This window comes from Megalopta genalis, chromosome 12 (assembly GCF_051020955.1).
Source record: "Megalopta genalis isolate 19385.01 chromosome 12, iyMegGena1_principal, whole genome shotgun sequence".
NCBI lineage: Eukaryota > Metazoa > Arthropoda > Insecta > Hymenoptera > Halictidae > Megalopta > Megalopta genalis.
The window spans coordinates 4,968,802-5,243,466 of NC_135024.1; the positions used below are offsets into that span (position 1 = coordinate 4,968,802).

Consider the following 274,665-nt stretch of genomic DNA (forward strand, 5'->3'; position numbering starts at 1 on the left):
TCGTGGCACAGGAACAATAAACTCATTCGGCGATCTTCGGGTACGGCATCGTTTTCCTTGGACAATTTACGACGTCGGGGATTACATGACTAACTCATGCGGACAGACGGACGGACGGACAGACAGTAGTTTTACTAATCAACCTGTTAATCGGCGAAAGGCGTACCTAATAGATATGTTTATTGTTGCACGCGTCTGTTTATTTTAGAGAAACGCGAGCTGTCGATGAAAGCGTTACTAAAATATTTACGAACTTGAAGTACCAACAGTAAAATTATCGAGCACCGAGCATTGATCTGGTACGTGTTGTTTAAAAAATAAACTGCAGATTTTTGTACAAAATAGAATCTACTTCGGTCAATTGCAAGAGACAGAATTTGAATTGAATTTTTCCCTTTTAATCATCTTGACAAGTCGAAAGCGTATTAAACATATAACATAATTTTTTGTACAAAATAAAATCTTCTTCAGTCAATTTCTAGAGACAGAATTTAAATTGAATTTTTCCTTTTTAATCATCTTGACAAGTCGAAAGCGTATCAAACGCGTCGACGCGATGTTCTTCTTTTTAATTCTATTATTCTTTCCACAGCTGTGTTTTTCACCATGCAAAAGACAAGATTCGATATAATTTGGCTATTGAATAAAGAAATTTTGCTTGATAGATTCGTATGAAAGCGCCTTTGTAATTTTAATGTTTGCAAAATTGTTTTATATCTTCGCGTTAGAAATTCAATTGGATCGAATACGTTTGAATGGAATACTTGAATAGAAAATCAATAGAAAATCAGAAAGTCGTAAACGATAAAAGTTCGTAGACTGTGCAATTTGAGATCGGGTGTAATTCAAACGCGGTGCTGTTCAGCAGTTGTCACGATTTTTCATCGTGTAATTCGAGACCCCGTGCAATTCGAGCACCGTTTCTGTTCGAGGAATGTCTACGACGATGTACTTTATACGCGTCCAGATGGATTGTCACAGTTCTATCTTCCGCTTCTATAAATTTTGCAATTCTCTGCATTCTGCGGTAAAACCACATAACTTGGTTCGACTGTATTAATAATATTAATATAGCAATATTAATAGAACCAATGCGAAGTTCTACAAAAATATATTAACACCCAACGTTCGCTGGATGAACACCTATTTTGTGTTACTGGATATTGTAAGACGTTCCTATTTGTTCTATCTTTGTTGCAAAATATACAATACTCTAAATGATTCTTGACTTGTTGATTCAAAATAGTTAGTTATTCATTTTTGTTTAGAAGTGTATATCTTCTCCTTTTACACCGGCTGATTTAAAGCACGGAGGAAAATCGACGAAATAAATTATGAAATAAACTATAATAATCGTATAATAAAATAATCTGGTTCCGGTTCAAAATGACTAACGAAGAGGGAAGCTCGATTTTGATGAAAAAATCACGTGCAAAGGACCAAACACCTTATTGCTTTCGCTACCACAGCTGTTGCAATACCTTTCTATTAATCCATCATTTGAATATTGACGAACCATCAAAATATGTATCCATATATTTTTGCTCTAGAAAATCGATGGTCCCCGCGACTGCGGCCACATGTTGCGAGAATAGCACGAATTACAGCATCGAATCTTAAGCGGCAGTACTGCGCGATCGTTGCCCCAATGAACAAACAAAAATGTGGTAGCAACAAAAGCGGGGAGAAGAACAGGGACACTTCCTGTTGCTGGCTGTCCATCCTGGCCCTTCGCGCGGGTCCCAAACGTCCAGGCGAAAACCCACTCAAAACTTATAAATCGCTGTCACGTTACGGAAACGATTGCTTGTCACAAAAATCACCGACATCAATTTAACCGCGGATCGAAATAAGATGAACAGGACGACGCTTCGTTCCCTCCTTCTTCCGCCGGTGTTCTTCCTCCCTTTCTTTCACGGCGCTGTCGCGTCCTGCACCCGTGTAAGTGCTCCTTCGGTATAATTAAGCACCGACGTGCGCGAGAGACATCGAAACTGGGTCTTGTCAAGGAAGTGGTTTATGTGTTGCACGTGCACACCGGCGTACCACCGCGCCGCCGCGCGTCCATTAATATACGCGCCATATGAATACGATACCCCGACACGCTAGAATTTCGACTCGTCAAAGGAAACCCGTGGCAGCCGGTGAGAATTCCATGGGAAACTGGGCCCTGGCTACCGAGCCGAGGATGTGGATATTTAAAGTGCTTCCCGAACGATAATTAAACCCTTTGACGCTTTAATGGCGCTGGGTAGCGGCGATTTCAGCGCGAGAACAGAAATAAAGTGCGTGCGACGAGCGTTTTGGGGTCACGATAACGTCTCGCGGTGTTTTTCGACCGTTGTTGGTCCGTGAAAATGTCAGTGGCGCGTCTCGTTGCAAATTTTCTCCAAGTATTTTACAAGGGAATTCCTTGTTGTAGAAATAAAATAACATTACTGTTAAAGCTCGTTCGTGGAAGGATCTAATCAGGAGCTTTATTATTGCTTTATTATTGTTGTACAAAGGTGTTGTAGAAAATCTGTGAATTATATCGTGAAAGATTCAAATTGTACTTGTTTAGGTTGCCTATGATTTCTTTCATAGCAACGAGAAAGAAAAGACGTATGTATTAATATGTCCACATTAATTGTAATTGCCAAATACCAACGACGGGAAAATTGAACTTTATTTCGATGTGAAAGAACTGAATTCATATTGCATGCATATTTAGTGGATTCTGTTCGAAATCGTCACAATCAAGATCATCGGTCGATTCAAAATCAATTTCCTCGACAACGAAGCCTCTTCTAACCCTGATTTATTTTCTATGCAAATTCAGGTACAATTTTTAAGGTATTTCCAAGTCCACCGAAATTCTTTATACGAAAAATAGCATTCTATTCAATGCGAACGCTATGAAATGCCTCCAAAAATATGTCCAAATTTATTGCTACGATATTTCATTGAATGCGACATACCTCCTTCGCAAAATATTGAAACAATTTAGCAAACGGAAGTTATGAACTCTCCGATTACTGTGCTATGTATTACGACATTACATACGAACGTGCATAAAATTGAATTTTACCATTTCCATCCGAAGCACGAGTTTGCAGGCTTCGAGTATGTACGAAGGTGTTAATGAATCTGCGAATGGCTACTGAAAATACTAAAATGAAATGAAATGTCTACATTCGTCGAGGCGAATCTCCACTTTGTCTTAACCAGACAACGTTTTTTCCAGTCGGTGAGAGAAATTCGAATATTTCGTTATTTCGCGAAATAACATAGAACAATGACAATTGCCATAAAATAACGACAATCCAACGACCACCGAGCCACGTGAATCCAGAATAAATAAAACGATAACAACAGCCCACGCCTTTCTCGCAGTATAAAATACAGCGACGTCGACAGATCGACGTGCAAAAAACTAAAAGTAAATTGAGCGTAATTATGGGTCCGCTGAAAAATGAAATGGATATAATTATAAGGATGATATGCCACGCGCGTTGTAGTGTAAATGACGACGTTCGCGAGGAGGGATCGCTGTTGTATACCCGCAATTAAGAAACGGACGGTAACCCCTTCGCTCCCTTCCCAAGCGATGAGTCAACAGCGGCGTCCTGTCAATGATACGCCGGAGCTTAATGAACGGTAAACAAACGAACAGAATTTTATCGGCAGCTTGCGTAATCCCAGGATTCGTGCGGGTTGTGCGTCTCCTCGTCGCCGGTGCAACGGAGCCACGTCCGGAGAACACCCTGTAGACCGTAGGAGAGGCGAGCGAAAAGAAGGGTCAATAACGGTCGAGGCTCGAGCCGATTTCGAGCCGATGGAAACGAAATCCGCCGGGGTTTACCGTTAGACCGTCTAAGCGTGGAAGCACGTGTCCGCCGATCCTTTGCAACGGCCCCGTGCACTTGCCGCGAAAAAGGAGGAAGGAAAGTGAAAGTATCGAGAGAAACCTTAACAATGTTTCCACGTTTACCGAGACTGTCAAGGTTGCCCGATCAGCGCCGAGGCTCCGTTAGAATTTTATCCGGCGATCGTTGCGCGCGGCCGCCTTTTTTCCTAGGAGCCCTCGATCTGGACGCGAGATCGCGATACATTACCAGGCCCAGAATTCGCGGGCCTCGCCGATAGCACGCTATGCGGACGCTATGTTTCGGAACCCGTGGACTATCGAGTATCGATTTTTATTTTTGACAATTTTGAACGATTTGGGAAGAGGAGATAGGATCATCCGAGCCTTGCGACTCGTTTTTAAAGTCGTTGAGAATCGATAACTGTAACTTCCAAAATTGTCCATTTTTGTGTACAATCTGAGTTGTCGATTAAGGAGAATATATACTGTATTTTGACGGATCTATGCACGTTCGTTGCGAGTACAGCTGTGACCGATTCTTGAAAGTTTCAAAATATTTCTATACTGGAATATAGGATTTTTTTTTAATAAAATGGTATAATTGAATGATGCAAAAGAAGCGATATATTAAATGGTTCAATGATGAATGAGAAATGGCAGGCGATCGAAACTGTTGATAACTGTGTTGCGCATCAAAATTGTATGCTCTTGAAGTCAATAAATTGGTAAAATAATATTATCAGAATATGCGCAATATTACAAATTTGCTGATCCACAAAGACTTGGAGTTAACTGAAGAAGAAAAAGTTTGTAGTTGTGCTATATCATGTTGCTTTATTTTAAACCAGTACGCAAGGATATACACTAGAAAACATTTAAGAACATTGTTACACTATTTCCGACTGATTCAAATTGTCAACAGAGAAAATACATTTTTATTTCATCTCGGTTTCTTGAAATTGACTTGGAACGTTTTTATTTTTCGCAAAAAGTCCCGCTGTCTAATAATCACGAATGCGTTTCATTAAATCCCAACTTTTAACAAACCTAATGTCCTCTTCCATCGTCTAATTAGAACTCTGATATAAATGATCTATTAAATTTCGCTAATGTGGGAATAGAGTCTTGCAACAATGTCCGCGGAGTTATAAGGATTGGACTATTTCTTAATGCATCCCATTAATCTTTTGTCCACGATTAGGAGAATGGCGATTCTAGACACTGCGGCAGGATCCTATTCCCTCATCAATTAAATTTAGCGGATCATTAATACCCGAGTATAATGAGACGAGGAAAGAGGACCTCAGGAGCGTCATTAGGTTTGTTCTACCGAGAAAATGCAATTTCCGTGACGCAAGGACAACGGGGACAGAATGTGCCGCGCTGTTGCCATATACCATGTCTAACGAGTAATTTGTTACTGCAACGAACATAAACTATGCAGGGATGCATGCTCAAAAGCAATGATATGACATTAACAAATTAATCCTACCGCTGGCGGAATAAAATTACGACGCGGAGCCTAAAGATTCTGCTCGTAGCTTCGAAGCGAACGCTGGGCTGTAAATTTTTCTGTAAAGTAAACAATTGTCTGCATTATTCTCAGAATGCAGAAGCTAATTTTTTTGTTAGATATTCGTAGACATCTGTTTCTTTCGTTGATCATATTAATAACTCGAGAATATACAATAGTATTTGTGAATTATTTTCATGCTTTTACTGCTCTACGTACTCATTTACATATTATTGTTACAAGTCTAGTAATTACAGCGACATCATCGACTGGCATTTTATCACTTCTTTCACATTAGTATAATTCTACCAGGCTGCAATCGAATGAACGTTTCATTAGAATTGTGTTAAACGTGTTAAACGTGTAGCATGATAGTTATAAAATAAAAATTGGATCACACCGAAGAAACAATTGCATATGTTACATATTAGAATAATCTTAATGTTTAAGAGCATGAATACGCAACATTCAAATTGAATGCATCGAGCGCGGTAGAAATGTAGCTTATTCTTTGTGAAAGCAAAACGCACTTAACAAACGTAAAAGTTGCACGAAAATTCACGATCCGAATCAAGTACATCTGCGATATTCTCTAATTACTAATGTCTACACGGTGCGTGTCATCTCGGCAATCTCAAAAATCCAACGCGTTCTCGCATGTGTTGCAGATCTTAGCAGAATTTCACGTATTAAACATACAGTATTGTCACTCTAATCGACGCTCGGATTGTCCACAAAAACGGACAATTTGGGAACAGGAGATATGATTATTCGAGCCTTGCGGTTCGTTTGTATAGTTACGAATTGTCAAGATTATGTCAAGATTATGCAAGGCTCGAATAATCGCATCTCCTCTTCCCAAATTGTCCATTTTTGTGCACAATCTTCGCGTCAGTTAGCGAAAATAACCCGAAAATTCGTTGTTAAGTCTACATACATAATTCTGTCGCGAATATACACGGAGAACGCGTCGATCCACCCACATGTATAATTAAACAATAGAATCAGACAAAATTCTTATTTGCCGTGTTCCAGGCATCCCAGAACGATGGCGATAACGCCGCGGCACAGCGTGAACCATCGCCAACCAACCGATGCGCCTAACGCACGAAATCTCAGCCTAGAAGAAGGCGCGTACAACAAACGCACGAACTTCCGCGTCAACGTGATTGCGTTTTCGATTGACGGGGGGGGGGTGAACGGGGGATGACGGCGGGGAGGGGGACGGCTCGCGGCTCGTTTATCGATCTGTTCGACAGGATCGTGGGTCGTAGGCCAGGCGGAAACGCGATCGATCGAACGATCGATCGATCGATCGCCGGCGATGACCTTCGCACGGCGGCTTCCTCGACAGCGTGAAAACTCGCGTGTTCGCGGCTCGCCGGCTGCGGGGCTGTCGACGAAAGGACGAAAAGGAAACATGGCAGGCAAGCAGGCCTCCGGTATAGAGATCGATCGAGGAAGATTCCGCGGTGAGCGCAATACCGTTCGAGAAACGATCAAACTGGTCGACGTAGCCGGCCGGCCAGGCTCGTCCCGGCTCGGCTCGGTTCGGCTCGGCTCGTTCGAGGAAGCACGACGAATCTCTCACGGATCTTGGGTTTGCTCATCTTTCGCCGGGATCGAGGCCTGCGTCAAGGACTGCCAGACACACAGGACTCGACTCGACTCGACTCGACTTGACTCGCTTCGACTCGACTCGAGCCGAGTCTACTCGGATGATCCGCCGTGCTGTTGGGTGCAAGCAACGGGGACCCGTTCACAGCCGTCGTCCGTGTACCCGTTCGCTTGTATCGGCGCGTGACGCAACCAGATGCCAGATTCTGCCATGCCGGAGGATCGGGTTCTGCGGACGCTACCGGCTAACGGTCGCCTCCGCGTTTACCGGGACCTCGGCTGCCTCCAGTGACGTCAGACTGTCAGTGAATGGGAGTCGGGGCCCGGAACTGCTTGAGACCGCGGCCGATGGAGGCGCGACTTGCTGGAGGCCCCTGGATCGCTCCTAGTCGATCGATACACGGCCGATCTAGCGCGCCCGATAGAGGCCCGAACGTATCACGAACCGAGCGATTTTATTTCCACTCGGTTCGGTTCTTGAATAGCTTGCCTGCCGATCTGCTGGTTGCAGATTTATTCAGAGGGATCCATTGTCTTGAAAGAGATGAGAGATGCTGGGTGATTACGGAAATCGACGATCGGTAAATCGATGTCAGTCATTCTTGAATCGTTTGTATTACTGGGAGTTTTATAGTTAGTGTGAACCGAGTACAGTAAATTCTCCCTAATTTTTCTTCAACTTCTAAACAAAAATGGACAATTTGGGTAGAGGAGGTTTAGATTAATCGAACCTTGTTGCTCGTTTTTATAATTGTTGATGATCGGCAACTGTAAAAATGAGAAGCGAGGCTCGAATAATCGTGTCTCCTCTTCCCGAATTGTCCATTTTTGTTTTTAAGTTGAAAGAAAATTCCGGTAAATTTACTGTAATTACTCTTATATTGTCCCTCAGCTTGGGAACGAAAAAGCCTCGCGGCTAGAATAATCGTATCTCCTCTCCCGAAGTTGTCCATTTTCGTTCTCAAGTCGTGGGACAATGTGAGAGATATGATTGTAGCCTGAAGATCGTGATGAATGCTGATTTAATTGATATCGTATCGGTGAATAATGATCGCTGGTCATGATTGTATAAGTGGAACTGCTTACGTCCATTCAGATACTTCAGTCTTCTCTTATCGAACTTCTATCTTCTTATCGAACTATCTTATTGACTCTCACACAATGAGTCTGATCGACTCATTTATATCGTCACCTAATTTCTCAATTTCCGGCAGTTAAGTGAAATAAATTGCCATTACGCTAGGAATAAGCTAATGGATCCGTACCAAGTATTATTACAAAAATGTTTTGGAAAAAGTATGAATTAAAGTTAGAAGAATCATAAATATCGTTAACTGCATAGTTGTGAATGTTAAACAGCCTACAATTGAACGTGGCTCTCTGAGATAACGCGGTTTATAATTATACCTGTTTATACCGTATTTGTTAAGCCGCCTGGAGAAATAATTGAGGACAACAATAAACGCAACTCCTTCATGAAAAATACGTGTATTTTAATTATAATAGAATATAATTTAATAGGTTTTAGACTTTAAGTTCTCACTGGTGAGACTGAAAAAGAGTGAGAGAGAGAGAGAGAGAGAGAGAGAGAGAGAGAGAGGATAAAGAAACAATGCGTGACACAAGATAGCCATGTGCAAGATAAGGAAATTGTAAACAAAGTGCAAATTCCATGGTTGCAAGACTGAAATAAAGATACGAAAGATAAGAAAGAACCACGTTCCGGAGCGGCGGGTGACAACAATGAGACGCGCGTCCCATCAATACGTTTGCGTCAACGCTGCAACGTGACGTAGCCCCCCTCCCCTATTCCATAAGTTTCATACTCCCTCTTTTTCTATTTAAGATCGACTACTGATCCAATATTTACACTGGTACGCGCTAGAATAATTTACCTTCAATTTTCATTAATTTTGTACGGCATTTGATTTTCATTTAAACAAATATTTTGGAATATGTTGCTCCGTAAATCAAAATAGATAACAATTTAGATTGACTGCTAAATGATAAGAACTTATCATTAGATTACATGTTTGAAAGGGATGGTAAAAATGGTCCCAAATCCCATCATTAGTGAGTTCATTGCCATTAGCTGACTAATCAGATACATCAGTGATTGCTATTGTAGACATTCCTGCACTAATAATTGCAAAGTACGTATATGCTTAGTCTAGGTATTGTTTCAATTGTCTTTGAATTCGTATATGCAACAATAAAGATCTCAGTGAAATATATAAATGATATAATTGAAAACATAGTCTTATCAAAATTTAATAGAACATTTTGGAACATTTTGGATTGCCTGGATAATTCAGAAATCACTTTCGATAACGTAAAATACATGCTCTTTGTATTAAAATTCTTTAAAAGCTTCCTAATATATCACTGGCATCGTTACATCGTTTATTTCAAAGTTTTATAAAAGTCATTTGTATTTTATATTTTTTTATGGTTCTTTGTATTCATCATTTAATTATTTGTTTTCAATGCTCACGATACAGTCATGTTTAATTTGTTCGTGATCAATAAATAAGTCTTCGGTAACAAAAGTAAAACTGGCTCCCTAACGCTCGTGCGTGTTCGAAATTCTTCAATCGTTTTGATCGATTCAAAATCATACATTGAAAAATGAGTAGAAGATAAGAAAGAAACGCGTTAGCTCGGAAAACCTTAATGCTCATTCACGCACACAAAACGGTAGTACAAACACTAAGAAATAATAATAGTTTTACATATGTCGCGTAAAACTACGATACTTAAAAAAAAAAAGGAAAAACGGTAAATTGGTCTCAGTTTTCTTAAAATAAATTACAACAATGCTTTTTAACCAAATACGAACAACGTATACATTTTTCTGGTCCTTTCCAAAATTGTTCGTTTTCCAGATACAAGCGTATCATGACTCGCAAGCCTGCAAAAGCGCGTAAATTCATCGATTCGAGGCTCGATCGCTTCGCACGCATCTTCAAGAATTCAATCGAATCGAACTGTCCAAATTTGTTATCCTTGCTCCTTGACACGCTTGGAACAAACGTGGCCCGTAGTCTCGACAACGGAACACGATTAGGGCGCGTTTATATTAGAGCTGCGATAAAAGCTGCGACAGCGTCGATCGTGGCGGCAGTAAAAGCTGCGACGTATGTCTTTCCCTTAATTCGTTTACAATGGAGTTGCGCTTGTAATATTCGAATTTCAGTCGTTCAAGGTTCCTCGGCGTTGAATTTCTGGAGAGAATCGCGAGATGCTCTCGTCGACGGAATTATCGTTTATTGCAGTTCCAAAGTAAACTTACCCCAACGCAGCGTGCTATCGTTTTAACGGGAAACTAGGTGCAGCTAGTTTCTACGGACAACTAACTAAGAGTAGTCACTTAAATACGTTCGCACGGATGTCCTTGGTGCTCTCGCTCCGAGCAGAACAAGGAAGAGAATTAAGGACCAGTCCTGAAGAGAATAGTCCTCGAGCGGACGTCTACGCGGTGTTCTTCGCCGGACTGGGCGTCCGGTAGACGCCGCAGAACAGGATGTCCTTCGCTTGCCTGTCGTAGATGAAGTAGACGAAGGGGTGGTTCGCGTTGAAGACGGCCGGTTGCAGCGGCCTGCCCGAGCGGAACGTGAAGAGGGCGGTCGCAGCCGCTGCAGTGGTGCCTTCCTCGGTGACTTCGATGCGCGCACGGTGCACAGCGTCGCCGAGGTGCAGCGGTTTCTCGCCGTCCTCGACGAAGCCCCGCAAATCGGCCGAATTCGGCGCCATCAACTCGCCCGCGCCCAACGAATGCAGCAGAGTTCCCAGCGGGAGCTCTTTGTCGACCTCGAACCGGGGCAAGAGGACCTCGACGTCTCGAGGAGGAACACCGTAGTCCAGGATGTCGCGGAGCTCGGCGGATCCTTCGTCGGTAGAGAGATGATCGATCAGGACTCGTATGCCGTCGCGATCGGTGCCGGACGCTCTGGCTTGCACGAAAGGCGGCAGCATCACGAACATGGAGATCCGGTCGCCTTTGTAAGGAAGCTCCAGGATGTGCGCGCCGAGAAGCTCCGAGATCACTGCAATAGAAAGTTCATTTCATCGTGTTAGGTCCGTCGGTATATCTGAAGGGAGGAACATTTTTTTTAGAGTACAAGAGGTACAGTAATGTCTCTCTAATTGACGCTCGGATTCTATACAAAAATGGACAATTTAAGTAGATTATACGATCCTTGCGGTTCATTTTTATAGTCACGAGTTATCAACAACTATAAAAACGAGCTGCAAGGCTCGAATAATCGTAACTCCTCTTCTCAAATTGACCATTTTTATGGACAATCTGAGCGTCAATTAGAGAGACATTACTGTAGTTATAGAAACTAGGTAGAATAAATTAGGATAGATTAGCTTGGAGCAGGATAAGATGTGTGGAAAGATGATGGCATGAATGAGTGGCGCGAGGACTGGTTAAGAAATAAGTTAAAATGTAAGCCAAGTCAATTTGGGAAAGAGTTGAAAAGATTACAGAATGACGTGGAAGGTTATAAAAGAGAAGAAAAGGAAAGAAAAGAGGAGAAAGACCAAAGAGTAGAAAACGTATGCAATAAATAATCTAGTTAGAAATACATGACTTACTCCCAGCAAATTCACTTGATTCAACAAACGAAAGTTAAATTACAAATCTTGCTAGAGACAAATATTTTCAACTTCCGTGAAGCATACAGAGAAAACATTTTGAACTTAGAAATCATGTGTATATAAAATTTGTTAAACTGCAAATGGTTCAAGATTACGCTTTCAGACAACTACATCTCCATTTCCGTACAAAATTTTCGCTTACTTTCGTAATTGTAGAAATACAATAGATCTGTTTCTTTTTCGTGCGTGCATATATAATTTATGCAAATAAAGAAACACAATACACGAATTCACCTATGTAAGCGTTTGCACAATTTCATCTTTCTCTATCAGCTTATTCCATCGAAGAAGTAAACGATTTTAGTTGAAGCGTATGTTATTAAAATGAACAACGTTTACAATGATAAATCTATTTAATATTAGATTATTGCAGCCACTACGTTCGATTAAATAACTTACGATGGTTAAAGGTCCCCTTCTGGTGCATGAACGTGACCATGGAATTTTGCGATCCGGAACTATAGAACAGATCCTTCTTCGAATTGGCTGGTTCGAATTGACTCTGCCAGAGCCCCTTGAAGTATACTGCGTTCGCCAGCACCAAATCCGTGTCTTCGCCAATGCTGTTCGGAGGTAGAAGGTCCTTGATGTGTCCTTTCGTCATGTTGCTGACCCACTCGTTGATGTTATTACGAACGGCAACTGGATTAGTATGGAAATCGGTTTTTTCCAGCTGATCGCCGACGAAGTCCAAGATACAATCGCGGACTTTCCTCTTGTCGGATATCCACAGCCGATTCGCCGATGAGTACTCGTAATCAGTGGCATTCGCCTAAACAAAAATGTAAGATGTCAGCTTTAATACGATCTTATGGTCTGAAAACGCGTAACACATTATATACCAACAGGATTGTTGAAAATTATGATTGCGAGTTTCATGCATTTATGAAGGAAACGAGCAGTGAAAAAAATTCCTTGGGAGTTTCCATTTTTTTCACTTTCATTCCAATGGATTTTGTCGAGAGAAGCTCAAAAATCGAAGTCCTCAATCTAGGAATCTAATTAAAATAACTCCTGAATTCATTTGATAAAAAGTTATACGCGTCCAAAGTCGACGAATTTCCAGGGTTTTTGGCAAGTTAGCACAATTTTTATTTTGCATCAAGCTTCCTAATCGGGTTATGATACCGTTGAAATTATGATTTGTGAGGGCATTTGATATTTGATTAGCTCTCGAATGATAAATTTGGAGAACTCATAATTACAACTGAGGAACTGATTATTAGATGCCAGAAAAAAGTTCGTATGGTTCTTCTGTCGACAGTGAACTTACACATTCGTCTTCAACGAATCCTTATCGTAAGAATATACACAGCCTTGAAACAACTGTGCCATCGAATAAGAATGCTTATGGAGCTCGTTACCAACGGAGTACTTTAAAAACCTCGTTAACTTCTTGCCGTACTTTAACGATTCTGACTCGCGATGGTAATTTCTAGTAATAACCTGTTAAGTACGAATGTTATTTCGTTCTTTTCAGATTTCTTCTAGTAGCTTTTTTCTTTTCCTAAAAAATTATTACAATGGAAAAAGTTCCAATCATTATAACTGTGAAGAGAATGATACGGCAAGGGATCAAAAGTATGTACTACAAAGTAAACGAGATTCCTTACAACATTACATAGTTGCATCATTATACTATAAATGAATTTTAATGCTTTTCTTGAACTTTTAAAAATATTAACCCGTTGCACTCGGAAGCCGTTTCAACTCTAAATACAAAACAGCTCTTCTGACCTATAGCATTTCCATTTTATATAACTTGCTGCATTTTATGCGAAATTGAGTCGTGTCACTCGTTCAACAGTTTTATTTTGTAAAAGTGTTTAAACACAAATGTGTGGATAATTAAGTTTAAATACTAATAAAATAATAACACTAATAAATAATAATTTTAAACACACAAGTGACACGAATGTGCGGATAATGTATCAATTACTAAATTAGACCGCCAGCTTTCGTCTTTATTAATTTCTACACTAAATCGTTTTGCGTATGGGTTGCTTCAGATCGAGCTGATTGCATGTATAAAAATTATTTTTACGTACTAGATAATTCTAATATTGTATGACTGAATAATCGAGGTTCTGACGTATAACAATTTTTATATTCGAGTGCAAAGTTTCTTTCTTAGCTATCTCTCGAATCTGATCAAGGCGAAATAAATGAAGCGAAACTACCTCGAAACGTTGGAAATGTATCGCGTTTTTAGATGTACGGTTTCTGAATAACAAAGACGCTTCTGATAGAGTAGAACGATCGTTGCGTTCGTCACGGGTCTCCACGACCCAAGCCGACGGTTAGCTGAGCAAGTTCCAGGAGGGCCGAATACCGGGAACCAAGGAGCGGGCATCAGCCCCACTGCGAGCGTTCGAACGCTCCGACATCCGGGCTTCGTACTAATTATCCGGTTCGCCTTGGAATACTTGCTAGCTCGGACGACAATGATGCAACCACCTCGAGCCTCCTCACCTGAGCGAGAAGCCTGTCGTAATTCTCGGTCGAGTAGAATCGTTGCACGTCGACCTTGGACAGATCGTTCGGGATGTGCAAGGCCTTCTTCAGGGACTGCTCGGTGGTGCCGCGGGCCCCAAAATACGCCAATCTAAGGGCCTGGTAGAGGCTGTGCGGACTGTAGAAAATGTTGTCCTGCGTCTCGATCATCGCGGTCTTCTTCAGGGTGTCCAACGCGAATTTGAATCGCGCTGCCGGCAAGGAGTTCTTCGCCCCGGGATTGCCCACTCCCGGGAAGTCGTTCGCTGTCAGACACTGCGACGACACGCTGCCGAGCAGGAACGGCACCGCCAACATCAACATTACCTGGAAACATGACCATCGTTTAGCATATCTGAGAAAGCGTCCTGTTTTGCTTTCAGAGAAACTGTTGGTAATTGGTGTTACTGGGTTAGCTCATACACAATGTCCATCGTTTCTGGGGTCATTCTGCTGCGGACAGGATATTCCTTTGTCTCTTTGTTTTAGAAAAAATCACTCGAACGTCTGATTTATTAGCTGCGGAAATTTAACATTCGTCGGTGAATTTTCAAGCTTGCGTTATCTTTTGTACACGTAATAAATGAACGGTGAAGACGTTAATCGTATGTCATGTCAACACAAACTCTGCAAAACTGAAAGTTTCTAATCAAGAAGCTAAACAATATAGGATTACAATAAGATAAAGCAAATATGACGGTGTGGAAATAATTTTCTGAATGAACGGAAAGATATACAGGGTGTCCCAAACGTTGCTAACAATTGGGAAATGGGGGATTTCTGAAGTCGTTTGAAGTAACATTTTCCTACGAGTTAGGTCGAGTTAAGTCGGATTCTCGGTATTTTCGTATGCGCTGTGCTAATAGTATTTCGAAAGCTCGAATCGACGATCTTTCTAAACGGAAATATCGAATTTCCCGAGAAATGTGAATAAGAGACGGTCGCGTTCCGCGAGTGAATAGGCGGTGAAGCGATCGTGATTACGCAAACGGACAGAACGTAAAATGAAACGTCAAACGTAAATATGTATAACGCCGTGTGTAACGTGCATGCGTCACTTACACAAACGTAATTGCACCCTTCGAAGTATCCTCGTATGCCTCGTGTAATTTCCTGTACGATTGTGAAATTCCGCGGGCAAACGATATATTTCAATCATTTTCACGCCGCACCGTTATTGTCTGTCAGAGCCGACGCACACACGCGCCAATTGCCGAAGGAAATTCGAAAGCGCGAGTCGCACGCTTTTAAAGTAATGATCGTATAAACGGCGTCATTCAGCACGAAATATGTACTTGGCTTGACAAAACCAATTTCGTGAGCGAAGTTAATTCAACGTTTCGATTGTTTTAAGGCTGCAAAATCTGGTACGCGTCCAGTTATGGCTTTTTACAACGACAACGGAAGTTGCAGACATTTTGAACTACATTTTATAGTAACAATATCTTTTCAAACAAATTCATTTTGCCGACTTAACGTGCAGTTGCTGTTCATTTAATTTATAATGCAAACAATTCTGATTGTGTTATTGAAGTAAATTACATTCTCCTTAATTTCCCTTCAGCTTGTAAACAAAAATGGCAATTTGGAAAGAAGAGTTCGTTCGATGGAATCTTGTTTTTACAGTTGTTGGCAATCGGTGACTATAAAAACGAGTCGCGAGGCTCGAATAATCGGCAATAATAAATAATAAAGTAATAAATTATTATTGCCATTTGACATTCATATATTATTAGAATAATTATTTTAATAACAGCTGTTCCCCATTAATGTTCTTATTTCGCGTCGACAAATTGTCGACTTATTTCATCGACGCAAACATGTACATTTTATCAAGCTTTGTTCTCTCTATTAAGCTGTGCTAACATCAGACCGTATCGTGCCTGATTGTCCAGTCTCTCAACACACAATAGCGATTACTATACAATACCTTCCCAATCCGAGTACCCAAGACAATGCATCGAGTATATTCGTTTTTTAAAAAACGTAGACGCGTGTATCACAATACACGGGTATACCTAAATTTGTGTAATTATGACGTACCGATGTTAACGTGTTGCTGTACTAACAACTAATCTAAATCTTATGTAAACGTTTGTAAATATTATGCAAATCAAATGCGGTCTCCAGTGACAACGGTCCGAATGTTAGTGCGACCTTAAATGAAATAATTGACGGTGAAACAACGTCGATACCGATGCGCGATGCTACAGTATTCGAATACTGAAACGACGAAAGTTGTATCATTTGTTCGTGCAACCGGAGATGCCATTGTATCGATAGCGTATCGATCGTGTGTGTCGCGTGTCAGGAGGTGCCGCTTCGCGCGAGCACGTTTCACAGAGAAAGAACTTTCTCATCGTCGATCGGAGAAAGCGATGATGTGTTCTCCCGGCGAGAGAGAACCGAGCGAAGAGGAACAGCTTCGTTCTCTGGAACGCCGCTTCGTGTTTGGCTCCGTTTCGGTAACCGGCATAGCCATGACCCCTAAACGGCAGGTCGCGTGAGCTCGCGCGGTTCGTAATGCACACGAGGTCGACGTAATATCAGAAAATAAATCACCGAATGCGTCACCGCTATCTGTGACAATTTGATTTCGACCGTGGGACAAGTTTCGTGCAGGAATCACGCTCTAGTTACTGCGACAACGCGCCAAACAATCGCTACGAGATTATTTTGCGATTAGCTTTTATCGATGCGAGAATTAGAAGCCACGTGATCGGGCTTTGCATTAATTGACTTAGCACTGTTGCTACCGAGACGTCTCGCGTCGTGTCAATCCTTCGTAAGTTCGGGGCCATTTCCTGTTTATGAATACATACTGCCGAATCTTTCGTTTCTCTGCGATCGCGTTGTAATCTCGTGCGCTACTTTGTAGAACTGGATGGACAACAGTGAACTGTAGCAAGAACATTTGTATATTTATGACAATAAGAGACGAAAATATTATGATGCCCAGTGACGGAACATTCCGCGAACTGAAAGATACAGAATAGAAAAAGAATTTTGTTAACGTTGCAATGGCAGATGTCAACTTGGAAAAGTACGTGTTATCTTGTTGCAATGAACGAACGCGTTTTATGTCGGGGACTTTGATCCGCGGGTTTCTCAGATAACAATTTTCTGCTCTCGCGTCCCGTTTGTGTTCGATTTCTTTAGAAACATCCGCATCTCGAACATTTTCATCCGTGGTAACATTCGATGCATGAAACGTGCACAGAGCGAACGCTTTCACGATTTCATCGCGTCTACAAGTGCGAAATACGACTGGCAATATTTTTTAAATGAAAACTTGAGGGTGTATTCTAGTGCGAGCCATCGAAAAGCTTCCATGTTATTACAAAACAATTTTTACAATAACAATAATTAACCTTTTCTTATTATTGTATTAGTTTTTTATTATTATTGTATTAAGTATTATTATCGATACGAGGAACTTTAAACAACCACGATATTGACAAATTAACTTGAAATTTTATGTACCTCTTGTGTCGCTAAAGTACAGAATAGAATTCATTAAAAATCCTTCTCTTTTGCATTTTTCTAAATTGAAAAACTTTAACATTTCTATTTCAAAGTGCTGCAACTTTTCAACTTATCGATATTTTTTGTTATCGATTTTAGATTCTGCTGTAAGCAAATTCTTGGTTACTTTTTGGATTCTTATTTCAAATTAACAAAGATGGCCTGAATCGCGGACCACGTGAGGCTACGATTCTTTTTTATAAGCGCGTTACTTGCAAAAGCATGTGGCGCCCCGGCAGTTTCTTTCAGTGAACAAAAGCTAAATGTTATCGAACTACAGTCCCATTCGGAGGGGGCAGAGATTCGATTGTTAATCTGTTATACGAACGAATTAATCTTCGACCTCGGATATACTAACTCATAATTGAACCACGATGACAGGACTATTATCAAGCGTATTTCCACTGCCATACGAACGCGTATTCTTATGCGTAAGTACATGATTAAATTGAAAAACAGAATAATTAACAAAACAATGAATTCTTGGTAACATCAAATAATAATTTTTGAGAACGACAAACGGAATAATTAACTGTTAATAATAATATTCAAAATGATAAAAATCGTTTTGTATCTCGTTTGATGTTAGATTACAGAAATGGTGAAAAAAAAACGGCGAAATGGTGACTGTATACGTTTTCCCGCGTTATCAGTCGCAAACGTGACTCAAAGATCACAGAAACCTTAAACACGATGGTCGAGACAATCTCGAGTGAACCTCGGCTATCCGAACCGTCTCGTCCATCGACGTCCTCGGATAAGCAAAGATCCGCTATACTTCGAAGTAATCATTACAATTGGAAAAGTTCTAATCGTTTCGACTGTGAAAAAGGGGTTAACAACGAAGAACTGCTAATCGACGCAGCTGCGAAAGAGACCGTAGCGCGAGCAATTAATGCGACAATAAATAAGGCAAACGTTTGAAAGAGAAAAATGTGCGGTCAGAAAAGAAGGAGAGAAGTCGAGGCGAGTGAAAGCAACGGATAAACAAAGTTCCGCTGTACATACTTCGAAGTAATCGTTACAATTGGAAAAGTTCTAATCGTTTCGACTGTGAAAAAGGGTTTAACAACGAAGAACTGCTAATCGACGCAGCTGCGAAAGAGACCGTAGCGCGAGCAATTAATGCAACAATAAATAAGGCGAACGTTTGAAAGAGAAAAATGTGCTGTCAGAAAAGAAGGAGAGAAGTCGGGGCGAGTGAAAGCAACGGACAAACCGTGACATCATAGAGTCCGACTTTCTTGACTGAAATGAACGTGTGACAGGGCTCGTATGACGAAAGCAAGAGAAAACACCGCGCCTTCTGGCTCGTTCCCGATAGGGTCGTCTAAGCACGTGGGAAACTCGCTGGATTATTTCACTCTAATAACACGTCGGGCAAACACAGCCGGCCACGGTTTTTACATAATTTCGTATGCACCGTTCCAGTTTTCGCTCGACGACGCCTCGTCGATCCAAATCGGCGAGCGTGTCGCGCGCCGACAAATGGAAACAAAGCTTCCGCACTCGCGGATAACAGACATTATGTCAAACGTTTCGTAATCTTTTCTAATTTCCATGCCCCAACGTTTCATTAATCTCTCGCATCGAATGATTCGCACGATCAATCACACATGTACGTACATACTTTCGAAACAACAGCTGAGCGCTGTTAAAGCTATCTATTAGATGATTCATCCTGTCCATCGGCTTTCTGCGACGCGCCACCCGGAATTCTTAATTCCTTCGGAACATTCTTGACGAGATCCGGTGAAATGGGGTATCTCGGTTTTCTATGAACGAACTTTATATTCGTTATGCGTACGAAAGAATAAAGAACTCTGAATCGTTCTTCGGTGGACGCAAATACGCTGTTTCAGATATTTAACCAGTTAGCTGTGCTTGACGAGTATACTCGTCATGAAGAAGTGGCAGTATTTTGTGTCATGACGAGTATACTCGTCGCGCGTAAAAAGTAGCGACCATTGGCTATTTAAATTGTAATTTTAATAAAAACAAAAACATGTTCTCAAATTTCAGGATGTTTCGAATATTTTGAAGCCAATTCTACACGAAGGTGTTTAACATCGTTATAAAAATAAGATTAGAAAAGAATCGTGGTATTGGTGTTCGACTTGCAAAGTGCCATTATGTATCGTTCCTTGCTTCGCTGAATACCACTCTACAACAGCAATTTGAATTTTTAACTTTTATAAATATTTGATTTTTCCTCTGTCTTCTCGATCCAATATTTTAACAGCAACACTTACTTTGTGTTTGACGAATATACTCGTCTTTGCTTGATTCTCGTGACATATGCAGGTGCGCGCTCTAAAAAAAGGAGGCGTCACAGCTAACTGGTTAATTTCCAGTCGCCCAGTCTTTTTGGTAATACAGTTTCGTAGAAGTGTCTATACGCAATTTTCCGAACAAAACGTGATTCGTGAAATCGTTCCTAAAAGTTTACAAACGTCGGCAAGGACAGCCGCCGATACGTCGCGTGAATTCTTAATTCGATTACGTGCTCGGTTTACAGATCGTCAGGGAACGATGCAAGCGCGAACCGTGTAATCAACAACTGCCGCGCGAAGTTATGTTATGAGAAACGGTAGTTTTTGCGCGACGAAGATCGCCTTCACGCCTTCGTGAAAACGAGTATGATTTACGAATGACTATGTCGGCGGCGTTCTCCTCGGCGTTCCAGTAGCTGGGAATTCCACGGCTCATCGCTCAATTGTCTTTTTAAAGCCAATAAAATCAGCGAGACAGCCCGCAATAACTGTCCTTCGCGGTTTTGTAGAAACGGAGCGGGGCAGATCGTAGATACAATCCTTTTTTTCTTCGTTTCCGCGCGAGGAAACGAACAACCTCTTTATGTGACGAAATTGCACGGTTCACCGATGTGTCGGCTGATCGGAGATAAAACGTTTAACAACATGCTGTGAAAGCAATAACTGCGACAGTGTGCTTACATATGTAGCGGCACTGTTTGATTTGATATTGAACGTCGGCCGTAAATCATTTATAATTTTAGCACCCGAACAGCGAGCCTGTCTGAGAAAAATACAACCGCGTATGCTTCGGATCGTTTATAGTTTTATTTAACAATATGTTCGACAGATTTTTGTTTAATGTATTTGTTCTAGACGCGTTGATTATTCCATGGACCTGAATGAAACTTACATCAATTTGTCAGAAACTAGACAGTCGAATAACAATATATTTACACTTCGTTTGAATTGTTCTCGTCGAGCAGGCTTAGGTTATTGAAAATTATTGATTAGGTAATTACAGGAAGAAAAAACCTATAGAATGTTATTGCAGACGTTGGAAAAAATTCGTAGCGAGAAAGAAAAAGTCGGCGGAAGAAAAGATCTCATGCTACGTTAATCTTATCGCAGAAGAATTTTTTAGAGCCTATAGAATCCGAGGCCATGCTGTTGGTCATCTTTAGAGATCTTGCAAAAACATTTGGAACGTAAGAGCGTGTACTTGATGGATAAAACATTTATTAATACAGAGCGCGATGTTTAATTGAAATATTAAATTACTTTGAGAAAGACAACATTATTTTTTCGATAATTTATGTTTGTAAATAGAATCGTTGAAAGCATGATGTAACAGTCACGAACAAACAGAAGCATAATCTGAAACTAATGCTTGCGTAGTTATTTTCTCTGCGTTAATTTATTGCAGAACGAAATATCGATTCCCTTATCACGAGCTTTATATAATTCGGAGCAGAAATAAACGCAACTGCGATAATTGTCCATTAAAAAATGACTTTCTACGAGTTGATGTGTGCTGTTAACAAAACTCTTTGAAACACAAAATCCTTATTCTCACGGAATTAATTTCACATAAGAGAACGCTGATATTCAAAAACTATTCTTAAAATTATTTAAAAACAAAAATAAAATTATATTCTCAAATATTCTTGAAAACATCCAGAGAGAGAAGATCTTCCTATTTTTATATTATGCATACTATTTTAAGATTAGCATATAACAGAGTCATTCATCTCTGATAAGAAAAACGAAGCAGAATTTTATGGATTTATAATTAAAAAAATGAATATTTGCAACGTGGAACAGTAGAAACATTAAAAACGTTCGGTGACGTCGATATTCTACGTTCAATCTACTGAAATTATTAAATAGAGAATGGAACTTCTGAGTTACTCTTAATTCTTGCACCGGCGAATTTATAACATTAAAAATGCATTAAAAAGTCGCGTTAAAAATAATCGACTCGCATAGTCGTTCAGGCCTTATTCTGCGATCTACATCGCGATTAGGATCACGAGGCTGGAATCATTGTTAACAATTCCCTGGCTAGAAACAAAAGTTTCGAGAATAACTAAATTTGTGAATCCTTTACAATACATAATCGATTAACACCACCGTAAATATTAACACATCGACGGCCGCGCCGAAGCATCCCAAAATTTCATAGAATCCAAGTATCTCAGTCGATTAAAAATTAAACGTGCAAAACAAAGTTACGCGGCATCGATTACTATTTCAACGTTCTTACCCCTCTCGCGAACCTGAATAAAATGAAGAAATTCTCACGGATCGGGGCATGGAAATGAAATTTTCAATAATATCGTCGCCCGCGTACGCGGTGACGCGGCAATCGAAGTGTTAACGTTCTCCAAGACGCGCGGCTGAATTGTGTATCGAAATTAGGTTATCCTCCTTTTGTATTTATTCGATTGTTCAATGCCCGGGACCGCTTGTCAGTGTCCCCCTGCCAACAGCCATGAAACGGAGTCTCGACACCAATTGAATTCAATTCGAAGTCCACAGACTATACCTGACGCGACATTAGAAATCAAGGATCAGCGTTTCAATCTTCGCATGCTCCGCAAATAAATACGCTACAGAAGCGTGGCTCATAGGAGGAGACCAGCGACCGGAGTTCGGTGGAAAAATCCGATACCACTCACCGGTTTCAGGAGCATTTCGCTGACGCACGTTCCAACTGTTCCCGTGGTTCCAGGTCCTTTTAGCTGCCGTGTGTAAACCCTGTCGGAGCTACTCGGCCACGCGGTGAGAAAAAGTGAAATAACGTCCGATTAACGCTCGCAACCGAGTCGAACTGAATGCAGAACGGAAAAGCAGAGCCGCGATGCCTGCGAGTAACTGGCTGCTCCTTGGCCGAGGTCCCCACCACGATTTTACTCAGGAGTCAGTGTCACATTTACTCATCGGGCACGAATCCTTCGTTGCCGGCACAGCCGAGCCCACCTTAGCGTACCATCCACGGGTCGTTACTTCGTCGACGCTGGAAATGCCCGGTCATAACTCTTAATGGTTTCACCGTCAGGAAATCCCGGGCGGGGGCGAATCTCCGATCAGGATCGTAAATCGTTGATTCATCGCCCGTATCTCGCGTACGCGAGGTATGCCCACGGTTCGCTACACGAAGGAATCCGCTACAAGACGCGCCGCGATTTCGTTGATTTTCATAAATACGGATCGGATAACGTGCGTTCTCGTGTTCTATGCCGGTTCCCGGTTTCCAATAGTCGGCGCGTGTCGACGCTTCTTGTTCTTTTCCTGCGCTGGCTCAATGTGAGAATAGACACGCTGACGAATAGCATGTCTGCGCACATTTTTTTCCTCGCCGTCGAATCTTCTCGCAGTACGCGTGATCGAAAGAAATTTCGCATCGCGCGTGTTCAACGCGAAAAATTCGGCTAAACGTCGAGATCAACAATTTTTACGTATCGTTGCAAATTCTCACAGTCGACGTCTCGATTGATGCGATCTAATCGAATACGAATCGCTTAATTATTAATATTCGTGCCTTAATTATTCGATTAATAATCGTGCAGCGCGCGGGCTCTCGTGTCAAGTGTGTATGGGTAATTTTTTATTAATCGTCCATAAAATACTCGAAACGAATGGCACAAATTGTGTGAAGAGTCTGCGGATATATCGCGGCGCAGAAAAGATGAAAAGCTGGGAAAGGGAGGAACAATTAGCGGAGAAATCGCGCGATAATAAACGACGAGCAGCCGCGGATCGGTTTTCAGAACACGTCGACGCGCGTTTCCATGTAATTCGAAGCCATTTGGATGCCCGTGGCGTTCTTCTTGGTCTCTTCCGGATCTTTTCCTTCGTGGTCGCGCGCAAAATCGTGTTTAAATCGTTGGCGCTACGCCAGTGGAAGGCCCCGTCGAAAGGAATGTCGCGCCGCACGTTCGCGAATTGTCGAATCCGTCGAGTCAAAGCCGGTCTTATTGGCTGGTCATTGACGGGTCAAAAGACGCAACGAGGAAGAGCATCGGAGCCAATTAAGCGAAACTGCGTCGCGGATTTGCTCGAGTTCGTCTACTCTTTCCATTCGAAGTCAGTCTTAAATCGCGTTAATCGACGAACCGCCAATTCGGTCAAAGGACACATTCTGCTTTTATTTGTGATCAATTCGCGATCGATGTTACCTCTTAGGCTTCGTCAAGTAACGTCACGTTGAAACGGAAGTTACGGTATTAGTTTTCGTAGGACTTTCAAATAGGCAACACAATGAAGATAACAACAATCAAAAGCTGCGAAGAAACGAGACACGTATTCGCGGATCAGTTGATTCAAATTCAATGTCTTCTTAAGCCCGGTACCCATTTGTATTGCTTCACCGGTATCATCGAATCGCTGTGTGTTTGTGTACACGTATACGCAACCATGCGGCATTTGTTCATCTCATCATTGACAAGCAACGGTTATCACCGTTGCGAAACAAATGGTTACACAGCTTTACGATTTATAACAAGCCTGAAGTCACCATAAATGACTTAATAACGATTTGCTTTTGAACCCAATTATCTACAGTAAATTCTCTCTGATTGACGCTGTGCGATTTTGTGCACAAAACTGGACAATTTGGGAAGAGGAGATACGATTGTTCGAGCCTCGTTTTCATAGTTACCGATTGTCAATAATTATAAAAACGAGCCGCAAGGCCCGAACAATCGTATCTCCTCTTCCCAAATTCTCCGTTTTCGTGCGTAATCTGAGCGTCAATTAGGGAGAATTTACTGTATATTGACTAAGAAATATAAACTCTACGTTCTATTACATAATGCGAGTCTTCACGTAATCGTATCTCCGTTGTTGAAAAGATATAATCATCGCGCTTTGAATGGACCTCATCGATGTGGATTCAACGCTATTACCAGTTTCTCTGCAAAAATGTATGTACCGTATGTAATAATAATCTATTGGAATCTCTTCAGGATGATATAAAAATGACGCTAATTAGAACGCTAACGAACGATTAACAAGCAGTTTATATCCTAACACAAGCGCCATCTGTAAATACGTGTGTATCGATTTAATCACAATTTGTCTCAATATGCTTTCTGGTTCGTTGTGCACATCTTATTTACAAATACTTCGATTACGATGATATATGTCATCGTCGTTATGATCTCATTGTGAATTAATTTTTACTATAAGATATTATTATCAGCAATTAATTCTATGACACTGTAATATTTTTTTCGACCACGCAAAATGTAGGCATATTAAACAGGTCATAAACAGCGGATTCTTTGTTTTGTAATGTATTTTTAATTCGAGAAGCATGAAGATGATTGCTATTCTAGCCACGGCAGTCCTTCCTTCTAGGCTTTCAGACTTCACAATTCAGATTGAAGCATGTCATTTCAGTCATTTATCGCGATGCTTTGATCTAATGTCTTATAGATTTGTGAAAAATTGTTTCCTGAATTCACGCAACTCAAGAAACGTTTGTGATAAACATTGAATTTATTTCAGTGGCTTGAAATTTGTATCATTTTTTATTCGAGCCTTATAGAAACACTAATCCGAGCATTGTTATCCTAATATTTTGCGAATCAGACCTCCAGCTTGCGTTTAAAATATTATCATTTAATATTAATCCCCAGATTTATGTGTATTGAAGAATATTAGTAACACCCTTAGACCAATTAGGCTATTTTAAACAGAATAAAAGGTTTATAGCAAATTGTTAATTGTAGAGCTTAGAAGCCAATCATTAAGTGCAATCTTTCATTGCAATCCAAGAAATTCTTCATTGCCGAAACATCCGGTTGATAAAACAATATTCTCTGTTATCTGTTAATAAATACATTCGTCTACAACTAAATTCTCAGGGACTTAATTATCTCGGTTTCCATGCTCAGGGATCAGCTTCCGAATCCTCCAATCAGATTCTATGTACAGCTGCGTGTCCATATTCAAAGGCATTAATCCGCAAACAGACAATTACCGCACAATTAGCGACAGTTGTCGTATATCTTACCTGAATGTTGTTCGTGGACATTGTTAGCGACCGGAAGCTCTCACGCTGGAACCGCAGGATTTCCCTTTCGACGCTGATAAACGTTTAGATGCCGGAGATCTTCGCGTTGATTCGTTCGTTTGATTGAAACTCGCGTATTTTCTTTTTGGAATACCCAACCAACGCAATCGGATGATTTAGTGTGTGCCAATTAAGCTAATTTCAAGCTCCATGAACCGCGAGGACTCGAGGCAGATGCAACCTCGATTCTCATTTTCGTGTGCATTTATACCAACTCGCGAGCGTACGTATGATCCCACTTGTCTGCCGCCAAGGGAAAATCCCAGCTTTGACACCGATTATCGCCAGCTGTAAGTTACGCATCTATAATCAGAGCTCACCATTTAATCGCTTACGGTCGACGGCCGACATATTCCCGGAACCACATTTTTAATAAACAACGTACTCGCATGCGTGAAAAGATTTGCTGACACTTCTTGTATGATTTAGTTGCGAAAAACGTTAACGGGCCAAAACCACAATCAAGCATATTACGTAGAACTGTGAAAACAATTGTTCGACGATCCAAAGGTATCCTCGTTCGTGTTAAAGCAACCCTTCGGACACTTATAACAACCTAATAGCGCAGCATTCTGTAAGTCTTGCCGTAAATTCTCTACTGTAAAAGCACGAGAAATATAAATATAATATGTCTAGGACATTTTCGTCCAACTATATCCTCTTTTAATCTGTCGCCTTTTATCGTCAATTAATAACAATTCTCATCATGTATTTCTATGTGTCATGTAAATATCGATTTTATACAGAGCCGTTCGAACTTTTGCATTTCAACTGCTCGTCTCGAAATGATGATCATTTAAAGCCAGAAGCTCTTGAATTCGCTGCCGTCAGCTTCGTGCAAATCTTTTTATAACATTGTTTATAGTTTTCTCTAGCAAAAAAGACAGTACGTTTATGTAACTGCCGATCTTAATGAACGATCCGAGGATAGTCTTGAAGATTTCATAGTTTTCCACCGAATATTTCGTCAGAAAAATCGCTGGGTCGTCGCACAAAAATCACACCGATTTGTGTATCACAGAACGTAGGGTGCTCGATCTGCTTATAACTTTCTGTTCATGAAAACGAGACAAATGTTCGATTCATACGTAACAAGCGTTTAAATGCTTCCGGAATAGGTGTTGGAAAATATTGCTCCGAAATAGCCACGAGCCACAAACCACAAAGTGGCTTTTAATCGATAAGAAAATATTTTATCCCCGATTTTCTCAGAAATCTGCCGTATTATAGATTTACAGATTTGTAGATTCGTATTTTTCTCAAGAAAGCATTCCTGGTGGTTAACCGATACTATTGAATCGTTTATTATAGTAGCCGATAATAGACGAAAACAATACTATCATCGTTTTATCTTTTCTCTTGTAGTTAAGTCGCACCTTGATTCCCATTATGTTAACGATCACTTAATTCTGCTTACTGCAATGTGTCACGCGTTCTTTACAAATTCTATAACCACAATAAGCAAAGCTCTCTTCCACATAATTTCTTCTTCTCCAATACCTAATCCAATTAATTCCATATCATTACGTAGATCGAATCATTAGCACATTCTGCTAAATTCAGGATCTCCAAATTCAAATAACCTTGCATCTTTCAGCTCAACAATGCGTAACCTGGTTGGAACTTGAGGCACACGTGCATAAAACTCTTGAAAATATCTAGGTAAATATTCCTCAAGTAATAAAAGACTAATTAATTCGTTAGTAATAATAATAATAATAATAATAATAATAATAATAATAATAATAATAATATTCAATTACAAATGTAATTATTGAATTCTGCAGGATCCGCTTTCAAATTCAATGCTGCATCATTTAAAAGAGCTAGCTTCTGATTTATCGATGATCGTCAGGATCCTTAATGAATCTTATCGTTAGATAACAGTTTTGACTCGCCGTCTTATTAATTTCTTATCAAGCTGCATAATTACTGAATGAAGCTCGTACGGTGTTTACAATCCTTGACAATCTTAAATAATCGTTATATATATTCTCGGAAATAATTATTCCTTAATGTACCGAAATTCTCAGAGATCTTCAAACTTATGTCTAAGACCACATTTGCATACGCGCCGGCGATTATTGATGATATTCGTGTGCCACAGGGTATTGTGTTCGACCAGCGCAAAGAGTTTCCCAAGAATTACGCCGACCAATGCTGAAACGCTTCATAGAAATCGGATGCATACTCGTTTGCACGGACATGATCGCGTCCGCCACATCGACGAGCATCGATCACTCGGCCAGCTATCAGGTGCCAGTCATTATATTTTCAAAGTATTTAAATATAGCCGCTGAATAATCGTGGTTTCAATGATTTTCACGTGCCCAGAATTCGGCCAAGAAAGTGGACGTCGGAAAGGCGTCGGAATTCCCCGGCAATAAGAGCTCGCTGAAGATGTTGGAGGACATCACGGCGAAAGTCTGGAGAGTTTTGCCGGTCGTCGAAATTCCTCGGAATTGGGTGCTCGCTTACTGTATGAAGCAAACGGAGATCTTCGAACAGGTGGAAAAAGCCGGTATGCAGTGCCAGTACGACGGTATGGACTGGGATTGCACGTTCATCGAATTGGTAAAAGTCGATGAAAATAACGGAGAGTAACAATATTATACGGCGCAAGGGTTCCAAGATCGTTTTCGCGCTTTCTTTTCGAAATGATCGACTTCACAGCGTTTTGATCGACTGGTATACTGGGACCACGCGGTCGACTCCAACATGTTTCACATTTTTCTTACGTTACACGCTAGCTGAGGATAAAATTAGCACGTTCTTCTGCACTTTTTATTCGGGGTCTGTCATCGTCCCAGAATACCAATCGTTTCTGTAAATGTGACTTGTAAGAGCATATTATCCAATGGAATACCTACAAAAGAAATGAGCGCTATTCGTTCTTCGTACGTAATTATTTACAGGATTGGTAAGGTAGCATGTTTGAAAGTTCCTGGCCAGTTTCTGTTACAAGTCGATGGAAAAGCAGTCTCGACGATCGCAAACGAATAACATTACGCTGAATTATTACTTCAGCCGATACTTAGAAACGAATAAAAATTATCGACGCAAGGAAAGTCGTTTCGTGCGATTGCTTTAATATAATCGATCGGGAAAAGTAGAGTGTATGATGTAATATAATTGAAAAATATCGTGCAGAAGATGGAATAAAAGATCGCCTAGACAGTGGAAATTCCCGAAAGACCGTGAAAATAATCGATAATACTATGAGAGAAAAATCGATTGAGGAAGACTGCTATCAATATCGCAGCTGAACCACTGCGAGAAAACATTGTTAACTTTAGTTGATGTGCTATAACAAGGAGATTACACGATGTGGGGGAACAGAATAGCAAGATTATTATTTTCCAAGAAATATTGTAATTGTCCAAAATTGGGAAAATGCATTGTTCCTTCGTTAATCGTATCGGCTGGGAACTTTTAAACAACGTTATACCACCATGTATTAATAAAAAATCCATGAGGGTCTTCTTATCAAAAAAACAAATCTCAAAAACGATCTGGCTGGAATTTTTTGCACGCCACGGTAGATGTTTCTTGACTATTAAAAACAAATCAGGACAGATAGAACAATTAAATGGGTATTCTAGAGAAAACAGCGTATTTTTATAACAATTTCCCGCAGATAAAAATGCAAGATAAATTTACACGTATTTTAATAACATTTATAATTCTTTTTATTGAAAAAAAATTTAATTTGTTGTTGCACATAAAATATACTGTAATACAAGCAGTTGTAGGTACGTAATTGCTTATGAATGTATAACCATTTTGTTTATCTAAAATTAAGGGATGATTTGGCTATAGCAGGAATTAAAATCAATAAACAAAGTTCGTAATTTAGAAAGTGGACTATAGCGACACGTGAAATGGATTTAAAAAGCATAATTGTTTAGTTTATTTCATTGGCTTCAATAAATATTAACGAAATACATCAAATATATCAATAATCGCATTTGTGAAAATTTACAATCAAATAAATTATTAATGGTAAAAAATGAAAGAAATTTGCCAATATGGTAATAACTCTCATTAATTGTACTTTTCTTTGCAATATTTTATTTGAAATATCAGGGAGGAGGGCGAGACGATTTTAATATGGGAAAGATAGTCTCCTCGTTTCACGAACTTTCGGATCAAAACTTGAGATCGAAGATGCTTCGCGGTGCCGAAACTTGTGGCAAATTATGGCAACAATATAAAGCTGTTCAAGAGGAAAGATTAATTCGAATGCGATTAACCGTGAGCTTGACAAATACAAAGATGTAGTTTGCAACGAACACAATTAAGATCAGTCCTATATTCACTGAAATCGTACCTTTTAAGGCGAAAAGCAGAAGGAAACGACATTTGAAAAGGGATAGACGTTCGCGAGGCTCGCAAAGCGTTTGGAAGAGATCGAACGAGAAGAAAAACCGAAAACAATCTAAAGAACTGCGCGAAGCTTTATTTGCTGCCGAAAAGATTAAACAGTTTCAACAATCATTGATGAGCAAATTTACAGAACTCGAGAAAAAAAGTAATAAAACAAATTAAAGCCAATTCGTTATCATCGGTTATATTATCGCGCCTCTGATACCTTAATTAAATTAAATTTACTTGTCAAGCTCGCTTAGCTTTATGTTCAAGCGATTAAATGTTTCATAAATATTAATTTTCGAAAAAATTTACTTTGCTGAAAGGTTTAGTGACACTGCTTTCATTTTACGTTTAAATGTTATTTTTTGCAGAACATTTGAATTCTGAGGAGCAAAATGAACTGGATCGACTACATTTAACAGTGACAAAGAAAACACGCGACGATTTAGAAGAATATCCGTTAAATGAAGAACGAACGGAGTTAACTCGTCTCCAAGAAGTCGGATTATGCATATCACGGGAAACTGCAAGAGCCTGCGAATCCATTGTCCTCGACGCCGTCGAAAAATTAATATGAAGAAATATATGTATACATATAACCTTGAAATATGAAATATCTCAGAAAGTTTTGCCGCCTATCGTAACAAACGAACAAACAAACAGAAACTCTCACGACGAATAAGCATCTATCTTCAAAATACCGCGTGACAGCAAACGATAGCGTGAAAATAAAATCACAACAAATGACATGAATTATTTGACTCACTGAATATACATACCCTGTTCTAAATGCTACTACAATATTGGTTTCGTCACGCCTGCTTTCTTGACAATCTTCATTGCTTTCAATTAATCGTGTCTGGACAGCGTCAACAAATTACACAATTTTGTGGATAAAATTTTGAAATACTCGCATATCAATAATGATCGTCTCCGTAACAGGTGCGAATGTATTTTTCACACAGCTAATACACGTGTAAATATCAAATATCTGTGTAAATATCAAATATCTGTGCTATCTTGTATACATACGAAGATTGAGTACGTAACATGGATTTAGGATTGGCATTAATGTTATCAATAATTGACGTTTACCAAATCATAAGTGTACCCGTTCAGAATATGTACACTGGCATTGATAAAGCTGACACGAATCTTGTTCAAGCATATCCTATACTTGTACCATCGAACTTGGTAAATAAGTATGTGTACAACACCGTTTATAATTATTCGCACGACTCTAAACAATTAAATGATGCAACATTATGCACACTAGATAAAATCATTCTATATTGCAAGCCTGCAGACAATTTGATTGCCTGCATTTTATAAGATCTGCAGTTCTAGGAATTACATAGCTTACTGCCTGATTCATCTAACAAGCTTCAGGTGTATATAAACCTGTTATACAACAAAACATTTTTTTTTTAAGTAACGTAGGTATGCTTTCCTTGCAAAAACGAAATAAATTGTACAAAATTCTCTTGTTCAAATAATTATGGACGGTATTGTATAATGTATAAAAAAGGACATCATCCGGTTACAAAGGATTAAAAACGTATTGCATCTCAGGATTAAATAATTTGAAAAAATATATTTTTTGTCGTACTTAACACTGAAGAGATTCGTATGTAATTTAGTAGAGATATTTTTCTGTTGAATCGCTAATTTATGACTTTCACGAATAAGCAACGTATCGTGTAAGCATTTCGGATGTAAATGGAATCCTTCTGCAAGATCATCTGAACGTTTCGTCAATGTTACCAGAATTGATATACAGATACCTATTGTTATTTGATCCCTCGACGAAGCTAAGTATAATATTAACGAAACGGTGAGACATTCTTATCAAACAGAGGCTAAAACCTCAACGACCCATAGCGTAATCACACCCACGCGAATGCAAATATTTCTTTATTTGTGTAAATAACAGCTACAATATTTGCTAGGTAATTCAAATCTGCTTGAAGGACACGCTTTTCCTTGAGAAATTACTTGACAATGTGAACGATTGCGATAGTTATACTTGCATGTTCTCGAAAATGATCGAGAACGAGTCAATGAAATCCATCTCTGCTATAATAAAAAACGATACAATGGACAACGGTATTCAGGAGTTTAGACAAACAGTACAAGATTGTGTATTGTGGTGGAAGCTATTCAAACGCTTCAACAAGAACGCAAATCCTCGACATGAACTGGGCAAATGTTTGTTTCAAACAACTTCGACTGTAAGCGACATTGTACAATTGGAAAGATAGTGGCAAAACTTATAAAACCCTTCTTACAAAGTTAATTCACTTTTAGAAATGTAGAGAACCAGTTCTAGATAAAATTAAATTCTTACTTAGTCCCACTAAAGAAGAATGAACATATTGTTTGGAACAACGTAAAACTTAAAAATAATGGAACGCGGATGGAATGAGTAATGTTCTTACATAAAAACAATGCTTGATAAGGTAATAAACAACTATATTTCTGTATAAAATGGAACAAATCGCATACACATAGTCATTCACATTCTTAATTTACTTCTTTCGTTAACGACAAGAAGAAATAACAATCTAATTAGTCGTCGCTGTATTATCGCTGCGACTTAGACTTTTTCTATGATATTCGCTAAGTTTCACGCGATCACAAAACAAATTGCTAAAACATTGTTGAATTTTCAACAACGAAGATCAAGAAGTAAAATCTCAACTAGAACGTTGTCACTCTAAATACTTTTCTTCCATCTTAGGTTGAAAATCAGTCACAGCTTCCTTGTTCTTAACCCATATGTTGAAATCATTGCCACTTTTGTAATGACGAACAATGTTAAAAATACCTACTATTATATACAGCATTGCTATCACAATGAAGTAACCCCCATAGATAAAATACTAAAAAGAAAAATGTTCTATTTATAGGTATATAAATACTTTCTTGGTTATTAAAAAATACACAATAATTATTTTGTATCATGTTATTTGAGTGTTTAAAGGTTATAATAATAAGAACAAAATTTGTCACCTGACACCTCAGAGTTAATCCTAAGTTTTCATTCAGTACAATGGCTGTCAATATGCTTTGTAATGCAAGTGCAAGAAATGTATTTATTCCAAATACTAAGCCATAACTATCCTCTGATATATTCTTTGCAACTTCAAAACTAAATATAAATAAATAAGTTAATGGAATCGTTTTATGGTGAAGACAAATAGTTACATTAATGAATAATTTTACCTTGCAACAGTGATCATTGTATGATAAATAATTCCAAATACAATGAAAGAGAGGTATAGCAACCAAATATTATAACTGTACGAGGAAACTACTAATAAAATGCCTTCCATAAATGACATAAATGATACCACAACGGCTCCTATCAAAGACCAATTAAATGGTACTTTTCCAATGCAAAATACTGTTATTGTACCTATTTATAAAAGTAAAATATATTATTAGTAAGTAGTAACATTGCATGAAAAAAAAATCTTTACAAGTTACAAGTCTAAAGTAAAGGAAAATCCACCTAATTACTATTATCACTGAAGTTGTATTGTCATCATTTAATTATCTTTCACTGATAAAACTCTATAAGCATTAGCTTGAAAAATTTTGAATTTAACATTACGTGTTTTTACATTTCTCGATGATATAAGGTGAAAAATTAAACTTATACAATAAAATATATTTACTCACCTATGATTGTATAAAGAGCTTCAACAGCTCCATTATAAATCTTATCTTGAGGAGAAACTGCAGTTTGCCAAAGCAACTGTATATAACCAGTAACTTGCAAATATCCGCAAGTTGAGAAGGAACACCATAATGACCACTTAACTATGTGTCCATTCGAATAAGCTTCTAAAAAATCTTTCCACAATAAAGCATAAGCTAGTCTTACTTTCTTCACTATTGAAACCTTTTTATTGGAAGAGTCAAATTGAATATGATCTTCAGATAATTGTGGTACTGGAGTCAACTGTTGGTCTGATGCTGTTTCAATGGTTACTTCAGAAATACAATTTTCATTTTTTCTATGAAAGTAAATAGACTTTCCAACAGGAGGTAAAAAAAATGCCCAAATCATTGCAAATGTAACAGCTAAAAAATTCAATTTACTTTATGTGAACACTTATAACTTCTCAACGAGCTGCGTATTACTTTCAAAAAATATATAAGTAAAAATATGTCAATACCTGATAGGGTAAGGTAATTTAGTTGATGATAATCCAACATATCAAAAGAAACTGTTAATTGTGCAATAATACCAGACATACAACGACCAAATAAAGATGCTGCTTTTGTGTGGCTTGTTACTTCTTGATAATGTTCTTTATCAACTTTAGCATAAATATATGTGTAATAAGCTACTTCTGTGGAAAAGAATAAGCCATAAAAGAACTCCATAATTTGCATAGTCAAAAGATTCTTTCCAAAAATGATTAAAACGTAGGTGATTGCACCAGATAGACCACATAATATAATGACAGGCTTATATTGGACAAAGTCTGTTATTAAAAACACAACAATTAATGTTGCAAAGTAAGAATATGTAGAGACAGGAAAAATTTCGTGGTTCACCTGAAAAATTATATTTTTATACAATCCTTTATTGGATATAAACATGTTACACAAGAATCATACATATCTTTACAAACAAAAATATCCTAATCACATATACAAACAAAGTACATTCTGTACACACTAAGAAAATAAACAAATTCTAAAATTATTAATTTAAATAAGGAGATTTCATGCCTATGAATAAATGTAACACACAATTCAGATCGTACTCACTTGAACACTTGTAAAATTTTTCCATGGGCCAGTAAAATAATCAGTGACAAAAGATTCGGAAGGTCTGAATTCTTTGAAACATCCAAATACACATAAAATACATGAAATTACTATCCACTTCATCTTAATAACCTTTGTTTTTCTTCGTTTTCAGACCATGTTCTAACAACATTCTTTAAAATTGAAATCTTGTTATGCTTGGTACCCTCACCACCATCAAGTGTAATTAAAATTAATTTAATATTTATCATGTATCTACTAGAGGTCCCGATTTCGAACGTGTATTAAAAAGCTAAAGATCTGTGATGAAAATTGAAACTTACATTCTTCAATATATAGTAATGGGACCTACTCCTGCACGCTCTTCTTACTCCCTAATATGACGCACACAACACCACCATTTTATTGCGCATGCAATCTGCAGTGGATTCTATCTCAACATTGAATCATCAACTAATCAGAGCAAAGAAGATTTCTATATTAACCCTTACTAACGGATCAAGCTATGGCTTAGAGGTGTCAAGTATAGGTCCTATTACTGTACTCTCATAAAAGTATTACAAATGAATTGAGGAGCTTTCCCAGATGAAAATGACAGCATGAAAACACGATATCATTTGGAGTTTCTTCAATAATATTATAATTTTTTCATAACATTATGTATCAATAAAAAATGTTTGTTTACACAAAAATTCAATTACTGTTGGAAATATTGTCACAAAAAAAAGCGTTTGAAATAGGGATCTCTAGTATCTACAACAGAAGTAATTTTGCGAAATTGCAATTTATATTAATCGCATCTATAAACCAATGTACAAAATATTTTACACTTACTGTCATTGCTGATCGTGAGGTTTGTACATAATTTAAATTGATTAATTATGTTATACTAAATAAAAGTATAAACTTGTTTCTCCCACTTTCTTGCAGTTCTTCCCAATTCACAAATGCAAATTAGCATTGGGTAGAGGAGCCAATTACTGTGCCGTGTTGGTGGACTTCAGGAGGTTTCGCTACTAAAAACAACTTTAGCAATTTAATTGACATTTCTTAAGTACTTAAAAATAAATGTCACAGATTCTCTACCAATATAAATTTTCCCATGAAACAAATATATAAAACAAACTTTCTTTTAATATTAGGAGAAAGAAAGAGAAAAGTTTTGACACCAGTTACTGTGTGCCTATGATCTATAAACATCAAATATTGGGCTTCAGTTACTGTGTTCCCTCTCTGAATATTGTGTTTCATTTACTGTGCTCCCTCCCCGAATACTGTGCTTCAATTTCTGCACTCCCCCATAATAAGTCATTAACAAGTTCACATTGCAGACGATTGCTTTAATAAAATTTTATATTTCTGCTCTTTAATACGTTTTACCAATTCAATTAACATTGTGATCTTACCTAGAACGATTTATTTTACTGAATATTGATCTTTAATTTTAACGAATAATTAATTGTGTTGAAATAAAAAAAATTTAATATGTCTTATTCGATAAACATTTAGTTATCCTTGAAAATAAACTAAAGGCATAGTAATTGGCCAGTCCACAGTAACTGGTTGCATTACCTGCACTATCCTACTTGACCCTACCGTCACCTCCATACATAAGTACTGTGCCTTGCACAGAAGAAGTTCGCTGAGAAAAGTGTAAGACCGATCCCCACTATTCCATTCATTCTAACGTCATCGCAGAAGAGTAGAGCAAACGCGTTTCCCTTATTGGCAGAAATGATCCCTTCCTATCAGCCTCAAGTGCACGCAATACGGCGATGTTGAGGACTACGCCACCTGACTACCATCGCAGCATCTCGCTCCCCGTGGTCGCCCAAATACTACACGCAGTAGGAATGGTTTCGGTAATGTCATAGAACAGTGGAAACTACGAGCGTGCATGTCAGGCGGAGCGAGTAGGAATACCTATCTTGCCCGCGTACCGTAACGGTTGACTCCTCCTGAGCAAGGCACAGTATGCAGTTACGGACGCGATCGCTGTAGGTCGCGGATGTACCACTCACGATGACTCACGAACACGTGGTCACAATCATATTGAATTTTAATTGGAAAAAATTCTCTATACCTAAATGACAATTGAAAAACTGTTTTAAAATTAAAGAACATGTAGTAATACCTCAGGTTTTGCACGATTTTTCTATCTCCCTTAGATTTTGCAAGTATCCCCACCATTTTACTGCGCAGCCAATCTGCAGTGAATCGTGTCTTAGCATTGAGACATCAGCCAATCAGAGCAAAGCAATTTCTAGTCCTATTCTGGATAACGGAGCATGCTGCGGCCGGAGAGTCTTGCAAAACTTGAGGTATTACTAAGTATAAGTGGTACCCCGTGTTCCTTCCGAATCGAGCGGTCACGACCAGTCACCATACGCACACTGACATACACTGCTTTCGTAACTACAACTGCTATCTGCTATTACCGCCACCACTACCATCAGCTACCATCACTGCACAGTCGCGTGGTCGCACAATCACTGGGCCAGTGTGTTCAGATTGCGACGTAAACCAGCGCAGGAGACTCAGGGTGGGGATAGTAGTGGGGATATCACTGGCATGATAGTCCACGTTACATGCTTCACGACGGTTGATGACGGTCAAGCCAACTGTGTACCTATCTATGATCAGAGCTCTCAAATTCCATTGGCAATCCATTGGAATCGCCCAATCCTACTTGTGAGATCTTTTCCCCATTTGGAACAGATTCCGAATAACCTTGTCATAACTTTGAGTGAAAATTCCATGAACGTCAGGATGCTGGGAGGTCTACATGTGCACTGCACTGAGCTCGCGGGCAATGTTGCCAGGGAACTGATGGCGAGTGGGGCTCTCCGGACGTCGCACTCCCCGCAAACATCCCCAAGCTCCTTTTTCCCCTACCGGAGAGTCTCGGATAAGAGGACATTGAAGTGGTGAGGATGCATTGTGGCCAAAAAGCTGACCTACACATCATCACGTGATGGCTATGACGCGTAGGTCAGCTTTTTGCTACACGGTGTATTCCCACCGCTTCAGTGTTCGCCTTTTAGTAGGAATAGGAAGTTTGTAAAGGATTTCGGACATCGTGCAGACGTGAGGGACGCTCTTATCTCGCAAGCAAAGTTAAAATTCGAGCATATGTGAACTGTAAGGGCGCAACGAGCATATCTTATGATGAAATAATACAAGTGACAACACTGTTCATATGTACATACGTAGATCGAAAATTTTAGGGTCACGAATATCAAAAATTTTCATAGAAATTTCAGTTCAATGAGAATAAAATAATATACTCCGTGCCATCGTTTTTCATTTGTCTAAATATTCAATTTTTGTAAAGAAAGTATTGTAATTTTAGTTAATAACAATGTTTATTCAGATTTATTACCTATCATATAATCAGTGATAAAATTTAGTTACAATAGTCTTTGTTTTGCCAGAAAATAAGTACAGAAATGAACTAATTACAACTAAATACATATGTATCCAATTTTCTAGTTCTGTGTATGTACAATATACTCACATGCTTGTGAAAATTATTATTATTTTTGAGTTCTATAATTCTAATTGCATATAATCAAATTCTGATCTACATATTTAAAAATAAATTTAGGATGTGTAAGCAAGAATTGACTCATATTCATGTGTATATCATAGGCAGAGTTCCGTTTATGTAATTACTGCTCAACTATATTTTCTATATACATATCTACTTTATTATATTTTTATCTTCCCTTTCACCAGATGTCCTTATAAATATATATACATATACATATATTCATACTTAACTACAGTATGTATGTAATATCTCAGGTTTTGCACGATTTTTCTATCCCTCTTAGCTTTTAAAAGTATCCCCACCATTTTATTACGCATCCAATCCGCAGTGGATCGTGTCTTAGCATTGAATAATCAGCCAATCAGAGCAAAGCAATTTCTAGTCCTATTTGCTCCTACGGAGCGTATTGCGGCCAGAGAGTCTTGCAAAACTATTATTATTACTAGTATTACTGTATGTAGTTCGGATTGCTCATGCCATCCGCATCACTTTTTCTAAACACATTCTTTAAAGGTCTTTTACAATTTGAACTGTATTTATTGGTCTAGAAAATATTACCAATTTCCTCGCATGCTTTGGTGTAGTTTTGATGCATATAGATTATAGACGATCTACAAAAATTGTATTTTGATTAGATGCACACATAAATTTTTTTTATCCCAATATTAGTGGTGTGGTGACTTGATGACCGTCACACTGTAACAACATATAACATTGCGCATGTGACAACGATAACTCTGTGTACATATTTTGCTCTTGTAACAATGAAATAGTTTAAAATAAAAATTTGTAACATGGCTTTCTTTATGCTTGCATGTCATGTTTAAAAATTTAATTGTGTCAACAATTGATTGGACAGTATTCATACCTTCATTATGAAGTCATTCGGAAATCAGGTTTCATCAGATTGCAGATTCGTACTGGTCTAAAATTATATGAATAACGTTATTCTGAATGAAGAATTTCAGTCGGCAAGTCGGACGTTGTCATTACCGTATAATGTGATCTATTAAAATGTATCGCGCAAATGTAAGTAGGAAAATCACATGCTTTGATGTTTAATAATTCATATTTTCTGAATGGATTTTGAACTGCGATTTTTAAACAATATAGCATAGATTATGTAACGTTTATCTCAAATACATTTCCTTTACTCAATATCAAAACTTTTACATACATTCGAGAGATAGTAAATCTGTGTAATATTCAAATTTAATTTTTTCCATAGCAAAATGGACAACCGCAAAGAGTAAATGCTGAGCCTCTTCATCAAAATCGAGTCAACGGAAGGCAGCCTGCACCTATGAATATTCCAATGACAGTTTCTGAACAATTTAGAGAGTCCTGGCTCACTGCTATTATTGGACTCATTATGTTTGCAACTGGCATGTGCCTTTTATTTTGGAATGAGGTTTGTAATTATACTATTCTTTCTTATTATATAAAAATATTAATATTACAAAAATATATTGTTAATATTATAGGGAAGAGCAGTAAAGGTAGCGCACTCCTTGGATGAAGCTTTGCGTAATGTAGCAGTCCTTCCAAATACTATTAAATTATTACCTGAATATGAAGGCCGATTAATACATTTATCAGGTCCCTTAAAAATATCTGAACCATTAACTGAACCTGAATATGGAGTAATTGTATCAAGTGTTAAATTGAAGAGAAGAGTTCAGATGTACCAGTGGGTTGAGATAGAAGAAGAACGAAGGTACTTTACTAGTTTCATTGAAAAAGTAGTCTATTATGTCGTCTACATTAACTGTAATAATTTTTGTATATTAGTTTTGGCGAAGTAACAGAAGAGCATTACTATTATACAACAGAATGGAAAGATAAACTAGTTGATTCTGATCAATTTTATATTAGAACTGGTCATCATAATCCAAAAGAAATGCCTATTAAAAGTCAAATACAAATTGCAGATGAAGTTAAAATTGGAGCATTTACTTTAGGAAGTGAAATGAAGAAGAAATTTAGTGACTTTATAGAAGTCACCAGCGATGAAAGACCAGAACGTAAAGATATTAAAATGCATTCTGGCTTATACTATCATAGTTCAGATTTGTGGAATCCTCAGGTATATCTTTTATGCTTCTGAATAAGGTAACAAATATAAAAAAATTAATAGGTCTTTTTTATAGGTAGGAGATATACGTATACAATTCTCCTATGCAGGAAAAGCAGGAGAAATCTTTTCTATAGTTGGTATGTTAGAAAAGGGAATTATTGTACCATATGTTACATCGCATGGTGAAGAAATTTTACTTCAGAGGAAACACAAGATGACAGTGGATCAAATGTTCCATTTAGAACATGTACATAACTATTGGCGTACATGGAGTATTAGGTAATTTATTAATTATCTTCAGCTTTCATCATATGCGTTATTAATAAGTTCATGATTATTTCAGAGGTCTTGGGTGGTTGGTTTTGTTTCTAGCAGCAACATGTTTAGCAAACATATTAAGAACAGTAATTTTAAATTCAACGTTCTTATGTGGAATTATTGCAATTGAATCTTTAAAAATGTCAGTTTCCATGTCTATTAGTTTATTAGTGATAGGATTTGCTTGGGTATGGTATCGACCAGTGATTGGACTTTGTTTAGCACTAGCATCAATTTTACCTTTTATATACTCTACTTTGACATCAGGATCTCAGACGCAACAACGTGATAATTATAGAAGGTTATAAATATTGATCAAGAACTAATATATTATTTATACAAATACATTTATTTATAAACAATTTTCTTCATATTTATTTGTATTTAAATAATTTTACAGAAAGTACAAATTCTTAAAAAGTATTATACGTTATTAATTGTATTATTTACACAAATACTAACGATTTTGTATTCTCGTCGCATATTAAAAGTTGTTAATGGAGTGTAAACAATAAACTATTTTAGTAAATAATAATTTGAATCGTCAAATTTTTTAAATGATATGTATCAAGATAACTTTCTTTAAAATAGTATCATTTACTTTTATTAATATATAGGGTGTTCCATTCCGGGAAATGAGAGATTCCGGAGGTCATACGGAGTAACTTTCTTCTTTACAAAAATTTTCTCCGAGGCATCATTCACGAGTTATTAACAAAAAGCACTGGCCAATAAGAGGCAAGCTCGACTGACGCAAGGCACTCATTGGCTTGGCCGCCTCGCGCTAGCTGATTTCGCCTCTCATTGGTCACTGTTTTTCGTTAGTAACTTATAAACAAAATTGCATTTTCGCTAAGGAAAAAGTTATTTCAAATGACCTTATTTCAAGGAACCTCTCATTTCCCGGAAATACCATAATTTTGGGACACTCTGTATATGTACTTTTAGAAAATTGTAATATTTTTTACCATCAACTTTGGATAAGATGGTCAACAATAAAATAATTTTTATAGTTTAGGAGTTTAATTCCCTAGATTTATACAAACTCCCCGAAACTCCCTAGTAAATCAGAATGCATACATTTCATCCCTTCATCCAATGCATACCTAGTAGTTTTTATATTCGAGTGAACTAAGATGGCCGCGAAAGCTTTGTAAACGGAAGCGTCTATTTTGGTGATACGAAGAAAATTGCATGCTCTAATCTAATATCTTTAATCAGAGTGATTCGAAGTGATAGTGAATGAGCTTTGATTGTCAAGAAATTAAATAAATGTAGATGACAATGACCGAAGAAACACAACAATCTGAGACTGCCGCACAAAATGAGGCACAAACTAGTTCTCCAGATGTCGGAAAAATTAAAGACAGTAAAAAAGAAAAGTGCCGACCTATGACAAAGGTATTCTTGATTAAATAATAATAATATAATATTAGGAGAAAATAATTTTCTACTGTGTAACGTATTATACACTTGATAAACAGTTATAGTTCACTTTCAAGAATTTACACTACAATGTTTTGAAAAAGAATGTTTTTTAAAATGTGCATTAAATAAAGTGCTGTATACAATTTTAAATAAAGTGTCCATGGTGTACAATAACAAAAATAATATTGTAATCAACATTAAAAAGTGTTTTCACTTAATTATATGGAACAATTCTATATCATATTTGTTGAATAAAAACAGAAAAGTATTTGATTTTCATTAAAGTAATAACTTAGAAATATGAATGTATAATACATATAAAATATATTTTCAGGTAGTAATAAGAAGATTGCCTCCAAGTATGACCCAGGATCAATTCTTGGAGCAAGTTTCTCCATTACCAGAGCATGATTATCTTTGTTTTGTAAAAGCTGACATGTCTATGGGACAATTTGCCTTTTCTCGTGCATATATTAACTTTATGGAACAACAAGACATTTTTATGTTTAGAGAAAAATTTGACAATTACGTATTTGTTGACTCTAAAGGCACAGAATATCCAGCAGTAGTAGAATTTGCACCCTTCCAAAGGTTACCAAAAAAAAGAGTTGGGAAGAAGAAGGATTTAAAATGTGGTACTATAGAATCAGATCCTTACTATGTAAGCTTTTTGGAAAGTCTCAAAAATCAAGAGGCTGAATCCAATATAGCCCAGCCGAAAACAGAGTATTCGTATCAACCACCAGATAGTAAGTTGTTTCCCACGTTGTACAAAAGAAATACATCTGTATTTATGTTATGTATGTATAGATTTACATTTGCATATTTTTAATTAGATACACCAAAAAAAATTACGACTACACCACTCTTAGAATATGTGAAGCAACGTAAGCAAGAAAAACAACGTCTTAGAGATGAGAAACGTGAGGAAAGACGGAGGAGAGATTTAGAAAGAAGACGAACAAAAGACGACCCTATTATATCCAAGGTAATACTTTAATTTTTACTTGTATTTTATTAATCTATACATCTGAAACTGACTTTCAGCATGCCAAATACAGTATGGAATATAAAAGTTTAAATCAGTATTACCAATGGTGTTAAGTTTAAATATTAAGTATTATTCTCTACTGTATTTGCTGATACTAATCTTTTCACACTGCAGTCCATATGTAACATTGAAGATAACCAGACCAAGTATTTCTTCCTTTCTACTTCCTCAACCATCAAGTCGGAAGATGTGTATTTTCAACATTCTATTGAAAATCTAAATATACCCAATAAATATAACGAAGAAGTATCCAGTATTAGAACTTTAAATACAACACCATTGCATAAGAACTCATTGGACATGCAACAGCAGTCTTACAGAAGTGAAAGCACAGAAGTATATGTAAATTGTGTTAGGAGTGTGCCTCATATAAATGAGCATTGGCGTTATAGCCATAAACAACCAAAATTCTTTTACTTTTATGAAAGAAATTATAAAGATAAAGACACCAATTGCAAAAAACATAATTATGATCATTGCAATAACATGAAAAACAATTATATTTATAATAATGCCAAGTTTACATCACAGTACATCAAAAATAACCATTATTTTTCTTCGTTATCAAAATCACAGTTCACAAATTTACATAAAACGTGGAAAATGCAAATACCAGCAGAAGTATCAAAATCAAGAAGTTGTAATGTTGTATTCGATTACCAGAAACTTTATTCTTTCAAAACTCTTTGTGGAAAAGGATTGTCAGCATGTCATAAAAATTCATGAAACTGGAACTACAAATGATTAACATGGAAATTTATGTTATCTACTTACTACATGTTAAAGTAGCTTTGAGGAGAAAAGGATTATTTCTCACTTATGCGATTTCGGTCCATACTATATATACTTTTTCTGTATAATAATTATGTGCTAAATTTGTATACATTTATTAAGATATAATTAATTTATTGTCGACTAGTTTGTATACATTAAATTTTGTAAAAGAAATTGTTTTTAGAAAAACGAAGTAAAATTTTTGTGTTACTTTATTGTAATTTATCAAAAAATTGATTATGATAAGTTGAATTAAAATTTCTTATTCAAGTTAACAATGTATTATTTAATATGAAAATTTCATTCTGTTGTAGGTATTGAAAAATCCAGATCTCGATAAAGAAATGTGTAGAGATAACAAAGAAAATAAGGAGGAAAGAGACAAACTTTCACCTAAAGACATAAAAAATCGAATTAAAAAAGATGATAAAATACGTGAAAAAGTATCTCGAGATCGAGATTCCAAACCTGTAACAAAAGGCTATAGAGATAGAGTTGATGATAGAAATAAAGATCAAAGGGATTTAAAACATCAGAGACGTCACGATGACAAAAAAATTTATGGAAGACGCGATGAGAGAGATATTATAAAAGATGATAGAAAGAATGATGGGAAAGATGACAGGAAATACGATTATAAAGAAGATATTAAAGATTGTAGAGAAGTAAAGATCGAGGAAAAACGAGGTAAAAGTTACGAAAAAATGAGGCAAGAAAAGAAGAGACTCGCAGAAACGAAAAAGCAAAATGTAGAATTCAATATCGATACTGACGGCAGTGCAAAGTTAAGAAGTGAAGAGGAGGATTCTCAAAGAAAAGAATTGCAGGTTGATTCTTATGTAAATCTCAGGGAAAGGGAAGAATGTGTAACTGACAAGAATGATACTGAAAATCGTGTAAGCATCGAAAAAAAAGAGATCAATGGGAAAAGAGGACTAGGAGAAATTATACAAGATTTTGAGCAACTAAAAGACCAGAAAAAAAGAGGTAAGAATATTTAAAAATTTATTGTCCAAAAACATTCTGTAAGTTCAATATGATGAACATTTTCAAATATTTACAGAAACTAAATCAGTTGTTAACGAAATTAACAAAGATATCGAAAAATCTAAATCTACAGAATATATCAATAAAGAAGAAAATGATGATGGTGATTCTAATGAAAAGCAAGATTCAAAGATTACAAAGAGACGCAGTTCACTTGAAAGTGGAGGTGATGGAGGCACAGGAGATGGAAATTGTTTAAGGCGACACAAATCATTAGATGGGGGGGATCAAAATAATTTACAAAAGGCTGAAAATGAAGAAAAAGAAAAAGATAAAAAAGATCCGCGATTAGAACGTAGAATTAGAAATAAGGTGTCTATTCGTTGTGTTACTTTTACTATTTAAAAATAATTTGTTTGACTTTGTGAAATTTAAACATCATTTTTCTTTGAATATTTACAGGATCGTCCTGCTATGGAGATTTATCGTCCGGGAATGGGAAAATTCAGCAAACAAAGATTAGAACGAGAAAAATCGAGTAATGACGAAAGAGCATCCCTTTCGCAAAGTCCAACTCCAAATCTCAACCCTTCCAACCTTTCTAAACCAGGAAAATCTGGGACAGAAGTACGTTCTATGACATTTAAACGTAGTGTTAGTCGTGATTTAGTATAACAGACACTGAATTTTATAAATTTCATTAAGTGATACGTCTGTGGAAACCTGTGTTAATATGAAAGATTTTTACACTAGTCCCTCTTGCGACATACAGTAACATATAGTGTATCTATTGTACACAAATGCATAATAAAATACAGTGACCTACTTATAGCAGAAAAACTCATGGAATCATAAACTGAATAAATATATGCACGTATAAGTATGGGATCAAAGGTTGTTCACGATATTTGAATTAATTCACTGCAGATAAATTTGTCAATATGAAGTTTTTCAGCACAGATTATTATCTCCTATCCATTTAAGTGTCGATCAGAATTTTTTTTTATTAAAATTTTCTTTAAGAAATAGTATTTTCAAAATTTAGTCCCGGAACCGTATTTCTAGGTTATCAAAATGGATGAAAATATAAAAATTTGAAATTTAAATATTCTGTATGTAGTTTCTGTTTCAATTTTAAAAGTCACAAAAATTAAAAGAAAGTCGATAAAAAATAGATATTCGATCTTCAAAATGTTGTCAATCAAATACCACTATTTTAATTTCTTATCTATTTTTAACTGTAGTACCAGGCATAACAACAATTGACCTTAATTTACTTTGTTGCAACATAAATAAAATCATAAACAAAACTTTTGTAATGATAGTTTTATAATAAAAAAACTATAAGTTAGCTGAAAAATATCCCGTTTTAGACTGAAATACCCTTTTAAAATATTGAAAGTACAAGCAAACTGTTCATATAGACTTATATTTTGATTCCTACAGTTTTATAAATTTCATTAAGTAGAACGAAACCTGCCTGTTGTTAAACCTGCCTTTAATTAATATGAAAGGCATACAAAATTTTGCACTGCAAGTGTAATGTAATGCTATATTAACTGTCTTCGTACTTTCAATATTTAAAAAAAATAATTGTCTGTATACACTGAAGCGCGGGCATATTGTATATTATGTTTCTGGTCGATTACTTATTTTGTGATATAAGTATCCTTCAATTTCACTTTATCAAATAAAAATTTTGTGATGCATCTTTGTAATAAATAAGTTTAATTTGAATAATCATATAATATGCAGCTAGTCATAACAAATAATGTACAAAAATTTGAGAATTGAATACTGACAATTGACTGGTATACTTATAAATAGTTGTATGAAACTCATGTAACTAATACTTTTTACTACTACGAAATCTGATTGTTAAGTTCCTATTACATAACTTAATGTTAAAGATAATTATGAGTACTCCTACACAAGGTAATTTGTATATGTGCGTATGTATGCGTGTGTCGTAATTTACAGTAGTATATTATGTCAAAATGCCATATGTATATATCATGTGCAATATTATAATTATTATATTAAATGTCACATTAAGTGTTCATAATTTCATTACAATAAATATTTCTATGATTTTAATTTTACATAAACAGCTGTAATTCCGTTTTTGTAAAAGTATTTAAAAGAAAAATATAAAATAGATTAGTCGTAATTCAAATTAAATATTTTCCAATAATTAATCAATGATCGCGTTAAACACATTTAATTGATAAAATTATCATTAGTATAGAGGGTGAGGGTCCTCACCGCACGAGGATGGGCATGCGTGAGTGTTTCCCTCGCGCGACGAGAGAGTAAAGGCCTATCAAAATGTAGTGGTGTTACTCTCGAAGATTTTGAGATCGTGGATTGAACGAGAGAGATCTGAGAGGTCCTCGACTAAGGATTTATGACTTCCAATTCTGGAGGATTCAGAGCTATGACTCTGTCTACAAGCCTCTTTCAAAAGGCTATGTGACTTCTCCTGCATCCCTCAATTAGTCTTGCCGACTAAACTCTCATCGAGGAATTTCGTGGGAACTCTCTTTCATTCTCTCTCTACCTATTCTAAGCAATTTGCGGCTAGATGAAAATATACATAAGTTATAAAATATACAATTATGACCATAACGTTACATTTTATATTCGAATTTCCCTCTTATCGCTATTTATGTTGCGTCATCACGCAACACTTCCCACTGGCGCATGTAGCCGTAGCCTTTCGTTCATTTCGTTGTTAACACAGAAAAGTTTTGAAGTTTCTGATACAGAAATAAGGTATTTGATTAATTAATCAAAATAACGGTGGATTTTGTGATTCCTTTAATCGAGGAAGAATGGGCAGTATTAATGAATATAAAATTGTAAATGTATATTTGTAATCTGATTAACATAAAGATAATTACTTCACTAGCTAGGTAATCCATTATTACATCCGGTTTAATAACTGCGATAATTTCGAGAAATTTAGAAATATTTTGACTATCAGCTTCAGAAGGTTCAGATTGATCAATTTCCTTCATTATTTCTTTCATTAAGCCATTACAGTCACATTCAATAATCATGTGAACAACACCAATGCCTATGTATCCTGCCAACGCGTCATAAAATTTAACCATTTAAAATAATACCATGCAGATTTAATCTCTGTATTTAAATCAGTTCCTAATTATCGGATATACATATATTATATTAATGGTTATTCAGTATGTACCTATACATATAATTCTTACTACGTAACTTTATTACTATAAATCATTATAGACAAAAATGTATTAAAATATTTTAGAATAAAATCGATTCTTGAAGTATTGATCTCGTTTCTGTAAAGGTATATTAAATTTATTATGAATTTATTTAAACATAATTTGCTATTTGCATCGGTGAAGAAAAAAATATATTATACGTAATAAAAAATAGCACTCTATAAATACTACCTAAAGCTTGGGGAATTATCCAAATTGGAATGATGAATTCAACGAAAAACTGCTCATTCTCTCTTGATTCCAAAAGTTCATCTTTGTTTACGGAAATCACGAAGTCGACTGTCATTTTGATTAATTAATCAATATACATGTATAATTACTAACGTCTTGTCATCAAATACCTTGCCTCTGTATCAGAAACTTCAAAACTTTTATTTCCTATAAATCTTGAAAACACTTTTAAGATATTAACAACGAAATGCTACGCACAACTTTAAACAGGCATGGGAGTATTAAATTTTTGAATTCAATAGTACCAACTGGCAACAATGCAGACACATTTTACAAAATCTAAATTCTAAATAACCTAAAATTTTAGTAATTCAATTTACAGTTTTTCTTTAATATATTTATACTTTTGTTGTGTATTATATGTACATATTCTATATACATACATTTTTTAAGAACAATAACGTACATTGTTAATTTAGATTGGTAGGATTGCATGTATCTTATATGTATCACGATCACACATTTTATTTATTACATTTGTGATTGTGTACAAAATTTTACGGCGTCGCTATGTCGTTAGAAGTAGAAAAATACTTATACCGTATTAATAATCAATTATGTGAATTTTCTCCAGATGGCAGATTTATTGCCATCGCATATCAAACAAATTTAATCATAAAAAGTAGCAAAACGTTCGAATCTATTCATTCATTTGTGTTTTCAGACATAATCGAGGTTAGTGTATGACATTAAATTAACCAAAAATGTTATTTGTATTTAGCTTCTACAATCATTTAGTAGTATAAAATAAACGATTAAAATGTTAATTACTTATTGCATTGAATAAAATATTTTGAAACAACATATTTGCCTTTCATTTTATCACAGTATTTAGAGTGGTCTAAAAATAGTGAATATACTCTATGTGCTAACATAAAAAAAACCATTATTCAAGTGTACTCCATTCATTACCCTGAATGGAAATATAAACTTGTTGAAGGCAGTGCAGGTTTAGAAAGTGTTACTTGGTCACCTGATAGTAAATATATTTTAATATTGTCAAACTTTAACGTAAGTAACTTTTTCAATTTCATTAATACTATATAAATTTACACTTCAAGATTTTAAAATAATTAATATCAACAGATTCAGGTATCTGTATGGTCTTTGGAAAATCGGAATGTAAATCATATACAGAATGTGAAGTCTTCTTTTTGTGATTTATATTTTAGTCCCAATGGCAAGAAAATGGCAATAGTAGTTTCAAGTGAAGGTGAAGATACTATAGAAATTTATAATACAATTACATGGAAATTATATAAAGTGAGTAATTACAAATTATTATTGAAGATGAGATAATGAATTTTGTATATTCTACAAAAATTTATGTATTTTATAAGTCTTCTAATTTTGTGACATCTATATCATATATTTTAACAGTATGATCTGATCCACAGCTTGCTAGTTGTAAAATGTTTAATTCTTCTTTACATGGTCGAAATTTAAGTCTTCTTACAGTTAAGTGATGCGCATCCGAAGTATTGTATGCAATACATTTTGACCAGACAATATTATTATCACATATTTGTAATTTTCGAACCTCTATACAACCAGTCTCAAATCCTATTGCTAAAACATAAATGTGTTCAGCAATACTTTGAATAGAAAATGAAAGTGCTGTAACAGAATCTTTTACATCTAAACTTGTAACTGGAATGATTTTATCATTTGTAATTATTGGGCTCCAAATTCCAATTTTTCCATCTCTAGAACCAGTTGCAAAATAAGATGAATCATGTGTCCATGAACAGCACCATATTATACGAGTGTGAAGACCATCTTTTTTTGAACTGATTACAATTAAATTATATGTGTTACCGTTAAACTCAAATAATGACCATCTTCTATCTCTAGATACAGATAATAAGTATTTGTCATTAGGTGAAAATTCCATCTGTGTAACAGTCAACTGATGAGCTATAAGTTTCTGAATTAGTGTCCAAGTACTTGTGTTCCACAGGAGTATCACAGAATGTTCTAATGAACTTGATTTACATGCAGTTGCTAACATTTTTCCATCATGTCTAGCAGCTATGGAAAATATTTCATATCCATGACCATAAAGCTTTTGTAACTCTGGCCATAATGTATATTGCATTAATTCTTCTTCTGTTGGAGGACTGTAATCCTCATCTTCAACACCATTTATTTCAGTTTTTTTTTCATTAATACTTTCGACGAACATTGCTTTATTTGTTAGACCAAGAGCTGGCACTGATGCACTATCAGCTACTATATTTTCAAAATCATCAACATTAGCAATTCTCTTTAAAGAATTCTTAAATGCTGTTGGGGCTGTAAAGATTCGTATCACTTTCTCTTCTGCTCCTGAAGCAAACATGTAAGGAGTTAACATAGCTAAACAAGACATATCATATCCATGAACTTGTGGACGTCCAATTTCATGCCAAAATTCCAATGCTTTATTTTTCCATGGAGCATGAATTCTTGTTGTTTGATCTGCACTTACAGTAACAAGAAACCTACAATAGGATAGCAAATGTAAAAATGTTCATTGGAAATCGTTGTTACAATGCTGCATACAAACCTTCCTTTTGGATCCCAGGAAAGATCTACGACCTCAGAAAAGTGACCACCTGGTATAGATTTTGGAATCCAATTTTTTACTTTATCCGAGTATTGCCAAATATGAAATGATCCTTGATACCCATGTGCTAATATATTCATGCCACTACTATCAAATTTACAGCCATAAAAACCCAATGAATTACCACCAACTTCACCTACTCTTACTTTTTCTGACCATATGTTGGATATTTCATCCAGCTCCCAAATAATCATAGATTTATCCAATGAACAAGATAACAATCTTAAAATTTGATTTTTGCTATTTGTTTGCTGTGGACACCAGTGTACACCATAAATCCAGCCTTCATGTCCATAAAGAATGGACTCCAAAGTTACATTGTATTTAATATCATTAGCTACAAACATTTGTTCTTTCTGACGTAAATCATTATTCAGAGGTTCTGTGATTTTTACAGAAATTTTCCATAATCGTATCATAGCATCTTGAGAACCACTTGCCAACAGAATGCTATCATTTGTAATATGATTGAAATCCATGCAACATATCCAATCTTCGTGGCCAGTTAACATTTGTACTTTTAGAAAATTTGATTCTTCTATAACATGAGAACTTGATACATATAATTCGATTGTTGAGAGTTCTGTTGCAACAGCTAGTAATGGTAAATCTGTACTTGGTAAATAAGAAAAGCAAGCTTCTATTGGCAACTTTTTTCCAAATGTGAGTGTCTGAAGACATTTTACTTTGTTAGACATATTTCTCAACCATAATTTTACTTCTCCTTTGACTGAACCAGTACATATTAATAATTCGTGGAAAGTTTTGTCGTTTAGAGTGTCACTAGCACAAACATATAAGGAATTGCTCAATGTGAGCACATCACCAACTTCAATAATAGAAGTACATTCAAAGCATTCATTTACTCTGCTCCATACAATTGCAGTTCCATCTACTGAACTTGATATTAGTTCCCATTCGACATTTATATATCTATGTTTAATCCATCGTACCGTATTAATACGTCCTTTATGACGATGAAGTGTGTTTTTTACTTTTCCTATTTTTGACACGAACGGATCGTAAATTACAACAGCATGGCATGATGCATAACAAATAAGTCCATTTCTTCCCCAATCAGTCGAGTGTGGAATTCGATTACAAGCACACGATATATAAGATGCCATATTTATTATAAATTAACAACAAATTCAAGTAATTGACAAAATAATAATCTAACCTTAAAAAAATTGTAGTTCATAAATGCATACATACGTATCGACAGTCAGTTCAAAAATGGTATCATCAACAATTAAAGTTACTAGTAACTAGATACTGATACTGTTTATGGCGTAAAGCTATGTACATTTTTCCTTAGTATTTTATTAACTAATGCTGTGTTAAATATCCCTTATCTTTAATTATAATTTGTAGAAATTAATATGTGGACGTTTGCGTACTATCGACGGAATGTGTTGGTCACCAAATAGTGAATTATTATGCATATGGTGTTCATTTAGTAACGAACCAAAGTTAATTATTTATTCAGATGTATTAGAGGGTGACATAGGAGCTTTCTGTCCCATGCAAACTATTAATTCATCTGAAATCAGATATGGGTATCATAAAGAATTGAAAGGAATTGAAAGTGTAAAATGGATGCCTAGTGGACAATTGTTGGCTGTAACCGGATATAACGAAATGGTCTTGTGTATTTAAATTATATTGTTTTTGATTATTTCAATCTTCTATTTAGATAGACAAATTATTTTGTGGACATCAATTTCTGTACAGATTGTTCTGTTAAATCATGTAACATGGAAGCCACTTTTGCAATTACATCTTGATCCAATTATTAAAGAAAATTATTTACACAAAGTATACGAGGAACGCATAATTCAAACGAAATTGTCGAACAAGATTACAAATTTACATAATAAACGTATTTGTAAGTAGTACTTTGCAAAGTACAAATTTGTATAGTGCTATAAGTAAGGTAACATGTACTTGCAGTGGAAGAAAAGTGCGAACGTCCAATAAATATAAAGATCGGCAAAAAAAATGACGTTGATAGATTTTCAATTGCTAGATTCGATATTTTGGAGTTTAGTTTTTGTGGGCAATATTTGGCCATAAAACATCAACTTTATCCTACAGCATTATGGATATGGAATATTATCGATGATTATCTTGATTATTTGCTTCTTGAAGATACGATTGTAGGTGTGTGTATCATTTTAAATCCTTAAAGATTAAATTTCGCTTTACGAAATAGTGTCAAATAGTGTTATTTGAATTTACAGCTGCTAAATGGAATCCTACGCGTGCTCAACTTTTTGTATTTTGTGAGTGCGCTCACATGTTTGAATGGACTCCCCAGAAGGCAACATGTCTGCCCACTCCACGGAATATAACTGTATTAGACGCTCGATATCATCCTCGCGGGAATCTTTTACTACTTTGTGGTTACAACAAGGCAGTTATTTATAAAAATGAAAATAAATCATGATTGGATGAAAATAAAAATTCAGTTTCTTACTATGACATAGATTATTATAACTGCTTGTATTCGTATTATGCAAAAATTATTGACAATACATTACTACAAAATTGAGCGTAAACCTATACTTGTAATAAAAGTTAACGGGAAAATGAATGAAAACACACATATTCAAAAACATATTTTCGTAATACATATCTTCGTTCGTAAATTCCAATAAACAATTCATATAAGAATTTCCAGATAAAATATAATTCGTTCATATTTATAAGAAATGTAAAATTAGTTTAATTTTCGTGACTTATTGTATCTACAGAATGTATTACATACATAGATACATGCATACATACGATAGAATTTTGCAGTATGATCACGATGGTTGAGTATAATTGATGGAAATAGGAGCGACATTTGAAATGTAAACTGTATTATTTATATTAATATAATTCCAGAAAATCTAAACTAGATTAAAAAGGTGAGAATGTAATTTTCAAGAATGCTCTAGATTATGTTACGCTAATAAAGAAGAACCAAGCTACATACATACATACGACTATATATGATGCTGTATGACATTCACATGTACATATGTATGTACATATTGTACATACTTTAAAAATTGCAATAGAGTTTAGTCTTCTACTAGTGCAACGTAGTTCACGTGATTCACGTATTATACTTTTGCTTGCCCGTCACTGCGAGATGCACGTTGCATGTGTGGATGTTAACCTGACTTTTGTAAATGTTCAAAAATATAAGTAATAATATCTTTTGATCTAATTTATACAAAAGTGGATTTTTTTATTTATGAACAATGGACCATAATAGTATTCAATTGATGGACGACATAACGTTAGAAGAAAAAAGTGTTGGGAAAAGTGTCACGTACGTTAAATATGTATACATATAATTGTTTCTATATTGAAAATCATGACAAAATACTTAACGATTTATGTATATGTAATGAAAGGAATTCTGTTTAAATAGGAGACAGTATTAATAATACTTTCGCTTCGTGTATGTACTTAAATTAAATAAATTTATTTGTTTGTAATAGGAATTCATCAAGTAAGAATAAATGTAAATCTGAAAGTCCTCGTATTTCAAGTAAACTTAAAGTTGAGCTACAAACATTAAGGATATCTGAAGAATCACAACGACAACTTTATGATACTTTGAAACATATTTATGGCTCTGTATGTAATGCACACATTTTTATTAATTTATTATATTGTGCTTTATCTATTAAAATATATTAGTAAAAAATAACAAAGGTTTTTAACAGAGTTTTAAGCTTTCTGATGCATCAGAATTTGAAAATAAGAAATCAAATTTCGAGAAACAATATTGGGTAGAAAGGGGTAATTTAGTTATTAAAGGAATAGTGGATTATTCTTCCAAGGATGTCACACCTAAAACCGAGGAACAAATTACTAGACAATTCGCAATAGTTAAGTTAGAAAGTTATGGGTAAATATAAAACAATGTAAACTATAATTAACAAATTAGTATACATTGTAATCAATTACATTGCTTTTAGTTTTCATCAATCACATTGCATAGAAGCATTAATACATACAAAAGGTGACATGGGAAAAGCTCTAGAAATATTATTTTCTAAATATTATGAAGTTGAAAATATTACAGAAAGCAAAGTGTGTAACAACGTTGACACAACAGACTATCTAGAAAAACGACAAGATGAGAAAGAGGCACTTGAATCTATTTATGAAGAAATGTTTACAGAAAAAATAAAAAATCAAATTTGGACTGTCCAAGTTAGACTCGATTATCTAGTGAGAAATGATGAAATAGAGCAAGAAATAAGAAAGATAAAGTTACAACATGAAAAGGAAAAGGAGAAGAAAGAAGTTTGCAGATTATTTATTCAAAAAAAATGTAGATTTGGGAAAAAGTGCAGATTTTTGCATCAACAACCACAGGTATTAAAAATGCCTGAGAGAGAGGATCCACAATTTACATTAGAAATAAGATTTCCTGAAGGTATTACATGAAATCAAATAAATCATGTGACTGACATGTAAAATTTTTATTAATTTTCCGCTATTAAAAGCCATTGTATTTTTATATTTCATTAGGTTGTAAATATCCATACGAACCACCATTTTTCTACTTTTATAAAAATGATGGTACATTTTCGAGTATACATTGTTTAAGAATAGGAAGAAGATTATATAATGAAGCATTGTCATTAGCCATGGATGGCATTCCATATATTTTTTCTATAATATCTCTTTTGGAAAATGAAAATGAAATGAAAACGTATTTAAAAGAAAATAAAGAACAATTGCTAGATCAGAATGACACACTTTTCCCTAAATCATCAGAAAGTGATGGAGAAGAAGATCTTGCTACACATCATGAATTAGGCTCTATTAATAGAAGGAATAGAAACAATATTACATCAGAAGAAATATTAACAATAGATGATTCAATACATGAAAATTTCATGGAAAAACAAAATAGTCCCAAATATAAAAAAATGAAAGAAATTAGGAGAAAACTGCCAGCATGGTCGAAAATGGATAATATTTTAGAAATGATACATGAACATCAAGTTACCATAATCTCAGGCGAAACAGGATGCGGTAAAAGTACACAAGTAACTAAAATTATTTATGCGGCGTTTTAATTTGAACTTGAAAATATTGTAGTACATTACTTACATTTTAGGTGCCACAATTTTTGTTAGATGATTGGATTTTAAATAGACCTACATTAAAAGAACATGTCAATATAATATGTACACAACCACGACGAATAAGTGCAGTAGGAGTAGCGAAAAGAGTTGCATCAGAAAGAGATGAACGAATAGGTGACACAGTAGGATACCAAATAAGATTGGAGAGCAAAATGTCTAACAAAACCCGGTTAACATTTTGTACAACTGGAATTTTGTTACAAAGATTATCCATGAATCCTGAGTTAAATGATGTAACACATGTCATTGTCGATGAAGTTCATGAAAGAAGTGCAGAAAGGTCAGTTACTTATTCTGCTAACTCATTCCTGTTTACTTAAACATTACAATTTTTCATCTAGCGACTTCCTATTGATGCTCCTAAAGGAATTGTTGCAAAAAAAACCAAATCTGAAAATAATACTTATGAGTGCAACGCTTAAATCAGAAGCTTTTTCTTCATACTTTCGAGAAGCTCCTATTTTGAATATTCCAGGAAAAACATTTCCTGTGGAGCAACTCTTCTTGGAAGATATATTTGAATGGACTAGTTACGTGCTTGAAGAAAATTCGAAATATACACGTAGAATTAAAGGTGACTGGGAACAGTTACAAATAGATCTGGAAACTGCTGAAGTTGAAGGCATTTCCACTGCTGAGGTTAGAGACTCAATTCAAGACGAGAATTTAACGTTAATGCAAATTGTTAGTAGATATCACGATTATAGCAGACGAACACATAAAAACTTGTATGTTATGGATCACAACAAAATTAATTTTGAGCTTATAGAGGCAATATTAGAATGGATTATTTTTGGATTACATGATTATCCTAAAACAGGTTCTATCTTAGTAAGCATATTCTAGTATTCTTTAAAAAGCAGTCAAACTGTATATTGTATTTGACATTTATATTTTAGGTTTTTTTACCAGGATTTGCTGAAATTATTTCCTTGAAAAATCAGTTGAATGACAATAAAAATCTTTCACCAAAAACTGGAAAGGTTGTTATTGTACCGTTACATTCAAGTTTATCCAATGAAGAACAAAATTTAGTGTTTAAAAATGTTGGAGATGCCAGGAAAATCGTACTAAGTACAAACTTAGCTGAAACTTCTATCACAATAGATGATTGTGTTTTTGTAATCGACAGTGGAAAAATGAAAGAAACTAGATTCAATGCTAATCAGAATATGGAAAGTTTAGAAACATGTTGGGTGTCACAAGCAAATGCATTGCAGAGAAAAGGTCGTGCTGGACGTGTAATGCCTGGAGTATGCATTCATTTATACACTTTACATAGGTATGTGTAGTTGTTTGATATTAATTAATGTCTTATACAGTTTGTAATCGCGAAAACTTGATATATTTTATTTTTTCCAGATTTAAATATCATTTTTTAGCACAACCAGTGCCCGAAATATTAAGAATTCCTTTAGAACCCTTGCTTTTACGTATTCAGCTGCTATATAAAGGAGTGAAAGTAGATTCATGTCAAATTTTAAGTAATTACACTTGCTACTTTTATTTGTTCCGTGTTTTTATCATGTAAAACTGCAAAATATAAAATATGTTTTTAGGCAAATTAATGGAACCGCCGACAGTTCCAAGTATTCATAGCGCTATTAAACGTTTACAAGATGTTGGAGCATTTAATTCTGAATGTACATTAACTCCGTTGGGTCACCACCTTGCTGCACTGCCTGTAGATGTACGAATTGGAAAACTAATAGTATTTGGAGCAGTTTTCTGTTGCCTCGATTCCGCACTTACCATTGCTGCATGTTTGTCTCATAAAACTCCATTTAATATACCATTTGAAAAAAGACACGAAATAGATGCCAAAAAAGAATTTTGTACAGCCAATTCTGATCACTTAACTGTTCTTAAAGCGTATAAGGTAAATATTTGATAATAGTGCATATTCATATAAAACAGATTTACATGCATTCTTCCAATTTTGTTATAGAAATGGTTGGAAGCATGTACACACAGTAATTATGCAGGACAAGTTTTCGCTAATGAAAACTATTTATCCACACGCACGTTGTACACTTTAGCGGATATAAAGTATCAATTTCTGGAGTTATTAGTCTCAATTGGTTTTGTTCCTATTAATTTACCTAAACGACAACCAAATGTTGACAAAGTTTTAGAAATAACTGGGTGTGAACTAAACATCAATAGCGATAATTACAAGCTTCTCCAAGGTTTACTTTGCGCTGCTCTTTATCCTAATGTTGTGAAAGTTTTCACACCAGAAAAATCTTTTGAAATACAATCTGCTGGAGCAGTTCCGGTACAACCTAAATCACAGGAACTTAAATTTCAAACAAAAAGCGATGGTTTCGTCAGTATTCATCCATCATCTGTTAACTTCCACGTCGGTTACTTCCCTAGTCCGTACTTAGTATTTCAGGAAAAAATGAAAACGAGCAAAGTATTTATTAAAGAAATCACAATGATGCCAATCTTACTGTTAGTTTTGTTTTCCGGCAATGATTCGATGATGAACATAGAAGTACATAATGGAGTGTCTATTATATCGTTAGAAGATGGTTGGATCTTATTCAGTGTCGAATCTCACAGGGTAAGATTGTTAATACTTTGAAAATATTACAAAATATTTCTACAGATACTGTTTATTTGTTTTATATTTACACATTTATACAAATATTGTTTAGGTTGGTCAACTTTTACAACGAATAAGGAAAGAATTGGTGAAGTTGTTGGAAGAAAAGATGAAGGATCCACTTTTAAATCTTTTAAATCATCAAAATGGAAGAAAAATTATACAAACAATTGTGAATGTAGTAACAAAAGAATAAAACCGTTTTTAAAATGTTTCACTTTAGTGTTGAGTATTGAATTAGGTAACATCACTCAAGTGAAGTGATTATACATCATTATATTAGTATGGAAAGATAGAATTTTTAACTGAGTAATTAAATAAATACCAATTTGTTTTTGGTACATAACGAGTCGCTATTTTAATCATTTTCATACGATTTAAGACCTTACTAACTTACAATAACCACCCTAAAATTTAAACATAACTGATCGAAGAAAATATTTAAAAGCAGAACTTAGGGGAATACATACATACATATGTAAATATGTACAGTAGCATATGCATGTATACTACTTACCTGTATGTATGTACATATGCATCACACTATGCGCAGGGTGTTCCGCACAGCAGCGTGGCGTGTCTACCGCGCGAACGTTATACAGTAATACATCCTACTCCTGTACACCTCCAAATCGCAGCTTGATCCATCAACGAGAGTCGACATAGAAACTTTATTTGCTTTGATTGGTTGACGATTCATTGCTGTGACAGAATCCACTGTGGATTAGATGTGCAGTAAAATGGTGGGAATGTGCGCGCCAACTAAGGGAGTAAGAGAAGCGTGCAGAAATACAGTACGTTCTCCCTAATTGACCCTCAGCTTTGAAACAAAAATGAACAATTTGGGAAGAGAAGGTACGATTATTCGAGCCTTGCAACTCGTTTTTATAGTTACCGATTGTCAACAACTATACTCTTTCCAAATCGTTCATTTTTGGTTTTATGCTGAGGGTCGATTAGGGAGAATTTACTGTACGTAGTTCTCATTATTGTAATTCTAAACTCTGAAACTCTGAACTACGATCAGATAGAGGCCTTACGTCGCATCGCGATCGTAGTTCAGAATTCGGAATTACATACATATGTACATGTAATGTTCACCCGGAAAACGTGCCGCGCCGCTGTATGGGACTCCCTACGCATGCGTCGCCACCCCACTTCTTGCGTAGCATCTTTTCCTGTATATGTGCAGGTATTGATCGCTGATGGTGATTAAAATCCGGTATGTAGTGCACGTGGTAGCGTTGAAAATTGTTTATCTGTTTATTTTAGAATTACACACATATAAGAAAAGCATTTTTTCAACACTTATTATTTGTTTTAAATTGAAAATTATCTACAAAAACTATTAATATTAAATATTTTAATTGAAGAAAATAATATACGGATTACTATGGAAACAGACAAGGTTATAATAGAAAAAATTGCAGAAAGTTTTTCGTGCAACGAATCTAACGAACAAATATCAAATATTGAAGAATGTGAAGATGCAAAAAATAATAATTTTGAAATGAATCAAGTTTCAAATAACTGTGATAAAGCCACAATCGAGAATAATACTGCAAATGTACAAAGTTGTAATCCTACAAATGATACGATTGATCAACTAACTTTGTTTAACGACACAAATGTAAATCATAACGAAACACCTGTTAATGGTGACAATAATAAACAACTAACAATTGATTTGATAGCTAAAAGTTCGAAACAAGCAGATGATGTTTCTATTATATATGAAGGAAGCGATGATATCTCTATTGCAAATCAAGAAAACAAGGGTATAAAACTTTTTATTATAAATATTATATCTCTGAGAGTAGTATTTAATCTAAAAAATGCTAAAGTTTATTATCTTTTCAACAGGATATAGTCTATCTTCTCTTACAACCATAGCGTTAGAGTATGCAAATTCAGATTCAGAAACAGAAAGTTCCTCAAGTTTTCATACACAAAACAATAACCAAGCTACTGTTCTGAAAGAGGTGCAAATGCAACCTTATAGGATTCATAATAATAAGTCATCAAGCGAGGAAAGTGATAGTGAGGATGATTCTACTAGTATTAGTGATTCTTCAGTATTAAGTGAATCAGATGACTCAGATAATAATGATACAAATAAGTAAGCCATTGAATTTTTCTAATTTTATATGTATTAAGTTTGAAATTATTATTAACTTTTCTGTTTTCAGACGAAATACGGGAATCAGAAAAACAAAAGAACAAAGAAATAATGACATAAAAAGTGAATTAGATGATTTACCACCTATTGAAGATTTAAAAATTAGTGTGCCTGAAGTATTATGTGATCCATTAGGAGAGGTATTGATTAATTTTAAATGTACATTTTAATAATGTATACAGTAATATAGTATAAGTGCAAAATTTTAGGTTGCATGGATTGTTGAGCAATTAGTAATTGTTCAGCCAAAGCCAGATAAACCTACTTTAAATTTAGATACAATTTTATTTCTTGAAAAAGGAAAGAGGGCTTTAGGTAAAATATTTGATGTTTTTGGACAAGTAAAAGAACCCTATTACTGTATCAGGTTCAACAGTTTAGAGCACATTTACGAATGTGACATTACAGTAGGCATGACTGTTTATTATTGTCCAAATACAGAGTACACATCTTTAGTATTTTTGCATGAGTTACTAAAGTAAGTCTATTTACGATTATATTACTCTTCATTTTATTATTTAATATAAAATCTTATTTAATGATTTGTACTTTTTCAGAATTAAAGGCGTAGATGCAAATGCAGATGATCCCCCGGAATTTTCTGATGATGAGGAAGAGCAGGCTTATTACGCAAAATTAAAACAAGCAAAACAGTGTCCTGAAACGGATGACGGGAATGTATCAGTCAAAAGAAAACGTCCTTCAAGTAAGTTTTTTTTACAATGTTGTTATTTATGTACTCATTATCAGTGCAAGTAATTTTTTATTTCACTTTTAGGTCCAAACTCTGGATGGCAATCGAATCATCCTTGGAACAGAAATAAACAAAAGAATCGAAGAGGACATTATTCAAGAGGATTTCATTCCATCCAGGCTAGAAATCAATTACAGAATCCGTGGATACATCCATATCTAAATAATTGGTCAAATATGCCAGGTGATTTTCATTCAGATAGTGCTGAATCATGTGGATATGGAATGTACCCACCTGGGCTACAATATGGAAATTTTACTACAGATAATACGAATCAAAACTTCTATGATCTACATGAATATTATAGCGAAAATGGAACAATGACATCTTTAAATCCTAGAATTCCTTACAATGTGTCACCAAGAGCTCATTCAGAACTCTTGTTCTATCAAAATCGATTTTCAAGATTTCGAGATGCCAGTGTAACATGGGGACCTCAAATGCCGGCAAGAATGAATACACCATGGATATCTTTACCTCCACCACCACCACCACCCCCACCACCCCCACCCCCGCCATCATCATCCCCTTCATCACCAGGAACAAATTGAAGACTTCTAAAATTGCAAACTTGTATTCCTAAACTATTTCGTGATATAATTTTAAGTGTACAAATACTGTATTATAAGTACAATTATAAAAAATTATACCTATATGTCAAAATCAATATATCATATTAAGTATATTAAATAATTAATTAAAGATTCTTATATTACAAGAATTGACTACATATCCCTAATCAATAATATCACGTTCAAACATTAAAAACTATAAATTTAGTTTACAACAATTTGTATTAATAGAATATTGCAAATATATTTTTGCATTATTCCTTCAAGAATTTATCATTTTTATATATATTTAATGGTGGCTGTTCTAATTGTTTTTCAGCCACACTGATGTCATTATTTATTGCTGTAATTAATTCTTCTGAAACAATAAAAATATACCTTATCAAAAATAAAAAATCTTAAAAATAATATTTACGAAATCATAAAATATAAACAATTTTAACCTATGGAAGAAAAATCTTGTTCCGGTCGTATGTAGCCCACGAAAATGACTTTAATTTGTTGCCCGTATAAATCGTTCTCAAATTTATGCAGCATATGAACTTCCTATAAAAATAATCTGTATAATATAAAAATGATATAATATTAAATGGTAATTCGTTTATTACATTTTTTAATATTCTTACCACTGTCTTCTTTTCATTTTTGTAAAATGGATTCCAACCAATACTTGCAACCATTTTGTAAATTTTTCCGTCTAGTGAAGCCCATCCGTAATAAACTCCAGTATTGAAATTACTAGGTAAAGCTTCAACAACCTTCTCTTCCAGATTCGCTACGTAAGACATTATTACATAATTCTTCATCAAATTGTTATATGCTACTATAGATAATATTTCCATGATGGGCAAGCAAAATAAAATATGTACATCGAATTTTCCCAAAAATAATATAAATCATCATTTTGAAATAAAAGAAATGTTTCAAAATGGAATATGACATATATTTTACAACTGTAATAGGTCAAAACATATCTTATCAATTGTTTTCAAATATCTTTTTTTTATAATAATTCCATCTTGTAATTTTTTGCTTGTTTACCAGAGATTTAACACTAGTACTGTTTTTATATCTTTCTGCCAGCATTAGCAGTGTATACGTAGTACGATTGCATAAATATGTCGTTTAGAATGTCAAATCAATTTTTAAGTCTTTTTTCAGTAATTAATGTATTTTATAATGTATTTCATATAATTTAAATTAAAAAACTTACCTGTTGGAATGCCTAAAGCTTTAGATCCTCTGCCAAAACCTTTTACCACTAAACCGGTTAAATAAAGCGGTAAACTTTCAGTATACATAGTGTTGCGTCGCGTCTGCTCACACTGTTGACGTCGTAAGTGAAGTTACAGTTTACAGTAAGATTACTTCATTTTATATAGTATTTCAAGGAGATAAAACATTGATAATATACAACTCGAGTATTAAAGTGACTTTACCTGCAAAATATATGATTTGTATGCACTAAATTGTGTTCCTGTGTAAACAATTCTCCACTACAGCACGTGATTGATAATTTGTTCCCTAATATGAGGTTAGTGCGGTACTGATAATTTTACATATTTGTGATATAGGTTGTTATTGTCAGATTTTTCTCTTTTGGAATAAATATGCTTTTTATTCGATTAAACATGTTATTTCTTCCTGTTGTTAATGTAATTTTCTTTAATTTTATAAAAATATAATTTTTAATTTAATCATTTTTTTTTTATTTTATACAGTGTCGAATAAACTAACTTCAGATTCAGAAACAGAAAGTTCTTCAAATTTTCATAAACAAAACAATGACCAACCTACTGTTTTGAAAGAGGTGCAAATGAAATTGTAGAATTAATAGTAATGTCAAGTGATAATGAAGATGATTCTAGTAATTGTGTTAAATGAAGTGTTAATTGAATCAGTTGACTCTGATAATGATGATACAAATAAAGATTCCATTGATTTTTAAAATTTTGTATGTATTAAGTTTGAAATTATTATTAATTTTTATATTTTTAGACAAAAGCTGGGTACTAAAAAAAAGTATCAGCACATAAATTATAACATACAAAATGTGTGACTTAGATGTTTTACGAACTATCAAAGATTTTAAGATTAATATGTCGAAAGTATCATGTGAGCCATTAAATTTACATTTTAATGTGTACAATAATTTAGTGTAAGTGTAAAATTTTAAGTTGCATGGTTTGTTCAGCAATTAGTAATTATTCAACCAAAGCCAGATAAACCTATTCTAAATTTAAGAACAATTTTATTTGTTGAAGAAGGAAAAAGGACATTGGGTAAAATATATGATGTTTTTAGACAAATAGACCCCTATTATTGTGTCAGGTTCAACAGTCCAGAGCACATTCGCAAATGTAACATTGAAGTAGGCATGACTGTTTATTATTCTCTAAATATAAAGCACATATCTTTAGTATTTTTAGATGGGTTACTAAAGTAAATCTATTTACAATTATATTATTTCATTTTAATATTTAATATCAAATCTTATTTAATGATTTGTTTGTTTTTATGCATGGAAGCAAGCGAGAGGATATTTCCAAAAAAACGTGCTTCAAGTAAGTTATTTATACAATGTTGTAATTTATGTACTCATTTAGGTATAAATGGCAATCACATCATCTTTGCAACAAAAATGAACAAAATAATCAAGAAGAAGATCCAAGAGAAGATCAGAAATAATTTCCTTGTACGATGTTGTATTGTTTCGAACATTATTGTGTATTTTTATTAATGTACACCGATATGCTGACCGCTGGCTTTCAAGCAGAGGTTGAAAACAATTGTGATATTGGTTTCAGTTCTTAAAACAGTTATGAAGAACCGTAATGTTCTCATAACTCTTATATATCGATTTCGGTTCTCCATAATTGTTTTAGTTAGAACCCATATATAACAGTTTGGAACAGTTATTTTCGAAACCTTTCCAATCTCTGCTTTTAAGTTTGCCGACTGCCTCGCGCGATTTTCGTTTTATCTCTTTTTCTCTCACGAGATGATACTGAATTATGTATGTTATGAATATGTGAAGACTTTTGATCTCTTAATAGTTGTAATTATGACTTTTTTTTTTACCATGTTACATGTAGTACACTATGCGAATTAAATAAGTAAAAAAAGAACTGCATTCATAACTAATAGATTTATTGACACACACACATTATCCTTTCTATGTATAACAATCTCTTTTAGTAAAAATATAGCATTTTAGAAACTTTATAAATGTATTAATATTGGAATAAATGTATATGAAATAAACCTTATAGGAATGCTAATTAGCGAGGACACATGGCATGTCTGCCACCATCTACAGGCATTGTTGCACCTGTGATAAAACTGGCATCGTCACTTGCCAGGAATGCTATTGTTTTTGCAACTTCCATAGGATCTCCTGCTCTACCAAGTGCATGAGTGTCTTTACTTTTTTCTATAAATTCTTGAAATTGTTCTTCCTTCATTCCACTTCTTTTATGAAGATTTGTTAGTATAACACCAGGATTTACAGCATTTACTCGAACCTGCAAATTAACATAAACATATTTGCATAAAAGCTACTATAATAATTGAATATATGTATTTATAGATAACACATACTTGTTTCTCCGCAAGCTCAAGAGCAACACATTTCGTAAATTGATCGATTGCTGCTTTTGTCATGCAGTATGATAAGACACCTGGAAATGACCTTAATCCACAAACACTCGAAACATTTACAATATTACCCTTAGATTTTACTATATGAGGAACAGCTAACATTGTTAAATTATATATTGCTCGTACATTTATATTAAATAATCTGTAATATTGTAATGTATTATATATATATACATATATTATATATATATATATAATGTAATGTATAAAAATATTAGATTTGTACCTATCATATTGCTCCAGTGATGTATTTTCTATGCTGCCACTTTCTAATATACCAGCATTATTAACCAGAACATCTAATTTACCATAATGCTTAATAGTGGTTTCTACGATGTTTTTCACGTCGCTTTCATTAGTTACTTCTCCAGTTAAAATAAGTGGCTTATTAGGTTTACATTTCTCAGCAACCGCATTTAAATTTTCTACATTACGACCCGTTAACAACAGAGATGCACCAAGTTGGGCAAAATGTATAGCTGTTGCTGCTCCAATACCAGAGCTAGCTCCTGTTATTAATACAACCTTTCCAGAAAAAGCCATCTAAAAAAATATACTAACTTTTAGAAATATCAACCATTAATACAGTTTTACAAAATGGAAGTGCTAATATATCCAATTTTAATACAAAAAGAAAAATACAGTTATAAAATTAGTATGTCTATTTAAAACAAACGAAGTTAAATGGTAAACTCTATTTTGTAATATCAAATTAAACTTATTTTCAATGTTACATTAGTTATTGCGATATAGTGTACCAACCGTGTATTATTACTCTATAATATTTAGAGACAACACGTCTTTTTAACTTCTTGAATTCTTTGCAACTGATCGTTTAATCTATACGATTGAGATTAAAAAGCGAAGGATTTTATTGGTTGTTTGGGTTATCCAAAAATGACAGTTTAGATAAGCAATCGGACGAGGTAGGACAGTAAATGTATAAAGACGAATGAAAAGAAAGAATAAATCTTATATTTTACGAGCCTTACCTTATAAAACAAACGATAAATAAGAAACAAAATTCAAAAAATAAAGATTATATTATCTAAGTTTATCAACGTGTCAATATACAATATATGTACAATGATTGTGAAAATAAAAATTTTTTCGATTGCTCAGAAATCACACAAAAGCATAAAACGTGTTTGTGTGAAAAACATTTGGCCTTTGGCCTTGCGGATTGAAGCGGTAACATGACGTTGCTCAGTCGGTAATCATTGTCGACAATATATAGGGTGTCCCAAAAAAGGTGTACTCTTGAAAAGGGTGATTTAAAATAACTTTTCTCTTACAAAAATGTTGGTTGCATCTTTATTGACGAGTTATTAACGAAAAACACAACCCTCTAGGTGAGTCAGTACGGTCTACAAATTCTGCCCTCATGACAGGCAACGTTTAATGTAGTGCTGGCTTTAAACTGACCTCGAGGCTTGTACAACTTAGTATATGTGAGACTGTTGTCTCATTACATCAAAATATTTCGGTATTCGAACAAAATCCGAAGCTGCGCTTGAGGCTTACGCTACGTTAAGTGTAGCGCACCATTGCATTAGAATTCATAGACCGTACCCGTTTTCTGATTGGTCCAGTTTTTCATTAAGGGAAAAGTTACTTCAAATCACTTCAGGAATAAACCCTTTCAAGTATTTACAATAATTTTCAAGCCACCTTATACAATCAATTCAAAAAAACTTCGTTCAACTACCACAGACGCATGAAAGTATCTAGACACGCCGTTGATCATATTTACCCAATCAGAGATCAGAACATGCCTAAGTGACTTTCATGTGTTTGTAGTGGTAGAAATAAGTTTTCTTGAACCTACCTGCATACGTATTTTACGTGGAAGTCGACCAAAAGGATATCCAGCTTCCCGTAATCGACTACGCACGGTGCTTGGACACACTTGTAAATCAAGATTTGCCGCAACGCTAGACGCACTTTGAGAAGGATTTTGATTCATTTCCCTGATTATAGCATGATCTTCTTGTGTAGTAGTTTTACGCGCTCGTCCTGCATTATAAAGCCGTCTATCTACGAGACCCTCTTCCCCTTTTTCACGATAACTTTTTATGTATTTTCTGACCGTCCTTTCACTGCACTTCATTATAGTCGCAATGTTCGTGCTAGGAAACCCGGCTTTATAAAGGCCGATTATTTGACCTTTAATTGCGGCACGTTTTTGCCGCACCACTTCCATTTTTGCGAAAATGGAAAAATAGCTCAGAAATAGCGTTCCACCACGACAAATGTAGTAACATATTCGTGAGGAACAATCCTTTTTATAATAGATGGCAGATAGCAGCACAGTGACCAGCCGTGTGGCGGTTCGTTTAAACTGTAGAATTGGAGAAAGAGAGAACATTATGTTCTACTAGCGCAAGTACTGTATCTATTAACGAATGTTTACATTCAATTGTATTGAAAACAACATTGCAAATGAAAAATTATGTTATATAACGTAGCAGAGTAAAAAATAACATTTCTTTAGGTTATACTATTACTACTACACTTTGCATATTAAAAATTGTTGATAAATCAAGTACTTGCAAGTAATTTTAATTTGTTTGAAATAAATGAAACGGTCTCCTTGCCTTTGTTATTATTTTTGCACTATTCCTTTATCTTCAATTATTTTTGCAATATTTTAACAATCAAATTGAGGGAATAGACATATCCAATTCATTTTATGAATGCGAGAATCGTGGATGTATAAAATGTTCCATTTAACAACTGATGCAAATTATTTTCGTAAAAAATGTATGTACAGCCATTAAATATACGAAAAATAATTACATCGTCTACATTGTTAATTTAGTTTGTTCTAAAGCATTTACTACTGTACTCAAATGTTCTTCAACCTTTCGTAAAAGTGACAAAATTTGGTCATTATCCAATTCCTGATCTTTAACTTTTCTAATGACTCCTTGAAGGGATAGTTTTGCACTTGCTAATAATGTTCGCTTTTTCTTAAGATCACAGTTGACAGCACATTCTAAATACATTTCAGTTAATAGACAGCATAATTGAAGTACATTTTCAATCGATTCTTCTTGCTGAAACCATTTTGTGTCTGAAATAGCAGCACGATGAGCTTGTTGCAAATATTGTGCTGCTTTTTCTTGATCAATATCTGTTTTCTTAAGTGCTGTAAGCTGTCCATACATTCTCCAAACATCGGAATTATTGAGTATAAGGGAACTAATTCGTCCAAATAACTCTAAAGCTTTTGAAAGTAATCTTTGTGCAGGATTCCCATCGGAATCGTTCACATTGTTTAATATAGCGCGAGTTAATATATCGAGGACTTGAAAGTCTAAATGATCTTTTTTGAGATCCAAAATACGATGGTAACAACGTATTACCTGTAAAAATAAAAAATTAGCATAGAAATATTTATACCTCAGAAGCAGTAAAAGTCATTATCATATTATTATATGTGCTATGTACATACTTCTGAGAAGTGTCCTAAGTCTATGCTAACGACCATTAAATTGTCCCAAACTTGCCAATGGTTATAACTGCATTTTACAGCATCATGTAGAGACTTCCATGCTCTTTCTTTATCGCCCAATTTTATATAAGCTTTTGCTAAATTGTTCCAGGCTTCAAATGTCTATAATTTGTATATACAGTATGTAAACATAACGTATTTAATATACATTGTAGTTCATAAATATTGCAAAACGATACAAACCGACTGTTCCAAAGCACAGTAACGCCTATATGCAGTCGCTGCCAATTTCCAATCTTCTATTTGCAAAGCTGCATATCCGAGTCTTATCCAAACGTTTTCTTGAATATTATTTAATTCAACTGATAATTTTAGATGTGGTATAGCTTTCGTGTACTAAAAGATAAAAATCATATTTGGTGTTTAGTGATTCTATAATGCCATATATTTAAATTATATTTTTCAGTGATTATATATGTACAAACATCTCTTTTTGCAAAATAAAACATTCCCCAATGTCTTTGAGCACGACTACTCCTTTCATTTGATAATTTCCATGCTGTTTCATAATGATTGCTATCTTGAGTTGCATCACCTAGTAAACACCATAAATGCACTGTAGGTTTCTTAGATATTTCTTGACGGATGATCTCTGCAGCCTAGAATTAGTTGATAAAAATTTAAAAAGTATTTGTTGAGATAGTGTGTCAATGTATAATGTAAGTTCAAAAACATACTTTATGTTTTAATTCCAACATGTTGTAACAGTTAATAACATCTTCCCATAATTCAAGCTTTAAGAAAACATCTAAAGCTGCTTTTATCAATCCGAGACTAATCATAACATGTGCCCATGTTTGTTCTAAAACCCAGATAGGTTTGAGACCACTTGCAAAGAACATATCTATTCTGTATGCAACAGGAACTTCTGAGCTTTTTATTTCTTGTATTAAATATTCTAATTGCAACATGGATCGTTCAACGGCTCTTTTATCAGCCAATTCTAATGTACAGCGATGATAGAGAGACATCACTTTTAAGGACCAATTTTTTGTACTATCGATTACAACCTGCCAAATAAGTGATTTTAGATATTCATAATCCAAGATTATTAGCATGTATACGAAAAGTACCTACTATTAAATAAGGTTTAATTTCTTCATCTGTTAACTTATCCTTCGGTTGTGATAATTGCATTTGAACACTATTCAAAATAAAATTTACAAAATATATATTATATTTACACCATGATCTGATGAAATACACAAATATAATCTTACAGATTTGATAATATGATGGCTTCTTCCATTCCTCCAATTTCAATGTGTTCCATACTTTTTGAATACTCAATATGTTCTAATCGAACATCGTCATTTAAGTCAAGCGATTTTGGTACATTTTCACAACATCTGAAGGGAAATTGGCTTTGAACTGCACCAACTTTCAAGTATAGTTGAGGTTTCTCTTCCTGTTGATATTTTGTGCGTTTACCTAAAGCACCTTCTAGATTTAAATGTAACTGTGCTGCTGCATGTGCAGATTGAACATACTTTTTGGAATTTTCTACCCGTCTATAATAAAAATAAAATTGTGCAACTTCTATATAAAATAATGTTTTGCAGTACTGATCCTCTAATAAAGATAATTTATTGATTCTATCAAATAACTGTTCTGTCTCATTAAATATTACACCAGAACTTTCATTTAGAATATATTGATGCAAGAGATTGGCTCTAAATAACCACCAGATAGAGCTTTTATAAGATTTTTCTATGATTTCATTGGAAAATATAATCTTGGAAAAATAAAGATGCTCCGGCTTTTTTACATTTGAGTTACATTCATCGTGTAAGGCTAGATGTCTAAGAGCATCATCTTCTTGACTTTTTAGCCATTCAACATCTTCATCGATTTGTGGTCCTGTCCAATTACATTGGATAAAATATAACAGAGAAGATACACCCACACAAAACCAAGAATTATATGTAACTATTTCTTTTTCTATGCCCTTATGTACTAGTTTATGAAGTTCATTGTCATTGCATGATTTTATAAAAGTTGATAACAATTCATTGTGCATTACATCTTTGTATCGTCCGTTTAATATATATTTTACATTTACTGGTAATTCGTAATCTGAAAAGAAATTTTTAATAGAAAAAGACTTAACTTTTCAAATAATACAATATAACCTCACATTTTAAATGAGCATATTTGTATAATTTAAAATTATCTATTTACCTTCGTTAGAAATAAAATTTTTTAGTAATAGAATTTCAATATCCTCTGGTGTCATTGTTGTTTTATTTAAATTATCCATTAGTAATAAGTGTCACTAGAAACGCATGCAAAATGTCGGTGTGTATATGTTGTGATATATGATGTAGTAGTGCATATACTACATGCACATTTGTTGAATTTAGTGAGAAGCACTATTTATGTACTACTTACATATGCACATGTATACATATACAGTGTACAATATGTATGAATATGTTATGTACTGTATACGTACCACTTAAATAGAAATTATTTTTAAAAAATACAAAGTTTTTAAAATATCGAACGACATTTTAAAAAATTTAAATCTAAACAGCTATTTCACATCAATTCAAATATACATAAAACTGAATGGAATTTAGATATTTTTGTATATTCTAAGTAGTGTCGGTGTATGTATAAAGAATAGTCAGGATGAAAAAATTGTACCAAATATTTTATTTAATACATATCATTTTTGTTTTCTTCACATTCTATTCTTAATAATAAATAATTTCAATAGATTTCAAGTAAATTCATTAAGGAGAAAAAAGAGAAGACAATATTCAGGACATGTATCTTATAATTCTATAAAAATTGCACAAGTTTTTTATTTTTCAGTATTATGGACCTATACTATCACATATACAATTAAATCAAATACACTTACTCTTCTTTACAATTAATTAAGTACATAACATATTTTTGCTTATATAAATCGTAATACTTAATACATTCCACATGTTAAAATGGGACCAATGAAATTTGTCAGTCGCTTTTATGCGTATGCATTGTATGCATATAATATAATGAGAGATATATTACAGTTAACAAGCTGATATATCAAATATATGCTTGTAATACTTAAGAGCAACATTTTCGCTTATGTATGGATATGTATATTAATGTTTTGTTGTTGATAATTTTTTAATACTGAAAGCTTTTTAAAGAAAATATTAAATATAACATACAATGAATCAGGTAATTCTTCCATTATTGAATAAATATTCATAATAATCTTAAATAAATTATTTTGCAAATTAAGAATATTAATGGAATCGATGATATGCATTACCATCAAGGAAATATGGGTTTTAAGAATGAAAAGCTTGTAGTAGCACATTTTTCAATGTTTTTTCCATTTGTCTCAGCTATTCCAAAAATAACTTGAACCATGGAACAGAATAGAAGCGAGGATGGAGTCACATTTTTCCACTATACGTGGAAATTATTTAGAAGTTTAAATCATTTTCATTACCATTATCATTAGTTTGCCGTTTCGCAGCTATCAGATTCTCCCATTGCGCTATAAGGGTGCTCCGACGTCGTGGATTTGGCTGCGAATAATTAAACGTGCATATTAAATTAGTAAAAGTATATTTATATCTATATAAAGATTATAACAATGGAAAATTAAATGTTTCTATTATTTTTTGTTTGTTTTCCTTTTCAATCCAGTTTCATGATATCAGGATAAGTTAAACATTCCCTTGACGTGATCTTTGTTAATGGAATATATATTCCATTTGCAACGCAAATATGTCCATGAAACGTTATCAGTAAGATAACGCGAAATTGACTAAAATTTTTATAATTTGAAAATTAGTGACTCTGATTAAGCGGAGAGACTGACTCTATATAATTACATATTTATTAGTTATTGAAATGCAACATAATTGCATAAAATATCGATCTTTGATTAATGTGTCTGTCGATAATCTGATAGATTAGATAGGGTCAGTTATAAACACGATGATGAAATTTTTTTTCTCGTGTTAAACGTATTTATCCCGGTAAAAAGTTTCTACCTTGTGTTTTCCTTTGCTTTCCTTTTCTACGTCGTCTTCGTTCAAAGTGGTCGATGAGGCACCGCTTCTCAACGAACTCGAACCATCGTATATGTCAGAATCATTGTCATTTCCGATGTCTAACAGATTCGGCTGAGATTTCGCCAGCATTTGCGATCGCATTAATCTGAAAATGCAAAGGCTCAGATCTTATTGCCTAGTCACGCTCGTTTATGGCTTACAATATAACAATTTATCTCAAGGACATTAGATTCAGTTTCGCAAATGTGGAATAAAATTAACTTGCAAATATCGGTAATACGAACTTGAACACACACGTATTCACAAACTATAAATAGTATTAATGCGACCTTAATATTCGGTGAATTTTTGACCGAAATATTAAAAGTGCTGTCATGAATAATTAACATTTTGTGCTTATAGACGATAAGAGATAAGATGAAAAGTTACTATAAGTAACATTTTGTAATAAAATCGTTAACATGTCGCTATCAACGCTCTTGTTGCGGTAGCAACTTTTCTAATTAGAATATTCTACCAACAATAAGTGTAATAAAGTATTCAAAATACTCGGAATATCAGGCAATGCGCGTTACTTTAATATTGGAGCCAACAATACAGTGAGATAATGCATTTGGCAGTCCAAGATTCAGATGCTATTCAAACCGTTTCTAAATTAATCATTCTTTTAGACCGCTTCTGAAAATATTTAAAATCCACTGCATCGGCACTTGAAACCTGGAAGCACACATCTACCATAAATCGACCAGTAAAATTCACACCTGAGTTCGTTCTCCCGTTCTTTCATTTCATGCAATTCCTTTTGAATTTTCTCTTCCACTGGAACGTATCCTTTTCTAACAGGAGGTTTCTTGGGTTCGTCATCCGGTTCCAGTTGAATACTCAAGCTTCTGTTGAACGCTTTGATGCTCATCGGATTCAGCGCGATCGTTGGTGTTGCAGGCGTTGTCAACGAGTCGTTCACAGATGTTTTCGATTTGTAAATCTTCCCTCGGGTGGCGAGAAACCTGTGCATCAACCCTTTTTGGCTGGGTGCAGTGGCAAACCGCAGTGGTGTCGGCGTGGTACGACTGGATATCACTCCGTTTGTCATCTTTGGCGTGAAGGATGGCGTCGATTGCGTCAAGTTGACTGCCTCCAGGATTTGCGGGTTCGATGTCGTCCTCTTCAGCTTACCGGAAGCCAGAGCTTGAGGCATTCGCCGTACCTATCGCACACAAACAGCTCCGTCAGACTGAAAGTTAACATTCACTTCGAGACGCAACGTAATTTCGCCGAACTCAAATATTTTTCCGAGCTACTGCAAACCGAAGGAATTCTTAAATTCGGAATACCAATGACTGTTATAATAATAGATATAATATTAATGAGAAATATTTTGAAGGACAAGGTTATAGATATTGTAAATACAAAGGAATTACTTTTAGCGCACACAATGGTTCCAGTGTTTCAATGAACGGTTCAGGACAAACTGGACAAAAGTTATCGGTCGCCCAAAGTCTTTTGAACTGTATGTTATCGTTCAGTGGACATAGGACTGCAAGGGCTACATTTAAAAACTCCCATTATCAGTGACAATAGTCGCGTCATGGGCAAAGACGGCAGTTTCGTGAAAAACGGCGTGTTTGCTTAAATGTATCAACAGATAAGATATTCTCATTGAAATACAACCGTGTTGCTAAAAGCATGCGGAACACGCCAGTTCGAGAAACGAATTCGCATGTTCGCGGTGTAATAATTACTTCGCGCGTCCGGGCTAATAAAACGGCGTAAAAATGTAACATGCGATCGTGTCGCAATGATTATCCGCATCGCGATACTTTTACGTTCTCTTGTTTTCTGGAGACCGCGATGATAAAACTGATTGACGTGAAAAGGTGTATCCGCCGAAATGATATCAAGGATCTAGCGCAGCTTGCAGGGAGGTTGCTATCTATTAATGCCAAAGAACACCCCGATGAGAACAGCTTCGTTTCGTTCAGCTTTTTAACATGCCTATTTATTCGTTGCACTCGTTCAACAATTACCGCGCGCTCGAACGTTACATTTCTTTCCCCGTCGCTTTTTCAAACCACCGCTCATTCATAGAAACAAGGCGTGCACCAGCATTATGTTTTTATCCGCATTCACGATACAAGAGCAGAAGAAACGTGGAGAAGATTTTACGAGAACAGTCAACATCTATTAGAAAGTATCTCTTTGTTCCTTTAGTGGATACGTAACTTCACGCTTGTCCCATGATACTCGTTAGTTCCGTTCTGTTTAAATGCGTCGAACGCGAACGTAAAGTAGGCTTTTGCATCGATAAACCCATCCCCGTGACAGTAGAAAACAAAAACCGCGTTATTAGCCGAGCAGAAACAGCATGAAACAATCTACTATTTTTTATTCTAACGAGTCGGCGACACGGTTGAATACTTCACGGATAAACTGTATTTAATTTACGATTCGCCAAAATTCTTCATATCGAGCTTCTTACATGGACAAATTCAATTTAACGGTTAATCTATTGTTATAGAGTTGCAATAAAGAATGGTCGCTCGTTTGAATTCTTCTCAAGAACTTTCGTTCCACATGTACATTCCGATTATCCCTTAAACGATGGTCCCTTAAAACGGCAGATCAAGCGAGACAAAACGTATTATCCGTCGTAGCCTGGGAAATTCACGCATAATTAAACGAAACGTATGGCCATCGTTTTCCTTTAATCAACGTCCACCTAGCTGAAAAAAAACGACCAACGCGTCTCGCGTAGGGCATACTGGCGTGTATAAAGATTACAATATCAGAGAAAAGAAATTTCGCCGTGACGAATCCAATTTTTTGTCCACGAATTTATGTCGCGTAGTTAACACGTTCTGTGCCACGTGTACCATCGATGGTACACGCTTGCATGTTTACTTAGTGAACTGAACAAATTGTTTACAAGAAATTTAGAACCGAAGAATCAATTTCCACCGCAAGAATGGGCGTTGATAAGTTTTTGTTACGTTGTTATGTGTACGAGAATTAATAATTGCACGTAATACATCAAGTTTTAGTAAAATATCAAAGTGTGAAGATTCGAGTAAAAAAAGCTCGGCACGGAACGTGTTAATAAAATCAAGGTGATGCGTAGTATTGTGTGTGTGCGCGCGCGCGCGCGCTCAAGTCGAAAATCAGTAAATCAACGACCGCGCGTATAATCGTCGCGTCACTCATGGACATGTAGATAGGCTGTCGATGCATTTCGTCCCTATAAGGACTACGTCGGCTGGTTTACTCTTTCTTTCTTTCGTTCAACGACCTTGAGCACGACCGAGCCATGGAACATATACATGTTTACCTGCACGTACGTCTCTTGGTTCAAGCGTACCTTGGAATCTACCGTCTCGTGGGACGTGGTCTTAATGCTGCCCACGTTTCGTAGCTCGTGCTCCCTCTCCGTGACCTCTTCGATCTCCTTCTGTATTCTGTCCGTTGCCTTCTTCAGCTGCTCCAACCTGTGATCCGCCTGCGTGTGCAACGAAATTGTACCATGTTAACGGCTTAGTCGATTGTTACCGAAATGATAGGGGACGATCTCAACTATTCGAAGGATCCGGCAACATATTCACCGTGTCGTTATCAAATTATCATGTTTTACAGTATGAAAGTTAACGCGTCCGCAGCCAGAATTTCGTCTTGTCTTCGTAGTTAGAAGTTCCTTTTAATTCAATGTCAGTTACTTGTTGTTAACCCTTTTAGTGCCGGGCGAAAAAGAGGTGCTTATGCGAATATAACCGGCCGAATTTTACGATTTTACTAGGATTTAGAAAAAGGTTCATAAAAACCAAGCGAAAAGCAATATTTACATAATTCAAAAAACAGTGTATTAAGGACAAAATATAGAATAAAACAGTGACGCTAATTTTTCTCTCGTAATGAAATTAGACTATTTATAACGTATTTATTTATTTATAACGCTACAAGGTGCGGGCCGATATATCGGCTCTGGCACTTTTCGCCAGTGCATCGAGGGCCGATATATCGGCCTCCGGCACTAAAAGGGTTAATATCAGTTGTATGTATAGTCGCTCACGACAGTGTTTGAGCGCACTCTAAGACGGAATAATTTTTGAAGAATTGAACTTAGAAATTGATCGGAACGATGGAAACGATGATAAAATAACGTTTTTCAATTTTCCGATCGGAATATCTATCAAAAAATGCAATTGTACATACGTATGCGAAAACTTTAAACAAAATCGATGACGCAGAAACAAGCTACAGTCGTTGAAATATTTCAGTTTTTTCATTTAGTACAATTATTGATCGAAAATCGTAAGAAACTGCGGTTTTCACTATTTTTTTTTTTCATAACAACAATGCATTTCAATTTCTAATGTGGAATTAGATAAAGAAGTTGGAGAACGCGATCTGTTATCTTTTCTGTCATATCGCGACTAATTACGATACTTTCAACAAATTGTTCGCACGTCATCGAGTGAACTCGTTTGTCCCGATGTTAATGAAGTTATTTCGCTACCGCATGTAAGGACCGTTAGCGAACAAACGCCGGAGTGCAAACTCTGCAGAGAGTCAATTTGCACATTCGAATTTCCAGATGAGTTTCATTTCAGTCGCTTCAAGATGAGTCATTCCAGGATTTTCACGTTCAGTTTTTTGCGAACATCCAGAAGGTATACAGTCGGAATGGATTAGCAACTGTTGACCCGTTCCACGCGTTGTAAGTTTAACAAGCTTGTGCTACATTCGTTTAAAAATAACTTTCCCGTACGGCAACGTAATACTGCGAGCGATTATAAGGCTGCAGGAAACGACCCTGTGTGTCACTTTAGGACATCGGGTCTCTTGTCATGTTTTGATGATTATGATTATCGGGGCGACAGTTTTCTAACTACATAATCATAGGTCGCACGGGATACGGTAGCTCCCGGTAGGCTCTAGAAAGAAAACAACAATTACGTGGCTAAGAATTACCGTCGCTCCTTGATGTTGGAAAGCCGAACCAAAACAAGAACTGCCAACGGTATCAAGGATGATTGCAACAGCTTTGCAAATGTGTTGCTGGAAGTGCGTACGTGTCTCTATGATTTTACACGAAAGCAATCGAACAGCTAAAACAATCGATAATAATTTTGAAAAATGTCATCTAGGCATCGATTTGGTACACGTGTGTTGTCCTATGAAAAAAATGTCGAACCTAATCAGAGAATTATTTCAAATGTACCCTAATGTGAACGACATAAAAACGTGGATCCGGGAATTGTAATCGATTTGGTTGTCTTCGGACAGACTCGAACGAGGATCAAACCAGGATGGAAGATCGTTTGATGGATGAATGAACCAAGTTTTCCCGTTTTTCCATCCGAGGGCCGTTTCCCAATCCTGCTACGAGTCGGATGCTCACAATCGCGCAGCCCCGCGTAATTAGAGAAGCCACTGTTTCAGAATGTTGAATTAATGATGGTGCAACCCGACCCCTGAACCTCAATTCTAACATCAACGTGAACCGTGCGACCAACCTAAACACCGGTTTTCTGTGTGCAGTCGCGGTCTACGAACTCCCTCGTTGCGATACCTCGGCTCGCTTTTTCGGCATGCTGCCCGCGAAAATGAAACGAGAAACAAAATACGGGCCGCCGAATAAATGAAATTCAATGGTGACCAGCATCCATCGTCCCTCTAACGGGAAACAAATTCCAGAAAGCTGGCTGTACGCGACCGCCATACTATTAACCCGTTCTAGGCTCATCGTAGTGATCCATAAGAAATTTTACAGTTAATTTACAAGGTTAATTGGGTTTCCATTCGCGTAGCAGTGGTCAATTAAGCTCGCTATTTAGATAAGTCGATCTCGAAGAGTGGCTTTGACGATGGCCGGCTTTCGTTTATTAGCTTCGCGTTCATAAAACCGATGACCACTGGAGTTTAGATAATGACGGAAATATAAATTAGACGGTCTGATTTAGAGAGCTCGAAGTCGAGGAAATGTGCGTTGACCACATGTTGGGTTATGCGGTATGCTAATGAAAAAATAAAACTTTGCAGAATTGTTCGCCATCGATGAAGAACAGATCGTGCAACCAATATTGAGCATAATGGTCTGTTAACTGACCGAATTAGTTGCAACGTAATCGAAACTTGGGACGAATGTGTCGTGAAAAATTCTTTGATCGTTGCCAGTTGCGACGATACAGAGCCGTGGTGTACGATTTTTCTGAAATGTTCTACCTGATATCATAAATTGTCGGACTCGCACACGCGAAGAAAATAATGGAAACGTTTACGTTATCCAATATATCGAAACAAAGTAAAAATATGAAGTAAAAATTTCCTTCATGCATGCTACGACTTATGCCAAGGACTCGTGTCCTTCGCGTCCTTTCATTTTTCCTTCACTCCCGAGACAGTAGAAACTACACTTCTCTTGCAAATTAGAACAGCTATTACGATAACATAAACTCGCTTCCCCTTATCACCGTTCATACTTCTAAAATTTTGTTTCGATAAAAAATCATATTTTAATCGACCAACCCCGTGTTAGATCGTTATTAGCACGTTATGCAACGATGTGAACGGCTTCACACGAAACTGTATTACCACGCGTAACCGGTCTATTTATCTCCAATCGTCTCTCGTTTCCAATCAATTGCTATCGCTCGATACCGCGGCCGATAAACTTCCTTAAGTTTAAACCCGCGCCGCTGATAGGTGCATGTAACGATAACGCATCGCGATCGATTTTCATTTCGACACCGTTTAAATGGAAACACTATGCCAGTTTAGATCGTGTTCCATAGATAGGATAGGGGCCAAGGGCAATTTTGTTGTCGATCCGTCTTTCGAATGATTTTTAGATAGCAGTTAACATTATTCGCTAATTAATAAACTCCGCGGGGCACAATGCGTTACTTCATTGATGTTTTTATCGGTGACACAATGATTCATCGATAGATCATCCAAAGAATGAGTCAATACTTTATGCAATTCTTGTGAAAACTCTTTTCCCCGTCGTTTCCTGGCCAAGCTATTGCAAAACGATAACTAAAACAAACTATGATATAAACTTGTCTTCGTTTTTCATCATTCGCACTAACAAAATTCTGTCTTTTTCTTCAGCCAATTACAAGACTGCATTTACGATGATTACAAGTTAAGGAAATTTTAACAACCGTTCTTCTTTGCGTCTCTTGTTAATTAGACAGATGTTCAAGACAAACTCCATTTCTTTGCCGAGAACGCGCTGGAGAAACTGTTACTTTAAATTCTCATCTGTACTTAGATAGATACTGATAGATAGATACATCACAGATAGATACATCTGTACTGTAGATTCACTATTTTTTCATTTCTATTACCGGTCCGGCGCATGTACAAATACAATGACATCGGAAGAAATGTCCATTTTCAAGTGAAACACAGCGAAGTAAAGATATTTGGCACTCGGAAAACGGGCACTTTTTCGTCGATACAACTTCGATCCATCCAGTTACTTTGCGATCTTCTGAAAAATCTTTAACGGTAGTTCGTACAGATTCGTCGACCTCCTTGTTGGAACTAATTACACGGCATGCTGTTTATGTTAATCAACAAGAACATACCCATAGCCAGATGATGTTAGGTCCAGATGCACTCTCGCATCGTTGAAACGATGGTCGACCTTCGACGGAACTTCGTGGTCACCTAGCCGAGTGCAACCGAAACGCGATCGATACGATCGAAATCGAAGGATCGGTCGGATCTTGAAATGCTCTCAAAATATGTACTGAGACGAGATGCGCCTAACCGTCACGAAAATAAATCGACAAAACAGAAGTCCGTGGCTTTATCTAATCGAACCTTGATCGATCCGATCGAAATTCAAGGATCGGTCGGATCGCCGAGACGGATCTCTCGCTCTTCGCGAGAGATCTATCCGACAGCACACTCGCGAGGCCGCGTATTCTTGGAATACATATTGTTTGAAGGAGGAATAGAAACCTGGCTGTTCCGCAGCTGACAGAAGGGGGCTGGTTCAGTCAGGTGTCTCGTCCGCACTTCCGCGTAGGAACCGAATATTATTGGAACCAGTCCTCGAAGGGTTTCTCCGGCCAGCGAAGCTGCGGTCGTCTGACAGTCCGGAATGCTGCTCATTGAAAACTGAGCAACCGTCTAGCACCGGCTGCTTAACTGTAACCCGTGCCTGTTTCCTTTCTAAAAAAAATGGGCCACGGATCTTCCTGCCTCACCTTTCTTTCGTGAACCCCCTGGTTTCCAACCGCGAGGCGACGATGACCGACTTAAAATTCCACCTCGATGATACTACTCGATTTCGACGAAAGATATAATCGTCGCGATTTCGAGGTCGCGGTGAGTTTTGGTCCGGGGAGTTTCGACCTCGCGCGGCGAATGTCCTTCGATTCCCGTTCTAGCGAAAATTGCCGGCAGCCGGCTCTGATCGCGTGCTCGATTAGGCGAACATTAATGGATCGTGTTATTGGACGTTTTAGAAGGCAGTTCGCGGTCCATTCGTTTATACCGCTAGAGATTCCGAGGGCATTTTCGAGTGCGCACGTGCCCGCTGACGGGAAAACGTACTACGTACGATATGACATTGATCGTTCGATAAATGGGGTGTACGGATAGAGAGGGAGAGTGGTTCAGGGTTTCGGAGAGTGAATGATAGAATAGGCAGATCCAGGTTGTGTCCAGGTGAAAAGTTTCCAGTACGAAAGATACGCTTGGCTGCTTACAGACGAAAAATGGAGCGTTGAAATACAGTAACGTCTCTCTAATTGACGCCCAGATTGACCACAGAAATGGACAATTTGGGAAAAGGAGGTACGATTATTCGAGCCTTGCGGTTTATTGTTATAGTTATAAATTGTCCACAATTATAAAAATATAAGAATCTCCCCTTCCCAAATTATCCATTTTAGTAGACGATCTGAGCGTCAGTAAGAGAAACATTACTGTATGTACCAGAGTGGGTCAATTTTGGTAAATTTTTGAATCGTTTAAGCAATCGTTCGCGAACATTAAGCAAAGATTTTGTAAACCGTACTAGGTTCAACAGTCCGCTAATATGTAATATGATAACAAGCAAATACAAAGGATGCACATCGTCATCCGGGTTCGAATTAATCATCGTTTATATTTCTGACAATTTTATATAAAACCTATGCAACGTGTTAACGAAGTAACGAATAACTCTAGAAAAATATTTATTTTCGATCAAATACGTACTTTCTCACAAAAGACGCGACTTGCTTTCGGGTCAAATTGGTTAAAACGATCCAGGGTCAACGAGTCGATCCGTGTGAAAGCACATAAAATATTTTCTTAGCAAACCTGCTACATAGCACGATCGTCATCGTGTCGTCAGCTAGAAAACGTAACAGCTGGTGTCGCTTAGTTGTAGTCGGTATCGAAACACCTGTCGAGCAGTTTCTGAAAAGAAACTACAATAACAATTCCAAAGGCAACGCGACGACCCACATACCGTGTACGTAATTAAGTTTAAACAGCATCGAACCCAACCAAGAAAACGCAACGTTTGCGCGCGCTATAATGCCTCGGGAGGTGCTATAATCGCGTGACTGGAATTTAATAAATTCTCAAATCTGGACAATTCAGGGGAACATCGCGGAACCAATATCTCAGTTTATATCACGAACTATATATAGTAATGTCTCCCTAACTGACGCTCAGATTGCGCACAAAAGTGGACAATTTGGGAAGAGGAGATACGATTACTCGAGCCTTGCAACTCGTTTTTATTGTTGTTGACAATTCGTAACTATAAAAACGAACCGCAAGACTCGAATAATCGTATCTCCTCTTCCCAAACTGTCCATTTTTGTGGTCAATTTGAGCGTCAATTAGAGAGACATTACTGTAGTCCGTGGTGCAGTATTATTCAAAAAACGTTTCAATGATTTGATAGCGTTGCTTAATTCGTTTTCTTTCAATGTGCAGTATCAATACTTTTGTTTGTTTTTTGTACACCGAAAGGATCTGTAACTTTTCATACATTTTTCAATTGTATACGTACAGTCTATCTAATTTACGGAAAATGTGAGTAATCGGTACGAAGGTTTTGCAACAGATAACACTGTACAGAGACGCAACGCGTGTCAATTTATTTGAATGCGACTTCACGATATAAACAAATATGTTTATATATATAATGCATAACATATTCAATATAATAATACTGAATATGTTATGCATTATAGCAATGCTCGATGTCAAGTATATTCTCACTTTTCGAATCACTTTAACGAATATTTATTATTCTCGTCTATTTAATCTAAAATCAAGCAAGCCCTAATATTTAAATTGTATTTATTGGAACATTATATTCGCTGTAAAAGTTTCCCAACGCGAACATTAGTTGATCATGAATTTATAGCATGATTGAAATTCCACTCGTATGATTCATATAAATTATCCGAAAGCGAAGCTATCACCTTGTTGCAGGAGCCTTCTCGGTTGCATATTATTTCGCTGGAAAAGCCGAGTTCGGCGATCATCGAACCATTGATCAAATACTTTTGAGAGGTAGTGTATATCCTTTCAAAAATCTGTGATACCGGTTCCATTATGAACGCGTACGAGCACGGCTGCTGCTCAGCTAGCCACAAGTTTGCATTCGGATTACGTTTGTCCACATGTCGAAGCTCAGCCGATACAATTAACGCTTTATAACGCTATCATTCGGTTAAAACGACTAGTTGGAAATAATCCCTTGTAACAAGTTACGGGATTGTCTTCCTCAGATTTCGCGTAAAGATTCCGTGTTTCGTATGATTTTGTTGATTCCTAAAAATTAATTCCAACAGAAGAAAAGATTTTTATTGTTTCTCCATTCCTCCTGATAAAATTGAAATTCTATATTTAAAGCGGCGACCGTCGCGTTAGCATGTGCGAACAGCGTTTAATCTAGAGTACACGTATACATGTACCCTATAATACTCTGCAATATCTAATCTACATACATATACACAGATAGGTGTCAAAACACAATTCTTACGTTACTAATTGCGTTCAACCGTCATGTTAAACGATGCCATGCTACACAAGCAAAATGTGAAAGTTCATAATCGATCATTAGGCTTGTTTAAAATTTTGGAAACGATTTAGAAAAGGCATCGAAAAGGAAATAATCCTTTGTCACTTCTACGAGCCCCTTACGATTAGACTGCGGAATAATTGGTCGGAAACGATGTAGCAATATTATTTAATCTTTTTAATCTTTTCACAATCTTGTTTTTCATTCATCCATTTCTATCAAAAAAAAAAAAGAAAAAGAAAAAACGAACATACTCAACTAAATATGGATGTCGATCGCTTCACTTACGATTTATCTCTCGTCGATGTTTGACAATCAAGATTAATACAGACACACCATATACATATATATATATATATATATATATATATATATATATATATATAAATTTCTTTTCTTTCTTGTAATCAACGCCAAAGAAGTGCTACTAGTAATTTATGAAAGAAATCATAGCGCGAAAGACTGATCGCGATAAAGGCGAATAATATCGCATATCGATCACTCCAAAACAAAAATTTAATTTTCCCCGAAGAACAGCCAAGGGCAAGATCGGTGTTCCCAATAAAATGAAAAGGATCGCGTGCGATTTAAATAGCTGTCCGACCAGTTTTTCGGGATCACCGCGCAAATACGCTCCTCGGACCCGTGTTACATCTGATTTCGGCGATCCACCGGCGTGCGGCCGCGGCGGGCAATTAGAGATCGAGCAATTCCGACGAGCATCGCGCGAAGAACCGTGACATCTTTTTCAAGAGTGTTTTCGCAGCCGATTATTCACGGCGCAGGATAATTAGATGGGATCGGTACGATATAATCGGCTAATCCACAGTGAATTAGAAATCCCGTTGACGCATCCGCCGATCGTCTTGAAGCGCCGGCACGGTAATTTACAGCGGCCACGGATAAATATTGACAGAGCCGGCAGGTGTGTGTTACACGGTCGAAATGTACTCGGCTCTCGTCGGATCGAATGCGAATCGTCGGATCGTTGGATCGCCAGCCGGTAACGACAGTAAATCAAACACCCGTTGAACGGGATTCTTCTCCGTCGCTCATCCGTGATTTCGCGTGCACGCACTTACCTCCATTTTCATCGTTGCCACTGGGATTTCACACGCAGAGCCGTCCGCCAACTAGCCGTTTTATCGAGCGCCGCTTCCGACACGGGTCCCCGAATACGCCGAGCAGAATTTCGATCCTCTTATCTGATCGTGAACGCAGCCGGCTAACGTCCGTATCTATTATCATGCCCGCGCGGTTACGTCACTGGCTGGATCTCTTTCGCACCATTTCTCTTCCCCTGGGCAAGGTGTACCGACCCTGGTTCCCTTTCGAACGGGTCACGGTAAATTCGTTCTCCGGCGGAAGGTCCCCCGATGGTGACCCGATGGTTCCTCTTTTCCACTCGCTGAAGAAATATCCAACAGATTCCGTTACACAGCCGTCCAACGGAATCGGCCTGTTGTCCGTTCAGGTGATTTCAACGCCGGCTAGCGCGTGATCTACGAGTCGCCCGTGGAATCGCGTTCACCGTCGATCACCAGACCCGCCGCTACGGAGTACGCCTAAAACCAGATTGACGGGGACCCGCGAACGAGGAGGAAGATGCGCGTTTCCACGCGATGGATGCGGACACCACGACCGGGTGGACACTCTTTCGAAACTCGGATGAACCTCGAAAGCCGACGAACCGCCGCGTTCGGTCTTCCCCCGTGTCGCCACCAGTTGCCGTTCGCGTTCCTGTAATTTTCAAGAGGGCCGAAGGCTTATAATCGAGTCGCGGCCGGGCCCCGTTCGACGACTGCCATTTTGCCTGTGTAACCTTGTTGTTCCCCTGGCCGTTCTCCGAACAAAAGCAACGGGCCGATGACACCGCGACCCATCCGACAACCTTCGCTATAATCCCATCCGTCCCATGAAAATACGGTGGACGAAATTTTCATAATAACAACACCAGTTTTCATCAAAATATCAACTATTTTTAGAACGTAACGATGGAAGTCATTCAAGGATAATAAAAGCATCAGATTAATGCACACAACAGTGAAACATTCGTTTCGTTTCTGTTACGAGCGAAATATTATACATAATGTGACGCGCAGAGACGCGATGAAGATGAGAACAGTTTTTTTTCTTTTTCAAATTCATCCTAGCGAATTTTTTACTTCGTACTGGCGGTCTTATTAGTGATTACTTAAAATATTCTGCTTTTATGCTATTAACTAATTTTAACGATATTGTCTCCGCGGTTTTATTCTATTTATCTCTTAGTGCATTCTCATACTTATTGTACAAAGCGTGGTTGAACTATTGTACGGAAACAAGAAAATTCAAATTTTGTAAGTTTAAGCGTTAGAATAGAATAGATGTCATCAATTGTTTAATAACAATATTTGCATTTAGAAGTACACAGTAAACACTTTTATATCAGTTGAAGATTACACTTTAGACAAAAATAAAATTAGATCGGTTATATATATATACAAAAAGGTCACATAGGCTAATAAGAAATGTTATATATATACTAAAACACGACAAGAATTCCTTAATATAAAGTATAAAAAGAATCCTAAATAAATAAAAATCTAACAATTGTCGAATACTACTGCTATCGGACACTTTTTAAAACGGGACTGAACGACTTGAATTTTTTTTAGATGATAAAACGATTAGTCTACCAGACAATGACTAAAATACTTTTTTTTCAATTTTGCTATTACTTGAAATGACAAAACAAGATACAAAAAAATCCTTTCGTAGATGTTGATGGAAATTGATTAACCCAGAGTCAAGCTACAAGCGTTGAAAAATTTCTTAACCTGCAGATCTCTAACAGTTATAGATCGAAAGTGTCAAAAATCGGAACAAACGATTTTCGCGATTTTTAATTGTTTACAGCTCGTGTCAAGGTCAACCGATTTCGATGATATTTTCAGTATGTACATAAGTTACTGAGTTCTACAAAACGCATTTTTTTTTAAATTCTTGTTATTTATCAAATAAAAAAGTTAAAAAATGAAAGTTTTTTATTTTATTTTGCCACTCCAAGCAATAGCAAAATTAAAAAAGGCATTCTAGTCATTGTCTAGTAAAATAATCCCTCTATCATCTAAAAAAAATTCAAGTCGTTTAGTCTAGTTCTAAAACGATTGTAATGATACAATGGTTTTCAAAACATTATCTCAGATCGATAACATAATATGTATATTTATGAAATAAATGAATTTTCTGCAATAAATGAATGATATCCTTATAGTTTCAACCATTGTATTGGGTAGGCATGAAGGGAATGAAAGTCATTTAAAACAATTGATTATTTCTAGGAATTTATAATTTTTATTTAAAATCTAACATAGGCGAAGTAACTTTACTTCGCATGAAATTTACGGTTGGTGGCCCTAAAAAGTATTCGTACACTAAATTTCAAATCTTTGACAAATTGTCGATATTTAAACTGTTCTAATTTCGTACAATAATAAACCAACAACAATAAATCTCGACTAATTTTGGAGTTTGAAGACATGGGTTTAGTCGAAAATGCTACAAATTGAAACGTCTTTAAAAACATTGGAAAATATTTTCATTGAAAACGTTTCCTATATCATCTAAAAGCATCTTAGGATAAAATGAACGATGCATTGTGATGATAGAGACTTCAAACTGTAAAATGAGTCTATTATGGAATGAGTACGGAGATTTCCGTAGAAAGATCCGCTTTATCGCGCGCGATGTACTTAGATTTTGCCTACTGTTAAGATAAATTTCCGATTATTTCGGTATTTAACGTTATTTTACACTACATTGAAAAATAGTTATTACGGATAATAGTATCATTATAATTAATTATAATTAATTTCAGTCTGATAACTGAACGATCACTTTCTCTCGAATGTTCGTATTGGCAAATTAAAAAAATATTACTTAATTTACACTAATTAAATCATTCATAAATCTTCCTTACACAGATATCAATGCAATCAAAGTATCGAATCAAATTATTTACTAATTTCTTAAAAAGATAATTTCTTTGTTTTCTTCAAAATTCCAAAACTTAAATATTTTTTAATACATTTTACAATTTAATTTTACGAAAGATGAACTTACTAAACCACTAGTAATTGATTTTTAATTGTCCTACATATCGAATTAACACTATCCACACATTCTTCTCCTTACGCAAAAAATTTATTGTTACATCTTACATTATTGTAATAATATATATATATATCTATTATAAAGAAATAAATAAACTAATAAATCAAATCGTTTCTTTCTATTTGCAAAATTACATCAGATCATTATACAATATGATTTTTTAATATTCAAAAATTTATTAATACTTCTGTAGTACATTTAGTGTAATAATATAAATATTTCACATTTTTTTAAATGTTTCAAAATTTTGTAAACAAGTAAATTACGTTATCATGTACCTAGAGAAAGCAACCCATTAAATTTAGATAAATTCGTTCAAAATATAAATATACATCTAAATGTGTACATACGTACACATATACATATACCTACCTAATACTTATGTATTGCTTGAGAACCGCCATTTTTATTCTACAGGCACGCCATCTGTATCCTATTAAATGATAAAATATATTTTAGAAATGCACAGAAAATTTTATAAATGCTATTCTTACAAAATTATAAAGATATCTACAATAGAAAATTTCGGACAATATTTGATTTATTTAACTTAACTAAATCAATTTAAGAAGTAATTGTATCATTACGATCTACGTATATACATGTATATACATATCTTACCATTTGTATTTTTTGTACAGTTCGAGCTTCTTAATAAAAGCATTATTGTCATTGGTCTTCTCTCGTTGAAAATATTATATATTTCATTTTATATTAATTAACCAATAATAGAGCATTTACGATAAATACGAATTTATTGTTGTAAATATAAATTCTATTATCTTTTCTATATTCAAAATATATAGATTAAATCAAAAAAAGTCTGTGTCGTACTAACGTCCTTACGCTGTGCTATAGAAATTTGCGTTCATATAAATTACATGATGTTATAACTATGTATTTGAAATTACATGAACCTAACATTCGCCATTGCATTCTAACATTGAACACGCTTGGGGTTCTTATCAATGTATTACATATCTCTATTATATAATTGTTAAATATTAATTTGTTATTTACTAATGACATATCTGTACATTCAAAATTTAAATTCTTTTACACTTAGAAATCCTAAGATGATTAAAGAACAATTTTCTCCAATTAGCAGTAAGTAATACAAACATTTTGGTACATTTATTAATTATTCTGTACCATAAAAAGTGTATTAGAATAAGTAAAAATTATTATTTTACTTTGCACAATTATAGAAATTCAATCGGTGAAACCAACACAAGGAAGAAATTTGGTAGGTTCAGCTCGACACATACGTGATATGGCTGCAGATATTCATACAATTATTCAGCAATGGAATACAGCCCATTTACAAGGAGTAGCATTACTCAAGGATATAACGCAGGAAAAACAGAATACATCCTACTCTCAGGTTTTACAAGAGTTATGTGATAAATTGGAACATATTTGTGATGCATTGGTAATAATTATAAAATATACAAGTGTACGTGTCAAACACTTTAGGAATAGATAAAGAATATGAAAACAATTTAAGAAATTCATATAAATTTTATACAAAATTTTTTAATAGCTTTTGTGCTCCTTGTCTACTCTTGAAGTGGATCTCACATACATACGTACATATGTTAACAGATTTTGTTCCAGGATACTATAGTAAAAAATCTTGCTCAAATTACACATCGACTAAAGTTGACAACAAGTTTAAGTAAAGATGTGGACAAATTATTTACAACGTGGCCTATTACTAAATTTGGTACATATCAAATATTTTTAGCAGATGAATGATAAAATACATGTGTACAATCATATAATCTATCTATTTTGGCAGATTATGTTGTGGAGTTAATACATAATGTGTATTCTGAAGAAGCCAAGATAAAACGAAAAATTTTTGAAAATGTAGCTCATCAGTACACAGAATCTTGGAAAATGTTGTGTCTGGCAACCTGGGTTCATCAGCCATTACTACCAGAAAGTCTAACAATATTTTTGGAATCATTATTAATAGAAACTGGACATAGATAATTGTAGTTATTGTTGGTACATGTTATGGTGAGTATTTTTGTAATTTTGAAATTTGAACTTTATAATTAACTTTTTGTACGCAATAACTTACAACTATTGAAATAAAACAGAGATTAATAGAATGTTCATTTATTTGTGGCTTTTGAAATACCATGTGTATAGTTTCACAAAAAAGAAAAAGTATGTAATTGTTATACATATACTCAGAATCCAAAGCTCGCTATGAAAATGTTTACAATTGGTACCTGAGATCACAAAGAAATACAAATATAGACAAGTACAAATGTGCTATATCTTCTTTGCAAATGCAGATTCTAAAGAAGTATCTTAGATACAAGGAACCAAACCTGCAAAGTCAGCATATTTTGTGATTAGTTATAATTAATCTAATAGTTACTAGTGCCATTAACATTCAATCATATTCATAACTTCTTATGCACGTATGATACACATATTTACAGATAAATACAAAATTAATAATATCCACTGTACATAAATGCTATAACAATGTGGATGGAATTATCTTATTGATGTCTAAAATATTTTCAATCCTATGGTATTTGTATAAAGATTGTAAATGATCGATTTTAAATTATATATAATTCTTTTACTTCTAACTTTTAGAGTTATAATATTTTCGTTTCTCGGCAGCTTCTTTTACAGCTGTAGTGAAATTATTGATGCGCAATATAAATAAAGTTTTTCTTATTCATTGATCCGTAGAGTCACTGTAACTGATAGATATTACAAAAAAGTTATTAGCAATTATAGATTTAGATAATTAAACATGTATTTAAAATAATTTGTGCATGATCATCTTTGTAGCACTGTAACTAACGTCACGTTAATATATTTGTAACTGATAGTATGACTAATACCTATATAAACTTACAATTACAAAAAAACTTCTATATTCATGTTTTATAATATTTAATATATAATTATAGGAAGTCTAGTTTCTTATTTCCTGGTTCATTTAAGTGTGACTGAAATCGTTTTAAAACTGAAACTATTAATAGTCTTATGCATATAGTTATATAAACCATTTACTAAAACTGAAAAACTTCATACTGAAATTTATTCAATATTTTAAAATTATTATAATGTTTTAGCATGAGGAATATATATTATACATAATAAATATAACAGAAACAGTCTTATTTACATACATGTACCAGAATATAAGATATTATATTACTTTAATATTGATATCGTTCATTCAAACATGGAAGTTATAATATATTGATTGTGATACTGTCAAAAATTCTATAAAAAAATATCTACACCATTGTGTAATCATATGCATACATATACAATTTCGAATAATTGTAGAAGTTCAGTATCTTTATACACTATACACATTATTTGAATTTGTTTAGGAACATCTTGCATACAATCATCCGAGAATCAACTTCTAGTATTCCTATTGAACTCTTCACTTAATTCCTCAAAATCAAGTTCTGTATCTAGATTTGAATTATTAGGTATTAGATTATTTTCTAATATATTATCTGGCATTATATTTTTCAACTGTTCGGATACTAGTTCGTCAACTAAATTTGATTGATCAACTAAATGCAATTGTTCGACCAATTTTTCATCAATTAGCAAGTTTTTATCTATTACTCCACTCGTATTTAAAATATCTAAATGTGCAATATGATCATATTGAGTTATTTTAGACATATCTAAATTTTCTGCACTGCCAAATATACTAGTATCACAATTATTGGAAATTATTGGTACTGTATCTTGTAGAATTGGTATGCTGTCTGAAATCTTACAACCAGAAGTAGCAGGCATTATTTTACAAGAATTTGTATCCATTGATGACGACTGATTTTTAATACAACTCATATCTGGTGATGTCATAGGAATTATTTTAGATACTAGTTTCTGAAAACCTTTAATAAAATTTTGAGTTCCATTTTCTATGCTATTTAACCCATTTTGCATCTTCTCAAAATTTTGGGTATCTTGTTTTGGGTAAGTTCCCATAGCATTATTTTCTAATTTAACGAAGCTCTGTTCTGATGATTCTAGTTTTATAAACGCTTCATCTATATGTTCTAACTTAGACTGTTCAAAGTTATTTTCGCCTTTACAAAAAGTTGGTCCTAGACCATTCCCAATTTTTGTGAAATTGTCTTTATGAGATTCCGTTTTTTGATAATTTGATACTTTCGGTGAAGTGATATCAACTTTTTGGAATCCAAGAGTATCTGAAATTTGATTCTGAATCTCCGGATTCGAAATTAACAATTTTGACACATTGTTGGATTTATTATTTTCTGCATTATTTACAGGACTGGGATTTCTTCTCATCAGTGTTAAGGCTGATAATACTTCTGGACAAGTAGGATTTGTTACAGGTTCACATCTCCTGTCGTTTAGGAAGTCTGAAACACTAAGGTCTGAACTTTCTGAAAATCCACTAGACATTCGCTCTTCTATATTTTCTTTAGCATCTTCAGAATTTTCTGTTTTCTGAAGTTTTAGCGGAGGTTCTGAATTTTCATAAGTGCTACAAACAGGAGTTTCAACCTTTTTTAAAGCATCATTGTTGATTATATATAAACCAGGATTTAAACCCAGAACATCGCACAATGATTCTTCACCAATATCAATTAAATCTTTGTTGGATTCTTCATCATTATTTGCAACTGTCAACATAGTTCCAGCTTTTTCTCGTATTTTGCCCATTAATATTTTCAATTCGTCTAAGAAATTTCTTACATTATTCTCGGATTTTAATATTAATAAATCAAATAATGATTGTGCATTAAGTACTGGCTTTGCTGCTATTTTTATTATTTCAAGATTTTCGCACACCGAAATGGCTTCTCTCAATTTTATTTGTCGCCTTTCTGATTTTGCTTCCGGTGTAACGTATGCCCAAGGACCACGTTTCTTTCCTTTGCGTTTTAAAGGATCCTGGCCTCCATTTTGTTTTAATTCAGGTTCAGGTGTTGGAGGAGGTAATTGCTCAAGGCTTCCATGGTCAGGGTGCATTTCAAAATGCCTTGCCATTCGAGTACGTCCCAAATATATTTTATTACATGTAGGACATCTGAAGTGATCTGATATTTTTCTTTTCGGTACTTCTAATCCTGTTAGCAATTCTTTTGGTGATTCTTCTTCTTCAAGCTTTTCATTATTCGTATTATAATCACTGTAACCACCATCCGAGTCATCTAAATCAGGTTGTAAAAAGTCTAAATGATGTAAATGTTTGTAATCTCGCACCATATGTCTAGGTGGTCGAGACAATCTACCAGACCGTGTTCTCGCAACAACCTTTTTCCTTTCATCCTAAACAAGATATGACAACATTAGTGTAAGTGACTTATAGTTTAGCAAACTAGATCTACCTTTAATTCTTCTTGTTCTTCTTCAGGAATTTGTGGTGGTTTAGGAGGAAGCAAAGAAGGTCTAATAGTACTCTTTTTTGGTCGACCTCTTTTCCCACCACGATTTTTTAGTAAATTTCCTGGGTTCCGAATTCGTAAATCAAGTTCTTCAGGGAATACAACCCTAAATTCATACACGAATTATTTAGTTGTAGTATTTAATAAAAAAAACGAATTGTATACTCACCTATATACAACTCTTTCATTTGAAGCAGTTGTTTCTTGACTACGCTGTTGCAAAACATGTGCAATTTGTTTCAATTGTGTTGGTGTCAACCTTTGCATACTAAAATAAATACAAACATCATATAACATGAAAGAGGTATTAAAAATATATATAGATATATCTTATCTTACCTGTGAAATGTTTGACCTTGTTGAACTATTTGTATTGGATTTTCACTAGAACCCAATGGTTTAGTTACATCTGTAGAGTCACTTACTACTGTCACAGGTTTAGTGGGAGTACTTTTAGCTTTTTTATTTACTTTTAAATTTGTTCCATTTACTACCAAATTAATTTTCTGTTTAACAGCATCATTTTGTATTGATTTAGTAGACTCGAATGTACCACTTTGTTGTGTTACGGGTGCTTTTTGTAATGCATGTTGTAAATTATTAGAAATATTTGCAATATTTTGAGTAGAAATATTTAAATTTTGTTTAGTTGAATTATTAAACGCAATTTTTGCTTGCGGTTTCAAAATAGATACAGGTGTTGAAGAAATTTGGGTTGGTTTTAAAATAGATGTGGAACTTGTTGTTGTTGCCTTTAAATCTTGAGATCTTACAATAGATGCAGTTCTAAGAACTACTGGTGAATTAGAATTAATTGTAGTTTTTGGTACTCCACTTGATACTGTTGTTTTCTTACCAATTGCAGATTTTGTTTTAAGCAATTGCGAGGGAATTTGAACTGATTTTAATAGTTGTGCTGGAATAGATGCTGCCACATTTGTATTGCTTATAATTTGATTAGACTTTGAAAGTACAGTTGATGCACCTTTTAGCACCGGAGTTAAATATTGTTGAACATTGCCTCTGTGAAGAGACTGTGAGGTTTTAATAATAGGTGACAAATGTATTTGTGAAGTAACAAGGTTCTGTGTTCCCACAGATGTAGTATTTACTATTGCATTAGAAATATGAGGTGCGGTAACCGATTGGCTCTGTATTTCACAAGCACCAGTTATAATCTGAGAGGTATTTAATAACTGTGCTGGTATCCCAGTAGTATTTAATAATTGAGCCGTTATAGGCGTAGCTTTTATTATTTGTGGTGATAAATTATTCAATATTGTAGCTTTCGATAATAGCATAGAATTAGTATTTGAAGCAGCACTGAGAGAATGTACTGCATTAATTTGGTTCACTGTTGAATTAGTAAGTTTATTTGAACCTTGAAGTAGTCTAATATTTTTAGTTGGCTTTAATATAGTTTGTGCAGGTTTTATAATAAATTGTGATGATGGCAAAATTACAGGTAGTTTTTGTAATATTTGCGCCTGAGAATTAGGCAAAGTATTAAGCTGGTTTTGTACTACACTACCATCAATTGTATATTGCACATCATTTTCATGAATATTTTTAACATGGGAAACATCTGCTTTTATTGTGTGTACTTTAGATTGTTCTAAAACTATTGTTCGTGTGCCTGAATTCTGTTGAAGCAGATTATTTTGATGTTCGATTATTTGCTGAGATTCTTGTCTCTGATTACTTAAATTCACTTCATCTAACGACAAATCATTTTCACCTACTTGGTCTTGAAGCTGTTCATTTTCAGAAACTTTTTGTATCTGCCATTCTTGGAAATCAATACACTCTGTTTTAATCAATTCATCATTGGATTTTTGTACTTCTTCAGGATGGTAGCTTAACTGATCAATTGTTATAGAACCCTGAGAATGTAGCACTGTTTGGTCCTGCACGTTAATGTTATCATTTGTAGGAACATTTTCTTGTGTGTTTGAGCCAATATTATCTTGATCTTGATGATACATAACCTCTTCGCTCGAGTTTACATCGAAGGTTAGACCTAAGGCTATTGCTTGTTCAGGAGTTAAATGAATAGTTTCGGAATCATTGTCGTCATTTTGTAAAAATGCAACGAATTCACCGTCGTGATCATCATCGTCAACAACTTGTTGAAACGCTTGTTGAAGAAGATCGGAAGCACCAGTAGAGGATGCATCGTTTGTAAACACTGTGGAATTTGAAATTTCTGCCATATCGCTGCCTTTTCTAGTTTAACGGTTTATGAAATGTGATTATAGAATAATAACGATCACTTTCATATTTTACGATAGAATTTTACACAATTACGTTCTTGTAAAATCACTTTACAATATTGCCTTTATTCCATTTCGCTATACACGTTTTTCGCGCAAACAGAAACACAAGAGTGATGTGAAGTTTGCTGCAAATACGAAAAAGAAAATGGTGACAATGTCATTGGAATGTTTGTGGTGTGGTTGGTAGTTCTCATTATGTCTATTTTCATCGTATCCTTCATTCAATATCACAATTGGACATTATGTACTTGTGCAGTGATTACATGACAAAACTTCATATTTAAATAATTTCATTCGTTTAAAAATGTTTTTATACCAAAATCAAATTTATTATAGATTTAAAAAATAAAAAATGTTTAATGGAAAAAAAATCAATGAATGTTATTTCTTCATGACGTGTAATTTTCATTTACAAACTGTGTTTGGAAGGCTTGAATCATAGAGAGTGAATTACATATGTATTTATTTTTGTGTCAATTTAGTCGTATTTTAGAATAATCGTCATTCACATTGATACTGTGCAAATAACTGTTATGCATCATTTATAACGATTCCACGTAATGAAAAACAAATCAATGTTTCATTTACATTAATATTTAATCGCAATTAGCGAATTTATTCTATAATGTGCATTGTATTTTAATATTGTGAAAGTTCATGGATACAAAGTCTACTTCTTAATAAAGACACTTTAAATAAATAAAGCATCGTAAATAATATAAATATGGTAAGAACACTGATGAATCAAATAACTATTGTAATACTAATTGATCTTGTCATATATTATTAAACTATTTCGAACTATGTAATATAATACGTTTTGTGATTTACTAATAATTAAAATGAATTTATTTAATCTAAGTTGTTTCATGACACTATTTTGTTTGTATTATTGCTGTTTTATTTAAATATAAGAAATGTCCAATTAATAATTAGCTATATTTTGAAAATTGTGTTACCAAGATTTTATTATTGCAGGATGAAGATGATGATCAATATCAAGGAGTTTGCGATGTAGGTTCATTTCCTCAAGATTTTGGGTACGCATTATTTGATGGAGAAACAGAAGAATCCATAGATCCTTTATCAGGAGAACAAAAACCAAGAATACTTTTAATGGGTCTGAGGAGGTATCAAGAGTTCTTTGAATGTCCTAAATATTTTTTTGATCGACTACATTATTAGTTCTATAATATCAATGTTTGTTTTAGGAGTGGAAAATCATCAATACAAAAAGTAGTTTTTCATAAAATGTCTCCAAATGAAACATTATTCTTGGAAAGCACAAATAAGATTATTAAGGACGATATAAGTAACTCTAGTTTTGTTCAATTTCAAATCTGGGATTTTCCAGGACAAATTGACTTCTTTGATCCTACTTTTGACAGTGATATGATATTTGGTGGTTGTGGAGCATTAGTTTTTGTTATCGATGCTCAGGATGATTATATGGAAGCACTTAATAAATTACACTTAACAGTTACAAAAGCATACAAGGTTAATCAAGCTATCAGATTTGAAGTTTTCATACATAAAGTAGATGGTTTAACTGATGATTGTAAAATGGAAACACAAAGAGATATACACACGAGAGCAAATGATGATCTTGCAGATTCTGGTACAAAAATTATTAGCTATACATAGTGGAATATTTTTCTATCATTAAAGTATATTAATATATAATATATATATATATATATTTTAGGTTGTGACCAAATACATCTTAGTTTTCATTTAACATCCATATATGATCATAGTATATTTGAGGCATTTAGTAAAGTTGTTCAAAAATTAATACCACAATTACCAACCCTAGAAAATTTACTTAACATACTTATATCGGTAAGAAAAAGATATGAATTGCATATACTTTGGTTTTTCATAATATAAACTATAATTTGTATTACAGAATTCTGCGATTGAAAAAGCATTTTTATTTGATGTAGTGTCTAAAATTTATATTGCAACCGATAGTTCTCCTGTAGATATGCAAAGTTATGAACTTTGTTGTGACATGATTGATGTTGTCATTGATGTATCGTGCATATATGGGTAGGATACTTAAGAATATCTTTATATTTATAAATACATCTTGATTCTATTTTTACATATTTACATTGTAAAATAATTTGTAATATTTTGCATTATAAAAACCAATTTGTATAAATTGTAGTTTGAGAGAGGATTTAGAGGCTGCAGCGTTCGACAGTCAGAGTTCCAGTCTAATTAAACTGAATAATGGAACCATTTTATATCTGCGCGAAGTTAATAAATTCTTGGCCTTAGTTTGTATCCTACGCGAAGACAATTTCGATAGGCAAGGTAATATATCAATTTAGGAAATTCGACAAATACTAAACAATATATTACAATATGTATTCTGTATTTACATTTCCTTTTCTTCGTTGTAGGTGTAATTGATTACAACTTTCTTTGTTTTCGAAAAGCCATTCAACAAGTCTTTGAATTACGCAATAAGGCTTTAGCATCTACAAATGTTAATAATCATTTGACTCCTCCTGTTAATTCAAATGAAACTTCAAATGCTCCTACAGTATCACAAAGTGGAACCATGGGACAAAATGGCACTGTTGTAATTGCACAGAGTTAATTTCTGTATGTAATATTTTTAATTTTTATTTAAGCCTTGTAATAGAAGGCAAAATATCTTTTTCATATACATTTTTTTCACTTACCTTTTACTTACTGGTAAATAGTATATCATATAATCATGTTATTAATAATTTAATTTCATAAATATTCAATTAGTATGCTGTAATTATTCTATTCTTACTTATAAAATTTTTGTAATGGATCTATATTAAATAATGTATATACGTTTTTTTTTTTTTACTATATATTATATTACTATCTAAAATAAGAATTAATATAATTGTTAATTAATTCTTGCCAGAAATTATTGTATTTTCTTTTAGTTCCATATCATGACTCAATACAAAATTTGTTGTTTCCAATAATTATTTATTTAACAGTTTCTTAAGGCATATTATTTTCAGTATTTTTAACACCGTCGATAATATCTTTCACTTCACGGTAGAGAATATATGGAGACATACTAAACGTAATTATACTTTCTTCCAATTGGTACCAACGTATATATGAAAATGTTTGTTCATATTCACTTAGAGTAATTTCCTTAGGCAAAGGATAATCAGAATTTGAACTGAAAAAATTTTTTCATAGCACAATTATTGAGTTATATAAAAACCAATTTTAGAATTGAAATGCATCTTTTTACCTGTTTTTGTACCAATCTGCTTTATGTATTACTTTTGGGATAGGAATAGTTAATCCTGATGGAGGTAAATTTTGAAATGCGACTTCAATTAAGAAACTGCGATTGAGATTATTATATAAACATAAGGTTTCATTACTTCTTACAATCTTATTTCGTGTATTCATCTGATACTGTAATATTAGTTCATCTGAAAGGAATTTATAGGAATGGATAGAACATTGGAATTGAGAGAATAAATTTGATAAGCAGGATTAAAAATCGTAGCTTAAAAAGAATCTGTATTTTATAATACTAATGTATATACTTCTGATGAACAAGGTATTTAGCAAGATATTCAACTCTATATCTTAAACAAAAAATAATTTATTAATACTTTACAAAATATCGTATGAGTTTCAATTGATATACAATTTTGTAAAGGGAACTTGATATAATTGATAATAAAGTGTTATAAAGTGTTAATAAGTAAAATTAAGAATTTGTAATAGCTATTTTCTATGAATGGCACTAATGGCATATTCAAGGAATGTAATATAAAGGTATTAAGTTGATCACAAAGTCCGTTGAAGTTTTGTGTAAGATAGGTCTGGGAAAACCAAACAAAGTTTTTGGCTAACCTAATATATTAAAGTTAACCATACGACATACTGCAATTAAATGCTGAGCTCAAGCCAGTCACTGTAAAAAAAAAATAAGCAAAAGTGTAAAATTAGAGAATGTTAACATGTATGTTATAATGTTTGCTTATGTTCCAGTTACATATTATGGATATTAGAACAATTTTATTATTCAATGTGTAAATGGTTTCGAAGTTTATAAAATTTAGGAATATTAGATTGAAATATAATATATTATACAACTCTCTTAATAAAACTTCTGACTTACAATAATTTGCATCCTTATTTTGCACTGCATTATGAAGTGCTAAAGCAAGATATGTATGATATTTGGTATAACTATTTTCCAAAAGGTCCAAATCTTCACTGGCGTACATTAAATTTTTGTAATTCCATCGAGCACGGACATGATTACACATTTCAATTAACTGAAAAAATCATAACTTCACGCAAAAAATTTCATTTTCTATATAAACAATATTTACGTACATTATTCACAGTAGCCATTAAATCATCATATTCTGGTGTTAACAAACAGTGTTCATAAACTTTTTGCAAATACTCATTATGCACTGTAATTAAAATTGCATTAGATAAATGGAAAGAGTGTATCTATGTATACACTAATGAAAGTAAAAATTACAAACTTGATTTACCTGAAATGATTATGTCAAGACATTCGGCTTTCATTAAAGACTTCTCTAATACAAGACTTAAGTTTTGTAGTACTTGACCTGACAAGTATGTGTGTATAGACGTAATTACATGTAATAAACAAAATCGCAAACTTTCAATGCGTCTTATATGAAACTGTTCCAACTTATTTTTAACTATTCTTGATTTTGTTCCTTCCAAATCTGTAAAAAATAATAATTTACTATCCTTTAGTAATATATTCATTGAACTATTTATTAATACTTCATCTTACCGCAAAATCTTAAATTATTCAACGTCCATAAAGCGTACTTTAATCTTAATTGAAATCTAAATATTTCATTATATTTTATAAAAGTTTCTTCGTTTAATATAATATTGATGGGCCAACCTACTGCATACTGCAATGTTATATTATCTATAGCTATTAATACTTGATTCGTATAAATACTGCGGGCTGCAATAGACCAACGTGAACTTGAATCTGGCCACTGTTGAGATAAGATTTCTTCAAGTATACACGATAAATAGTACGAATTGCTCCACATTTGATTAGATTCGATCTAAAAAGAATAAACAGAAAATATGAATAAAAGCAATTTCATATGAAAAAGCCTGCATACAAAATTATATCAATTACAAATCATTTTGTGCTATATACCTCCTGAAATAATTTCTGGTAAAATTTACTCATTATATGGCCTGCTTCCATCATGTACACAGATCTCATTAATATTAAATGAGATTCCAATTTATATTCTTCTAACATGATATTTTTTACTAATTTACTAGCACTGTTATATCTTGAAACAAGAATTTCTGCCAAAATAGTTTCTAATATTTTCCTAAATGGCAATATATAATCTGATATTTTCTCAAGTCTGAAAGTATATAACATGCATTAAAAACCAATACTTTTCTGAAAAAATTTTGAATTTATAATAAATGTACCCTTCAAATAAATTGTTAGAATCGGTTTTAGTATTTTTAACTTTGGGGCAACGAATATCAATTGCAGTGTTTTGTAATAATTCAGATGGAATATAGCCTTCTAAAGCTTTTAATAAAAATACGTTATTAAATTCGGTCAATTGTTGGATAATAGCCCTTTCTACATCTTCATCACATTTATCAATTGTTTCTATATTTTCTTGAGACGATAAGTTTTCTTCTTCTTGTAGTTCATGTGTACTGTATTTACGAATTTCCATTTTTAATTTAGAGTAAAATTCATCAGTTAAAGACATTTTTATTTCTAAAAAGAGAGAACAATTAGACATACTATATTATAATAGAATATAAATTAAAAATAAATATACTTTATACTACCATTCTCATTATTAATTTTCCATATGTCTGTAATTCGATCTAGAGATACTAATAATTCAACACTTTGTCCCATACGCTGCATTTTTTTAATTAGAATTTGCATTATTGGATCTGCTAAACACAGATCATCTAAAGGTCTTAAAGAAAATGCTTTATAATGTTCATTATTTTCCAATGATGTATCATTAAGAAATCTGAATGAAAGAGGGTAGTTACGACATTTTACAGTTTCAATCTACATTAAAATACTTTTACCTGACAATTATAAATTCTTCTCTCCAATCTTCAAATCGTCCTTCACCTAACCATGTATCGATTATATTTAAATAGACGCTAAGACTACACAAATATAAGCTAGCACAAATGTTCGATCGTCTTCGATTGTGCGATTTCTGTATTTCAAAATATAGAGATGACAATAATTTAGACGCACATATCCAATTGGGTTGAACTTTCCAGTCATGTATAACTTTTTGATGAACTTCATACAAAATCTTTATATTGTACAAACGTTTCTTCAGAAGAGTTGATAAAGACAAAAGTGTGAGAGATTCGTCTGGAAAAACAATACAATGAGCTATGGTATGATCATAATTTCGTTGATTGTATTTGGATACCTATATTTGTTGTACCTTGTTTCATAAACATTTTTTCTATATCAATTATTTCATTTTTAAATTTCATTAAATGGTTTCCTAGTGCTGCATTATATGCTTCATATGTGAAAGGTGGCTTTTTGTAAAGACGACTCTGTTTAGAATATATTTCTATACCAAACTGTTCTATTTCATGTATCATAGCAAAATATTTGCAAAATGGTGAGAGTATACTGTTGAAAGCAACCTAAAATTTTCTAGTAGTAATGTTTATGAATAATAAAGAATCATGTATGTTATATACAGTAAACAATCAATGAGACATACTTACTGTTGTTAAGCTTGGTATAGATATATTAGGACGAATAAAGAAGTCTGTTTCATCATTTTGTTGAAATACTACCATACACATTGGAGTATAAAACATCCATAATAGTTCTCTGCATACTGAATATTCACTGAGTGTTCCGAAAGTACCATAATCTGTCTCTGTTGCTTTACGCCTATATTTGATGTTAATATAATGATGATAATAATAGTATAAGAAAATAATTTTTTGTATAAAAATATAATTACCATATTTCACAAAGATGGGCATCGCAGAACTGAGTCTTTACTGGATACTTTCGCCATTCTAATTCATTCCACCATGTGTTTTGAACATTAGATGCTAACCAATTTCTAGATTTAAGCTCTTCAGTTAAAGCTGCAGATAGTGTGCTTAATTCTCTTTTAGCAGTAACAGATATACACATTGTTTTATCTGAATCTTTAAGATTTGTTGATATTTGAAGTTGTGTGCTTATGTCAGTAACATCTTCATCATTATCAGACCATTCCTACAAAAAATGTAACATGTTAATTCTATTAAAAGTTGGTATTATTTAAATATTATGTAATACTAAGCATTGAAAGTATTTACACTTTCAGAATCACTTTTGTAATCATCAAAAAAATGTTCTTGTCCATCTCTTAAATATTGAGCCCAATCAATTTCTTCTGTAGCTTCACTTTCATTTTCACCTGTTGCATTAAAAATACTTTCTCCTCGTGTTAGCTTTAAACATTCCAAATTGGATTTACTAGTTTCCTTGGACAATTCCAATAATAATGTTAATAAACACCATTGCAAATCATATTGTGGATGCTGTTCAAAATCAAAGCTTGATAAAAATGTATCAACATATTCTTCAAGCTTTTTTGCTACATCATATTTTCCATGAATTGAAAACTTTGTAATCAAAGCTTTAATAGCTTCCTTTGTAGTGTTACTATTCACAGATAAGAATCGATGATGTTTAATGTTTGTCATACAAAACCGTTCACAAACTTGAAAACTCTCCTCATTTTGCTGTAATTAGGGAAGCGTTATTATAACATTTGTTAATCTAATTCAAAGGAGGTACTTTATCATATTTAATTATGATAGTACCTCAAAAGAAGTTATTGCCGTTATTAAATACTTCATATCATTATGAATATCGTTTAATGTCTTAGTACCCATTTTCGTTTAGAATTCAAGTAATGAAAAATCAAAATATCAAAAGTTCAATAATCGTTATATTGCTGAAAACAAATTATTAATTGAGTCAAATACGACAAAATGTTTCCCTGATTGACAAGCAGTTTTCAAAATTCTAACCTCTAATGTACTCTTTATTCAACTTCTAAAATAAACTTTTATAAATAAGTAATTCAGTAATTTTTTCTTCGTATATGATTTTAAGCTTAACAACAATAATATAGAAAAAATCATGATGTTATAATGAAGATGATTTTAAATATTCTTTCAAGAAGGATAAAATACATAGAATTCTATTCAATAGACATGCGCATAAGTTCTTGCAAATCCTAATTCAAACTTTATCTTTTTTAATTTTAACGAATACGATAAAGTTAAGGTGTCTTTTATGTATTAAATTAATAAAAATAATTTGATATTTAGAGAAGTAATATATATATATATGTATATAAGTACAATTCTAATCAGTTCCAAATGTATGTAACATAGATCGAGAAAAAATGTCTACCGCATCGACCTTGCTGATTTATTCAAATTTGAATTAAAAAGATAATATGTACATATCTGTTTTAGATTACAAATTTTAATTAAAAATTCAAATAAAATTGCTATTGCACAATTTCTTTAACATATAAAGTGATATGTTGAAATAGTAAAATTATATCAAATATAAATTCTTTTGACGTGAAAATTTATTTAATATAAATGTAAGATAGGATTACAAATAGGTAAATATAAATGAGAAGATAATCGTTTTAAATGTTTATACGTGTATAAACGTATTTCACATAATAATGTTACACAATATAAATTTCTTTTACAATCACGTTGGAAGACACTACATAACTGAATTCAGTAATGACATCTTATTAAAAATAAGAACTTTTAATGTATATGTAAATGTAAATCGATGATTGTAATATGTTGGTCCCATTTTGGGAGAACCAATTATTTTATGGAATGCATTTAATATGTTATGAAATACCAGTAATTAATTACTTTAAATTTATATCTGCATAAAAAATGTAAATGCAATCAGATGACAAATACAAACTCTATTTTTGCTATAACATTTTACAACGCCATATTATCTACTGTTATGTTAAAAATGTACAAATAATTGCTTAAAAATATTCAGACACGTCTCTGATATTGTACCTTTTTTGTTCATTTCTATACAATAAAAGCGACATGTAAATTTAACTTTATACTGTATATTATGCTGTATTTTACTGTATAGTGAACAGATAAGACATCGTAAAAATTCACTTCAATAGAAAATCTCTGTTAAAATTCCTGAGGATTGGTGTATGAATAACATAATGATGATGCGCTTTTGCTGGAAATAAGACAAATTTTCCTAATGCTATAATGACGATGATATTCGATTATTATTGTACATCAAGATGTAATGATGTCGATTTAAAATAATAATTTAATACAAAAACAAGTACTGAATTACTTATAATGGTATATGTATGTGATGTGCACATTTTTTTTTAGAAATGTTGCCTATTGTAATTACAATTCATCCTTCTCGTCAAGATCTATATCACTAAGATCGATTTCTTCTGCTGGTGGCAGTTCAGCATTTTTGCCATCCCATGGTGTTGTAATAAGAATCTTAGGTAAATGAGCACCCTTTAATGGTGCCGTACCTCCTCGTCCGTAACTTAAGTCTCGTAAAAATTCATCTATACCGACATAAGAGAAACTTCCTTTGAGTAATGAGTATTTCATCTTTTTGATATTTACAACCGCCAATGCTGGATAACCAAAACCTCCTATTTCTAATGCTTCTTCAATGTGAGGTTGAGCACTAGCTTCTGCCCACACCCATCTATTAAAAGAAGAAGAGACAAAAAAGATCTTAAAATTTTTTAAAACATAGATTCACTTCTGCATACAGAGTAGCATTATTTCTACATACCCCCACATTTTTTGCTTATATTTCTCTCCTAATTCATTCAATATTTTCAAATAGTTATTTCTACATTCTGACTGACAATCTAAGATATGTGGTAAAACTGATACAACGCATAATGGTTTGTCTTCACAAGCATTTTCCAATGCTTCTTTATTTATAATTTGAGTTACTTCTGGAGCTGGTACATTTTCTGCCAATTTTTCTGTTGCCCAACTTACAATATCGAAACTTGTTCGACCACCATCATATTCTTGTACAGAATCAAAAGATTTTTTACCAGGTGCAAAATATTTAATTGTAGGATATCCTTTAATTTCATATTGAATGGCCTATAATAATGGTAGATCAAATTGAATGTATTGAAAAATAAATATAATTTAATTTTGAATGTAGTTAATGTTAAAAAGATAAACTTACTTTTAGTTTGTTTACAGTAGCATCAATGGCACCTAATTTCACTTTTCCTTTAAGTTCTGTAGCAGCGGATTCCCAAATGGGAGCCAAATTTTTACAATGACCACACCAAGGTGCATAAAACTCAACTAACCACATATCTTCAGAATTCATTACTATGTCATCAAAGTTTTCATCTGTTAATTCAATCACATCCTTGGAATCTTTCCACTATGATGAAAACAAACCAATGTTATACAATTCATATACTTTCTATTTATTGTCATTATATATTATACATTGTTATATTTACCTTAGAATCATCTTTGCCTTTTTTACGACGAAAAGTGCTAACCCTTTGATTAATTGCATTTAAAGCAGCATCCAGGATTCCATCCGATGTTCTAGGTCCAACATAATCTTCTGGCTTATCATTGATACCAAATATCTTAATTGTCGGAATACCTTTAATTCCATATTTTGACCCAACATTCATATGTTCATCTGCATTTACTGCTCCAAATTTTACGATACCCTAATCAAAATTTATAATCCCAATAAGAAACTCATTTAAGAACAAAATATGAAATGACAATATGGTAGAAAAAGTGTTTAAATTACCTTCAATGCATTAGCAGCCTTATTATATTCAGGTGTTAATTGTTGACAATGTCCACACCATGGTGCATAAAACTCGACTACCCAAATATTATCACTATTCAGTACTAAACTGTCGAAATTGCTTGAATCAAGTTTTATAACATCTGAATTGGAATTGTACAAACAATGGGCTCCAGTGATTAATATCAAGATACCTATATGAAACGGAAATTAGAAATAATGAAATGTATATAAATATGATCAAGAAGAATATTTTAATCTCAATATATTAATCAAAATGTATATCTAACGTGATGTAAAGAAATATCTTAATAGTATAGATATGCCGGTTGAAGTAATAAAAGAAGGTTGTGAGCCGGTTAGCAAATATTATTTTACGAAACTCACCTAAAAGAGCTTGCATTTTCCTTCACAAACTATTACAAAATTTATAATTTACAATTATCTTCAAGAAATCATTCACTGCACAATCTTTGATTCAATATAGAATTGAAACGAACAACGAATACGTCCTCCTCCTAGCGTATTCAGTACCCCACTCTTTATAACCACGTAGATATCACTTTTCGTGGATCGTTTTGATTGGTTCCTGTAATCAACATCCATATATTATACTTTACAAAAGAAATACATAACCTCGGTACCATGTTAATTCTCTAAGATTACTTAAGGCGGCTTATTGTAGATAATTAAAACAATTAATTACTACAACTTTCTAATTTCAAAATTATTTCTTATTACACAAAATCAAAAAATAATGTGTTTAATCGTAAAGTTGTATTTAAGGTGAAAGTGATTTAAAATAAGTCGGATCCATGTATGTATGTATGTATATATGTACAATTAGTAGCGTAGGCGGGCTTGACTGTATATATGTATGCGATTGTACAATTGTATTACCATATTAATTACAGTCTGTATTTTTAACTGTTGATATATACATGCAATGTTTCTTGTATAATTGTGTACTATTTTCAATAGGTCTTGTAATTGTTAAAAATTAACATAAGTATTTCATATTAAGAAAAGGAAATACAAATAATGTATAATTTATAATTTGCGTTAAATTTATTTGAAATCAATGACGTATACTGCAATATATATAATAATTATAATGTTGTTCATTATATTGCATTTTTTTATTATGTTATGACACATAATAAATACTTTACATACTAAACAAATTCTAATTTCCCGCACATTATCGAGTTATGCATGTGTGACCAGAGATGACTGGAGTTCTATGTACGAGTCTAGAAATCAGGGTTGCTCAACCCGTGTGAAGCTAGCTAATATAAACCATATCAACTAATATTTATATATAAACCACCATATAAACTAATATTAATGAAATATAGTTCAAAAAATTGTTTTTTAATTGCCTATAATTGCTTATCAATTAATTTTAATCGCTCACTTATTCTTTTTAAGAAATATCTAGTGACTTTTAAGAGGCTGGGAATTTTTAAAAATATGAAAATTCTGAAATAATGCATGAAACGTGATGTATGACCTACCAAAGAATTGCTTTTTTTTGAAGATTATTGTTCTATAATTAATTTCAATTTCTTACTTCTACTTTTCGAGAAAGTATCATAAAATCATCACATGGTCTCGACTCCCTGAAATCGACTAACGATATTCGCAAAGTTAGGCGAAGGTATAAGTCCGTCATTGCAATCCGATAAATAGAAATTGTGATGTCTCATTGTAGAATATCGTAAACAATTGTTTTTTAATTGTTCCTTATCGTTCCTATTTTAGTTTTAATTGCTTCCAAAATAATGTTCATAACAGCTATAGATTAACGCCGAATCAACGATTGCCATCTATTTCATTGAAAATGTCTTAAATAACTGCTCTTTCCTCGTTCATTACTTTGTCTTGCAATTAGTTTCATTTACTCTCTTCCACACATCATGAAATTTAAGTAGGACCAAGCTGTCAGTTTCCCTTTCTAGGCTAGATTAGACCGACATGTAGAAGTTGTTTGGAATTCGTGCGAAAGAAATCCTGCGAAGAACGAGAGGCTCGACCTTCAGTTTGTAAGGCACCTGTCCACCAAACACTAAATGCACATGCAGGTGGGCAGCCATACTGAATTTTAGTTCGTCCAAGTCTGCAGCTAGCTCAGATGGCAGTCAAAAAAGTGCTTCCTATAAAGTTGACGGCCCCTGACTCAGACACGGCATTGAATAGTTTGCCTGAAGCTAAGACGAATCATCTACATGACGTCACAGTGAACTCGATGTATAAATTATGCTAGTACGGTATATGTATCTGCAAATACGAAAGAATGTCACACCGATGTTCCAAACGTGTTGAACTGGTTTAATATTCAGTATTAATGAACATGCAAAAATGTTTAATTTTTATAAAGTAAATTTAATTAATCAAATGTGAAATATTATATTCAGTTAATGATTAAGAGTAATGGAATACTGGTGAAAAGTTCTGACCATTGTTTTCATTCATTTTGCAGCCTTTGAAACACGCAAGCACCATTGTTTTAAAAATTGTTCAAAATCAAGTTCACACAATATGATGATTGATAGTGAATATGAGTAGATAGTATCCAATAGCATTTACGGTTTGAACTTAAAGCCTGATGCCATGTTAGTTATTTTAAATGATTATGTTGCACGTCACAGTGAATTATCTTTCGTGTATTATCTTTGCATCACTGAACTCTTGGCTTTCCTGTGCATGCAACTATACACATGCTCTACGTATCTACGAGTACATATATGTATATGTATAATCTAAGCACCTACGCACAAAATATACAGTGTGTAGGCATATCAGAAACCAGAGAGGAAATTGCCTTGTCGAAGATTCAGAGCCCAGAAAGTTTATATTACAGACTGTGAAGCGTATTCTCCATTACTCTCGTTGACTGTGGGTATATGTAGAATGCCATACATATAATACGTACATATATCTAATAGTATGTAGATTCATATGATCAGAGCTCTGATACTCTGATATGATGTGATGATTCCCTACATGTAGGGAATCTGTTTGCAATATGTACGTACTGCTAACTGCTACTGTTAGGGATATAATTGTAGCGGTAGTGAGTCACGAATCAATGGAAGACGTTGCATAGATTATGTACTTCATTGTGTCATATTATAAACCACATGATTCTCTTTTTATACATGTTACATATGTGAGTGATATGAATAGTTTATAATTAAAAATTAGAGAAAAGTTATAAATATAATACATTTTATTGCTATCTATACTGCCCAATAGTTAATTAACAAAATTAATTATTTGAACATCATTTAAATGTGAAACATGAAATATTTACATATTTATTATAAACAATTGAATTGCTTGTGTTGAAATGAATTTTCAACCTTCAAACTCGTAAATAGAAACAAATAAACGATTTAACAAACAACAATACAACAGGATTAAATTTAATACTTAAATAAGTAAGAAAATAAAAAGTCTTCAAATAGAAGATTTTTGAAAGTATTCACAATGGTAATTGAAATTATTATTTTTATATTAATTCTTTAAGTGTTAATTTTTTTTTTTATTTAGTAATGAAGTGTGTACAATGTCAATAAGAAAAGTTATATATGCAAGATAGTTAAAATTAATTTAATATTCTTAATTTAATGTAAGAATATAGTCATGTTTATACATATTTTTTATATTTTATGCTATAAATGGTCAATTTTGTTACAAATAATAATTAAATATGATTTTTAGCACGGAAGAGTTAAGGTTCGGACAACTGCAGAACAAGAAGCAATAAAAAAGAAAGAGAGAGCTAAGAAACTTGCAGAATATAGAGCTGGAATGGGCTTGATATTTCAAAAAGTAATTTTTCTTTATTCTCATTTATTTAACGTATACTCATTCAGTATTATAGGTTCACATTAATTTTAATTAAGGAGATAGAGAGAGATACAATGTGGTAAAATATATAAAATACTACAAAACTAAAAATAAAAATAAATGTCTCGATTTAAATGTTGCAGAGGAGAGATCAAATATACGATGATGAGTTGATGACAGTTACCGAGCGCTTACTAATAGAGAATTCTGACATTTATACATTATGGAATATTCGTAGAGAGGCATTTACAAAAAATGATTGGTAGTTACATATTAATAACAATGAAGAATGAATATACTTGAGAACCTTACTGATTCAAATAATTATCATGATTATTTATTCATTTTACTGTACAAAATGATTAAATAATTGTTATCTCTTATACAATTAATCTGACATGTTATAAACATTTTAATGCTGAACATAAATAAGTCATTAAAATACTTTTTTTGACAGTGCAAATAATAACTAACAATTGCTAAGTAGTATTTATTTTATGTATTATTGGATTATTTGCCAGTAAGGTATTCATTTATAAAAGTAATTTTCAATAACAATTTTTTTTTTAAATATATGTGACTTTGCACTTAATTATGAATGTGAAATTAGATATAAATATATTTAATGGTATAGGAATGAAGAACACTTAAATGAATCATACCAGCATGAATTAGTTCTCACTGAAAACTGTTTGAAAAGTAATCCTAAGTCATATTATGTATGGTACCAAAGAATATGGATTATGGAGCATATGAGAGAACCTGACTGGAAAAGGGAATTAATGTTATGTTCTAGGTATTTAAACATCGATGAAAGAAACTGTAAGCTACTAATATTACTAACTTCCTTCATTCCACTAGCTAGAATATAGTTATGTATAAATATTTCTTTGGTTTTAGTTCATTGCTGGAATCATAGACGATATGTTGTACAGAAAGCTGAGGTTTCTCTTGAAGACGAATTTAAATATTCTACTTCAAAAATCATGAACAATTTTTCCAATTATTCTTCTTGGCATTACCGAAGCCGGCTTTTATCAACTATGTTTGATAAGTGTAATCAAGAAACCATTAATCAGAAGAAAAAAGATGGTAACATTTATCGGCTATACTAATTATTACATAAACATATTTAATTTATTATAAAACTATTCTATTCGTAATGCAATGATACATATATGGTACACAATGTATTATTTTATTTTAGAGTTGGACTTAGTGATGAATGCTACATTTACAGATCCTAATGATACTAGTGCTTGGTTTTATCAAAGATGGTTATTAAATGCTCGAGATTTTGACTCTGCTCTGTCTCAAGTTTTATTGCAAGAAGATAGAATAATTCTCTTTACTGACCGAACTGTATCATTGGAATCAATATCTTTGCATATTAACAATGAAATTGAATCTGTTCAATGGAAATCCTGGCAAGAAACAAAATTTTCTAAATTGTTGTTTGGAAAATTTAAAAAAGAATTGAATGAGATAGGAGAGATTCAAGTAACAATTGAAGGAAAAGTTTATCCTATATATCATTTTAATAAAAAATGGGTTTATAAAAAAAGAAAATCCAGAATTTGTTATAATCAGGACCAACTACTGGATCAATTATCAAATTATAAACAACTTATAGAAATGGAACCTGATAACAAGTGGGCTATTTTAACTGCAGTACATTTAATGAGAAAAATCGACTTCGTAAAATTTAATGATGATATTTTAACAAATTTGAATACTTTACTTGAAGTTGATCCTCTTCGTTTTAATTACTACAAAGACCTGAGTAAGTGGTTTGAATTAGTACTCTAAGACATGAAATAATTAATTGAGAATAATCACTCTTTTCTTTTTAATTCCATCATGGAAATGATTTTTTACAGGAAGTAAATATATCATAGAATATAAATTGCACGAATTATGGAGCACAGAAGAAGACAATGAAATAAAATTAAAAATTGATCTTTCAGGATTAAATTTAACAACATTGAGTACTAATGAGTACCTTAGTTTCTTCGAAGAACTAAATCTCAGTTCTAACTGTTTATCAATTTCTTTACATCAGTTATCTTTGTTACAGAACTGTAAGAAATTATCATTATCGAGTAATCAATTAGAAAGTTTGGAAAAGTTTCCAACATTAGACCGTCTCAAGGTTTTATCATTGAGAAATAATAAGCTAAATAATTTACAAGAAATATTACAATTACTAGCAAGACATAAATTAAAGTCGCTTGACCTAAGAGAAAATCCAGTATGTAATGCAACAGAATTAAAAATTAGAATTATGGAAATTAATCAAAATTTAGAATTACATATAGAATAATTTTAATAGTAAATATATTAATTCAAGTGAATGGCTGTAAGTATGTAATAAATTAACATTTACTTTTGGTTATGATGATCGTAAATATACTATCATCATTTTTTCATTACTATGCAGGGATTTTGCTCAGGTTTCTATACATATTATTAACATATAAAATTAAAATTAGAATATTTTATGTTTGTTATAAAATGAGATTTTAATTGAAAGCAAAATATTGAAATACATTGCAATACCATAAACTTTGATAATAATACTATCAGCAGATTTTAATAACATTTTATGGATGAATGTTATATTTTGACCAAAACTTATAAAAACAATCTTATTTGACAATGAGAAAAATTATTTATGTTAACTAAGATACATGATATAGCAAAAATATATAATGCTTCAAGTTACAATCAGAATTAAACAAAAAGTATCACTATGCTTCAAATGATAGAAAGAATAATTTTAGTAAAAAGGAAAAATGTTAAATCAATGAAAAACAAAATGTTATAGATTTTAATACATTTCATCGTTTATAAAGAAAATTTGTGTAAAATTATTAACCTCGTTACAATTTAATTTTAATATTGTGATTTGTTTTCGTATATTCATTTTAGTATTTCATTTCAAAGTTATACTATTTGTACTTAGTATACGGACACAAGAATAGCTCGATTATGCCAAAATTTTAAATGTTTCTGTAGCTTTAAGTTATCTCCATGTTTTTCTTTAGAGCACCGAATGAAAGAGAAGGAGAATTGAGAACGACAGTAACATTTCAAACCTAGTACATTATGTGCAGAGTCGAAAATGATCTTTAACAAATATACACAATTTCGAGATTGACTAAAAAAAACATTTTTATTGTACTGCATACATAATTCAATGCTTTTACAGATTTAAAATGTACTTAAAAGTATCTAATACAATTTATGGCAATTTATACATGTAGAAATATGAATTATGAATCTATGTCATGTTACGCAGCTTGTGTGCTCTGCTTATATACATTAGAAATTATTATAGTTCTCAAAAGATGTTACTTTTGCTTTTATAAGAATATCTCGATGTACACATCATCTATCAAATCTTCGTAACAATATGCAACAATTAATAAACAGACCATATCGTCAATATTACGAGACGGAATATTTTCAAGAGATAAATTTAGTTCACTAAGTTTTAGAAAAGTTTTGCATATAGTAGTGTATTATCATCTTTTGATAATTCAAAGTAGTTTCTTGATACTGCACTAGGTAGCGTTAAAACATAAAGCAATTCATGTTTTGAGATGGTTTTCTCTCCTTTGATTCTTTCACTTTAAAACTCTATATATTTATCAAGATTTGGACCCAAATTCATATTTTAATAATAAATTTAAATACATTCCTTGCTCCTTATTGTTCTTTTACACATGACATTTTCTGTCGAAACCGATGCGGTACGTACGTAGTACGAAAACTGGCCGCTATTTGTCGCTACATAGTAGGGTATACTTTATGTTTAGTTTTTTAAAAATCCAAATGTGGACTTAGGTAATGACATGAGAATCAGTTCGCTTGAGTTCGCTGTTGATCGAATAAGGAAACACAAGTTTACATACCTCCACCTTTTTTACTCAACGAAATAAAATACGATTACTATTTATGTAAGTAAAAACTTTATTTTTGAAATGAAATACATCGAATTCTTTTTGCAATTCTCAACATACTCTTTTTTAGAAAACAAATTATTGAAAATTTGTTCATTATTGAATAGTATACATTTGTACATTTGTTTCTCGGAATAATATTTAAATTAGAGATTTATCGTATTTTATTAAATTATTATTTTTATACTTTGCCATTCAACGTTGCTGTTTTGTTCTCAATAAATGAAACGTGAAGTATCCAAATATTTTATTTTTACAGTAAAATATATTATCGAAACACAAAATATCGTTTTTATTTTACAGAAGATGTAATTTTATTTAATTATTTAATTTTAATTTCAATTTTAAAACGATAGTCGACGTATATTGTTAGTAAACATAGATTAAACTGATAAGATTTCTAGCATTTCAAAATGTATCGATATATTAAATATCGATGCATTAACTTATAAAATTATCCAAATGTAGAAGAACAAAGGAATCACAACACACGATGTTTAAGTTATTTATAAAATAACATTCAAAATATGTACATTATTGTAACTTGTACTTGTAATATTGATTGTAGACTGTAATTATGAATTTATTAACATCATAAAAATGTTTAAGAACGATAAATGTACCAAAAATTACATATACGTACAAAAATTATTAATATATATCATATGAATATTAGTATTGATAAAATATTTTTGTTGTAAAATGATATACATTTTTTAATTTAATTTTTTTAAAGTGAATGTTAACAATATTAAATTGTCTTTTTTTGTAAATTACAATTTACTTATACAGTAGCTAATAATATTCTCAATTATAACTCAAGAAAGACTGTAAATTTCTTATGTTTTATTTTAGTGTTCCAACATATGTGTGTGTTTCATTTTGAACACTAACAGTGACATTTTCAAAGCAATTGACATAAAAAATTGAATTTATTGCACTTGAAACATATGGTTCAAATGGACCATATGGCTCCATCAAATGGCAGTTGATGTATATCTGTAGATCTAAAAATAGCTAAAATTTGAACTCTCTTTGTGACGTTCTACAGTGAAAAGCTGTACACATTTCCATGCAAAGAAATGAAAACATGACTTTACAATAGTCGCATTTTTTTATGTAAATTATAATAAAAACATATAGCTTCATAATATTACTTTGATTTATTTGCACATGTGCAACTATCCATAAAAGGACTCTAATATCTTCTTCTCTTCCATTCTTTCTTCTCTCTCTCTCTCTCTCTCTCTCTCTCTCTCTCTCTCTCTCTCTCTCTCTCTATCTAGAGAGAGAGAGAGAAAGAGAATTTATACATAATACACTCACAATTGAAAGTAGATAAGTATAATATTAATAGCATTTAGTATTCAAATGTGCTAATTATGTTAAATAGAAATGCAAGATATGTAAAGAATCAATCCAACATAATTTAAATTGTCAAAATTCATACTTTGTCTTTATAACTATAAAACTTTTAATCACTACTGCAGTTTACTGACAAAGATGCTCTTACCATCAGAGTCATCAGCAATGACCTCTTTGCTCCTTATCTCAATAACAGTGTATTCAATTAATTGACTAAAGGAAGCACTTCAGTCATTTTACAGATATTGCATCTACTTGAGTAGTTACTATGTTACTATAGTTGATATTACAATTTATTCACAGATAAATGTAATTGCATGACCATATAGAGTAAAAGTAATATATTTTTATTAACTATTTCAGATATTTCTCTCAGCACTTACTACATATTCAACAATGAAGTATATTTTGATATTGTCTTTACAATTACTTTGTGTCGATTTAATTATTACTAGGGAAATTACGTACGTTTTAAATTATTATTAATATCTTATATAAAGAAAATATAAATGCAAGTTTAATTTTAATCAAGTATTCATTTATTATAAAATGACTATTGATTTTAGACATGAAGACATTAAAGATGCAATGTTAAGTTTAGTACATATGATGCGAGATAATACTGAAAAATTAGAAAGACATGAAGTACGAGAACGTCAGTTAGGGGAGCAATTAAAAAAAACAATTGCTGTATTGACAAAACGCATGTCAACAGTGGATGGCCTTAAATCACAGATAACAAAACTTGATGAAAAAGTTACAGGAATTGAACAATTAATTTCTCAGGTATTTCATTAATTAATAAAATTTAAGTTTCTTGAAATACGAACAAAGAATCATACATATACAAATTTTCTTCAGAGAGATGAACGTGAAAGAATACAAATGCAGAAAACTGTTGATACTTTAGAAGATTTGGAAAGTCGGTTAGAAGGCTGGCTTACAGATATTGAAAATAAAGTATCTGAAGTTAATACTAGACCAGTTATTACACCGCCTTCTATTGACAATGTCTCTCTTGTTTTCTCGAAACTAAATAATACAGAATCATTGTTAATGGAAAGGATTTCCAAAGCTGAGTCAATATTAAAATCTGAAGCAATGAAATTAAAAGATATTTCAAATGTTCAAACAGGAACAACACAAGCATTACTGACAGAGGTAAATAATTTCTTGTAGCATTTCAAAACACATATTAAATTTGAATGCTCTATAGATCCAGGATATTAATTCAAGGCTTAGTCATCTTGAGATCTCACTGGAGAAAGTCAGAGAATACACTCAAACAATTAAAAAAAAGTTACAAGAACCACAATTTGATGCTATTTCAAATATTGATCAATATACTAGAGCTTTACCTTCTATACAACAACAGTTAGAAGATGTATCTGAACAAATTAAAGAATTACCAAGGTAACATTCATGTAATTATTATAAATTCTATAAATTAAAAGAATGTTCTTCTAGTAATAAGTATTTTGTAGATGTCACACAATTTTGGAAATGAATGATGAATTAAAAGACTTTACTTTTTAGGATTAACAACATCCATCACAATGAATCGCAAATACTCTTACAGGAAGCAAAACATACTTTAAAGGATGTTGTTACTAAAGAAATTAATGATTTAGAAAATAAATTAGAGAAGGCTAAAGTCGAGACAAAGGAGACAATTGGATCTCTTAGGTAATATTATTATGAATTATAGGAAACGACTTATACTTAACTATATCGGCAGCGTCTCATTAAGTTTTATTGAAACTTTAGAATGGACTTAGCAAATAATGCTGAACGGGTGAATCAAGAATTAATTGATCTTGAAAAGGGACAATCTGTAATGGTTTCAATGGCTGATCATGTTTTGGATACTAAAAGGAGAGTAGAATATGGGGTACATCAAATTCTTTTAGAAGTAGGAGATTTAGTGAAAGCACAAGGTGTAAATATTAATAATACTTTAAATCAAAGATTTGACGGTATATCAAATGATATCATGGACAATCAAAATGGTGCTTTGGCAAATTTAACTACTAAAATGGAACAAGAAATGAACGAGGTAGTATTTATATGCAGTCTTTCACACAATTGATATTTAAAGTATGTATAAAATTCATTTTCGTAATAGGTGTGGCGACAAATAAATGTCATGTATCAACAAATGACAGAAAGTACAAAAACTTTGGAAAAATTACATAAACAAAACGTAGAGTATGTAAATGGTACAACTACTACTATGGATGGCATGGAGACCAAGGTAAAATGCTTCATTCTATGAGATGCTACAAAGTATTAGATTTTACTTAAATAAATATTTTTTATGTGCAGGTTGGCGAGATAACAGAACGTATGACAGAAGTCGATAAAAACTTAAATTATCTCTTGGGACGACTTTCACTCGTGACACAAGAATTTAATCAAATAAAAACGGGGTTGGGCACTGCGTTAGATAATATCAAAGCATCTTTCAAAGAAGTGCAAGATAAAGCAAATGATTTAAGCAATCCAGGACCACATCCAATACCTGAAAATTATGAAGAATTTAGTGAATCTGATAGTAAACCAGATGGTAAGCCTGTACCAGAAATTATTAACAATTTGTTTAATCAGCCAGTTAATTAACTTATATTTTTGTGTACTCGTAAAAAAGTAAAAGTTTAAATTATAACTTGAATCTGCGATTAATCAACTATCAAATAGAATTTATATATAAAATTAATTTTACACAATTGTTATTAATTTATAATTTCTTACTTAATGCTTTTGATGAAACATATCTATAATCTAAAGTATAACAATGCTCACTTTAAATATTTGTTTTAGTTATGAAAATAAAGTAAAGCAATACGAATCTCATGTAGGTGTTAACATCGTTAGTGGAATCGAGTTATATTGGAGATTATAGGTTCTGCATCACTAATATATTAATATCATTCATCATATATATATATATTAATATATATTATAATTATAATATTTGTTAGAGTATTTTATTTAAATATTTTTTAATGGTACAAATAAAAAATTAAATAATTTTCATCATTTTTGACTTACATACTGAACATTTTAACTTTTAAATTGCACGAATATACGTTGTATTATGCTTAATATATTGTTCCCAAATTGCTTTAATTGTGATTGTAAAACGTGTAATACATCTTGAAACGAATTTTAGTGTAATATAAAGTTGCAATAGTAATGTAATTTGAGAAATAAGTTTTTTTGCGAATAAAGTAATATATTTGGATCAATATATTTTGATACTTTTATATTATTAAAATAACTATTAATATTTCAAAAAAAGAAAAATAATGTAGACGAAAGATAGTAGAATATTATACAGAATGATATCATCCTTCAAGTATATTACACTATTTTTCCGAAAATAAACTTACTACACATTTCCGTGTATATTTAAACAGTGGTTATCATATTCTACCAAATGTGTTTTACGAATGTCTGTATTTTATGACAGTAATTATTATATTTTAAGAATGATACTGGTGCAGACTTTTACAATGTACTGTTAATGATAATTTACAATTTTACATTTATAATATATAGAATCAATGTATTTTCTTGTTGAAATTTGAGTAATACGCTATCATGTAGTACAATGTGAACATGAGCAGTGTATCAAGATTAATTTCGTTTGACAAATTGAAGAACTTTAAATATATAAGTGCAATATTTTAATATTATTATAATTATTTAATATGTTTTTTCTACAAACAAAAATTGAAAATGTATAAAGTAAAACCCGCCGTTTTTAGAAACACTATAAACATTTTATACATATAACTGAGTGTTAGAATTTACCTTATTTCTATGTTAGTAATATTAATAAAATGATTTTTTTATTATTTGTAATGAATATATTGATAACAGTATCGTTTTAAATATTTTATAGATACAGTTGGTGTATCCACATGTTCGTATATCTTTTAAAACGGAATAACTTCTTTATAATTGGGCCAAGTAATTTAAATTTTGTTAGGATCATAGAGAGATTAGTTTACTACGCAATGCCTAAGAAATTGTTTGGAAAAATTGCGATTGATTGGTATGATAAAAGAATTAAAAAATTATATTTTTCAACTTTTTTGTATGAGCCCATAACGAAAATTTAAAAAAATGCATTGTTGTAGATCTCTTTATATGCATGCTGAAAATTTTATCGAATTCGATTGACCCTGATCTGAGCTGTAAGCAATTAAAGATCGCAAAAATCGCAATTTTTCACGAATTTAAACCAAGAACAGGTCATTTTTATATCTTTTAATGACTGTAGCGTGACTATGCGTCAACCAATTTCAATGAAAGTTTCAGCATCTATAGAAGTTACCGAGACCTACAAAATTTTTTAAATTTTCATTATAGGATTATACAAAAAAGTTGAAAAAACATTATTTTTTAATTCTTATATCATGCATCAATTGCAATCTTTCCAAACAATTTCTTAGGCATTTTATAGTAAACTAATCTCTCTAACATCCCAAAAATTTAGATAGCTTGGTCCAATTAGAAAAAAGTTATTCCATTCTAAAAGGTATACGAATACTTTTTCTTTGTGCACTGACTGTACATGTTATTGCCTTCTAGTTCAAATAAAACATGCATTTAAAGTTGTGATTTGTATGTATTTGAGTCTGCAGATTTTCAATCCTAATTACCTATCCCTTGTACTTTTTAGCTACATATACAAATGTAATTACTTTTTAATGTAAATAAGTATTAATGAATTGCTATAATATTAACTTGATATAGCTACAATTATATTTTTCATGTAATTTTATTTTTTATTGAAATATAATTTTTGTGACAGTTAACACATATTTTGTAATGTATATACGTTCAACTTAATTCTTGATCATTAATGGAAAATAAATTTGCTTAAAATTTCTGGCTTCAATTAATATAGTATAAATTAGAGTAGAAAATAAAAAGTAGGATATATAGTTTTATGCTTAAGACCTTTTTATATTTATTCAAATTTATTGAAATAGTAAAATTATTTACTATAATTTTTATATAAACAATTTTATTTTTCTAACGTTAAAGATAATATACAATATTTGCAATCAAATTTCATTACACTGACTCATAAATGTGATATTCTCACTATGATTTGTTTAAATATAACGTTATATGTACATACAGTAAGATTAAATTAAGTTATAGTAGTCAATATGTGTATGTATTATATTTAATCTTAATGTATTATATTTTGTTAATATATAATGATACAGGTCCACTATATCCAGCTAAAAACTAATCGAATTTTGTACACTCAAAAATGTTATAAATATTAAATGATTCAAACAGCAATTTAAAAGCATGTAACCAGTTTATATATTACTTATCTCATTTTAAGTGTGTATGCTTAATAACAGAATATTTGCATATATATATTTTGCATACGAAAGGAAAGGTTTAAAATTCCATTTACATCATGTTGTCATAAAAAAAATTTTCTAAAGCAAAAATACTTTTCGAGTTTATAATTATTCTTTTGAAATATATAACATGTATATAAAAAATTAAGAGCTTTGTAAACTTAATAAAAAATGGTTAGTCCAAGCTATTTTTTCTTTTAACATTTCTTGTTAAAATTCATGAAATCACTCAATATATGTATGATATATCGATGTTATTTAATTTACATTGCACACGGGATAACAGATAAACATTGTCAAAAGACATTATATTAATAACATTTGATTTTATACAGATAGGAAAATGATTGAATAATGTTGGAACAACTTTGAAGATTGTACATACAAGTATATTACATTCACATTTTTAACATCACTTGTTGGAATAATAGACGGAAGTTTTTATTTAAAAATAATAAGAAATTATATGAAATGTATATTACGTAGATAAAGGAAAAACAATATAAGTACTATTTATTAATTATGTTACTTTCATGTAAAAACTCAGTTCAAATAAACTTGCCAATATATTATTAATTCTTAAAAGACACATGTGACATATAAGGTTTAAATTTCTTATATTCCATAATTTGCATGATAATAATGGTTACATGATAATCACTGAAATATTCAAGTGATAAAAATATACAAAATTTTACAAATTATTAATGTATATGCACAAATTTGGATTAAAAAATTACTGTTACATGTTATTAGGAAAAAAATAGGTTACTTTTTAATATGTACTAAATTGTGATTCTATTATATTAATTTTGATGGAACTTCATTAATGCATTTTAATTGAAAATGCGACACGTAAGTTTAAATTACTTTGTAAATATTAACGTAGAGTTAAATATATTTATATACTATTGAACTGTAAAATGTGTTGGACTACTGTGTATAGAGTTATTTTATAAAAAAGATACTATACCAATTATTGTATTACTGAAATGAACTTGGAATGTACGTAAATTGCTAGTGAATTATTATTACATTTCTTTAGATGGTTATATTCATTACACTTATACACTTTTCTCATTGAACAACCTGCTTAACGAGATCAATTACAAACTTAAAATTTATCTATAAATCTATAAATGAAATTTTTGCTTTTTGGCTTTTTAATAAAACAATATAAATTAATATGCCCCCAAATTTTGAAAATAGATAAACAAAATTTGTGATTGACTACAAATGAATGGCCTTAAGTATTATAATTTTTTATAATGCTACACTTTTGAGCTGTTTCTGTTTAAGCTATATGAACTGCACTGTTGGATAATTTACATTAAAGCTTTTCCATTAATTGTAATGGATGACCATTTATGCTACATATGAGAAATATTAACTACTAACATCAACTGTTTGCTTTACAGTATATTAGATATACGTTAACAAGCCCCCATGACAAGCTTTGGTTAATTTCATAACATTATAATTAATTTTTATTACAACTCTTTGCAGTACTAGATTTCCCAGATGATATTTTACATATTTTGGTTAGTGTAATTAAGATTTATTATACCTTCCTGAACTGATAATTACATAATAATGCAGTCAATCTTTGCTCGCATAACTCCAAAATATTCTCGAATTCTACTTGCATTCTGATTTTTCCACTTCTTCAAACTGTTATTGAAAGGTATGTAAAATATCCTTTGACGAAACATATTAGCAGTCGATTATATATATTACGAGTCGATTATAAGTCTATATACACCCCCAATGCAATGGAAACGTCATTAGAAATGCCTACCCTAGATAAGCACAGAGTTAGAAATTTGTAATATATTGCATATGCTCGAACTGAGATATCTTTGAATATTAGAAAAAATAATGCAAGTTCTCAGTTGAGCATTTGTTAATGTTATTTTGTTGTTCATGGTTTTTATAAAAGGACTTCTTAAATAAAGCTATGTAATTAAATTCGGAGTATTGGACGCATTATATTAGAATGCACAATCTTATCTAAGAGCAATAAAGAAGAGTGCTGGATACTTCGAATTAATTCGATCTTATCTTTTTGGAGATATACGGTATACACATGCTCTGGCAGTTTATAACTACTGAACAACATCATGTTTACTAAACCGTATTTTTCAACCACTGCTATTAACTTAGATTGGAGTGTGTACCTCCTCGTAGTCTTAACAGAACTACTAAAGGTGAATTCATTGTTTATCGCTATATCTATTAAAGTACAAATAATGAATGCATTACTTCCACATACAGATATGATATATAATAAATATTGTCAGTAGTTTTTATTATTCTAAAACCTATGTATTGATAAAGTGACTAAATTCCATAACATGATTAATATTGTAATTGAATCCACATGATAAAGATTTTATGTGTATACTTTATAGTATCCATACACTCTTTTTTCAATTACACTCTCAGATTTTGACTAAAATTAAGCAGCTGCTAGATCGAGTAATTGGATTTAGATATGCCCAGATGACGTTTGCTACGCCTTTGGGGGTGCGAGTGGTCCTAGCTGCTAGTAGAGGCAATAGGACTAACAGGAGTCAAAGGGCTACTTGCAGGATCCCGGAGACAACCAGTTAATGTTATTACAGCTTTGCGTCTTCCAGCACTGTTACGATGTTCACATAGCCAAATTCCTTGCCATTTTCCCAAGGTCAACTTTCCATCAGTAATTGGAATGCTCAGCGAAGATCCAAGAAAACATGCTTTCACATGGGCTGGCTGCATTTAAGAAAGTTATTGAACTAAGAGTTAGTTTCTTAGAGTCATATTTTTTTCAATTCAATACAAAATTACTAATTGATCCTTTTATTATCAGCTAATTAATCATCAAGCATAGCATCAATAATATTGTTTTATGTCATTTGAACTATTGAATCTCTAAGTTACTTTAAATTAATACATGACAAATTATAAACAAATATATGTCAGAATAATCAAATTCAATAGTGAACTCCACCTGATTAATAAATGCAAGATGTTAATAGACAATTGCAATTATTGTTACTACAATGCAAGTATATGACAACAGGGTTAATTTAAACACATTATAAAATTCATTTAATTGTAAGAAATATGTAAGTACTTATTAATTTACCATATCGTCTGGTCCTTCCCGACTATGTCTATAGGCCAATCCTTCAGGAACTATTTTATTAAGCATCATTTCTACATCATCTCTAACATCTGGATCACAATTTTCATTTAATGCTAAACTTGCTGATGTATGAAGAACTGAAAGTTTTAAAAATAAAATATTTCTGTGTTTTCTAATAAATGAAAATCTTAATATCCTACATTAAGTTCATTTGTATAATTCATGTTATTTGCATTCTTTTAAAACTATATACATTATATAACAATACAAAAAACATGTATTTAACTTTTGTGTGAATATATAAATGTAAATGATACAAACTTAGAAATGAATAAACAACAAGTGTTTAGAGTGCATACATACATGTAGAACTTATGTGTTCATATATATATTTAAAAAATAAGTTATATTGAAATGTACTTTATATTTTATGTGCAACAGATTATAAACAAAATTATACTAAACGAAATAAGTAATATAGTAATGTATATAGTTTAATGTTCACATTGTAATATTTTCGTAAGAACGGTATAACGGCGAAGTAATTGCGTAGTAATGAATTTCACTTACTTTGTATGTGACAAAGTCCAACAGAAAATTCGCAAAGTTCCGGAATTTTTCCTAATATTTCTTCGGTAACGTGATGGATACCTCGATGCTGTGGTCTTAGTCTAATTTTCGTTTGAAACCAAGCAGAACCAATTTGAATCTTTCTCTTTGTCGAGGCCATGATATGATACGCTGTAGAGATTACACAGTTAACTAGACTTCGAATAAAATTTCTCGCAAAGCGAAGATACGGTAAAATCTACTTCGAGCCAAAAATCACGAGAACACGGTCCACTCCATTGGAAATGGTATACGTCTATCTTCGCCTCTTGTCGGCTACAAGACGTATGGACTTAACCACATCTTTTAAGATTGTCTAATTGCATCTGCTGTATTTCGTATTCATAAAAAGGTTATGAGAAATAATGATTGACTTAATATGACATACCTATCGCGTTTACATACATGTATGCTCACCTTTATCTACACGGAATATTACTATTAGTATCATATACACATACTAATAGTAAAAAAACAAGACGGTAAAATTGTTTGAAAATAAATCATTATATCACCAATGATTACAAATTTCTTAATACACACCGCTTAATGAAATTTTAACGGATAACGTGCCATATTGTACGCCATGTCAGAGAATAAATAAATCGAATGATAATCTAAACAGAGTGATATAAGTTGTATTCCGTTATGGTACGTTTTCAGCTAAAATTGTCTATTTATTAATCTATTAATCAGCTATTTATTTATTGACATTTTGCAAAAGTTAAAAAAGTAGAAATGATGAAAATGAAAGTTTAATAACTATAATATTAAATACATATTTATATGTATATACACATCTCTTGTGAATAACTGTATTAAATATTAATACAATGAATATATAATTGTAATGTGAAATGACTTATTTTGAATAAATAAGATTTGTTAATTCATTATTTTGAATATTAATTGTGAAATTGGTAAGGGTATATAAATGCTACATATATGGGTGATTATATAAATTAAATTAAATTTTAATTAACAATTCTCAAGTAACACTTATATTTCATTAATTGTCGTTACTCCAACTTCATTTTACTTGTTATAAATATGCCAACTAGTGAACGAAAAATTACAATAAATGCACGATGGTACAAAGCATTTTTAAGAAGACAAAATTTTTGTTAGAACTTTCGATGTTCATAATCTTAAAATTTTGAACCCACATGTGAATCACATTGCCGCTTTTACATGGATGTGAAGGACAGTCTCGTGTGGTGTCATAAGGGGACGAGGAGTATGGTCATCTTAGACCATATTATGGTTTAAGACTCTAAGATGTATATGGATAATGGCGCTGCAACTAATGATGGTGTGGGGATTATAGCGCTGGTGAATCTTTCTCCTAAATGCGCACGCTAGGGCTTTTAGCAGGCATGAGTTGTCACAAAGTTAATATAGAGAGGAACGCATAATCGCGCACTTTCTTGCCGTTACGCACTCACGTAGCAATAGTTGTTCGTATTGAATATATTTGTAGGGAGCTGGGAAGTAACTCCCGAATAAAGACAGTAGATGGTGGCATTGACGGCACCATTTGGGAATCGCCTAGCAGGCAACTATGGACAAAAGCTAGCTCAGCCAGATAGCTCACCAAGATTCGAGCGCAAGGCAAAGGTTGGTAGTTCAAAGAAGCCAACCAGGCCGCTGGAGAAGAAGACCGGCTTAAAAGCAGCCGTCTCATCGCCTCTACCCGGGCTGAGTACGGACGGGAAAAAGCCTACAGAAAACGTCCGACCAAACTCTACATCTACACCTCTGCGAAACGACCCGATGTTTGACGACATCGATTGCGACGACTTTGTTGGTTTGACTGAGTATCGCGCCAAGCGTGAATTTGCGGTTACCAACGAGTCGTATCTGCCACTTGTCGATCGAGAATACGATCTACGCGCAGCTACCGATAAGCGATTTAGCGTTGTGGTGTCTAGATCGGCTTTCAAGTATGTCATGTATCGGGGACTTTACTGATGGTTGCGGAAAACACTTCCGACTTGAACTTCCGGCGTGGCCTAATCTCAACGGAGATTTTGGCAAGATTAACCGAAACACGCATTGAATGTATATGTCGTACCCGTCTCCGCGTATACTATCAGAAACAGTGAAAGCCGACCTTCGGTATACAATCCAAGGAGGTTGCAGGGACTGGAATGTTCCAGAAGATATCAGACCGGACCCTTGTATCATCAGCGCGCAACCAGCGCGTGGGGTTATGTCAAGGTTACCTCAACGTGAGGTAACACCTGAACTTCCGACCGCCAACCTACTCGGCTGGTCAAGGGCTACTACGTTGTCATCGGATCAGCGGACTCATATAGAGGATGCTGGCATCACCGTCGATGACTTCGGTGGGGAAGGGAGGTTCTTGCTCAATCGTGTACTTATCGAGAAAGTCCACGATGCGCTGAACAACTCTTCTGTGAAGATGAAGTTGGGTGGATCACTTTGTGAGAAGCCAATGGGATCGATAGTTCAGTTGCTACATTACGAGCGAGACCTTAGCCAACCTTACCACTTTTCGAGGACTCAACAATACCTAGAGTTCGAAATTAGAGGCAGTTGTGCACAACAGCTCGATAGACGAGTTGTGGCGTTTGGCCACATCTTTGGATTTTGATGCCTTAAGAACGGCACGAACGAGCGTGAAGTTAGACACCCGTGGTCAATATATGACTGGGGAAACTACGTAAATGTGCCGCCTTCGTGGGTTGCATCCCGCAACACAGTCTTCACTTATGGGCATGGTGATCGGCTTAACCTGGCCGAATTTGTAACACCTTACTCAGGTCGCGACAATATAAGAACATAAGATTACGGTCACCCTACATTGGTGACCCCGACGTTCGATTTAGAACGCGATATTCCGTGTGCATCAACGTGAACGAGGTAGAAGCCTACTGCCGCCGGCCAATCATCAACTGGAAGGGACTGCGTGAAGCCATCGTCACCGGCGCCTTTTCAGCGATTTCCAGCCGGAAAACCACCTATGGCTTCGTCCACGTGGAAGACGACGCTGGCTCCGAAGATTCCCAGCACAATTCCTGGACGGCCTGCTGCCTGCTGAGGTAAAGCGCGAAGCCACCGCCACCGGCGCCTTCTCGACACCTGTCCGCCCGTAACCATACCGTCCGGAGACCGCAGGATTCCCTGGGGCCCGGAAGATCGGGTGATACGCAGTTGCGGACGGAATCTACGCCACCGGTGCATATTCGGCGAGGTATCGCCGGTAATTTCACCGTCCGAAGCACTCGGAACTCACCGAGATCCCGGAAACGCGCGTGTCGAATGTAATGCTGTGATTCAGCACTTTTGCGCGGTATGGCGGCCATTTTGACGTGAGTCAGCACTTTTGCGTTGTGCGGCGGCCATCTTGCCGTGACTCAGCACCTTTGCGCGGTGCAGCGGCCATTTTGTTATAACGTGTGTACACCGCTCTCCTAAAATGCCCACGTTTTATCGTGAGGACCCGGCCATTGTGAGAGACTTAATTATGAAGGTGCCGCGCCCACCTAATATAGATACCGATATTTTATGAAATATCTGATGAAATGATCCGCCCATACATTCCCACGGCATACTAGCCACTTGCCCGAGCACTGTGTTGCCCCGGATGGTCGATTCGACCACGTCCATTTGGACATTGTTGGCCCGCTGCCCGTGTCGGACGGGTACAGTTAGTGTTTAACGGTCATTGACCGAGTCTCCCGTTGGGTTGAGACTGCTCCTTTGCGGAACACTTCGGCGCAGTCAGTGGCAAAAGCGTTCTTCATAACATGAGTGTCGCGCTACGGGGCTCCCAAGGTCATTACTACGGACCAAGGAGCCCAGTTCGAGTCCCGACAGTTCTCAGCCCTGCTGTCGCTAATCGGATGTGTGGGAGATCCTGGTCCGGCGAGATTTGCGCCGACCACCATAAATGTAAAATTCGATGTACATAGTAGCCCATAAGTCAATTATAAGCGTTCGGGACATTATCCCGTTAGAATTAGTGCGCTGTAAAATGTAAAATTTTTATTAATAAAATGTGTACGTTCACACTCGGGGGAGAGTCTGTGGGGACGTGGTTCCCCCACTCCGACCGCCTGCGCATGGCGCAGGCGCGGCGGCTCTCTGCCGCCATCACGAGAGCACATTTCCTCCTCGTGGCTCTTCGTCTCTGAACCGTATAGTAGGGAACTCGAGTATTCAATCTCTCGCCATCCACCCTACAACCATCGTTAGCCATGGAGTATAGACGTTGAAGTCGCTGGGAAAGTGTCTCTAGGGCTGTCGGCGTCCCCACGAGGTGCCAAAGCTCGACCTCAGTAGGATACTAGCTTGACTCCGTAACTCTACAAGTGCCTAATTATTTCCTCCAGATCGTCGCGCGTAGAAAAATACCTACATATTTATATGATCTATGCGTTCTGAAAACAAGTGGCAACATCATACTTCGGTAGACAAAGTCACTGTATTTCGAAATCTTGAATATCAAAAGTTTCAATAGAAGTTTCGCCTCTGGTAATAATTAGAAGTCTATGGATTAAAGGAATTGTATTGTACATACATATCTACTATATTTAGCAATTTATGATTTGTGTTGTTCATGAGGCAAAATGCGGTTTTTCCACTCCTATTTTAGGTTATTCATTTCGTGTGTTTAAACATTTATCAGATGATGAATTTGTTAATACTTTGTCCTTAGTTTTGTTTATCGTATGAAGATGTACGATCTTCTTCTACGGCAAGCTACAAATCGAATCTCTTCAAATGGTGTTCTTTTTATTCCTTCAAAAACAGTAATGCAACATTCAATACGATTGTGCTCTTTCTGTAATTTTTATCATGGGAAAGTATCAAAATGTATGTTATATTTACTAATATCTACTAAATATTAAATAACTGTCATTCATTTAGTTTGCAATAATTATATATTACCATGTTTATCTGCTTGCACTACTATTTAAATTCAATGCATTTTTCAACATTAAAAATGTAATACATTATTTATTATAAGAACTTTTTAACGTCTTTTAATTTATGGAATTTATAATAATGGAAATTATAACTTTCATATAATACTTGTAGTAAAAAAGCACATTAGAAATAAAGTGATTTACCTTGATAAAGGTATATATAATAACGATAATAATATTTAAATACTATCAAATATTTACAATATTTAATATTACAACGCCATTATTTATGTATAGTATGGTTCTTGTTAACATCATTATTTAATTTCATATTTGTTGTGTTCAATAACGTTTAATAATATTAATTGATATATTTCTTTATAGAATTGTTAGTTCAATTCTAAATGAATTGTAATAAACAATGAAGAATTATTTGATCAAATAGTTTTATTTGCAAAAAAATACAAATGTATTATTATCGTGACGCATAATGAAATTTAATTTGCAGTAATGCATCAACCAATTCGAACTGGTACCACAACAGCAAATTCAATAGACCTTTCTATAATGAAGAAAAAAGTTAGGGAAAAGAAAATATATGCAGAGCTACTCGAAGGTATGATTTTATGTAAATAATTTTTCATGGGAGAAGAAAATAATCTTAATCTTCAACAATCATTTTAATATAAAGTATGTTTATTGCAGTAATGAATGGAAAAACAAGTAATAAAAAAGCAGCAATACAAAAAATAAAGGCTTCAAATATAACAATGTTAGTTGATCATTGTAATGGCTTGGAAAAGTGCTCATTGGTAAGTGCTCATTGATTTCTATGTGTCCTATTATACAAATAAAAATGTGTAAATATAATTCCAACAGAAAAGGAATATGAGTAACAAAAATGTATCTTCTGAAACTTCTAATAATATACAATCTGAGAATAAACAACAAAAAATACCATCTTCATCAAATATGTAAGTATGCTTTCAATTTTAGTAATATAGTGAGTGTATTTACTATATTATACACACAAGTAGATTGTTACTTCATAATAATTTAAAAATATGAGCCCCAATGATCAAATATTCTCTTTATTCTTTCAATTTTGCGTACACTGACAAGTAATAAATGCTTTTTACTTATGATATTCTTAAATTATACAATTTTTGTTATTATAGACATCAAGGCAAGGAAAAGAACAAGAAACAATTTTATAGTACAGAAAAATACATCGAAAGTTTGTTAGCATATATGCAAGTGTATTTAAGTTGTAAAATGATGAATAGAGCAAACAAAACGCTAATGAAGTATAGAAAAATTACGCAGAATAATTTAAAATATAGTACTAAATGTATTGAACTTTATAATATTATTCTAGAAGCATATGCTTTTAGAAAAGATCTTACAAAAGTATTAGATTTATATACAATGATAAAAAATGATCGCGTCGTACCAACGGCACAGACGTATGTGTATTTGTTTGATGCTATGGGACGAAGCAACGACAAAATTAAACAATTAGGTAATTCCAGACTATTCAAAGTTGTCTTATCTGTAAAGGATATAAAACAGGATACTTAATGTAATTGATTTTTACATGTAGATTTATTACAAAAACTGATATCAGAAATGGAAAGTGGCGGGATTTCATTGAATGATATTTTTAATGAAACACATTTTAAATATAATCAGTATGATAATGTATTAAAAGTAATTAGGTTATATGATCCAAACTTTAAGCCATTATATTCTGCAATGAATTTACAATACACATCTAATCTTGTGAACAAAGTTCCCATGAGGAATAATTATTGTAGCCCTGTAGAAGGCCTGTTAACAATAGATAAATTGAAAAGCTATGTAAAAGTGCAACATGAATATGAGAAAAACATTGCAGTGGAGATAGAAAGTATAAACAAATCTCAGAAAAACAGGACGATTATTACTCGATATGTAAGATGATTATTGTTATTACTATGTTTAATTGAACATTAATTAAAATTCATTTTATATTTATATTTTGAATATCTTACATCTTATTTTGTTTTCTTCAATTAGGAGGAACAAGTTATTGAATTAGAAAATTATTGGAAAGAGATAGCATTAGTAGCATTTGAAAGAAATTTAAAATGTTTGAAACTAAAAGAGTATCATTCTCATAATAGTTTGATGGTATTACATCCATTTTTAGAAGTATTAAGCAAGGAACATTATATAAATGCTATAATACAAGAAGTTAAAAAAGTAGCCAGAGGTTCAGAAACATTTAGTATGACTCTTAACTGGTTATATATTGGGTTAGGAAAACTTATTTATAACAAGTACCAGGTAAGTAGATCTACTTATACAATTTATTAGTGCAATATGTTAAATTTAAATATTGTGGATATGTATAACTTCTGCTAATTATTTGCAGATTCAAAGTAAAATGAGAATTGGTATATTGGACAAGACAGTTGAAATTTATCAAAAGTATCTAGAATGGTACTTACATCCTGAATGTATAGAACAGTTCAATAATATGAACAATCGCACAGTATGGCAATATTATGAAAGACAAGAGAAAAATGTTGGTACATCTTTGAATATTATATGTTTCAATTGGCCTATAGATGTAATAACTAATGTGGGCAAGTTTTTATATAAGATTATTTTAAATGATTTGATACTTAAACCTGATCTCTTGAAAGGACAAGAATTTAAACATTCTATTCCTGCATTTTATACACTGTTCAGAAACAAAGAAAATTATTTAGCCGAACAGGTATGTATACTTTTAATGTCAATACATAAATATTTTATGAAATATATCTTTTGTATTACAATTTAATTTATTGGTTGTAGATTAAACCTCACCCTGTTGTGTCTAAAATATACAAAGGAGCACAGCCAAATACCTTAACATTTAATTCAACTTTTATACCTTCTAATATTCCACCAAGACCATGGACATCAGTACATACAGGAGGGTATCTTTTAACATCAGCAGATTTTATAAGATTTACAAACGGCTCCGTAAGATATTATCTCCAATTTAAAATTTATTTATATTGAAAAAATTTCGTATAATTATAGGTATAATGCAATTTTTATAATACGTATAATATAATTAACACGTTTATAAGATGTGTTTACATCTCAAAATTCTCCTGAATATAATCTTAAAAAATATTTCCAATAGTAATGTTGTACTTTCTAGGACAATCATTGGCGAGAGTTACAAAGTACACGAACACAACAACTATATCCAATATTTGATTCTTTGAATCAACTAGGTTCTATACCATGGAAGATTAATTCCCCCATACTTGACATCATAATAAAGGTACCCGCGTTTTCAACATGTTTTTATTATTAAAAAACACAGAATGCTATATTTATTAAATATGTATGATCTTCATAGATATTTCAGGAGGGTGGTTCTGTGGAATTAAATGTTCCTCAATCAACTTCAATGTTAATAGCTCCAACTCTGTTACGACAGGATGCTACTATTCCAGAAAAGAGAAAATTTTTTATAGAAATGACAAAGTTTAAGCAAGAGAAGTTTGATGCTCATTCTTTGTGGTGCGATACACTTTATAGGTTGTCTCTTGCTAATCACGTATGTTTTCATTGAAATTTAAAATAAATTTTGAATTTAATATCATATTAAGTTTACAAATAAAAATGAGTGGACTTGAATTTACTGTACTTATCACGATGTAGATATAAATTAAAAGGTTTTTTGTTTTGTTATTTTAAAGTTTAGAAACAAAATATTTTGGCTACCACATAATTTGGATTTTAGAGGACGCGTTTATCCAATTCCTCCTCACTTGAATCATTTGACAAATGACTTAAGTCGTTCCTTACTGCTATTTGCAAAAACCAAACCATTGGGTCCAAAAGGACTAGACTGGCTAAAATTGCACGTTATTAATTTAACAAGTCAAAAGAAAGGAGCTTCTCTTAAGGAACGTCTTGAATATGCAAATGAAAATTTAGATAATATATTGGATAGTGCTGTTAAACCTTTAACAGTAAGTTCCATTTACATTATAAAATACATACACGTTTATAAGTTTCGTCAGTTTTCTTACATAATAAAGATGATATATAAAAATACTAAAATTAAAGTGATATTTGAATTTTACAGGGTAGAATGTGGTGGAAACAATCAGAGGATCCATGGCAAACGCTAGCAGGATGTATGGAAATAGCAAATGCATTAAAATCACCAAATATAGAAGAATATGAAAGTGGGTTTCCAATACACCAAGATGGAAGTTGCAATGGACTTCAACATTATGCAGCTCTTGGTAGAGATCAAATTGGTGCAGAGAGTGTCAATTTGTATCCATGCGATGTTCCGAGAGATGTATATGCTACCGTTGCTGATATGGTAGGTTTTATTCACTATAAATATCTCTACACATCTTTTATGGATAATATATCTTCAGTTGTGTTCGCTTAGATCGAGAAAAATCGAATAACTGATACATTAAACAACGTTAATATTGCGAAATTATTAAATGGGTTTGTGAAAAGAAAAGTTATAAAACAAACTGTGATGACGACAGTATATGGTGTAACAAAATATGGTGCAAAATTACAAATAGTGAAGCAGTTAAAAGGTGGATATTTAATTTGACTTATATAATCAAGTCATTTTTTAATTTAATATATAATAAATGAGGATTAATTTTAATCCTCACTATTCTTACTATAAACAGATATAGAAAAGTTTCCTGAAGAATTTATTTGGCCTGCTGGTATATATTTAACTGAACAAACATTTTCAACGTTAAGAACAATGTTTAAAAGCGCAAGAGAAATTCAGGATTGGTTAACATCGTGTGCTCGAATCATTTCTTCTGTTTGCTGTGAAAATATAGAATGGGTTACTCCTTTGGGTTTGCCCATTATACAACCGTATATTAAATCCGTACAAAAATCAGAAAATAATAAACAAACAATTCAGTTAGTATAAATACGTACGTGTTATATTAATCAAAATAATCACTTTTAAAATGACTATAAACTTTATTATTTCCAGAAAACCTAACGCTATAAAACAAAAAAATGCGTTTGCACCAAATTTTATACATTCTTTAGATTCTACTCACATGATGCTTACTAGCATACATTGTAAAGAAGCGGGTATTACATTTGTCTCTGTGCATGATTGTTTCTGGACTCACGCATCTACTGTTGATATTATGAATAAAGTGAGTAATAGAAAATAAGTATAACGAAGTCGTTGAAATATCGTGTATACATTCTGTGATTTTTAATAATGTATAATCAATTCTTTTTGTAGATATGTAGGGAACAATTTGTTGCGCTTCACACTGAACCTATTCTTGAGGATTTAGCGAAATTTTTTATAGATCGATATAGCCCAATATTTAGGTAAGTAACATTTATAAGTACATCATTTTCTTCCAGCAGAATAAGATTAATAATAATTAATGATACAAGAAATTGCGAGATATTTGGGAACTAAACAATTTCTAGATTGAGAATAATAATAGCTTAAAATACAATTTTTATTAATTAAGAATGTTATAAAATATTTAATACGGTCATCGTAAATAAAACTTACATGCTAAATTAAATATATTTTGCTTTTAGAACTATACAGACTAATGATAAAATAAGCGTTGAACAAGTACATCGTATCTTAACAGATGTGCCACCACAGGGCACGTTTGATATAAATAACGTGTTATCTTCTACATACTTTTTTAGTTAAAATTTTATACATATAAAGTACTATGTATATATTTTGAAAAAATAAAAAATCATATCCTGAAAACGTATGTTACATTTATTGCGTTTAACTACTACTATATAATGCTGAGTAAAAAAGTAAAATACCTTATAATTTAATTAAATACGGACGTTCCTGTAGTGCCCTTATTAGTTTACACTCTTATAATGTCTCCAGTCTTTGTATAAAAAAATATAACTTTTTTTAATAAATGTATAAAAATGTTGTATGTGAATGTTTAAGTATTATAAATATGGTTGCCATCCGCAGTAAATACGTGAAAGATTAATAGGATCACGTGCTTGCTGTATGAGCCTTTCAACTTGGCCTGAGACGCTTGATGGTAAACCTTCCTCAGTACCTTGAAGTTTTTGTTCTATTCTTAACAAAGCCCTTTCTGCTGTTTTGTTTGTTCCAGTAGAACCTATTGATAATATTTTGTTTTGTGTAAAATATTAATTATATTTACTCATTTGTAAGAAAGTAAGCTTTTTTGTTACTTGAAAAATAAATAATATTAGTCAACTGAATAAAATTGTAAAATTTACTTTGATTAATTTCAACTTGTTTCGAGGAACTGTCACTTTGAATGTTACGTGCTTTAGCTGGTGTTATAGTCCATGTAAACAGTGGGTCGTACAATAAGACTTGTAGTAGAGTTATGATTATTTGTCTTTGGTCACGCAAAACAGTTAAAGTCTTTTCACAGCATTGTCTCATTGCCCCTTCTATTCCAGATATACCCATTGCGACCTCAATGTTTTGTGTAAGCCGAAATGGAATAGTTTCGGGAACTGGTAGTACCTTACCTTGTTCAAATGCTATACCTAATTACATTTGATAGTTATATTACAGTTATATTACAAATTATATTAATAGTTATATTACAAATATTATAATCAAGTATTCTTATATTATTAAATTTACGAAGATCTATATATTTACCAAAATCAATATGAATTACTTCAGCAGTTGTTTGGTCAAGTAAGATATTGTTTAAGTGTCTATCCCCTAAGCCTAAAATATATCCTGCCATAGACGTTGTTGCTATGCTATAAACAAATAATATATACAGCGATCAAAATTGTATGTTGAATGAATTTTTACATTATACTGTACATACCTGCGAGTATATGCTAATCTTCTTTCAAACCACGTTTCAGGAGATGGATATTTTTCCATAAAAAAATGATGCAGTACTGGATGCATATGTGCACAACAGTCCATGAATACTTTCACTTTTATATCAGTTGATGCTTTTTCCACTTGCTAAAGATAAAAGTAAATCAAAATAATAAGAAAATTTTAAAGATGCCCTAATTCTAGAAATTCAATTTAACTTAAATTTTGTTGAATGTTCATAATTTATAATAATACTCAATAAGTTTCAAAATGATAATTTTTGTGTGACTTAAAACAATTTTAATATTTTGAATACAATCTTTTAATAATTTAGTCTAAAAGCAACTAATTAAATTTTCTTATAAACATTAATCATAATAATTTGTTTGGCTCATTGCATGCACAATTTTATTGAAATGTACTCTTACTGATAGTTTTTCTCTGCACAATCTTGCAGTATAATCTTTTGGATAATATTTTTTATGAAGTCCAGAATCAAAATTGGTGCCTGTCAGTATGAACATAATGGGAACTGTGTTATCACACCATTCTAATATTCCTGATCTTTGAGTTAATGGGACAACCTAAAAATTAGCAGAAAAGAAATAAATAAGTATTCTCTCTCTTATAATTCAAAGAGTAAAACGTTTTTCATTGAAAGTACCTTATATGTTCTAATCATTAACTTTCTCCGTTTAGTTTCTTTGTAAGCTTTTAACAGTATATTCATTACACTAAAAACCTGTTGCATTACAGCATCTTGTCGCAAGTCATCTTTGCCCTGTAAAAAGTATAAATATTTAAAAATTAAGATTCAACTTAATTGGAGTAGTAAATATTTAATGAGTAATATTAATAAATATCGGAATTTATTATTACTTGATACCTTTACTAATTGATATCTTGATATTCCATCTGTACCAATACAGATTATCTTTTTTGGTGTATTTAAACCCCCAACCGTTTCATATGTTTCTACATATGTAGATATTCCAATTATATTATTATAATTTTGGCACGGTTGTACATTTATTGTCAACGTTGGCACAAGTACATTATTAAAATTTTTAACTTTCAAGATCTCTTGATTTTTAGGTATATTAATAATTGAACCAGCTGTGAGTAGAAATTGATTTAATAATTAATCTATAATGTCTATTGGGTTTTCTATTACACTTATACATATATTATTATATCATTAGATTTATACTATATGAAAAAACATCTCACGTTTATTTGAAGAAGTTGCAAGATTAGCTAGCATAACTAGGGAATGTGATAACTTGTCCATTTCATCCACAATTGAGCTTATATTTGTTTTAGTTAATTCCTGCAACAATTTTTGAGCACCAAGTACTCTTGGTTCTACAGTTTTACTCGTTCGAGTCGTATTATATTCGTAATCACCATATAAATTTTTTAATGCTAATAATACAGGCAATGTATGATGAGGATGTTCTATGGCACAACGTTCCATGATTGAGTATATCTTTTCAGAAAATGCATTGGAAACATTATTTATATGTGCTGCCAATTGTGGAATCAGTGGAATAAATTTAAAAGACGGTATTTTGTTAAGATTCTCATTTAAGAGACTATTAACGTCTTTTTGTTTTATATTGTCTAACCAGAGAGCTACTACTCTAAATATTAATAAATTATAATCTTCACTTTCTTGCAACACTAGTAGATAGTATCTGCAAGAGGATAATTTATATTATAGATTAATATATGAAAAACTTAATTTTTATGTATACTAATTGATTTATAGCGTTATACTACATAATCCAATAAAAATTACTCTTAATTAAGTAAAAAAGAATTGGTATTGTGTCATATAATAGTTGTCACAGGAATTATCCAAAATGATAATTTTTATTGGCTCACAGAATATTATCGTCACAGAAATTCTACTATTATTTGGAAACTTACTGTAATGCCAGAGTTAAATAATTATCTTTTTCCTTTTCTATGTGTTCTAGTTCTGCAGCATCATTTATATTTTGTCTTTGATTCAAAATAAAGGCTCTCCTAACATCTTTGTCTTTAGTAATTGATTGCATACTAACTCCTTCAATAGGAGTAATGCACTCTTTAAGACTTTCAAATTGGGAAGATTTCATGTACATGCATATCTGTTCATACTGTATGTCAGCAAATCGAGCTAACGCTACATGTGTACCATGTAAATTCTTAATGCTATCAATAGTGTGTTCATTGATAGAGGAGCTTGTATCTATAGATTTTATATAATACTTTCTTATTACGGCCTGAAAAATGCAAACAATTAGTTTTACTACTAGAATTCATACATACATTTTATGTACCTGGGGATTCTCAGATTTTGTTTCAGCCATCCAGTCTCCGTAAACTCTCAATACTTGAGCTCGTAAATTTGTATCTAAGGAATTCTTGTGTATTAAATTACGTAAAAGGAATCGTCCAATTTCCAAATCATTTCTAAGACGTGCTAGTAGAGATTCTTGATAAAGTAATTGATCTTGATCTTTTGGGGACAAGTCAACTTGTTTTGCTAGCACAGCTTTACATAAAAATAGTTAAAGATAGTACATTTATGTAATAAATAGATGTATAGTTATGTATAAAATATAATAAACATGTTACAATAATTATCTATTAAATGTTATTATATCTTTATGTTTTACCTAGCGAACGTGTAGCAACATGTAAATTATCTTTATCCGCTGCAATTTTTGATAAATCTAAGTATGTATTGAAAAGTGCATCCTTTATCAACATGTTGTCATCTAAAGCACTATTTATTTTATACATAATTGTTCTTTGAGTTAATATGGGTTCAATGTATTGAAATTCATTAAAATTTGATATGTCTTGTTGCTGCCACTTTTGTAATACTTTTTCATATTCATCTGATTTCGCTGAACTTAATTCTTCAATTTCACGAATCAATTGTAATTGCATCAATTTTTCATATATAGTTTTACTGCTTTCTAAAAATTATATAACGTTAGATAGATCAAATATTACCATTTATATATTAAACAGTGCACTTACCTAAGCTAATATTTTTAAGGGCTTTGATGATACTTATACGAGCATTTTCAATTGCATTTTGTATACCTATTTCATTACCTTCATGAAAATATTTTAATGCTTGATAATGATAGAAATGATAATCAGATTCAATTATTTGTGACTTTGATTTACAATCATTTTTCGCATATAATGCCTGGTTTATTTCAGAGAAATTCCAATTGCTGAGTCGCCAAGAACATTCATATTGAATATCTTCATCTATTTTTTCATTATTTTTAGACATGGTATGTATCATATTGCCAAGCAAATATTGAAAACCAGATTGATGCAATCCATTAGCCATTTCTGTAATTTATAGTCAGGCCATAATTTTAAAATGGAACAAAAACATGTATGACATGATATAGTATTCAAAACAATTTAATTCTACATCACAACATTTTTCACATTTTTTACCACTTGTATATACATTAAAGATGTTGAAAATAAAGCCAAACATTACCTTTGATCACTGACATATTTCCAAAAGAAAGCTCAACATCTTGGGCAAGTATTACTTTGTTCCATTCGTGAGTATGAACATAATGTTGTATACGAGTAGAATGATCTTGTAAGTGTGAAGATCCAGTGCCACGAATGGCATCAGAATCACCTATTTTTGCATAAGTATCTCTGAGAATACTTTGTATCATTTTTCCTTGATCGGGTGCCAATTCATAGACATGATCAATTTTTGAAATATTAGTAAAATTGTTATAATCATTTAAGATATTTTCACAGGACATTTCTGCATACAATATTGCAGTAAAAAAAGCTGCACAATATTGTGCTGCTTTTGCGATATACATGTAATTTAATTCTAAACAAATGTTATCTGCAACTTGCACTCTTATATAATTTACAATATTTAACATGCAATTAACAATTTGATGGTCACAATTTATTGTTTTACACGTTGTAGTAAGAAGTAAATTTTGCGTTGTAGGATTAAAGTTGTGGTCAAAAAATTGATTTATACATGAACATATAACAGATGTGAACTTTTTATCTACAGAAATTATCAGGAAAATAATTCTTGGTAAAATTATTTCACAAATATCAGTACTTAATGTACAAACTGGCACTAAATTTTCAGAATAGAATCCTGTAAAACATTTTAGAATTTTACATGTTAGTTCTGTAATCCAACTAGTATACGATCCATTAATTTTAATAGTCCAAATACCATTCTGAGGATTTAAAATATTACTCATTTTTACTTTTACAAGACCTTTTTTTGTTTTTGAATTTTTGTGTGTTATAAATGGTTTAATATGACTTAGAGGTAGTGTCACCTGTGAATCACATAAAACAGTTTTTAAATGTTCTATATATTTCATATTTAATAATTTTTGTCCCCAAAAAGATGACAATAAAGCATTAAGTACATCAGTACTAACTTTTCTTAGTTCCACATCACTTTGAAATAGTAATTCAGTCATTTTAATTATTATTTTATATGTCAATATTTCAATTAAATCAGAACTTTCATTAACATGGCTTTTTTCTAAATATAATATCATTGATGTTAAATCATTTGGACCTATTTCTCCTAAACATTTTGATGCTTCAATCGAAACATTTGCATCAGAGGATGCTGTTAATTTGATAAGTTTATATATTAATTGATGCAACATACTTGAGGCATAGTCTTCAGCAAAACCACGCAATGTTTCAAGTTTATGATACAATACTTGAAATTCCTCTTTCCTTGTATGTAACTGTTGTCGTAAATGTAAAATATCTTCCAGACTGTAATTTATATTTTTATCGATTGAAGAGTTTAAGAAATGTTGCACTTCTTCCTGTAAAGTATATATTTTTCCAGTTTTATACTTTAATGCATTATGCACATTTCGAATTTCATGAAAAATAGGAACATTCGGAAATGAATTTAATTTTTCTATTGCATCATTTAACATGTCTTTTTGTTCAATTAGTAAAAAGTTGAGTATTTCCAAAGTTACCGGCATCTTTTCTGCCTGCACAATGGGAATTAGAGTTGTAACAGTAAAACTTAAAATTTCTTTGATTTCTTCATGTCGTATAGGCAATACCTGTTTCACAAATTCATAAAAATATTTACTTGCTATCTCAAGAAGAATATCGTCATGACCCTTAATAATATGAAGTAAGCTGTAACTAATATCCTTTACTATGTACATAGAAAGTGTATCAAAATTATCTTGTTGTAACTTTTGAACAATTAGTGTACAGAAAAACATATACTGATGGAAAGCTTTTACTTTATGCTCTACAAATTTTTGTTTATAAATATTGCTAATTAAATGCAACAATATTTTTTGCAATATATTTGGACAATTTTGTGCTAAAATATCTTGTACAGACATTTCTTCTGCAAAAAAGTTTTCTTCCATATATTTTAAGCACACCTTAACTGCTCCATGTTTAAAGTGAGGAGGATTCGACATTGCAAATGAAACTTGTACACCTAATGTTTCTTGAACATAATCCTCATCGTGCAATCTTCCAATAATACATATTAATGTTTCTTCAAATTTCTCATTAAATAAAATCGAAAACTTTTTAACTTCGATAAATTCTTCTTCATTCGAAATTAACTTATGAAATATTTTGCTCGCTAATTGCTTTTTAGTACTGCCATCGTGCTCATTAATGCAGTATAGAAGCCATGTTAATATTTGGGGAAAAATATTTTCAATAATTTGTTGAAACGATAATGTAACATAATGACAAAGTGATGTAACATTAGAAAGTTTAAAACTTTGAAATTTAATAAATGCAAGCATATTAATATATGTCTTATAAAATTGTTCTTCTGATGTACATTGCACTAACTGCCATGGAAATGGCTCTGATGAATATTTTGAATTATACCAATACGTTACTAAATAACTTAAATTATTTTCAATGAGATTTAAATAACTTATTTGGTCTGTTATAATATGTAATGCTTTGGGTATTATCTGAATGTCTATTTTTTGGTCTGTAATCAAATTTAACATTGTTAATAATGCACGACATTGAAATGTTCCATTACTAAATATGGCTACTAGTCCTAGTAGAGCACTCGCTATTTTCGTTCCTTTTTCATCAACATTCATTTCATGACTGAAAATTGTTAACTTATTTACTGATGCCCCTATTTTCATAAACAACGATTCTTTCCATTTAAAATCGATATGATTTGATAGGTATATGTTTTGTATACATTTGATTGCTTCTAATTGAACAATGAACAAAGAATCAGTAAACGATAATAAAATGCTGTCCATTATTGGCATTATTTGTTCGAATTCGTTAGATACTATATGGTGAAGAAGTGTGGGACTGATATGAATAATTTTTAAAAGACATTTGGTAAATTCTATGTAAACGCGAAAACCATATTTCTTCTTATATCTATTCTGTTGTAAAATGATTTTCATTAAATCATCTAAATTAAAATTATAATCCACAGCATACTTGAAGAAGAATGGTAAAATGTTTAATATATAACGAACAGCAGTTTCATCTTCTTGACATTCTTGATACAACACCAATATATCTTTTAGTGGTATTTCTCCATGATTTTTGGACAAATTTTGTTCGCCATATTTTGATAATGATTCCAAAATTATAACAGCCATTTTGCAATTAATTGTACGAGACAAATCATACATATCTATTGTAAGTAAATTGTCCATAAGTTTTCTTTGAATTTCACATTTTTCTTCTCCTACATTCATGCAACAAAACAATGCTAAAGCTTTTGATGTTTGTATTCTAATTGTGCTTTTGTTGCAAATATTACATTGTTCTTTCTGTGCTATATCTTTATTTAAACTTTTACGTTTGTTTTGGAAAGAGCTATAATTTTCATAACAATCTTTAGTTGCTTCATAATCAGCAATTTCATCATCTTCAATATTCATTAAACTAAATACTTTTTTTAACATTTCTGGCGTTGAAGACAAAATGATTGTCTTCGATACTTCTGTGTCATATAATGTACCATATAACATGTTAAGAGCTTTTGTGATATTACAAAGATAGATGTATTTACATCTTGATGGGTCTATGTTTGCCAATGAAGTATAAACAGAATCAAGATGCATTTTCATTGTGCATTGAAGAAATGTTTCATCAGTATTTATCATATTCAACTGTTTTATTATTGATATTATTTTTGCTACTATAGCAATTTTTATTATTCGTATGTATATATCATCACTATCACTACCTTCATCTAATATATCACACAACTGAACTTGTAAAGAAGTTACAATATTTTGCATATATAACATCCTTTCATTTAATTTTAGATTGTACTGAATATCATCTTCTTTCTTATCAATAAATAAATTCATTTTATATACTAACAGTAAGTAGGAATTTTCAATTTGCTCGTAAGACGGTTTTAACCATTTCCCATTATTTAAACAATCACATGAATTGTTTATATCGTAGTTTTTAAATTTGATCTGTTTTTCATACTTTAACTTTGATATAATACTAATCAGTAAGAGACACAGCTCATCAATTACTATTTCAGTGGCAAGTTTGTGCCAGGGTATATTCAATGCCCATTTTAAAAGACTTAATCTCACAGAATTTGAATTCATCGTTGGCGAGCATGTATTTATATTAAACATTGTTATATCAGATGGTAATGATAGATATTCACATAGTACTATTAATGTGCGAAGACTCATAACTGACCATTTGATATCATTTGTGAGGTAAAGTCTCAACAGCACGTTTGGATTTGTTATTTTATTATTTATGATAAAAAGCTGTATAAGTTTATGACTTGATATCTCATTCTGATTTACATTAAAGGACCTAAAATAATAAATTATTATTTATTTAATTAATGTATCAAACTTTTATATCGTTTATATAACATTATCAAATAACAGATTATAAGCATTTTACCTTAATAAAATGTCCCATATTTTATCCCAATACATGTTTGAGTTCTCTATACATGTGGTAGATAATATTTTTTCATTTGCTAATATAATGGCACATAATTCATATAAATTATCCATGATAATTTCTTCTTTAGAAGATTGTGTAAGAAGACTTACTAAAATTTTTAAAAAATCTGCATGGTCATCCGATTTTAAACATTCAGGATATTTTTTAAGCAACACTGTTAATATTTGTACTATTGGCCAAGCTTCTTGAATATTGTTATCAGAAATCATATCAATTAATCCATCCATTTTATTGACAATTTTTCTTCGTTTTACTACTGGCATACAGTCAGATTCATCAGATGATATTCTTTCAACAATAATGTTTGTATTTTTTAATATTTGTGTGAAAACTAAAATATTTTTCAATTTTGATGTTTAATAATGACAAAGAAGTGTAACAAGTTATTTTGGAAAGAAATATAAAAATTACCTTCACTTGCAAGATAAATAAAGCTTTTTGGAAGTATATCTGCCTTCAAATCTTTCAATATCATTAAATACATACTTTTAAGCATTGCATGCCACTTCTCCCAACTAACAGCATAAGCACCATCATCAGCATTACATATTCCTTTAGGGTGGTGGATTTTAATAAAAAGCAATAAGAGTTTATATTTCTCCATGGAACTTTTTGAACTAATTATGCTTGGTAAGACATTCTCACTAAATTGGCAAAGATTATGTCTACATTCAATTGCAATTTGTTGGCATGCTATATGTGCAAGCTTATAAGCCGATTCTGCCAAAATTTCTTGGTTTGTTCTTACATCAAGAAATACAGTTTCTAAAATCAAACAAAATATAATGCTTTTCCATTTAGAACAAAGCATAAAATAATAAAATGAATAACAAAATATATTAGGAATACCTAAAAATGGCAATATTCCTTTTAGATTCGATAGAAGATCCGAATACAAACAACCATAATATGCAATCATTTGTAATGCTTCTAAAGTAGTACGTTTATTTATAATTGAAGATGCATTCTTATATAATGGAATACATATTTTTAATAATTCTTGCCATTGTTCAAGTAATATCTTCACCTGATATGATCTGAGTGGAAGAATATAAGATACCAATATATGCATATAAGTTTCATGATAATATTCATACACACTTGTCTCCAATATTTGTAAAATTAATGGCATTATATCTGAGCATTTTAGAAGTGGAATTTTATAAGAACTTGCACATTGAACAGTTTTTATCACAAGTGTGGATATATTTTTCTTTAGAACTATTATTGCTTTGCCATATGAATCCTTAGAAGCATGTTTATCTGTTTCCTTTAATAAAAACAATTTTACCACTAGATGATATAGAAATAAATTAAATACCTTTAAGTTCAATGAATTTGAAAATAAATATTGTTACTTACATTTAATACAATTTTATGAACTATGTGGATTATGTATGACCAATTTACGACACCTTGTATATTTTTTTCTGAATTTATACATATCTCGTTTACAGCTTCTTCATTTTCGTACAATTCTAATAACTCAATCACAGACTTCTAAAATTAAAAAATACAATATATATTAATAGCAAATATTCGGTAAATTATATGATTTTAATAACAAATTATTACATAATAACATTAAACAAAAATGAATTATTAATATTTATTACTTAAGGGTAATTTAAACTATTTTGAAATGCCGGGATATCGAAGTAATATGAAATATATTGCATGAAATAGATTTTGAACAATTAATAAGATTAGAATACGTACTTTCTTGTCCACAAATTTCTTACCACTTGCATTTCTTAATATTTCCTGTATTCTTTCTGAATATTTTGGCATTTTGTACACAACTTTGAATGAACATAACAAACTAGTGACCTTTATGAATTGGAGGTTACGAGTTTACGATCAGTTACGATACTACAAACTCTAACAAATAAAAATACTAGACAAATATTTGAGCATCACATTGTGATGTCACCCTAGATCCATGATCCTTACGGTCTGTATCTATAAATCCTAAATTTGTTCTATAATAGTATTATCCAAACATTTATGTATGGAAATTACATCCATTACATATGTTGTAAATGTACAGTATATAGAAATGAAAGATTGCCTCATTAAATTTCAATCTCCATTTCAGATATTCGTACATTATTTTTTATCAATAATATGTTATGAATACATTCATTAAACATGAGTACATAATTAAGAAGTCAAGAAACAGAAAAGAATTTGTTGATGGTTGTTATTATATATATATTGGTACGTGCACGATATTCGTTCCCACAACCAATTCTACTCCAATTTAGTTTAAGTATTGGACAGAGTTCAACTATCACCCTTCACGAATAATGGACTAAATTGTCAACTGAATTCCATTTAACTTTGCATGAAATTTCATTAATAATAAACAATTGGAATAACAAAATGCAATAATTACATTTAATTATGAGCAATTAAAATAACAAAATGCAATAAACACATTTAATTATAATTAGTTCAAATAACAAAATGAATTAATAATGAAATGATTTAAAATATACCAATATTTGTATCTTTTTTCTTTCATTTAATCGACCTGTGCGTTTGAAGGATTAATACAGAATTTATTTTAATGTTTCTAGCTTGAAAATATCTGTTCGGGATATGAAACTAAGATATTTCTATCATCCAAGTTTAAAAGATTTTATTTTACGTTGCTAATGTGCGTATGTATTGACATATTGTTATCGGTGTTATGTTTCAAATATCGATCCAGAGTGGTCTGCTGACATACCATATTAATGAATAAAAAGAAACTATACATAACAAGTTAAATACACAAAAGTTTTTTAATACAGAAAACTTTTAATAATAATACTTATATTTCACGATGGAAGTAGCTTGTCTATAACTACTAGGTAGATAAGAACATCCTTTGTAAACAGATTATAATCTAATCACTCGCCAGAGTCGGCTTTCGGATGGTCTGACAACATAACTCTCCCATTACGAAAGTTCCAGAGTCATCAAGTGCCAATTGATTGAAACAATCTATGCATTCCAACTACACGTGATGTAGTAATGGAACATTTTACCGACAGGCTAGCGATCATAATTCAAACTTCAAAACGTATTTAAATGTTTTCTTTTTATACAATGTATGGTAAAATTCTATACGATATTTTAAAAGTACAACTGCATTTCAATAATAATAACTACAACAACAAAATAATGATTGTTATAAGAAGAATATGAAAAACATAAAATAGTTAACAAATACATTTTTAAAAATAATAATATACATTTTTATATGATGATTGAAAAGTTTATAATCTAAGATAATTTTATTACAAGTATATAAGGCTTGATAAGAATAAGTTCCAAACCAATATATCTACAATTTGCTTTTTAATTGAACTATACAAAATAGCAATAATAATTAGCTATACAAAAACCTCTATATTATTTTAAAAAATAAGATACAAAATATATATATATAATAAAATTATTAAAATATTTTGAATATGTTTTTAGAAAGTATAAATAAAATTAACATTTTTTATTCATAAATATAGCAACGAATAAAAATTTAAGATATATATGTGATCACTGAAAAGAAAATAATGTTAGAAAGGAACATATTTTAATTTTGTAACTGAATATATAATGATTCCCATTAATATTGGATTGACCTTGGTATGAGCTGTGAACAATTGAATGTCGCAAAAATCGTAGTTTTATTCCGATCTTTTTAGTATGAAAAATGTGCAGTTTTTCTGTAACTTGATTTCCATACAATTTTCAACATGCATATAACTTATCGAGATCTACAAAACGCATTTTTTAAATTTTCGTTCTAAGCTCAGATAAAAAAAGTTAAAAAACGAGACCATCTTTTTGTTTTGTCACACCAAGTAATAGCAAGATTGTAACAAAGTAGTTTAGTCATTGCCTAGTTATACTATCATCTAAAAAAATATTCAAATCGTTTAATCCAGTTTTAAAAAAGTTATTGCGTTTTAAATAAAATAATATTATGTTCCAAATAATATTATGTTGAAGAATTACTTACTACATACATATATGTATATCAATTTTAGAATATAATGTAAGTTTCCACAAGTTGATTAACTTAAAAATTTGGATTTTGTAGAAAATCCAAAAAATGAAAATCGAAAAATCTCATGTAACAGTACTGCTTAAAATAATATTTCCATACATAATAAAAGATAATAATTAATACAATTTTAAGGGTACATAATGTAAAATAAAAATTAAAGCAGATATCATTTTTTTCTGTAAACGATATTAAACAAATATATTAAGAAATCTTTATTACCTAAATCCATATTTATTGATTTTATATCATGATGTCCAATCATATATTAATTTTTAATATTTACAGAATTCTAAATGATCAATTTAGAATTATTATGTAATTAATTAAAAAAATTAACATTGTACATCAATTATTTCACATATTTGTGTTGTTAACTCATTACAGAATTTTTTAAAAGGCTGATCATTGCTATTTGGAAGATGTATTTAGTAGCTACAAATATTTTTAAAATTGTTGCACACATCTGTCTTTATTTCGATCGTATTAAAAATTCCATCTTTTTTAATTATCTTGTAAATATACAATGTACATCCATATATTATACAATATATGTATACATATACATGTATACATACATATTTTCAAATTTCAAAATATTATTTAGTTCGAGAAGAAATTTAATAGAAAGAGAAGAAAAATTTGCAAAAGAATAATCGGATAGGATCCAATATATGTATTGGATGGGTATCATGTATCTAATGAATATCAGTAAGTAAAGATGGAAGGGGGCTATCACGCCGTTTCATTTAAAGCGCATGCTTGAGCGTCTTCACCGCATTTACGTTTCAGCTGTGAACTCGACGATTTGGATATTCACCTTCGAGTGTTATTTGCGTTCACATTGGTTTACAAGGCTCTTGAAGAGAAACATATAAGCGATTCTTCAAATAGTGTCTGTCATACGAATTATTCCTTTTTTAATTTTTTTTTTAATTTAAACTTAACTCATTCCACCACCGTTCCCAGTTCTAGTAATCTATAATCCTTGAACCCGGTATCCTAGGAAAGCTACGTTTTATTTTCTTATTTGCGACATCAATTTTCCACTAAATTTTTTATTATTGTCATTACGGAAATTAAACGCGATAACTTTAACTTCAAACGAAATGGCTTTGAAAATTCGTGTCGACTCGTCGAAGGTGAAATATACAGAAGATTATATCGAAGCACAATACGAGTACCAAACGACGAACGTTACAGAAGACGATGGTTCGAAATACACGGTAAGAGCATATACCAAGACACTGTCTTTACATTATTTTGTTTTATATTCTTTCAATATCGAATGTTTCACATCGTATATTTATTAAAATTTCACTTTATATAGAAAATTCGCAAAATAAAGATAAAAAATCAAGAATACTATATACTTGCTTATTTTTTGCCGCATTTATGTTACGATAAATTAAGCATGCTTTACAAGTACTTATTAAATAAATTAATAATAAAATTGGTATGCTAAATACACAAATACAATTAATTCTATTCTTATTTAGAGAATATATATCTTTACGTACAGTCATTTCTATTATTACGAAAACGATTTTTTTTTAAGCAATTATAAAAGCAAAATATTAATCAGCATATACTAGTATTATAATAAAAAAAACTAACACATATTTAAAATGAATCAAATAATTTTCGTATTTTAAACGAGAAAAATGAGACTACATTATATATATATAGTGAAGAAAATAACTTTAAAAATACCCGCTTTAGGGGCATTTACAATTTCCTACTATTTCGTAAGTGCCGTAATTGATTTATCAAACGTTATAATTTCTAGATATGGCACTTGAATACTCGACTGCGTGTCTACCACTAAAGAATAGTGACGGATAATTTACTCCAGTGTAACTTTATTACTATTCCTTCCAACTATATTTTTACATTTATGAAGATACATTATCGGACATATATTTTAATCTGAAAATTTAAAGTCAAATTTAGAAGCTGAATTTTGATTAACAGAAAATGAAAATAGTATTCAGGAATGAATTGATGAAACTCAACTAGTGATTTAGTAAATCTTATAGTTTGTATCTTGCAATTTATTGTTTGCACATCAATCTTATTGCATTAACAAAATAATATCCTTTTTGTTTTAAGTAAACATCAACTTTAGATCTCATACTTTTATTTCACAATATATATATATATATAATATGTATGCATATGAATATATTTACTAAACATATCATACACAAGAATATTCGTTACTATTATTATATACAGTAAAAGAAGATAGTTATTAATACAAGATTTTTTTTATTAGGAAAAGATGCTGATATTTAATTTGACCAATGCATTTAAGGTTGGAAGGTCTTTTTTAGAAACAAAAAAATTGTATAAACATTAAATTTACAGATTTTGTATTTGAAAATTCTTTTTTAGGGAAAAGGAACAAATAAAATAAAAAATGAACAGCTGATCAAACGCTATGATTTTAATTTTGGAAATGAAATTTTCAATTTTTGAAAAAATAAAGGTTCCTGTATTGTACACTGTGTACTAGCAGAAAAAACTTTGGATACAAATATTAACAATTACTATGCGTAATGTTATTTATTTTAAACGTCTAAGGGAAATAAATTACAAACTCTAAATTAAATTTACATTTAATAGGTGAAGCCAGTGTCGACACAATTATTAATTAGAACACAATTGAAAGTTCCAAAGCTTGGATTAATGTTGGTAGGATGGGGTGGAAATAATGGTACCACTATTACTGCTGCATTATTAGCAAATAAACTTAAACTCTCATGGGAAACAAAAAATGGTCTTCAAAAAGCTAACTGGTACTAATATTTTAATAAAATTTAATCATTTTTTAGTGTTATATGTATACTAGTATAAATTTAGTATATAATAATGTGATAATATTTTAATAAAATATTTCAATGAATTATTTCTGTTGAATTTTTGCATTAATACTGTTGGATATATTTTTTATTGTAAATTTTAGGTATGGATCTTTGATTCAAGCTTCTACTGTTAGACTGGGTAGAGGAACGAAAGGAGATGTGTATGTTCCAATGTCTTGGATACTTCCAATGGTAAATCCAGATGACATTGAACTTGATGGTTGGGATATTTCAAACATGAACATAGCCGATGCTATGAAGCGAGCAAAAGTTCTAGATATTAACCTGCAGAAGCAATTGGAACCATATATGATACATATGAAACCAAGAAAAAGCATATACTACCCTGATTTTATTGCAGCTAATCAGGTGAAATTACTTTTGTTTCAGTTTTATTACTACATTTACATCATTTTTAGTTATTACATTACATGTCACTGTGAATTTATATTTTCAGGAGAAAAGAGCCAATAATGTTATTTCAGGTTCAAAATTTGAACATTTGGAAACGATTAGAAAAGATATTGCAGAATTTAAGAATTCAAAGAACTTTGATCAAGTAATTATATTGTGGACAGCTAATACTGAAAGATTCTCTGAAATAATACCAGGTGTAAATGATACAGCTAAAAACTTATTAAAAGCTATCAAAGATAATCATTCTGAAATTAGTCCAAGTACAGTATTCGCTGTTGCAGCAGCTTTAGAAGGTGTAAGTAACACAATTTTACTACTAAATTTTTGTAATAATATGAATAATTTAACATAGTTGTTATTATAGTGTACATATATAAATGGCTCTCCTCAAAATACTTTTGTGCCTGGAGCAATGGAATTAGCGGAAAAACATAAAACATTTATCGGTGGTGATGATTTTAAGTCTGGACAAACAAAACTAAAGTCTGTACTTGTAGATTTTCTAGTATCAGCTGGTATCAAACCAGTATCAATTGTCAGCTACAATCATCTTGGAAATAATGATGGATATAATTTATCTGCTCCCCAACAATTTCGTTCAAAGGAGGTAATTTAAAGAAGAACTAGTTTTGAGTGAATCACATTTATATATATATAAATATTGTATATATATAAATATATACAATTATATATATATATAATTTTAACATAATCTTTTACTTAGATATCAAAAAGCAATGTGGTGGATGATATGGTACTGTCAAATAAAATCCTTTACCAACCTGGAGAGAAACCGGACCATTGTGTTGTAATTAAATATGTTCCATATGTTGGTATGTATAAAAAAAATATACAAACGTTTAAGATGACATTACGTGTGAAAAATTCATTATACTAAAAAGAACATTACATAGACCTATATCTAAATGTGCAAAATATGCAGAATTCTAAAAATATTATAGTTAACATATAATCTCTTGTTAGGTGATAGTAAACGGGCTATGGATGAGTACACATCAGAAATACTACTTGGAGGGCACAATACAATTGTGGTACATAATACATGTGAGGATTCTTTACTGGCTAGTCCAATAATTTTAGATCTGGTTCTTCTGGCAGAAATTTGTTCACGTATTACTTTCAAAGTAGCAGATTCGAATGACGAATTTATTGGATTTCATAGTGTGCTTTCTATATTGTCGTACCTTTGCAAAGCACCATTAGTGCCTCATGGAATACCGGTAATAAACGCATTATCCAGACAACGAGCTGCGATTGAAAATATTTTAAGAGCATGTCTTGCATTGCCTCCTGAAAATAACATGTTACTTGAACACAAAATTAATTTCGAGAAACCTATACAAAATTAAGAAAATAAATTGTATCTTTAAAAGTAAGGGTATTATTGTTTTTAAAAAAGAAAAAACGAACAAACAGTATTATCAAAAAATAATTTTAAAAACTTGTAAAATCATTTAGTGTTCGGAAATAAGTACTTTTATTTTCAGATTACTCTTTTTATATAATTTTTTATAGACAGCTTGCGAAGTGAAACATGTGATAAAAATGTATCTGAAGACACTTGGCGACGAAATCAACCAAACTTAGTAGTATATTTCAGGGATCAGTCTTAATAAGAAATTTTAAATCAAAAATTCATAAAGACAACTCTTAAAATACTGATACACCTAATAGTGGAAATGGTATTGTCAATATTTAAAAGAGTATAAATCGAATTTTAACCAAAATAATATAAATCATCGTTTTCAAAAAACAACTACTTCCAAATTCAATATGTTATGTACATAACGAATTTTGGAATTAATTCTGAATTATATTTTCTTGCCCATCTATCAGAAAAATGTCAGTGTAATGTATGTAATATTTTTTTTTAGTTCCTAATGATAAAGTTCATTGATTTCATCGCAAAAGCCTCTGTATGCGACAAACATAACTACTACTACTAAGTTCGTTAAATTTGATCTATAAATAATCATATTTCATTTATGAGAGAATGAAAAAGTGATGTTTACAATAAATTTGGAAGCACACTACAATAGTCAAATCTGATGCATATTTTTAAAATAGTAGAACATAGAAGAAGTATATTTTTACAATAAATAGTTCTATTTTTGAAAAATATATTTTGAATAATTAAAAGTCACTATTTTTTTATAAATGTGAAATTTAAATACATACTAAAAATTTGAGTAAACGTTCTATTTATCATAAAACTTCTTATAGTCTTTATTAAATGAGAATCTCACAATCCAAAGATTTATAATTCTGTGTAATAGCGCAATATGTAAAAATAATGTTAATCTATTTTTGTGATAAAATACCCTTATTGCTTAAATGTATGTTATGCTTTATGAATAAAAAAAGAACTTATAAAAAATAAAACTATTAATACTTATATATTTCACAATCTGTATATATTGTAAGATATTAAAAAAAAATTTTTTTTAACACAAAATCGTAATCTAATGAATTGGTGAAAGTATGTTCTCATTGTTTAAGAAAATAGCAAGTTTCATATTATTCATGATACTTTATTAATATACAGGGTGTCCCATTCGAAATAATGCACTCAATTATTTCCTAAACTATAGTTTGTTTCAAAAAATGTTTCAAATGAACCTTACCCTGTTTTGAAGGGGACATCCTATCCTATAATGGTCGCAAATTTTTGCTAGGTGGGCGTGCTTTCGAGATTTCTAGATGAACTTGGATTTTTTACTAATAGGACTGTATATTTTCTTTATGTAAGCAAATAAGGTATTTCAAGATTGCTCAAAGTTATTTAATGCCACTTGAATTTTGCTTTTGTTATACAAATTGCTCTTTATCTCATGTGTTCAAAAGAATATCCGACATTAATACATTAATTAATTCTGTCTCTAAGTGATAGCTCCACGTCCTTCATGTTCTCTTATTAATTTGGTGGCAAACATCTCTAATCCGATCCTTTATATCTTCATGAGTAGTGGGTTCTGCATGGTAAATTTTATTAAATATGGAGACCTAGGAGAGAAACTTCCCCCTCCTATCCAACAATGAAGGAACGTATTATTTAGCGTTTCTTGACGATAATTGTAGATAGGAACATCATTATGCTGGAACCGCATCTGAAATCTGGAAGCAAAAGAAACACCTTCCAAAAGATTTTGCAGTTAATTGCTCAGAAAGTTGTTATAGTGTTAGAAATCCACTATATATTTATCCATAATGCTACACCAAACATTTAACAACCACTGATGTCGATATCCAATGCAGATTCTCTAGCCCAATACTGACAATTATGCCGATTTAATTCCTCACTGTTTTTGAAAGTGGTTTCATCAGAAAATAGAACAAAAGAAAAAAAGAAAGAATCGCGTAACATTTGTCATTGGGACCATACATAAAACTGCATAGGGTGTATAATGAGCCATAGTAAATGAAGAACACCTATTGCTAGTCACAATGATACTAATATTTCCAACATAGTTGTGATAAATTCTCAATAGATTTCCCTTAAAGTTAAGTTCAAAACTTAACTAAGAGATAGACTTTCTTCGAAGAGATTTCCTCTGTTTGTAAACCCAAGTCGTTGTCAGATGCGTGGAAGTTAAACTCTTGGGTTGGGAAACAACCTTGAGCGACCTTCGACTAAAATATTATATTTCAATGAATTGACCTTGAAATGCACTATCTGGTTACATACAAAAAATATATAGTTCCATTTTAAAAAAACCAAGGTCACCTTGAAATCTCGGAAACACATTCACTCAGCAAAAATTTACAACTATTATAGGATAGGATGTCCTTCTTGAAACAGGATAAGGTTCATTCAAAACATTTTTTTAAATGAACTATAGTTTAGATAGAGTTTAAGAGATATAATTAAGCGCGTTACTTCAAGTGGGACACCTTGTATATATTGTCCATTTTATTAGATAATATCATTATCACACTGACAAGAAAAGTGAAAAGATATTTTCACCACTGTAATATTTCAATAAAAACATGTTCTGACTCAAAATTATGTAAACTTATAGACATAAATACAAATAAATGAAATGTTATCACATAATTAAAACACAAAAATGTTTCATGAAATGTACATTTATAATTTTTGTATATTTTGAATTCATAATATGCACTTTTATGTTTCCCTATTACTTATTTATTATTGCGAATATTCCAGTAACAATAATGTTCATAAAATATATTTCAAGAATCGGTTTCATTAACCAGAACAAATTATGTAACTAAAATAAACATAAATAACTCACGTTTAAAAATTTCTATAATCAAACCAAAATTTTCGCGGTTACATACTATAATCATATACATATGCGCATGCGTATCAATGATACAAACACAAAAATTGGATTTATATCAATATAAACATAATAAGTGTAATTTCCTTTCTTGTTAAAATGCTAAATTATGTTTTATTTTGTAATACTAAACAAATTATAACAAAAAATGTAATATCTTTTTTGTATTTGCTATGTTCACTTTTAAGAATACGAACGCAGCCATTATGAATGTTAGCAACGTCACGGCTACAGTAAAGGAATTTCAGTAGACGACAGTTGAACGTGGCACAAATTGCTATTTCAAAGTGCGTGCGGATTAATTGTCTTACGTTGTGAAAGTTACATCTCTCAGGTTGTAATCTATGACGAATCTTTATAATGTGTTACTGTTACAGTGTCCCGTGTTATAATATTCTATGACTATTGAAAGCTAGTCATGAATTTCGGAAGTGTAGAATGCCCGTTGCGTAGGTCGAAAATAACATACGCCACAGGCGCCATTGAATCGCGCCATCTGGATATCGTTAGGAAGAAATTATATTAGCGAAATTTGGAAAAACTTTTGAATAATGTTATTACTCTTTCCAGTTACGAGTGTAACAAGGTAAAATTAATGAATTAAAAAATTGGCGTAATACGCATCAATTACGTTTACCTCAAGTTTGAATGCAAGAACGTGTAAAGTTTACAATTAAATCTACTTAACCTCAATTTCGAATGAAAAATGAATACCTGCGTTTATGAGAACATAATTTCATATTTATCTTATGAAGAAAATAAAAAGATTCAGTCTGCTTTGAAAGAAGAAGTCAAAGGCATTTTTCATTTTACAAACAGAAACGTGAACTTCGGAAACTTGAAAATATCAGTGATATTGAAGTAATAACTACACTCTAATGCAATAACAATAGTGTAACATTGAGGATACTTGATTTCTATCAGCTTTTTTGTGAATCATTGAATTTTTATTAATGACATGTAATACATGTTATAGTATGATATTAAAAAAACTTGGATAAAAATAAGAAGTATTATAAATGCAACATGCACAACTGGTGTTACAAGGATTAATTTTTCTTTGTACTGAATGATAAGGTAAATACAATATTATTACCCATAACATTGTAAGTTTTAAAAATGAAGAAACATTTATTTCATATCTATGTAATTACGTTTTTGGTAAAATTTTGTATTTTATTTATTCACATATCTTTTTCATTTTTTATATTATATTTTCTTTTTTTTAGGATATAGACATTAAAACACTTTACAAATATATATTAAGCATATGATGCAAAGAATTTAAGTCACTGGATTAAAAATGCAGCACATTGAAGTGAATAACAGAGATCACAACTATAGTGAAGTAAAAGTAGAAAATCTGCAGCATGCTGATGACAGTACTTCGAATGTATCTACGAATGATGTGAAAGCTGTTCATAAATTAAACAAATCTTCATTAGTACCAAACAAAGAAACATTTGGTCAAGTTAAAGATATAAATGAATTAAAAAAGATAACACCACGTGTAAAACTATTGGCTCATGATGCTAGCAGTTTAACTGAGTTAACAAAAATTTCTTTTCACAATAAAATATCTGCACAAAAGAAGGTATGCATATCAGAACAAACAAAGCAAGAATTAAAAAAGTATTGCAGGACTTGTGCTGGTTTAAAACTTCCATTAGTAGATATTTTCAGTGAAAAGGGTATTCAAATGAGATTGAGTCAACAACTTAAACATTTAGAAGAGATAAATCCATATGATAGTTTATCAACTCAAATGTGCATGGACTGTATTTGTGACTTAAAAATGAGTTATAAGTTTTTTATGCAAATTAAAAAAGCAGAAGTAAAATTAAAGTCTATTCACAATTCTTTGGCAGATACAGCAGCAAAGAATGCAGAGATGAACAAAATGAAATCAATAGTAGATGTTGAAAAATCAGAAATAAAGATAGAAAGTTGCAAAGAGCGCAATACGATTGATTTGTATCCTAGTAAGAAACACAATGAACAAATGACTGCACAAGATTTGATAACTACTTTAACAAAAGAAGAACAAAAATGTTCAACAAAAATTGAAACCATAGATATTACTAGAGAATCTGATAATAATGTTACAGTAAAGATTTTCGAAGATATGACACTTCATCATAATAGTGATGATAATGAGTCTATAGAAGAATTTGATCCAGATGATCCACCTTTTCAACCTGATAGTTCTGATGCTGTAGAGTCTGATGATGAAATTAATGTTCAAATATCAAGCACGAAAAAGAAAAATATTCAACAAAAGGATAGTATTCTGAAGAAATGTTTACAACCAGTCTTTATCTGTGACAGTAATTCTGCTTCAGATAACAAAACCACAGATGTTAATCAAACAACATATAAATATGATACATCATCGAATGTATACATCAAATTAGAGAAGAGTACAGAAGGTAGTAATTGTACTACTGAACCATATAGCATATCCAAATCTGAAACTGTATGTAACAGTGAAAGTACAAAAGAATCTTCAAAACAGCCGAACATATTGAAAAGGAGGCTTTTATTACAATCAAAGAAAGAACCCAGTGAAGAAACAGACGAAAATATATGTCAATCTAATGCCTCCGACAAAGGTGGAACTTATAAAGATGTTAAAGTACAAAAATTGGATTTGAACAATCCTTTAAGCATTAATAGCAATCAGGAAGATGGGATCATGTATGTTACTGTTAAAGGTTCTAAACCAAACGAACTATTATTAGTCAAAGTTAAAAAGATGGATAAACCATTAGAGAAAAAAGAAGAGAAACCTGTAGGGAAGAAAAGTTTTGATATCAAACCAATGGAAAAAATCTTGAAACGGTATGAAACATTAGCCATAAAAGAAAAAGAGCTCTTTCCAGAGCGGACAAAAAAGTCTGAAATGAGAGAGCAGATTATTGAAGAACAAATCGAAGAGTATAAGAAAAAACGAGAAAAAGTATTAGGAGGTCATGCTAATATTTCACTTCCCCTCAAACTTGAAGAAACTCAAACTCGTTTTGTAAAACGTAGTGAAATTCAGGAGAATAAAAAATCCTCTACATGCGGAGACATTGATTCAATTGTAAATGTACAGTATGATAAAGATAATAATGATAGTAATGCAAGTACTATTAAAAATGATAATGATAGTTCAGGAAATGCAGAAATTATAAAAGATAAATCTACTAATGAAAAGACTTATGTAAATACTGAAGAATATTTATCACGCTTAGCAAAACTTAAGCTGAAGTGGGAGGAAGCAAAGAAAAAGAAAGAGTTTCTTCAAAAAGAACTTGATGAATCTTATACAGAAGGAAATATTGAGAAGTTAACAAGAATCTTAGGAGAGAAAGAAAAAAATTTGCAAGACTTTCAAGACTATCTGAAACAACGTAAAATTGTTGTTACAAGATTAAAAGATGAAGACATAATATCTCTGTATGAAGACAGAAATAACGCTGTGTTAAAAAACAGTTTACCCGACTTAATTGATGAAAGTCAACCAGCAGATTATATTCCAGAAGAGCATTATTTAGAATGTGATTATTGTCCAGAAACTTTTGCTTCTAAAGATGTACTCGAAGAACATTTAAAACTGCATGATTACAAAATTATGCATTATTGTGAAGATTGTATGGAAGAGTTTCCAACGAACAAAGCAAAAAGAAGTCACAATGTAATCTGCATAAAAAAAAAGTTATGTAAATATTGCGACATGATGTTAGATTCTAAGGGGAAAAAGCGACAACATGAACAAAAACATTGCGACAATATGTATGGACAACTATGTGATGTTTGTGGTGAAAAATTTAAACATCAAGGAACATTAGATCAACATGTAAAAACACAGCATATGAGTTGGGAAAAAATATTTCAATGTCCAAAGTGTCCCAAAAAATTTGCATTCAAACAAAAACTTAGCTTCCATTTGAAGTCTGTGCACACAACTTTAAGAGCTTATTTATGTGAAGATTGTGGAGCAGATTTTAAAAATCCTGCAAGCCTTAGACATCATAGAATACGCAAACATCAACCAGTAGGCAATAAACGTGAGTGTCCAGTTTGCCACAAATTAGTGCCATTTTATAGCCTTTCAAAGCACATGCATACACATAAGGCATATACTATTCAGTGTCCACACTGTGACAAAATGTTTAAAAACAGTTCTACTTTAAAACAACATGTACGAATTCATGAAGATCAGCGACAGTATAGATGCGATACTTGTGGTGTTGGTTTTAATAGACGTGATGGTTTGAGATTGCATATGAGAGTTCATGAAAAAACTGACAGCAGAGGACTAAAGGAATGTTCTTGTCAAGTGTGTGGCGAAAAATTTCCAAACCATTCAACACTTGTTATACATAGAAACCGAGTCCATAAAGACGGTAGACAATACACTTGTCACATATGTAATAGATCAATGATTTCAACTAGATCATTAGAATGGCATATGTCTCATATACATAATGAATCTCTTCCTGGTGTTGTGAAAGAAGATTCAGATGGAACACCAGAAAAGAAGAGAGTATCATGTTATCATTGTAATAAAACATTTAAAACAGAAATGATTTTAAGGACACATATTAAGAACACTCACATGGAAAAAGATCCTATGAAATGTTTAGACTGTGAGTTGACATTTACTTCAGAAGTGAGATTAAAACATCATATGATGGTAACTCACAATAGACTAGAAGGAACATTACCTTGTCCTCACTGTCCAAAGAGGTTTGTGAATCAGCTGAGGTTAAAAACACATATGATATCTCACTCTGAAGAAAGACCATATACTTGTGAGATTTGTGGATTTAACTTAAAGACAAAAATTCAGTTGATTAAACATCACCAAAATAGACATAGTGATGAAAGGCCTTTACAATGTAGGTACTGTCCATGGAGATGCAAACAAGTTAGTGCTCTTGTGTGTCATGAAAGAACACATACGAATGAACGGCCATACTCTTGTAGTGTGTGCAGACAACGTTTCAAATACTTAGGTGATAAAAACAAACATGAAAGACGTCACGAAAGTTTAGGAGGATCAGGATTTAAAAGAATTGTACCTGGTCGAAATATTAAACCCAAAATTGAAGAAGATTCTTCTTGTTCTGATCAAGAACAAGAAGGTATAACTAATGCAGAATCTCAAGTTGCTGAAGGAGAGTACGAAGAACAGACAGACCAAGATTTCAAAGAAGAACAAATTGTTAAGTACGAAGAACAAGAAATAACAGAAGAATATGAACAGGTGTATGAACAGGTAAATCAAATTTAATACTATTTTGGAATAATTAATTTTCCTTTAATTTATATGTATTATTTTCTGTTAGGAGTATGAAGAAACATCCAGGGAAGCTTCAGATGCAGCAGAAGTAATAATGAATATGGAAGATACTACTGTTTATACAGAAGAAGTAACTGCAGACAATATTGAATCTGCAGAAATAATGGCAGACGAAATGATGACAAATGAAATACTGCAATCAGGTGCTGTAGTTCATTTGCAACAAGAAGACGATTCAGGAAAGATACAAGTGATCCCAGTTATGCTGTCTTTACCTGATTTATCCGATGCAAATACTGAAGTTAATTTAGCTACAGCATCAATTATGTATAATAATTGAATTTAATATCGCATTTTACATTTGCGATTCTGTGTAAAAATGAACTTTTATTATAGTAATTAAAATTGAAAAAACTTTTTAATTGGGGCAGAGAAGTAGGAGCTAAATCACATTCCTGTAACTCGAATTACAGATATTCTAAAAAGCATATTTCCTTCAAGCATACGTAGCTTTCAATTGCTAAGGATATTAAGTAAATGTCCAAAATGTTAAGATATTTTTCTGCTATTGAAGCAGAAATTTTTTATGATTATCCATATTACAATGAATTAAGATTGTAAAAATAGTAGTAGAAAAATTTTATCTCAGTGCTTTTCGAAATACAATTCTCGGTTTAATCATAAATAATAAATAAAACTAATTGAGCTACAATAAATAAAGTATTTTGTACAAATCTATAAAAAATGAACAAATATTTTACTTGATGATGCATATATAAAATTCATGGCATTAAATAAAAATTGATATTATTCATAACTACGTTTATTTATCAAATATATTGTTCATATTTCGTATTCATTCTTTTTCTAAAATTAGGTCATTATGTTCATTTTCTTCAATTTTTCATTTCATATGTGGTTAAAGCATGGACAATACTTACATTTCTGCATTTTATACTTGGAAATTGTAGTGAACTAAAAAAGAATTAATCACAGTTTTGGTATTTTTAGAGTTTTCTTATATGTAATATAATGTTCATATAACATACAATTTACTTTGATCTTTCTTAATTATAATACATTAGAGAATTTTATATATTACAAAGTTGATGCTCAAATACAAATTTAAGCATCATTTACAGATAACTTTTTGTAAGCATTGCTGTATAATATTTCTTTACGTAACAATGAAATAGAAATATTCATGTTAATAATAATTTAAAAAAGTATATGTATACTAGACTTATAAAAATCGTGAATTTGCAAATTAATTTCTATAAAATTCAAAATTTTTACATACATTTCATTTAAGAATTTATTACTTATTAAAATAATTTCTAGAATATTATATAATTATGTAAATTTTAAATGACAGAAACATTTATCATTAACAACAAACTACGATAAGTTACACATTTTAACATTTATTTTCCTTCTATTTCAACACAATCTAATATTTTAATTTTTATTTATTTTGTCATATTAAAGTTTTCATCTGTAAAACAGCTGTATTTTATTGTGGCAATAAAAAGAAATTGGAATGTCAGATTTTTTTATTTGATACTCTACAAAGTATTTCCAAGATCTTTGCTGTATATATTAGAAATTTGTTGACTATATATAAAAATCATACATGATTTATAGATCATAAGAAAATATACATTTCTCAAATGTATACGCAGTAATAAATTCTATATTGAAGCTATGTATATTCATATAAAATATGTATGGAAAATACAATTAGATTTTGTATTTATACGAAATAGAAATTAAGAAATACATTGTAAAATTAATTTTATCCCAAATATGTTTATTAAATTAGTTAATATTTCTCTCATTCTACTAGATGTTTTTCATTTTTCCAGACTCTGATAATATTGTGCCAAAACAAGCCATGCTTTGGGTGACATAAATCCATCAGGTGGATTTTCACCTGCTTTTGCTAATCCTATAAAAGAGTGCTGTATTATATAACTTTCATATCAAATTTTTTCATATAATTATTAGAAAACTGATAGTGGATAGAATGTTAAGAGTACATTGTTCGTTTAATGTGTATGTAAACATACCACGCATTTTTGTTCCTGATATAAACTCGAAATCTTTCGTTCGCGCTGGATCAAAATATGACATTTTCTTATATTTTATATCATATGCTGCCATTTTGAAAGGTACTACTTCTAAATTTTGTAAACCTCGAGCCATTGAAAGAACTCGAGCTCCATGAGTTGGATCATAAAGATTTCCATCAGGAACTGAATTTTTATTAGGGTGTGGTATACCTGCTGGATCTCTTCCAACAATATAAAAGTTAGCGCCTGCATTCATTCTAGCTTTTGCATGCCATTGTACCTAATGTCATATTAAAAGATGATAAAAGTATTATTACTTTAATACTTATAAAATGATTTATATAACTACAAGTAGGATTTCACCTCGATTGGCCCAGCATACATCATTGGACTTGGAAAAATTGCTAATATTGTAGAATTAGCATCTAATACATCATCACTAAATATAGCTTCATGCTGAAGAATTCTTGTATGCAATGGTACATCATCATCTTTCGTCCATCCACCTAATGGATGTAAAAGTAATACAGGATTCTTAAATCCTCTTTCACCTAATAAACGTTTTTTTGTGTCCTAGAAGAATGAAATAAAACATGTAACAATTTATTATAATACATACCCTAAACAATAACTTAATAAATCAACATACTTGCATTAATAATGCATGACCATTATGTACAGGATTTCGAAGCTGAAATGCAAACACAGCATCAGCTTTCATTTGTTTACATCTCGCTCTAATTTCATTTGGTGTAAGCCTATACTTATCCAATCCATCATGCCATCTAATTCTTTTGAAAACCTCTATGTCACCACCCACCAACCAATCTCCAGATTCATAAATCATTTTAACATATGGGTGGATCAGATTATTAGTACCAAATTGCCATCCACATCTCTCTTCTTTTCTGTGAAAATAGAATTCTGGCCTACGTAATATTCCAAGAGATTTATTTTCATATTTCAGTGTAAAAGCTGAATGTCCATCCAAACGTTCCTTATCCTCTGTGCTTATTGCAAGAACTATTGGGACAGATTGATTAATTTCCTTGTTATCTTCTATAAGACATTTTAAATGTTGAACCTGAAAATATTATTTAGTTCATATAACTTCTTATAGATATAATAATAATAATATAGTTAAGTCTTCTGTAATATTTTCATATAATGTTATTAAATATTTTAGCCACCTATTTTATATATACCTGGAGGTATTGATTTTCTCTCATAAAACCAGTAAGAGGAGCAGCCCAACCTTCAGCTAAAACTTGTAGCCATTGCACATCTATTTTACTAATTTCTAAACTTTGAAGTGTAGAAGCTTCTGCTTCAACAAATACTATTCGTGATTCTGGGACGAACAATTCTCTTATGAGTACTGTGGATTTTTGAAGTACTGGAATAATACATTGTTTCTCCAAAAAATTAATGACTGTTGCAGCAGATTCTTCTGGGCTACAATTTTCAGTAGTTACTATCAAATCAGGATTTATTGGTCTCTCGTACATTTGATCTATTCCAGTGAAACCTTTAATGATTCCTTGACGTGCCTTTTTGTATAATCCTTTTGTATCCCTAGCTTCACACACATTGAGGGGTGTGTCCACAAAAACTTCGAAAAATGGAAGATCCGACATTTTATGTATTTGTCTAGCCATTTGTCTATCTTCTTCAAATGGGGACACGAAACTACATAAACAAATTTGACTGCTGTCTGCAAACAGTTTAGCTACTTCTGCTACTCTTCTTATATTTTCTTTTCTGTCTTCTTTGCTGAAACCAAGGTTGCAGTTTAAACCACTTCTTACATTATCTCCATCTAGACCATAAGCTGCAATCCCATGGTTAACTAAAATAGCTTCGACTTGAAAAGCTATAGAAGTTTTTCCTGCACCAGAAAGTCCTGTTAGCCAAACTGTACATCCACGAAAACCTCTCACACTTCCTACTGCTTGTCCACGTTTTGCTCTTGAAACATGGTGTGCTTGTTCCGATACATTGTTGCATGTCTACAAGTAATTATTATAATATATTATTATAATTATCAAATAATTCCTTAGAGAATTATAAATGCAACAAATTTGTTCTTCATATATTTATTAATTAAATAATGTACTTTTTAATAACTTCTATAATATTAATAAATATAACATTTAATTCCATGGAAAATCAGTAGGAAATATTTGTTCATTAATTCGTACCGTCATTATTCGTTTTCTTGGACCTTTAATAATTTCGTTTGACATAATTGTGCTATAACTTCAACCAACTATATTGCATATACACTTCTGTGTACGTGGAAATGTTCGAACGAGATCAAAACTTATTATTTCTGGTATTTGAGGAATATATAATTAGCTTGTAAACGTCAAAAAACATATGTACATGAAATGTGTTATGACATACACATAACTTTAAACGATCGAAATGAAGAAAAAATATTAAAAACCATGATAATAAATTATATTATGTCAACAATCCACACCAGTGAAATATGTAGATGTGGCTATGTAACACGCGGTAACGGTACTCTACGAACGATTTTTACATGTGTATAGATACATTATATATGTACATAGGTATGTATAGATTTGCACTAGCGCGTCACAGACGGCACACCGATCATAATATTGTTGCACATAATTGTGACATAATTAAAATAATCAGGACGTATTATAAACAAATCCTATATTCTTTATTTCGAGAGGAGGGATTCGTGTTACATCCACTCCTAACGAAGTCCATCAACCGACTCTCCGTTCTGTTGTTTGTTGTTCCCCGTTGTTCTCCTGTTACTTGTTACAACGTCATTACCAAAACGACGCTGCAACGTGCAACCTACACCAACTTGGTGTCACCAAGAACATTTCAAGTATCGATATCATAACAGACATCGACAATCTCGACCAAATATTCGTAACAATATGTATACAATCACGGATGCTGCTCTCGAGTTAGCTGTACAATATCAGTAGAGTAAACTATGTAAGGATATTTTAAAATTATTTTATAAAGTCGTAAAATAAAGATAAATAATTCGAAAAAGATCGAATTATCTAGTTCAAAAAACTTTGTTGTTCACAATCTACGTTTCTAAGTAATGCTCACGGTGTAACACCGTAATACCGTGGTACATAATGCTTCAATCCACGGTGGTGGATGGATCCAATAGTGGATCAAATAATTCGTTTGCGGTTCGCGCTTAGCGTCACCGTTAAGCATAAGGCGCGGGCGCGGGCGTGGAGCTCCGCTGATCTCCATTTTTTTCCTAAACCTTAGACTATACATACGCACAGCAACTCTATTCTTTCCGAATCCTTTCTATAAAATAGAATGAGAACAGAAGAAAACCTCAAAATAGAATAAGACATCAGTTTACTAGAGCAATTTTATTTGCGAATCAGTAAATAAAAATAAATAGTTTTCATCCAAACATCTACGTATTGTTTTTATTACTCCTTTAAACTAGAATAAATTATAAGAAAATAATTACTGATTGAACAGTATCAACATCAAATTAAACTTTAAATACATTCTGCGGCGTTATAATTCTCAAAATATGCATATTTCACACGTGATTAATTGAATATGATTTCTAAAAATTAAACATTTTGGCATATTCTATCAAATATTAAAACAGTTCAACACGTTTGGAATATCGGTGGGTTACTCTTTCAAAATCAAGTTCACTGTGACGTCATATAGATGATTTGTCTTAGCATCGGGAAAATTATTTGAAGCCATGTCTATAATTATACAGGGTGTCTCAAAATTATGTTATGCCTGAGGTCGTTTGAAGTACATAACTTTTTCCTTAGCGTAAATGCAATCCGCGGCTTTGTTTATGAGTTCAACTGGCGCAAGGCAATCGAGCCAACGAACGGAATTGGGCTTCGACCACTTGCGCCAACCAAGGTCACCTCTCATTGGTCAGTGTTTTTCGCTAAGGAAAAATTTACTTCAAATGACCTCAGGAGCCCTTCATTTCCCAGAAGTAACATATTTTGGGACACCCTGTATATGGTCTAAGAACCTATCGACTTCGACGCAGAGTTATGTAAGATTTGAAGATTTTCTATCTCAGCCCTGTCGATGGTTGAGTAATCAACTTTTGGTAACTTGGCGTTACGATCCGTATTTGCGTGAGTTTGGCGCTTCGGATCATTTTGGTTAACTTTGGGAGTTGAAATAGAAGGCTTTCTATCTCGATCTTGATATTAACTTCTAGCCTCCTAGCTTTGACTGTAAGCGGTATGATCAAAGCTTTTAGTTCCATATGGTTGGACGGTCTGTTATATAAATTAGACAAAAAATAATTCCCCAACTGGTTATTATTTCTTATCAAAGACATGATATGTAACAAAACATTTAAACATGGGACGGTATTAATATATCAAATCTCACATTTAACATCACTGAAGGCTTACAACAAAACAGTAAATTCACCATTAATATTCATAATTTATATCAGTGCCTTATTGACTTTATGTAATATCAATAATAATAATAACTCAGAATTACTTGCATATGCAGGTGATATAATTATATACACAGCTGATAAATATTCAAATATATAGTTGAAAAAATTAACCATTGGCTGATAAATTGGAATTTAAAACTAAACCTAAATAAATGTGAAACAATACTTTTTAGAAAAACACTACAGCACCTTTCAAAAACTAATACAGAAGGAATTAAAAGCTTTCATATAAATATATACTAATATAATTTTATATTATACCAAAATATTTGGGATATCACATTGATTACCTTCTAAGAGGAAACACACACCACACAATATAATCAGAAAAAGCATTCATGGCATTCAGAGCACACAGTAACATATTCCACAACAAGCAGTGCAAAAATAATCATATATTTATTACTAATAAGACCAATAATAACTTATGCGGCACCGATATGATGGAACACGGGGCATCTGTAATTGAAAAATGTAGGGTATTAGAGCACAAAGGTCTAAGAGTATGCCTAAACCTTTATCAAACTACGAATATTGCTGTAAATATTGCAATAGGCTAACATTAACAGAATTGATAATTTCATCATCAAAATTTCCAAAAGTTACTGATGTTTTAAATAAAAAACAAAACAAGGTATATAAAACTCTACAAGTGTTTTAACACTTTGATAAAATTGGAATAATACAAAATGAAAACAATATTCCTTTAATATACCACTGGAAAAGAAATAAAGCAGATAAGAGAATAACAATAGAACAAAATAATTACACAATAAATCTTAAAAACATTATATACAAAAACAAACTTCAAAAAAGACTATGAAGATTTCCATAAATTTGACACAGAAAAATATTGGTGGTTAGCAAAACAAAACATCATAACAGAGCTCAAAAGTAAAAAAAAACACAAAAAAGAATAATAGATAGGAGGACTAAACATACATGACCCTAAAAGTATGTGATAAAAATCACCCCACAGGCATCATGTATATGGTGCAAGTATATCTTTAATTTGTAAGTAATTAGTAAATAAGGATGAAATTGTGATAACCATATTCATACAGTGATGACTTTTTTACTGACTATTTTTTATACCACTTGTACAAATATTTATTAGTGCTTATTAGTCCTGTTGAATCTAAGTTAAGATATAACCATTTTTTATTTTTTTATATTTTTATAGACATAGTAAGTAGCTTAGAGTATAGAAAATATCTATTGTTGAATTATTTTTATTATGTTATTTCTCGCTGCAATAAAACCAAAGATCTGTAACAAGTTTCAAGAAATAAACATTATTTTAAAAAAAAGGCTCTAAATGCTTTCGATGTTTAGATTTTCTTACAATATGTACAAATATCTTCATTTGTTATATGAAACTTTATGATAGGAAAAATAAATTGTATTATAAAATAATCAAATTGTATATTTTTTCTTAGCATGCGTTATATAAAAACAGAGAATTGTGTATGTATTTATATTATTTTACATACTTACAACTTGCCAGCATCTAGATATTGTTAAATTACACTCCATACATACTCATATATATGTATATACATATTTATTGTAACCCATCTTGCAAAAAAAAAATTAAAACAAAGTAGTCAAATATTTTTGTATGTAACAGTCATTTATTATTATTAAACAATAACATATTACATATTGATATACAAATTATAAAATTTGTAATAAAAAATAAAAGTTTTAACATTTTATTAATTAATAAAAAAGATATTAGACGAAATTTTCATAAACTTTTCTTTCTAAGTCGGTATTTCTTTTTATCCGAAGACTTATCAATTGTATATTCAATATGCAAAGAGTAAGTATTTGGATTATCCGGAAAATAGTATAATTCGGCATTAATATTCAAATTATTATACAGATCACACTTTATGTTTATGGCATACATAGGTTCTTCAATTGATCCAAATATATCATCAATACCACCCAAAAATATATATTTTGTTTCACAGTTTTGCGAATCTGAACAATTTAAAAATAATGGGGTTCCAATGTACAGAAGAATATCTGAAGAGTATGGTTTCACAAGAACCACATTGAGTTTCTTAATAATATTAGTAATATTTCCTGCAAGACATTCTCCTTGTTTTCCTTTAGATCCTACATTCTCTTGTATTTTTAAATCTTTTAAATACTTGTTCATCCTACAAAGAGGTATATGTTTTATTCAAATTAAACATATTGTTTAAGATCAAAGTTTTATGTTGATCTATTTAAAAATATTCGTTCATTGCAGTTGAAAGCAAATCTTTTATAAGCTAGACATGTATAATTAAACTTACCATTCCATTGTTTCACAAGAATGTTCTTCTGATTTTGAAGAGCAAATAGTATTTGGCATTGCTTCAGAATTTTCTTTTATTTTAATATTACTTTTAGCTTCCATTGTTTTATTTAAATAAAACAAATATTTAAATAAACGTATATATATGAACGTAAAATAATTGAAACACTTGAAAATACAATGTGTATGATACTAACTGTTTCAATAGACTGTGAAATCATGGAGGACTCCAAAGCAAAAGTAAACAAATGCAAAAAAATATCCCAGAGGTCACAAATATTATACACTTTCAAATCACTTACTATAGTTTGTCATTTTATTGCATTGCATTTAAATTTTCTTTTGCTTAAGAATTTAGATGAAACAAATCTGATTCAAAAACAATAATTTAGAGTTTATTTATTTTTGTTGTTTGCTATTTTTTTTACATTGTAATAAGAACAATTAATTATCAATTCTTTGTATGTATTAATAGCAAACACTACTTCATACAACATTCGTAACCATACACACGCACACACACGCACACATTTGTACATTGTACATCATCTTTAGAACATTTAACTTATTATTTGGATCATGTTTTGGAAGAGTTTGATCCGTCGTTTTCTTCAATTTGATTGAATTTTCGTTTATTGTTTTTCACGTCAAATAATCCATTTCTGACAAATCTCTGTGCAACATCTTTGTTTATACGTGGCATAAGAGTATTCCTTTCTTCGATTTGTTTTGCACGCATCATAGCTTTCTTTAAACGATCATTTTCTGATTTTATTTTATGCTTTGCTGGGTCAATTCCTAAGTAATAATTAAATTATGTATATAAATATTTAAATAGCAGTTAATAATTAAACACACATGGAAGCGATATAAAAATCATTCTCTATTTATCACATTCAATTCTTACCTTCTGCTCGTAAGTACATCCAAAACATACTGTTCAAACTGTAAGACATTAATAGATTATATTTAATTTTATCAGAATTGGAAAGCTTCTCATATGTTTCTGAATTCGTAACGACGTTAATCATGTCTTCAAGTTTGAATGTTGCTTCACGAAATTGTTTTACTTTTGCAATAAGTTCTGTGTCATGTGACAGTTCTCCAAAATCTAAATCCATGCTTATTTCAAGGTTTTAGCTTTGACACAAATAGAAAAATTACAATGTACGTTAATCAACACGATTTTGTGAGCATAAATAACCTCGTACAAAAATCGCGTTACAAAATTGAAACGACTCCACAATGTTATTCAGAACCTAGATGTTGAACACAAATTACATTTGAAGTCATAGAGAATTTCTTTTCGATTCAAGATTTTTTTATTAGAATATTTCTTAATGAAAAAATGTAGTAATTATTACATAGATGTTCATTCGCTTGAAATATCTGCAAATATATGTATGTATCTTTTTCAAATTAACAAAATAACGGGGAACCGTTTAAAATCTAGGGACATTCTTTTTAAGGTTCGTTTTCACGCCACTTTAACGTCGCGTTCCAAGAACGCTCAGATGCCTGAGAGCTTGGGTTACTATTCATTTGTTGCCTTACTCTCAGATCATAAACACTGTGCCTCATAACCTCGATTCCATGTTGAACCTTGTTATTAATATAGAATAAATTCTCTTTATTGTTTGTTGTTATCGTTACTCGTAAAAATTCTAACTTGTTACTTATTTATCTTTATTCGCAAACAAACCACGTGACACCCGTACGAACCGTGTATCAGAGTAAAATAGTTCTATATTCTTTTTTGAATAAAATAATAATACATGCAGACAAAAATTTACAATATGAATTCAGCTCAAACATTCATATGTATGTCTTATAATAAATACTTTATAAAAAAGAAACAGAAATTCTTTAAATCAAAACCTTATTTTATTGGATTATTTCAATACAGATCGTCATGTGACAATGCGTAGGTCAGCATTGTGTATGTAGTACAGTTTGGCAACATGCGGAAGAAAATTTAAAAAATGGTTCTTCATAACAATACAGGATGACGATATAAAATGAAAATAAAGAGTAAAATATTGTGATTTCGGCTTTATTTTTTAGTTATTAAAGTCGACCAATAACAGCGCGTAAACCAGCTTGGTGTTTCATCTTTCGCACAATATGTCACTGCAGTCATTGTGCGCATTCTTCTCAATCTGACCATGCTACCATTGGCGGATCAGAAAGATCTTTAGTTGTTAAGAACAAAAACAAAGCTGAAATAGCATTTCTTTTATTCTTAATCTTCGACTAATATTAAATTATTTTAAGTTCTTTTTCAACTCTTATCAAATATCCTGTATATGTAAGATTCCTGACTGGGCACATACTACATACTGGGTACATATACTTTGCTATTGGTCAAAGTGACAATAATGTATATATTGTACTAGTTTCAACACCTGCGTCATCTGGGCCACAACTTGCTAAGCAGTCGAAGATTGGGACAGAAATTGTTTTGCTCTGATTGGTTCACGATTCCATGTTAAGACAGGCTTCACTGCGGATTGGAAGCGCAGTAAAATGGTTGGGATACAAGTGCTTGCTTAGAGAGAAAGAAAAACGTGCATGAGTTGGGGCTAGTACATACATATGTACATATATTTTGACATCTTCTTTCCAAGTAATTCATGGACAATCAAACAGCTGATTCGTTCCGTAGTAGAGCACATGTTGTGCGGCAGAATGCTATGATATTACGGTTTTTTACCACAAAGTAATGAAGTTCTAACGAAAAAGTACATACTCGCATCTTAAGAAAAATATATATTACGGGATTTTATTTGAGTGTGCGATGAGAAGGAAGGAATAGCGAGTTTTTTTTAAAGAAATTTTCATCTGAGAAAAATGGCTGACCGTGATAGCGCATCTGAGAGCGACTCCAGCTCGATCGACGGAGGACCAATAATGATGCCACCGTCCCCTGTAACTCGAGAACAACTTCAAAAAAGAATTGAGTCGTTGCAACAACATAATCGCGTTCTCAAAGTAGAACTCGAGACATATAAATTGAGAGTAAAGGCGTTGCAAGAAGAAAATCGTGGTCTTCGTCAAGCCTCTGTCATTATAGTAAGTTGCTTGACTGTGTTTGCTAAGTTCATCAGATATTGGTATATCAACCGATTTTATATTCTATTTTTCACTAGACTCGTTACCATTTTTACATTTTAATGTTCAAATCTATAGCCACTAAAGTGTAAATATTATTCTGCAAAACTACTCTGACAAAATATTTTTTACATTTGCAAATTATATTTTCTACATTTACAAATTTCAAATTTGCAAATTTTGTCATGTCATATAATTTTCATCATAGATTTGAAAAGTTAATATACTTGTATAATTATATTTAATGGGTAATATTTATAAATAATGAGTTTCTGAAATATAAGTTTATTTTATTATACATTCTATGTTACATAATGTTATTTAACATACAAATATAAATTGCTTTTACATTATTTGAGCTTTTTTATTTGCTAAATTATTTACAAAGAAAGAAATGATTAATTTCTTATAGCATCTTTCTTTTATTGTATTTTAGTTTTTTTTTATAATATCTTTTTCAATAAAGAAACTAAATGCTTCTAAAAACTTCTTCAATATTATTAAATATTGCGATTAAAATAAGATAAATAACTCATATAAGTAACATATTTATATTATAGTCATGCAATACAAAAGTTGAATTGTTTTTAATATAAGTTTCTGTTTCTTTGTGTGAGTGTACGTGTGTGCGTGCATGCGCACGAGCGCATGCGTGTTAATAAATTTAGATAAGCCGTAACAGAAAAGTGAATTTACAAAATAAATGCAATAAGAAACATTTATTTACTTATGTGTCATCATTATATTGTAGCAAGCAAAAGCAGAACAGGAAGAAGAATTTATAAGTAATACATTACTGAAAAAAATACAAGCACTGAAAAAGGAGAAAGAAACATTAGCTCATCATTATGAACAAGAAGAAGAATGTTTAACTAACGATTTGTCAAGAAAATTGAATCAATTACGTCAAGAAAAATGTCGTCTGGAGCAGACTTTAGAACAAGAGCAGGAATGTCTTGTCAACAAACTAATGAGAAAGATAGAAAAACTTGAAGCAGAAACTCTTGCAAAACAAAGTAATTTAGAGCAACTACGTAGAGAAAAGGTTGAACTTGAAAATACTCTTGAGCAAGAACAAGAAGCATTAGTAAATAAATTATGGAAACGAATGGATAAGCTAGAAGCAGAAAAGAGAATGCTTCAGATAAAATTAGATCAACCTGTATCAGATCCAACTTCGCCAAGAGAAATTAATAATGGTGATACTGCTACTAGTTTAAGTACACATATTCAAACCTTAAGAAGTGAAGTGGCTAGATTGAGACATACATTACTTATTTCACAACAAGAACGTAAGAATTTTATTTTTGTGTCTCTTGACATACATTTTCATTCTTTATGATACACATATAATGTATCACATTATTGCAGAATGTTCTATTAAGTTCCTAATTAGTAATTATTCCCATTAGACATTATTTAATACATTCGTATATATAATTTACATTAGATACAGAGAAGATGCAACGATATGTGAATGAAGAAAAACAAATTCGTGAAGAGAACTTGAGACTTCAGAGAAAGTTACAGTTGGAGGTAGAACGTCGCGAAGCTTTATGCAGACATCTCTCAGAATCAGAGTCAAGGTAACTTAATAAACTATATATATAATAAACCAGTTTCAGTTTGATTTCAAACTTCATCTATTTATTAGTTTGGAAATGGAAGAAGAACGGCACTATAATGAAATTGTGATGTCTGGTGGAAATATAAGAAATCGTACTGTTTCCAGCCCTGTGCCGTACAATCCTTCACCTAGTTCCTCTAGACCATTAAGTCCAGGTAAATATTATGAAGCTTTTTATTTTATGTGCTATATAGATACAGACTTCAAAATTATTAATAATATTGTTCCTTCCAGGTTCATCAGCTAGAGAAGGATTTAACACAAATCGATGTTATGCTTGTGGTCAACCTACTGCAATTCCATTTGCAAGTTCATCACCTCCTTCTACGGTAAGTAGTATTTTGTTATAATAATTGAATGTTTTAATCAAATAAGCAGCACAAGTTAATGAAAGTGAGAAAACAAGAGTTATTTATAAAATTTAGAAACTATTAAAAGCTTTTACACAAAATTTAGACCTATATATTAAATTCTGGATAGAAATTTAAACATACATTGTACTTATAATTGAATTCATTTAAATCAGAAACTTATAAGTTAATACTTTAAAAACTTTTGAAATGTATATCTAATATTTCAATATTTTGTACTACCTACACAGGGCCATGTGGTAACGCCATCCAATAGACGCACGTCAGACAGATTTGTTAAACCCGCAATTCCTCCAACTATTGTAAGTCCTGGTGGTCCACCAATTGCTAATACGGCTACAAATACAGCTGGCGGATCACCTATGGATATCGCTAAAACATAAGTCAGTTGAATATTTCTGATAATGAATATTTCATCATGTATTCATATACAATACTTCTTTTGTTGCATTTGTACTATGTGATTGTATAACATACATGAAAATTATCTTAGAAAGAGGAACATTTCACTTTCCAATATTTTAATTGTTTTACACTTTAATTGTTTTACATACATTATTTAAACAAACTTTTCTTTATATCGTATCAAATCGCTTAGGTATTTCTCATAATAACATGATGAAAAACAGTATTTACAACAACAAAAACTAAATAATAAATCTATAAATTTCTGATCTGCTTCAAAATAGCTTAATACAGTAAAAGTTGTAAGAAGGGAGAGATTCATTAGTCTCGCTCTTCTAATTTCCAATATGTTTTATTATTAATCATGGGTAGTCTAATTCAATTTCTTTACGGTGTTTGATACAGTGAGGACAGAAATATATTTCTTAATTTAATTACTTAGATGGTAAGACAAAATATTTGTATAACAGTTACTATGTAACTTGCTTAAATGTCAATAATTTTCCAATTTTATGTTATTCTTTGTATGTATGCATGAAATGATATAAAGAGTAATTTCATTTTTCTATATTTTAATTGTTTCGCATTTTAATCGTTACACATACATTATTATTATTATCCTTATTATTAATGCTACGCTCCCTTGTTGAATTATTACAATTTCACGTGAATAAAATTTATAATGAAAGTAGAAGAGCGAGAACATATTTAAAAAAGTAATATACCATCAAAATAAATATGCAATTGTGACTAAAAACATTAATAGTGTCAAAAAAATAGAAATTTCCGAATATTAACCAATCTTTAACCAGCTATTATTTACTATTTCAATCGCTATTAGTTTAATATTTTGTATACAATCACATAACGTGACTATTAATATAGATAAGTATTTGTACCCTATGTTTGAGTTCAACTTAACTAACATTAAAGTCAACAAAGTTTTTACATGACATTGTAGCATTTATGTGTTGACGTACTGATCATACAAGGAATAGAACTATTTAAAAAAAAATTTGACATTAACGTATTAACAGTGTTATAAGTGTCAACAATTGAATAATAACAAATGTTTTGTTTAAAAGGAAATTAAAAAAAGATTTAGAAGTAAAATCCGTCACATTATTGATTGTCTTTATATACGCCGTTTTGTAACAAATGTCATGTACAAAGTATGTTTGGCCGATATTTATATATAAATGTGATAAAGTAAATCATAATGATAAAGATCTTGATCTGTACTTTATAATAATTTGAACGTTATCATTCGCTATTGGTGCTCAAAACTACTTTTAAAATTGTAATTCTCAGTTTTTTATTATAAAAAATATGTTATGAGCAACAATTTTGTTCCTCACCCAGTAGGGATATGCAAGACTAATTGTTCAGTTTTCTTTTCATTTAAATGAAGTAATTTAAGTCTTTACATTATAACATTTTCTATAATACCATTTATACGTGTAACATTTGGGTATTATATGTGTTGCAATATCAAATTATAAAGTCATTAACAAAAAAAAATGCGAAACTGATATAACAAAAGCTAAATTAAACATAAGATAAATATTTACACAGAATAGTAAATTAACAAGCAAAATTTTCAGTTATTTTTTTGTAAGCTTTATAAAATAGATGTTTCATCAATATTCTACACGTGAATAAAACATGGTTTGCTACGTTATATAGAAGAATATAGATGTATCAATTGTCATATATAGAAATGTTTTGTTCAGACATAAAATTATTACTTATCAATAATTATATGCAAATATATTTCACTATTATGTATTATGTATTTTAATCAAGCTTTTACGAAATACAGTCACTTTTTTGCTATTACATTAAAAAAATTCATTTTTATCCTTATTAAAAATTCAGTATTTATTACATAATTATTTACATATCCTATTACATAAGAAGTAATTTTATGTACAATTTGAAAAGTATTTTCATTTATTTCCTTAGTCAAAAAATAAATTATTACAATAAATATGAGGTAAAAGTTATATTAGAGATCTTTGAGAAAAATTCTGACTTTTATGTATGCAAATAATTTATTTTGAATTATTAATATTATGTTATATCTATCTTTTTACATGCAGATACAACTAATCTAGCAATTATAATCCACATAAGAAAAGAAATTGAATCTTCTTGACCAACGTAGCATGGCCAATTTAGTACATTTTGTATTGGCCATAACATGCCCTTTGGAAAAACTATTACTGGTGTATTTTTGTACAAATATGACAAAACTAGCACCAACAAGCCCTAAAAAATACATAATATTACACGTTACTATTACCAAAAGATTAATAGAAATATTAAATACGTACATTTAATAAACGGAATCCATATGTTACAGTCAACTGTACTTTCATTCGGGAAGATAAACGTCTATTTGCTAAAACATAATAACATTCTTCAATTAAATTTCTATATAGTCTTTTATTCATTTTGATATATAATTTAATTGAATATATTTAATGAATAAATATATATATATTTGTACTACCTGTTTCTTTTAAAACGCCTTCAATTTTATTATATCTACGTTGAAGTTTGGCATATTTTGAAAATTCATCAACAATAGATATCCCAGTCATTTCCTGTTTGAGGTTAATCAGATCTGTACGTAATTCTACGTCATATTTTGTTTCGGTATAAAAACGTGTTGTGGCCTGTAATAAAAATAGTAATTTTGAAAACGTTATTCTTTCTCCAACGTATAAATATCATCTACTTACATATTTAATAAAAATCGGAATAACATATTCTAAAGCACAACTTAAAGTTGATATTACAAGCAAATTCATTGTACGTAAATATTGGGGAAAATGGTTTTCACATTGTCTAATTGCTTTTAGCAGTGATATTTTACATGCATATTACAAAACATATTACAAAAACTTCTTTAGTATTATTGTACTTGACAATAGGAGATCCCTAACCTACACTATACAGTAGCGCCGCGTTGTTACCCTGTTGCTAGCGAACTTTACCGAACCATCAAATCCAGAACATTGTTATTGAAAAATTACGCATAATTAATGCATAATTCATATGTATGTTTTCATAGTGATTCAATTGGCACATGTGATTTATAAGTGTAGCTTGTAAATTATATTGTCAAGTACATAATGCTGAAGAATAACGTTTTTATAGCATAGTAATATTTCAAGTTTTACAAGACTCTCCGGCCGCAGTGCGCTCCATTAACGAAAATGGGAGTAGAAATTGATTTGCACTGATTGATTGACGATTCAATGTTGCTTGTAATTATGCTTGCAAAAGCTAAGAGATGTTAAAAAATTGTGCAAAACCTGAGGTATTACTATATACTCTAAACCTTTTTTCATTTTAGCCTTAGAGCATATTTGTATATCTGGAGGCAGTCCTCTCCAATGGAAATCCATTGGCATCATCGAATCCCATTTGTGATGGATAATTTTCCCACTCCTACTTTTCTGGAAGAAAGTCGTAAAGCGGTCTGGTAATCGAAATAATTTTTTTCGTGGAACAAACATGCATCTAAAATGCAGTTTTTCATTCGTTATTTGATATAACGACAAACACTGTGAACAATTTTGGGACGTACCTGCGGAAATAATTTTGGCCGAGCCCACATCTTCTTATCCTAAAGGTTCAGAGTTTTGACTCTGTCTACAAAAAATTAGAGAACTTTGTGAGGCTACAGGATTTCCCCTGCATTACTTAATTAGAGAGAGAGAGTTTCGCCAACTAAATTCTCATTGAGGAATTTTTCTCAAGAAAACTCTCTCGTTATCTCTCTACCTATTCTAAGCTATCATGACGTTACATTTTATATTTGAATTTCCCTCTTATCAGGAGTGCCAACACAAATCATACTACATACAGTAGTTCACACTACTATAAGTTTATTTTTCAATGACTACATTTCCATCGTGGTAGTAAGAACTGTTTTCAATATAAATATATAACACACAATGAGCGATTCAGAATTTTTAGATAATATAGAAGAAAATGAAAATGTATCGGAATCTCATTCCAAACTTCTGGAAGCTATTTCGGAGCTTGACAAAGGTCAAAGGTAAGTTAAATTATAGTATAAGAAATTTGTACTATGTAACCTCTATTTTTAATTACTGAATAATCAGATTCTTCAATATTAAATATTTATAAGGTTTTAAACAATATATCGCATATATTTTTGAAATTTATTTTTATATCTCTTTTCATTAAAAATAATTTGTATATACTATTCTGTTTGATTCAATATCTTAAATAATTTAAAGAGAGTTAAATTTTGATTTTATTGTCTTTATTTTTGTATAAAATTAGTATTAAAATAAGTGTAAATTATTTCTTTTAGAGTAAAAAAGCCAGAAAGAAGTGAACCTACTTTAGAAGTATCTGAATTCAATTTGGTAAAAAGTGGGATATCAGATTCAAATGTAGTGCATGTAAAGGATCTAGCTAAAGTATTAGGTAAAAAAAGTCACCATCACGAGATTGTTAAAAATCTAGAGACTGCAAGAAAGAAAGTAAATGTTCTAAAGAAGCCTGCAGAAAAACCTGCTGCAGATAGAGTAAGATTTTTTCTTATAATTTGGATAATACTTATATATATCCATGTATGTATACATATCAAAGGATTTCTATAAAGTATCATTTATTTTTCAGATAAAAAGGATAGTTGGATTTGAAAATACAAAAAAGGAGTTAAAAAAATGGAATGCTGTAATAACAAGAAACAGAACAGCAGAATCTCTTCGTTTTCCTTTAAATCAGCCATCTATAAAACTGGAGCCAACTAAAGAATTTGTTAAAAGATTTAGAATTCAATCAGATCTAGAAAAAGAACTTGCTGCATTAGAACCTCAAAAGGAAAATATTGAGGAAAAAGATGATGATTTCTCATTAACAATGAATGAAATTATCATGAAGAGGAAAGAAGCTGCAAAAATTAGAGCACAACAGGTTAATGTTTAAATGCGAAAACATTTTTTTATGTTCGATTGTCTTTTAACTTTGTTTATATTTGTAGTCTTATAGGGAAGCTAAGTCTCATCGCCAAAAGAAAATCAAGAGTAAAAAATTTCATCGTGCTCAAAGGAAGGAAAAGATAAAATTACAATTGAAAGAATTTGAAAAATTAAAAAAAACTAATCCACAAGCTGCATTAGAGAAGCTGGAACAATTAGATAAGACCAGAGTAGAAGAAAGAATGTCTCTTAGACACAAAAATACAGGAAAATGGGCACAATCCAAGCAACTTCGAGCCAAATATGATAAAGAAGTATGAGTTGTTTTATACTATCAACTTTTAAATAATTTTTCGATCATTTCCTTTTCTATTTCCTCTAATATTAGAACAGCTGAAATACTTGCCTATGATTTGATAATTGTTTCTTATGATAAACAAATCCACCTACTTTGTCCTAATATTTATTCTTATAATTATTACTAGACTCGTCAAGAACTTGCACAACAGTTATCAATTGGTCGGGAGCTGACACAAAACATAAAAAGAGTGAATGATAGTGAAGAAGAGAATGAAGACGATAACCCGCCTGTGCAGCTTTCAGCTTCAGACGCAGGAAATCCATGGGTACAGAAAACTGGATCAGAAATAGATAATTTTGTTGAAAGTTATCGTAAATTTTGGGATGATAGAAATAATCAATTACCAAGCCAACCATCGAAAGTAAATAACAGTATCGTGGAAGAAAATCGGGAATTACAAATTTTAACAAAAAATCCAAACGTCGGAAATATTTTTGAAGGTATATTTAAAAATGTGTTCTTACATGTTGTAAAAATTGAATTTGTAATTATTTTTTTGTATTATAGAAAATACTAGATTCCCGGCAATTGAAAAGGATAAAGAAATGGAAGGTTTGTTTAGAAAATTACATACATAATATAAATAAAAATTGAATTTCATTATTCGTTTAATTTCAGATGAATGTATTAATACTAATGCGGGATCGCTTGAAACTCAAATAAACAAAGAGCGTATAAAAATAGTAAAATCTAGAAAAGCCAATAGAACACGTGAAAGTAAACAAATTTCTGAATCAATTGTGTCAGATGATGATGAAAACATGAATAAAATTGTTAAGTTACAGAAAAAAGACTTTAAGAAGGTTGTCGCCACTTCTATGTGGAATGTACAATCTGTAGAACAAGATCACGTACAACAGGAATTCAATTCTTCAACGAATATTTCGAACAAAGAGAAAATAGACAAAATATTTGACGCTGCGGAAGAAAAATTATATAATCAGATCAAATCAAAACTTCAGCATATCACAGAAAACTGCAATAAAGTTTCTAAAAAACGTAAACGTAAAGGCTGTAATGAACAAAAAGAAGATGATTTCGATGGACTTCAAATACAAAATGGAAATAAAAGATTAGTTATAGACTCATCTTTACAAGAAGATATTGATACAATTGATTTGGAATCAAATGCAGTCTTAGAAAACGCTAAAAACATAGCGTACAGTAACAATTTATTTGTAAATAAACCGAATATAGATACGGTAAATAAATCTGAAAAAGAAATAGATCCTAATAAATATATAAATGTAAAATCTAAACATTTATACACAGACCTTCCAGCTGACATAACAGGTGGTGATAACGCCTTGGATGATAGCGAGAATGAGGAAAAACAGAATGTAATAAGCGAAGCATTTGCTGATGACGATGTCGTAGAAGAATTCAGAAAGGAAAAACAAGAAAAGGTATATTCAAATATATTCTTATTGCAGATCAATTATTAGTGAATAAAATATTATGTCTAATATTATGTCAAAATATTATGTTTGCAGGTGAAAGCGTCTCAACCTACAGATATCGACCTAACTTTACCAGGTTGGGGTAGTTGGGGTGGGAAGAACATTAAACCATCAAAACGTAAAACAAAACGTTTTATAGTAAAGTTTCCAAAAGATTTGCCTCGAAAAGATGAGAATAAGGGAGACGTGATAATATTTGAAGACGAAAGAGCTAAAATAAAACAACATCAAGTCAATGAACTTCCATATCCATTTACAAGCGTTAAAGATTATGAAGCCAGTGTTAGAATGCCGATTGGTAGAAATTTTGTTCCTGAAACTGCTCACAGAAAGTTAATTGAGCCGGTTGTTAAGACAAGTATGGGCAAAATTATTGAACCAATGACGGAGGACATTCTGGTAAATACACATAAGAAGAATAAAAAATTTATTGCCAAGAGAAGAAATAAAGTAATTGAGCAGAAAAAATAATATAAATAAAGTACATATAATTCCTATTATAATATCACTGTACTAAACTCCATTTTTAATATAAGATATTTGAATTTGTTTTCGAAATGTGTATTTTATGAATAGTATTTCTATTTCACCGACTTATTTTCTAATGGTTCCTAGAATTGTTGTATTTTATAAAGTATTACTAACACTAAATTAATGATAACAGTATATCCTAATTACTAACAAAAGATAAGGAGGATTGTTTTAATTATTTTTAATTTTCCCTAACATATATTAAATTATAAATATTTGCAATATTTTCTGAAATATGATATGATTATGAAAGTATACTTGTAAAACGTATAAAAATGAGTCAACATTAAAATATTTCTACGTATTCTATTAAAACGAAATGTTTAAAACATATACTTCACAGGAATTTTTTAGCAATTTCTAAATTTATATTGTTTAATTCTCAATTAAATAGGGTACAGTGTCTTTTTTATTATGTTAATCGTGCTAATGCATCTTGTATGTATATTTTCCATTGAAGAAATTAGGAAAATTTGATTTTAAACGAAGTAGGTTAAAGTGCGCATGCGTTCGGCGTGCACTATGATTGGTAGAAAGGTTGGCACACGCATTTAACGTGGATGCGATGGTTAAAAGAGGACATTATATTAGGGAGTGGGAAGAAGATAGAAACCACCATATTGCGCACGCAAAAGAGAGGGAGAAGGACAGAAACCACCGCCAATATGATTGCTCGTTCACTTGTTCTCAGTAGTAAAGCAAAGTTCGGTGCGAAGAGTGGTTTGTCGTACATTTGGAGCGAAACACAAACTTAAGAAAGAAACTCTTGTTTGTCGCCGCATACGAAACAGTTGTGAATAAAATTTGGTGCCTCCGGAGGATGGCAACTACCAAAGACGACAGCACCGACAGTGTGCAATTCTTTGAAGGTGTGGAAAAACTCCTTGAAATTTGGTTCACAAGCAACAGTAGCATAAACAAAAAGCAGGGCGATCTCAGGCAGATTCCTCAGTAAGTTAAAGCATACTATCTTCCACAAATCTAACCAACTATCTTTCCAACTCCTATACCTACTCGAACACGTTTCTTTCGAAATTTATCACAGAATGCTCGCGCGTGATTTAGCCACGAGTCGTCATCGCCTTCGCGGACCATCTACCTCGACGTAAATTCAGTAAAAATCCTGGGACTTTTAACTAGATTTAATCACAACTACATCCGTATCAGAGATTAGCGTGGCTCGAAGTACCATAAATATTACAAATTTATCAATGACACGCAGTTCGGTCGAAATAAATGTTTTGATCAAATAAAACCGGCTTGGTAACCATGACTGTGATCGCCGGCACCTCGCGATGTAATTGTTCTGATAGTGATCATTAGTGCGCTTAACCCAACACTTGTATGAGAATTAATGCTTCACGTGTATCGAGCTATTCGGAAGATTAACAACGTTCGTTCGTGATATTTGGTGAGAACTGGTATCGCTTTATTTCAAGTGTTCGTTTAAACACAAACAGAAGTGTGATCTCGTTCGGGGAAAAAACCTTTCGACGTCATGCTAACATTGGATAGATTGAATTGAACAGTAGAGTGTATATGTCGTGTTTTTTGGCGAAGATCGATGCGCCCACCTTCTCGTTCCAGTAATACCGACCGCTCAAAGTGAGGCTACGTGACTCTGATATGTATATGCATCGCTTTATCTCCTTATTTTAAATTCAATATAAATAGATATAAGCATCGATGTAATCTTCCTTTTTCTAGGAGCTTACTACTAGTCCAACGTTATTGTTATCCGGTACGCAGTTGATCTGTAAATGTGTTCTATGAAAAATATAAACACATTTTTTACTCGTAGACGGTGTAACACGACTGGTGCACGTATAGGGGAGATATATTTTCTTTTGCTAAATTTCGTTGCTAATGTTTAAATGTAAACAAATAATAAATGTAATGATCATGGAGGTACTATGCATGAAATTTAAAAACTTTTAGCTTCACAAAAATTATGATACATTTATGTTCGTTGAATCGAAATGTAAAACATTTTTTAATATATGTAGAACTTTTCTGTTTGGAAATTGTTTTAAGAGGATATTACGACTACATATAATAAGAGTAATAAGTACACGTGAATATTTCTAATTTTACGTGATCGAAAGCTAATAGTAGTTTTTATGAAAACAGCAAATATTTTCCAAATTGAAAACAAAAATCTATTTCAAGATTTACCATATTTTTTATAATGAACAAATAACTGTTGTAAATACGTAATGCTTAAATATTAAATGTAATATATTTTGAACACGGTACTTTCAAGATGTATTACTATAGTTGCTAAAAATAGAATTATGATAGATTATAAAGATATACAAATGAATCATTCTTTTAGTTAATTTTCTTAATAATTAATTACTAAATATCTGTATAACAACAAATGGTATGCAGTAAGTTTCATTTCTTTTGCCATTATAAATCTACATTATTTATTACATATATGGGTACGTAGCAAATTAAGTATTTTGTAACGTTAATAATGGTTTACAAATTTTGGAACGTGAAAAATCGTTTTCACATCTCAGAAAACCAATAAATACGAGAAAAATCAACGAATTATTATAGTTTAAAAGTGTTTTTAATAGAAATGGTAAATAATCAATTTAGAATCAATGATATTAAATACGATAAATTTATAAAATAAAGTTCTACCGCAATTCTTTCATTAAATTATTTCTCAAGAACTATACTATAAATTATAATTTATAATACGAATTTGATTATGAATTATTTCCAATATTATGACGAATATTTGAATTACGCCATCTATTTGTCATTAACTTTTGTTAAAGAATAAAATTTGTGGCTATGGTGCTTATTGCATGTCACAATAATTTTTTTACCGCATTGAAATATTAATGATTAACGTATAATAAAAAATCGTCGAATATTTACAGATTTCATTAAAGTAAATTCGTACATTTTATGTACTACGTACTTGAGCATTTTCCACCAGAATTAACGAAGTTAACTACATTACCGACGTACGTTAAATTTTTGAAATTCTCTTTGAACAAAAATCATATAAATATATTTTAAGGCTACTGTTATTGTCAGCCAATGTAATTAAAAATCCACATACACTAACTTCCCAAATGAATATAATATTTGTTTCAAAATTTTATTGGAATTTCTACTTAATATCAAGATTACTGTTATCTCATTACTAGTATCATGCTTATAATCTCTAAAATTATTTGTAAATTTCTTTTATTTATTAATAAATTGATTGACTAATTTTCGTCAAGTTTTCGAGAATTGGCAGTTCGAGAACGTACTACGACAGGACGACTGTAAATTTTTATAATTAGATAAATCGAGGCACGTTGGCAAGTATTGATAAACGGGAAAAGTGAAGCTGCGAATAATTTTACTTTGTTCTCCGTGCCGAATCACGCTTTTGGCACAACTTCCCTTTTCGCACTTACTTCCGGCACGTTTCGCGACTATGCGAATATTTTCACGAAAGTCGTGTTTTTGCTCATACATTGCCCCACATTACGTAATTATTTCTATGACACGTGTAGACATCCGAAATACACATAGTTAAGAGAATTAATTAGTCAATTTTCATTTTTTCTTCAAATCCTTTTTATATTCATCCTACCTACAATTTGATCTAACTAACTAGTACTTGTACTTGTACTAGTGTATTATTTCGATCGTATTATTATAAAAGTATTATTACCGAAAACTATTTGTTGGAGCTGTATAATGAAATTTGCTTGAAATTTATATATATATTTCATATGATTTCTTTAAAATCAATCGTTTTTCTTTTCGAAAATGAAATTGAAGAGACTCATCCGAATTTAAACGTCTTACAATTGATTTCACGTTGTTCAAGCCAAATACATATATAAATTTTATGAAGAAATTAAGCTTTTACGAGTTTCGGTTCCTTGCTAGATTTTCATTTTCGTCCAGGGAAGGTCCTCAAAATATTCAGCATCTTTTGTGTAGTTTGATTATTGTAATTCAGTTTAAAATCATTTTCTTCATCTACAGTATTTGTAGATTGTCAGTCGAATAACAAACTAGATATAGGCATGTAAAGTAGCATACAATAAACAATTAATATTTATAATTAATATTAATAGTCTTTCGACACAATTAATATGTAAATTAAATTCGTTGCAATAAATAATTTATTAACAAAACATTCCAATTTTCAAGTGTCACGATATAATAGTTTATTGATAATCGTACTAGCAAATTTTAGTGGGTAAATAATAAGGGATCTCAGACATACGAGATAAATATTAAATATGAAAAGATAAAATTGAAGGATCAAAAAAACTATTTTATCACGTACACGTGCTTACCACGTGCTACTCATGCTTATCGTAGTAAATGTACTCAATGGAAAACAGATCATCTTTGAAACTATATAATTTATTAATAAATAAATAATAAATTAATAAAATAATAATAAATTAATTAATAAAAGCAACGGGAATATAATTTCTATAAGTGCATTATTATTTCCAGGATCATTAGTCAGTGTAACTGATAAAGAAAGTTTTTCCTAATTGACATTTCTTAGAACTCGTTATTAAGATACAGCTCGTTAATATTGCTTTCATCGAATCTTGATTATTTCCTTCATCATCACACTGCAGAGTTTTAATTAAGTAATAAAATAGCATATATATATGGAACTGTGTTCAAACACTTATATGATACAAAGTTTCAACAGAAACGTAATCATTGTTGTAACTTATGGAAAAGATTCACAAAGAATGAAAATTAATGCAGCTTCATTCTTCTTATATGTATTTGTACATAGTACATACCGTTCCTCAATTCGTTCATCATTAAGTCATCATTAGTTATCTATAATCACAACTTATGTAAGCCGGAAAAACCACCGATAGCTTGAAATATCGTTTGTCCGCATGTATGTTTTCATTGTGCGGAAACTTAAACACTTAAGAAGTTCGTTATCAATATTGATACATTGATTTGATTGAGATTATCTATGTAAAGATTTTATGAATAACATTTATTTTAATTATCAGATTAACATATCTCAGTCTTAATTCATAACTAGATTTAAAGATTTTGTTCGTGTATAGAATTATGTATTGTTGAGTTAATAATTGTAATTATCAGTGAATAGTATATGTATGTACCATTCTGCCTCATATCGCACAAAATTTGCCATATGGCTGCCATTTATTTTTGCAAAGCAGGGTTTGTTGTATGTTCTGAGAAATGAAATTTAGTAGAACTGAAGTTGATTAGCTCAAAAAAGTTATTGATGGCTAAAACGAAATATTGATGGATATTATTGAATTTTGACAATTATTCAGTTACAGTTCCTATTAATGTTCCAGGAAAACAAAAATATCACTATATTCTCTGAATCCAACGTTTTAATATGCTATTACGAAAGATGTGGAACAATGACAAGAAAATGAGAAAATCAAAATCTACTTAATGCAGCTTCCATTATCATATCAAAATAAAAGAATCCTTACATTCCATATGATGCAAATGTCTGATAATTAATAGCAAGAATTAAATTAGGGAATATTCATGTGACACAAGTGTTTTAGGAACTCGTTTGTAGACTGCATCAACGGATGTAGTCAGATTGTATAACGTAAAAAGAAGAAATAGAGCAATATTAACTGGAGAAAATAAAGTTCTTATAAAGCGTAATTGCATTTTTTGAAGCATAAATTTACTTGTAATAAAACTGTATAGCTGTGCTATTGTGGCGTCGCATCGCATCGCTCGCCACTGTTCACCCGCTACATGAGCGCGGCCGCTAGCAATCAAACATTTGTCTTCTTAATCCTCTCTCGTAAACTTTTCCTTTACGACAGCCCTAATAAACACCAAATGTGCATCAGTCCTCGCAAACACTATAAAAAAGACAAAAGGCAACTCCGCAAAAGTAATTAGTCGAGTCACTCAAGTCGAATCAGTCACCCCAGTCGGGTCAGTTCCAAAAATTCTGTACATCTCCACACTACGCTAGCCGCGCCCGCGCACGCTCATAGACAGGAATAAACACTATAACTAACGACAAAACATTTTGATTCACTTCCATTCCCCGCTAAACTATAAATAATTAAATAATACTTTTCAAACTAGCAGCAAAAGAAAAGAAAAATATTTATTACACATTTTTTTACATTGGTTATCTAACCTGGCAAAGCTTAACATCTTTATTATAAAAATACATCTTTTTTATCTTATATCAAAACGTTGGTTTCAGTAAATGTAGAGGAATTTTTATTTTTATAGAATAATAGTAAAAACTAATTAAAGAAAAATTAGTTTTTGTTTGTTGAGGGAAATTAGAGGAATTAAATAATATTTTTTTTTAAGTTTAATATTATGCATTTCAAAATATTATCACGTATTTGATTCGCAATTAGTATTTTACAACCTGTGTTCGATTTGGACAGATCAAATTTTAGAAAATTTTTCAAGACATGATATACAGTAGCCCACTAAAGTGTTCGTACACCTTTTAAAATGCAATAACTTTTACAAATCTAAACTAAATGACTTGAATATTTTTTAGACGACAGAGGGACTAGTCTACTAGACGATGGCTAAAATACTTTTTTTAAATTTTGCTATTACTTGGAATGAAAAGAAAAAATTAGAAACCCTCGTTTTTTAATTTTTTTATCTGAGGCTATAACGCTCGGCGACTATGTGTTATTTTAGCTAAAAGAAAGTTATGAGAAACATGAACATTCTTTGTCGCAGGGGTTACTGCGACGGTTTATATAAAATAATCCGAGAGAGTTTTTTTTTGGTTTTTATATAACGAGAACTTTAATATAACTTGTAACAAAAGGCGATGAGGTAAAGTGTGTAGAAGGTAAAGGTAAACGAGTGACGGATGAGACAGAAATATGAACACGTTGAGAGTCGGAGGAAAACTTGCTAATTGACGTCTCCCGGTCGAGAGGTCCTCGTATTTATTGGGGAGAACGTATTGAAATTGGTAAGGGAAAGTCCTTGGGAAGGGCGAAGGCCTTTCCCGAAGATTTTCCGACCGGGCTGATCCGGGACCTATGGTCCGAAGCTGTGTCCCAACGTTTTTATTGTTTTATTGCGGTGTGTACGCCTTGCGTCGGGAAAACCCGAAAAAGGCATATGCACACCCCGTTTTTGAAGGACGTGTCTTTTTATGTCTGGTCCGCCATAATTCTATTCATAATTTTAGATTATTGTATAAAGAATAATCGAAAACAATGTTAGCTAAATCGGTTCATTACCCTGTGAGATATTTTCGTATTATTTTCCTAAAAATTCAATCCGAACATTTTTATTTTCCTAAAAATTCAGTCTAAAGATTTGACGTGAGCTGTATACTTTTCTTTTTTTTTCAGGCGAAAATGGCAATCTTTGTTGAAGATCGTACGATGCGAGATCATCAGTATTTGCCGTACCGAACACGTGGATGCTTACGTTCTCAGGTAATACATCTAATACCGGGTCCACGCTGGAGAGAACAGTTCACGAGCAGCTTGCGTACTGCTCGCGAACAGTTATAAACTTATTAGCTTTGAATTCATGGTTACTTGAAACGCATTAAATTGTTACAAACGCGTCGAGACATGCTCCGAGCTCGTGAGCAGTCCCTTTGACGTACCGCTTCCTAAGCGAACAGTGTTCGCTCTTCGCTGAGAAGCTCGCTCTGCTCGCTGTTCGTTCTTCGTTCTTCGCGAAAGTGTCCACACTGCTAGCGAACACAGCTCGCGAACTGTTCGCAAACAGCAATGTGGACCCGGCATTACATAAACGTTCATGAGTCCATACGTAGCTCTAGTTTTATCGTTGTATGCGAGCATCGAACGAATTAATGAACTTCAATAACATATAACGTAACGATTATAAATTTTACATAATACTTCACGCATGAGACCATTGTTACACAGTTTCGTACGAAAGAATATCACATAGTGACAACGAAGACTAATGTGACTAATTTAGCATTTTCCCCGAGTATAGCGGTAGCGTAGAGTATGAAATTATTTTGTACGATTCTCATAGAAATTACACTAATGTTGTAACAGTCCAGTTAAGAATAAGTAACCATCGATATTTTTATATGTTAATACACCGCGATGTTAGCAAGACGCATAATATTACGTCTTCTGTATTCTTCACGCACAAATCGACATATTGGCTTAAAGAACGTCCCCGTTCAAGTCGAAGTAATCTTTAATTGACAGAAAGAGATGGTGCAGGGGGGGGGGAGAGATTGGAAAGCTATTTTTCTACATTGCATCGCACTATCCAGTGTATCCAGTGCTATCTAAGGTCATCTCCCCACGGTGCGTCTCGTCATAGACGCGTAAGCAACAAAATATCGCTTGGTGTACGCTTCCGTGCTATGGCTATTGTAAATCAATGGACACGTCCACGAAGCGTCATTGTCAAGCTTTCGTCGCGACTTGCATTCGTCATGACGCTAAGCGTACGACACTGCCTTACGCCAGGCGTACATTGCCTGCTGTATCCCAGTGAGTTGGAAACTATTTTGGCTATTTTAGCGATATTACAAGCTTTAAGGTTATACTAGTATAGTAGGTCGTTGTATTCGTTCGACACCTACAAGAATATTATGAGATCAAAAACATGTATTAACATTTAAACAATTGAGATGATCTCCAGTTTTTATGAACATTTTTTTCTTTTTTTTTAATTTATACAAAAGTGATGCTGATCAACTTCCGCTGGAAATATTTTTTGCCAGATCATCGGAAATTTATGGAAATCATTTTGAAGTTCTAGTCCCGTCGCAGTCGCATTGGATTGATCCCAGAACATTTTAGTGCATATTTCAGGAACCTATTTCTTAGAATTTAATATAATTTTGCGAATGTAAGGGTGCAACCAAAACTTTCTTTTTCTTCTTGTGCGACAAATACGATTATAAAGAATCATCGTGTCCTCTTCGTCATTCAATATTTTTGTAAATGACGCAAAGCTTGCTCTACTTTTCGTGGACGGAAATCAAGGCGTATGCGCCCATGAAGTGACGCTTTGTGGACACGCAGCCTAAGACTTTATCTATGTAACACAATATTTAATAACCGATAAGGGCTTATAGGACTCTAATTACGCATCCAGTTTGTTATGCTTTCATGGAATACCATCCTAATCTGAAGTTTGCACTGTGTAGACAATGTAGCCATGGGTTGCAATCATTTTCAAACTACGCTGCATTGTTTTCACACTACCAAGTAATGGTTATCAGTAAATTATCAGGGATTAAATACTGCTTTCTAAGAATATCTTCTGCTGTACAAAAGTTATTTAAATAACATTTTATCGGAATGCATACAAAATTGACAAAACTTACGAAAATTTAGGAAACTTTTAAACCTTTGTACTCGAGTGGTGACTCAAGAGGCACCACTAAAATTCCTTACATCACGTTTTAAGATAATTTTTATATCGACAAAGTTTAGATTTAAAAAATTGTTAAGGGTGTAACTGTTGCGCGAGTCCCAAGAGTCAATTTCATATGCATAAAATGCGTTTTATCATATAAAATAAAAATACTATAAGTTAGAAAAATGATTTTATATTTACAGTTAAAATATAGCTTCGAGTGCAAAGGGTTAATATTATGCATAGATTGTAGTGAGAACAAAATGTGGAAACGAATTATACGATGATGATGAAAAATATTTAAGAAATTCGTAGAAGCAAAATAAAAGTCAACCAACCTATGAAAGAGTGAAAGTCTATTGATTACTATATTCAAATACTGATAAAGGCTCGTTAAAAACACGGAGTCTACTATAAAACGAGTTGGTCGTTGTTTCACGAATTCGATGTAAGCGATTCTATTTACTTTTATATCTTGCACTCACTGTGAAACGAAACTCTTGAGGAACATCAAGGGAATTAGGCCTGTCCATGTGCTGAGAACTGTTTGATCACGTGCGGGAAGCCATTTCTTAGCGTAGAATTAAGATTTAGTATTTTTCATAATATCGCTGAAGAAATATTATCGAGCTGTTAGCAATGTTATTCTACGATAACTCTCTGAGTTGCAGAATTTGTGAAAGATCTCAATAGAAATGTCAGGCTATCTATCTGCTGTTCGGTTGCTTGTTACACGTGCTTGATTTTCTATGAAATGAAATATAGAGTTGTATCATATCATAATTATTCAATGTATCATGAGAGACTCTTATTTATTTAATTATTCGCATCTAAAGCCTTCATATTGCAGAAAATGCCAAACAATTTAAATTGTACTAACATCTTTCAAAATGCAAAAATCAAAATTCCATTTTATCCTTATTTTACAGTTGGGTGTATAAATCTCAAACACAAATATTCAAGAAAATAAATTAATATTTAAATGGCAAAGTCAACAAAAAGAGGTCTCATATTTTAATATATTTATTTAAAAAAATATAATACCCTGAAATTGTACTATGTAGTTGGATTTCTTATTTAAAAATACACAATTTCGTAATGTGAACGATTTCTCTAATTTTAATAGTTTCCGAGATATAAGACCAAATATGATTCCGACCCCCAACTTTGGGAACTGTTCTCACCCCTTCATTATGAACGATAGAGAAAATATGTGTCTAATATTTTTCGAAGAACTACCTTTTCCCAAAGTTTCAACAAAATGGACGTGTATCATTTCAGTATGTTCCATTGTAAGAATAACTAATGTTGTTATTGCAAAATTATGAACTGATTTAAAATTAAAGATCTAAGTGAAACGAAAATTTATCTGGTACTATTAATGTTAATGTTAAAGAGTACGCCTACTAAAAACGCTTATATTATTTCGAACAAAGTTGTGGTAAATAAAATGATGGATCGACGGTTCGTGTGTCAGAACCTAATATTTATCAAAGTTTCATGTTTCACTTTAGTCAGTCGATTCCTTACGTTTGCTTGAGATGTATGCAATTCTCTCGGTCCGAAGTCCCGCTGTTTGCATTATGTCGCTTCACATAAATTCTAATCAGTCTTTAATCAGTGTCTAGAGGCGATGATCAACTGTAGCTTGAACCTTTTATCTGGCATGGCTTATCAGATAGTGTCTCTGGTTGTGACACATCACGGCACACTCAGTGAAATTCTGAGCTCCCTTAAAGAAAGAAGAAGGAAATAATATTATCTTGTTACCAGGTCACTTCTGATTCATATCAGAATTGTCATGACTCACAGAATGAGATTTTAAAACATTATGTTAATTTTCGTATTTATAGATTGTGCAGTTAACACTATACTTATGGATAAATATCAAAGATAAATACTTGGAAGATTTTTTAATACATTCTTCAATAACAATCCAGATCTTATAAATCAGAAAGTTATCTTAAAAAATATAATCTACTAACTTCTTTTGAAATTGTTACTGAAAAGATACCGTGTGCATGCGCAATAAATAAATATCTATATCTATATTTTCTTTAAATGATTACTTGCTAGATTACAAAAATTAATAAATAAAAAAAATCACAATCACTTTCTTAGAACTAGATTTATACGTCCACGATAACAGTCTTATATGTAAGATGTATAGTTTCAATAATACTAATAAACCTATATCTGTGTAAGCAGATCGGTACGCTTTTCAAGTCAGTTATCGAAATACACGCACAAGTATGCTTTTCCAATAAGACTTAACTAGTTATTTCAGTTTATGGCATAAACTTGACACACGTCAACGTAAATGCGAGTTGAAAATCGTATACATAACTGTACATCGAGCCTTTTATCGACACACGTGTACCTGTGAAATTCAATACACGGATAATACACGTCTATTGAAAACGACGTGTACTCGTGTATTATCCGTGTATTTCGATACACGTGCATCCGTGTACAAAGAAATACACGGATTAGAATATGAATATATTAGTTACACGTCTATTCTCAATAGACTTTCGAAATCGTGATCTCTAATTCAAGCCAAAATAAGGGAATAAGGGATTACTTACTGTAATAGCGAAATAAAACACAGCTCTTAATATAAACTAGTATTTCACAAATTTGGAGATGTTTTAAAGAAAATATTGAGAAGTATGGCATTTCGAGATCACTTTATGTAATAAAATGGCAAAGCTATTGATTACTGCTGATCGATGTAGTAATCGTACGTCGTTTAACAACGACATGTCCTAAAAATAGCAACGTAGATTATTTCTAACGAGGAACTTCGGTAACCAGAACATTCCAATTTTTTTTTTAACTTTTATAAAGTTAACGTTTATAAAGGACCTCTGTAAAAACATCGAACTGTCGTTTATGCTAGTCTCGGGTTCTTTCTATATATATGAAAATTTTAAACAAAATTAGAAATAACTTGCCATGGAAATTGAAATTCTTCCAATATTCTGGAAATACCGTTATCATTTTCTTACTGGCCAATGAAATCTCTCTTGTTAATCGGTGAATTATAATTAAAAGCATCATGAACTTTCACCATAAAATGAATGATTGGAATCATTTGTATCCCTTGACCTAGTAGACTGCGGATGTTTACACAAAGCTTCGCACTTGTGAATTAATCTATGTATAATAGGGGAACGTTATATACAAGTGACTGACCTTTGTTAAATGTGTGAGTAAATTAAAATAAGATAGAGGTTTCTAAACTATATTCATTATTTTATTGATTATAAATAAATCTAAACAAACAGTAGGCAATTCGCTTAACAGTATCTCTTTTATTTTTTATGTAATTTATAACTTTAATATTAATTGTATATAAGTTACTGGATATAAAAAAATATTTTAACCTCATATGTGTACTTTTAGCTTTCAACAATATAAAAAGAATCCGATAATAGTGACGATAATAACAATAATAAAACAAAATGTATTTATTACATCACAAAAGAAAATTGAATACCCTAGATTGAAAGAAAGATAATATTTTTTAATACACACATCGCAATATTTACTTCAGTTGTCAACAATATTGAAAATTAATTGTTTCGGTATAAAAATGATTAAAAATTATTTATTAGGTAGAGTTCTCTGCAAGTACAATTAATCCTCCTCCCTCAAAAATTTTGAGATACTTATAATATATCTACTTTACTATACAAATGATATTGTAGTAAAATACTTATATAGTATTTAGATCTTCTTGCAATAAAAATAAAAATTTGTCGAAATGTTATAAAAATGTGGGAATTTGTTTGAGGATAGATCGTTTTGTATTAAACAAATATTAAAATAATATATTGTAGATTTATCATGATGTCTAAAATTATGTAATTTTTGCGTGGAACGTTCATTATTGGAAAATCATATTACACATTATTCGGAAATATAATATAAAAAATGATGTATAAAAATGAATTAAAATTGCAAAAAATAATTTAATCAAATCGTAGAACAGTTACAAAATATTCTAAAAGTGGTCCATTTGCGAAAGAAGGTCGAAACGGCGACATAGCATTATTGCAGCCAGAGTTTGTTATTTCCATTTTTGCGAACGTAATTATCGAATTAACGAAAATAACTAGCATTACATAATTCGAGTGATTCGGCAACATTTGGCAAGTTAATCGACTATGTTCTATATTGTTTAGAAAATTAATTCAAATCTAAATTATACCTATTGTTAAACCAGTAAATTCCGAGATTCGAATCTATTCTCACGTTCGCAGCAGCAGAACGTGTTAAATCCGTTATTTTCAAAAATTATGAAATAATTTAAAAGCAAGTTATAAACAATGTTAATTATTGTACATATGCTTTAAACAAAATTACTTCTTTGAAGGAAATCGAGCAACATTAATATTGTGTACATTGTTTATTTACTATGAAAATGTGTTGGAGTATAATAAAAAATATAAAATTATGTTCGATCAGGAAATTTGGAAATGTTAGTGTTCGAAGTTTTGTTACTTTGTGGTAGCGCAGTATGCTTTGGCTGCCAATCGTCGGTCGTCAGCAATTCGTTGCTCTATATCGCGACGCACCGCCATCAAGTGTAATGCACTTACGAATTCTATTGTTATGTAATAGTTAGGCTCCGCATGCTTCTCGCGCGATCTCTTAGTTCCATCTATGTATTACGCGCTCTGGAAACGCACCGATTATCTGTTGCGTTGTTCACAAGACCCAAGGAATCATTCTTGAACTTCCAATACCGCTCGTGAAATTGTTACCGCACATGGTCGTGCGATGCGTATAGCCGGTGGCAAGAACTTATTGGTCTTGTTGCTTCTTTGATTCGTAGCCATCGTGTGTCGTTCATTTACATGTACTCCACATATATTCTGCGTATACTGGGTTCAGTTCTAACCATCGTCATATGCACTGGAAAATCAAGTTAAAAACGACAATTGCCGGTAACTCTGTATGCATAGCTATTCACATTTTTATGAATTAATTGATGGAGTAGAGAGTAAATACAAGGTTATTGTTTCGATGAATGAATTCATTAACTAGCGTGAAATTTAGATATTAACAATGAACAATTTCATCGAGTGAAGAGAGCAATTCAATCTGCGTTCGACTATTATAGTATCGACTATTATATTATATTTTTTTATACATTTTATTACATTTGTGAACAAATTTATTGATCATTAAATCTTTAATTTACGAAATAAATATATAAATAACTCTAATATTATTGATGATCGTAAGATATTAAATCTTTTTGTGCCTTGAATTTGTTATTTAATTATATTACGTTGCACATTAAGCATTTCAGGCAAAATTCTTATATTATCCCGTATATTATAATCGTTATATCAAATTTTCTAAAGAAATTTTGTTTGCAGCATTTTCTTTTTGGAACCGTTTTCTTTATCATATTATCGCTATTTCATTCATATTTTTTCTTTGCGGTTTCATAAAATTTCATAAAATCAATTATTTTCAAGGTGCACAAAATCTTGCTTCCTTAAATAAAAGCAATTTCCATGTTTGAACTTCAAACGATCAGGCTTTAAGTGTTTCAACACATTCGCGACCACGCGTCACATTCATATGTGACTTTAGTTACCGTCGCTACGGTGATATAAACAGATGAAATTTGAACTGGACCATCGTTTTTCTCTGCATAAGACGATGCATAAGCGGAGCAAACGAGTGACACTTACGTAAAATATTTCGTTTGGCTCATTTATTATATTTTATATATACATGTGTGTACAGATCATATGGGTAATATATTATAAAAGACACAATGCACTTCAATTAATTAAGCTAGATAAATCATTTTTTTTGTTCTGTAGCATGCTCGGATCACCACCAAGCCTCGGGTCAAAGTAAATTAATTTAATGCGTCACATGTTCAGGAAGGAACCGGGAGCATTTCTTCGTTTTTATTTGCATTTTATCGTTTCCAATCAGCATCTTGTACGTGGTCACTGTACTTTACCATGTTATCTGTTTTCTGCTTATCGTTATACATACATGTATACATGTATGTATGTATTTATTTTCCACTAATAAAATGCCTCGTGCTTTTCGTTTATCTTGTCATTTATACATAGAAAATCTAGGGTCATTGTCTGTACAAAATATCAATAACCCCTTAAAGCGTGTAGGATATTTTAGAAGAGATCCCTTCTTTTATAGTTATTAATAGTTGTTTCGTTATCACGTTCTATTTGATATTTATGAAAATTTGTACATGCATTGAATTTCGACTTATTTGTATTCGCGCCTAATATCGTCTAAATTTGTAGCTAAAAATAATATTACAGTAGAGGCCAAGGAAACGGCTGTGATAACCTTCATTATTTCCGATAAAATTATTTTTTAGGGACATTTATTATCGAAACTACCTTTTTGTTGAAATTGTTTTGATGGAAGATAACTTTATTTGAACCTCATTTCTCTCTTTTTTAATTTTATGTCTTCAATATCTTAACAAAGAGAAAGAAAAGAAACAAATAAAAATTTATTTATTTAAATTATTTATTAAATATAAATTTATAAAAAATATTTCAAATGTTTTGCAATTTTTAATTTGGTTAGGCTGGAATTGTTGCTAATGAAACAGATAAAATTTTTGCATTTTTAGCTCACTACATATTTATTCATTGTTGTTTTATACAATATTATCATGCTATTACAAATTTGATTTAATTCAATGAAAACTTGAATAGAAATTAAAAAACATTTTTCCATATAACTGATAACTTTGATCTTGATTTGTATTTAAATATGTTAATAGATTTTGTCAATTGCAGTACTGTAATTTATTACTTAACAATGAAATTTTTATGCCGAAATTTGATTCAATAATTGCTGTAAGTGTAGTAATACATACATATGAATATGTAAAATTAAATGCTTTTAATAATCAGCACCACTTGAGCAATATGTAACAATTATATTAAAAATTATATGCGCATCTTTTTGTTTTTCCAGTGAAAGCAGCATGTTCCTATCAAAGCGTAGGCTTATTCTGAAGACATGTGGTACAACTACACCCCTTCAATGCTTGGAACCACTTTTGGAACTTGTAAAAGAATACACTGGCTTTGAGGAAGTGGAAGTTTGTATTGTTTATTTATAATTAATGCATGTACATATATAATCTAAAAATCTGTTAAATATCAGTAAAATCCTTGCTTCTTGATAAGATAATTGTTAGTTAATATTGAAAATAATTATTGCATTCTAAATTCAATAAGACACATAGATAGTGGGGTATTACAGTTTTACAACTTTCACCCATAGAAATTTTCATTAACTACAGACCATTTGAAGTCAAAAGTACTTAGCTATATAACTTGACCTAGTGCATGGATAAGTGATGTGTCTATATATAGGAAACCTCTAGTATACAGGATACATCTCTACCTCTTGGTTTATTGATCTCTCTTACCTATGATACTGTACATGGAATACATTTGTTAAAAATCATTAATAATTGTATTTTAACCTGCCCTATCTACTAATGTATGTCATCAAACACCATTTTTAATGTAATTTTATTTACTAGATAGTAATCTATCAGAAAAAGAACATAAAATTCAAATGGAAAAATGAACTTAAACTTCATGTAGCTTCTGTTTGTTCTAGAATGTGTTCTACTCAAGGAAGAATTATAAGAAGCCAGAGTTGCAGATATCCCCACATCAAGCATTCGAAAAAGAAGTTGCTGTGCTTGATACATTCTTTCCTGGTAATTATATGTTTTCTGTTTTTCATTTATAAGATGATTTAATGCATATCAAAAATGCAAATTCTTCAATTCAAAAATATCATTTAGTTTCAGTAATGATAGTTATTCTTTTTTATTTCACATAAAATGATTCTCTGAATTCTTGTAAACGGCATGATATGATTTTATGTTATATTTTAAATATGTAAAGGTGTTTAAACAATGATTAAAGTGAAAAAGGTGCTTTAAACGTGTCAATTTTCGCAAAAAATCTAATTACATTATATAGCAAAGCGAATTACTGTTCTATAAAAGGCATTAATGGAAGTCCGAAATTAAGTTTTGTTTTTAATACAGAAACTAAATTGTTTGGCAAAGTGTGCGAATTCCGACGCGTTGGCGATGGTACTTGACGTTGGCGCAACGATCGTCTTCCCTGCCATTCAACTTATTCAAATTGCTACCTTTCGAAACAAAACGAAATTTACAAATTCTGTTACCACCTTTTGCGAGACAAAATTCTATTCTATCGCGTAGCATAGTTAGATTTCTTTTTATATTTCCAATTTAAAAAAAAAAAAAAATGAAAAATACCTGCATACATTGGATTAGTCTAGGCATTTCTTTATTTTAATCATTAATTAAATATATTTATGTATTACTACTAATAAAATGAAAAACAATTTTAAATCTAAAATATTTTTTTAAAAACAGATGTTAATAATCTACATTTGTTTGTTTTTGTAGATGGAGAAGCATATTGTCTGGGGTCTGTAGATTCAGATTGTTGGTATTTATATACTCTGAATAGAGAAAAAGTTACCGATGAACCTGCAGAACCAGATCAAACTCTTGAGATTCTTATGACACATTTAGATCCTGAAGTGATGGCTATCTTCACTAGGGATGTGTGTTCTTCAGCAGATGAGGCAACTCAAAAATCAGGAATCGACAAACTTATTCCAAATATGATTATAGATGATTTCTTGTTTGAACCATGTGGGTATTCAATGAATGGAGTGAACAAAAGTGTAAGTATATATATACATAATGAGCACTCAGAATACCTAAAGTGTTGACTGTCTTATCATTCATATATAGATGTAATGTGACAACATTTGTTCAGACTTAGCAGTTAATTTCTGTATTCATGTATTAAATTAGGATCTACAAAATACAATTAGGTTGAAAGACTAATCATCAGATAAATTTTGATGCTTTGCTTTTCAGTTCATTAAATGAATGACTTTACAAATTATTTTCTAAAATATATATGGTTGTTGGTTTGACAGTGAACGCATTAGTTTCTATAGCTTGAGGCACAAAACTAATGGTGTGTGTATTGCAGGGAAATTATATGACTATCCACATTACTCCAGAGTCGGAATTCTCATATGTATCATTTGAGAGTAACATTCCAGAAACATCATTCGAGGAGATAATACGACGTGTGCTGAATACATTTAAACCGAAAAAATTCGTTGTCACCATCTTTGCTAACAAAGAGTCTGTGGCTGCTACTTGTCCTCGTGACCTGGAGCAAACTGACTATCTGAAATGTTCTAGCGATTGGCTGCGTACAGACGTTCAGTATTGCCGTTTCAAGAATTACGATTTGACTTGCGCATTTTATTCAAGATTCCCGAGCTGAGGGTTCATGGACGCTTCATTTGGTCCTAACCAATTAGGAGCAAATGAAGCGCATGCTAACAACACCACCCCTGTCCTTCCTCAAAACTTCTCTTCTCTTTCTGAATTCGTAAATGAGACAAAGAAACGAAACGAATCTACAAAACGTATATTAAAATCTGATATTGCTTACAAAAAACATGGTGTTGTATCTAATCAGTACATAAAACATAATAATGAAACAAAATCGAATGAGTGCACTATACAAAATTCTATGATTACCCGAGAAACTACTGTGTCGAACGTCGTAAAACCTGTAAGTCCACTTACATCCACTCCTTACCGTATAAATCCTGACATATCTGTAAAGAATAAGTGCTTAAATATAGACGGTAATGATTGTCAATTTACACAAAACAATATGGATATTTATAAAGATAATAATACCCGCTCTATACGATCAGTATCATCGCCACAGCTAACAATTAAACCCCTTACACGATCGAAAGTTTATAGGAAAGCGTCTTTGAAATCGATGAACTTATCGAACTCCACGTTAGATAATTCTACACAGAATCATTGTAGAAGTAACAACCTGGCATCAAATAATCGAATAATTAACATTTCTAATTGTTCCATCACTTTCACAGATAAAGAGGTACCTTTCTCATATCTTTCTGCGACCACACAAGGAATCGAATCGAACGACACCCAGAATAAGTGGAATATGGGAGAGGTACATATTACTTGTAATCCACTGTCAACACCGTATCCATATTCCACGCCTCATCGTAATATTATAAGCGAAACTGTAACAGAACCGCTAGATGAGGAACCAAAAAGTCGCAGCTGTGGAAGTTTTTTACCAATTTTATCATTGATCCCCCAAACGGTAATCAGTTTTCAGTATTTAAGCCCGAAAATGAAATTCTCTTGGTGGAGAAACAAAATCTCGTGAAGGTACGCTTAATCGGCCATTTTAGCGCAATTATTGCTGGTGGTCTTTTAGCGCAATTAAATGCTATTTGGTCAAAGCTCTATGAAAAAACCTCTTACCTCGTAGTGAGTTCCCAATCTTCATCAGTTAGAGGTATCCTGATCATCGTTACACGTGTCTATCAATCAGTCTATACCCTTTTAATACTACAAGTAGGGTTGTACGGAGAGAACGCATGCAGTTTAGATCTTCAACAAAGTATAAGTAGAATTCCTTCATTCTGTGCATACGTTTTGCATAATGTGAAACGACTTGTAAGTCCCATTGAAAATAATGTCTATATTGTACATTACATTGTCTGTGGGATCCTCTAGTCTATAAAGTGTTTTCCTAAAACTTTCCTAATTTATGAGTAGATCGAGACAAGTACCTTTTACTTCGTAAAGAAAGAGTCTCTTACCATTTTGTCTACTTATAGCAATATTCGTAGAAATTCACTATAGTGAAAATCAAAAATAAAATCACAGTATGGATCTAATGAGGCACATCGATCATAGTGTAATTTTATGAAATTTATGCTTCTAATATTATCTTTTCCTAGAAGAAGTGTATTATACATCGGATCGTAAACTAAGTATTTGCGTTTATTTCTTGTTATAAGGAAAACCATACAAAACATTTCCTGGTCAATTAAATAATTTCCATGAAAAAACAAATAACATAAATAACAAATAAACGTGAGCACTTAGTTTACAAACTAATATTTTCAAATATTTATGACCAGAGACGAAAACACTAGTAGTTATTTAAACATATTTTCTTTTTATTAGGATCCCTCGTTAAGCGATTATGTTTTTTCTAATTTAATGTACTTAAAAGAGATATATTACTGATCCATACGAGCTTCTGATGACATTAGAATTTTTAAAACTTACATCAAAACGCGATTGAAATATTCCATGTGAATAACTACTCTATGTGATATTATTAAAAATATGAAGAAAAATACACCAGTTGGTGTCATGCAATGTTAAGAATTTAGATGAATTCTTTATCAGCCTTATGTCGAGTTTCCTATTACATTAATTTTCAATTTTATGAAATGGATGAAGCATTCAGGTAGTTTAAAATGCTATGATTAATTGAATCATTCCTATATGCGGTGCGTGTAAAGCATACGTGCGAGCGTTGTGCATATGACAAGTTATATTTCCTCTACAACTTTTATTTCTCTATGAGAAATAATATTGTTTAATATAATTTATAGTTACAAAGAATCTATATTGCAAAGGCATGATTGAATTTAATTTTAATTATATTTGTTTGCTTGAGTTTTCAAACCTTTTTTTTAGAAGCATTGACTTTTTATTACGTCTCTTCACATACTTGTTTATTTTCGCTTCGATGCTCTCTGTGTACAAAAATCTCGTTACAATTTATATTTGATTCAGTTTTGCGATTACAAGTGCTCATTTTATATTTATCGAGTAATAAATGTTTTTTATGAATATTTGTATTTCATTGTGTTTCATTTCACAATATTTCCAAAAATTTATTATTTCTTAAATATACTAATAAAATTTTATATGTCAGATTGCGTAATGCGCAAAGATATTTCTTTTTTTATAAGAAGGCAAAGAAAAGAAAGAGAGAGACAATAAGAAATGTACTTTCTTATCTACAAATTTTATTTCTTATAAGTATTATAATTGTAATAATCGTGTTAAGAATTGAACATCATTTAGAGACAAATATACCAGTACTCTATTGATCATTAGTAACAACCTAAAGTTTGTACTGTTATTTCTTCTTGTCGTAAAAGTTTCATTTGAATTGCATATAGTTTGTAAACTATTATTTTGTTTAATAATAGTGGCAAATTTGCACCTTTAACAGTACTAATCAGATAATAGAATAAATAAATAAAACATAATGCGGTAGGTAATGTACATCATAGTCCCATTAAGTGCTTTCCAAAATATATTATCCTTTGGTGTAGATTATTGTTGCATGTAAAGTAACTTGATTTCTGTATTATACTCATCAAATAAAGATTATATTTAGTCAATTAATACCGTGTAGAGTTTACTTATTCTATTTATTTTAAACAGGGTATCTAACAGTATGATGATTTTGAGAAATTAGTTATCAATGAGCTAACATAATTGTGACTGTCATCTTTATAAAAATTGAACAGTCCATACAATTCATTAAATTATATTATCAGATTCAGTGTATTCTTGTTTAGTAAAATGGATTATACTAAACATTGCATTGAATCTTGATCGTAGTCCATGTTGTACGCTTTTGTGAGTTGTTTCTTGATGTTCTTTTTGTACCTCATCAATTTCCATATCAAATTTATTTTGAATTTTATTTAATGCTAATAAAAAAAAAACATGTGTATTATATCAAGGTAATAAAAATATTACAGTTTTATATTCAGTAAATTACCTTTACCTTTCTTCAAATCCATATCATCCATTTCTACATTACTAATTTTTGATAATTCTTGTCTGAAACTTTTTGTTATTTTTTTCCGAATATAATCAGCCTCTATTTCTTGCTTGGTCCGCGGTACTCTGAATCGAATGCAACAACAAAATGCAATCAGCACACTAAGCAAAATAGAAAGGATTATGCCAGCAAGTTGCCAAACACGAAATCCCGGTAATGCTTCATCTTCCAACCATTCTTCAACACCACCTTCAACACAATCTCCCGGTCGTATAGCTATTTCATTAGGTGAACATGGTGGAAAAGATGATGAAGTCAAAAGTGATTCAACAGTTGGCTCATCTATCTCCTTCATAATTTGACAACTGAAAATTCTTTGTTATTTCATTAAGCTTATACAAAATATTTCTTCTACATTTTAACCATATAATTCTGCAGTTTTATAATACCAATAATATTAATTGTAAATAACTTTGTTTTATTTTTTATATAATATAAACAATATTTCTCTGAAAAGAATTTAAACATCAGAACTAAATAAAATAACATAACTTTTTATAACTCAAACAAAAGGAACTAGTAATGCGTGTCACTTAAAATTGTGTACATTACACATTAAAATCACAATAGGAAATAAATATAAATATCTTAAAATGGAATTTTATGAATTCTACACTACTTACATATTAAAAATGCAACGACACGTACACTAAAGTCAAGTGCAATTTTAATTTTTCTCATTTAGTTAGAAAGCTGATTGTATTAAGTATTTCAAAATGTTATGATATACATCCTGGTCGAGAGAACACTTGCAACTGAAACCCTAAAAGGCACACAACGTGTCTCAATACCTTTTGTGTCTGTGCTAAATAAAAGGGTGTGGTTATTAATGAATACTCATGTCTGGCACTCCCAAGTTTGCACCTCAATCTGATTTTCCAACCCTTATAACCACTTACTAATTACAAATCAATAATGCCAAATCCTACTATATACTAAATTAATTTTTCTTTAGTAATATTGTAACAAAGGTTTCACAATTATAGCACCTATTATATAGAATTAATACTTTTATTATTTTATAATAATTATATGTTAATAAGAGAGTATAGACAATAAAAATAATTTATCAAAAAACACAATGCTATGTTAAACTCACAAATGATACATTAATATATTATTTCATAAAACCCACGTATTTTTTGTATATTTTAAACACTTTTCAATGTACGTGGTCTTTAATAAACAGAAATGTCTTTAATTAATATAATTGGAGTTGTCACACATTGATAATAATGATCAGCATTGAAATGATTAACATAATTTTGTTTATATAGAAATAGTGAAACAAATTGTCTTAATGTCATTCACAGACTACGAACTCCCTGATTTTTTGTAGATTCTATTCATTCTCTGTGGCTTTACTTTAAGAACTTTAATATAAAATAACATTTTAATCATGCATTGTCTTGCTGTACACATAACATTTTAGATATATCTACAGCAATGTAGACTTTTCTAAAGAACATTGTACTGTTCAAAGACAATGTGTGGTAAAACTTGAAGATTGAAAGCTCTCGACTCATTATTTTTATGAGTTAGAATCCTCCATTACAAAGAATATTTCTTGCCAGAAGATCAAAAAATTTCTAGCAAATCTATGGGATAAATGAAGACTTTGTCATTTATCCTTTATCAAAACAATATTGGGAATGTAATATTACATTTACATTCATTCCTTCCTAATAAATGTTCGACCCCTGTGAAATATATCGTTTGTAATATACTGACGAAATTTCTTAAGTAGAAAAGAATATAGAAGCAACTTACGTAATTGTTTTCTTTTCAGTACTCTTAGACTGTGATCTTGCCCGATTTAATACCTTCAAAAAGTCTGTTGTTTTGGTACGCATTCTTGAATGAATGTAAACTTTACTACACTTAATATGATAGTGCAAATAATTTCTAAACATGTGTATTAAATCAATGGTATTATCACGAGCTTCTCTATTTGTATGCCGGGGAAATAGTACTATGAAAAAAGCAAATTCATAAATGTGTATTTTATGTTAGTTTCAAAAATGTTTATGTATATTTTTTTCATAAATTCATTCCTTTTAAGAGCTTAAAACAGTAATCAACATTTACCAAATGTAATGTATCCAATACAATCTCCAACAGCAGCTTCAGAATCTTGTAATTCTAAAGGTGGCTCACGATGATTAAATAGAACTTGTGGAGCTGTATGACTTGCGCGTCTACCTTCTTTTAATTCTTGTAAAAACAATTTTCCAATAACCATGTCATCTTCGTCTTTAAATATTGTACTGAATACCACTGTTACTCTATCGCTTTTGGCTTCAACATACCTTAATATGAAAATTCATATAATAATAAATGTTTTACTTGCAAATTTCCATGAAAAAAGGGTTTATGCTTACATTGTTTCTTCATCTCTATATTGGATGACAGCCCTTTTCTGTAATTCTGTACCTGGAGAATTATAATACTCTTCTTGAAATTTAAAGTACTTTTCAAACACACTGGCAAAACAATGTCTCTTTAAAAGTGCAATTTTTTTAACTAATAATTCCCAATCTTCTGGCAAATTTTCCAAATCTATCAATACAGAAACATTGTAGCCTACAAATATTAATAATTTCATTTAGTAATATAGTCGAGTAATTTTTACATATACATAATTATACATTTAACAACTTTCTGAGAAACTGTTTACCATTCTCAGGAGCTATAAGATAAGAGCCATATTCACGTATAAGTAATTCATCAGCCCCATGCTCTTGTAATTGTTTATAAAATTTAAGTAAAATACTTATCTATAATGAAAGAAGTAAATTAATAACTTATAAAATACATCTTAACATACAATTACAACAAACACACACAATTAATCATTATAATCATTAATAAGATCATCAATTATAGAGAAAAATGAAAACAAATAAACTGTTACTAACATATTACTCAAAAAATAGATAAAATATGAACAATATTGTTAGAAATATTTCATTGATGTTTAAAATGTTCTTGACACTTACTCTAATTTTTGACTTGTCACCACTTAAGTTAGAAATGTGAAATAATACGCCATCAAAATCTGCTATAACAACATCTGTAGATTCTGGTTTATGACTACAAAAAATATATTGTATTATTGTATTAAACAGTGAAAAATGATGATAAGAAAAGTACATAATAAATTAATAAAATACATTATTTATTATCAAATTTCTATAACTTCCAATATCTATATAACTGTATTTAAAATTTTAAGTAAATACGTTAGGACTGCAGAATTTGTACAAAAAAAATATTAGATTTAATATAAGTGGGTAACATATAATTTAAAATAGTTTAGCATTACAAGAAAAGAAATTTATAGTTTGTGTGAATGTATTAACTGAGAAAGTTCTTTAAATTGTGTTACAATAAACAATAATAGTTGAAACGGACACCGCCCTTACTTGCAATCTTTGCCTCTATCTCATAAACACACAAATATCTACGTTAAAAAAGATAAATGTTTCACTTACCCTGACAAGGTATTTTTTATTTTGTTAGTTAATGTCTCTTCTAGTATCCTGTTATGTATCTCTAACAAAATCATTCTTACGCCTTATATTAATTATATTACAATACAGTAATTACTAACTATCTACCGACAAATTTAACCATATACACGATTCTGACTAATTTCTAATCTTTTATGTTGTACCCAATAATCGCTGGTTCAACACAGCCAGGTCACTCACCGTCTGCAATATTACACCAATACCAATATGTAGCAACTGATTTACTCGATCAGAGTTTATTATATATCGCTTTTTATCGATCATACTTGTACTTATATACTGATTTAATTTTATTTATAAACTGTTAATTTACCAATTAAAATTATTATCATATAGCTTTTTGCAAATTTTACAATAAAAATATTACTTTTCCATTATACACTTTTAAACACTAGATATAAGCAAATTACTAGCGTTGCAAGTATGCATGAAATTGTTATTATTATTACATTAATTGTATAAATTTGATCTGATATATATTTAAATTAAAGTAAAAAAAAACAATTTTTATCGTTAGAATTTAAATGAACTATTTGTATAATAATATGTACGTATACAGAATTTGGACTAAACATCTATATTCTGAGTTTTTATATATTCATGTACATATCTTTTACAAAAAAAAATTTTAAATCCATAAAATTATTGCTTTATAATTTTTTTTAATGTTATTACTTTTTTAGAAATGAAATATGTAAGTTTCATATCTATATAATGATACCTCAACTCCTGCACGATTATTTCTTCCTCTTTAAAATTCTGCCTTAGCATTGAATCGCCAGCCACTCAGAGCAAAACAATTTCTACTCCTATTCTCGCTAACGGTGTATGCTGCAGCCGGAGAGTCTTGCAAAACTTGAGGTACATATTAATGTATCATTGTATTATATACAAGGTATTCCAAAATTATGTTACTTTCGGAAAATGAAGGATTCCTGAGGTCATTTGAAGTAACTTTTTCCTTAATGCAAATGAAATCCACGATTTTGTTTACAAATTATTAACGAAAAACACTAACCAATGAAAGATGAGCTCGGTTGGCGCAAGGCGGTCGAGCCAACCAGCAGTCGAAGCCCAGTTCCGCTCATTACGCTCACCAAATCTTAGATGTTATTGGATGCTATCTACTCATATTCGTTATCGATCATCGTGTTATGTGAACTTAATTTTGAACATTTTTTAAAACAATAGTGCACAAAACAAATCTGTACCGATATTCATTCACATTTTACAGTAGGATTAACCCGTGTGAAGCTGGATCACCATATTAACCAATATGAAAGAAACAGCTCAGAAAATTGTTTTTTCATTGCTCGTAATTATGCACCAATTAATTTTAATTGCTTACTTATCCTTTATTCGAGAAATATCAAGAAAACTTTTTGAGACGCCTAGTAACTTTTATGAGAGGCTGGAGACTTAAAAATATGAAAATTCTGAAATAATGCATACAATATGCTGTATGATAAATTTCTTCGTAAAGTTTACCAGGGGACGTCAACTCTATAGGGAAAATTGGAGGCACTTTTTTGACTGCCAGCTGAGCTAGTTGCAAACTTGGAGGAACTAAAATTCAATATGACTGCTCATCACATGCGCATTTGATGGACTGTGGTGGACCGCAAAGAAACCAGCGAACTGCAGCCAAGAGATATACTGGACATTGATTATTTTTCTTTCCCCTGTGTTATAGTATATTAAGTACATTTTTTCGAAATTAAGTTATATAAACCATTACGTTGATTCTTTTAATTTGTGTGATGGTGTACATAACTATTTTCGAAATAAATATACTTAACACATTCTGACTCTAGAATCCAAAATTTGAATTACCGCTTCTAAAACGCCATATTAAATTTTAATTCATCCAAGTTTGCAGCTGGTTCAGATGGCAGTCAAAACAGTGCCCCCAAAAGGTCGAGCCTCAAGCCTCTCTAAAGTACACTACCAAGCCTATTATGTACATGTATTTGGTCGAAACAAACTTTGACTGTGCAAACTTATGATTTTTTTATGATTGTTTATAAGACATATAGCAGTAATGATACCCTGAGATAAGATTTGTTATCTAATTATATGTGCACAGCCTTAGATGTGGATGAACACTTTACTTATCTTTAAAGCCTTGTAGCAGAAGCAGTTTAGAATTTACATCAGTCGCAACCAGTTAGTTGTTACTTGTATCTAAAATATTTAAGTAATTTATTTTAATTGTTCACATTATATGGGAACACTTTAGATTAAAATGACTGGAAAACTTTTGATTATTGACTGTGATGCTGGTGTGGATGATGCATTAGCGTTAATAATATTATTAGCCGCTCATAAGAAGAAAGAAATTGAAATTAAAGCAATCACTTGTGTTAATGGCAACACTATAGTAGAAAATGTAGTTAAAAATGTGTTTAGAACATTAAATGTTTGTGAGGTAACAAATGTAAGTGTAGATTCCTTAAAAGAAATATATAATTATGTTTAAAAATGTACTAAAGTTTTCATATTTATTAATTTGTAGATACCAGTTTTTCAAGGAGCTCATGAACCTATACTTTGTACACATCATACTGATGAAGCTAAAAAAGAACAATACCATGGTAGCGATGGTTTTGGGAATGCATATAAAACGGAAGTAGATACAAATATATTAGGAACAGAACATGCAGTATGTGCTATACATAGAATTGTATCAGAGAATCCAAATCAAATTAGTGTTGTGTGCTTAGGTCCTCTGACAAATATAGCAACAGCTATAAAAATGTATCCAGATTTTGTAAACAATGTAAAAGATTTCTATATAATGGGTGGAAATGTGAAAGGTACATCTTATTATCATCTTGCTTATAGATTATTAAGAAATAATCATAGAAGATATTTATTATTAGCACAGGGTAATATAACACCACAAGCAGAATTCAACTTTTATATGGATCCAGAGAGTGTTCATATAGTTTTTAATAAAAATAAGAAACCTTTATGGCTGTTACCGTGGGAAACATGTTGCATGTCTCGTGTTACACATGTATGTATATCAATGATATGCCCAAAAGATATAACAATATTTATAATACAAATTTAACTTTGTAGGATTGGAGATGGAATGTACTAGGTCAAATAGATACACCCTGCATGAAACTTATGAATGATATTGAAAGTGCTTGCAATAGTATAAGGAAGAAACATTTCCCTACTTATATTACGTGTGACGCATTTTTAGCTGGAATTATATTAAAACCAGAAATTGCTCAGGATGTTGTACAATATCATGCAGATATAGAATTAAATGGTAATAGAACTAGAGGACAAGTAGTACTTGATCATTTATTATCGAACGAACCTAATGTGTTTCTAATTCAACAGTTTGATTCAGAAATGTTTAAAGATCTGTTAATATCTTCTGTTAACATGTAATGTAATTGTTAAAATAATGATAAAATATTACAATTATACATATAACACATATATGTTCATACAAGACATAAATGTTTACATATTTCTGTTTATATTCTCATTATGATATTATTATAATTAAAGTAATTCTACATATATTTTTAGTTACCTTTAGTAGGAATGTTTAACGTTTATACATTAAGATGTTGTATTACATTGTACTAAGAAATAATACAAATGCAATATATACGAATAACTACCTCATTATAAAATATATTTACAGCAGGCGATCTGCAATAACATAAATAAAAGTTGGTTATATATCAATTTATACAATAGAATACATTAATATTGCTTAATTTGAAATAATAGGTTATGTACCTCCAAAATATAACATTATGAGTTTGACTTTCCTAAATTTTGACATTCTTGAAATTGTCTCCTTGCTTCTTTATTTGATTGTAGTAAATCAATTAATTCTGCATGTATCACATCATTTTTTTGTTCAAGGTTATCCAAAACCGAATTCAATAAATCCAGCTGAGCGTTTATTGCCTCAAATTCTAAAAATGACATATAAATATGTAAGAATCTCTAGTTAGGAATACAGACAATTAATTATTTAAGTAAAATCATTATAAAGAGAGTTGATAATTATATATACATACATATGTATTTTAATTATTCGAAATACTAAACGAACTGGAAACCATTCACATTACAACACAATTTCTTTTGAAGAAAAATATATATTTACCTGCATCGTTACAATTTTCTTCACTTTCTTCGTTTTTCCATCCATTGTTATCATGGTTTTGATGATCTTCTTCTGGCTGCTCTGCGTGATGGACCATATTTTCGTCTGCCATTTGCATTACCTAGCGCTGGTATAACATACGAGCAGGTTCATACATAATAGATAAAGGTATGCTTTTTAACATTCACATAATAATAAATATGTATTGTCATAATTGCATTATCGAATTAGGAATTGAAAATTTTAAACTTTAATAAAAAAAACTTTTATATTAATATTAGATATAACATATTTTTACAAAAAATATAATGTGTGCAATAAACACAGTTGCAATTTTTTCCAAATATATTGTCAGATTAATAATTAAATATAGGAGATTACAATCGTATAATTAACAAAATTAATAATTTATACAATATAAAAAATATGTAAAATGCAATGTTTAGAAATTATGTATGATATGTAACAATTCAACATTTTAAACGTATTTATAGTCTAGATTGCATTCCACCAGCAGCAACAATAGTTTCACCAGTAATATAAGCAGCATCGTCACTTGCTAAAAATGCTGCTACACCTGCAATCTCGTCTGGTTCACCAATTTTTCGCATTGGTATTGTGGACACAGTTGCTTCATGGAAATCACCTTCAATAAGCTATGGAACATATATGTTGTTTGATATATATGATTGTTAATAAATAGTATAATATATGGAAATGGATATTGGTACATACTGGTTGAGAAAACTTTGTTTTTATAAAACCAGGTGCTATGCAGTTTACACGAATTCCTTCTGATACAAGAGCAGCAGCAGCAATATTGTTAAGACCTAGTAATGCTGTCTTACTTACAGCATAAACACCTAATGCCTGAGGTACAAAATGTATATAGTTTTACATATTAATTATACATTTATAAGTAATAATATTGTATAGAATAAAAATATTTACTGTAACTTGTTGATATGCTGCTATTGAAGATATAAGTATTATTGAAGATGATTTACTTTCTCGCAATAGTGGCAAAGATTCTTGCATTAGAAGAAAGCCACTTTTAACATTAATTTCAAAAATTTTGTCCCATGCAGCCTCAGGAGTCTCAAAAAATGTGGTAAACACAGGGTTTACAGCTGCATTTGATACAAGAATATCTAATCCACCAAATTTCTCTTTTGTCTACAATATTACTTATTGATGTTAATAAAGTACAATAACTTTTAATATAACATATAATTGTTTAACATTTACTTTGTTAAAAAGATTTTTTCTGTCTTCCTGTTTAGCAACATGACATACAACACCAGATACTTCTAGTCCTTCAGATTGAAGCTGTTCCACTGCTTTCTTTACATTTGAATCTTTACGACTGCTAATCATCACTTTGGCACCTTCTTGAGCCAAACGTCTTGCAATTGCAAAGCCAATACTGTAGAAAAAATATAAAAAATATGTAAATAGCTAATTTAACGAAAGAGGTTAAGTGATAGCATTTGTGAAAATAATAATTAATTCTAAATTATATTCTATAAATTTCCTCACCCATCTGTTGAAGCTGTCACAATTGCTGTTTTCCCTTGTAAACGATTGCATTTTATCACGGGCGAATTAACGCTAAAATTACGAATACCTTGATTTACTGTAGTGCGCCACATTATGGTTGATAATGATAATCAAACTAATGCAAAGTTACTTGATCAGAACCTCGAAAATATATGATCGAAAATATCACGTCACCGCTTTATAGATATTTTAGCAAACACGATTACGATCGTGACAGTGCACAAATATGTACTATGTAATGTATACGTTTTGTATTAATATTTATATCTATATCTATGAATGTTAATGTATACTAAATGTTAATGTCTGTATATTTAAAACAAAAATGTATAAGTACCTTCATTATTTAAAATTTCTATTACTATTTAAATTTACGTAATAAATTTTAAAAGAATCATTATTTCAAAAACAGAATTGAGATCATAGAGACTAATATTTTATCTTTAAAACTTTTGCAATTGTAAGATTATTAAGATTTGATAACCAAATGAAGAAGTATATCAGTAATCATAAGAAGTAATCATAAATAGGTTAAATTGTGTTATTCAATTTCAAGTTCAATTTTCTTTTCATTTTTATTAATAATAATTTAATTTTTATTAATAACTTTGTATCTTTAATACAAAGCCTACATTATTATAATACATTAATAAAAATAAGTTTCTAACCATTTAAGTTAATTCTCCACAAGCTATTATCACTACTTTTTGTGCAGGAGTACCAGATTTTGTTCCAAATTTTTCGACTTCTTTTAAAACATCTAAACCACTAAGGACATGTCCAAAGACAACATGTTTTCCATCTAGCCAATCTGTACGAGCTGTACATATGAAAAATTGTGAGCCATTTGTATTTGTACCAGAATTTGCCATAGATAAGGTAACAGGCCCTGTATGTTTCAACTCGAAATTCTCATCATCAAATTTGTTTCCGTAAATTGATTTGCCACCTGTTCCATTATGATTTGTGAAGTCTCCTCCTTGACACATCTAAGATTATTTAAGAAATATATATTCATGTAAATTTATATGAAGCAAATTCAAAAATATTGGGATATACGTGATGCGTAAAGGATACAAAATCAGGAATAATTCTGTGAAAAGTGCTTCCTTGGTAGCCATATCCTTTTTCATGAGTACACAATGCACGAAAATTTTCAGCTGTTTTTGGTACCACATCGGCTCTCAGCATCATAATGATTCTACCTATTTCTTGTTTTCCAACACTAATATCAAAATAAACTTGAGGATTTTGTTTTCCTTTCTTGGTCTGTATTGTTTCTCCTGACTTAGCATTATCATCACCAGCATGTTCTTGCAACCATGTATCATCAGCCCAGACAGGTTTAGAAGAACCTTCTTTTATCTTCTGTGGTTTGGCAATGTTAACTCTTATTGTTCTTCCAAATAGCTCAGAATCATTCTGTTTATCAAAGATAAATTCACAATGATTGATGTTGTGACGATTAGATAAGTGGAATCAATTTTAAGTCCATTATTATGTCTATCTCACAATAATGAATACATCATTATATGTCTTTTAGAATCAAACATATAATAAATAATAATAATAATAATAATAATAATAACAATTATTATAAAGAATTCCTATAATATTTCAAAATAAAATAAAATAGTACTTGAATTTAAAAAATGTTATGAAACCATGTTTTTAAATATCTCACAGAGATATGTAGATTATTTTATATATGTACCATGTTATCAATTGCTGCTGCCGCATCCTCAGCACTTTCGAATTCAATGAATGCAAATCCTCTGTGTTTTTCCGATTCATAATCTAGTGGTATCTGAACATCAACAATTTCACCAAAAGGTATAAACGCTGCGTGCAATATCTTTTCATCTACTTCTTCAGCTAGGCCTCCTAAAAATTAATAATAACTGCTAACATTAAATGTATAAAAATAAATATGTGCTGGCTATAATGTAGGTTATATTTATAATTAAGTTCTAACAAATTAATACCTACCCACATAAATAGTTCGTTTCGTGTTTGTACTCATAATCGCTATAAACGAGTTCTTTATTTTTTTTGCTTTTACATATTTCTGTTTATATTCTCATTATGATATTATTATAATTAAAGTAATTCTATATATATTTTTAGTTACCTTTAGTAGGAATGTTTAACGTTTATACATTAAAAGATGTTGTATTACATTGTACTAAGAAATAATACAAATGCAATATATACGAATAACTACCTCATTATAAAATATATTTACAGCAGGCGATCTGCAATAACATAAATAAAAGTTGGTTATATATCAATTTATGCAATAGAATACATTAATATTGCTCAATTTGAAATAATAGGTTATGTACCTCCAAAATATAACATTATGAGTTTGACTTTCCTAAATTTTGACTTTCTTGAAATTGCCTCCTTGCTTCTTTATTTGATTGTAGTAAATCAATTAATTCTGCATGTATCACATCATTTTTTTGTTCAAGGTTATCCAAAACCGAATTCAATAAATCCAGCTGAGCGTTTATTGCCTCAAATTCTAAAAATGACATATAAATATTTAAGAATCTCTAGTTAGGAATACAGACAATTAATTATTTAAGTAAAATCATTATAAAGAGAGTTGATAATTATATATACATACATATGTATTTTAATTATTCGAAATACTGAACGAACTGGAAACCATTCACATTACAACACAATTTCTTTTGAAGAAAAATATATATTTACCTGCATCGTTACAATTTTCTTCACTTTCTTCATTTTTCCATCCATTGTTATCATGGTTTTGATGATTTTCTTCTGGCTGCTCTGCGTGATGGACCATATTTTCGTCTGCCATTTGCATTACCTAGCGCTGGTATAACATACGAGCAAGTTCATACATAATAGATAAAGGTGTGCTTTTTAGCAGTCACATAATAATAAATATTGTTCCGGCCGAATCGCTGACCGCGGGTCAACGCATGTTCGACATTCGATGTACGCCGTCTCGCCGTTTTTGTCGAATAATCGGCGAGGCGGCAAGACAATAACCCGATCGACGTGCGTTGGCCCGACCGTCAAACGCTCGCCTCGGCCGTTGTAAACACGCGGCGTTTTTGCCTTAGGAGGCAATGACCCGGCCTTCGACACCTGACGATGCTTCTCCTTGAACATCGGCCAGGTGTCTATATATACTGCCGCAAATTTGATAACGGGGGATTTTTTGGTAGACAACGTTATCGCATATAGACCAGTATTATTCAGCGCCCTTGCGCCCATACGAAGCCGTGCTTCCATTTCGTAGCCTCAGTGAAGCCGTGCTTCACTTCGTAACAAATTCGTAGCCGTGCTGCATTTTTATACGTCGAACGGAGCCGTGCTCCAAGAATTGTAAACGAGGACTGTGGAGTCCAACAAATAAATCGTTGTCGTCTCCTCACGACTTCCGGCGGTTATTTTTGTGCCGTGCGCAACAAATATGTATTGTCATAATTGCATTATCGAATTACGAATTGAAAATTTTAAACTTTAATAAAAAAAACTTTTATATTAATATTAGATATAACATATTTTTACAAAAAATATAATGTGTGCAATAAACACAGTTGCAATTTTGTCCAAATAGATTATCAGATTAATAATTAAATATAGGAGATTACAATCGTATAATTAATAAAATTAATAATTTATACAATATAAAAAATATGTAAAATGCAATGTTTAGAAATTATGTATGATATGTAACAATTCAACATTTTAAACGTATTTATAGTCTAGATTGCATTCCACCAGCAGCAACAATAGTTTCACCAGTAATATAAGCAGCATCGTCACTTGCTAAAAATGCTGCTACACCTGCAATCTCGTCTGGTTCACCAATTTTTCGCATTGGTATTGTGGACACAGTTGCTTCATGGAAATCACCTTCAATAAGCTATGGAACATATATGTTGTTTGATATATATGATTGTTAATAAATAGTATAATATATGGAAATGGATATTGGTACATACTGGTTGAGAAAACTTTGTTTTTATAAAACCAGGTGCTATGCAGTTTACACGAATTCCTTCTGATACAAGAGTAGCAGCAGCAATATTGTTAAGACCTAGTAATGCTGTCTTACTTACAGCATAAACACCTAATGCCTGAGGTACAAAATGTATATAGTTTTACATATTAATTATACATTTATAAGTAATAATATTGTATAGAATAAAAATATTTACTGTCATTTGTTGATATGCTGCTATTGAAGATATAAATATTATTGAAGATGATTTACTTTCTCGCAATAGTGGCAAAGATTCTTGCATTAGAAGAAAGCCACTTTTAACATTAACTTCAAAAATTTTGTCCCATGTAGCCTCAGGAGTCTCAAAAAGTGTGGTAAACCCAGGGTTTGCAGCTGCATTTGATACAAGAATATCTAATCCACCAAATTTCTCTTTTGTCTACAATATTACTTATTGATGTTAATAATGTACAATAACTTTTAATATAACATAATTGTTTACAATTTACTTTGTTAAAAAGATTTTTTCTGTCTTCCTGTTTAGCAACATGACATACAACACCACATACTTCTAGTCCTTCAGATTGAAGCTGTTCCACTGCTTTCTTTACATTTGAATCTTTACGACTGCTAACCATCACTTTGGCACCTTCTTGAGCCAAACGTCTTGCAATTGCAAAGCCAATACTGTAGAAAAAATATAAAAAATATGTAAATAGCTAATTTAACGAAAGAAGTTAAGTGATAGCATTTATGAAAATAATAATTAATTCTAAATTATATTCTATAAATTTCCTCACCCATCTGTTGAAGCTGTCACAATTGCTGTTTTCCCTTGTAAACGATTGCATTTTATCACGGGCGAATTAACGCTAAAATTACGAATACCTTGATTTACTGCAGTGCGCCACATTATGGTGGATAATGATAATCAAACTAATGCAAAGTTACTTGATCAGAACCTCGAAAATATATGATCGAAAATATCACGTCACTGCTTTATAGATATTTTAGCAAATACGATTACGATCGTCACAGTGCACAAATATGTACAATGTAACATTGCATGCATAGTTTCACCTCATTAAAATTGATCATATATGTATACGTTTTGTATTAATATTTATATCTATATGTTAAATGTATACTAAATGTTAATGTTTGTATATTTAAAACAAAATTGTATAAGTACCTTCATTATTTAAAATTTCTATTACTATTTAAATTTACGTAATAAATTTTAAGAGAATCATTATTTCAAAAACAGAATTGAGATCATAGAGACTAATATTTTATCTTTAAAACTTTTGCAATTGTAAGATTATTAAGATTTGATAACCAAATGAAGAAGTATATCAGTAATCATAAGAAGTAATCATAAATAGGTTAAATTGTGTTATTCAATTTCAAGTTCAATTTTCTTTTCATTTTTATTAATAATAATTTAATTTTTATTAATAACTTTGTATCTTTAATACAAAGCCTACATTATTATAATACATTAATAAAAATAAGTTTCTAACTATTTAAGTTAATTCTCCACAAGCTGTTATCACTACTTTTTGTGCAGGAGTACCAGATTTTGTTCCAAATTTTTCGACTTTTTTTAAAACATCTAAACCACTAAGGACATGTCCAAAGACAACATGTTTTCCATCTAGCCAATCTGTACGAGCTGTACATATGAAAAATTGTGAGCCATTTGTATTTGTACCAGAATTTGCCATAGATAAGGTACCAGGCCCTGTATGTTTCAACTCGAAATTCTCATCATCAAATTTGTTTCCGTAAATTGATTTGCCACCTGTTCCATTATGATTTGTGAAGTCTCCTCCTTGACACATCTAAGATTATTTAAGAAATATATATTCATGTAAATTTATATGAAGCAAATTCAAAAATATTGGGATATACGTGATGCGTAAAGGATACAAAATCAGGAATAATTCTGTGAAAAGTGCTTCCTTGGTAGCCATATCCTTTTTCATGAGTACACAATGCACGAAAATTTTCAGCTGTTTTTGGTACCACATCGGCTCTCAGCATCATAATGATTCTACCTATTTCTTGTTTTCCAACACTAATATCAAAATAAACTTGAGGATTTTGTTTTCCTTTCTTGGTCTGTATTGTTTCTCCTGACTTAGCATTATCATCGCTTTTGAGGGTTTCACCAGCATGTTCTTGCAACCATGTATCATCAGCCCAGACAGGTTTAGAAGAACCTTCTTTTATCTTCTGTGGTTTGGCAATGTTAACTCTTATTGTTCTTCCAAATAGCTCAGAATCATTCTGTTTATCAAAGATAAATTCACAATGATTGATGTTGTGACGATTAGATAAGTGGAATCAATTTTAAGTCCATTATTATGTCTATTTCACAATAATGAATACATCATTATATGTCTTTTAGAATCAAACATATAATAAATAATAATAATAATAATAATAATAATAATAATAACAATTATTATAAAGAATTCCTATAATATTTCAAAATAAAATAAAATAGTACTTGAATTTAAAAAATGTTATGAAACCATGTTTTTAAATATCTCACAGAGATATGTAGATTATTTTATATATGTACCATGTTATCAATTGCTGCTGCCGCATCCTCAGCACTTTCGAATTCAATGAATGCAAATCCTCTGTGTTTTTCCGATTCATAATCTAGTGGTATCTGAACATCAACAATTTCACCAAAAGGTATAAACGCTGCGTGCAATATCTTTTCATCTACTTCTTCGGCTAGGCCTCCTAAAAATTAATAATAACTGCTAACATTAAATGTATAAAAATAAATATGTGCTGGCTAATGTAGGTTATATTTATAATTAAGTTCTAACAAATTAATACCTACCCACATAAATAGTTCGTTTCGTGTTTGTACTCATAATCGCTATAAACGAATTTTTTATTTTTTTTGTTTTTATAACTATGACATTGGAATAAACAAATATGTATGATAACACTTGTTGACTGAAAGACGCCGGCGCGCCGATAATGCATACTATCGCACAACAAAGAACACATACGCTGGAAAAATGTATACATATACATATAAGACCCTTAATCGGAGTAAATCAGCAATAAGTTACATAAGGTCAATATGTCGATGAAATAGATAACATGAATTGACAACGTCAACGTGTTAGAAGTAACCGTTTGTATAAAACGTGACATACAATTGAAAATACAAGTGTTCTCTCATTGACAGTCTGTAGTCTTGAAGTAAGTGTCACCAGTCAGCACACGCGGTATTGACATTTTATTGCAGAAATTATTATTAACTGAAGGTATTTGTACAGAAATTCTGCTGAAACGAAAAGTTTTTTTTATAAAAGTTATAATTACAGTGTGGATTCTTATGTACGTAAAATATACAAACAAGAATGTAAATATGAATAAAAAATATGCGTTTATGTACGCTAAATTATTTCTATTATAATAGATATTTAACAATCTTATTTTAATTAATAATTTATTAATGATGAACCACCAGAATTAGCATTGCAATAATTCACAAGTAATTCTACCACGTTTTTGGAATTTAAATATTCACGTTTGTCAGTCGATATTAATTTATATGACAAAAATGAATATATTTCAGACAAATTTAGATTCTTTTTGTAACTATATATAACTGATCTTTATAACTGTAAGCCAGTAATGAAATTGATTATTATTTGTAAGAAATCTCTACACCAATAGTTTCTAATCTTTTTACTATGGCTAACAATATTTGCAAATGTACTTTAATGTGTCTTAAATTTTAAACAACTTCATAGTTTAAAGATAGTTATGAAAGCTATATTTAACAAACATATGATTATATGTGCATATGTTTTCTGTTCAAAATAGCAAACTAGTAGCAGCATATCGAAATATGCATTTGCATAAAAGTCTGCAGTGTAGTTATAATACCATCAAAAATTTTATTGCATATGTAAATTTTTATTTTTTATGCTTTTTATGATCAATTGTATGTTGCAGATTGTTATTTATTTGCTGGCACAATGTTCCACAGTGTATCTATAACACAAAAGTACACTTCATCCCATGCATTGACATTGACTAGAACAATGCATCTTCTAAAAGATCTTGCGTACGTAAATGGCAAATGGATAGGAGCAAGCAGTAAACAAATATTTCCTGTCCATAATCCAGTTGACAAATCTGTTATTAACAATGTACCTGATATGGATGTCCAAGACACAAAAGTAGCTATTGAAGCAGCATCGAAAGCTTTTGAATCATTTCGTACAACAAGTGCAAAAGAACGAAGTCATTTGCTTAGAAATTGGTATGATTTAATGGTGAAATACTCAAAGGATTTGGCACAAATTTTGACCAAAGAGAATGGAAAATCTTTGGCTGAGGCTAAAGGTGAAATTATATATGGAAACTCTTTTGTTGAATGGTTCTCAGAAGAAGCTAGAAGGGTTGATGGAGAAGTATTACAAGGAGGAGATCCCAATAAGCACCTATTTTTATTGAAACAACCTGTGGGGGTTGCTGCTTTAATTACGCCATGGAATTTCCCTCATGCTATGATTACCCGGAAGGCAGGAGCTGCCTTATCTGTTGGATGCACATGTGTAGTGAAACCATCTGAAGATACACCACTTACTGCCTTAGCATTGGCTGAACTTGCAGAGAAAGCAGGATTCCCACATGGAACCTTTAATGTGCTCACAACAAGCGAAAAAAATTCACCAAATGTTGGTAAAGAACTATGTGAGAATCCCAAAGTAAGAGTGCTATCATTTACTGGTTCAACACCAGTAGGAAAAATTTTATACAAACAGTGCGCTTCATCTATGAAGCGACTCAGTCTTGAATTAGGAGGTAATGCACCATTTATTATTTTCGATTCAGCAAATTTAGATTTAGCTATAACAGGTGCTATGGCAAGTAAATTCCGTAATACTGGTCAAACATGTGTCTCTGCAAATAGATTCTTTGTACAAGCAGGTGTATTTGATCAATTTGTTGAAAAGTTTTTAGCAAAGATTAAAAGTGATATTAAATTGGGAGATGGTAGTAAGGAAGGCGTTACCCATGGTCCTCTTACTAAAGACAATCAGTTAAAAATTGTACACAGATTAGTTACTGATGCAGTAAAAAAAGGAGCAAAAGTACATTGTGGTGGTACACCATTAACTGAAATAGGACCACTGTTTTATTCTCCTACTCTTATTACAAATGTAAACGAGGACATGGAAATATATAACAAAGAAATTTTTGGTCCAGTAGCGGTAATTAATAAATTTAATTCTGAGGAAGAAGTTATACAAAAAGCTAATAATACAGCTGTTGGTTTAGCTGGATACTTTTATTCAGGTGATGTACCACAAATATTTAGAGTAGCCAAAGCATTAGAAGTTGGAATGATTGGTGTGAATGAAGGTTTGATTTCCTGTGCTGAAGCTGCCTTTGGTGGGGTAAAAGAATCAGGTATAGGTAGAGAAGGTTCTAGACATGGAGTTCACGATTATGTTGATATTAAATATGTATGTATCGGAAACATTAAGCAGTAATGATTACTTTTAAAAAATATTCAAACTAGTAGCAACATATATTTGTAGCAAAATTGTTGAAGGAGATCAAATATTTTGTATAATACTTTATTTATAGGATATTTTAGATTGAAATAGTAGTATTATATTCATTGAAAATAGTACATATACGTATATGTAGAAAAGGTTCTATATACATGTATTAAATATGTATGATTGGAAACATTAAGTAGTAATGATCACTTTTAAAAAGTATTCAAACTAGTAGCAACATATATTTGTAGCAAAATTATTGAAGGAGATTAAATATTTTGTATAATACTTTATTTATAGGATATTTTAGATTGAAATAGTAGTATTATATTCATTGAAAATAGTACATATACGTATATGTAGAAAAGGTTCTATAAACATGTATTAAATATGTATGTATTAGAAACATTAAGCAGTAATGATCATTTTTAAAAAGTATTCAAACTAGTAGCAACATATATTTGTAGCAAAATTATTGAAGGAGATCAAATATTTTGTATAATACTTTATTTATAGGATATTTTAGATTGAATTAATAGTATTACATTCAATGAAAATAGTACACGAATTATTAAATGAAATGTCTTCCAATTTTTTATGTAATGTAAGATCATAAACCATAAATACGACGTGAAACAATATAGTGTATATAATATAATACAAATGTATTATGATAAGTTATTTTTATATGATTTATTGTGTTTCTATTTAATAGGAGTAAAAAAACATTCTTAGGTTTACGAGCTAAATAAATTTACTTTTCCGTATTTGTGGTGCATAAATGGAATTTCCTTGTGAATATTAAATAATAAGAAGAAATATATAAAACTATTCAAAACGCAGTCTTCCAAAGTTTGTTGTACATAATATTATACAATACATATATAAAAGGAATAGGTAATTGTAAGAACATACAATTGTATTTTAGAAATAAAATTATATTCATATTATGTAATAATAAATATAGATACAGCAAAACATTACATACTTGTTTTCAATAAAGATACAATAATCACAATAAAACTGTAGTAAGAATGTCAGCAATTTTTAAGTCCATGTTTTTGAATATACCTTTCCCTAGCTTCTCTTATCATTTTAGCTTTTCTTTCCTGAAAGGAAGTTGTTCCTAAGTTACTATTATCCTTGATCATGCTTGTTTGCACTTGATTACGTGATGCAGAAGGAGCAACACTTGTTTGACTTAATTCTGGTGTATAAGTAACTATGCCATCCAGAATATTGGCAATAGTGAGTTCAACATTGCGTGTTTTCACTGAAAGAATTATTTTGAATTAAACAATTAAAATAAATGTAAGATATATTACATGTACACCAATGATCACGTGTACATACACAAATCTCTGAGGATCACATTATGAGGAACCGATGGAAGCACTTCACTAACTTGTTGTACCATTCTTTGTATCTCAATGCTGTGTATGACTTGCGAGTTTGGTGAATTTCTTCTATTGAGTCTTCTCATTCGCGTTCTTTCCATAATACAACGTTTTTCAAATTCTGCTTTATCTGCTACAGTATGAGAACTTGTCTTAAGACCAAGAGTGGCAGCTATGTCTTTTTCTGTTTCTCGTACCAGTACTTTACTATCTGTATTTCTTTTAACTTTCAGGTATTTAAATGTGAAAACTGTGTAAGGAACGAACATAAACCAAAAGACATCAGTCCACCAAGTGGATGCCAATGAAGTAACACGAATAGGTATGAATTCTGGTCTCCATGCTTTAATGGCAATCGGTTGAATAGATGGTTGTATAGTAAATGGCCATGAATTGAACTTCAACAAAGCTACTCGGCTATTGGTTGTACCAAATTCGGGCTGTAGTACAATATTTTCTCTTGAAGTTAGGAGAAATTGTTTTATATCCGTGATCAGATCTTCTTTACTGCTCATGTTCATTCTTTGAAACCCTAGTGTATTGCTGAGAGCAGCAGGTAATTCCCATTCACTGGGAGTTAATGCTTGTGTAATTTTGTATAATGCAAAGTGATCCAAAACAGAGACATTATTGGCAATAATGATTCTTGACTGTTGATCTTTAATTTCATCTTTAGGAATTTTTACCACAATGCCAAAAGCAAAACTAAACCCATGATGCAAGAATGCTCGAAGAGAATTACAATTAGGTAATAACGATGCAATAAGCCAAAGTTGTAATGCAGTTAATAATCGTAGTAACACAAGTAGAAGACCCACTGGTGTATATAACAATATCGATAGGAGCTGCCAACCACTAGGAAACCTGGATAATAAATATAATTTAAGTATAAAATTTATGTAAAACTAGTACTAATAGAAAAATTGTTTCCATTAAATTAAATAGTATATACAAAAATATTAAACAAGTATCTACTATCATACAAATAACTATTCAATTTTTTATGTTTCAATCAATAGCATATTGCCTATAAACAGTGAATATCATTCTTGTACTATTGTGAAACGCGTAGCATATATAGCAGAAATATATTTTTAACTTAACTTGTGGAATGTAGGTTATTATAGATGGTAAATGTAATAGATGATTTATATCTTATATTAATACTTAACTTGTTAAACTAAAATGTATTTATAAGATTTTATTACAAAGTTTCATTTTACAAGTTTACCTTCTTAAAAATTATTTCGTACGTTTATGCAGTATCCATATGTTAATAGTAAAAAATTCAATACTGTATAACATTGATTATATTCACTGCTACACTATTATAACATTATTTATTATTAAACAAAATTATGATTTTATAGGATTATTAATGAAACATTATTTAAATTTATTGTTTATATATGACTGCTTTACCTGCTTTTATCAAATAAATCCTGAATATCAATTTGTGACATTTCTTACAACAAACATCTGTTATGTTAAGAATTCACACTTAGCAGTTATATTTCAATGAAAGAATTACGACTGTTTATTGAGATTCGGCAATGACACGACTGATATTTGACCTTTTTTAACCTACTTTTCAGTAGCTTTCAATTAATACGAATTTTCGTTTCCATCAATTTCTGCAATCAGCTGTTTTGACACAGACGTCCTAGGAATTTTTACTTTAAGGTAAAGTACTATTTTCAATGTACAAAATTACGTTACTTTTATGGCCTTCCAAGTGACTGTTGTAGTTTATTATAAATTCTTAAGTATATTATTTATGACAATTTCGAGTTTTAAACATAACATTATTATTTTTATCTCATTTAATTTTAGAAAATACCCCATAATTTACAGATAACGAATATCCAATAACGATGAAAAGATAATATTCAAATAGTAAAAAGTTATCTTTGCAATTGAATAAAGATGTTATTGTGATGAATATAATGGTTCCTTCTCTCTCTCTCTTCCTTTTGACATCTAAATCTCACTGTCGTAATGTAAACTAGTTTTATCTGATGTAAAAATACAAACTTTAAAGATATTCTATATGTACACGTATTCTATATGTATTCTATATCTACATGCAATACTTTTTTTTCATGCATTGATTTGACATACAATATTGCATTATTAACAGAATTGTATATTCATTAATATTAAATCAGTTTATTCTCATAAATGTTAAAAAAATAATGTTATGTTATCAACCTAATAGGGGCCACTGACCACAGTGACTACGATCACTCATGTGGTCACGTGATCTCGTTATTGTTGCAGTGGTCAAGATTATAGCAACCACATACACGACAAATTATTTACTTTTCACAATTTATTGCTCTATCAGCAATTAAATTGTTTTTGTTTTACTATAATATTGGCTGAAATATCACCGAATATTTATACCAATTTTTGATACAGGAAAGAGTAACTACACATATACACAGCTTTCTTTAACATGTCACCATATACATATACGCATCTGTCAGTTTCGACTCAGTGTAAAATCTCTCTCATAGCATCACATAGAATCAGTATGTCAAATATTTATCGATGAAGTTATATTCTATTATGCAAATATTTACCACAGTTTATTTCATGTGGAAAAAGAATGCTATTCTCGGATGCTTTTTAACATAATGAATTCAATAGAAGAAATTTACGATTCGAAACGCTGAACACTTCTCTTTGCTCAGAAGGCAGTTCAAGCAAAAAGCACAATCGGTGCGGTCCGCTATTAATTATCAAAGGGCAAAATCTTGGAGAATGTGGTCATTTAAATCATGTTTAAGCTCAGAAATTCCTGAGATGAAATAAATATGTTAAAAGTAAGCACGCTTTACATGAGGGTGTTGTCTCATCACGTAGTGGACGTAATTAAAAGCATCGACGACACACATTTATAGCATCATCGACGAGTAATGAGGAAATATGCTTATATACAAGTTTATATTTATTACGTATGAGCAAGTGATCTACGATTGGCGTGTTCTTATTAAACCAATATTTCGTGTGTTAATAAGGTTAGAAAAGGTATACCAGTCATGAAGAGTCCTGTGTCTCAACACTTAAATGGAAATAGTCATCCGGTTCCGTCGCAAAATGTGTCTCCGTGTATTGTGTCCCGTTTTGGGAATACATCTAACAACTACCAGGTACTGAAAGTATCTGGGAAAGATTCTAATTGTTATATTGCTAACAATATTGTTCCAAAAATTGGAAAACAACAATTGGTGTCATTAAATGGAGATTCTATATCCTGCAATAGTGTCAACATTAATGAAGCATTGGCATGCGATGTGGCTTCAATGCCTATTGTAAAAACTAAAGCTCTATGCGTCCATATTCGTGAAAACAAATGGTACGATGCTGGAAATGTGGTTTCTGTGGGAGTTGCAGGAACCAGTTTAAATCATGCATTGGAGAGTATGTCTTTAGCTTACAATCCAACTACAAAACAATTATATTCTTTAGAAGAAGTAAATGTATCCAATGACACACAGCTGGATTGTAAATCTCAATATTCAAATTTTCCTTGTGACCAAAAAGATGAATCCTTAAATGGGATTTCAAAAGCTGACGAAGATAAATATATTAGATTTGAGAGTGGTAGTGCAAACAGTAGTCCTAGAAACAGTTTACCACGTTCTTGTAGTAGTACTGTGTCTTCCCTTAGCGAAGTTTCTCCTTCTGGTAGTTTTTTGAGTTCTGATGAACATGTCCCAGAAAAAGTTGAGAAGTCCAAGCGTTGGGGACTAAATACACTTTTCTCAAAGAATGTTTTCTTATGGAAGAACAAAGATTCTCAACAATCTACGCCTACAGGTAGTCCATCAAGGAACGTGGATAAGGTAGGAGGAAGTTTAGCTCTAATTCAACAGCCGAGACCAGCGAATCTACCAGCAAAGAATGCAATTGAAGAAGAACGTCATCGTAAACAATATAGTGCAATTCTAGAAGCAGCAAGGAAACGAGAATTAAAAGAAGAGAGAGAACGCAAACAGCAACGAGAACTACAGTTGAAAGAAGAAGAAAGATTAGCAGAAGATTCTCACACTTGGAATGTACAAGTCCTCGCTAAATTTGAAAGTGTTAAGAACACAAAAAAAGTACGTGAACTGTGGTGGCGTGGTCTCCCACCCAGTGTTCGTGGTAAAGTGTGGAAGTTGGCAATTCCGAATAATTTAAATATAACAACACATCTTTACAATATATGTTTTGACAGAGCAATGACAAGTCCTGTAAGTGACACACTAGCTGCAATCAAATTAGATGTATCACGTACCTTTCCTACCTTATGTGTCTTTCAAGAAGGTGGACCATTATCTGATAGTCTACAAGGTATTTTGGCAGCTTACGCTGTTTATAGACCTGATGTAGGTTACGTACAAGGTATGAGTTTTGTGGGTGCTATATTATCATTAAACATGGAACCTCCAGATGCCTTTATTTGCTTTGCTAATTTATTGAATCATCCTTGTCACAGGGCCGCTTTTACATTAGACCAAAAACGAATGGAGATTTACTACAAAGTATATTCTAGTGCACTTGCACATAAGCTGCCAAAAGTCTTTTCTCATTTTACAGAAGCTGGTCTGAGTCCAGATTTATATTTGTTAGATTGGTTGTATACTATATATGCCAAAGCAATGCCTCTGGATGTTGCATGTAGAATCTGGGATGTTTTTCTCAGAGATGGAGACGAGTTCCTCTTTAGAACAGCACTCGGCGTATTACATTTATATCAGGAAGAATTATTGAAAATGGATTTTGTACATGGAGCACAATTTCTTACTAGGTTGCCAGAAAATTTACAGGCAGAAGCTTTATTTAACAGTATTAGTCAAATGTCTACTACTGTTGGAACAACAACGTTCCAGCAAATGTTAGTTCAATTTTCTTCATTGTGATTTTGTGGATTATGATAAAGAGTGTATAAAAGTAGCCAGATCTAAAAGAATGAATCTCAAATACTATTTTTATTATTCTAAACAACAAAAGATATTTTTGTGCTGAACACGTGATTATTATTTATATAGGTTTTAACAAAGTAAATTTTCCATGAATCTGCTTTAATTTTAAAACACAATTATTAGATAATGTTCTTCGAATTATTACATACGAATGTTGAAAGTCTTTTCCAATGAAAATTTATGAAAGAGTAGCACCAAGTTTTATTTTTTAGTTGATTGAATTTACATAGCGTTTATTATTTTGTTAGATTTTATTGTACGTGAAATTAATATGCTGAGAGATGTGATATCTGTTTAATACATTTAAGATATATAAAGGCAAGAGCTTCCCACACAAATCTGTAAAAAATATGTTTCAATAAGTTAATTGTGTAATAAAGGAGGAATGCAAAGATATTCTGCTACTGAACGAGAGAAGTTTAAAATAACGTGTTGAAATACAGTATCTGACATAAATTTGATATACATATATATAAAAATATACTCTATTTTCAACTAAAAATATTAGGATATATAATTTCTAAACTATTCGTACGAAATTCGGAATAAAACAAAATTATTATTATTATCGATATTTTTATTTACTATTTTCTACGAATCAATTTTTTATTTTTAAGTTAATTTTGTTCTACCAAATCTAAGAAAGAAATTGTATTTTCTTTATAATAGATTTTCTTTGTTCCTGAAATAAAATATTTTCCATATTTACTGTATAGATTTAAGAACCACTGGCATGTGTATAAAAGTATGATATAGTGAATATTGCACATTAACTTTAAAGTACTTTGAACTGTCTTTGGTACATACATTCGAACATTGTGGAAATGTGAAATATTTTGAAAAATACTCAAAGTATATGCTCAGATCTGCTACATTTGTCATCTTTAGGACAAATGTAGCATACATGTATACATCATCCCAAATAAGCGGAAATACGTTAATTGCAGTACCTACGATACGTATTTAATAATGGCAGACACCAATAAACATAATGCAGATAGTAAAATTTACGTGCCATGACGTGTATAATCTCGGATGGATAATGGTAAATTTTACATGAAAGAAATCTGTGAAAAATATACATTATTTAATGTATAACGTTATCACATACACTTCCTAAGCTTTAATGGTACTGGACATAAAACAAGTCTTTATAACTTGATAAAGCGAAAGAGATTAGTCTTTACTGTACTTCGACTAATGGTAAAGTAAACTACAAATAGCTAAGGAACAAAATTAATTTTGAATAATACAAATTATTTATAACAGACTAAAGAATCTCTTGAAATTATATGCAAATGATCTAAGATTATATCAAGACTTCGTCTGCCTATGTGTGACATCATAAACACTAATTAAGAAACTAAATATCTAACGATAAGCGTTTCATCTATTAAATAAACTTTAGTCTCGATCTGTTCAGCCACTGATTCAAAAATTATTCTTCGTTTATTCATATAGATGAGAAAATAAATATGGATCGTACGTTTTACTGCATACGAAAGAAATGAACAACAAACATATTTGCAACTTTTCTTTCATTCATCACATACGAGTATGAATAATATCTTGCATTCTATTTATCAACAATGATTTACGAGCACTCGGTTGTACACGTGCAAAAGCCTAAATCCTGTCTTTTTAAGTGGCCTTTATAACGAGCGTAGAATGTATTCCATGTCTAAGACTTTACAATCTTTCGGATAATTGTGCTTTATTATAGACAAACTTCGAAAACATATTTTCCTACAATCTAGCTATTGAAAGTTTATTGTATGTGCTTGTCCCTTAATCTCTTACGTTACGGGTATTGTTCATCGATTGTCGTTTCTAATGCGTTTCGTCTCGAAATTCTTAACAAGACATAATAGAATCTTAAGCACAGTATATACATATAATGCTAGTACACTAAATGAATTTTTGAATTTCAGTGTATAGGTATTTCAATACAAGCACATCGCAATAACTTTGCTTATAGCATGGCTTGATGCTTCGGATCTTACGAACTATATAAAATAATCATCTAAAAAGATATACAGATATATTCCAATAAACCTCTTGCAAGATATGAATAAATTGATTCGTGTAAGACATTGTCAAGACATTTCATTCTTTTTATTTTCTCTGATTTTCGGAGATGAGGTGATAAACGTACAGTTACACGGTGTCCGAGGACACGTTTACGCTGTAGATGATCCTTTTAAAAAAAGAATAGTGGAAAACTGAACATAAACTCGGAATCTCGCGGAGATCCGAGCTATCCTAATTTTTAATTGACAATACTCTCATTCCATCCACTATTCGGACTAATTAACGAGCGTTGATAAGTGTCTACGTTAATCGATCCAACTGTAAATAGAAGCACATACATAAATATATATATATATATATATATACATACATGCGACCGGCAAGTAATAAGATACAAATGAACGATATGTTTGAACGTTTACGATTGCGTTACGTTAATTCATATATATTTTATGTGTAAATCAATGAAACTATGCATCGGCAGTTACACGTGGATGGTTACGGAATACAATAATTCAAAATTATTAATATTAATTCTACTTTCAATTAGCAGAAAGCATGATTCCTATTTATACAAAAACTCGTCAATAGACTGCGGATTTTATGCACTCACGATAAAAACGAGTAAGTAAAACTCTTAAGATAAAGCAAAGTATTCATTAAAATTATTAATGAAAGAGTATGCGATTTCTGTCTGGTCTCTCTATTGCAATCGACGAAGAACACTTTCATTTTGAAGAACCAAATTCGCAGTCTGTTGGTCGACAATGTGCCAACCGATAAATGGTTGTGTTAGCAGGGGCCGAATAAATTGTTCGAACGTTTTTTCGCGTACATTTGTTAGTACGGTGTGTATCCTCGGTTAAAGCGATAGTTCTCGAGCAACTGTGAAAACCGTATTTTTCCGTAGAATCTCGTGAGTTTCTCGCCTTACTAATTTAGTGATCTTTTAATAATCTGATTGTAATTATAAGGATAATCGATTGCACGAATACGAATCGTACGTGTGCGTTCTTGAGTGTAAATGTGTTGTGTTGTGGGTTTGCGTAAGAATTACTGAGATACATGTAGGCGTATCCACGATTGCTGTGTAAATGGAGGGAACCTTTACCATATCTTCAGCGCGTCGCGTAATTATTATATTTTCGATACGTCTTTACCGGATCGAAAGTGAAGAAGAAAGTGAGGAATCACATTTATATGATTCCCGATCAACATTGCATCGATTCGAACCATACTTTTCCTCTCTCTCTCTTTCTCTCTCTCTCTCTCTCTCTCTCTCTCTCTCTCTCTCTCTCTTTATCAATCTATCTGTCTATCTTACTTAAAAAACGTCGAGTCTTTTAAACGTGTTCGGTTTAGACACGATCGATCAGTATTAAATACGATTTAAAACAAAAATTGAATTAGTTTTACTGTACGTATTCTCTATTCGATATTATGCGGACTTTAGTCAAGGTATTGATACATTCCGGATACAGTGCCGGATACATTCATAATAAACCTAATGATTTCAAGTAAATGATAGAGTAGGCGTGAGATGAGGAAGAGAGACTCTTTGATGGCAAGATAGAGAGTCTCTCTTCGTTCTGTGACATCGCATCGTGGAGTATTTGGGTCCTAAAAGCGGCATAAAAATTTATTCTTTATCTTTCGTTTCGTTATTACTGGTATCAGAGATAATCAATAACATTTGTTTTTGACTGTACAGTAGAACCTCGATTATCCGGACCAAGCAGTGAGTGACACATGCTACATTATATTTTTATTCACTTCTACAATAAATCATTTTGCATATAGGTTGCCCTAGACTCGGTTAATTATACGTGAAACACATTTGGACAATAGAGAATAATAACATTGGTGGACTGGATAATCGAGTTTTTATTATATTTATAGACCAATATTATACTGGAAGACATGTAGGACAAAATTGAATGTCTAATATTAGCGTTATTTTAATTTATTTTATGCATCGTTTCGAAGGATTCGGTGTGAAGTTGGGAGTATGAAGAACCAAGTTCTTCGATTATTGAAGTATTCTACCGTTTTTGCGATCCATAAAGCCCACAGAGTAGGTCGCTGCACCGAGGGCAAAGAGCACTTGTTGCTGATGTGCCCGTCGTAGAGTATCATTGTCGTTATTCCTACACGTATCTTACGCCGTTCTGGTTTGATTATTTAGCAGCGATTGAGATTACGAAGCTTTACGTGTAATGAGTAACAAAAACCGACACCCTTTTTCTCAGCGGAATTTTTGAGAGCATACTAAGTGTATGGATGAGCAGTTGTGCATAATCAATGTATGTGACACTTCTGTGTTCCTTGTCGTTAGTGCCTCTCGATAGGGGGAATTCATTGTATATTTTTTACGCGTTTTATCGTGTGTATATTTACCTTAAGTGCAATATTGTAATATATATTTTGTAAAGAATCGAACCTAGTATTTATTTTCGGTAAAACGTGCGCATCGACGAAGATGTAAAACTATATCTACTGGTGGTCGGTGGCGGATAAGGGACTGTCACGAAGTTTTTACAATGAACGACCGTTGCACCGCCGCGCCGGTGCAATCAGGGAAATTATGATCCCTAATTAGGGGCAACTTCTCGCTGCCGCAGCGATGAATGGTAAAATTTCAAGTCGTCAACTGTCCCACTTGAAGTTTTCGTATTCATATCTCTTCGACTATATCCTAGCATCGTAAACAGATCTTACAATTAACTCGAGAAATATTTTGTATATATATAGGACGCGCTTGCTTCGTGATTTAAGGGTGGAATGTAAAACTCAATACCTATTTACCGCAAAAAAAAACAAACGATGTAACAACAATTTTTATATCATGTAATGGACGGCAATGAAATTATGTAAACGTGCGTGTATGTTGTACTTTAAATGATGCCGGCGACATATCTCAATGGATCATTTTTGTTCGCATACGAATAAAATTATACTTCGGAACATTATTGCCGATCTTGTTCATTTAATCCACGTCATTTGAATCGATTTTCGAATATATTCTCGTAGAAAAAAAAATCTATTAACTATCTATCTATTATCTATTATTTATTTGGGGGCTCAAATCGAAGCTACAATTCGAAATAAAATAAATTGCTGTGTTGTTAGCTACTAAATTGATCGAATTTGTGGAACGAAGCAGTACTAATGGTCCCTTTGTGCATTTCAAGGTAGCCGAAGGTAGGCCAACATAGTTTCGAAGGTCCTTTGGACCACCTCAAGCTAGCTGACTATAGACCAAGGAAGCTCTGAAGGACCGCGGTCATCCTCGGGGTAAAATAAGGTAGGACAAGGTAGACAAAGATAATTCGAGATAGGCCAAGATAGGTAAAAACAAGCTTAGGTAGACCAAGATTGGCCAAGGTAAAACAATGCTAGGTAAAACATTGTTTCTATATTAATAAATCTTGAATATTGTTGGTATTTGACGGATTTTGGATTCTACTTGGTAGCAGAAATTCGATTTTTGACAAAATAAAACCGTCACCATCAGAAGTACGTGAGTTTATATGTAGTTTGTGTTCGTTGAATTTTCTAAAGATTATTTGTTTCGCAATGTAATTACGGAAATTTAATTAACATTGAATTCGATTATTATTTTAATCAATCTAATCAGAATTGTCCATTTATGATGCACATACGAGATGGGAAATATACATATGTATATCGAACGTTAGGCCGTCGGTAATATCGTCTGCGACATTACCAACAGAATTTAAAGTGGGTTCTTGCACCCTACGGCGAATGGCGCTAGCTTGTTAATTTGAAGGTGTTCAAATATGATCAACTAGGGAGCGGTAAAAAAAAGGTAAAAAACATAATAAATATTATTGATTTCTGTAACGCTAAGAATAGAATTAACAATTTCTAGTAACCAAATATCGACGACAACATAATTTCATTTCGAAGCCTTCGCTACGAGTCCGACTCGACTAGCATCAGATAAATGGCAATTTTGTTCGTTGTTTATACAGAGAGTACTCGTTAATTTAGTAAAAAAACACACACACACAAACAACATATTCGTAATTTTAACACACTTCAGAGCACATTCGTACAAAAATGGGATACATACATACGAAGTAAACAAATTTACTCGAGGAAAGAAGAAACGTGTAGCGGGTTTGATTTTATAATAAATATTTATAATAAAAATAATCGAAAAACTGTGACTAGACAATTTCTCGTCGTTCTGTTATAATTCACTTCGATTATGCAACCTTGCCATCGAGTGTACTCGTTACGGATTAAAAATCGTCGAGCACGCAAGCGTACGTCCTCGAAATGTGAAATAATACACTTAAATGATTAACAATCAAATTCAAAGTAGAAGAAAGCAAACAACGCAGCGAGCACTTCTACGATTAATTGAGACAGCCGTGATACTCCTATCTCCGGCGATAACTCAATACTCGATCAAACAAATTGAAACGGCTGCGAGCCGTTCGCGCGAGATAAGGCGCGCGCGGTTACACGCGCATTAACGTCTTTTAACCTTCCGACGTTCGTCGTGACATCATTATCGCGGCGAGCCTCGAATCATTCCGCGTGCAAGCACCGTAATGGATGCGGCCGCAGCGTTCGCGTACATCGTCAGATACAGGCACCGATTTACCTCCCGGCGGTGCGACGATTTATCAATTATTCAGCCCGTGACGAATATGCATAAAGTATTGTGTCAGCAACGATCACAAACACGCGCACCCTTGCTACGGCATCGCTGATCACTTGCCGTTTTCCCAGAGAGGGCTCGACCCGGCGAAAACAATGTTAACTTTTGGTTACGGGGCTTCAGACCCCCCGCCGCCTAGTTAAGGAGTCGACTCCGTGAATTAGGGGAGTTAATCCTGTTTCGGTTAGGGTATGATTTCACGCAAGGTGAGTACCGGGGTTCCGTAAGTTTTTCGAATTTTCTGCTGGAAGGACGCGACCTGTGGATTCCCGTCTCTGCTCGATGTTTTCAGAATTAACGCGCTAGAGTTTCGAACTGGGTCAGCGAGGGGATGAGACGGTCCCCGTGACGTCGGTCACTGAGTCGGATCTATTTAACGGGTTTCGAAATTAATTAAACGTTCTTCGCCGGCTAATTAACGTTTATTCACGACGAACGAACCGGGACTGACGCGGCGATTCAATTATAAGTTACATTCATCGTACCGACGATTTTCAATGTAAACGCGGTACGTTATTTTCGGAGGGGGAGAGAGAGAGAAAGAGAAAGAGAGAGAGAGAGAGAGGAAAGAGGTAGAGCGAGACTGGAGATGAGGAGAGAGGGTCGAAGCTGGGGGCGATGTTTATTTCATCGAGCTTTTATTGGCTCGTGAAAACGCGTTCTTTTGCCGACGCGCTCTACGTGGCTCCGTAGCGTTTCGTTCTCCCGTTCTTTTCCGCCGAGGTAAACATAAATTGTTTTCCTACGCAGAGTTATAAAACGATGGAGGACGCTCCTAGGCGGAGTGTTTAGATCATGTCGGTGGTACCGGAACGGTACCAGAACGGTACCATGTTCGTCGGTCCCCGGGAACCGAGAGACGAATCGGCATGGAGTTGAGCCGCGGCGCCCGACCATAAGCCAATCAGTCTAATAGAATCTCCCCGGTCGCCTATCGAATGATTCATAGGACGTCGCATGGGAAGCGAATTTATTAATAAGAGGCAGAACCAGCCATGCCAGTGAACTGGCTACGAACTGATTCGTCATTATTACATGTGCCCTGACCCGGCGATCTTACCATCCAACGCTAATTGGTCGCCATGAACGCGTTTCAGCTGCTGATTTATCGCGCCAATATATGGCTGCGTTGCTCTCTTTCGTGGCGACCCTTCCCTTTCTCTCTCTCTCTCTCTCTCTCTCTCTCTCCCTCTTTGTCTCTCTCTTTTGCTCTTTCTTTTCTCTCTCTCCCTCTTCCTCTCTTTCTTTCGCTCTTTCACTTCGCTCTCTCTCTCTCTCTCTCTCTCTTTATCTCTATCTTTTGCTCTTTCTCTTCTCTCTCTCTCCCTCTTCATCTCTCTCTTTCGCTCTTTCACTTCTCACTCTCTCTCTCTCTCTCTCTCTCTCTCTCTCTCTCTCCTTATCTCTATCTTTTGCTCTTTCTCTTCTCTCTCTCCCTCTTCCTCTCTTTCTTTCGCTCTTTCACTTTTCTCTCTCTCTCTCTCTCTCTCTCTCGCTTTTCCTGTTCAGCTCCACCGCGACCTGGAAGGAACATTTAACGAAAGGATGAGAGAAAGCACTGGTCGCGGCGGTTCCCGCGAGAAAAATACAACGATTGTGTCTCGGATCGAATGCATCGTAAACAACAAAAATATTATTCATTCGCCGGCCGGTGTATTTTACAGAGCGAAACTACGATTAAAACGATCGTCGGTATATTCCCTCGGGGTCAAGAGAAATCTGCCCCTGTGTATCTTCCGTAACGATTAACAGCGGAGCTTTCGATTCGAGAATGCTCTGGTCACTGAAAATCGTAAGCGTTACGGAATTTTCGCGGATCTATAAGCCTATACTTTCTTAGTTTCTTACAGTCTACAGTCTACGTCTCACAAGTTTTATTAACCAGTTGAACCGCCGATTTTTTCCATAACTGCGCTGATTGGCACGTCCTCATCCGTAATAACTTCTCCGACAGGACGAGAGAATTTTTGTTTCTCGTATGTCTTTATTTACTTTCATTCCTAAATTTTGTTAACGCAAGAATAGAATTTTGTTTCGATTCAAAAGAAATGGATAACATTCATATCTAGCAGATTATTTATAACATCTTCGCAACGAGTTTGACTTGTTTTTTACAAGGAATTCGTTTGTAAGGGGTTGATTCGTTAATTGAAATCGGACAGTGTCTGGAGAGAAGGCGATATTTTCATTCGAATTCGTTGGACATGATTATGTATTTCGATCTTGTGGCTTTTTACGCACATTACACGGAGATACAGTTCACATTTGTCTATGATAGGATAGAAGCAACCGAAGCAACGCAATTTTCTTTTCTCTCGCTTTGGTTCCGGCACGATCTTCTCTCGCCTGGTTGCGCCGCGTTTTTAAACGAGAACCATACGAAAATCCATAAACAGTAAGGAGAATCATATTTATGATTACCGGACTGCGGATCTTTATGCAAATGCTCAGTTTTCGTGAATTATTTCAGAAAGATCCGAGGGCGAGGAAATTTGTTTGCTCGGCTAGCTCGGCGCAAGGGGCAGCTCGATGTACCTTTTATAGCATTCTACAAGCTCGCACATGCCATAAATGCATAAAGATCCACGGTCTACTGCCAAAACAAGTACATCCTTTAAATCTGAACAAAAGTGGTGCCGCCGCCGCGCCGCGCCCCACCGCACCCCGCCGCATCGGCGGTACATAGTTGAACTGCGTCGCGCGGGTTCACATTTCCCGCATTCGTTCACGGCTACTCTAACAGAATATAAAACGCTGAAAAACGGCAGGAAGCCCCGGCGAATGATATTTTTCGCGCGGCCGTAAGTCTGCCGAGCTGGGGGCCGTGTATCTCGGGCGAAAACAAACCGCGGCCGAATCTCCATAATGCTTAAAACTGCACTCTGCACAGCCCGCAACACCGTATCCCCGAGACGCAATCTCGCCGTTCCAAACCAAATTGCCCGGCATTTTTCGGGCCGCGGCGTGGTCCCGCCGCTTCGGCGTGTCGTCGTTGCGAAACCAAAACGAGACGAAATCCGCGAAAACTTTTCCGAGCGGCCATTAATGCCGGCCGTTTATTTATCCGACTGTTATATCAAGCTTTACGTAACCGCACCAAGTGCTGGAACGCGTTATTACGGTCAAAGCAAGTCCGCGAGTATTAGAGGAGTTGGCCCAAGAGAGGCCGGAGTAGAGCAAGAGGTAGAACAAGATGAGAAACGGGAGAGCTTCGGGTTCAGAGAGAGAGAGAGAGAGAGAGATAGAGAGAGAGAGAGAGAGAGAGAGAGAGAGTTGGAGAGTGAGAGAGAGGGAGAGGGGGGAGGAATAGCGTTAGAGAGAGCTAGAGAGAGGAAGCGAGAGGGATGGTTACAAGCGCACTGGATGTGCAACTTCTTGCGCAAGAGGTGCTCCGCAGTGATTCATCATTGTTACCGGGAATATTGGGATATATATCGGGGAAGTCCCTCGGGCTGAAAGCAAATGGAGTAGACAGGGGTCTATACCCTCCATCTACTTAAATGCCCCTACATTCCGCCGATGGAGGGGACTTACGTTAGCCCGCTCCCCCCTCGTCCCGCCGCCTGCTCTCCGCGCTGCAGTTTTCTGATTAAACTACATCGATTTCCATGAACAAAGTGCACTTTTACGCAAGGCTTCACACGATTGACTTTACGCGAGAGACTTCGTCGCGTATATTAATCCTTTTTCCGGGGCGCAGTTACCGGGAGCTATAGCCGGGATCCACGGGCGCATCAGGGAATCGCACAGGGCATACGTAAAGGGACATTTCCTTAACTTCGTCTCAAAGAGCGACCGTACTTTTTACCCTCCCCCCGCCTTTCATCCCGAGCCCCTGGCCGAAAGTACCGGGTGACCAGCTTCAGCGGCGCTTTTTCGAAAGCGCGCTCGCTGAATCTGCGATGTTTGAGTGGATCGACCGATGATATCAAAGCGAGGTCGCGTCGCTCGCCGGGCAAAGTTTCGGGGTCGATCGAAATTTAAGCGTCCGCTCAAAAGGAAAGTTACACGGTGCGTTGACGGGGCTAATTAGAGGACCGCGTGCGGAGATTCTCGATCGATTGGATCGTTGTTGGGGTGTAACGTGGCTGCCGGTTAATGGTTGAATTGTTGAATGGTTGAAGGTCGCCTTTGACATCTTCTAACGCTGACGAAATGACAGCCGGAAAGGACTCCACGCTAGATTTCAAGAATGACGCCTCGAATTAAGCTGGAAAATCGCGTCATGGGAATCTTTTGTCTTCGGCATTTTGTGTGGACAGGACTATTTGCTGCGTGTACTTGCAATGTTAACAGAAACCGATAATTGGTAATTGTTAATGCTAAGAATAGATTGTGCATAGCATTTACCATGAACGACGTTTTTTAAAATAGCGAGCATAAAATCTCGCGCGACGCTGCAACGATTTGACGTATCTGGAGCGGATTCCCGGGAGAAGCGATCGAAAATAAATGAAAAATATTTTCATTACGAAAACCGAGGAGATCGCATTTTTCAACATCAGAATTATTTCGCGACACGCTTTTCATCCGGTTATAGAATTACGGTAATTAAATTAACGAACGACGTTTATCAAGTTAACGTTACCTTTATTTACAATTTACAACAACGTTATCACAATTCCACAAAGAAGATTTGCGTCGTCGGTACCACGAGCACGCAGCCCCCAATTGAAGGATTAACGAGACCAATGGACGCGGGCGATGCGCGAGCGCGTTTTACCGCACGCGTCGCGGTCATTTTTTTTTCTCGTAGATTCTTCGAAGACTAACGGGCCGAACGGATAGCGAGTAAATCGGCCGCAGCTGTATGCGCCGTTCCGCGGATGACCAGGCTCCAATCTGCCAGGCGGCTATCCACCTTACCGCGTGCCGAATTTCATCTACGAGCCGCGTACTACGTATAAAAATAACCGTCTCGGGTCGGACAGAAGTGCGCCATATGCGAAACGCCATGTGGCGCAGGGTCAACAATGTCACAGAGAGAGTCTTCGCCGGGTCTCCGAAAAAAGGGTACTGCGCGCTCGTGGGTCGAGCACACCTGCCCGCGCCTCGAGGTGAGACTCTCCTGAGGACCCCACTCCTTCTAGGTAAAAGGGATTATCCGCGGTCTCTCGATCGGCGCGGTTAGGGCCGCGTGTAACGCGACGATCGAACACCGACCCCTCGCCCCCCAACCCCCCTTCGGAGCGTCGCGTCGTTTGAAACCCTCGTCAAAGGAAATTCTTCGCCCGTGGCACCGTGGAATCAGCGTTCTACCCGCGTGCACCAATGAAGGATCTCCGGTTGTAGAGGAATGCGTTCGCAACCCGGCCCGACCCGGCCCGACCGGGTCCACGACGACGACGACGACGACGACGCGACGAAACTTTGCCGCCATCGCGTGATCCCGCTGAACGATAAGGGGCCGAAGTTTTTTCCTCGAGACCGCCGGCGAATTCATAATTTTATTACGAAAAATCCTCCGCGCCCCGTGTCGGGCCGCACCCCACGCGCCCCCGCGAGAAGTTTCGTCGCACGCTATCGTCTCCGCGAGTCTGGCCACGATAACGCTCGTTCCCGGAGCGCCGCGCAGAAAAATGGAATCTCGAGGAGATTAGGCGAACGCGCGCAATCTGTTTGGCCGGAACGACGACAGATTCATTAGACGAGCCGGGAAGTTGTTGAAACCATTCGGCACGGCTGAAGCGCGCCGAGTCAGATAAACCTGTCAGTTAACTCTTCTCTATGTATGTGTGCTCTCCTCAATTTATTTTCGAGCAATTGGCGGACTTTCTTCAACTTTTGTAACGTAGTTAGCAGTTCCTTGAAATCTGTTCTGGGAAAGCTGCAGTCGGTTGTTCGTTTCATCATTAGGATGGTATAGTAAATGGTCTGTAATTGTTCCTCAGCTTGTAAACAGAAATGGACGATTTGGGAAGAGGAGATACGATTATTCGAGCCTCGTTTCCATAGTCGCCGATTGTCAACAACTGTAAAAACGAGGATCATTGGGCATCGTGCGCTCGTTGCCTGACCCGCCTCGTGCTAGCCGAGCTCGCCTCTCATTGGTCACCGTTTTTCGCTAATAACCCGTAAACGAAGCCGCGGAAAACATTTTCGCTAAGGAAAAAGTTACTCCAAATGACCTCAGGAACCCCCATTTCCGGATTACGAGACATTTCAGGGACATCCTGTATAATACATAACACATACGAGGTTCGAATAAGTGCAACGTTGTCATTGCTATACAGTTGCCATTGCTCGCCTCTCATTGGTCACCGTTTTTCGCTAATAACTCGTAAACGAAGCCGCGGAAAGCGTTTTCGCTAAGGAAAAAGTTACTCCAAACGACTTCAGGAACCCCCATTTCCGGATTACGAGACATTTTAGGGACATTCTGTATAGTACATAACACATACGAACTTCTAAGTGCAATATTGTCATTGTTACCAGAAGTATACGCATTTATCGCATTTCGGGCCCGGCGGTCCAAGCGTTAGGACTACAAATTACATTTCCAAAGGACCAATCGTCGTCGAACGAATCGAGGGGGACAGGTAGCTGGTAATATTCGGGCGAAAGGTTTTCCATCCGGCGTTTCGTCGGTGTCGCAACCATTCCACGTTCTCCTATTGTTCGGCGTCATCGCATCCGCGTCGCGCCGCCGCTTGGGACCGCGTTCCCAGAAAACGTTATAGATCCCTCCACGGCGCGCGGAGAGTATCGGCTGTCGCGCGACGCCGGAGTGTCCTCGGAAGGAAGCAAAATCCGTATACAGAGCCGCTGTACTTTATCGGGGCCGGAGACACAACGTTAGAGATCCCGGCGCTGCGGCGGGCAGACGGATCGAATTCCTGCGAAGGAAGTGTTTGAACAGGACGCCTATATATCCCCCGGCCCGTTGCTAATGGCTCCGCACACCGGCTGCGAAACACCGTACGTAACCGAGCAATGTTCGCCACACAGAGACAACCGTCCGCGGGCACCGTCATCGTCCTCGTCCTTGTCCTCTCGACGTCGTCGAGTATTAATGCGATAACTAACAATAACAAGGTACAGCCCATCTCGACGGTGGGCCCAGGCACCGGTAACGCACACATTAGATCTTCTCTCCTCCTTCTTCTCCTCCTCCTCCTCCTCCTCCCCTATGTGTTTTCGTGATTCCGCGATGCCTCGGGCGCACGGGATCCCTTTATAGGTCCGGGACACGACGCACCGTGGAACTTTGATCGTCGTGTTACACTGTGGCGAACCGCCGATAGACTCCGGGGCTGGATAATCCCTTTTCAAGCAGGGACCGGAGGGTACTCCAGCTCGAGGCGGGCTCGCCCTCGTTCAACAATCCCTCCTCGACGTTCTTTCTCGCCTTGGGACAGCGGGAACGTCGCCGCTCGCTTCCACGGCCCGGATTTCGGCTCTCTCATTACCGTAATAGTTCCGACGCGTGTTTCATTAATTCGACCAATATCGAGGCACTCGATGCGAGACGAATTCATCCCGCTCGCAGATCTGGTCATTCGAGCGCGAAACAGCTCGCGGATCGACCTTCCGCGGGATCAAACGATGTACGAAAGTCACGTTCTGCACCGCGCGCGGCGTTAATTTCACCCTGGACATCGTTAATCCGTAAACTTGGGTATGCGACGGAAAAATGCAATTCGAGCTTGACGCGCGGTTCTTCGCCTCTCGCATTTCCGCGACGAGAGAAAGAAAGATCCGTTTAATATCTCGCGCTGCGATTTCTTTTGCGAATCGATCGGCCCTGATTTGACGCCGATAAATCTCTAGACCAGACGGATCGCGCCAAATTCTGTATCACGCGAGAAACTAAAAGTACGAACAGTCTGTTTAATAGTTCAAATATCTATTTTTCCCTCTGGCTCTGGCGCGAAGTCTCGACAAAATCGCGCCCCGTGCTGGCAAATTTCAGATGTTTCTTTGATTCGGAGCTCGTTTCGCCGTCCCCCTCGCACAAGTTATCTCGAAAATCGGTAAATCGATGATCAGCCTGTTCTTGCTCTTGTTCCGGATTCGCCTCGCGCCGAGGTCGAATTCCTCGGTCCTGGGTAGAGGCTTCCGCTAATGAACTTAGGAATCTGGATCAGCGATAAATCGGTGCCCGCAATAACGATATCGAGCTTCGACGATAGACAGAAGCCGAGGAAGTGTCGATACGCGGGCCGCGTTGAAGCGCAGCCGGTGTCGCGCCATAAATCCCGCGGACAAAAGGCGACGGGGCTGGAAAATGTCAGGATGTCGTCGGCAGTGTTTCTCCCGCTGGGCTGCAGAAATGGTATCGATGATGGCACGCCGACCGCGGGGTCAGAAGTTGCTCCTTCTTCTCCCCCAGAAAGTCACACAGCTGCCCTCACACCTCCGCAATGCTCGATCTCGCTCGACCGGAAGCGTGCGCGCATACCGCAGCATGTTCACTGTCAAGGACAGCTGTTCCGCCGTCTACGACCCGGGACTCTAACACCGATTTCGTTCTCCGTCGTCTTCTCTGCCTCCTCTCTCCTCTTCTTTTTCTTTTTTTTTGGTCTTTCTCCCGAGCTCGGCCAACGAGATCGTGTGTTGCGTGTCAAAGTCGATCGACTTTCGAGGAAGTCGTAATGTACACCGGAGGTGGCGTGCGACTTCGATGCCGCTAACCGGCCGGAACAGAACGATTCGAAATGATTAACGCTCTCGCATCGCAGGATCAACTAGGGCCTGGCCGGTTTTCGGTGATCCCGGCTCGTAACAGGATCGCCGGAGGAAATTAAGCGAAAATGAGTCTCGAGTCGTTTAGCCGAAACCCCCCCTCGTACAGGCTAATGATTAGGATTAGGCCCCGGGATTCGTGTTCGGGTCATTTTTCTTTTGCCGATTGGAACCGTTCCTCCGCTGGATCGCCCGAGTAATTAACGTGTTTCCTGAACGGGTAGCTCGGCAGGAATTTGTTACATTGAGATTTTCGGAGCGCCGCATTTAAAAGGATCGTTTTGGGAATTCGTTTTTAGAGGACGGATATCTGGTCGGCGAAAAGTTCGCGTGCATAATTTGCACGCGTTCGAAACGACGACACACAAATTTTTCCGACGTTTCGCCCGATATCGTGGGAATTGAAATAGTTTCGGCACGGTAGGCACAAAGCACGTGGAGCAGCTTTGCGCAAACTGGAAACTATTTGTGTCTACTAATTCGCCACTTTTCAGGATATTTTCGAATACTTGAAACATCGCGTGCCCTTACCTTTTAAGCTAAGCCAGTATATTCTACGCATTTCATCGAGTTCCAAATGTAATTCCATTCGTTTGTTCTCGCTTATTTGAAAGCGATTTAATTAATTTAAAGCTTCGTTTCTCGAATGAGATCAGAAATGTTAGTTAATTTAACTAAGCAGGACAGAATTATATGAAAAAGAAGTTAACTTACATTTTTTTCTCGTAAATGTATCGAATCCGCAGTCCGCAGTTTTATTCGTTTTAAACGTGGCTATTTATGTAATTTTAGTTGCGATTGTCCAAAAGGACATCTTTGAGTTTCTTTCTGATACGGTACAGTCATCGAGGATCCTATCGATGAGTTGGCGGCAGGCGAAGTGTGAACACGCACGAGAGATCTTATTTAATACCGAAACCTTACAAAGTAACATCGAACGACGAGGTGAAGGTTGATTTCATTTAGCGAGACCGATACACTCTGAAACTTACGATCCCCCTTGAGATATTTCACAGCCATCCTCTGATACTGCCGTCGGTCTGGGAAATTAGCGAGTGATAATAATTACCGTTTCTCTTTCGCACAAACGATGTCGGATCACAAAGCGTCTTTGGCGGCGATGTCGGCTTCACAGAGATGGTACCAGTCCCGGCGTCCTTTACCCTAGTCCTTTTGATCCTCGTGACCGTGGACTGCGACTGAGAAACAGAGGGAGAGAGGGAGAGAGAGAGAGAGAGAGAATGCGATAGCAAGAGGGAGAAAGAGAGAGAGAGAGAAAGAGAGATGAAGAGAGAGAGAGTGAGGTGAAGAGAGAATGCGATAGCGAGAGAGAGAGAGAGAGAGAGATGAAGAGAGAATGCGACAGCGAGAGAGAGAGGGAGAGAGAGAGAGAGAGATGAAGAGAGAATGCGATAGCGAGAGAGCGAGAGAGAGAGAGATGAAGAGAGAATGCGATAGCGAGAGAGCGAGAGAGAGAGAGAGATGAAGAGAGAATGCGACAGCGAGAGAGAGAGAGAGAGAGAGATGAAGAGAGAATGCGACAGCGAGAGAGAGAGAGAGAGAGAGAGAGAGAGATGAAGAGAGAATGCGATAGCAAGAGAGCTAGAGAGGAAGAAGAGAGAGAGAGAGACGGAAAGTGATAGAGAGGAAGAGAGACTACTTTATACCACGTATTCGTCGCTAGTTCGAAAATCAACGTTGTTTGTAAGTAACTTCGTAATTAACCAAACGTAGTTAAGACAGGACCAACCGGTCGACGATGGGATGCTGTCGGCAGAGGTGTTCCAGTTATGTGTCCTAGACCTTTAGGCGGTATTCTGGTTCGGAACTTTGAAAAGATCGATGCTTTTTTATCGTACTTCCTTGAAGTATGTATCTTCGAGAGTTGTCTGCAAAAAGATTTATTCGAGTTCGGAAAAATAACGAGGCTGCAAATGTCTGATGGGAGAAACTTTGAACTCAGTTTTCCCGGAACCTTATTTTCCGATGCGGTTGACGTCTCCAGATCTAGCAGTTGAGGAAATCTTCGACATACCTGTCGCTACCTCCAGAAATAATATCGTCAATAAGTTTAAATGGTTTGTCTAGTTTTTTTTTACTATGCCGTAAGCAAGATATAAAAATCAATTTTCTATCGATGACTTTTGCTGTTAAATTTTTGAAATGCTACGTATTTGAACCATTATTTTTGGCCTCTCTTTAAAACACTGAAATCTGCTAGTCGCGCGAACTCGGAAAACCTAATATTCAGGAAAATACGTTTGTAGTTTAAAGCTAACATTTATCTCGCGTGACGAGCAGTAATTTTCAGTGTTTTAACTTCGCCGTTGCTAGAAAGCAAAAGATAATTTTCGATATTTTGGGCTTTTCGTGTGACTTTTTTTTATCGAAATCTAGGGTCTGCCTCGTATTGATTTTATCCTCGCATATTTACTATTATATCGGCTATGTAATATATCGTTTTCAAGCGGATGTGCTTAAAATTATAGAAATTGTTTGAGAATAAGTGTTTAAGAATGTGTTGTTGAGTTTGTCTGAGAAAAGTCTAACAGATTATAAATAAAAAACCATGCTGTTCCATTCACAACAATTAACTTGAGCTTGAAATCTCTGCCACCGCTACACCTACACAAAAACTATTAAAAGCACGTAATCTATCCTATCAAATCAAACAACTTTTTTTCGAACATTTTTTCACTATCTTTCGAGATATTCGGATTTTCCAGATAAAACGGACACCCTCTATAATGGTTATCTGAAATCAAATACTATTTCTGACATTTATAATGGATATTAGTAACTGAACAAATTCTACTTATTTATAATCATTAATTAATTAGTAACCAAAATCATTTTAAACAAAAATTTAATGATCGTGCTTCAATATTTTCTCGTTTTGGTTATATAACAGTTATAACACCGAACTTCTATACGCGTTCAAAGTCAACAAAAAGCCACTAAAATGTTCATAATTATTAAAAAAAGAAAAAGAAAAAAACGTACGCCACGCGGAGAATAACCTATTTTCGTTTTGAACCGCCATAAATATTTGTTGATTGTTCGCATTCCAATTTCTTTTGATGCTCTGTCAGAGTTTCCAGCAATTAAAAATATCCGCAAGGGAGCTTAAGTCGTTTCCCATAGCAATCTTGATTTTTCACAAAGTGCTCGCAGGGCAAAAAAAACGGCAGATTCGTTTGTTCGGGCTGGCAAGGTTGCACGGCACCTAATCGACCGTTCCCGGCCAATTCCGTGGCAAAAATAACGCTGGCTCGGGGTCGGGTCGGATCGGGCCGGGTCGGGCACGTATCGGTGACAAATAGAAAGCGTACACAAAATTTTTGTATTTCAAAGCCAGCTGACGTTCGGGAAATTGGCGAGCGATGACAATTATCTGCGACCGACAAACGATATTCCATAAAGCGTGTGTTTCGGGTATCGAACGGAAACCCGGACAACTTGCGCTCCAATTTCGTTCCTTCCCGATTTAGAATCCGCTGGCCGTCGGTGTTCCCAGGGTAAAAAGAGTTTCACCGTTAAGTAGAAACCGGTGTAGCGTTAGTTACGCCTGTTGTGCGAAATTGGACGCTTAACGGGCGGCGATACGCGCGGATAATACAAGCGGCGAGACGTGTTCGTCCGCCGGCGAATATTTAAATACGAACCGGATATCGGCGAAGATTGCGCAGCGAGAAACTATACGTATGAATTATTGCCAGGATCGTGTCGCGTCTATGCCTGAGAGCATAATGTAACGCGGACCGTGATCGAAAAGTAATTGGACTCTATCGGCATCGGATAATGTTTGACCTCTCTGTTTATTTTAATACCTTTACACGTATTTTGTGGGTCGCATTCTGTGTACTTCTTTTTTTAGCTGGTTCATCGAAAATTATTCTGAGATGTCCATATTTACGGAATACGTCTCACAGAGATTTCATTTGAAATAGTTCGACAACTGTGCTCATTGTAATATGAAGAATAATCATTTTTTTCGATACGTGTATGTTCCTCGTACATAGCTAAAGGATTAATGGCTTTGACTTGACGCATCAATCTGCGAATTCCCATAGGTATAAGTAGATTGCCGATCTCTATGCAAATTTTGATTTTCATATGTGATTTTGCATAAATTAAAATTAGGGTAGTGGAGCCGGTTACTGTGGGATGACCAATTGCTGTGACTGGTTCGATTTGACAAATATAATTAAGTTTGCATTTATTGAATTCTTTCATTTTGTTTTATTAAAAATTATCGTTATTAATTATTTTGTTTAATAAAAAGTGTTTAAATTGCGACAAAGAAAGTTATTAACTGAAATAGTATTTTCTTAAGATGTACTGGAGGTATAATTATATTCGAAATAGTATTTAGTATGTAACATGTAATATAGTATTTAGTAAAGAATATATAATAATAGTAATTAGAACATTTTTAACATCTGTTTGCTTCTAATAATGTGAATATCTCAATACGATACACTCACGGAAATAAATTTAATAAAACTTTCGTGGAAATAATATTCAAGTGCAATAAAGAAAATATTTATTTCAAGTATTTCAGATTAATATGGTAAAATATGTATTTTAAATACTTATTACACATCTCTAAAATCAATTAAGCATTTCAAGCCTAGTATTTAATTTAATATACATATAAATAAATCACTATTTCAAATGAAGCACATGCACGATTAGTTGAATTATTTTTACCCAAGTCTGCTCAGCAGTCATTGTACCGAAAGACTCCCTAAAAATCAAACTGACTCGGAACACGCATAATCGCCAGCTTCCAGAAGCCATGACAGTGAATCACGAAAATAGAAGCAATATTTACCCAAGCGTGTCGGGCGTAAATTAAAAACACCCGGCATCATCCGTAGTAGCAGGCGATCCCAAATTGCATTAATCTGATCCTGTCCCGAAATTCCATCGTCATTCCTCAGCCCGAACCCGCGGGCACCCATAGACTACGAGCACGTCAGGAGGCGTTATCCTCGTCACGACCAAACTTCGTTCGCAATTCGTAACCTATTCCGACTAATACCGCATTCGCACCCCTAACTGCTGATCAACCCCCGTGGCCCGAGCCGGCGATGGCGTCGAACAAAAGCTGTCCTCGGGATGCATATTGATACAGGGCTAGGTTGCGTGACGCTCCGCAGATAGGGCACGCGCGTTTTCCTTTTCTCGGGGGCGGGTCGTGTCCGGGAAATTAGCGGGCAACAATAATTCGCGTCCGGCGTGGTTGACAAACGGCGGGCCACAAAGCGACGTCTCGCTCCCTCCGGATGCGGCATGGAAATCGGGCCGGTTCCGTAGCTCGTGGACCTCGGTCTGCCAAAAGAGAAAGGACATTGTCCTGGAACGAAAGCCAGCGGGTGGCTGCGAGAGCGGCTCTGTCCGTCGCAGCGGCCGCCTTTTGTGCCCGGCTAAATGAAAAGTCATCTCGAATCTATTACTTTCGAGTTTCGCCACTGGCCAGTGTAAATATTTGGGGTTTCGGGCATGGTGTCGCCAATGCAGATAGGGCGGATTCCTCTTCCCATTGTTACCGCTTGATAATTTATGATCCGGCCGACTCTCGCGCCTACCGTTTCCCCCCTTCCTCGTCCCACCGTCGACCAGTTCCACCCTTCTCTGTCCCACGAACGGCTCACCGATGTGCTCACGTACGAGCTCCGCGTGCCTGTGTCGGCGCAAAGGTCGGCCGAATGTGGGCGCGACCCCCGCGGCGATAATTGTCCGATTCTGGCTGGGCAGAAAGCGAACTTTTCGCACTTTTCACGCGATCTTCCGGCCCGAGGGGCGCAAACGTTCGCCGCGACGTTCGCAGGGGCTGCTCGCGCTGATTGTGCCGATTGTTCCCTCCCGATTTCGACGAATCTTCTCCCCGGCCGATGCTTTGTTGGCGCATTGTGCGCGCCACACCGCGCCACGTGGTGCGCCGACGATAGACACCGGTTTATGGGCGATTTAGGAATTGGCGGTTTGATTGTCGCCTATAGACACCCGGAGAATAGGTGTTTAACGATACGGTAAATGCTCCAAGGATTCGTTTGGGGAGGACCGTGGCTGATTCTAGGGGGTGGGGGATAGACCACGGTATCAACCAGGTATCAAGGATCGACTTCGAGGCCTGTTCCGCAGACGTTGCGGTGATACGGAAGTGGTTCGGCTGATCGACAAGGTAAACGTGCCAATTGATAGCGGTATTCAGATTTCTATTAGCGAACCGTTGTTTCGTTTATTGGAAATTCGGGTGCAAATATTTTAGAATTGGACGATCGTACTTCTTTCCAGATCCATATTTCGCGAATACAGAATTGCGAAGACATTACAAGAATTTGAGAATATTGTTATATTTATTTATTCAGATGTATATTGCATTTAAAATTGGGCAACGTTTTGATCAATGCAATCTCATTAGTTTTAAAAGATATACAATCTAGTCGCATTTAGGCTCGGTAGTTCTAGTGTCAAAAGGCGTTAGAAGCTAGGGTGAAGCTTGTCCAGTAATTGGACACTAAACTCCATTTAATCCCCTGAACGATATTTCATTACGATCTATTTTATTACTAAGTTCGTACATAATTATAAGCAATAATTAGATTTTGTGAAAAATACGTCGGAATGAATATTTTTTAATGAACCGACGATAGTATTACAGTGAGTAACATTGTACAAAAAATATGTCGTAGTTTCATCGAGCGCACCTTAAAATACAAATTATAGATGTCTGAGGTAACAATACTTATCCTAAACAGAGCTATTTAAACACGCTAGATGTAGAACACATCGTAAGCAAGAAGAACATGGCATCTTTTAGACACTTGTGCGATAATAGAACTACTGTAGAAGTATAATAAACGTTATTGTTTCCTGTAATACCGGAAATGTTCATTCGCTGTGTTTATCCATTGGACAGATCACTCTGGTTACTTTTAATGCTCGATGGTTAAGGCACAAACTAGTAAATCGTAAAGTATGGGTTTAATTAGATTACTTTGTTGCATTTTCGCGGTTCGCGATTCAGCGGTGAACGCGTTACCGAAAATTCGTGTTAAAACAGAAGTTTAAATGGATCTGAAACAGTCTCGTATCACCTAATCGAGAAAGCGAAAGAGAGAGAGAGAGAGAGAGAGAGAGAGAGAGAGAGAGAGAGAGAGAGCCGGTATCGGGAAGAAAGTTGGCGCGCCACAGGAACCACGAAACCGTATGGAAATTCGTGTTCTAAATTAAAGATCCGTAGACAACGCGGCTCGCCGCGTAGACAAACAATAGAAACAATGGACGGTCGTTGGCCCTCCTATGCATTGTACACGTCCCGTGTGCGTGGACTATTCTTGAGCACACAATAGCTACAAGGTTTCTCCAAATAAAAAAAAAAGAAACCCTTGCTCGCGCTCGTCATAGCCGCGGCGAGAGCGCGCGCCTGTATGCTTTGAGATGTTAAAATCGTCCCCGTGGCTCGCGGCAAATATTTGGTCGACAAGGCAAATGTTCCCGGCATTATGAGAAGAGCTTCTCAAATAATCATTCCATGTATCGACCGAACCAGGCCGACGGAATTCCGTTGCTTATCACGGCCGAGGGTTGTTCGTCGATTCGTTCCTGTAATCAGCGTTCCTTCAGGGATAATTCGCCGTGGACCGGCGAGGGAATATGAAAGGCAAATAAAAGATCTTTTCCTGATTGCCGAGGAATTTTTATGGGCCCCGGTGTACGGTTTCCTTGAGTTTACAATTTCGTCGGATGGAACACAAAAGAAATTAGATTTGATCTTAGAACAGCTGCGTGTCCGCGGGATCCTCTCGAGTAGACTTTGTAATGTTGGTTCATTTGAAGCGATCATGTGTTCACTTGGACTATCAAGAATCACTTGTTGAGTCACTTTTACTTTCGTGGCTAATTCGTGCTGGTGGAAAAAGTTGCACCGGTACGGCCACGTGTCCTTTTGTCCGCATTTTTATCGTGAGTAGGATGTTTAGTGTAATAGGAGAACAATATACTCTTTATATTATTAGTATTGTACGAATGATATGCAGATTGTATTACATGTAATTATATTATAATTCGTATTATAAATCATGTAAGGGTTATGACAGATCAAATATTTTATAAATACCATAAATTAAACAGAATGCTCTCCTCTGTGCCACGTATGGACTACACATTGTAAGGTTCAACTATTGGAAGTTTGCTGATAGAATTCTCAATGTCTTCGTTTTTAATAATAATTAGAATAAACGGTTCGATTATGTCATTGAGAGACTTGTTAATTCACCATGACAATTATCTGTAGTATTAACAAAGTGTATTCTCAAGATATTATCAGTTATGAAATATATCAACTGATACTTATTATATTTAAATAGTAACAACTTCAGAATTATTGTCAGTAGGTATCGTGTTAACTAATTTCGGAAAAGGTAAACAGGATCAAGGGAATCGAATCATCTTCTTCATTTTCAGTACTTCGTCTGAATTTCGAATATCAATGTTTAAGTACTCGAATAATTGTAACCGCACGATAAATATAAACTTTCTGTTTCATCTATGAAATTGTTACAATCGAAAGACTTCTAATCATCGTAACTGCGAAATGTCGATACTATAAAAACGCGATTCCGACTAATCGATCCAATAAGATAAGGTTCCAGAGCATCAAATTTTCCCGAGCTGTGGGTTCCGTACCCGCGCCCTAACATTCGCGAGCACGGTGCTGTTTATAAGCGATTCCGGCGAATAGTTTAAGAAGAAAAGAATTTTTAATCGTCCGCGAGTGAGAATGCCTCTTTAAAGACGACCCAGTTGGCCCCGGACTCATTTAAATTCCCCGGCCATTCGTGTATCCACCGTTTGTTCGCCGGCACGGTGGATTACGTTTCTCTACCATTGCCGTCAGCGAAAGTAAACTTTCGAAATTTCTGCCGACCAAGGTTGGCCAGCCACGGGGCGAGGAAAAAGAAAAGAAAAGAAACAGAGAAAAAAAAGCGAACGAGCAAGGGAGATCAAGCGAGAGGGAAAGAGAGAAGAGGAACTCCGTATATTGTGCCCGAGCCCGCGAACTCCACGGATTCTATATCTTCCTGTTATTCCACGCAGACTTTGTCCTCGAACTTCGACTCGGTTTTATAAAGGTAAAGTTCCAGTGAAAGGATAGGCATAGTCCTCTCGATGCTGTTGTTGCAGCTGCCGGCCGGAATTTCGGTGAGAAAACAAAGTTCCTCGAAAAGTAAAACGCCTCCGGGGCGCATTGAAACCATCGTCGGGGCCCCCGGCCGTCTCTACCCCCCCCCCCCCCCCCCCCGCCCCATCGGTCGTCGTCAAACTTTATCTTCCATAAATTTATATTCCGCCATGTTCGCGAACGAGCCGCGACTTCGCGATTCTTCCGTCTCCTGCGTTCCTCGGCCGACTTAATCCGCGACTTCCGGGATGGGGTCGCGGAAAATCTGTAAGGACACGGTCGGTTTTCGCGACAACCCGTTGCTCGTTACGACCCTTAACCCCGGAGGAACAGTTAATAACCGGGGGATTAAAGCGTCTCTTAAAATTTCGCAATCTTAAATGGTCGTTTCCGCGTCTCCGGCTTCTCTTGCAGCGAAATGAGCAGTTTTATACGTTTCTATGATATTCATAGACCGGGTCTGACCATAGTAAATGAAATTAAAGAATCCGAACAACGTCAGATTTGAAGAATAAAAAGGAATATAACAAGATTTGCAGCAGCGAACGTTTTACCATGTCACTCTTTATATTTTTGGTTCTTTTTCTGGACACGTCCGGTTTTCTTCTATTATTATTCTCTTAATTATTTAGTCTATTAATGTAATTTACTGAACCAATTATAAGTATAAGGCAAACTTATACGCGATCAAACTCGAGTCTGTGGAAGAGAAATTAGAGAAAAATTGCTTTTATTTCTCTTGGTAATTTAGAACAGAAATGAGAATATATCTGTTTTTATTCCTCCCATCAGATTGCGTTTTATAATGTAAATAAAAGTAGTATCATTACTAGTACAGTGGAGCTAACAATCTCATTTTAGTTGATTTATTGTTGCGTTTTGTCGTTCGAGTTCCATTAGATAGGAAGAAGCTAAAGTACCCCCTTCAAATATTTCTACCTTAAAATATCTGAAATCTTCCCCGTCGCATTAAAAATTGATGGGAGTCTTTCGACTACTATATTCCGTTCTGCACACAAACCTGGCGCATACTCTACTCAAACGATGACAACCACCTGCGAATTAGAATTTCTAATAGACTCTCTCTGGCCACACGTCGCAGATGAATCAGCGTTTATAAATTCTCTAATGCAGAACGAAGTTCCGCAATTTCACGAGACAATGATCAGAGGCTTCTAGCACATTTTAATCACCGCGAGAGAGAGAGAGAGAGAGAGAGAGAGGGGGGGAGAGAGAGGGACTGTCTCCGGGATCACCTGTACGTCCTCGGGCCAGATGTTCAATCACTCCTTGACCCGCTAAACAAAGTATCCGGCGCGGTTTCGAGCGAGCAATCCATCCAGAGCGTTGACTTTATCGCGAAAAGCCAGGGACGGTCTCCGTTCCTCGTCGCCGGTTAATCACATGCTTTTCAAGCAGCTGATGCCCGGCGTGCGTTTCAATCTGTCGTTACCGGGGCGAACTGGAAAAAGTCGTAACACGATCCCGGGGTAAAATATCGCGTGCCGAGGCATATGGTCGAAAAATGCCGGGATTGCTGGCTACGCGCGGCTCCGCTCTGCTTCGGCCTCGGCCTCGGCGCGGCGCGGCGCGGAGCGGCACGAGGGGTGGCGCGTTAAGCGCGAAATTTAATTAGCCTGGCACCTGCTCGTTATTATTTCCGTTCTGTCGCACCTGAGCAATTCGCTGGCACGGCGATCGATGCCGAAACCGCGAGCCACGGATGCAAATGAAGAAAAGGAGAGCAACCGGTCCAGGAATGCATGTCAGCTGTTCGAACCGCTTAAACAAAGATCAGTGGGAAATGTGCGGAATATACATATAATTTTTCGAGTGTTAGCATCGACGTGACAATTAACGTTCTCAAATTCAAGTATGTAAGTCTTTCATCGAGTTCGATTTATGACGTGTAGTCTATGTTATATTGTAATTATTATTTTTAATGTTTTTAAGCATTTGAACATATCAAATTCCTACGTTAATCTGAAAATACTAGAAGAAATAGATATCATGGAAGAAAGATAATAGAAGCCGATACATTTGTAGTTATTCTTGAACATTCGATTTTTGATTTATGGCACATTTTAATTACATCATTTTACACTGGATCATTTACATTAAAAAATTATGTACACATGTATGTTCATATAGAATTGAACTGGTTTCGCACATTGTTTTCTCAATCGATTGTATTTAAAATAGCTTCTTAGTAAATAACAATCGTTAAGTAAAATCTTCAAAATATTGTTCAGGGAGATGAGCTTAACAATACATTCGAGATAGGAGGATGATACTTTTCTGTAAACATTTACCACATTTTGAATACGTTTCATAGGCAGATAATTCAATCTGAGTCGATCTACGTGCAGCACGATTTATTGCAGAAATATATAAGACATTAATCCAGCATAGTGATTAAGTAATTGTTCTACTATTCGAATACCCACGTTTCCTGATTTATTCGGACCAATCAAGGCGCTGCTCAAACGAAAACGTTCCACGCGTATCAGCCCTCATTTTAAGACTTTTGCGACTATGAACGAAAAATTTAAGCTTCTTTAAATAAACTGAGCCGTAGAATAGAGGATTCGCGTAGTCCTCAGAAAAGCAATCCTGTAATCAAACTCAACAAGCTGAACGAAATGAGAAAACAAGGAAACACTATTAAAACGCGAAGAACTTCAGGCGGCAAAATCTCGGAAGTGAAAACGTGTTACATGAGGCGTTCTTCTTTGCAACCGCAGAAATATGGGGCTGCCGGCAGACCACGCAGATTTCCATCGACTCGGACAGTGGGCGCCCCTAACCTCCGTGGGAGCAGAGAGTATATATTTGTTGGTCATTTGTTCGTGCGCGTCGCGCTGGCCACTCTCCGGCGAGCAGCGAATATTTCTCAAATATTATTTCAGGATGGTCCTTTCTATCCGGTGCGGTAGCACTCGGCATAAAAGCGGCATGATCCTGCCGGGCCAAAGGAGGATTAGTTTCCTGGAACCTCGAGGACACCGCACCCGTCGCACCCGTCGCACCCCGTCAACTTTCTTAGAGCGTATTTGAACAGGTTGCCGATGACGAGCAGGCCAAAAAAAGAGGCCTCGGGCCACCACAGGGCCCAGGGTCACGAAAAATCGTGAAAACCGCGGGGCTCTCACGGTGAACGGCCGAGGGCGACGAGGAGGCTGTTGATATTTCGTTAGACTCATTAGATCCTCACGGTTCGTCGTTTCCGCTGTTTGAGATATGACGAGCCGCTGGAAAGAATTGAAACGGGGAATCTTGTTTGATATTGTAATTGATCCGGCTGGCTTCACCGAAACTTTCACTGTTACCGATGCTGCTGCGAGATTGCGGCAGCAGAACGAGGGTGAACGTAAATTAAATGCGAAGACGTCTGGATAATTCTGGTATCTTTGTATGGAAGTTGGCCAGGAAGTTCGCATAGGTACATGACGGATGAGGTATTTTTCTGTTCGCATTAATTTGTATCAAGAATCGGGTGAAATGCATTTGTTAGCATGATCTCTTCCTCGAACTTTGGTCTAGAATTTTTTGTGAAAGAACAGGGGATGGTTTTAAAATATGTACTTTCTTATAATTAGATTGCGGATCTTTATGCAAAATAAAAATTATCTTTGTCAATTTTAAGGAACAGAAGCCAGATAGTGTTTTCTTCTTCTTTAACGATTCTAATAATATGAATGCAATACATCGGCAGTTAATCGATAGCTAAATTTCTTTAATCTTTTTACTGTTTCAAATTATGATTTGCTCTTTATTCTTGGCGATCCAATATTTATTACTATTCTATAAGCAAACTACACTGTACATAGAACAATCTTTAGTGAATTTATTCGATGGAACGACAATGGTTCAATATTTCTATGTTTCAATTACTTTTTACAACCACAATTTGTGTCAGATAGAATAAGTATTCAGCGCGGATTAATACCATTTACAATAATAATGTAGAAATAATTTTTACGAATTTTTACAAATATTGTTCATATAAATACTGTGACATGGCAGCCAACGTGTTAAAAGATAGAGACTCGACGAAAACGACAGAGTTTGACGAAAAATCATGCTTCCAAGCGGAAGCGATGGCAGGTCATCGATAGGGCAGCTTGACCCGAGAACTAAAAACCGAACGGTGTCACTTTCGAGAGGGTCACGCCAGGAAAAAAAAGCTAAGAATCTAGGAGCGACGACGATCAGTTTTATCTTCCAGGATTTTCGAAAATATCGTCCAGTAATTCAACCCAATATTGACCACAAAAGTTTCAACAAAATGAAAGTAATGTAATTAACAAAACCGAAAGTTTAAATGTAACACGGTTGTCGCTCAATCCTTTTGCGTTCTAACAAACATGGCGAAGTTCACTTTATTCGAACGGAAAACAATAAAGATTTAGAATTACAACACTGAACTTATTAATCAAAGATTAATATATTCGCCACTACGATTTCTTTAGTTGCTCATCTTGATTCCTAAAGCTTTTCATTAAATGTGACGCACATCTATTAAGATATTAACAGTAGAATTAATAAATCAGTAAAAATAGTTCTGATTTCATTTTTTACAGTTCCTGATATAAAATTGTTTCTGGTTAGACGAACATTTTTATTCAAGCATGCATTATAATAGAAATTTAGGGATGTTCAGGGCTCGACAGTTCTAGAATTAAATCAATTTAGTAAAACAAAGTCATGGATTCCTCGTATATCATATAATGCATTATTACTTCAAATAATGAACTATGTGGAAATAACCCTTTGTGCACAGTTTTCAAGTTACATTTTTGTAGCGATATATTCGAGCAAACCCGAATTCACCAGGATGTTTAGAATAAAAAAGGGTTAGAATAATACGATAAATCTTAACTGTGTACTTTCAGTTTCATTAATTCGATTACTTTGATTTACGGGAATTTTCGGGGTTGATTTTCGACGTCGCATATGCGCGACGTCGGCGTAAAGACTGCACTGGATTGTTCTCGATTCGTTTGATTCGATATCGAGCGGCATGGCAGTTGGCTGGATGGCCGGTCGATTACCGAGGTTTTCGGAGGCTCGTTAATTTCCAGGCGTATTTTCTGTTAAGCTGCGCCGAGTCGGATGCCACATGACGGCGGTGTGCCGATGACGGGGGCGTGCAGGTTTTGCGCCACGTGCCTTTCAAGCATCGCAGCAAAATCGTATCCCGAGCCGCGCGGCGCACCATTATTACGGGCAGGCATACAACGTAAATCCGTTGTTATTCGGGTCAACGATAAGTGTCCGGCCGGTTACTGCCTTCGTGCGCCTCTCGTTCGCTCTCCGCGGGGCCGTTTGGAAATGATAAGAAGTTTTCGTTCGAAGAAAGTTAAATGCAAATCGGCCACGTGCGCCGCCGAGTTATCTCCTATTAACGTGAAAAATGCATTTCTCGTGCGCGGTGTTGCGCCCTCGTCTGCGCGCGCGCGCTCGCGACCGTGCACACACTCTTCATCCGACGCGCACGTTTCCAACGAGGAAAAGCCCGGCTTGACCAAGAGGGAAAGCTGTGCTCGTTCCTTTTTCCCTTCGGGCTTTCTGTTATCGTGGCCGCGCTCGCCCCTCGCGCCGTAATAGAAATCAAAGGCGTAAATCATTCCGCCGTTTAATCGGTTCGCGCAACGGAACGCTTCTATACTGTTCTTCAGCGTTTATAAATCAACGTCTGCTAATTATTTATAAATCACCGCGCGGCCGGTTCACGTGAGAATATCGGAGAGATGTTTTTCGCGGGGCGAAGCTATTTTTAAGCCACGGCTTTTAAAATAACTCGAGCATGGAACAATGGAATCGGCTTAAACTGTGTATGCTCTTGTGCACGCGTGATGTTACAGGTCGGAGGAGGGTGGGTCAATGCTTCTCTCAATTACTGTTAATGGCAATAATTGTACGTCATTATGCATTATAGGCACGCCGTTGAGTACAGTTTACTCGGGTAATTACAGCGCGCGTGTATTTCTTAATTATAGCCGCGTTTCTGGTCTAGGTATATGAGCGGGAACCGAGTCGGCATGCATTTCTTCGATGGAATCGAACAGCTCTAGACGCCGCTTCGTATAATATTTAAGAACTAAGTGAAATTTCATGACTGCAAATATCTTGTTAATGTATTCTATGCTGCTTTCATTTACCTTTTACGATTTAACAGTTTTAGTTTATGATTTTTTATCAAGCTCGAAAATTAATGTTCATCGCAATCCATTAAGCAAGCTCAATTTTCTTAGGTTTACAAAGTATAGTAAATATATAATATCTTATTGTAAATTAATTCTTCGTCGATACCTTCACCATTCCATATTTGATCTACTAATGTTTGTCATGTATGCATAAATTCTGTAGTCCAGTGGTTACATAACAAGTACACTTATGTCTTTATTTTTGACCTCTTTGTATGAAATCGCGGGCTTTTTTAGTTAGATCAATTATTGTTTCAGAGGAAAAAATAAAATCATTTCTAATTACAAATCAAAAGTTTTTTCAATTCAGTTGTTGTTTGCTAAATTTTACAAAATATTTCGGACGCGAATTCCACGTGACCGGCGGATTGGAGGATTAACGAACCTATAGATTGTGTTCGAACAATAATCGAACCCCACGGAACGTGTAACTTAGTTATTAAAATCGACTCGAATTCATAAGCATTAAACTTGATCTTAACCGTGGTAGTCGAAGGATCGAAGACAGAAAAAGACGCCGGTCGTTAACAATTGACGCGTCGTCTCCATTTACATGGCTGCAGATCAAACAGCGAGATTCGTACGCGAAGAGAGCACCGTGTCGGATATTATCCAAGTGAATATGAAACTAGGAACGGGTCGCTTGGCGGTGCATCAGTTGCAAAAGGGTTAAAGGACGGGAGCAAGACGACAGTAGTTAGCAATTGATGTAATACCTCTGATATGCAGCCGCGAGCCTACGTTTCTGTCTCGTTACGCAGGTACGGGCCCATGGGGGATAGGTAGTTGCACAGGTATACGGAATACCTTGCCAGTTTGTATAGTAGCAGCCCTACTTCCTGCGCCCCTATTGATCCCCCTTTATCCCGGAGCTCCTAGTCACGACATCGCCAAGAGGCACAGGCAGAACCTCACAGTCAAGGAGGGGGGTGATGTTTAATTCAAGTCCAAGCACAATGCTTCCTCAAGAAGCGTCTCTCTCACTTTCCATATAAATTATTCCGCGGTCTCGCATTCAAAGCCCCCGACCTCCTTCCCCCGTTCCGCCTCCGCCACGCAAAGGAATGCGCCGAAACGACCTCGCGAAAAAAATCTACGCACCTTTCTGCAAAGTGTCTACCGTACCGTGAAAAGAGGCTGGCCCCTTTGAGCCTTCGTCGCCCTCTGAAAAATTGAGGAACCCGTCCCTGGAACTGATTTTAAGGGTTTCTCCCGGCCTAATGGCGGAATGCCGATGCTGTGTCGCGCGGGCTCGGATCATCTCAACCGGTACTCCTCTGTCCGCAGAACTTTCGGTTAATGATCAGCTTTCTTCGTCTTTGTCTGTTCGCGATATTTTTCTACGTTTCACGGAATTCTTTTTAGCTCTAGGACGCTTTTGGAATATTTTTCCTCGTATCAACGATACGAAGTTTCAATAAGTCAGCGAAGGGATCGTTACGCGTTCGGACCCATATGCGCGCGATATACAGTAATTTCTCCCTAATTCGCGCTCAGATCGCGCACGAAAATGGACGATTTTGGAAGAGGAGATACGATTATTCGAGCCTCGCGTCTCGTTTTTATGCTTGTTGACAATCGGCAACTATAAAAGCGAGCCGCGAGGCTCGAATAATCGTAACTTCTCTTCTCAAATACCATCAACGCGACACGTATTTTGTGTGAAAATTGTTCAAGTGTTTCCGATACGATAGAACTCCATTTACATGTATGAACTGGGCTGGAGACAACCAGTTCATATAACCGGGTAGGTTTATATAATGGGAGTCCGCTGATTATCCACACTACTTGTGCCTTTCATTCGAATAACCGGAGTTCGTATTCCGTTGAACTTAATGAGGCTGTTCTCAATTTGAATTCACACGATGATGATTCTGTAGCGGGTGAAAGTATGTACATTGATCGCGATGAGTAGATTGCGGATTTCATGCACTCATGGTAGAAATTAGTAGCTAAAATATAAAATTGTGAAGACATAAAGAGAATGTGATAACATTGTTATAAAATTTATTAGTATTTATTATTAATCTATTATTTTCAACTTACGATAATCATCGAAAGAAAGAATTTATTTTTATCTCATTTCTGATCCATGCAATCGCCGTGCAAAATTTGTATACTGCACAAAGACGAGAAACAAAAATTTTCATTATCATTTTAAGACTAATTCTCTTTATCGATGTTTACTATATATTTAACATCCTAAAAATTTAACAAAAATACGAGTTTATCGAACAAAAAATTTCCAAATATTGCCTTATCAACGAACATTGTTGCAAGTATCTTATGCTGCGTTTAGATCGAACAGGCGAATACACGTGCGAATCAAAAAAAAAACTTCGCGCAGATAATCCAGGCTTCACCGTATTTTGCTTGTTACTTACCAGAAGGCCCGAGAAAATTCTGCGAGCGAAAATTGGCCATCGTCGCGTTCAAACGCGAATTTTCGCAAATCGATACGAACAATGGCATCGCTCCGAGCGAAAGACGCGTCTTCGCGTTTCGCAGTTTCCGAAAAGATTTGTCGCTTGGCAACCGGAAACTATTTGCGCGTATAAATTCGGCCGATCGCCGTTACCGGGCAGTTTCGCCAACAACTCGTGCCGGTTCCGTTTGGCGCGGCAATAATGCTCGCGCGCGCGCGCGGACCGATCCGGAAAGTTTCGGTCGGTACGGTAACGCGCATTCCTTGGGAATCGTGGATTCTATTTGGATACGTGTCAGATGTCTAGTGGACAGGGTCCGCGGTTTGCGGCGGCGAACAACCGTTATCCTCATCCGGACTGCGCTCGGAAACCGCTAACAGTTACGAGCGATCCTCGTTGACCGAAGTGTATCGCGTACTCGTCCCGAGTTTAGCCGGCCGCGTTCCCCTTTTGGTCCGGTTGATCCTTGAAGAGCGCGTCTGCGCTCGGGCAATTTCGTCCATCGACGGCCCGCGAAAAAATAAAGATATCTCCGTCGGAGATATTAGAGCCGGACCCCATCATTTTCTTTCGACCGCGGAGCATTCCGAATGCGGCGGTCGTTCCGTGGGACTCCGCCTTCTCTTGCTCGGAGGTGGACCTCTTCGTGGCCTTTTTGCCGGTGCGCCGATCAATCTCCCAGAAAAATACGGACAGTTATCCAGCCTTCTTCTGCGGGGCCGGACGCGTCTTTCGGGCCGCGCGAAATCCTCTTCGGTGCCGGCCGGCTGGACATTAGTCGCGGGGCATGTCGTATCGGGTCGGGAGATAAGACGTCCGATTTAAGTTCGCGAGAAAGGAAGCGCGCGAGAAGGATTAAAGGTCAGTGGTAGGGTAGCGAAGAGGACAAGGACCAGAGAGAGAGAGAGAGAGAGAGAGAGAGAGAGAGAGAGAGAGAGAGAGAGAGTGGGCGAGCTAGAAAGAGAGGAAGAGAGCCAACAGAGGCTGCTGGCCACAGAAGAGCGAGCGGCGTACGAGAGCTGTGGAGATGTAGGAGCCGGGAGGACTCAGAATCTTTTGGGACTGTCGACCGATTTAATTGGCTTTCTGGTGGAGGACTGGTCTCGTGGCAAGCACAACGAGTCTTGATTCTTCTCCGAGACAAGTCCAATAAATCCTGCGGGTTCCTTCGTTCGCCGGCCACGTTCTCCTCGCCCCACCCTCCTTTAAACGATGGTGACAAACTAAGCCGGGCTCCTTCCTCCACTTCGTTTCCCACCCTCTCGCCGCTTTTTATCTGATCTCGCGGCGGAGGATACACAAGAAACACAAACCGTCGACCGATGGAGGGGACGAGGTGTAGTAGATGCTACGTACCGATAGACCCGGGACGATAGAACCACGGAGGAACGGAGCGAGGAAGATGGCGAGGAAGAAAGAGAGAGAGAGAGAGAGAGAGGGATTCTGCGGTCTCGGGGACGGACGAGGTAGTCCAGAAAAGGGTTAGAAAGATACTGGATGAACGGAGAGGAGATGAGGATCCGGCGTGAAAGTTCGGGGCTCTGGTAGCGGTGATGTCCTCACATTAAGAACTCGTTCTCTTATCGGCGATGATTTATGCCGGCATTCAATTTTTAGGCTCCTCGTCGAAAGGGAATCACCGAAATAAATACGGAACCCCCGCCCTCGGTGTCCTGGCCAGGACTCACGCGGTGGACAGATGTTTTTCGGCGATTGCGCCCTAAAACCGGCCACATGTCCGGGCATCTCGTCGGCGCCTAACTGCTCATCATAGCCGGTGACGCCCCCCTCTCTCGGAAAGATACACGATTTATCGCGGCCTCGTGTTATCCTTACGACGGCTTGATTAAATGTGCAGCCGGCTCTTGAGCTGGAACACCGAGGAATCGAGCTTCCTCAATTTTCTGTTGCTGTTAACATTTTGGGAATCGCGTTAGTCACGCGCAGAGTTGGGCATTGTTCGAACAACTTTTTCTTTAGAGGATTGTTCGAATGAATATACAATTGAATAATTTGATTCGCGAATATGTTACTGTTGCCTTAGACGTGAATCAATTACTCGTGAATAGGTCGAATTACGAATAAGAATCTCTTTTTCGTTCGAATAAATTCTTTCCGAATTTTATTTTAATTCTTTTTTCGAATAAATATAGTGATTCGTCGATCGAATTAATTTTGCCGAACTCTGTAGTCATGCGCATGTACGTTCACGTTTATTTCGACCCAAATTGTAAATATTGTTATTTGGCTATCTAGTTTGTAATGATTCGTTTTAATTTTCACATATTTTATGATTAGTCTACGGATTTTTACGCAAAATAAAAATAATCTGCATACATTGTAAGAAGCAGTAGCCAATTTGCAATGGCATTCTTCGTTCAACAGTCTTAATAATGCAGAGCACAATGCGTCGGCATTCTCAGATTCTTCGAATATTTCTGCTATTCTCTATTTTTGTCATAAATACAAAAAATCCGTAGTCTATAACATTAAGGTCTATACAAAAGAACATGTGTAGAAAGATAATATGAAATAATAAAGATTATATAAAGATTATGTAAGATTATATAAGATTATAAAGATAAATACGTTGCAAAAGATTTATACGTAAAATTATAAATTGTCCTAAGCAGAATTAAAGAATCTTCTTCGAGGACACTGCAAGTGTCTAAATTGAACAACATTTTTCCTTTCATTAATTTGTTAAAGTTACATCAACCCGAGAGTCACCGGCAATCACACAATTACAATAGCCACTTCATTTATACAATAATTTGATACTAGATTTGATGTAGTAGTATCGCCTAAGTTAATGTGGTTTAAGAATCCTTTGATGTTGTTGCTGTTGTTGTTTGCAGGTGGAGAGATCTTTTTCTTTGTAATTATTGACAGGATATAACAACGTAATCGGTAGTATTACACAGATTACATATTACAGGGTAATCTTTTTAATTGGATAAGAGTGCGATTGAGAAGCTTCGTTCGCCTAGAAAAAAATGTATTACACTCCATGAAGATGGAAACAGTACGGCGTGCAATTTAAGTGGGATTTTCCATTGGCAGTAGTTAATTGTGTCGATGGTCTGTCCGAGCAAATGTTGCAATTATATTTTCTTCAAGAAAAATTGCGGAACTTCGTAACTGCAAGTGGATAGGCAATCGGAAATTCGATTTCCCAATAGCGGAAAGTGGAACGATCATTAAAGAGTGTTTCCTGGTTCGAAAAACCAATTATACAGTCTGTGAACGTCGGCGAAATGAACAGGATAGCCGTGCCAATTTAACAAGAAGCGAATATTTGCGAATGCAATGCGGACGCGGTCAATTGTTACACGAAACAAGAGCGCTTCGCTTTTTGCATATCGAAGCACGGACGCACCGAAATCGAAGAAGCTCCCACGAAATCGAAGTTGCGGGTGTAGCGTGCACCGTTAATGAGTGAAACACGCGTGTTTTTGTGTTAATACGTGACAAAACAAAAAAGAGGAACAAGCGTAAAGCCAGGCACGCGAGAGTGTCGGCGTGTCGGTGTGCTCGTAAAATAAACGGCGCAGCTTTAAATACGTTATTCGAAACCGGGCCCGAAATTAAGATTCTATCTCCGTCGAGAGATCGCCAATTCTTTAGGGAAGCGCCCGACGTTTTCGGACAGTTATCGCGGCGGTTCTTAATTTGACATAATTTTATCTGTTATCGTCCGAAGCTCGCTCGTTAATTACGCCCACGCGCGACGAGAGGTGTTGCTAATGTCGCCGATAAATACCGATAGCTTGCGTTTAAATCGATGCGGCGGTATAAACAACCGTCGGACACGGATAGAAAAAATCTATCGGCACGGTATGCAGAGCTCGGAAGGCCGTTTCAGATACAGTGACAGGTTTATGAGCCGGCTCAAGCGTTCTAACGCTCTGATCACGCAGAAGTGTCGCCACTTTGCTCCGGCAAGAACCGTGCCGTATGCGTAACCTTGTCACACGTGTGAAGTCTCCGAGTGACTCAAAGTTTCATTCGATACGAACTTTCACATTGCTCGATGCTACAAAATTATTTAATACTTTGTCCGTAATTTGTTACCGATTTTTAGAAGGTGATATCGTCCGAGTTCCGGTAGCATGTTGTTGATAGCAGTTGGACATGCTTGATTGCAGTTATCATTGTTTCACTTTTCTTTTTAACTCTTTGCACTATAACAGGCATAGGCACGCACGAGGTCAACGAGAGCCGCATTCCGGTTTTTCATATATTGCAAAGAGGCCGCGCCATAGTCACACAGTATTAAAATACGGAAATTTAAATTCAATTTGATCGATATGACTGCATATTCTACACAAGTATACAAGCATACGCGTGTAAGAAAATATAATTAGGTGAAAGAAAGTATAAAATAATTATCTGAACGTTTTATTAGTAAAAAGAAAGTATAATAAAAATGCATTAATGAAAAGCACAACATTTAACGAAGATCTTTGGTCAAATCTTTGGACGTAAAATTTGTCATGGAATACGAAGATTCGTGACATTCATTTTGATTTTTAAAGCTGAAAGATGATAGAACATTAGAGTAGACGCGAACATCACTAGTAGATGTAAAAAGAACATAAAGAATAAAATAAATTTGGACACTGAACGTTTGCAGAAAAAAGAAAGGAGCGTTTTTCCTAATGGGCAGAATTTTTTTCGGAGACTGTACTTTTTCATTTCAGTCAGCACTAAAAGGATCAGTCGATCGTTTCCTATGGAAGTCAATCGTTACCTCATAATTTCGTCAATTTGCGTGCAGAAAATTTGGCAAGATGTCTCCGCGACTCGCTGACACGACAAAACGGCACGTCCGCGTCCCCTGGAGTAGTCCTGGAATAGTGATCGTATTAAGACTGAGAGTCACTGAGTCCCCCGGTCGCATCAACTGGAATGTATTCATCCATCGAGTTAACGCACGCTCAATTTGTCCGGGACTTGTCAGGCTCGGTGGAAAAGGATACCTTAATAAATTGTTGCCATGTTCCCCGAGCGAGGACGTTCCTTCTTTTTCAAGCGATGCCCGTGGTGGTCGCGGCGGACGCGACGCGACGTTTCGAGTTTTGTGCTGGAAGGGTATTGTTTTGTACTCGCATCGGTGTTCTCGCTTTTTTACGTGCTCGATCAGAAGGGACCCCAGCGGTCCCGCTGCTTTATTTTTTACACCTGACCACCGGCTGGAACTTGTCTTTAAATTTCTTGCCGGTGGTGACCGAGCGCTCTCTTTCTCTCGCGCGCTCTCTCTTTCTCTTTCTCTCTCTCTCTCTCTTTTTCTTTCTCCCGCTATCTTCTTTAATTTCATTTCCCCCGCCTGATCGATCGTTCGTCAACGGCCCGGCAAACGGTGTGTTTAAACGCACAGGTGTTTACGGGACGGGGCCTTTTTTCAACACCTGGGCACGCGAGAGACGCATACTCGGATGCGCACGGTGGTTCTGGAAAGACGGCCTTCTCATAAGAAGTGACGGCCAACGAGTCTTCGCGGTTTTGAAAAGAGATTGTCAATCCGTCGATTCAAAAATATTACAACGTCGCGTAATTTGGTTCACGAATTCGAAACTGAAAATTCATCGTAGCTATTTTAACTCTTTAACCAGTCAGCTGTTTTTGACTCGTCGTAACACAAAATGTTGCCTTCTGTTTATGACTGCTACACTCGTCATAAACAGTTAACTGGTTAAGAATATACATACGCTTTGATGTTCTTTGTTAAATTATATATTCTATAAAAGTGTTTAATTTAAACTAACTTTATTTAAACTTTAAAAAATATGGAGAAGATGAAATATTTTTTTCCTGACATTATATTACCTTCTTATTATTCGAACGCCAATAAGCTGCTCTTACGTTATATTCATACTATGAACGGACCATGTTAGATCAAATTTTACATAAATACGGGCTCTAGCCCGTACGATTAAAAAATTAAAGATTTAATCCTTTCCCAAATCCAATAAAAATTCGGTTTGTTTTAATGTATCACATTAAAAATTGACATCCACTGATAAAAACGCTAGTCTCACACAAATACTACATTTTTAGTGCACCTATTAATTATAGTTAGACCGCAGATACTTAATGCAAAATTAAAACGTTCTACGTCAATTGCGAGATACTGGAACCACGTGCATAAATTGTTTCTTCCTCCATCAATTTCAATAAGTCGACGATTACTTGTTCATTAATTTCGATGAGAAATGCACAAAATCCGCGATCTACGTACGACACAACCAAACATTGTACTCGCGTCGCAACGCCGTAAACGAGAAGTATTCAAAAAATGCCGGACGGCTTCGGAATGGCACCGATTAATTTTCCATGGGCGGTCATTAAGCACGACAGTTTTTCGACGGTGCTTTCGCGGACGCAAGAACGAACGGCATCAAATGATCCGATATAACGTGAAAATCGATATCGATAACGAACCACGACGGCGCAACTCGATGACGCCACGACCGCGCACAATTCCTTCGGATTCCACGGCAAGGAAAACGATCCGGGATTGTCGAATATTCGAATTTAGTGGGCGGGTCTGCCAATATTTTCCGAAATAAGCGCGCGGATGCCGGGCATCGTGTCCCGATGCGGGCTTTATCGACGACGCGGATGATACGTTAAAAAGGAAGCGTCGACGTTACATCTCCGCGCACGGGAAAGCCGGTCGCGTACAATACAGGCGCACACGTACGCGGACGCTGGGAGCACACACGCCTATCCATATAGCCCGATCCCGATGAAAATCTCATTTCCGACGTGTACCTTTTCTAGTGGCCCCTAGTAGATTTCGGTCGAGGGATTGCGCCATCTCCGACGCTGGAAATATCAGGCCGGCCAATATTATTGGGCAAGATGAAGTTATTTGGGTTAGGTCGGGTCGGGTTGCGTTATTGTCTGTCCGGCATCGAACTAGCCCACGTAATCATAGAGCAAAGCTCCTGATCCTCCTACTCGCGTCTATACGAAAGACGCAAAATGGTACGTCTCCAGCAGCAGCTCCGAAGCCGGGCTTTTCCCTCGTCCGCCCGCGGACGCGCGGCCGCGCGGGCTGAAATTGAAAAATGAAATTGATTCCCGGGGCCGGCCTTTGTGGACCTCTGTGTACGTCGCCTTATTAGATCTATTCTCTTCCGGGCCGCATAGCCGCGTAGTTAAAGCGATTAAACGGCGGCCGACGACGCGCCGTTCCCTCGCGCGCGGGGGCCGCGCGCCGCTGCTCTCATAATTATGCGCCGCGGCGTGCTTCAACTTCACCGCGGAATTATTAGTCTTTGACTACGACGGAAACTCGGTCTCAAAGTGATTTTTAGTATTCCGTTTTGTTTGCCTTTGATAGGCCGGCCTCCGGGATTCCGCGGCGAGATGCCACGGTCGCTTCCGGCGTTACCTCGCTGCCGGCCGATTCGATGATTATGCCAGTGTCATAATCGTTACTCGGATGCGAGATAATAAAATATGATGTTGTTTGAACTTGGTAGACACTGGATAGACGGAGTCTCTAGCGTGAGATGTTGAATAATATCTGCCAAACGGTATTTAACCCCTGCACGGCGAACCGTTTATGACCGCGAGCGGCGAACTCAGGGTCCACGATGACCCAAGTTTGGATTTCATTGCTTAGAATTTGAGTACATAGGGTTCGATCGAAGATTTGCTTTATATTATTTGGAAATTATTTATTATTCTTTATTATCACAGGTTATAGTGATATAATGCTATTACTATAATTATTATAATAAGTAATTATTAAATATTAAATATTAATAATAATTAAATATTATTAAATATTAATAATTATTATAAGTAATAGAACTAGTATACTAGTTCTTTTATCGCGTGTGTATTGCATATACATATGTATCTGGCAGTTTTCGCATTTCTGCGTATATTTGTTACCATTGCCGATACACAGGCTGCGTCTTTCACGTTCCAATAATGACTGGTATATCTATACGCGACACACGACTGCGGTCTCACGCCGTCTGGGTTAGAGTGGGGGTGATAAGTCAACCGCGATGCTAGCCGCAACTAGATTTCACGGCGTACGTAAACATAAACATTGTATGAGTCAGCGTGAACCCTGAGTCCGTCAGGCGAGGGTTAATCGAACAGGTTAATAGGTTGTATTGGATTGCTGCGCGTGAAATGGCGGATTTGTAAGTAAATATTAAATTGAGAAATCAACATTTCATGCGTCAGCAACCCCTAAAAATTATTCATATATTTTTCATCAATGATGAATGCAGATAATTAATAACGTAATTAATAGTGATTAATAATAGTAGTATACTAAGGAAATGTTGATCTAACCCCGAATGTCTACGCTTGTAAATAAACTGCGGATGTATGTGCAAAGTAAAAATTTTCTTAATGAATTACAAAGAACAAGAAATAAATAAAAATGTATTTCTTCGTTCACTAATTTCAGTTGATTAACGAGCATGCGAGAACTTAAATTCTTCTGTCTTTATTGTTTGTTGTTTAATCTAGTCAATTTTAGAATAAATTCATAAAATCGGAAGGAAATTGAACATTAATTGGAGGAAAACTTTCGTCATTCCCAAACGTTGTGGAAAAATTCTTTACCATCTCCTATTGTCATCTTTATTGTTCGAAATATTACAAACTAAACAAACACTTTGCTACCTAAATTATTTGTGCCCCTGCACTACGATTTTTCTCATAACTGCGTTGATCAATAATTCCTCATAAATAATTCTTCGTTTTTAATAATTTCGCTGATAGAACGAGACAATTGTTATTCCTCGTACGTCTTTATTTATGTATTTTATTATTTGGCAAAATGTCTTGTTTTTCCTATCGGCGCACGTCTTACGTGCCCGGGAATCTCTTAGAGATCGATGCGAAAGTAAGAAATTTAGTGGCGATAATTCGTCCGCGTCGAGGTAATAGACCGGGTCGTTCGCATAATAAACGAGATAATCGTGGGCCCGCGATAACGATCAAGGTAGGGCCACGGAAGCGTCGAAATCCTCGAGATGCCTCGTTTGATTTTTCGCCGGCGGTTTCAGGAATTTCGTGAAACATTGACACGGCGTGGTTGTCGTAAAAATTTACGATCCCGAGAGCCGGAGCCGGAGCCGGGCGGGCGAGCTGGGCCTTATCTTTACTTTCACACCCCAAATGACCGACACGAATCAGCCCCTCTGGTCGGAGGACTTCAGACGATTTCTGTCGGCACTTTCCTCCTCTTTCCTCCTCTCGTTTCAACCGTTTGCTTGAAATTTGTAACTCTTTCTTTTAACACTGCTGCAGCGTCTCCGAAAACCACGAAATTTTCATTGAAAAATTTATTACAATCTCGTTTTGGAAATTTCGTAGATTATTAATTCTTTGATAATTGCAGATTACAGAATGCACGAATTGCATTGCAATTAGTAGCATTGCAGATATAGGTATAGTCGGAATTATATTTTTATGAACATATCTGAAGGAATTTACCAATAATTGCAAACGTTCAATTTGTATACTGTAATCTTTGAAACTTTAATCTTAAAAAATAAAGTTTAAAAATGCATAAGAGAAAATGGCTACGTAAGAATTTGCATAG

General features: G+C 33.5%; 45 protein-coding genes and 4 long non-coding RNA genes across 114 annotated transcripts; 23 read left to right on the forward strand and 26 right to left on the reverse strand.

The window, feature by feature from the left end:
- Positions 1–8,452: 8,452 nt before the first annotated feature.
- On the reverse strand, positions 8,453–26,095 carry LOC117229012 (serine protease inhibitor 88Ea). Its single transcript, XM_033485154.2, has 4 exons — positions 25,938–26,095; positions 14,118–14,465; positions 12,045–12,417; positions 8,453–11,026 (listed from the first exon to the last, which is right to left on the reverse strand). Exons 1-4 carry the CDS (start codon positions 25,956–25,958, stop codon positions 10,452–10,454), a joined length of 1,317 nt encoding a protein of 438 aa, XP_033341045.2. The 5' UTR covers positions 25,959–26,095; the 3' UTR covers positions 8,453–10,451.
- LOC117229015 (uncharacterized) lies at positions 18,017–19,679 on the forward strand. The gene is made up of 2 exons (XR_004492436.2): positions 18,017–18,094; positions 18,253–19,679. It is a non-coding gene; the product is annotated as an uncharacterized LOC117229015 (long non-coding RNA).
- On the forward strand, positions 23,919–31,121 carry LOC117229014 (uncharacterized). 8 transcript variants are annotated; one of them, XM_076525745.1, is made up of 6 exons: positions 23,919–24,266; positions 24,772–24,843; positions 27,595–27,659; positions 28,105–28,253; positions 28,344–28,539; positions 30,740–31,121. In XM_076525745.1, exons 4-6 carry the CDS (start codon positions 28,155–28,157, stop codon positions 30,943–30,945), a joined length of 501 nt encoding a protein of 166 aa, XP_076381860.1. In that variant the 5' UTR covers positions 23,919–24,266; positions 24,772–24,843; positions 27,595–27,659; positions 28,105–28,154; the 3' UTR covers positions 30,946–31,121. The 8 variants fall into 8 exon arrangements, 7 of the variants coding, with proteins under 7 accessions (XP_076381860.1, XP_076381861.1, XP_033341052.2 ...); XM_076525746.1 differs by having other exon boundaries at positions 23,950–24,266; positions 28,332–28,518; XM_033485161.2 differs by having other exon boundaries at positions 23,955–24,266; positions 28,332–28,539.
- A 1,702-nt stretch (positions 31,122–32,823) lies between these two features.
- On the reverse strand, positions 32,824–37,954 carry LOC117229010 (thiamine transporter 2). Of its 17 annotated transcripts, none has more exons than XM_076525726.1 (9): positions 37,498–37,763; positions 37,094–37,236; positions 35,988–36,991; positions 35,154–35,326; positions 34,553–34,937; positions 34,053–34,457; positions 33,594–33,786; positions 33,381–33,519; positions 32,824–33,250 (listed from the first exon to the last, which is right to left on the reverse strand). In XM_076525726.1, the coding sequence occupies exons 4-9, from the start codon at positions 35,274–35,276 to the stop codon at positions 33,080–33,082; spliced, it is 1,416 nt and encodes a 471-aa protein (XP_076381841.1). In that variant the 5' UTR covers positions 35,277–35,326; positions 35,988–36,991; positions 37,094–37,236; positions 37,498–37,763; the 3' UTR covers positions 32,824–33,079. The 17 variants fall into 17 exon arrangements, with proteins under 17 accessions (XP_076381841.1, XP_076381839.1, XP_076381849.1 ...); XM_076525724.1 differs by having other exon boundaries at positions 37,077–37,236; XM_076525734.1 differs by having other exon boundaries at positions 35,988–36,166; positions 36,750–37,236.
- A 209-nt stretch (positions 37,955–38,163) lies between these two features.
- Positions 38,164–41,636, forward strand: Tmem43 (Transmembrane protein 43). 7 transcript variants are annotated; one of them, XM_033485158.2, is made up of 7 exons: positions 38,177–38,294; positions 39,667–39,735; positions 39,935–40,117; positions 40,191–40,423; positions 40,498–40,792; positions 40,857–41,062; positions 41,127–41,636. In XM_033485158.2, the coding sequence occupies exons 2-7, from the start codon at positions 39,721–39,723 to the stop codon at positions 41,407–41,409; spliced, it is 1,215 nt and encodes a 404-aa protein (XP_033341049.1). In that variant the 5' UTR covers positions 38,177–38,294; positions 39,667–39,720; the 3' UTR covers positions 41,410–41,636. The 7 variants fall into 7 exon arrangements, with proteins under 7 accessions (XP_076381858.1, XP_033341049.1, XP_076381857.1 ...); XM_076525742.1 differs by having other exon boundaries at positions 38,199–38,294; positions 39,613–39,735; XM_076525741.1 differs by having other exon boundaries at positions 38,207–38,294; positions 39,566–39,735.
- A 589-nt stretch (positions 41,637–42,225) lies between these two features.
- On the forward strand, positions 42,226–47,390 carry Upf3 (UPF3 regulator of nonsense mediated mRNA decay). Its single transcript, XM_033485059.2, has 6 exons — positions 42,226–42,502; positions 42,864–43,278; positions 43,366–43,517; positions 44,669–45,341; positions 45,418–45,713; positions 45,804–47,390. The coding sequence occupies exons 1-6, from the start codon at positions 42,380–42,382 to the stop codon at positions 46,014–46,016; spliced, it is 1,872 nt and encodes a 623-aa protein (XP_033340950.2). The 5' UTR covers positions 42,226–42,379; the 3' UTR covers positions 46,017–47,390.
- A 151-nt stretch (positions 47,391–47,541) lies between these two features.
- LOC117228953 (WD repeat-containing protein WRAP73) lies at positions 47,542–53,927 on the forward strand. Its single transcript, XM_033485065.2, has 7 exons — positions 47,542–49,510; positions 49,664–49,846; positions 49,922–50,098; positions 52,818–53,087; positions 53,178–53,331; positions 53,397–53,606; positions 53,687–53,927. The coding sequence occupies exons 1-7, from the start codon at positions 49,346–49,348 to the stop codon at positions 53,890–53,892; spliced, it is 1,365 nt and encodes a 454-aa protein (XP_033340956.2). The 5' UTR covers positions 47,542–49,345; the 3' UTR covers positions 53,893–53,927.
- Positions 49,977–52,663, reverse strand: Elp2 (elongator complex protein 2). Its single transcript, XM_033485058.2, has 2 exons — positions 51,384–52,663; positions 49,977–51,318 (listed from the first exon to the last, which is right to left on the reverse strand). Exons 1-2 carry the CDS (start codon positions 52,568–52,570, stop codon positions 50,169–50,171), a joined length of 2,337 nt encoding a protein of 778 aa, XP_033340949.2. The 5' UTR covers positions 52,571–52,663; the 3' UTR covers positions 49,977–50,168.
- A 154-nt stretch (positions 53,928–54,081) lies between the features above and the next one.
- On the forward strand, positions 54,082–59,433 carry LOC117228956 (putative ATP-dependent RNA helicase DHX57). Its single transcript, XM_076525572.1, has 12 exons — positions 54,082–54,768; positions 54,941–55,079; positions 55,169–55,353; positions 55,424–55,887; positions 55,983–56,506; positions 56,578–56,885; positions 56,947–57,436; positions 57,505–57,887; positions 57,968–58,089; positions 58,165–58,484; positions 58,554–59,174; positions 59,269–59,433. Exons 1-12 carry the CDS (start codon positions 54,698–54,700, stop codon positions 59,410–59,412), a joined length of 3,771 nt encoding a protein of 1,256 aa, XP_076381687.1. The 5' UTR covers positions 54,082–54,697; the 3' UTR covers positions 59,413–59,433.
- Positions 59,434–59,577: 144 nt separating this feature from the next.
- LOC117228951 (uncharacterized) lies at positions 59,578–62,870 on the forward strand. Of its 7 annotated transcripts, none has more exons than XM_076525576.1 (8): positions 59,578–60,408; positions 60,590–60,994; positions 61,080–61,335; positions 61,406–61,535; positions 61,605–61,873; positions 61,953–62,101; positions 62,174–62,332; positions 62,414–62,870. In XM_076525576.1, the coding sequence occupies exons 1-8, from the start codon at positions 60,342–60,344 to the stop codon at positions 62,698–62,700; spliced, it is 1,722 nt and encodes a 573-aa protein (XP_076381691.1). In that variant the 5' UTR covers positions 59,578–60,341; the 3' UTR covers positions 62,701–62,870. The 7 variants fall into 7 exon arrangements, with proteins under 7 accessions (XP_076381691.1, XP_033340951.2, XP_076381688.1 ...); XM_033485060.2 differs by having other exon boundaries at positions 59,578–60,010; positions 60,244–60,408; positions 62,174–62,870; XM_076525573.1 differs by having other exon boundaries at positions 59,578–59,986; positions 60,244–60,408; positions 62,174–62,870.
- On the reverse strand, positions 61,793–64,040 carry Rfk (Riboflavin kinase). Its single transcript, XM_033485071.2, has 4 exons — positions 63,935–64,040; positions 63,348–63,496; positions 63,165–63,267; positions 61,793–63,079 (listed from the first exon to the last, which is right to left on the reverse strand). Exons 1-4 carry the CDS (start codon positions 64,020–64,022, stop codon positions 62,976–62,978), a joined length of 444 nt encoding a protein of 147 aa, XP_033340962.1. The 5' UTR covers positions 64,023–64,040; the 3' UTR covers positions 61,793–62,975.
- A 74-nt stretch (positions 64,041–64,114) lies between these two features.
- On the forward strand, positions 64,115–65,854 carry LOC117228957 (uncharacterized). 3 transcript variants are annotated; one of them, XR_004492404.2, is made up of 3 exons: positions 64,116–64,255; positions 64,443–64,531; positions 64,720–65,854. It is a non-coding gene; the product is annotated as an uncharacterized LOC117228957 (long non-coding RNA). The 3 variants fall into 3 exon arrangements; XR_004492405.2 differs by lacking the exon at positions 64,443–64,531 and having other exon boundaries at positions 64,115–64,255; XR_013034550.1 differs by having other exon boundaries at positions 64,443–65,854.
- Positions 65,855–68,885, reverse strand: LOC143258719 (3-oxoacyl-[acyl-carrier-protein] reductase FabG-like). 3 transcript variants are annotated; one of them, XM_033485066.2, is made up of 4 exons: positions 68,210–68,885; positions 66,608–66,924; positions 66,322–66,523; positions 65,855–66,245 (listed from the first exon to the last, which is right to left on the reverse strand). In XM_033485066.2, exons 1-4 carry the CDS (start codon positions 68,747–68,749, stop codon positions 66,003–66,005), a joined length of 1,302 nt encoding a protein of 433 aa, XP_033340957.2. In that variant the 5' UTR covers positions 68,750–68,885; the 3' UTR covers positions 65,855–66,002. The 3 variants fall into 3 exon arrangements, with proteins under 3 accessions (XP_033340957.2, XP_033340960.1, XP_033340959.1); XM_033485069.2 differs by lacking the exon at positions 68,210–68,885 and adding an exon at positions 67,374–68,161; XM_033485068.2 differs by lacking the exon at positions 68,210–68,885 and adding an exon at positions 67,144–67,330.
- Positions 68,886–68,971: 86 nt separating this feature from the next.
- On the reverse strand, positions 68,972–72,244 carry LOC117228954 (tetratricopeptide repeat protein 27). The gene is made up of 8 exons (XM_033485070.2): positions 72,080–72,244; positions 71,119–71,974; positions 70,976–71,042; positions 70,576–70,908; positions 70,324–70,497; positions 70,082–70,234; positions 69,839–70,000; positions 68,972–69,749 (listed from the first exon to the last, which is right to left on the reverse strand). The coding sequence occupies exons 1-8, from the start codon at positions 72,156–72,158 to the stop codon at positions 69,186–69,188; spliced, it is 2,388 nt and encodes a 795-aa protein (XP_033340961.2). The 5' UTR covers positions 72,159–72,244; the 3' UTR covers positions 68,972–69,185.
- A 418-nt stretch (positions 72,245–72,662) lies between these two features.
- mdu (mitotic spindle positioning protein meduse) lies at positions 72,663–86,766 on the reverse strand. Of its 3 annotated transcripts, none has more exons than XM_033484989.2 (5): positions 86,047–86,766; positions 77,282–77,419; positions 74,688–75,133; positions 73,906–74,071; positions 72,663–73,434 (listed from the first exon to the last, which is right to left on the reverse strand). In XM_033484989.2, the coding sequence occupies exons 1-5, from the start codon at positions 86,056–86,058 to the stop codon at positions 73,330–73,332; spliced, it is 867 nt and encodes a 288-aa protein (XP_033340880.1). In that variant the 5' UTR covers positions 86,059–86,766; the 3' UTR covers positions 72,663–73,329. The 3 variants fall into 3 exon arrangements, with proteins under 3 accessions (XP_033340880.1, XP_033340879.1, XP_033340882.1); XM_033484988.2 differs by lacking the exon at positions 86,047–86,766 and adding an exon at positions 81,892–83,149; XM_033484991.2 differs by lacking the exon at positions 86,047–86,766 and adding an exon at positions 81,513–81,838.
- A 2,982-nt stretch (positions 86,767–89,748) lies between these two features.
- Positions 89,749–91,239, forward strand: LOC117228756 (cyclin-dependent kinase 2-interacting protein). 2 transcript variants are annotated; one of them, XM_033484732.2, is made up of 4 exons: positions 89,749–90,226; positions 90,328–90,575; positions 90,725–90,845; positions 90,921–91,239. In XM_033484732.2, the coding sequence occupies exons 1-4, from the start codon at positions 90,142–90,144 to the stop codon at positions 91,115–91,117; spliced, it is 651 nt and encodes a 216-aa protein (XP_033340623.2). In that variant the 5' UTR covers positions 89,749–90,141; the 3' UTR covers positions 91,118–91,239. The 2 variants fall into 2 exon arrangements, with proteins under 2 accessions (XP_033340623.2, XP_033340626.2); XM_033484735.2 differs by having other exon boundaries at positions 89,754–90,226; positions 90,328–90,551; positions 90,737–90,845.
- On the forward strand, positions 91,006–101,491 carry RagC-D (Ras-related GTP binding C/D). 2 transcript variants are annotated; one of them, XM_033484731.2, is made up of 7 exons: positions 91,006–91,144; positions 97,800–97,951; positions 98,033–98,439; positions 98,527–98,663; positions 98,731–98,873; positions 98,995–99,143; positions 99,233–101,491. In XM_033484731.2, exons 1-7 carry the CDS (start codon positions 91,142–91,144, stop codon positions 99,430–99,432), a joined length of 1,191 nt encoding a protein of 396 aa, XP_033340622.1. In that variant the 5' UTR covers positions 91,006–91,141; the 3' UTR covers positions 99,433–101,491. The 2 variants fall into 2 exon arrangements, with proteins under 2 accessions (XP_033340622.1, XP_033340621.1); XM_033484730.2 differs by lacking the exon at positions 91,006–91,144 and adding an exon at positions 97,054–97,548.
- Positions 91,231–96,921, reverse strand: LOC117228754 (uncharacterized). The gene is made up of 4 exons (XM_033484729.2): positions 94,885–96,921; positions 94,715–94,813; positions 94,489–94,651; positions 91,231–94,429 (listed from the first exon to the last, which is right to left on the reverse strand). Exons 1-4 carry the CDS (start codon positions 96,756–96,758, stop codon positions 92,525–92,527), a joined length of 4,041 nt encoding a protein of 1,346 aa, XP_033340620.2. The 5' UTR covers positions 96,759–96,921; the 3' UTR covers positions 91,231–92,524.
- On the reverse strand, positions 100,428–105,284 carry Grip128 (gamma-tubulin complex component 5). 3 transcript variants are annotated; one of them, XM_076525496.1, is made up of 14 exons: positions 104,919–105,284; positions 104,709–104,842; positions 104,199–104,627; positions 103,853–104,115; positions 103,608–103,779; positions 103,313–103,523; positions 102,936–103,236; positions 102,681–102,874; positions 102,303–102,606; positions 102,013–102,232; positions 101,626–101,914; positions 101,354–101,554; positions 101,187–101,269; positions 100,428–101,125 (listed from the first exon to the last, which is right to left on the reverse strand). In XM_076525496.1, the coding sequence occupies exons 2-14, from the start codon at positions 104,778–104,780 to the stop codon at positions 100,790–100,792; spliced, it is 3,075 nt and encodes a 1,024-aa protein (XP_076381611.1). In that variant the 5' UTR covers positions 104,781–104,842; positions 104,919–105,284; the 3' UTR covers positions 100,428–100,789. The 3 variants fall into 3 exon arrangements, with proteins under 3 accessions (XP_076381611.1, XP_076381612.1, XP_076381610.1); XM_076525497.1 differs by lacking the exon at positions 104,919–105,284 and having other exon boundaries at positions 100,428–100,758; positions 100,966–101,125; positions 104,709–104,909; XM_076525495.1 differs by lacking the exon at positions 104,919–105,284 and having other exon boundaries at positions 104,709–104,909.
- Positions 105,285–105,547: 263 nt separating this feature from the next.
- Positions 105,548–109,451, reverse strand: CaBP1 (Protein disulfide-isomerase A6 homolog CaBP1). 2 transcript variants are annotated; one of them, XM_076525502.1, is made up of 7 exons: positions 109,313–109,451; positions 108,127–108,328; positions 107,740–107,933; positions 107,432–107,653; positions 107,143–107,349; positions 106,729–107,054; positions 105,548–106,638 (listed from the first exon to the last, which is right to left on the reverse strand). In XM_076525502.1, the coding sequence occupies exons 2-7, from the start codon at positions 108,140–108,142 to the stop codon at positions 106,320–106,322; spliced, it is 1,284 nt and encodes a 427-aa protein (XP_076381617.1). In that variant the 5' UTR covers positions 108,143–108,328; positions 109,313–109,451; the 3' UTR covers positions 105,548–106,319. The 2 variants fall into 2 exon arrangements, with proteins under 2 accessions (XP_076381617.1, XP_033340579.2); XM_033484688.2 differs by lacking the exon at positions 109,313–109,451 and adding an exon at positions 108,406–108,559.
- A 520-nt stretch (positions 109,452–109,971) lies between these two features.
- RabGGTa (Rab geranylgeranyltransferase subunit alpha) lies at positions 109,972–114,453 on the forward strand. Of its 3 annotated transcripts, XM_076525498.1 has the most exons (8): positions 109,972–110,118; positions 110,222–110,911; positions 111,466–111,576; positions 111,738–111,856; positions 112,229–112,416; positions 112,495–112,686; positions 112,802–113,377; positions 113,475–114,453. In XM_076525498.1, the coding sequence occupies exons 2-8, from the start codon at positions 110,852–110,854 to the stop codon at positions 113,915–113,917; spliced, it is 1,689 nt and encodes a 562-aa protein (XP_076381613.1). In that variant the 5' UTR covers positions 109,972–110,118; positions 110,222–110,851; the 3' UTR covers positions 113,918–114,453. The 3 variants fall into 3 exon arrangements, with proteins under 3 accessions (XP_076381613.1, XP_076381614.1, XP_076381615.1); XM_076525499.1 differs by having other exon boundaries at positions 109,972–111,234; XM_076525500.1 differs by having other exon boundaries at positions 109,972–110,637.
- A 130-nt stretch (positions 114,454–114,583) lies between these two features.
- LOC117228729 (uncharacterized) lies at positions 114,584–121,553 on the forward strand. 2 transcript variants are annotated; one of them, XM_076525501.1, is made up of 10 exons: positions 114,584–115,556; positions 117,288–117,388; positions 117,491–117,710; positions 117,786–118,085; positions 118,141–118,337; positions 118,461–118,610; positions 118,692–118,980; positions 119,050–119,178; positions 119,250–119,490; positions 119,745–121,553. In XM_076525501.1, exons 2-10 carry the CDS (start codon positions 117,321–117,323, stop codon positions 119,759–119,761), a joined length of 1,611 nt encoding a protein of 536 aa, XP_076381616.1. In that variant the 5' UTR covers positions 114,584–115,556; positions 117,288–117,320; the 3' UTR covers positions 119,762–121,553. The 2 variants fall into 2 exon arrangements, with proteins under 2 accessions (XP_076381616.1, XP_033340577.1); XM_033484686.2 differs by lacking the exon at positions 119,745–121,553 and having other exon boundaries at positions 119,250–119,640.
- Positions 121,554–123,327: 1,774 nt separating this feature from the next.
- LOC117228727 (UPF0047 protein YjbQ) lies at positions 123,328–126,666 on the reverse strand. 2 transcript variants are annotated; one of them, XM_033484685.2, is made up of 5 exons: positions 126,474–126,666; positions 126,260–126,385; positions 126,018–126,188; positions 125,448–125,584; positions 123,328–125,071 (listed from the first exon to the last, which is right to left on the reverse strand). In XM_033484685.2, the coding sequence occupies exons 3-5, from the start codon at positions 126,175–126,177 to the stop codon at positions 124,856–124,858; spliced, it is 513 nt and encodes a 170-aa protein (XP_033340576.1). In that variant the 5' UTR covers positions 126,178–126,188; positions 126,260–126,385; positions 126,474–126,666; the 3' UTR covers positions 123,328–124,855. The 2 variants fall into 2 exon arrangements, with proteins under 2 accessions (XP_033340576.1, XP_076381618.1); XM_076525503.1 differs by having other exon boundaries at positions 126,018–126,666.
- Positions 126,667–130,212: 3,546 nt separating this feature from the next.
- On the forward strand, positions 130,213–136,751 carry mtRNApol (mitochondrial RNA polymerase). 2 transcript variants are annotated; one of them, XM_076525493.1, is made up of 19 exons: positions 130,213–130,341; positions 130,741–130,898; positions 131,460–131,567; positions 131,657–131,763; positions 131,831–131,925; positions 132,130–132,473; positions 132,555–132,904; positions 133,010–133,279; positions 133,368–133,715; positions 133,796–133,966; positions 134,151–134,276; positions 134,355–134,555; positions 134,698–134,973; positions 135,090–135,335; positions 135,408–135,567; positions 135,667–135,913; positions 135,990–136,161; positions 136,254–136,345; positions 136,568–136,751. In XM_076525493.1, exons 2-19 carry the CDS (start codon positions 130,754–130,756, stop codon positions 136,686–136,688), a joined length of 3,579 nt encoding a protein of 1,192 aa, XP_076381608.1. In that variant the 5' UTR covers positions 130,213–130,341; positions 130,741–130,753; the 3' UTR covers positions 136,689–136,751. The 2 variants fall into 2 exon arrangements, with proteins under 2 accessions (XP_076381608.1, XP_076381609.1); XM_076525494.1 differs by lacking the exon at positions 130,741–130,898 and having other exon boundaries at positions 130,217–130,341.
- tefu (Serine/threonine-protein kinase tefu) lies at positions 136,465–148,794 on the reverse strand. 4 transcript variants are annotated; one of them, XM_076525489.1, is made up of 18 exons: positions 147,570–148,787; positions 147,213–147,350; positions 146,700–147,120; positions 146,262–146,615; positions 145,785–146,181; positions 141,349–145,691; positions 140,865–141,191; positions 140,495–140,800; positions 140,156–140,370; positions 139,761–140,098; positions 139,059–139,525; positions 138,715–138,944; positions 138,493–138,609; positions 138,257–138,412; positions 137,830–137,975; positions 137,652–137,758; positions 137,255–137,533; positions 136,465–137,130 (listed from the first exon to the last, which is right to left on the reverse strand). In XM_076525489.1, exons 1-18 carry the CDS (start codon positions 147,639–147,641, stop codon positions 136,952–136,954), a joined length of 8,592 nt encoding a protein of 2,863 aa, XP_076381604.1. In that variant the 5' UTR covers positions 147,642–148,787; the 3' UTR covers positions 136,465–136,951. The 4 variants fall into 4 exon arrangements, with proteins under 4 accessions (XP_076381604.1, XP_076381606.1, XP_076381605.1 ...); XM_076525490.1 differs by having other exon boundaries at positions 136,945–137,130; positions 137,307–137,533; positions 147,570–148,788; XM_076525491.1 differs by lacking the exons at positions 146,262–146,615; positions 146,700–147,120; positions 147,213–147,350; positions 147,570–148,787 and having other exon boundaries at positions 145,785–145,863; positions 145,940–146,070.
- Positions 148,795–150,670: 1,876 nt separating this feature from the next.
- Positions 150,671–154,588, forward strand: Inos (Inositol-3-phosphate synthase). Of its 2 annotated transcripts, XM_076525688.1 has the most exons (9): positions 151,484–151,763; positions 152,186–152,224; positions 152,305–152,465; positions 152,536–152,708; positions 152,876–153,143; positions 153,232–153,486; positions 153,556–153,798; positions 153,916–154,024; positions 154,176–154,588. In XM_076525688.1, the coding sequence occupies exons 4-9, from the start codon at positions 152,599–152,601 to the stop codon at positions 154,559–154,561; spliced, it is 1,371 nt and encodes a 456-aa protein (XP_076381803.1). In that variant the 5' UTR covers positions 151,484–151,763; positions 152,186–152,224; positions 152,305–152,465; positions 152,536–152,598; the 3' UTR covers positions 154,562–154,588. The 2 variants fall into 2 exon arrangements, with proteins under 2 accessions (XP_033340976.1, XP_076381803.1); XM_033485085.2 differs by lacking the exons at positions 151,484–151,763; positions 152,186–152,224; positions 152,305–152,465 and adding an exon at positions 150,671–151,133.
- A 1,384-nt stretch (positions 154,589–155,972) lies between these two features.
- LOC117228969 (uncharacterized) lies at positions 155,973–157,966 on the reverse strand. The gene is made up of 2 exons (XR_004492410.2): positions 157,828–157,966; positions 155,973–156,326 (listed from the first exon to the last, which is right to left on the reverse strand). It is a non-coding gene; the product is annotated as an uncharacterized LOC117228969 (long non-coding RNA).
- A 219-nt stretch (positions 157,967–158,185) lies between these two features.
- On the forward strand, positions 158,186–163,623 carry LOC117228967 (uncharacterized). The gene is made up of 3 exons (XM_033485081.2): positions 158,186–158,593; positions 158,746–162,782; positions 162,853–163,623. Exons 2-3 carry the CDS (start codon positions 158,820–158,822, stop codon positions 163,144–163,146), a joined length of 4,257 nt encoding a protein of 1,418 aa, XP_033340972.2. The 5' UTR covers positions 158,186–158,593; positions 158,746–158,819; the 3' UTR covers positions 163,147–163,623.
- Positions 163,624–164,341: 718 nt separating this feature from the next.
- Papss (3'-phosphoadenosine 5'-phosphosulfate synthase) lies at positions 164,342–168,209 on the reverse strand. Its single transcript, XM_033485080.2, has 6 exons — positions 167,080–168,209; positions 166,084–166,887; positions 165,528–165,962; positions 165,242–165,451; positions 164,876–165,158; positions 164,342–164,754 (listed from the first exon to the last, which is right to left on the reverse strand). The coding sequence occupies exons 1-6, from the start codon at positions 167,122–167,124 to the stop codon at positions 164,660–164,662; spliced, it is 1,872 nt and encodes a 623-aa protein (XP_033340971.2). The 5' UTR covers positions 167,125–168,209; the 3' UTR covers positions 164,342–164,659.
- Positions 168,210–170,970: 2,761 nt separating this feature from the next.
- Positions 170,971–171,890, reverse strand: LOC117228963 (uncharacterized). The gene is made up of 2 exons (XM_033485078.2): positions 171,668–171,890; positions 170,971–171,529 (listed from the first exon to the last, which is right to left on the reverse strand). Exons 1-2 carry the CDS (start codon positions 171,769–171,771, stop codon positions 171,109–171,111), a joined length of 525 nt encoding a protein of 174 aa, XP_033340969.2. The 5' UTR covers positions 171,772–171,890; the 3' UTR covers positions 170,971–171,108.
- Positions 171,891–172,042: 152 nt separating this feature from the next.
- Positions 172,043–172,949, reverse strand: LOC117228964 (nuclear nucleic acid-binding protein C1D). Its single transcript, XM_033485079.2, has 2 exons — positions 172,577–172,949; positions 172,043–172,467 (listed from the first exon to the last, which is right to left on the reverse strand). The coding sequence occupies exons 1-2, from the start codon at positions 172,788–172,790 to the stop codon at positions 172,247–172,249; spliced, it is 435 nt and encodes a 144-aa protein (XP_033340970.1). The 5' UTR covers positions 172,791–172,949; the 3' UTR covers positions 172,043–172,246.
- Positions 172,950–174,290: 1,341 nt separating this feature from the next.
- Positions 174,291–177,759, forward strand: LOC117228962 (coiled-coil domain-containing protein 6). Its single transcript, XM_033485077.2, has 6 exons — positions 174,291–174,741; positions 175,532–176,072; positions 176,231–176,366; positions 176,435–176,562; positions 176,642–176,736; positions 177,009–177,759. The coding sequence occupies exons 1-6, from the start codon at positions 174,520–174,522 to the stop codon at positions 177,159–177,161; spliced, it is 1,275 nt and encodes a 424-aa protein (XP_033340968.1). The 5' UTR covers positions 174,291–174,519; the 3' UTR covers positions 177,162–177,759.
- Positions 177,760–179,218: 1,459 nt separating this feature from the next.
- LOC117228961 (guided entry of tail-anchored proteins factor 1) lies at positions 179,219–180,339 on the reverse strand. The gene is made up of 4 exons (XM_033485076.2): positions 179,931–180,339; positions 179,699–179,864; positions 179,520–179,587; positions 179,219–179,454 (listed from the first exon to the last, which is right to left on the reverse strand). The coding sequence occupies exons 1-4, from the start codon at positions 179,997–179,999 to the stop codon at positions 179,257–179,259; spliced, it is 501 nt and encodes a 166-aa protein (XP_033340967.1). The 5' UTR covers positions 180,000–180,339; the 3' UTR covers positions 179,219–179,256.
- Positions 180,340–181,069: 730 nt separating this feature from the next.
- LOC117228960 (U3 small nucleolar RNA-associated protein 14 homolog A) lies at positions 181,070–184,529 on the forward strand. Its single transcript, XM_033485075.2, has 8 exons — positions 181,070–181,255; positions 181,538–181,754; positions 181,849–182,145; positions 182,213–182,464; positions 182,636–182,951; positions 183,019–183,063; positions 183,130–183,917; positions 184,005–184,529. Exons 1-8 carry the CDS (start codon positions 181,152–181,154, stop codon positions 184,440–184,442), a joined length of 2,457 nt encoding a protein of 818 aa, XP_033340966.2. The 5' UTR covers positions 181,070–181,151; the 3' UTR covers positions 184,443–184,529.
- Positions 184,530–184,967: 438 nt separating this feature from the next.
- On the forward strand, positions 184,968–203,482 carry SamDC (S-adenosylmethionine decarboxylase). 3 transcript variants are annotated; one of them, XM_033484807.2, is made up of 6 exons: positions 184,968–185,453; positions 191,864–191,950; positions 200,868–200,994; positions 201,525–201,627; positions 202,354–202,637; positions 202,955–203,482. In XM_033484807.2, the coding sequence occupies exons 1-6, from the start codon at positions 185,323–185,325 to the stop codon at positions 203,255–203,257; spliced, it is 1,035 nt and encodes a 344-aa protein (XP_033340698.1). In that variant the 5' UTR covers positions 184,968–185,322; the 3' UTR covers positions 203,258–203,482. The 3 variants fall into 3 exon arrangements, with proteins under 3 accessions (XP_033340698.1, XP_076381648.1, XP_033340699.1); XM_076525533.1 differs by lacking the exon at positions 184,968–185,453 and adding an exon at positions 185,895–185,913; XM_033484808.2 differs by lacking the exons at positions 184,968–185,453; positions 191,864–191,950 and adding an exon at positions 192,841–193,000.
- On the forward strand, positions 203,264–206,244 carry LOC117228805 (uncharacterized). Its single transcript, XM_033484810.2, has one exon. It carries the CDS (start codon positions 203,264–203,266, stop codon positions 204,191–204,193), a length of 930 nt encoding a protein of 309 aa, XP_033340701.1. The 3' UTR covers positions 204,194–206,244.
- LOC117228806 (uncharacterized) lies at positions 205,840–207,473 on the reverse strand. 2 transcript variants are annotated; one of them, XM_033484811.2, is made up of 3 exons: positions 207,313–207,473; positions 206,627–206,994; positions 205,840–206,555 (listed from the first exon to the last, which is right to left on the reverse strand). In XM_033484811.2, the coding sequence occupies exons 2-3, from the start codon at positions 206,982–206,984 to the stop codon at positions 206,383–206,385; spliced, it is 531 nt and encodes a 176-aa protein (XP_033340702.1). In that variant the 5' UTR covers positions 206,985–206,994; positions 207,313–207,473; the 3' UTR covers positions 205,840–206,382. The 2 variants fall into 2 exon arrangements, with proteins under 2 accessions (XP_033340702.1, XP_033340703.1); XM_033484812.2 differs by having other exon boundaries at positions 206,633–207,473.
- A 208-nt stretch (positions 207,474–207,681) lies between these two features.
- Arpc2 (Actin-related protein 2/3 complex, subunit 2) lies at positions 207,682–210,445 on the reverse strand. The gene is made up of 7 exons (XM_076525536.1): positions 210,184–210,445; positions 209,689–209,782; positions 209,367–209,466; positions 209,071–209,272; positions 208,778–208,998; positions 208,460–208,661; positions 207,682–208,389 (listed from the first exon to the last, which is right to left on the reverse strand). The coding sequence occupies exons 1-7, from the start codon at positions 210,255–210,257 to the stop codon at positions 208,362–208,364; spliced, it is 921 nt and encodes a 306-aa protein (XP_076381651.1). The 5' UTR covers positions 210,258–210,445; the 3' UTR covers positions 207,682–208,361.
- Positions 210,446–211,888: 1,443 nt separating this feature from the next.
- Positions 211,889–215,613, forward strand: LOC117228714 (inosine-uridine preferring nucleoside hydrolase). 2 transcript variants are annotated; one of them, XM_076525535.1, is made up of 5 exons: positions 211,889–212,388; positions 212,462–212,659; positions 212,738–213,038; positions 213,105–213,241; positions 213,307–215,613. In XM_076525535.1, the coding sequence occupies exons 2-5, from the start codon at positions 212,468–212,470 to the stop codon at positions 213,628–213,630; spliced, it is 954 nt and encodes a 317-aa protein (XP_076381650.1). In that variant the 5' UTR covers positions 211,889–212,388; positions 212,462–212,467; the 3' UTR covers positions 213,631–215,613. The 2 variants fall into 2 exon arrangements, with proteins under 2 accessions (XP_076381650.1, XP_076381649.1); XM_076525534.1 differs by having other exon boundaries at positions 211,891–212,659.
- Positions 213,527–214,507, reverse strand: LOC143260397 (bublin coiled-coil protein-like). The gene is made up of 3 exons (XM_076525542.1): positions 214,367–214,507; positions 213,991–214,172; positions 213,527–213,900 (listed from the first exon to the last, which is right to left on the reverse strand). The coding sequence occupies exons 1-2, from the start codon at positions 214,482–214,484 to the stop codon at positions 214,006–214,008; spliced, it is 285 nt and encodes a 94-aa protein (XP_076381657.1). The 5' UTR covers positions 214,485–214,507; the 3' UTR covers positions 213,527–213,900; positions 213,991–214,005.
- Positions 214,694–216,173, reverse strand: LOC117228716 (dehydrogenase/reductase SDR family member 4). The gene is made up of 5 exons (XM_033484667.2): positions 215,906–216,173; positions 215,615–215,792; positions 215,318–215,542; positions 215,102–215,236; positions 214,694–215,022 (listed from the first exon to the last, which is right to left on the reverse strand). The coding sequence occupies exons 1-5, from the start codon at positions 216,016–216,018 to the stop codon at positions 214,855–214,857; spliced, it is 819 nt and encodes a 272-aa protein (XP_033340558.2). The 5' UTR covers positions 216,019–216,173; the 3' UTR covers positions 214,694–214,854.
- A 309-nt stretch (positions 216,174–216,482) lies between these two features.
- On the reverse strand, positions 216,483–218,181 carry LOC117228715 (peptidyl-prolyl cis-trans isomerase E). 3 transcript variants are annotated; one of them, XM_033484666.2, is made up of 5 exons: positions 218,058–218,181; positions 217,916–217,954; positions 217,641–217,810; positions 217,004–217,348; positions 216,483–216,915 (listed from the first exon to the last, which is right to left on the reverse strand). In XM_033484666.2, exons 2-5 carry the CDS (start codon positions 217,947–217,949, stop codon positions 216,598–216,600), a joined length of 867 nt encoding a protein of 288 aa, XP_033340557.2. In that variant the 5' UTR covers positions 217,950–217,954; positions 218,058–218,181; the 3' UTR covers positions 216,483–216,597. The 3 variants fall into 3 exon arrangements, with proteins under 3 accessions (XP_033340557.2, XP_076381653.1, XP_033340554.2); XM_076525538.1 differs by lacking the exon at positions 217,916–217,954; XM_033484663.2 differs by lacking the exon at positions 218,058–218,181 and having other exon boundaries at positions 217,916–218,056.
- LOC143260398 (bublin coiled-coil protein-like) lies at positions 217,952–218,788 on the reverse strand. The gene is made up of 3 exons (XM_076525543.1): positions 218,648–218,788; positions 218,272–218,453; positions 217,952–218,181 (listed from the first exon to the last, which is right to left on the reverse strand). Exons 1-2 carry the CDS (start codon positions 218,763–218,765, stop codon positions 218,287–218,289), a joined length of 285 nt encoding a protein of 94 aa, XP_076381658.1. The 5' UTR covers positions 218,766–218,788; the 3' UTR covers positions 217,952–218,181; positions 218,272–218,286.
- Positions 218,789–219,429: 641 nt separating this feature from the next.
- LOC117228713 (dehydrogenase/reductase SDR family member 4) lies at positions 219,430–220,859 on the reverse strand. Of its 2 annotated transcripts, none has more exons than XM_076525540.1 (5): positions 220,718–220,859; positions 220,487–220,604; positions 220,132–220,356; positions 219,916–220,050; positions 219,430–219,836 (listed from the first exon to the last, which is right to left on the reverse strand). In XM_076525540.1, the coding sequence occupies exons 1-5, from the start codon at positions 220,828–220,830 to the stop codon at positions 219,669–219,671; spliced, it is 759 nt and encodes a 252-aa protein (XP_076381655.1). In that variant the 5' UTR covers positions 220,831–220,859; the 3' UTR covers positions 219,430–219,668. The 2 variants fall into 2 exon arrangements, with proteins under 2 accessions (XP_076381655.1, XP_076381654.1); XM_076525539.1 differs by having other exon boundaries at positions 220,427–220,604.
- On the forward strand, positions 219,915–220,697 carry LOC143260399 (uncharacterized). Its single transcript, XR_013034545.1, has 2 exons — positions 219,915–220,055; positions 220,462–220,697. It is a non-coding gene; the product is annotated as an uncharacterized LOC143260399 (long non-coding RNA).
- Positions 220,487–222,953, reverse strand: LOC117228309 (peptidyl-prolyl cis-trans isomerase). Of its 3 annotated transcripts, XR_013034544.1 has the most exons (6): positions 222,781–222,953; positions 222,508–222,677; positions 221,850–222,209; positions 221,441–221,761; positions 220,718–220,789; positions 220,487–220,604 (listed from the first exon to the last, which is right to left on the reverse strand). XR_013034544.1 is itself a non-coding variant. In XM_033484007.2 (4 exons), exons 1-4 carry the CDS (start codon positions 222,812–222,814, stop codon positions 221,444–221,446), a joined length of 882 nt encoding a protein of 293 aa, XP_033339898.1. In that variant the 5' UTR covers positions 222,815–222,951; the 3' UTR covers positions 221,329–221,443. The 3 variants fall into 3 exon arrangements, 2 of the variants coding, with proteins under 2 accessions (XP_033339898.1, XP_076381652.1); XM_033484007.2 differs by lacking the exons at positions 220,487–220,604; positions 220,718–220,789 and having other exon boundaries at positions 221,329–221,761; positions 222,781–222,951; XM_076525537.1 differs by lacking the exons at positions 220,487–220,604; positions 220,718–220,789 and having other exon boundaries at positions 221,329–221,761; positions 222,508–222,694; positions 222,781–222,918.
- Positions 222,954–223,012: 59 nt separating this feature from the next.
- Positions 223,013–226,455, forward strand: Ssadh (succinic semialdehyde dehydrogenase). Of its 2 annotated transcripts, none has more exons than XM_033484657.2 (2): positions 223,013–223,151; positions 223,914–226,455. In XM_033484657.2, exon 2 carries the CDS (start codon positions 223,937–223,939, stop codon positions 225,458–225,460), a length of 1,524 nt encoding a protein of 507 aa, XP_033340548.2. In that variant the 5' UTR covers positions 223,013–223,151; positions 223,914–223,936; the 3' UTR covers positions 225,461–226,455. The 2 variants fall into 2 exon arrangements, with proteins under 2 accessions (XP_033340548.2, XP_033340547.2); XM_033484656.2 differs by having other exon boundaries at positions 223,034–223,216.
- LOC117228744 (lipid droplet-regulating VLDL assembly factor AUP1) lies at positions 226,390–228,526 on the reverse strand. The gene is made up of 3 exons (XM_076525532.1): positions 228,292–228,526; positions 226,826–227,733; positions 226,390–226,745 (listed from the first exon to the last, which is right to left on the reverse strand). Exons 1-3 carry the CDS (start codon positions 228,330–228,332, stop codon positions 226,510–226,512), a joined length of 1,185 nt encoding a protein of 394 aa, XP_076381647.1. The 5' UTR covers positions 228,333–228,526; the 3' UTR covers positions 226,390–226,509.
- Positions 228,527–229,115: 589 nt separating this feature from the next.
- On the forward strand, positions 229,116–236,842 carry LOC117228815 (TBC1 domain family member 14). The gene has a single exon (XM_033484819.2). It carries the CDS (start codon positions 229,914–229,916, stop codon positions 231,777–231,779), a length of 1,866 nt encoding a protein of 621 aa, XP_033340710.1. The 5' UTR covers positions 229,116–229,913; the 3' UTR covers positions 231,780–236,842.
- Positions 236,843–274,665: the final 37,823 nt, after the last annotated feature.

Excerpts from the sequence above, each read along its gene's own strand:
- CaBP1 (XM_076525502.1), bottom strand. Across the intron at positions 107,055-107,142 it reads CTACTGTAAACAAACTAAAA|GCCATTCAATATGAAATTAA; the intron begins GTAAGTTTATCT and ends CCATTATTATAG. Across the intron at positions 106,639-106,728 it reads TATAAGCAAAAAATGTGGGG|ATGGGTGTGGGCAGAAGCTA; the intron begins GTATGTAGAAAT and ends TTCTTTTAATAG.
- LOC117228714 (XM_076525535.1), top strand. The coding sequence starts at position 212,468 with ATGACTGGAAAACTTTTGATTATTGACTGTGATGCTGGTGTGGATGAT. Across the intron at positions 212,660-212,737 it reads ATGTTTGTGAGGTAACAAAT|ATACCAGTTTTTCAAGGAGC; the intron begins GTAAGTGTAGAT and ends ATTAATTTGTAG. Across the intron at positions 213,039-213,104 it reads AATGGGTGGAAATGTGAAAG|CACAGGGTAATATAACACCA; the intron begins GTACATCTTATT and ends ATTTATTATTAG.
- LOC117228951 (XM_033485060.2), top strand. The coding sequence starts at position 60,342 with ATGGGACTCCCTACGCATGCGTCGCCACCCCACTTCTTGCGTAGCATC. Across the intron at positions 61,536-61,604 it reads TATGTGATCCATTAGGAGAG|GTTGCATGGATTGTTGAGCA; the intron begins GTATTGATTAAT and ends GCAAAATTTTAG. Across the intron at positions 61,874-61,952 it reads TTTTTGCATGAGTTACTAAA|AATTAAAGGCGTAGATGCAA; the intron begins GTAAGTCTATTT and ends GTACTTTTTCAG.
- mtRNApol (XM_076525493.1), top strand. The coding sequence starts at position 130,754 with ATGAAGATGTACGATCTTCTTCTACGGCAAGCTACAAATCGAATCTCT. Across the intron at positions 134,277-134,354 it reads TACTTGACATCATAATAAAG|ATATTTCAGGAGGGTGGTTC; the intron begins GTACCCGCGTTT and ends TGATCTTCATAG. Across the intron at positions 135,336-135,407 it reads ATGCTACCGTTGCTGATATG|ATCGAGAAAAATCGAATAAC; the intron begins GTAGGTTTTATT and ends GTGTTCGCTTAG.
- Upf3 (XM_033485059.2), top strand. The coding sequence starts at position 42,380 with ATGACAATGACCGAAGAAACACAACAATCTGAGACTGCCGCACAAAAT. Across the intron at positions 42,503-42,863 it reads AGTGCCGACCTATGACAAAG|GTAGTAATAAGAAGATTGCC; the intron begins GTATTCTTGATT and ends ATATATTTTCAG. Across the intron at positions 45,714-45,803 it reads AACGTAGAATTAGAAATAAG|GATCGTCCTGCTATGGAGAT; the intron begins GTGTCTATTCGT and ends GAATATTTACAG.
- Ssadh (XM_033484657.2), top strand. The coding sequence starts at position 223,937 with ATGTTCCACAGTGTATCTATAACACAAAAGTACACTTCATCCCATGCA.
- LOC117228715 (XM_033484666.2), bottom strand. The coding sequence starts at position 217,949 with ATGAGTACAAACACGAAACGAACTATTTATGTGG. Across the intron at positions 217,811-217,915 it reads GAAACGAACTATTTATGTGG|GAGGCCTAGCTGAAGAAGTA; the intron begins GTAGGTATTAAT and ends ATTAATTTTTAG. Across the intron at positions 217,349-217,640 it reads CAGCAGCAATTGATAACATG|AATGATTCTGAGCTATTTGG; the intron begins GTACATATATAA and ends TTTGATAAACAG.
- LOC117228309 (XM_033484007.2), bottom strand. The coding sequence starts at position 222,814 with ATGAGTACAAACACGAAACGAACTATTTATGTGG. Across the intron at positions 222,210-222,507 it reads CAGCAGCAATTGATAACATG|AATGATTCTGAGCTATTTGG; the intron begins GTACATATATAA and ends TTTGATAAACAG. Across the intron at positions 221,762-221,849 it reads ACAGAATTATTCCTGATTTT|ATGTGTCAAGGAGGAGACTT; the intron begins GTATCCTTTACG and ends AAATAATCTTAG.
- LOC117229014 (XM_033485160.2), top strand. The coding sequence starts at position 30,108 with ATGGGAAAGATAGTCTCCTCGTTTCACGAACTTTCGGATCAAAACTTG. Across the intron at positions 30,252-30,335 it reads TAATTCGAATGCGATTAACC|GCGAAAAGCAGAAGGAAACG; the intron begins GTGAGCTTGACA and ends GTACCTTTTAAG. Across the intron at positions 30,529-30,739 it reads TACAGAACTCGAGAAAAAAA|AACATTTGAATTCTGAGGAG; the intron begins GTAATAAAACAA and ends TATTTTTTGCAG.
- LOC117228713 (XM_076525539.1), bottom strand. The coding sequence starts at position 220,830 with ATGTGGCGCACTGCAGTAAATCAAGGTATTCGTAATTTTAGCGTTAAT. Across the intron at positions 220,605-220,717 it reads GTGACAGCTTCAACAGATGG|TATTGGCTTTGCAATTGCAA; the intron begins GTGAGGAAATTT and ends TTTTTTCTACAG. Across the intron at positions 219,837-219,915 it reads AAACAAAGTTTTCTCAACCA|CTTATTGAAGGTGATTTCCA; the intron begins GTATGTACCAAT and ends TATGTTCCATAG.
- LOC117228815 (XM_033484819.2), top strand. The coding sequence starts at position 229,914 with ATGAAGAGTCCTGTGTCTCAACACTTAAATGGAAATAGTCATCCGGTT.
- LOC117228967 (XM_033485081.2), top strand. The coding sequence starts at position 158,820 with ATGCAGCACATTGAAGTGAATAACAGAGATCACAACTATAGTGAAGTA. Across the intron at positions 162,783-162,852 it reads ATGAACAGGTGTATGAACAG|GAGTATGAAGAAACATCCAG; the intron begins GTAAATCAAATT and ends ATTTTCTGTTAG.
- LOC117228805 (XM_033484810.2), top strand. The coding sequence starts at position 203,264 with ATGGACGCTTCATTTGGTCCTAACCAATTAGGAGCAAATGAAGCGCAT.
- LOC143258719 (XM_033485066.2), bottom strand. The coding sequence starts at position 68,749 with ATGTTCTCTCTTTCTCCAATTCTACAGTTTAAACGAACCGCCACACGG. Across the intron at positions 66,925-68,209 it reads CACGTAAAATACGTATGCAG|ATGGCTTTTTCTGGAAAGGT; the intron begins GTAGGTTCAAGA and ends ATATTTTTTTAG. Across the intron at positions 66,246-66,321 it reads TTGAGCTTGCGGAGAAACAA|GTTCGAGTAAATGCTGTAAA; the intron begins GTATGTGTTATC and ends GTTAATTTGCAG.
- tefu (XM_076525489.1), bottom strand. The coding sequence starts at position 147,641 with ATGCCAAAATATTCAGAAAGAATACAGGAAATATTAAGAAATGCAAGT. Across the intron at positions 140,801-140,864 it reads CCTTAAAAATATTAGCTTAG|AAAGCAGTAAAACTATATAT; the intron begins GTAAGTGCACTG and ends TATAATTTTTAG. Across the intron at positions 140,099-140,155 it reads CAAAATCTGAGAATCCCCAG|GCCGTAATAAGAAAGTATTA; the intron begins GTACATAAAATG and ends TGCATTTTTCAG.
- LOC143260397 (XM_076525542.1), bottom strand. The coding sequence starts at position 214,484 with ATGCAAATGGCAGACGAAAATATGGTCCATCACGCAGAGCAGCCAGAA. Across the intron at positions 214,173-214,366 it reads AGAAAATTGTAACGATGCAG|AATTTGAGGCAATAAACGCT; the intron begins GTAAATATATAT and ends TGTCATTTTTAG.
- Papss (XM_033485080.2), bottom strand. The coding sequence starts at position 167,124 with ATGTCAAACGAAATTATTAAAGGTCCAAGAAAACGAATAATGACG. Across the intron at positions 166,888-167,079 it reads CAAGAAAACGAATAATGACG|ACATGCAACAATGTATCGGA; the intron begins GTACGAATTAAT and ends AATTACTTGTAG. Across the intron at positions 164,755-164,875 it reads ATCAGGAACAAAAATGCGTG|GATTAGCAAAAGCAGGTGAA; the intron begins GTATGTTTACAT and ends ACTCTTTTATAG.
- LOC117228962 (XM_033485077.2), top strand. The coding sequence starts at position 174,520 with ATGGCTGACCGTGATAGCGCATCTGAGAGCGACTCCAGCTCGATCGAC. Across the intron at positions 174,742-175,531 it reads GTCAAGCCTCTGTCATTATA|CAAGCAAAAGCAGAACAGGA; the intron begins GTAAGTTGCTTG and ends ATTATATTGTAG. Across the intron at positions 176,367-176,434 it reads CTCTCAGAATCAGAGTCAAG|TTTGGAAATGGAAGAAGAAC; the intron begins GTAACTTAATAA and ends TCTATTTATTAG.
- SamDC (XM_033484807.2), top strand. The coding sequence starts at position 185,323 with ATGGCAACTACCAAAGACGACAGCACCGACAGTGTGCAATTCTTTGAA. Across the intron at positions 185,454-191,863 it reads GATCTCAGGCAGATTCCTCA|GCGAAAATGGCAATCTTTGT; the intron begins GTAAGTTAAAGC and ends TTTTTTTTTCAG. Across the intron at positions 201,628-202,353 it reads GCTTGATACATTCTTTCCTG|ATGGAGAAGCATATTGTCTG; the intron begins GTAATTATATGT and ends TTGTTTTTGTAG.
- Inos (XM_033485085.2), top strand. The coding sequence starts at position 151,017 with ATGGCTTTGAAAATTCGTGTCGACTCGTCGAAGGTGAAATATACAGAA. Across the intron at positions 151,134-152,535 it reads ACGATGGTTCGAAATACACG|GTGAAGCCAGTGTCGACACA; the intron begins GTAAGAGCATAT and ends TACATTTAATAG. Across the intron at positions 152,709-152,875 it reads GGTCTTCAAAAAGCTAACTG|GTATGGATCTTTGATTCAAG; the intron begins GTACTAATATTT and ends TGTAAATTTTAG.
- RabGGTa (XM_076525498.1), top strand. The coding sequence starts at position 110,852 with ATGTACTTCATTGTGTCATATTATAAACCACATGATTCTCTTTTTATA. Across the intron at positions 111,577-111,737 it reads TGGGCTTGATATTTCAAAAA|AGGAGAGATCAAATATACGA; the intron begins GTAATTTTTCTT and ends TAAATGTTGCAG. Across the intron at positions 112,687-112,801 it reads TAATCAGAAGAAAAAAGATG|AGTTGGACTTAGTGATGAAT; the intron begins GTAACATTTATC and ends ATTTTATTTTAG.
- mdu (XM_033484988.2), bottom strand. The coding sequence starts at position 82,044 with ATGAGCAGCATTCCGGACTGTCAGACGACCGCAGCTTCGCTGGCCGGA. Across the intron at positions 77,420-81,891 it reads GTCAGCTGCGGAACAGCCAG|GCGGATCACAGGTTGGAGCA; the intron begins GTTTCTATTCCT and ends TTGCACACGCAG. Across the intron at positions 74,072-74,687 it reads GAACGGGAGAACGAACTCAG|ATTAATGCGATCGCAAATGC; the intron begins GTGTGAATTTTA and ends TTGCATTTTCAG.
- LOC117228716 (XM_033484667.2), bottom strand. The coding sequence starts at position 216,018 with ATGTGGCGCACTACAGTAAATCAAGGTATTCGTAATTTTAGCGTTAAT. Across the intron at positions 215,793-215,905 it reads GTGACAGCTTCAACAGATGG|TATTGGCTTTGCAATTGCAA; the intron begins GTGAGGAAATTT and ends TTTTTTCTACAG. Across the intron at positions 215,237-215,317 it reads CAGCATATCAACAAGTTACA|GCATTAGGTGTTTATGCTGT; the intron begins GTAAATATTTTT and ends TTTGTACCTCAG.
- Grip128 (XM_076525496.1), bottom strand. The coding sequence starts at position 104,780 with ATGGGTACTAAGACATTAAACGATATTCATAATGATATGAAGTATTTA. Across the intron at positions 104,628-104,708 it reads CGGCAATAACTTCTTTTGAG|CAAAATGAGGAGAGTTTTCA; the intron begins GTACTATCATAA and ends CCCTAATTACAG. Across the intron at positions 101,126-101,186 it reads TAATGGCTACTGTGAATAAT|TTAATTGAAATGTGTAATCA; the intron begins GTACGTAAATAT and ends TGATTTTTTCAG.
- Tmem43 (XM_033485158.2), top strand. Across the intron at positions 40,424-40,497 it reads GAGATAGAAGAAGAACGAAG|TTTTGGCGAAGTAACAGAAG; the intron begins GTACTTTACTAG and ends TTTGTATATTAG. Across the intron at positions 41,063-41,126 it reads TGGCGTACATGGAGTATTAG|AGGTCTTGGGTGGTTGGTTT; the intron begins GTAATTTATTAA and ends TGATTATTTCAG.
- Elp2 (XM_033485058.2), bottom strand. The coding sequence starts at position 52,570 with ATGGCATCTTATATATCGTGTGCTTGTAATCGAATTCCACACTCGACT. Across the intron at positions 51,319-51,383 it reads TCCTGGGATCCAAAAGGAAG|GTTTCTTGTTACTGTAAGTG; the intron begins GTTTGTATGCAG and ends ATCCTATTGTAG.
- LOC117228744 (XM_076525532.1), bottom strand. The coding sequence starts at position 228,332 with ATGTCACAAATTGATATTCAGGATTTATTTGATAAAAGCAG. Across the intron at positions 227,734-228,291 it reads GATTTATTTGATAAAAGCAG|GTTTCCTAGTGGTTGGCAGC; the intron begins GTAAAGCAGTCA and ends TTTATTATCCAG. Across the intron at positions 226,746-226,825 it reads TGTGATCCTCAGAGATTTGT|TGAAAACACGCAATGTTGAA; the intron begins GTATGTACACGT and ends TAATTCTTTCAG.
- LOC143260398 (XM_076525543.1), bottom strand. The coding sequence starts at position 218,765 with ATGCAAATGGCAGACGAAAATATGGTCCATCACGCAGAGCAGCCAGAA. Across the intron at positions 218,454-218,647 it reads AGAAAATTGTAACGATGCAG|AATTTGAGGCAATAAACGCT; the intron begins GTAAATATATAT and ends TGTCATTTTTAG.
- LOC117228956 (XM_076525572.1), top strand. The coding sequence starts at position 54,698 with ATGGACCATAATAGTATTCAATTGATGGACGACATAACGTTAGAAGAA. Across the intron at positions 54,769-54,940 it reads AGTGTTGGGAAAAGTGTCAC|GAATTCATCAAGTAAGAATA; the intron begins GTACGTTAAATA and ends TGTTTGTAATAG. Across the intron at positions 55,354-55,423 it reads GTTAAGTTAGAAAGTTATGG|TTTTCATCAATCACATTGCA; the intron begins GTAAATATAAAA and ends CATTGCTTTTAG.
- LOC117228754 (XM_033484729.2), bottom strand. The coding sequence starts at position 96,758 with ATGGCAGAAATTTCAAATTCCACAGTGTTTACAAACGATGCATCCTCT. Across the intron at positions 94,814-94,884 it reads CAAGGTCAAACATTTCACAG|TATGCAAAGGTTGACACCAA; the intron begins GTAAGATAAGAT and ends TATTTATTTTAG. Across the intron at positions 94,430-94,488 it reads AAGAACAAGAAGAATTAAAG|GATGAAAGGAAAAAGGTTGT; the intron begins GTAGATCTAGTT and ends TATCTTGTTTAG.
- LOC117228756 (XM_033484732.2), top strand. The coding sequence starts at position 90,142 with ATGACATATCTGTACATTCAAAATTTAAATTCTTTTACACTTAGAAAT. Across the intron at positions 90,576-90,724 it reads TAATTATAAAATATACAAGT|ATTTTGTTCCAGGATACTAT; the intron begins GTACGTGTCAAA and ends ATATGTTAACAG. Across the intron at positions 90,846-90,920 it reads GTGGCCTATTACTAAATTTG|ATTATGTTGTGGAGTTAATA; the intron begins GTACATATCAAA and ends CTATTTTGGCAG.
- RagC-D (XM_033484731.2), top strand. Across the intron at positions 98,664-98,730 it reads TACTTAACATACTTATATCG|AATTCTGCGATTGAAAAAGC; the intron begins GTAAGAAAAAGA and ends TTTGTATTACAG. Across the intron at positions 99,144-99,232 it reads AGACAATTTCGATAGGCAAG|GTGTAATTGATTACAACTTT; the intron begins GTAATATATCAA and ends TCTTCGTTGTAG.
- LOC117228729 (XM_033484686.2), top strand. The coding sequence starts at position 117,321 with ATGAAGTATATTTTGATATTGTCTTTACAATTACTTTGTGTCGATTTA. Across the intron at positions 118,086-118,140 it reads CACAAGCATTACTGACAGAG|ATCCAGGATATTAATTCAAG; the intron begins GTAAATAATTTC and ends AATGCTCTATAG. Across the intron at positions 118,981-119,049 it reads TGGAACAAGAAATGAACGAG|GTGTGGCGACAAATAAATGT; the intron begins GTAGTATTTATA and ends TTTTCGTAATAG.
- LOC117228963 (XM_033485078.2), bottom strand. The coding sequence starts at position 171,771 with ATGGAAGCTAAAAGTAATATTAAAATAAAAGAAAATTCTGAAGCAATG. Across the intron at positions 171,530-171,667 it reads TCTTGTGAAACAATGGAATG|GATGAACAAGTATTTAAAAG; the intron begins GTAAGTTTAATT and ends ACCTCTTTGTAG.
- LOC117228953 (XM_033485065.2), top strand. The coding sequence starts at position 49,346 with ATGTCGTTAGAAGTAGAAAAATACTTATACCGTATTAATAATCAATTA. Across the intron at positions 50,099-52,817 it reads TTACATGGAAATTATATAAA|AAATTAATATGTGGACGTTT; the intron begins GTGAGTAATTAC and ends TATAATTTGTAG. Across the intron at positions 53,607-53,686 it reads TCTTGAAGATACGATTGTAG|CTGCTAAATGGAATCCTACG; the intron begins GTGTGTGTATCA and ends TTGAATTTACAG.
- LOC117228960 (XM_033485075.2), top strand. The coding sequence starts at position 181,152 with ATGAGCGATTCAGAATTTTTAGATAATATAGAAGAAAATGAAAATGTA. Across the intron at positions 182,146-182,212 it reads CAAAAATTAGAGCACAACAG|TCTTATAGGGAAGCTAAGTC; the intron begins GTTAATGTTTAA and ends TTATATTTGTAG. Across the intron at positions 183,918-184,004 it reads GAAAGGAAAAACAAGAAAAG|GTGAAAGCGTCTCAACCTAC; the intron begins GTATATTCAAAT and ends TTATGTTTGCAG.
- LOC117228727 (XM_033484685.2), bottom strand. The coding sequence starts at position 126,177 with ATGGCCTCGACAAAGAGAAAGATTCAAATTGGTTCTGCTTGGTTTCAA. Across the intron at positions 125,585-126,017 it reads TGGACTTTGTCACATACAAA|TTCTTCATACATCAGCAAGT; the intron begins GTAAGTGAAATT and ends TAAAACTTTCAG. Across the intron at positions 125,072-125,447 it reads GGGAAGGACCAGACGATATG|CCAGCCCATGTGAAAGCATG; the intron begins GTAAATTAATAA and ends TCTTAAATGCAG.
- Arpc2 (XM_076525536.1), bottom strand. The coding sequence starts at position 210,257 with ATGATTTTGTTAGAGATACATAACAGGATACTAGAAGAGACATTAACT. Across the intron at positions 208,999-209,070 it reads TATAGAGATGAAGAAACAAT|GTATGTTGAAGCCAAAAGCG; the intron begins GTAAGCATAAAC and ends TTTCATATTAAG. Across the intron at positions 208,390-208,459 it reads ACTGAAAAGAAAACAATTAC|GGGTCGAACATTTATTAGGA; the intron begins GTAAGTTGCTTC and ends TATATTTCACAG.
- Rfk (XM_033485071.2), bottom strand. The coding sequence starts at position 64,022 with ATGTATACTGAAAGTTTACCGCTTTATTTAACCGGTTTAGTGGTAAAA. Across the intron at positions 63,497-63,934 it reads AGCTTTAGGCATTCCAACAG|CGAATCTGGAAGAGAAGGTT; the intron begins GTAAGTTTTTTA and ends TGTCTTACGTAG. Across the intron at positions 63,080-63,164 it reads ACAAGATTTTTCTTCCATAG|AAGAATTAATTACAGCAATA; the intron begins GTTAAAATTGTT and ends TTATTGTTTCAG.
- LOC117228806 (XM_033484811.2), bottom strand. The coding sequence starts at position 206,984 with ATGAAGGAGATAGATGAGCCAACTGTTGAATCACTTTTGACTTCATCA. Across the intron at positions 206,556-206,626 it reads GGATTTGAAGAAAGGTAAAG|CATTAAATAAAATTCAAAAT; the intron begins GTAATTTACTGA and ends TTTTTTTATTAG.
- LOC117228961 (XM_033485076.2), bottom strand. The coding sequence starts at position 179,999 with ATGAATTTGCTTGTAATATCAACTTTAAGTTGTGCTTTAGAATATGTT. Across the intron at positions 179,865-179,930 it reads TTCCGATTTTTATTAAATAT|GCCACAACACGTTTTTATAC; the intron begins GTAAGTAGATGA and ends TTTTTATTACAG. Across the intron at positions 179,588-179,698 it reads AGGCGTTTTAAAAGAAACAG|CAAATAGACGTTTATCTTCC; the intron begins GTAGTACAAATA and ends ATTATGTTTTAG.
- LOC117228964 (XM_033485079.2), bottom strand. The coding sequence starts at position 172,790 with ATGGATTTAGATTTTGGAGAACTGTCACATGACACAGAACTTATTGCA. Across the intron at positions 172,468-172,576 it reads GATGTACTTACGAGCAGAAG|GAATTGACCCAGCAAAGCAT; the intron begins GTAAGAATTGAA and ends ATTATTACTTAG.
- LOC117228954 (XM_033485070.2), bottom strand. The coding sequence starts at position 72,158 with ATGGATAATTTAAATAAAACAACAATGACACCAGAGGATATTGAAATT. Across the intron at positions 71,975-72,079 it reads AAATTTTATTTCTAACGAAG|ATTACGAATTACCAGTAAAT; the intron begins GTAAATAGATAA and ends ATTTCTTTTCAG. Across the intron at positions 70,498-70,575 it reads TGTTGGAATTAAAACATAAA|GCTGCAGAGATCATCCGTCA; the intron begins GTATGTTTTTGA and ends AACTAATTCTAG.
- LOC117229012 (XM_033485154.2), bottom strand. The coding sequence starts at position 25,958 with ATGTCCACGAACAACATTCAG. Across the intron at positions 14,466-25,937 it reads TGTCCACGAACAACATTCAG|GTAATGTTGATGTTGGCGGT; the intron begins GTAAGATATACG and ends TCATGTTTCCAG. Across the intron at positions 11,027-12,044 it reads GAAGGGGACCTTTAACCATC|TGATCTCGGAGCTTCTCGGC; the intron begins GTAAGTTATTTA and ends TTTCTATTGCAG.
- LOC117229010 (XM_076525739.1), bottom strand. The coding sequence starts at position 35,276 with ATGAAGTGGATAGTAATTTCATGTATTTTATGTGTATTTGGATGTTTC. Across the intron at positions 33,787-34,052 it reads AGCTCTTTATACAATCATAG|GTACAATAACAGTATTTTGC; the intron begins GTGAGTAAATAT and ends TTTTATAAATAG. Across the intron at positions 33,251-33,380 it reads GATTAACTCTGAGGTGTCAG|TATTTTATCTATGGGGGTTA; the intron begins GTGACAAATTTT and ends TTTTCTTTTTAG.